Here is a 247,500-nt window from a genome sequence, read left to right as displayed (position 1 = left end):
TGTGGTGTGTGTGTGTGTGTGTGTGTGTGTGTGTGGTGTGGTGTGTGTGTGTGTGTGTGTGTGTGGTGTGTGTGTGTGTGTGTGTGTGTGTGTGTGTGTGTGGTGTGTGTGTGTGTGTGTGGTGTGTGTGTGTGTGTGTGTGTGTGTGTGTGTGTGTGTGTGTGTGTGTGTGTGTGTGTGTGTGTGTGTGGTGTGTGTGTGTGTGTGGTGTGTGTGTGTGTGTGTGTGTGTGTGTGTGTGTCCCCATGACTCACTCGTAGCGAAGGCCAGACCTCGGAACTGTGAGTGACTCATTCTCTCTCTCTCTCTCTCTCTCTCTCTCTCTCTCTCTCTCTCTCTCTCTCTCTCTCTCTCTCTCTCTCTCTCTCTCTCTCTCTCTCTCTCTCTATATATATATATATATATATATATATATATATATATATATATATATATATATATATATATATATATCTTTGAAACTATTCGCCATTTCCCGCGTTAGCGAGGTAGCGTTAACAACAGAGGACTGGGCCTTTGAGGGAATATCCTCACTTGGCCCCCTTCTCTGTTCCTTCTTTTGGAAAATTAAAAAAAAAAAGAACGAGAGGGGAGGATTTCCAGCCCCCCGCTCCCTCCCCTTTTAGTCGCCTTCTACGACACGCAGGGAATACGTGGCAAGTATTCTTTCTCCCCTATCCCCAGGGATAATATATATATATATAATATATATATATATATATATATATATATATATATATATTGGAGAAGAAACGGGGGCCGAACAAAATGTAAGAGCGTGTCTACGTAGGACAAATGGATGGAGGCGTTTTTCTTTTGTTTTTTGGTTTGTTTTGGTGGGAAACTTCGTGAAATGGCGGGAGGGCGTAGAACCGTGTGTGAGACGGGCGATTTATTTATCATTTAGGTACCCTAAGGGCCTGTTAGGAGCCACGATTTTATTGGTAATGATAAAGATAAAGTTGTATGGCCAGGGGGCTTGGCAGATGGCACACGAGTAAAGTAAAGTAAAGAAGTTGAGATTGATACACGAACCTGATTTAGGCAGGAGTAAAAGAAAACGGGATTTAAATGGAGACTGAATTTGATATATAATTCATAAGACGATGACTTATTTATCGACCTGAGGCAATAAATAATATATATTTCATGGCACGGTAACTAATTTATCGACCTGAGGCAATAAATAATATATATTTCATGGCACGGTAACTAATTTATCGATTTGAGGCAATAAATAATATATATTTCATGGGACGGTAACTAATTTATCGATTTGAGGCAATAATCAATATATAATTCGAGGCGATAATTGATATATAATTCATGGCACGGTAACTAATTTATCGATGTAAGACGATAAATAATTCCTGGGACTGGTTTATTTATCGAGGTGTCCACTGTAATGGCGTAACAGTGGAGGACATAAGTGTGGGTGGCCCGCCATCCACACTTATGAATGTGGGATGTAACTTTGAAAGAACAGGTTGAACACGTGAAGAACATGTTGAACACATGAAGAACATGTTGAACACATGAAGAACAGGTTGAACTCATGAAGAACAGGTTGAACTCATGAAGAACATGTTGAACACATGAAGATCAGGTTGAACACGTGAAGAACATGTTGAACACATGAAGAACATGTTGAACACATGAAGAACATGTTGAACACATGAAGATCAGGTTGAACACATGAAGAACATGTTGAACACATGAAGAACAGGTTGAACACATGAAGAACAGGTTGAACACATGAAGAACAGGTTGAACACATGAAGAACAGGTTGAACACATGAAGAACATGTTGAACACGAAGAACATGTTGAACACATGAAGAACAGGTTGAACACGTGAAGAACATGTTGAACACATGAAGAACAGGTTGAACACATGAAGAACAGGTTGAACACATGAAGAACATGTTGAACACACGGTGCCCCTCAGTTATGCCAGGTATGTTAATGAGTGTTCAAACTAGGAGAGAAATGGGACTCACTTGTGGCCAACGTTTTGTGGCCACCAGTCGATGCTGTGGTGATACAGATTTTCAGAAACGTTTTCCAATTAGAATTTCCTGAAATGGAGTATGTTGTCTACCATAAGAAAATGGAAGTTTAATCTGTATAATATAAAGAGAAGGAGAAATTACTTGATAATTGATGTATGGCAGTAGAGACAGGGCGTCGAACAAGAACGTTTATAAGTTATTATAAACGTTTACGAGACTGGAATGTAGTTATTCACCAAGTCTGTTGTTATAAGACCCCAGAGAACGTTTTTGTTATTATAAACGTTTATGAGACTGGAATATAGTTATTCACCAAGTCTGTTGTCATAAGACCCCAGAGAACGTTTTTGTTATTACAAACGTTTATGAGGCTGGAATATATTTATTCACCGGGTCTGTTGTTATAAGACCCCAGAGAACGTTTTTGAGAAGGTATGAGACGAGCATATGTGAGAACCGAACGAAGAATATAGAAAAGACGGACTCAAAAGCATACCAAGAGATGTACGAAACGTGATGGAGACATTTACAGAAACGTTTACATTTACAGACCCATTTACAGAAACGTTTACATTTAGACCCATTTACGGAAACGTTTACATTTACAAACCCATTTAGAGAACGTTTACAGAAACATTTACAGACCCGTTTACAGAAACGTTTACATTTACCCATTTACAGAAACGTTTACATTTACGAACCCATTTTAGAGAACGTTTACAGACCCATTTACAGAAACGTTTACATTTACAGACCCATTTACGGAAACGTTTATATTTACAGTCCCATTTACAGAAACGTTTACATTTACAAACCCATTTAGAGAACGTTTACAGACCCATTTACAGAAACGTTTAAATTCACAGACCCATTTACGGAAACGTTTACATTTACAGATCCATTTGCGGAAACGTTTACATTTACAAACCCATTTACAAAAAAAAGTTTAAAAGAGAACTTGATCAATATCGGCTCATGTCGGTCTGCCAGACTTGAACCTAAGATCGAGTTAAGGGGAGCGAGCCGCTGGAAGTAAAATGCGGTGAGCGGTACGCGCCAGCCCGGCCCCCCTCACGGGAGAGGATGACTCACACTACCGCACGCACTCACAGGTAACACCCCCCCCCCACACTTCCTGTGTGGACTCATGGGGTCAAGGTATTGATTTCTGGCGTGGCTTGTAACACAGAGATGAAGTCATGGTCATGACTTGGGTCCCCACGCTGGGTGTGTCCAGATGGTCGAGACGCGTCCCTTTCTGCAGCTAGGGGCACTTGCCTTCGACACTGGCTAGGATTCGATACAGAACGAGGCTTCGACACACTGCTAGGATTCGACACATTGCTAGGGTTCGATACAGAACGAGGCTTCGACACATTGCTAGGATTCTACACATTGCTAGGGTTCGACACATTGCTAGGGTTCGATACAGAACGAGGCTTCGACACACTGCTAGGATTCGACACATTGCTAGGGTTCGATACTGAACGAGGCTTCGACACACTGCTAGGATTCGACACATTGCTAGGGTTCGATACTGAACGAGGCTTCGACACATTGCTAGGATTCGACACATTGCTAGGGTTCGATACTGAACGAGGCTTCGACACATTGCTAGGATTCGACACATTGCTAGGGTTCGATACAGAACGAGGCTTCGACACATTGCTAGGATTCGACACATTGCTAGGGTTCGATACAGAACGAGGCTTCGACACATTGCTAGGATTCTACACATTGCTAGGGTTCGACACATTGCTAGGGTTCGATACAGAACGAGGCTTCGACACATTGCTAGGATTCGACACACTGCTAGGATTCGACACATTGCTAGGGTTCGATACAGAACGAGGCTTCGACACATTGCTAGGATTCGACACATTGCTAGGGTTCGATACAGAACGAGGCTTCGACACATTGCTAGGATTCGACACATTGCTAGGGTTCGATACAGAACGAGGCTTCGACACACTGCTAGGATTCGACACATTGCTAGGGTTCGATACTGAACGAGGCTTCGACACACTGCTAGGCTTCGATTCTGAACGAGGCTTCGACACTGGCTAGGATTCGACACATTGCTAGGATTCGACACATTGCTAGGGTTCGATACTGAACGAGGCTTCGACACATTGCTAGGGTTCGATAACAGTCCTAGGCATCGATACATTGCTAGGAATATCTGTACACTCGGCTTCCCTTCACTGTGGAAGTGAGTTAGTGTGTTTGTACGTGTGATGGTGTTAGGTAACTCACCATATATATTTATTTATTTATTTTGCATTGTCGCTGTCTCCCGCGTTAGCGAGGTAGCGCAAGGAAACAAACGAAAGAATGGCTCAACCCACCCACATACACATGTATATACATACACGTCCACACATGCACATATACATACCTGTACATCTCAACGTACACATGCATATACATACACAGACATATACATATATACGCATGTACACAATTCATACTGTATGCCTTCATGTATATATTTGTGTGTGTGTGTATGTATATACACGTACATATACATATCAGCATATATACATATACATACACAGCCATATACACATATATATATATATATATATATATATTCATACTTGCATGCCTTCGTCCATTCTCGGCACCACCTCACCCCACCCCTACAGGAAATGGCATCGCCACCCCTTGCGTCCGCGAGGTAGCGCCAGGAAAACAGACAACAGACAGACAACAGACAACAAAGGCCACATTCGTCCACACTCAGTCTCTAGCTGTCATGTGGAATGCACCGAAACCACAGCTCCCTAACCACATCCAGGCCCCACGTATTCTTCCCCGCGTGTCGTAGAAGGCGATTTAAAAGGGGAGGGAGCGGGGGCTGGAAATCCTCCCCTCCCATTTCTGTTTTTGTTTTTCCAAAAGAAGGAACAGAGAAGGGGGCCAGGTGAGGATATTCCCTCAAAGGCTCAGTCCTCTATTCTTAACGCTACCTCTCGCTAACGCGGGAAACGGCGAATAGTATGAAAGAAAAGAAAATACATAAAGGCAATGTCTCTTTTAAGTAAATGGACAGGCACGGTGTCAAGTGTTGGTAATGAGTAGTTCAATACTGGCCTCGAGTTCCTTAGCCATGGCAAGCCAGACATGCTGACTACGTAATCGCAGACTCCTGTTATCATGCACTCAAAAGATGTTTCTGTAATCACTTCTCATGACGTGGGACGGGCTCGTTGGAGTAGTTAGGGGGGGGGGGGCCTCTTGTTTCGTCACCACCCCACACAGTTAAGACAAGATTGTGTGGTCACTTGAATCAGCGTATGTGGGGAGAAGTTATCTACGTCCAGCTGTCTCGCTCTTGTCTCCGTCATGTGGTTACTGTGTGGCCCGTTGATAAATCCACTGGTAGGACGCTTTGATATTTGTTTCTTCTCCTCCACGGCTAAGCTTTGGAATCCTTTACCATCTCAGGTATTCCCTAACACCTAACACCTTGTTCTAATTCGTGCAAACGTCTTCTAATATTCTCATTTTTGTCACCGTTTTTTTTTTGACCCTTTTGTTTTTCCATGTTTGATTGAAGGGTTGGCCACCAAGTGGAACTATGCGTACAATAAAAAGGCTGTCACAAGTGCCTTTGTATGTTTCTCAGCTGTGTGAATAAAGGTTCATTTCCCCCAGGAGACATGTACGTGGGTCGACTGTGTCGCACTGAGATATAGCCCCAGATGGCGCTATCTGGTCAGACGACCCTCTCTACTACCCCCCCCCCCCCACACACACGACCCCTGTCTGTACTACCCCCCCACACACGACCTCTGTCTGTACTACCCCCCACACACACGACCCCTGTCTGTACTACCCCCCACACACGACCTCTGTCTGTACTACCCCCCACACACACGACCCCTGTCTGTACTACCCCCCACACACACGACCCCTGTCTGTACTACCCCCCACACACGACCTCTGTCTGTACTACCCCCCACACACGACCCCTGTCTGTACTACCCCCACACACGACCTCTCTGTACTACCCCCCACACACGACCTCTGTCTGTACTACCCCCCACACACGACCTCTGTCTGTACTACCCCCCACACACGACCTCTGTCTGTACTACCCCCCACACACGACCTCTGTCTGTACTACCCCCACACACGACCTCTGTCTGTACTACCCCCCACACACGACCTCTGTCTGTACTACCCCCCACACACGACCTCTGTCTGTACTACCCCCCACACACGACCTCTGTCTGTACTACCCCCCACACACGACCTCTGTCTGTACTACCCCCCACACACACGACCCCTGTCTGTACTACCCCCCACACACGACCTCTGTCTGTACTACCCCCCACACACGACCTCTGTCTGTACTACCCCCACACATACGACCCCTGTCTGTACTACCCCCCACACACACGACCCCTGTCTGTACTACCCCCCCCACACGACCCCTGTCTTTTCTACCCCCCCACACACGACCCCTGTCTGTACTACCCCCCACACACACGACCTCTGTCTGTACTACCCCCCCACACACACGACCCCTGTCTGTACTACCCCCCACACACGACCTCTGTCTGTACTACCCCCCACACACGACCTCTGTACTACCCCCACACACGACCTCTGTCTGTACTACCCCCACACACACACGACCTCTGTCTGTACTACCCCCACACACACACGACCTCTGTCTGTACTACCCCCCACACACACGACCTCTGTCTGTACTACCCCCACACACACACGACCCCTGTCTGTACTACCCCCCACACACACGACCCCTGTCTGTACTACCCCCCACACACACGACCCCTGTCTGTACTATCCCCCACACACGACCTCTGTCTGTACTACCCCCCACACACGACCTCTGTCTGTACTACCCCCCACACACGACCTCTGTCTGTACTACCCCCCACACACACGGCCCCTGTCTGTACTACCCCCCACACACACACGACCTCTGTCTGTACTACCCACACACACGACCCCTGTCTGTACTACCCCCCACACACACGACCTCTGTCTGTACTACCCCCCACACACTATCTCTACCACATTTCATGGTGAATGGTTGGTTAGTTTAGGTTAAGTTAGGTTAGGTTAAGTTAGGTTAGGCTGTTAGGTTAGGTAAGGTTAAATTAGGTCAGGTTAAGTTAGGTCAGGTTAGGTTAAGTTAGGTTAGGTTAGGTTAAGTTAGGTTAAGTTAAGTTAGGTTAAGTTAGGTTAAAGTCTAGCGGGAGTTGCTTCGTCTGTCCAGCCTTCGAAACCCGTCACAACATTTCCCGGGCCTGCGACACTGTGGGTTACGCCCTGAAATGGCTCCCTCTCGTCTTTCATCAAAGACTTCCAATTACCATCGAAATAGGGTCGAGTTACGATTTCTGCTGTAACCATGAAAGAGGTTCCTGTAGTATTGGTAATACAAAATGGCCCATGAAAGAGGTTCCTGTAGTATTGGTAATACAAAATGGCCCATGAAAGAGGTTCCTGTAGTATTGGTAATACAAAATGGCCCATGAAAGAGGTTCCTGTAGTATTGGTAATACAAAATGGCCCATGAAAGAGGTTCCTGTAGTATTGGTAATACAAAATGGCCCATGAAAGAGGTTCCTGTAGTATTGGTAATACAAAATGGCCCATGAAAGAGGTTCCTGTAGTATTGCTAATACAAAATGGCCCATGAAAGAGGTTCCTGTAGTATTGGTAATACAAAATGGCCCATGAAAGAGGTTCCTGTAGTATTGGTAATACAAAATGGCCCATGAAAGAGGTTCCTGTAGTATTGGTAATACAAAATGGCCCATGAAAGAGGGTCCTGTAGTATTGGTAATACAAAATGGCCCATGAAAGAGGTTCCTGTAGTATTGGTAATACAAAATGGCCCATGAAAGAGGTTCCTGTAGTATTGGTAATACAAAATGGCCCATGAAAGAGGTTCCTGTAGTATTGGTAATACAAAATGGCCCATGAAAGAGGTTCCTGTAGTATTGGTAATACAAAATGGCCCATGAAAGAGGTTCCTGTAGTATTGGTAATACAAAATGGTATATGTTTATTTACTGGCCCCATGTGACCTACACCAGAGAAGGTGTTATTTTCGTAGTTATTTTCGTAGTTATTTTCGTAGTTATTTTCGTAATTAACTTTATGTTTTCTCTGGTAGTTTATTAATGTTATGGTTCAACCACCACTGCCACTAATTGCCCATTTGATATACAATACTTTCACACGAAAGCAAAGTTTGTAAATCATTTACATGCACTCAAAGCAGCTTTGTAAGTCTTTTACATGCACTCGAAGCAAGTATATATATAGATCTTTTACATCTACGCTAAGGAGACACGTAAATCTTTTACATGCACGCGAGGCATGTAAATCTTTTACATGCACATGAACCAAGTGTATAGATCTTTTACATTCACACGAAGGAAATATGTAAGTCTTTTACATGCACACGAAGCAACTATACAAATCTTTTACATTCACACGAAACAAGCATGTAAATCTTTTACATACACACGAAGCAAGTTTATAGATCTTTTACATTCACACGAAACAAGCATGTAAATCATTTACATACACACGAAGCAAGTAAATAGACCTTTTTACATGCACCGAAGCCATGTGGATCATTTACATTTACCTGAGGCAACTGGATACATAAATCATTTTACATGCTCACTAAGCATACACTACATTAATATGTTATGTATACTCTAAGTATATATTTCTTTTACACACATGACAAGCAATTATGTACATCATTTACATGCAGCTGATCCACTGTTTGCTTATCATTAAAATTATATTTCTCTTCTCTTTCATGTCTTGCTATAGAATTTCACCATTTTTCACCCATTGATAATTGGATATTACAAAATTGTAAGTATAAACAACCTCATATATATATATATATATATATATATATATATATATATATATATATATATATATATATATATATATATATATATATATAGACAGATAGATAGATAGATAGATAGATAGATAGATAGTGATAGATAATTTAAATTTCTCTTGGTTACCTCATATTATTTGAGGTTACACCATATCCATGACTTAAAATGTGTCTTGTTATGTAGGTAGATTAAGTTCGGGTAATTGCTGAAACGTGTCCAAATGGGTAGGTTAAGTTAGGTTAAATACTGAAACAGGTGTAAGGGAGTAGGTTAAGTTAGGTTAAATACTGAAACAGGTGTAAGGGAGTAGATTAAGTTAGGTTCCATACTGAAATGGATCCAAAGAGAAGTAGGCTATGGAAAGTAGGTTAGTCCTTTCAAACGGGTTCAGACACTTCAGGTAAAGCCAGCCTTGCTTGCATCCGGTAAGATAATGAAACGGACACATTAAAAGGTCGTTAAACACTGTGTTAATTAACATGGAGCTGGTTAAATTAGGTTAGGTTACAGACGCGCGGGCCCACACTCGTATTTTGATGCACTAAAAGGTCACGTAACAGCTGTAGTAACACAGTGTTACTCTTTAAGAAACAGTAACTATCTATCAAGTGTCGGGGTCGATAGATTGGTAACATTTCCTGGGGGGGGGGGTAACGTTTTTAGCTGCAGTGTTAACTTATAACATTTTTAGCAGCAGTTTTAGCTTTATATTGTAGAAGTGTGTAAACGTTTGTCCTACCACAACAAACGTTTTTTTAGCAGTTGTGTTAACCTTATGTTGTAGCAGTGTGTAAACGTTTGCCCTACCAAAACAAACGTTTCAGTATTTTCTTTACATAATAACGTTTGTCTCTTGAGCAGTTTACTGTTCTCATTTCTTTATTGGATGTTTCTCATTACTTCTGAAATATATTCATAGATGACCAGCATCTGTTGGAACTATACACTGTAATATTTTTTATGTTTTCTATTATTTTTTTTGTCTATTTCAATATAAATTGTGAAAAAGATTCATCGAAATCATTAATATTACAATTAATGTTTAGAAATAGACATTTTCCCTGTCTGCCCAGCTCCAAACCCAGACAGATCCTTGAAACCACAATTATTTCTAACATTTATTTCTAACATACCTAACCATTTGTCAATATTTGTCAATATTGTCAATATATTACATTTGATTAATGGCGCTGTGTAAAATACTGTCCATAAGAGTAGAAGTTCTTTTATATATGTTGTATGTTTAAGAATTCATAGCGTGTTTTAATGGACTTAAAATAAATTTTTTAATTGATTCTCTGTTAGTGATGTTGGTTCTTAATGTGGTGTGTAAAATGGAACCTAAGAAGTACTATAATAAGTATAGCAGTCCTTGTTACCCTTTGAAATGCAGATATTATGTGTGATAGATCTTTCTCATGAAAAATAGAATGGAGTTAAGTGATGATAGATGGATTAATAGATCAGTGTCTTTGGCTTTCTATAGACATTAATTCATCAATATATATAGCGGTATTTAAACTATCAATATATATATATATATATATATATATATATATATATATATATATATATATATATATATATATATAGATAGATAGATAGATAGATAGATAGATAGATAGATATTATCTTGGGAGATCGATGTTAAACACCATTTCCGTACAAAACAATTCAGGTATTTCTTATTCCGTTCAGGATTACTTATTATATGAATGAAAATAATAGTTTAAGCATTTTCTCGTCCAGTTTGAAACATATGAACATTCATTTATATTTTATTTATGAAAAAATAGGATGGTAAAATATATTTTACACGAACCGGTTCTAGTGACCAATGTTTATTTTGATTGTGTACCTCCGGGTCGCCGTGAACTCGTCAGTTTCGTGATCACTGACCAAAGATAGATCCTTGATAGACATTTGAGTGACAGTTGCCACCTGATCCATCAACATACATACACACAGTTGATGGTGACAGACGTGGAGCAGGAAACCATAAAGTTAAGGTAATCATTACAAAATGGGTCTGGACCTCCAACCACAACAGTGGGGGTGAACGCTGGCAGCACATCAACAGTTTCTGCCACTAGAATGTATTTGATGTATTTAAATACAACATTCTTCCATGTAGTAATAATAAGGTGTAGTTTATTTGTAAGGAGTGATACAGAGATTAGATAAGTGTGTTGGACGAGACCGTGAGCCAGGCACAGCAGGGCTGACATTCTAGTGTCTTCTTATTTTTACTTCTTTTCTCGTTTTATATATATATATATATATATATATATATATATATATATATATATATATATATGTAGAGTTTCGTACCAAAATGTTACGTAAAACTTTCTGATTTGGTTCAGTAAGTGCGAGCCATACCTAATCATTTGTCATGATTATGAATTTCATAACTTCTCAAGTTTATTTAGTCTAAACTGATTTTTACATTTTTATACGAATCATATGGGTAAGGTACCAGTTTCGGGGCACTACAGTAATAGCTTTCGTCTTTGGAAGAGCCGCATGTTGATACGTGCTTTACACTTGGAAGAGGTGATTTAAGGTGGCATTGCAACTTTAGGAGTATTGATTTATACCACGATGATGAACTCGTGCTAGGGGTTTGGGGTGTGAAGATTAAGAAATGGTAAGTGGTTAAGTTACATGTAGGTGAAATAATTGTAGAAGGCAACGATAGATATGAAATCTGCTTAACTTCTCCAAGCAGCCAAGATTTATTTGAATTTTCTTTGTCATAGTCGACATATACCAGACACACTTAGTTTTATCACTTCAATTTGCAAAATACATAAACATTGTTTCTTCCCATACCTTTCTTACATCGTCATTGTGTTTGGTCCCCAGCAGCTTATCACATTAACATATCTACATTTCGAGCTATAAATCTTGACCGCTACGGAAACTTGGAATAGGGTTTCTTAAATTCTATGACTGTTTCACGTGTTGAATAATGCCACAGTTTACCAAATCTTCGTAGCCCTCTTCCATTTTTGAAATATCATAACAGGGTAAAGAATAGTACTCCAAATAACATAGCTCTGGTCTAAATCCTTTTGAAGTGAAAGGAGATCATTTATGAATGATTCTTCCGTTTCAGAAGTTATTTTTCTGATGTCCTTGAACTTAAACCTTACCTGTGATGATATTCTTGTGTACTTCCCATTCATTTTTGGACGTAAGGTGTTAATTTAAGCACTTAATTAAAGATTTTCCCAACTTACTGTAAAGAGGAGTTGGGAAGCAGGAAAATCTTGTTTTCACACTCACAAAAAAAAGACCAAGTCCACAGTAGATTTCTTACACAGCTCATTAGTATAGTTTTACTAATGGTCACAATATATGACTAAGATTTTGACATAAGCAGTCTTTCATATTACTTTAAATTAACGTAAGTATGTTTACTTATTTTTGCTTCAAATGACCTCTTCAGTATTTCCTGTATGATTTTTTATAATGATTATGTATATGTGCTGTTTTGTCAGTCTGCAAGAAAAGTATTTAGTCAAGGTAACAGTAAAGTAAACACTTAACAGAAGTCATCAGAACCTGACTTCCCCTAAGAGCAGAAATTTAAATTGTTTGAGCTTACTTTTTTTCCCGTTGTGAGGTAGGAACAGATGAAGAAATGACCTCGTGCACTCACATACGCAGATATGGGCTTAGTTAACAGGAAAATAAATGAAACATTTCTACAAATCATCTGAACCTATGAAGATTTTACCTAACTTCCCATAGCAGCCAACAAACACTTCATTTTTTATTTCATCATAAAAATGGATTTGTATGTAGCATTTATGGATCTGGAGAAGGCATATGATAGAGTTGATAGAGATGCTCTGTGGAAGGTATTAAGAATATATGGTATGGGAGGCAAGTTGTTAGAAGCAGTGAAAAGTTTTTATCGAGGATGTAAGGCATGTGTACATGTAGGAAGAGAGGAAAGTGATTGGTTCTCAGTGAATGTAGGTTTGCGGCAGGGGTGTGTGATGTCTCCATGGTTGTTTAATTTGTTTATGGATGGGGTTGTTAGGGAGGTGAATGCAAGAGTTTTGGAAAGAGGGGCAAGGATGAAGTCTGTTGGGGATGAGAGAGCTTGGGAAGTGAGTCAGTTGTTGTTCGCTGATGATACAGCGCTGGTGGCTGATTCATGTGAGAAACTGCAGAAGCTGGTGACTGAGTTTGGTAAAGTGTGTGAAAGAAGAAAGTTAAGAGTAAATGTGAATAAGAGCAAGGTTATTAGGTACAGTAGGGTTGAGGGTCAAGTAAATTGGGAGGTGAGTTTGAATGGAGAAAAACTGGAGGAAGTGAAGTGTTTTAGATATCTGGGAGTGGATCTGGCAGCGGATGGAAACATGGAAGCGGAAGTGGATCATAGGGTGGGTGAGGGGGCGAAAATTCTGGGAGCCTTGAAGAATGTGTGGAAGTCGAGAACTTTATCTCGGAAAGCAAAAATGGGTATGTTTGAAGGAATAGTGGTTCCAACAATGTTGTATGGTTGCGAGGCGTGGACTATGGATAGAGTTGTGCGCAGGAGGATGGATGTGCTGGAAATGAGATGTTTGAGGACAATGTGTGGTGTGAGGTGGTTTGATCAAGTAAGTAACGTAAGGGTAAGAGAGATGTGTGGAAATAAAAAGAGCGTGGTTGAGAGAGCAGAAGAGGGTGTTTTGAAATGGTTTGGTCACATGGAGAGAATGAGTGAGGAAAGATTGACCAAGAGGATATATGTGTTGGAGGTGGAGGGAACGAGGAGAAGAGGGAGACCAAATTGGAGGTGGAAAGATGGAGTGAAAAAGATTTTGTGTGATCGGGGCCTGAACATGCAGGAGGGTGAAAGGAGGGCAAGGAATAGAGTGAATTGGAGCGATGTGGTATACCGGGGTTGACGTGCTGTCAGTGGATTGAATCAAGGCATGTGAAGCGTCTGGGGTAAACCATGGAAAGCTGTGTAGGTATGTATATTTGTGTGTGTGGACGTATGTATATACATGTGTATGGGGGTGGGTTGGGCCATTTCTTTCGTCTGTTTCCTTGCGCTACCTCGCAAACGCGGGAGACAGCGACAATGCAAAAAAAAAAAAAAAAAAAAAAATTTTGATGGTTTCATTGTTGCTGAGAGATTTGGTCGCTTGGTTCAAGTGCACTCAAATGCAAACAAACCAGCTGCATTGCATACTCTTTTCCCAAGTTGGGAAAGAGCAGACTAAAGTTTTGCTCAAATATCTTTACTTTACATTGAAAAGCTATGATAAATCTTTGCAAGTGACATCGAAAAAGAAATTGATTAGTTGATATTAGGGAAAAATAGGTAAGGTTTTCATAGGTTTTGTTTTATCTTTAGTGGTGCCATATTTTCTTTAAGCATCTTATCCCTCCCCACTGTAACTTAATTATCATAAAAGGTGTACCTTGCCATTATAAAATGAAATTCTCAAAATAATTCTCCCCTCAAAAGTTTCACATTTCATAAATTGAATCAATCATCCTGTGAGGATTTTAAAAAAAAGATGGTATGCATAAAGTATTATGACCAGATATTCGAGGTAAGTGTAATTTTGTGAATTATTGATTCTAGTGATGCAGAAAGTTTACCTTTGACAAAAAGTATATCAGTAGGTTCATAACAGCTATATATTTATTTATTATTATTATACTCTGTCGCTGTCTCCCACGTCGGCGAGGTAGACGAAAGAATGGCCCAACCCACCCACACACACATGTATATACATACACATCCACACGCACATATACATACATATACATTTCAACGTATACATATATATACATACAAAGACATAGACATTTAACAAACCTTCAAAATATTCACTCCATCTCCTCACTTCACCACTACTTGTTGTTACCTCCCCATTAGCCCCCTTCACCAGTGTTCCGATTTGTTCTCTTGTCATACGCACCTTATTTACCTCCTAAAACATCTTTTTATTCTCCCTAGAATTTAATGATGCTCTCTCACCCCAACTCTCATTTGCCCTCATTTTCACCTCTTGCTTCTTTCTCTTGACCTCCTGCCTCTTCCTTTTATACATCTCCCAGTCATTAATGATACTCTTTCACCCCATCTCTCTTTTGCCCTCTTTTTCAACCCTTTCACCTTCCTCTCAACCTCCTGCTTCTTTCTCTTATTCATCTCCCTGTCATTTGCACTCCTTCCATGTAAGTATCATCCAGACACCTCTTATTTCTCATTTACAGACAACTTTACTTCTTCATACTGCGACTCACAACTCTTTCTAATCTGCCAACCTCCAGTCTTTCTCATGCCACATGCATCTCTTGCCATACCATCACTGCTTCCCTAAGTACGTCCCACTCCCCTCACTTCATTTGCTATCACCTTTTGCAATTCTACACTCAATCTTTCCCTACAAGTCTCCTTTCCAAGCTCACTTACTCTCATATCAGAAGCAGAAGTATAAACATAGGTTCAAAATTGTTGGCATATTATTTAGTGACAAACTGATGGTTTTCTGACAGAGTCTTGCTTCTGAATCTCACATTTAAAGTTGGTTTGGGAATCCTTTGCATTAAAGACAACAGAAGCATATGCAACTTACATTCTTTCTGTAACAACCATGAGGAATTAGCGTAATCTAGCAACCTTCCCACAGGAAAATTGCAATGTGCAGGCAGGTGTCCTTGAGGTCAAGCACTGTGTAATCATGAATGATAATGGAGGCAGCAGCATTCAAGTAGATCTTGCTAGGGATGAACCCTCTGGAAGATATCTCTGCCACAGAGGCCATTGCCCTTCTACTGACAAAAATATTATGCTAATTTTTGGTTTGACGATAGTAGGGACCAGTCGACATGACCTTGTGTTGGAATATTTTAGACCTAGATCTATCATTGCTGCCTGTTGAAAATACTGTAAATGTTTCTCAGACATACTTGTTTCCAGGGTTTAGTAGCCCTGAAGTGAGTTAGATATCTCTATTACAAGAAACTAAAGCAGTTATATCATTCTCCTTTTAAGATTCCCCAGACTTTGTTATAGAGTCAGCAACATTAAAAAAAAAGAGACCCAGCATCAAAATGTTTTGTCTTGGAAATAGTTTATGATATACAGCATGGGATAGCATGAGAAATAGGCTGACAGTCAGGCATTGAGACCAACAAGCTTAAGACACAGTTTGTATTCTTTCCCTTAAAGAGGAAGTGCCGAAGCAAAAGCTATGTAACTTTCATTTGACTGTGTTACTCTCTTTTTTTTCCCTTGACTGTGAAGTTGTGTAAAGTTTGGCTTATTAGCAGTCGTTTAAATAATACATTACTGTTGTTTCCATTTTTCAGTGTTTTTTGATACAAACATTATGGCTCAGTCAAGTTTGAAGCAATATCTACGCTCCCTTCGCTGGACTCCGCTGCCAGTTGGTGTTGGTTTAGCGCTAATTGCATTTCAACAGTACAGACATACTCGTAAAAGGGAAGCAGCAAAGCTTGGCCACTTGGACCCCTGTGACTGTTTAGCTGATGAATGGGAAGTTGAAGCCTACAAGTTGTTACCTCTCCGATACTTCTCAAGAGCATGGGGATGGGTAAATGGTAAGGTTCTGATTTCACTCATTTTAGATATATTTTAGTCTAAGATACAAACCCTAGGTAAACCTTGTAAAAGAAACAATCTACTCAGACAGGAGGAGTTTGCACACTTACTTTCCCACCCACCTTGTAGTTCACAATACGTAATGTTCCTTTCCAGCAAGGAGATGCGTTGGGACACTGATAGTACAATGGCACTTTATGTCATATCCTTTTTGTTCATGATTTGATGTATGTCTGAGTTCTATAGAGTAACCTAGGTGCATTCATGCCCATACTCATTTTATCCAGGCTCACAGAAAGACGTAGAACTTCACAGCTATGTTCTTTATTCCAGCATGTGAACTACCAGAGTGGTCTAGGAAATCTTTGCTTGGCCTCTATGTGCGAACATTTGGTTGTAACATGGCTGAAGCTGAAGTAGAAGATCTAGGTAAATACAAGTGCCTTGCAGAGCTTTTCCGACGCTCACTGAAAGATGGAGTACGCCCAGTAGATGTGTCTGCCTCAGTGGTGAGTCCAGCTGATGGCACGGTCATGTCTTTTGGCACTGTTAGCTGTGGCATGCTGGATCAAGTTAAGGTAAATTTGTTATATGTAACTATTTTTAAAACTTTTTTGATGTTTCTTCTTACTGAAGATCATTATATTATATGAGTTTTTTCAATTGAGGCCATTCATATTGATGTAAAATACTGAATTTATACAGGTATAATATATATTTGTACTTTGATTTCTACCTCCCTATTTGAATTCTCTCACTTTTTCTTTAGGGCGTTTCATATCCTCTACGAAAATTCTTGGGCCCAAACTGTTGGAGTAAAGGAGGGCCCATGGTTGTGGATAAGGATGATGATGATTGTTTCCATCGCACATGCCTCAGTGATTGCAACTCTAACATGCTCTACCAGTGTGTCATCTACTTAGCACCCGGTGACTATCATCGTTTTCACTCCTCTGCTGATTGGACTGTGAGATTCCGACGGCACTTCCCTGGTGAACTTTTGAGTGTGAATCCCTCTATAGTAGCATGGGTCAGGAACCTGTTTATATTAAATGAAAGAGTCAGTTATGTAGGACACTGGAAACATGGATTTTTTTCAATGACAGCTGTTGGGGCTACTAATGTTGGATCTGTCAAAGTGTACTTTGATGAGGAGCTCAAAACAAATGAGAAAAAATGGACCAACAGTAATTTTTACGACAAGCACTTCCAGAGTAAGCTGATAGAGTTATCTCGAGGAGAAGACTTTGGTGAGTTCAATTTGGGATCTACCATTGTACTTGTCTTTGAAGCTCCTAAGGATACCAAACTGTGTGTTGATATTGGACAGAAAGTAAGAATGGGTCAGGCACTATTTAGAATACCTAATTCATATGTTGGTAAAGCAAGTACTGAAATTGCTCACTCTGGACTGGAGAGGTAGACCCATGGCAGAGAGTGATAGGTATATGTGATATGCTTTGTATTGGGAGTATAATAATTGAAGTAAATTATTTACTTAGCTTTCTGTGCAAGCCAGAATATCTTACTGTAATGTAATTGATGTTACAGTGCTACACTGGAGTGTAATTGATGTTACAATGCCCAAAGAGAGTGGCTGAGATAAAGGTGCTTAAGAAATGCACATTTCATGCAGCTGTCAAATACAAAGACCAGTCAGATTTCGAAATATTCCTCAAAGTGAAAACTGACCAAAAACTACTGCACGTCTATTTTAAACAAAGATTCAGTGTTCCAGGCTCCATCTGCAAGTGGTAACTGTATAAGCAAGAAGTATTATCTGATGAGGCTGCATGATTGTCAGTGAATGGAAAGGAGTACAGCCTTGTTCAAGGACCCTTTTACCCAAGATGAGCCCACCTTACCTCGTTCCCACATGGAATGGTCTCGAAGCTGCAGGATACCCATAAAAGGGGGTCTTGGGGTTGTTAATCATTATAATAAACAAAGATTCCATATTTTTATCACTAATGGCTTTTAGTTGTTTTATTGATCCATTTATCTTTACCACATTTCAATATTTTTTTTTTTTTTTCTTTTTGAAAGATGATCAGAGGACAACATAGACAATGGACAAAGGAAGATGTCCAGTTCATTGTTATGGAGATGTTTGATATAAATGATTATTCTGCTTATAAAACTGTGTTAATAATGCTTTTGATTCTGCATTCCGACTGAAAATTAGGTTTTTCCTACAGATGGATGGCCATGTGAATAACAAATTGATTTCTTATGTTGATCTTCCTTTTAAATGTTGAAAAAATCAGGTTAAGTTGATGGTATTGTTGAGTCTTGAAAGTATTCAGATACTTTGGAGTATACCGTACTTGATCTTGTTAGCAGATGTTTTACTTCGAATGAGGCAAAGTACTTTTTCTTCAAGAATTTTAACCTAACCTTTAAAAGCATTTTGAAAGTTACACCGCAGGTACTTTTTTTCCGGCTTAAGCAATTGAGCATTTGAGGATAATCTGCTTGTCTGCAACCTCTTTTTCTACTTTTGGAAGGTAATAGTTATAGGAAAGAAGGATTTTCAGCCCCCTGCTCCTTCCCTGCTTAGTCACCTTCTATGACATATAGGAGACTCATATGGCATTAGTATAATATCCTTTCACCCTTAACCCCACATGTTTGAAAACAGACATGATGAATACTTTGCTTCAAATATGCAACTGAAATTATTTGCATCTCTATAGATACAGGTATAAAGTTCAAGGATCTTTGTGAAAGTCTTTTGTTTTCTTTTTCTCCTCAAATACAAAGCTCTGAGTCTGTTATCTCTTCTGTAACAATTAGCCTCAAAAGGATCCAGTAATCATATGCTTTTTACATTCTTTTGTATTATTATCAGTTAATTACATTTTTTAACTCCCTGATATATACATTAGTTTTCAGTATGTCAGATTTACCATCTCTCTCTTTGAGGTATACCAGGAACAGATGACTAAACGATTATGGAAAATCCTGACTTTCCTTCCTTCTTTTGTTACTTATTTTATGAAGATATACAAGAGGGAAGGGCTTACAACACACATGAGTTACTTTAGTATTTATAATGACAGTACATATCCAGATCTCTTATATATATATTGGAAAGGATCACAATTTTGCACGTGATCAAGATATTCCTATGAGTCCACGGGGAAAATGAAACATGAAAAGTTCCCAAGTGCACTTTTATGTAATAATTACATCATCAGGGGAGACACAAGAGAGAAATATAACAGTCAGATGATATACATTGAAGAGACGAAGCTAGGACGCCATTTGGTAAACATATGATTTGGTAAACATGTGATTGTCCAATCACATGTTTAACAAATGGCGTCCTAGCTTCGTCTGTTCGATGTATATCAACTGACTGTTATATTTCTCTCTTGTGTCTCCCCTGATGATGTGATTATTACACGAAAGTGCACTTGGGAACTTTTCGTGTTTCATTTTCCCCGTGGACTCATAGGAATATCTTGATCATGCACAAAATTGTGATCCTTTCCAATGTACACTTGTATATATTCATACTTGCTGCCTTCATCCATTTCCGTCGCTACCCCACCACACCTGGAAATAGCCCCCCCCTTCTCTCTCTCTCTCTCTCTCTCTCTCTCTCTCTCTCTCTCTCTCTCTCTCTCTCTCTCTCCCAGTGAGGTAGTGCCAGGAAAAGAAAAAAAAAAAAAAAGGCCACATTTGCTCACACTCAATCTCTAGCTGTCATATGTAATGCACCGAAACCACAGCTCCCTTTCCACATCCAGGCCTCACAGACCCTTCCATGGTTTACACCAGACGTTTGATATTTTTTTAACTTTTTTTCATTTCCCGTGTTAGTGAGGAAGTGTCGAGAACAGATGACTGAGCCTCAGAGGGGAAAATCCTCACTTGGCCTGTGTCTGTTCCCTCTCTTGAAAAAGTAAAACAAGGGGAGCTGTGGTTTCAGTGCATTATACATGATAGCTAGAGACTGAGTGTGAAAGAATGTGGCCTTTGTTGTCTTTTCCTAGTGCTACCTCGCACGCACGCAGGGGGAGGGGGATGCCATTTCATGTGTGGTAGGAATGGATGAAGGTAGCATGTATGAATATGTACAGGTATATTATTATTATTATTTTGCTTTGTCGCTTTCTCCCGCGTTTGCGAGGTAGCGCAAGGAAACAGACGAAAGAAATGGCCCAACCCACCCCCATACATAATGTATATACATACACATCCACACACGCAAATATACATGCCTATACATCTCAATGTACACATATACATACACACACAGACACATACATATATACCCATGCACACAATTCACACTGTCTGCCTTTATTCATTCCCATCGCCACCTCGCCACACATGGAATACCATCCCCCTCCCCCCTCAAGTGTGCGAGGTAGCACTAGGAAAAGACAACGAAGGCCCCATTCGTTCACACTCAGTCTCTAGCTGTCATGCAATAATGCCCGAAACCACAGCTCCCTTTCCACATCCAGGCCCCACACAACTTTCCATGGTTTACCCCAGACGCTTCACATGCCCTGATTCAATCCACTAACAGCACGTCAACCCCGGTATACCACATCGATTCAATTCACTCTATTCCTTGCCCTCCTTTCACCCTCCTGCATGTTCAGGCCCCGATCACACAAAATCTTTTTCACTCCATCTTTCCACCTCCAATTTGGTCTCCCACTTCTCCTTGTTCCCTCCACCTCCAACACATATATCCTCTTGGTCAATCTTTCCTCACTCATTCTCTCCATGTGCCCAAACCATTTCAAAACACCCTCTTCTGCTCTCTCAACAACGCTCTTTTTATTTCCACACATCTCTCTTACCCTTACATTACTTACTCAATCAAACCACCTCACACCACACATTGTCCTCAAACATCTCATTTCCAGCACATCCACCCTCCTGCGCACAACTCTATCCATAGCCCACGCCTCGCAACCATACAACATTGTTCGAACCACTATTCCTTCAAACATACCCATTTTTGCTTTCCGAGATAATGTTCTCGACTTCCACACATTCTTCAATGCTCCCAGGATTTTCGCCCCCTCCCCCACCCTATGATTCACTTCCGCTTCCATGGTTCCATCTGCTGCCAGATCCACTCCCAGATATCTGAAACACTTTACTTCCTCCAGTTTTTCTCCATTCAAACTTACCTCCCAATTGACTTGACCCTCAACCCTACTGTACCGAATAACCTTGCTCTTATTCACATTTACTCTTAACTTTTTTCTTTCACACACTTTACCAAACTCAGTCACCAGCTTCTGCAGTTTCTCACGTGAATCAGCCACCAGCGCTGTATCATCAGCGAACAACAACTGACTCACTTCCCAAGCTCTCTCATCCCCAACAGACTTCATACTTGCCCCTCTTTCCAAAACTCTTGCATTTACCTCCCTAACAACCCCATCCATAAACAAATATATGAATATATCTGTGTATGTATATATATGTATGTATACGTTGAAATGTATGGGTTTGTATATGTGCGTTTGTGGGCATTTATATATATAAAATGTGTATGTGGGTGGGTTGGACTATTCTTTCATCTGTTTCCTTGCGCTACCTCGCTAACACGGGTGACAGCGACAAAATATTATAAATAAAAAATTTATATATTATCTCTGAGGACAGGGGAGAAAGAATACTTCCCATGTATTCCCTGTGTGTTGTAAATGACTACATGGGCTGGTAGCAGGGAGCTGGAAATCCAACCCTCCTATATTACTTTTCCAAAAGAAGGAACAGATATGCAGGCCAAGTGAGGATTTTTCCCTGTGAGGCTCAGTCATCTGTTCTTGATGCTACCCTACTTAATTGGGAAATGGCAAGTACATATGGAAAAAAATGTATATATATGATACCCACCTTGCTCACATTAACATGGTAGCCTCAGGAAGAGATGATTGGACCTATGAGGTAAAATCCTCACTTAGTACCCTCCATACCAAAACAGAAAAATTTTGATACTTGGTTTGTAGCAACTGAGTAAATTATAATGTTTTTGGCTTTGGAACCACTCATTGTACACTACTGTTGACCTCTTGGTCGTTAAGAAAGATTATTCTCAAAGTGAAGGTGATTATGAAAATAACTTTCATTGAAATGTAAATCACCCTACAGATGATTTTTTCCTGATCTGGAAAGCAATTTTAGAAAATTGCCATTTGTGATGAAAAATGTTGAATTGTAGGGGAAAGTAATTTATTATTGTTCATTTTACTGTACAAATAAAAACAATGATTATGCACATTCTGTATGTGCATGTGTGTACATGCATCTGCCTATGGGAGCAAAATGCACAAGTATTAGTGTGAAAATGGTTGTTTGTTTGAAATTTCATACATGCATATGGGTGCAATTGTGTATTTACATTTTATGTGCATATTTGAATATGGATTGTATATGTTGGTTTTTTTGGTTTTGTTATTTCTGAGTGTGATAATATTAGAATATTGTGTAGAGACAGACTTAAAGTTTGTCTAAAAACAAGTCTTGTTTTTCTAGTTCTCAGTGAGAATCAAGTTGCTGATGACAACACTAAAAATACGTGGAATATACATTAAGGTCTTCAGGCCCAAGAGAAATTATTGGGCACTGATCATCTTAGTTTGACAATATGCGTACCTATAGAATGTACTGTGACAATATGAGTTAATGTTAATTGTCCAGATATTGGTGCTTGTATTGCTCAAAGTTAAGGAAGTGGACTGTAATGCTGTTTTTTTTCCAAAAAGAAGGAACAGATAAGGGGGCTAAGTGACAATATTCCCTCAAAGGCTTAGTCCTCTGTTCTTAATGCTACCTTACTAGTGTGGGAAATAGCAAACATGCATGGAAAAAAAAAATATGTATATATATATATATATATATATTTCTCTCTCTCTCTCTCTCTCTCTCTCTCTCTCTCTCTCTCTCCCTACTCATTCACCATTTCCCATGTTAGTAAGATTGCGCTAGGGACATACTTTGTGTAAACTACATATACATCGTCTGAATAATGAAAAGTTAACTTATACAGCAATTCCAGTTGTGATGTTGCTGTAGTCAGACACTTTCCAGCATGTTTCTTTTGATTTCAGTGTGCGTAATATGGATGAGTTGGATGAACTCTATAAAGATATGTGATTCAATGCATGATACTGTTCACATGTCAGCATGTATAATTATGAAATAAGTTTAACAAAATATCATAATTATCTGAGTTGCCTATACATTAGTATGTAATAGTTAACTGAAAAGATGTACGTACATAAAGGAAATTTTATTTACATATATGTACTTGTTAATGGTACAGTAACAGAATGCTGTATGATCCAACATCTTTCTGAGGCTTTTTTTTTCCGTATTATGTGCCATATTTTGAGCTGCAGAACACCTGAAGTTAATGGGTATGACTGCCAATAAGTTTTGGAAAGAATTAGCACCTCCTTGTGTCAAAGTGAGCAACACTGCTAGTTGTAAGTAGAAGGCAGTGAAGGGAAGAATTCTTGGAATTTTTTTGTCCTACTACAGCAAACACACGGAGCCATTGCAGGCTTATTTTTTCTCTGGGATTCATGGTTATTTTTACATGACTAGTGAAGGAGCAGTTAATCATGCATTAATCAGTGGAGAGGCCCAATACTAGTCAAAGTAGAATCTGCCGTGCAGTAAATCTCCTAAACATCAAATAATACTGGAGAAAGTTTCTGTTAATGAAGTGTTTGCATGCTGTGAATATTTTCCTTTACAACAAATGTATATGTTAAATACAGTTACTCTATTTTTGTATTGTTGATTTATATTTAGTTAAAATCAGTAGTAATTAATTTAAAGGTTTAAATACAAGTTGCACTTACCAATTAAAATAGCTGTGATGGGTAAGGGGTAAAGTAGGTAACTCTGTGATAGGGCAGGGAGATCATCCTCGGCATTTCATGTGTTACACTGATTAGAGGTCCAAACCTAGGTATGGAAAAGCAGGACGGAAACTCTTGGCTTTGTCATTTCCTTGTTTGTCAAACCAGGATTTTGCATATCTAGAGTAGAGTTCATATTACATGGTATTAATTGAATTGTTTCATAGAAACAATATTTCATTTTACACTTGGAGAGGAATACATTGACTCCCTCCCTTTTCTCCCCTTCCTTAGTTTATACTGAATTGTTGATATTTGATAAGTTACACTATATTTACTCATATCAGAGAAATAACAATTAGGATGACGAGTGAATCATAGCTTAGTTATTATGTCTTACAAGGCTGCTTTCCCAGTATTTTATGTAACTGTGATGAATTACATAGTGCATGTCTCCAATTTCCTTAATGTTACCAACTTTGTAACCAAAATAGGGTGAATTTTGTGTTGTGAAAACCCATCAATATTTTCTTTTGATTGAGTTTATTTGAAAATGATTAAATTCTTATCATATATTTTGTGTGATATGTCCTTTTATTCAGCTGGTTGGTACATGCAATATAAATTTACACCAATTTTTACATAATTTTTAACACTTGTCTGTGTTCACCCTCATTTTAAGCCATATACATTCTAAATATGTCCTTCCACTTCTCTGTTGGTCTTCCCATTCATCTATTTTCCACATTGCTCTTTTAATCTCCTCCTTGCGTCAGTTTTTTCTACATGTCTAAATTGTCACATCATTCCCTTCTTCATTATTACTACTATAACAAAAAAACAGTGCTGGATGTTGACACGCTTAGGGAATGTGGGTTGAATGTGAACCCCTTAGTTCAGGCTTGCAAGTTCTGCAAATCTTGTAAGACTTTTCATTGTGCTTCAGATTCTACTATACTGAATATTCTTATTCTCCAATGTAAGAATGAGTTTTAGTATACTATTATGATTAAGAACTGCTACTCCACAAGAAATTATAAAAGCCCTTCAAAATATGATGTGAATATTATTTGTCGTAACAGGAACTGATAATTGTAGTTACTCTATTTTGTCAGAGTACAGCATTGTGATATATTTCCATCAGTGTGTATATATTTGTACAGAATTTATATTAAACATTCATATTATACTAAGTATTATTATTCCAGTATTGAAAGAATAGAATTGTTAATCATCTGCTTGTATGACAGCCCCACATTACTGGAAAACTTTTCTTTTATATTAGATTAACCACTTAAATGAGTTTGCATCAGCAACAAAAACATTTGACGATGTGCACACACACACTGTATCTGTCATATATAATGTACTAAAGCTAGACTTCAATTGATATCCAAGCTTCCCATAATACTCTGGTTTACCTGACTATTTATTCCTGTCGAGCTTATTAAGGTGCTCTCCATGTACCTCACTCTAGATCTTTTTACCTAGTGCATCTCTCACCCTCCTGAATATTTAGGCCCTAGTAGCAGAAGCTTCTTACTCATTATCTCAGTTAAATGGCTCCTTGCTACAGGGCTTCAATCAAATAGAATATACCTTCATTAGTCTCTGCTTATCCTCTATATCTATTTCAAAATCATATCAGCACACCCGAGTTGGACCACATAATCATATTACATTCACTAGTATACCTCCGTATGTCATTTCCTACGTGATTATCTCGTCTCATGCCACATACTGTCCATGGGCATTTCATTTCCGCCACATTTACCCTCTTCCTTTGCATTCAAGGCCCAAGCTTCTCATCCATACAATACTATGGACAACTATACCTTCAGATGTACCCACCTTTGCCCTTTCAGGCACTGACCTGTTTCCACATGTTCCTTAACACACTAAGGACCTTAACTCTATTTTCCATTCTGACATAATTCAGCCCTATGGCCCTAACCTTTACCATTTTTACTCTCAGGTACCTAAAAGACTTCACTTTCTCCATGCCTTCCCCATTTAAACTGACTCAAATCATCATATCTGACCTTTCTACTGCCCTGCTTTACCTATTTTACATTTACTATCAACTTTCTACTTTTGCTAACTCCCCCAGAGTATGTCACCAGCTTCTAGATTTTCTCTAGAATCCATAATCAGAGCCATGTCACCTGCAAAGAGCAAATGATTCGCTTCTTATTCCTCTCCACCTTTAACATACTGTTGACCTGGACCTTCCTTGAAGACCTTCATACTTACCTCCTTCAGCACTCTGTCCATAAGCATTAAAGAGCCTTGGTGACATCACGTCCTTAGTACACACACACTTATGCTAGGAATCACTTGCTGTCTTCCCTTCCAACTTTCATAGATGCCTTACTCTACCGGTAAAAACTTGCATTTGGTAACTTTTCATTTACCCAATTCCTGTATTTGTGGAACCTTCCACAAGGCCATCAGCCAACCCTGTCAAATGCTTTGTCCACATCAATAAACTATTAACACAAATAACTTAAAGTATTTTTACAATTTAAAGTGAATATTATGCTCATATAACCTCACCTGAAACATTGCTCTTCCTTAACCAACTGCGTTGAGCATGCCCCTATGCTCTCAGTCACCACTCTTCCAGAAACCTTACTGGGTATACTCAATAAGCTTATACTTCTGTGCTTTGAGCATTCATTCTTATCCCCCCTTGTTTTTACTCATATGAAAACTATACCTGCATTTTAACTTGGGACATGCAAACTTAGAATTACATAATCAACAACACTGTCACTCATCCCCTAATAAATTCCACTGTAGTTACACCAACAACCAACTCTACATCTCGTGTGAGGCTCTCGCAAACTTTTTTTCTTTTTTACCATGAGTCTGTATGCTATCCTCCGCCATGTACACAACACATGCTTACCTCTCACCTAATACATCTGACAATTATATTAGATAATTTATTACAAACATCCTTATCTGTGCTCCTCTCTTCCCCATCTGCCCTCTTGTTCTCCTTGCATTATTCATCTCCTTCCAAAATATCTTGTCTCTGAAATTCATTTATGCCCCCCCATCTTTCATTTGCTTTCTTTTTCAGCTTTTGTTCTTACTCTTGACCTCCCACCACTTTCTCTTGTACTCTTATCACTTACGCTTCTCCCCAGTTGATACATCTGTATGCTTAAGTCTATAGTTTCACCCAGCAAGTTACCTCCCTCATAACACCACTCATTACCCTTCCACATTTATCTGTATCGCACCTTTCTCATACCACACACTTTATTTGCACACATAAACACTACTTCCTTTAAATACTTCCCACTCTCTTCGTTTCTTTACTTACCCTAATGCCCCTGTTCACTCAGTCTTTCCTGGTACCTCTGCGAATAGGCCACTTTCCCAAGCTTGCCCGCTGTTTTTCTTAAACCCACGACTGACTTCCACACTTTCTCCAAGAAACCATCTGACATTCCACTTGTCCTCCAAATCAGCACATCCACATCTAGTCACCTCTCTTTTACACATTTTGATTAGCAGATAAATAATGTCAGTTGAACCCTTACTGCACATACCCATGTGTACCTGAGTGTTCACCTTTCCATACAAACCTTGTATTAATGATCGCCACCTTTCAGCACACCTCAACAAGCTTTTTCCGATCTTCATGTACACCGGGGACCCCATATCCCCTAGTTATGCCCTCTGGGGGCCCTATATCCCCTAGTTATGCCCTCAGGGGACCCCATATCCCTTAGTTATATCCTCCGGGGACCCCATATCCCTTAGGTATGCCCTCTGGGGACCCCATATTATCTAGTTATATCCTCCGGTGACCCCATATCCCCTAGTTATATCCTCCGGGGACCCCATATCCCCTAGGTATGCCCTCTGGGGACCCCATATCCCCTAGTTATGGCCTCTGGGGACCCCATATCACCTAGTTATAACCTCCGGGGACCCCATATCCCCTAGTTATATCCTCCGGGGACCCCATATCCCCTAGTTATATCCTCCGGGACCCCATATTACCTAGTTATATCCTCCGGGGACCCCATATCCCCTAGTTATGCTCTCAGGGGATCCCATATCCCCTAGTTATATCCTCCGTGGACCGCATATCCCCTAGTTATATCCTCCGTGGACCGCATATCCCCTAGTTATATCCTCCAGGGACCCCATATCCCCTAGTTATATCCTCCGGGGACCCCATATCCCCTAGTTATGCTCTCAGGGGATCCCATATCCCCTAGTTATATCCTCCGTGGACCGCATATCCCCTAGTTATATCCTCCGGGGACCCCATATCCCCTAGTTATATCCTCCGGGGACCCCATATCCCCTAGGTATGCCCTCTGGGGACCCCATATCCCCTAGTTATGGCCTCTGGGGACCCCATATCACCTAGTTATAACCTCCGGGGACCCCATATCCCCTAGTTATATCCTCCGGGGACCCCATATCCCCTAGTTATATCCTCCGGGGACCCTATATCCCCTAGTTATATCCTCCGGGACCCCATATTACCTAGTTATATCCTCCGGGGACCCCATATCCCCTAGTTATGCTCTCAGGGGATCCCATATCCCCTAGTTATGCTCTCAGGGGACCCCATATCCCCTACTTATATCCTCCGTGGACCGCATATCCCCTAGTTATATCCTCCGTGGACCGCATATCCCCTAGTTATATCCTCCGGGGACCCCATATCCCCGGGGGCCACATATCCCCTACTTATATCCCCCGGGGACCCCATAACCCCCTTAGTTATGTCCTTAATTGCCACACCACTCCATCCTTTGCCTCAACACAGCCAAATGGCTCGTTCAGCTAAAAATGCCTCCCAGCTCCTCACACCTCATACATCACAACTCACTCACCAGATGTGCTACCGTTTTCACTTGTCCCCAGATGGACATACTTCAGGTAATACCTTCATAATATTCCCAAACCAATCAAACCCCTTTCCCCCACTAGTTTCATTTCACTCGGGAGTTAAAAGAAATAGGTTTACCTCGCCAATTATAGCAAAATATACACCGTACTAGGCTTCTCTTGCCTTTTATCCTGGGTCATGTTCATTGTGAGCCACATCCTGAGCCAGTGAAACTTCCAGGAAAAAAATATATATAAAAATCCTGGCTTTGCTCTCGCTTTTATAGAGTGATAATACAAGATGGAAGTTTTGACCATTTTCCCGGTAGTGCCATGTCTCACAGTGATGTATGTTGATATTAATATAGGTGTTTGAATGTTCATGTGGTCATACATCAATGTATTGAAATGAATAAGATTGATTAGATGAATGAAATGCGGGTGTTTACATCTGCCAGTCAGCTGGGAAATGACTTAAACTCTTCCTTGCACCAAAATCTTATTTAAATACAAAATACACAGTTTCTTCCATTTAAAACAAATACAAAATACACAATTTCGTTTAAAACAAATACAAAATACACAATTTCTTCCATTTGAAACTTAAATACAAAATACACAATTTCTTCCATTTAAAACTTAAATACAAAATACACAATTTCTTTCGTTTAAAACTTAAATACAAATAAAAATTCCATTTAAAACTTAAATACAAAATACACAATTTCTTTCATTGTCTGACAACCATGATACACAAACCATACCACCAATAACATAAGAATATAATAATAAAGCTATTGCAAAGGATGTATAATAAATTAGACCAAATTAAAGGCCATTGTGCAACTGGTTTAGGGTGAGGAAGATGACTCAAGGTCACTGAAATAAATTAAGTGAGTTTAGGTTAGCTGCACCCAGGCGCCATCTTGGCTGTGGTGACCTTCACTTGTTTCCGCTACATATCACTACATAGCGCTAAGGATAAACTATATATATAAACTATATATAGCACTAAGGATTGGTCGTTCGTCATTGTCATTGGTTGTTCGAAACACCAGGTCAAGTGTCATTGGTTGTTTGAAACACCAGGTCAAGTGTCATTGGTCGTTAGTCATTGTCATTGGTTGTTTGAAACACCAGGTCAAGTGTCATTGGTCGTTCGTCATTGTCATTGGTTGTTTGAAACACCAGGTCAAGTGTCATTGGTCGTTAGTCATTGTCATTGGTTGTTCGAAACACCAGGTCAAGTGTCATTGGTCGTTCGTCAATGGTTGTTTGTCTTAACTACTCCGGTGTCTTTAACGATGTCCAGCTCGAGTCATTGTCCTCATAACTACTCCAAACTACCAATGAGGTAGTTTGCTCGTTACGTTTAGCTAGCAAAATTGCCCCATAAAATACAGATGTGAAACAGCCTAATTGAGGGAGGTTGTGATGGCTAGAAACCTCAAAAATGGCGGTGGTTAATTACATCATTTCTAAATGACATTGTTCATCCTTCATGGACTGGCTCGTTCTGGCCAGTAACAAGGACGAATGGTTACCTGTCATGGCGGAAATGGAGAGGAATTATGTGATATATTTAGGTCAAGGGTTGTTTGAGGAGGTGGTTGATTGCGTAACGAGTTGTTAGGGTAGTTCCCAAACCTTTCTGGCATAATTAAGGGAAACTATTGCCTCATTAAGAGCTAATTAGCCACTAACAAGGGTGTAAATACTAATTACTATGATCTTGTTCCAAAGGCAACGTAAAATGACACAGTTTGGTGGAGATTAAATCACCTTTTTAATGTCCTAAGTGAATTAAAGGCATTTAACTACGTCCAATTATCATCCTCATTAACAAAGGCAACGATTGTTACCTAACAGCCCGTGACCCAATTTGAGGTTAGATCGTAACTCATATTAATGAGCGTGGCAGCTGAAGGTGAGAAGAAGAGACGTGTTCAGCATCCAGTGATGGTGTCCACTGCGTATATTCAGGTGGGGCACAGCTGGTGCTCCCTCAGGGCCAGCCCCACTGGAGAAAAAAATATATATATATATATCTGTCCTGTAGTTTGACTTTGACTTTCACAGTGGATACATCACAGTGGTGCTCCCTCAGGCCAGCACCACTGGAGAAAAAGCAGTGGACACCACCACGAGCATCCGGTGGTGGTGTTCACTGCTTATATGCAAGTGGGCACAGCTGGTGCTCCCTCAGGGCCAGCACCACTGGAGAAAAAGCAGTGGACACCACCACGAGCATCCGGTGGTGGTGTCCACTGCGTATATGAAGGTGGGCACAGCTGGTGCTCCCTCAGGGCCAGCCCCACTGGAGAAAAATATATATATATCTGTCCTGTAGTTTGACTTTGGCTTTCACAGTGGATAGATCACAGTGGTGCTCCCCCAGGGCCAGCCCCACTGGAGAAAAATATATATATATATCTGTCCTGTAGTTTGACTTTGGCTTTCACAGTGGATACATCACAGTGGTGCTCCCTCAGGGCCAGCACCACTGAAGAAAAAATATATATATATATATCCGTCCTGTAGTTTGGCTTTCACAGTGGATAGATCCCAGTGGTAAATGAGTGTCTTTTATCCTTGTTCTCCCAAGTGTATTCTGAACACAGGAAGAAAGCCATGAAATAAACCTTATTGGAAGACATTATCTGGGGGAAAAAACTGCTTTCATTATTTCTCTTCTGATAAGCAATTTATATTTATCTACATTTGATTTATGAAGTTATATTTATCTACATCTGATTTATGAAGTTATATTTAATCTACATCTGATTTATGAAGTTATATTTAATCTACATCTCATTTATGAAGTTATATTTAATCTACATCTGATTTATGAAGTTATATTTAATCTCCATCTGATTTATGAAGTTATATTTATCTACATTTGATTTATGAAGTTATATTTAATCTACATCTGATTTATGAAGTTATATTTAATCTACATCTGATTTATGAAGTTATATTTAATCTACATCTGATTTATGAAGTTATATTTAATGTACATCTGATTTATGAAGTTATATTTAATCTACATCTGATTTATGAAGTTATATTTAATCTACATCTGATTTATGAAGTTATATTTAATGTACATCTGATTTATGAAGTTATATTTAATCTACATCTGATTTATGAAGTTATATTTAATGTACATCTGATTTATGAAGTTATATTTAATCTACATCTGATTTATGAAGTTATATTTTCCATAAGTGACCCAGAATAAAAAATTTTAAAGTGAAAAATCCCCATATATATATATATATATATATATATATATATATATATATATATATATATATATATATATATATATATATATATATATATTAGATTTCTTGATGTGTCATTAATTTCAAAAGCAGGTTTTTGTTTTGTGTTTATGATTATTGGTTGTTTATTATTTTGCATTCTTGTATGTGTTGACACATGGCATGGCTGCCAGCTTAGGTGATTTAGTCATTAAATATAATGTAACTAGTTAAGTTCAGCCATAGTTCTGGCCAACCTGGTCTTATTACATAAGTTCAGCATCCTTGGTTCTGGCCAACCTGGTCTTATTACATAAGTTCAGCAGCCTTGGTTCTGGCCAACCTGGTCTTATTACATAAGTTCAGCAGCCTTGGTTCTGGCCAACCTGGTCTTATTACATAAGTTCAGCAGCCTTGGTTCTGGCCAACCTGGTCTTATTACATAAGTTCAGCATCCTTGGTTCTGGCCAACCTGGTCTTATTACATAAGTTCAGCATCCTTGGTTCTGGCCAACCTGGTCTTATTACATAAGTTCAGCAGCCTTGGTTCTGGCCAGCTTGGTCTTATTACATAAGTTCAGCAGCCTTGGTTCTGGCCAACCTGGTCTTATTACATAAGTTCAGCAGCCTTGGTTCTGGCCAACCTGGTCTTATTACATAAGTTCAGCAGCCTTGGTTCTGGCCAGCTTGGTCTTATTACATAAGTTCAGCAGCCTTGGTTCTGGCCAACCTGGTCTTATTACATAAGTTCAGCAGCCTTGGTTCTGGCCAGCTTGGTCTTATTACATAAGTTCAGCAGCCTTGGTTCTGGCCAACCTGGTCTTATTACATAAGTTCAGCAGCCTTGGTTCTGGCCAGCTTGGTCTTATTACATAAGTTCAGCATCCTTGACCCTTCCAGCCTGGTCCTTATGACGTCAGAAGCATCATACATGTGCACATCTCTCTCTGGCCTTTTGATGCTGTCTATCTGATAGATAGGGTTGATGTCTATCTGATAGATAGGGTTGATGTCTATCCGATAGATGGTGTTGATGCCAAACCATTGCTGATTTCCATGTGTTTTTAACTTTCATATAAAATATTTTTCGTGTTATTTGGATATGTTGAAGTTTATGTACAAAGTTTCAATGCTTAGGAAGCAAAGGTTTTTATAATATGTAGAATAAACCATTAATGATGCATAATGTATCACTATATTGACCTATTCCATTTTTTTTTCTGAACATTCTTTTGTGTAAAGCATTTATTTCATACTTAAATGGTACCTGGGAAATTCTTAATTATTCATGAATAATGACTATATTATTTATTTTCACAGAGTGCAGTATACTTTAATGGTAAATATAAGTCATTAAGTTAATTCAATCTTATCGCACGCTAGAACAACCATCACATGTTGGGTTCGCCATAAAGAAATCCGGATTTGCATTCGCATTCTTGGATGAAGACAAACATAATTTCAGATATAGATACTTATAATACTAATACCAAAGCCAAATAATTGATCAAAAGATTAAATAAAAAATGAGTTTCTAGATTCAATTTTATAAGGAAGGTTGGATAATAAGGACGAGAATCTATCTTATATAATAATAATGAGGAAGTAAAAGATTTAGTCTGAATTCAAGATGTTGTTGGTAATGCGACCTCACTGTTTTGATTATGATCAGCTGTTTGTTGTGCGGTTGTCATTTGTTTATGGAAGGCCGATGATTCATGAAGGGGGAGATACGTTATCTAAAATCAATCACCTTTGATAACACCTTTACCGCATCTTCTTGGATTAATCTTGATTATAATATTTTGTTCCAATAAGAGTTACCGGGATTTGAGAAAAAAACAGCTTTTCTATGTCAATTCCATGAATACATAGTATCTATAGTTTATTATCTCCTTTATTGATAAATTGAGATACTTAAAGATAATATGAAAGACTTCCTTAGTGAATATAAATATTATTTATTAACTTTAGACTTTGATTATTTGCATACCAGATCGTGTAAGGTGTCTGCAGTATAGACGACACAATACTGGAACAAAATAGTTTCCGATTCGCTTAAGGACGACGCTGAATAGGTTTAGGTCTGTGTTGAGCATGAAGATTACATATTTCTTTCACATCTCAATGGTCAAAATATTAAATATGTCGTTAATTAAAATTTCTAAATGACGCCCTTGTTTTCTTAAAAGTAACACATGATTCCATAAATTCTGGTTTTTAATAGATATCATTGTAATGACATAGAGTTGGATCCTAAGGCATCCCAAAGCAGTAAAAAAAAATTTAGGGCTCTATAAACGTCTCTTTCTGTAGGTTTACTGTGGATTTGTGGGGAATGTCATCATTTCAGGGTGAGTTTACTACCATTCTTTACCCGGTGTCATGCTGTGGCTGCACCAGCATGACCATGTGGGACCCTAGGTCTCGGGGGGAGACGTTAATGTCACCATTACTGGCGAGGAGTTAATGGCAAAGGTTAAAGTTCGAGGGGCTGGTGGGCATGTTAACCTGGGAGAGGCTGGCCAGGGGTCACTCAAGTCTCCTTAATGACCCATTCATATATGTCCCTCTGACCTTAATGACCTTAGGTTAACAACTTGGTTGGATTATTTATGTAATTCTTGAGCTCCATGGCCACTCAGATTTCCAGGAGTAAGTATATGTGACCTGAGTGGCGGCCAGGGGAGGCTAATGGAGCCTGAGTGTCTAGGGGTTTGGGCAGCTGTGGCCAGGGCACTCAGGATCAGGCGCCACCAGGGTTATGTGTGTCACTCAGGACACTCCTGTACTCAGGACTCCCTCGCTCAGAACGGTCCAGCACTCTAGACTGTACAGTCACTCTGGATAGTCTGTCACTCAGAACTGTCCGTCACTCAGGACAGTCTATCACTCAGAACCGTCCGTCACTCAGGACAGTCTGTCACTCAGGACTATCTATCACTCAGGACTGTCTATCACTCAGGACTGTGTGTCATACAGGACAGTCAGTCACTCAGAACCGTCGGTCATTCAGGACAGTCTCACTCAGAACCCTCCGTCACTCAGAACCGTCTATCACTCAGGACATTCTGTCACTCAGAACAGTCTATCACTCGGAACCGTTCGTCACTCAGGACAGTCTGTCACTCAGAACCATCCGCCACTCAGGACAGTCTGCCGCTCAGAACCATCTGTCACTCAGGACAGTCTTTCACTCAGAACCGTCTGTCACTCAGGACAATCTGTCACTCAGAACTGTCCGTCACTCAGGACAGTCTGTCACTCAGAACCGTCTGTCACTCAGGACAGTCTGTCACTCAGACCATCCATCACTTTGGACAGCCCATCACTCGGGACCTACTATCACTCTGGACAATTATCATACGAGTCTTTCACTCAGAACAACCCATAATTCAGACTGCGTTTCAGAAAAGAATGTCTCTTTGGACAGTCTCTTGCTCAGGATAGTCATTCAGGACATTTCATCACTCTGTAACATTGCGTAAAACAGTGTAATATGCAGGTGTTGAACGCATTACATTGCCCAGTCGAGCCATTTGATGCCGTGATCAAATATTGTCTATATTTTTGATATCGTATTTTGTCACTATGTTGGGCTACCTGAGTTAGGCTAGAGGGAGGGGGATAGCATTATCTGGTCCAGTACAGCATCTCGTACATCTGATGATTGCATACGGCATTGTCATAGGTGATAGGTATGCCTGGGTGGTGATGGGAGCACTTGAGCCTCCTATCAAAGTAAGTGTGTATGGTCTTTGAATGGGTGGTGATGGGAGCGCTTAAGCCTCCTATCATAGTGAGTGTGTATGGTCTTTGAATGATTTTCAACATCATCTTTAAGGCTGCACTACACTCCGTAGTAGGGACAGATTGGACCCCTTTGAAGCAAGTTCTCCGACAAGACTTTACAGTACTCTCTTACATCAACTGATGACGATACAACCTTGTCCAAAATCACTCTTCAATTTTGTTGTATAATACTTGTTCGAAACCCTTTTTTTCTCCAAACTCCCATGAAATCCTTTGTAGTTAAATGTAGAGATTGGTAGCTATATAGATATAGAGGTGATAGTGAAGCAGAGAAAGAGATAAGAGGCAGGTCATGCATTTCATCCACTGCAGGAATCAGTGTCGATGTCCATGACTTCAGGGTCATTAAAGATTAGCTAAGACTTGGTCGTATCATGGATAGGGAGTGGGCTTAATGAAGGGGTTGGAGTTGCACTTTTTTTTATGTTTATTACACTTTCAAGCCTGGTTATACATTCCTTGAAGAGCAATTCACTTTGAGTAGCTTTATATTCTGTTTGATGATATTTTTAGATGTGGTGCAGACATTATTGCTTGCTGGTTTGCAACTCCTTTCCTCCAAGAACCCTCTGTACTCTTTCCCTTGTGCTTCACTGCCATTATCACTGTTTTCTTGTTTGCCTCGTTGGAGTGAGTAGCCAAGCTGATAGTTGTAACTCATCATCTAGGAGACCGCAGGTACTTCATTGTTGCAAGTCATCCTTTTCCGTAATATCTCAAAAGATTCATACTCGCTTCAGTGTTCAAACGTTTAGTGTACCATATCAGTTTTTTTATTTGCACTGTCCTACATTTTTAAGTCTTTAAAGTTATTGTTGTTCTTGGGGTCACTGAACATTGAGAATGGCTTTAATTTAGGCATAAAGTTTTCCAGTGTTCACTTTTATCACTGACTCCAATGCCCATGCAAGGCCATAAATTCATGATTAAACTCATTTGCGTTGAGCTCACAGCCAGGTGAAGCAGCATTAGACATGCAACACATGAATTCCTTCTTGTACTTCATAACATGAATTACCCTCTAATCCATGGGATGGATCAGAGAAATACAGTTAGGGGAAGAAGTTGCAATAACATTTCCACATAGAAACACTGTGAGTCAGAGCCTCCACAACAGATTGATTTCAGGTCACTCAGTTTTCAGTTATCTAGTTATCCAGGCCCATTTATTACCTCTGTAAATCAGGGATAACACCTTTACTGGCCTCCTTATAGGGACTGAGGCTGAGCACCATAGATAAATCATGGATATGTCTTGCCACTTTGGGTTCCTGGTTAGTCACCTTTTTCATTTGCTTCCTTTATAACTATCACTGAATGTTCATCTGCAGCACAATGCCTGTTTCTTAGGAAGCAACACTGAGAAAGTCCAGCATCATCTGCATTATAAATCGAGTGTAGAGTAAAGGTTTCATCTTTCAACATATCTTTTAGTGGCCTCATTGTCTAGAGTTTTTCATGACTGATTTTGAGGTAGTAAATGCCATGATGCAACTCCAACGTAAAGTCTCAAAGTTCCCTCATTTTTGGCTTCTTATGAAGTAGTTTGGTCTTCTGACATAAAAGTGACCCAGAGACAGGTACACGTTCACTGTGACAGTGTGTAAGCCATTTGTACAAAAGCCTTTTTTTAGGCTAGCTACTTTAACTTTATGCAGTGATATACAATTAGCAGACTCCCCTATTAGAGTCCTTCTCGGTAAAGAACTGTTTTTCAAACAGCTTTTGGCATGATATACACAGTAGTCATGTCACTAAATCTGTAAGACTTATATTTCCACTGCTTCACAATTGTAAATACTAAATGACTCTTCTTAGCAACTCGTCGCTGAGCACTACCACTTGTGTATAGTTTTTGGACGCCATTATAAAGGTATGATTTATGAATGTGACTCAGATAACTGAGGGAAGCATGGAACTTGAATTATCCCATGTTCATGTAGCATGAACATTGGCTTATATTTTGGCAGCAAATAGTAAACTAAGGGGCCACCTCTGGAAACTCATAGTCGAAATTGATAGAAATCTTGAATGTGCTCTTGCACTGTGGTTTTTAGGAGCGTTTGTTTGTTAGGAGTGTTGATTTTTAGAATTTGGATTGTAACATGGTAACAGAAAACTCATTTAATTCATCTTTCTTTGTGTATCTTCTTTATAGGATATTGATTATGTTACAGATGCTGTACCTTAAGTAAGAGTTGGGATCAAGTTGAGATGTCGAGCACACGGTATACAGGGGTGGACCCTACCAGTTATAACAACAAGCTATCCAAACATAAAAAAAAAGGGAAGCCCCCACCACCCCCTGGCTCAGAATCGGTAAGTCATTTATTTTTGCATCATTGAGGTAGTAGAAATACGAATGTTACCTTGGGGATCATTTTAGAGAATACAGTGGAGCTTCTTTAAACAGTTAATGCATAGTAAGCTATCATTTTAGTAATGTTCAATTGTACTCTAATGTCTCCAGTCCATTGCTCAAAATTTCAACTGCTCCCATAACCTGGCCTTTGCAAGTGTGGGCACTGGTGGTCAGTACTGGTGCTCGAGCTTGCAAAATTTTCTACTCAGTTGTGCAGGCATTGTCACCACAGTCCATTGTTTGTTTTACTCTGAGCTGCTAAGTGTAGATAATTACATGAAGCAAGTGATATTACAAAACCTGTTTAAGAAGGTATCAAACACCAGACACCCAGATAAGATAACGACACCAACTTTACCAAGTCCTGTGCCTGATGCTCTCAAGTTTTAGCAGTTTTGATGATCAACCCAACGCCATTGCAACAACTGTGATGATAGATGAAATGATAAGCTGCTTTCTTTCTCTCCTGAGGCATCAGTCTTATTACGTTAAGATGAGAATCATATGTACTCACCCACAACCTGATCGGGACCAGATGCCACCTCCAACACTTTGTCTTAACTAAATTAGCAATAAAGTGCCTTTGCTATTTCATGAGTTTGTAATTTCACTTTAGCATGAATTGTTTAATCTTACTTTATTCTAGATTTTTCACATATGAAAATTTAAGTAAACATATGCCAAATAAAAAGCGGGGATTGGATGACCATGAACAATAGAAACAAGGGAAAATATTGAGATTATTGTAAATTGCTTGGTATTAACTTAATATCCATATGCATTTTGTATTTGTCATTTTCATAGTTGTACAGTCTGTTTTGAAGAATTTGATTGCTTAAATAGAAAGTTACTGCATAGAATTTTGTTTAGAATTTGGAATTGATAATCATCATCACTGTACTTATACTTGCAGAACTTGTTATTTGAAAGTCTTTGTTTTAATGACATAATGTGATGTCTCCCAGCCTATTCATGACACAAGATGTCCTGTTTCTTGTGATGGTAGCCTTGATATATATACGTTTATTACAGATTTTAATAGTATCCTCCTTACTCCATCAAGCAGATGTAAAGATTCCTTATAATCAATTAAATATTTTTGTGTTCTAGGACCAGAGTATTGATACGAATAGCCTATCTGCAGAGTCCCAAGATGCAGGTCGATCACCCAATAGCTCCCACAAGACCAGTGAGTTTTTCAGATTGTTTGTTTTAACTTTGGATTGACAGAAATATCTTGATGTCGATTGTGCATGGTTCTCATAAGTTGTCTCTAAGTAGCCTTGCTACAACTAAAAGAAATTTATATAATTTTTTTTTTTTTTAAGTTTGGTAACACTGAGACGAAATTAACATATCAATAGAAAGAGGGACTAGTCCATGACCCTTTGTAGTTGTCATATCTTTGTGCTTCATACTGTTACCTAATCTCATAATTCTCTTTTCATACTGCAGATGATACTTTCCTTTTCTTATGTTTGTAATTGCTGTTTGTGATGTACCCAGAATAATTTTAAGCTGTTGAGAACTTCATTATAGTTGCATAGTCCTCTGTTTATGCCCTGCTTCATATTTTTGCCTAGCATATCATTTTTCAGCCTTTTTGTCAAAACTGAATAACCTAGAAGAGCTGTAAAATCTCTTGCCCTCATTGTAGCATAAATATTTGTATTTGAGCTCGTGGAATATCACTTTAATTAGTTTCTAAGAAGTAGGAAAGAATTAAGCTTTAGGCTAGTAGATTTTAGCACAAATACATTATACTTAATGTATTTATCAGGATCATATCGAGTCTAGATTATACCTAGTGTATGAGAGGATTTGTATGAAAAGAATTGTGTAGGAACATTGGGAAATACAGTGGAAGAGTTCCAGAGGGAGAGAAATAAGGGAAGAATGCATGGAATGGTGTATGCAAAGGAGGCATGTAAGAGCAGGGATAAGTGGAGACTTTTTTTCTGTGGTCACCCCCTTAATGGGAGTTCATAGAAGGAATGGGCCTCAGAGATATAGATAGATAGATAGATCTTATTCAGTTTTCAGTGCTTGAAGTCATTGTCCATAAAATCATCTCCACATGATTCAAAGACAGATTATGATTGTCAAATGATTCAGGATCATCAACCTGGTCCTTTAAATCTAGTGAATAGTTGCTTAATGGTGTTTCAAGAGAACTCGCAAAAATGTGCTGTCATTGACATGGGTGGAGGTTGTCTGACTGTGGAGAGAAATAGTTGTCCACTGCTACCATAGGCACCACCCAGGCTTGGTGTATGGTATGCAGACTTGATGCATAATAATCCATCTAGAGGCATTGCTCAGCTCTACTTGATTCATAATTATCCATCTAGAGGCATTGCTCAACTCATGTAATTATCTGTCTGGAGACAACTGGTGGTAAAGAGAGGATGACCAAACGAGTAGAATTGGAGAGAATGTTACCTTATAGAAGCCATGGTTGTGATGAGAGAAAACTGTGATCCAGAATACTTGAGAAAGGATTCAGTATTAAGGCTATTTACTCAGATAATTTATTTTCCTAGAAAAGAGAATTTGTTCTGTTTTACCAGGATGAAGCGTTTGATCATAGCATGATGTATCTCCTCAGAAAGTATATTTTGCTGGTATCCCATATCAGGTTTGATAGTTGTTCATGTGTCTGATGGAGACTACCAACTTCAGGTAGTTCTATTTGTGACTATGAGCAGGGGTTGAAAGAATTATTGGCTTCCATCTCACATATAGATTGTATATCCTGTTGATTTTGAGCCGGTAGGTGGCTTTGTTGGACATAGCAAGCTATGCTTACAGTCTGTCACATATTAATGACTCATATTTAGTGAGGAGCAATGTTGGGGCCATTATAATTAGTTATGTGGAGAATTTTCCCCGTTACATCTCTAGTCAAAAGCTCTTCAGGGTTTATATGTGCTTGTATCTTAAGCCCTGGTTCTTTAGTTAAGAGAGTATTTAGCGATCTTTATACATGATTCAGTGTTATAATCTCTTCATGATGATAATGTATGTTTAAGAACAATCTTGTTTCTTTTAGGAAGCAAAAAGGGGGAATGGGAAATTCTTGAAGGCCTCAAAGAAGGGCAGAGATTTGACCTAGTCCCTCAGAAATTTGAAGGTTTCTTACTTAAACGTCGCAAGTGGCCACTTAAAGGTTGGCATAAGGTAAGACTAGTTCTTAAGCATAGTAGCTTTTTAATCTGCACAGAGGAAAATTTGCCTTCTCTGCACTTTAGATTCATTGAATGTATTTTTTTTTTTTTTTTTTTTTTTTTTTTTGCTTTGTCGCTGTCTCCCGCGTTTGCGAGGTAGCGCAAGGAAACAGACGAAAGAAATGGCCCAACCCACCCCCATACACATGTATATACATACGTCCACACACGCAAATATACATACCTACACAGCTTTCCATGGTTTACCCCAGACGCCTCACATGCCTTGATTCAATCCACTGACAGCACGTCAACCCCAGTATACCACATCGCTCCAATTCACTCTATTCCTTGCCCTCCTTTCACCCTCCTGCATGTTCAGGCCCCGATCACACAAAATCTTTTTCACTCCATCTTTCCACCTCCAATTTGGTCTCCCTCTTCTCCTCGTTCCCTCCACCTCCGACACATATATTCTCTTGGTCAATCTTTCCTCACTCATTCTCTCCATGTGCCCGAACCATTTCAAAACACCCTCTTCTGCTCTCTCAACCACGCTCTTTTTATTTCCACACATCTCTCTTACCCTTACGTTACTTACTCGATCAAACCACCTCACACCACATATTGTCCTCAAACATCTCATTTCCAGCACATCCATCCTCCTGTGCACAACTCTATCCATAGCCCACGTCTCGCAACCATACAACATTGTTGGAACCACTATTCCTTCAAACATACCCATTTTTGCTTTCCGAGATAATGTTCTCGACTTCCACACATTCTTCAAGGCTCCCAGAATTTTCGCCCCCTCCCCCACCCTATGATCCAATTCCGCTTCCATGGTTCCATCCGCTGCCAGATCCACTCCCAGATATCTAAAACACTTCACTTCCTCCAGTTTTTCTCCATTCAAACTCACCTCCCAATTGACTTGACCCTCAACCCTACTGTACTTAATAACCTTGCTCTTATTCACATTTACTCTTAACTTTCTTCTTTCACACACTTTACCAAACTCAGTCACCAGCTTCTGCAGTTTCTCACATGAATCAGCCACCAGCGCTGTATCATCAGCGAACAACAACTGACTCACTTCCCAAGCTCTCTCATCCCCAACAGACTTCATACTTGCCCCTCTTTCCAAAACTCTTGCATTCACCTCCCTAACAACCCCATCCATAAACAAATTAAACAACCATGGAGACATCACACATCCCTGCCGCAAACCTACATTCACTGAGAACCAATCACTTTCCTCTCTTCCTACACGTACACATGCCTTACATCCTTGATAAAAACTTTTCACTGCTTCTAACAACTTGCCTCCCACACCATATATTCTTAATACCTTTCCACAGAGCATCTCTATCAACCCTATCATATGCCTTCTCCAGATCCATAAATGCTACATACAAATCCATTTGCTTTTCTAAGTATTTCTCACATACATTCTTCAAAGCAAACACCTGATCCACACATCCTCTACCACTTCTGAAACCACACTGCTCTTCCCCAATCTGATCCTCTGTACATGCCTTCACCCTCTCAATCAATATCCTCCCATATAATTTACCAGGAATACTCAACAAACTTATGCCTCTGTAATTTGAGCACTCACTCTTATCCCCTTTGCCTTTGTACAATGGCACTATGCACGCATTCCGCCAATCCTCAGGCACCTCACCATGAGTCATACATACATTAAATAATGTATTATTATGTATTATTCACTGAAATCCAAATTTACTTCTGAGACTTAGAATATTCAAAAGGGCCATAAGTGCTTTTGCTTTCTAAGGGACCACTCTGGAGGAAATGTTTTTGCTGCCATAATCCGTTACTCTTTAACCCTTTCAGTTTTACACACATTAAGAAAAGGTGAGTTCCCAGCCTGATGGATTTCGACAAAGTTTGAAATGTGAATAAATTATTTGCTATCTACCATAAATTTTTGAGCAATGGCACAAAACCATTTAAATCTTGATGCCTCACCACCATTGAAGGTCACCACATAAGGTCACCACATACCAGCAACCCAAGGTGTCATCCTTCATTCTCATTTTTCCTTGTTTTACCAGAAGTCTGATCCTCCCTGCAATATTAAATTCAGAATCACTCCTCGTGATCTGATATGTCCAGATGTGATAGTTGACAATTATCTTCATCTGAACCATTGTTTGATGTCATTCACTAAGCCACTAGATATTTCTGTAGGCTACTTAGAGCTGCAGTTTACAAAAGACACCTATTCATGCCTTAAGCAAGCCCCAGTAAACAAACAATTGGTTCCATCAGATGCATGGAAGAAAATTCAAAATGTAAAGCACTCTCAATTAAGACTCTTCTGTAAATCATATTCCATATGGATTTAGGAGTGAAAGAATTAATTTAGCTCATATGTAAAAATACATATCAGTGTGCTCTCAGAATTTACCATGGGTAAAGGGTTTCACCCCTTCAGGCTTTTCTTAAATCAAGTGCATGTGAGTTGATCGTAATTTTTACAGTTGCCTTTCATTGTATTATTAGATGCATTCTTGTGGAAAAATTTTCTGGCCAGTAATATGATCACATTTTTTAACATAACATTTTTAGGAATAACAGCTTTAGAACTACAAAAACCTTGCCCAGCATGAAACAAAGCTATGAATGCTGTGTCCCATGCAGAATGGTTTAATTAAGATATATACTATAATGAGGTAAATGAAAAAAGATTTCGTCATTTTTTACTTTAAGCATTATTGTAATGTCATGAATATGGTTAATATATACATTTTTTCCTCATTTTAGATGGATCCATCTTTCATATCATGCTCTGTTGTTTATGATATTATTGTGTGGGTGTAGAACAACAGTTTTATTCTTCATTTCTTCAACAGAGGTATTTTGTCCTAGATAAGAGCATCCTCACATATGCCAAGTCTGTGGCAGATTTGGTTCGAGGGAAGATCCTTGGTAGAATGGATATTGGAATGTCTGTTATATCTACAAAAGCACGTCGGCGACGCATTGACATTGACGCTGATACCCTTATTTTCCATCTTAAGGTATGCAGTCAGAAAAGTGATATTTTGATATAACATGTATGATTTTATCTTTAGCCATGACTTACATTTCTTGCAATAGGAGGCAGATTATTCCAATTTTCATCCACACATCATGTGAAAAACTTTTGCCCTCATTGCTCTTATGTCACCCCTCATACCATTATTTCTGGTCATTGAATCTTTGTCTGAATTGAAGAAATTTTTATTTTTGAAATTATTTAGTCTTTTGAAAATGTATGTGAGATCTCCTTAGTCAGTTTTTTCTAGGGAAAGTGATTTTAACTCCTTCAGTCTTTCTTCGTAAGGCTTATTCCTAAGGGAGTGGATTACTTTGGTTGCCCTTCTTTAAGTTTGCTATGGTTTCTCTGCTGGAAGAGTATTCATTATGTATTTGACTGCCAGACAAGTGAAACATACTCTCGGTACACCACTGATTTTCTGGCACTCTTGGTTCCAAAGCCTTGTCAGATTAACCATTTTGCTGGACCAACCGTGGTCACATAATAATAATTCATCAACACACCTCTGACCCACTAATTTTACATCCAGTGGCATATCTAGGGTATGGAAGGTAGGGCAGGTTCCCTGGGTGCCACTTGAAGGGGTGCGCCAGTGGCACAATGGCATCCTGGATCCAGAAAATTATTTGCATCATAAAGATTTAGATTTCTTGACCATGAAAACATATCTTTAGCATCTGGAATCATATTGATAGTATTAGTTCAATAGTTATTCACAAAAAATAATATTTCCGTAATGGCAGCCTGGATTCAGACAATGATTCAGATCAGTCCCAAAATCTAATCAATTGGTCCTTGAGTCATTTCTGACTTTCCCTGAAAATTTCATCAAAATTTGTTCATGACTTTTGTTGAAAGTTGCTCACAGACAAACAAACAAATGCCAGTAAAAACATAATCTCCTTGGCAGAGGTAATAAAGATATTAATTATTGGTCTCATATGTTTGGACGGGGGCACAATTTCAGTGCTTGCCATAGGCACTATTTCCCCTAGATACGCCCGTTTGAATCCTGCGGGGTCTTCTTCGTCTTCTTTTGTTAGTGTTTTCCTAGGTGTGCATCCCCAGAATTATGCAGTTTCATATGCATTATACACCTGCTAAGGACGGAGGTGCTTGTCAGCTACGAGTTTCGCAAATTCGTCCACATACTCGGCAGCCCCTTAGTGGTTTGCAGACAGCTTTTTTCTGCTTACTTTATTCTTGGAAATTCCATGATGCTTCTTGAATCTTTGGAGCCATCCTTCACCATAGTCATGCTCATGTTGTAATTTAAGTTCTTTATGGAACAACTTAGCCTGGTCCATTATCATGCTACCTGACAAGTCCACTCCATCATTCCAATGCTGTCAAAACCATTCCATCATCTTACCATCTTTCATAATTTTTCTAATCGTCATTTGCTTTTTGGAATTGCTCCTGCTTAGAAATTCAGTATTTTCTTCTTTTGCTTCTTTATATCATAAACAGTTGATGGACCAATACTGTAGATGGACTGGTATTCACGTTTGACACCACAACTGACATTCTCATATGTCTTAGAAGCCATAGCTAGGGTTAAATTTAGGCAGAATAAGCTAAGAATCTCACAGAATTGCAGTATCACCACTAACAAGTGCAGTGTAAAGAATGTAAATAAGTGCACCCTACACAAAACGCCATCTTTGGCCGCCCAGTAAACTAGTCTGGTGGCCGCAGTAATTTCAAGTTCTCTAAAGTAATTTCGTCCAGACTAAAGGAGGTGCCAAACCATCAGTTGCTGGAAAACCAGCGGTGTACCTGTACCCCCAAGTTCAGTTTTACAGGTGGTGCTGAGGGCTAACCTGGGTCACGTTTTGTATGGGTTGGACAAAAGCAGCAGACAGATGTACATCACATTGATACCCGATATCATTTGCCCAGCTAAAACTTTGGTGAACTTGAGAGGCTCAATCAATATGTTAAAAATGTGCTGGCAAGGTGAAAACAAACTAGATTGACATAGAGAAGTGTGAAATATAATTTTACTATTATTCCAGGCTTGTTTGCCTTGTGTGCTTGCCAGTAAAAGCCACCCCAAGTGTACTTGAGTGGAGATATTGGAGGTGTTTTGGGGAGGTTTAACCAGATCTAAAGGCTCCTCTCCTCCTTGAGGGCTGGCTGGCTGTGCAAAATTCATACCTCAAATACCAGGTTGTTTAAGGATATTAGAGAAGGCAAGTTTTTTTCCCCATAGTGGTTGATTCTTGGGTTTGTGCTTCCCTTTGGGCCTTCCATTTGTGCTTGAAGACATACCAGTGAGTAATGCACCTTTCATTGTCTTTTGTCTACTCTGGTCCTTTGTAAAATTTCCTGTCAGTATGGTTGGTACTCTTGCTTTGCCAGGATATAGAATTGAAAACATCATTAAGAATATCTTGATTTTGTTTGTGAATTTTTATGTGTGTTGGTCAATGTCATCATAGTTTTCTGGGAGAGTGAGCAAGCAGTAGTTCCCTGAGTTCCCATGGTGATGATATGCTTCGTCCTGTTTTCAGTAAGTCATGTCCTGATAGATTGGAAAATGAAAAATCAGGTTCTTGTAAGGTCATATGAAAAGTTTTGAATTTTTGAATGCTGGTAACTGATGGTATTTTCATGTAATATGGAAGGAGCAGACCTTCAGTAAGATTTGTATCAGACATCACTAATATTGTTGGTTGAAGGTTTCTTTTATGGTAAAGGCTTCAGTGTTGGACAAAAGTTCTGTCTTCTTTTGTAAAACACCTGTCCTCTGCTTGAGGTGGCTTATTTACCAGAATTTTGCCATAAGGTAATGTAACTCATGAATTAGGGAACCAGTTCATTTAACAGTGGACTGATATTCATTATTTCGGAATTCTGAATCTCTTGATAACTCTGTGCTTATTGTCTCAGCACTAAGCTGAATTTGGTACACTTAAGTGACTGCCTTGTTTTGTCATGAAAAGTAAAATTGATGGTATGAAACACTTATAAGTATGGGAGTGTATATTTTCCTTTAGCGTGATGGACATAGGTTGGTGTAAAAAACAAAAGTTTGGATGTGAGTGACATAATGGAAGCTGTGTTTACTTGATTCATCTAATGGTATTGGGAATTGATTGATGATTATATAGATAGAGGATCTCTTTTATTGTGTTTTCTTTGCCTTTACTTTGGTTGCATTTTATGAACCATGTATTAGACCAGCTTTGGAGTTTTTCTAGGTCCTTCTTGTAGGTTGATGCAGTCCACCTCATTCTTTATTTCCCTTATAACTTTGAGATGATCTGCAAACAGATTCAGCAATGAGTCCAGTCCTTATGACAGGTCATTTACTCAGACCAAGAAGAGCAGCATTCCCAGAACTCAGCCCTGCAGCACACTACTATTGATTTAACTCATATGGAGAAGGCTTCTTCAACATGTTTCCCTCAACTAAGATAACATCTATTTATGGAAGGAGTTCCCCAGATGAATATCGTAACTTTTTGACGATATCGTAAATAACTTTAGGATGTAGACATCTTTTGCAATAAGGCCCTCATTACCATGCACACTGAATGATTTAAGCAGGTTGATTATCCCAGGAAGTATAATCAGAAAGCATTTATGGTTTGCCCTGCTGTGTGCTTGACCCATTTCTGTCATTAATGTCAATTGTCTCGTTTATTTCTCTCTTTTGCACAGGCCATCTCTATACAGAGCACGTGAGTGTTCCTAAACATGTAAAGTTTGGAAGATTTTTGTCTAATAAGTACCTGAAGTTATTTCACATTGGTTGATTTCTTGAATATATTGTTTTCAGTGTAAATCCCGAGAGTTGTACCTACAGTGGGTTGAACAGCTTAAACAGCATCGCCTTCACAAGCAACACCAGATCCTCTATAGTAAAGACCCTGCGAAGCTCACGTCACCTACATCACCATCTGATGACTCACCAACAGGTTAGAGGAATTTTTACTTTCAATCAATCTTGTCTACTGATGGTATGGAATAGAAGTTTGGGTGATATGATGTTTGCTGTTGAAATTTATTTAAGGAAATGGTATTGAATGAAAGTGTGGTGCCTTTGGTGTTTAGATAAGATTGAAGATTTTGGATGTATCACCCTGTTATTGGTGGAAGTGGGCATTGTATATAGATGGATGTTTAGATTTAAACAAACTTATGGTTCTTCTACTGTATGGGGCTTAAGCCAGTCGTAGGTTGGTAGAGGAAGAACCAAGGTACTAAGTGCAGTGAGGAGTTTGTGATGGGAGAGTTAATGGTCTTCTAGGGCAAAGATGGGTATGTTTGAAGGTTTAGCAATCCTGACATTTTTTTATGATCCTGAGTCATGAGATGTGAATACTAAAGAATGAAGCAGGTGGACATGTTGAAAATAAAATGCCTCATGACAAACTATAGTGTGAGGTGGGTTGATTGGTTGATTGTGTAAGGAATGGTAGCATAAGACAAAAGTGTGATAGCAAACACAATATGATTGAGAGAGCTGTCTAGGTTGTGCCGAAATGGTTCAGACATATGGAATGGATGGTTGAAGAAAGACTGATTAAGAAGATTCATATGTCAGAATTAAAGGGAGGAAGGGGAGGAGGAAGACCAAGGAGATGAAAGGAATAAGTGAAAGAGGAGTTTGAGTATTGGGGTCTTAATATTTAAGGGGGTGAGAGCCATCCCCTGGATAGTATGAATTGGATCATTGCTGAATATAGGGGTCAATATGATGTCAGTAAGCTGAACCAGAACATGTGATGTGGTCATAGTAAAGTTTGGAATAGTAAATTGGGCTTGGCTATAGATGGTAGGCTTTTTTTTTTATTTGTGCAATTTACATGACAGCATAAGAGTCAGGGTAAAGAAATGAGGTTATTACTCCTGAATGGCTTTTGTTACTGGTATATTAAAATAGGGCAAAGGATTGTGTTCAATCATGTAGTATTTTCAATTTTGTTTTAGACTTTAGATCATGGCTTCACTTATCATTAACTCTTTCAGTGTTGTTGCCCTTTGATTGAAACACATGCTGACCCTAATTTTTCATGCTCTGTTGGCAACCCAAACAAAGGATGAATCACATAAGCTGCCTAGAGGCCTTTGTAACGTATTAGTGACTCTGGTGGGTAGTTGTAAGTCTTTTATAGGCACTATATCTGTGGCTCCCACTGCCGCTCATTTGCCTATCATCATGCTCCCAGTGCACCCGTGCCACCCTAATAAGGATTGGCTAGTCTAGTGAATAATGCATTTTTCCCAAACCAAAAATGCTTAACTCTTACCTTAGGAAAGAAATATAATGATTTTGATAGTTTATCAGCACCTAATCATATTAGTATAAGAGATTATGAAATTCAAGTAAATGTAATTTGGCTTTATAGGATTGGCCAGAGTGGTAGATGATGCACTTTATGTGAAGTAGGAAAGTTTGTCAAAAAAAGTGCACTCTGAAAGTGTTAATGTGATTGAGTGAAAGAGCGATTAAAGGAGTGAAGGTTGTGCATGTTTTACATGAATGATGTAGTGTAAATCATAGCAGTTAGTAGGCAAGGGTAGAGAGTTTGAAAGAGTCCACTGAAAAATGAAGTTAAGTGTTTTTAAAGTGAAAAATTGATGCTGACATATTTCTATATGTCTCACTTAGTATAATCTTTCTCTCCAATTGTGGTTTCCTCCTCCTCGCCTGAGTCAGGTACACTCCACAAACAATTTACCCAAATCTCTCTGTATCCATTATTCTTTTTTCACTCCATTTTCATATATATGGAATGGAAGAAATTGACAAAAAATCTCATGACAAATAACAGTACAGTAAACAATGAAATATAAAAGTATGTTATTTATTGTCCATTTTGTCAAATATCTGTGAAAAGTTATGTTTGAAGAAAAATGAATGATTCCTTCCATGATCCTTCATATCATTAATAATATTTGATATATTATGTAATAGGTTGATCCATCAAGAGGCTTACATCTCTAATCTTCCTTCTTATTTCCTGACTTGACAGAAGGTCATTTGTTATTGTTTTGTGTACACTCTCCCCCTAAAAAAGTATTCCCCCCTTTGGCCTGAAGTTTCTAATAATCTACAACTGGTTGACCCAGGTTAAAACTTGACTTTGCTGCCGCTGCCACCCTGTTGCAGTTGAACTGCATCAAGGTGACAGCAGAGTCAAGTTTTAAACTTGGTTGGCCAGTTGTAGATTATTCGAAAGTTCAAGCCCAGAGAGGCCAATACATTTTTGGGAGAGTATGCATTTTCATTTTCCCAGATCCATACTTCTTATATATGTTAATCCATTACATTACCCATTTGCATCCAAAATGTGGTTCAACAAATATCCCATTTTCTTATTCTTCAAATATATACACATAGGCAAAGTGTCACAGAAATTCTATAGATTTTAATTTAGAAATTATACATCTTATGACAACCAGAATACCATCCTGTGATATCTCAGATCACATAAAGATGTGCAGAATGTTATACATGCTTATTTACTTTGTACATGCCAAAAACTGTCCCCAGTAGAAGCACCTGTGTTTTGAAATTGTGGGACATGCTGAACAAGAGATAAATCCAAATTTACTTGACTTCAAACTCAAGCAACAAACAGTTTTGTTGATTCATCATAGTCCCAGCTATCTCATCATGATCATGCGTTTCATTTTCATTGTTCATTTTCAGGCAAGAAATGAATGGAAATGTGGATAGAAAAAGAAAATCCGTCAGAGCTTTTCACACAGGCCTCACCATCCTCCTTTCATGTAGCTCTACCATCTGTTGATAGACTTCAAACATTGTGAGACACCCCATGTTACACCAGGCCTGTATTTGAAAGATAAAAAGAACACAAGTTAACTTTGAAAAATTCTTTTTTGTATGATCCTTTTTTCCAAGTATACTTAGGACAGGAAGACAAGGGATTGTTACTTCACAATTACGTTTTTAACCTTATAAGTCAGTCTCATAACATTTTTGTATTTATTGTTGCTTTTCCTTGCATTGGTTTATCCAGTTTGTAATCATACATTCCTTTTTCTTCTCTTAACTGTTTTGCTCCTTTCTTCTTAACACTTGTCTGTCACTTGCATATGTTGCTTTGGATTTCTGTATACATCTCAGCAATGCTCACTCCAACAGCAGGTAACATGTATAGTTATCTTGTTGCATGTGAAATTGCCATAAAAGTTATTATTTTCCCTGTATTGGTTATATGAAAGAGCTGGGTTAAGTTTTTGCCTCCTTTTTCTTCTAGCTGATTAGTTAACAGATAATCCGTAAGTTGGTGGCAGAGGGCACATTTTGTTGATTTCATCACTCGTGATGATTTGACTCTCATTTTTAGCAAATTTTTAAGATTAATTTGATTACAGATTCGCTTGTGCCAGGTGGTCGGAGTTCTTTGCCTGGTTCCTTACCTGGGTCACATCCAGGAACAATAGGTCGTGAAAGCAAATCCAACACAGGCACAACATTGACTGGGGCTGCTGCAGGTAGATAACTTACAGAGTAACCCCCAAACTTATAATGAACCCCACATGTAGAATAAGGAAACTTTAGTTTTTAAGGTTTTTCTTTTTTATTTTGGTTTTTGTTTAAATGACAGTAGAAATCATTATCTTCACATCTGCTTGTCATTATCCTCTGTGTCATTTCTCAATTTGTGAGTGGGAAAATGAATGCAGATTTTCATTAGATATTTTGGTTACCACTTATCCATACACCATTTAAGCATTTAGAACTTAACAGTGCTGCTCAGTAAAGTATTTACTGAAGAACTATACAAGTTAGGTTAGTATTGTAATTACGTTTGTGGAGCAGGTGCGATTTATTAATCTCTGAAATGATAATGTGTGACACAAATTAAGCTTCTTTACCAGGTGTACATTATAGTTTCAGAATACTAGAATTTTCTTTGCCAGAACCTGTATGTTACAGGAAGTTTATGGGAAGAAACACTGTTTATAAGGTTGTTTGAAACTGGTTACCTAACAACTTGAAGAACTTTCTTAGTTGTTGAATTTCATAAAAAGTGATATATAGAAAGAATCTTTCGAAACTGAAATCAGAACCGATCTTAATTGCAGCATATCAGCAAGACCATGTTGTGTCCATTTTCTGTCAGAGTTACAAATTACAGACAAGCATACAAATGAATTGGACATAGGCTTCCTGTTATAATCTTGTTATTTGAGTTGTCTTATTTCTAGTATTGATGAAAGACTTATGTTTTTGTATATATATATCCATTATTTTTAACTTTATTTGTTTTAGTTTGATTTGGTGCATAAAGCCTTTCATTTCATTCATGCACATCCAGATTGCACTTAGTGGGCTAAAATGAACATGTGCATCTACATGATAACACAAGCACTTGATTTGTTAACTAGCACAGCAAGTTGGTTCATTAATTGATTTTAATGGAATTTTGATTTTTTCTTTGGTTCCTGTAAATTGATTCAGCTGATATTAGTTTCTTCAAGCCTTATGTTTTTCACACATGCGTACTTCATTGCACATAATCAAAATATTCCTCAGGCATTTTCATCTGATACATTTGTCTTAACCCATGAGCAACTTCCTCTGTCAAAAGATTAATAAACTTTTCACTCTTCTGAATATCCATCTGCCTAAGTGTACCAATGGTAGTGTATAGAGGTCTCTTTTGTCGTCAAAAAGGCATGGGAAAAAATTCTCCTTTCCTAAGTACCCCGTCTGCATCAGGTGCACTGCTGTTGACCTGCAGGTTAGGCCGTAGATGGTGACCCAGCTAAAGATATACAGCGTATTGGCTGACCTAGGGAGTGAGAATTAACAGTTGTTATATATTTGTGTTGTTAAATAAAGTTAAGTGTAATAACATGAGAAGTGTAAAGAAATATGTGACCTAAAGAATTATTTTAGTGGGATTCTGCAAGGCGAAGGAAGGCCAGTATGGTAGACATCTCCACTGCCGTTGCTAAGACTTTGTTCATGTTGAAGAAATTGCATATGAGTTGTGCCTGATTCTGTCTTTATGTAATCTTGGGGAGATGGAGGAATTTGGTGTCATCATAATTAAAGACATCCTCTTGAGCCAACCAGCAACTCTGCTTGCTCACATATGCGCGAGGTAGGGTTAGGAAAAGACAACAAAGGCTACATTTGTTCACTCAGTCTCTAGCTGTCATGTATAATGCACCGAAACCACAGCTCCCTTTCCACATCCAGAACCCACAAACTTTTCATGGTTTACCCCAGATGCTTCACATGCCCTGGTTCAATCCATTGACAGCACGTTGACCCTGGTATACCACATAGTTCCAATTCACTCTTTTCCTCGCACACCTTTCACCCTCCTGCACCTTCAGGCCCCAATCGGTCAAAATCTTTTTCACTCCATCCTTCCACCTCCAGTTTGGTCTCCCACTTCTCGTTCTCTCTACCTCTGACACATACATCCTCTTTGTCAATCTATTACACATACATCCTCTTTGTCAGTCTTTCCTCACTCATTCTCTCCACATGACCAGACCACTTCAAAGCACCCTCCTCTGCTCTCTAATAGGGGAAACAGTAGTGTAATATTTCTAGATATATTTATTTCGTTCTCCTTCAAAATTATGCCTGTGTATGAAATAAGAGTAAAAATCTGAAGCCAAGGCCAAGAGAAAGAAAGAAACAGCAACTCCACAACCTTCTCTCTTATCAGGAGCTGTCAGACGTGCCAACCACACACCCCTCCGCCCCTCACTCACCAGTGGACCAGGCCAACACAAAGGTATTTATAGTCCTTTCTTAGTAATTTTTGCTTTGCTTACACCTCTATCAATGTATGGAGGAAAAAATTGAATTGGATTTTTTGATGCGCAAATACAGGTGGACACTGCAGCCAATGCCACTGTGTAAGAGTTAACAATTTGCTCACTATATTTGTCCAACCCTTTAGCATTCTCTCCTTTCTCCCAGCACCACCAGCCATTCTGCTGCATATCATCTTAGCTAGCTCATCATCTGCTACATGCCTAACATGGCTGTGCCATCTTGAAAGGTTCTCGTCCATTCCCCTATGTAGCAGATTTTGTACCCTTCTCCAGCTGTACTACTTCATTTTTTCATCTCTGCTGCCCTTAATTTGGACATTGGAGCTAGAAAAAGTAAGGTTTTGCATCCATTCTTTAGAGATGAGACAAACACTTCATCATATACAAAGAATTCCGAAAGGAGACATACGGGAGTTTAATGGCCAGATGTGCCAGTTTTTTAACTGGCCTGTGCTGATTATGAAATAATTCATTATGTTCTAACATCCTTTGATGTTTAAGAAATATTTTTTCCTCTTTTCCTTGAAACATATGGAAGTTCTTTGATTGATATCTGTGTATCACACCCAGGAATGGAATTCCCAGGGATCATCCATTTACCAGTTTTGCTTATTGTGGAAGGGTAGTAAAAAGGTCCCCAGTGTACTTGGCAAATTTCATATGAAGATACATATCCTATTAACAGAAAGAAAAACCTAGAACATTAATTAGAAATCAATCCCCAAATATGTAAACTAAGCAGTCTGTCTACAGATCAAATTAGTCACTGATTGACTTGGGTTAATTGGTAGTTACAATATAAGTTCCAACCAATCCTTGGTGCCATTCATGTGACTGTCTCCAACACTACTGATTTCCTCAGATATGACCGTGGATGAATTCAGGGTCACCTGTAGATTGGAGCGCATCATATCTCACCAAGCCTCTGCTCATTGGATTCACTCTTTGTATCCTTCAGTACTTCCTTGTATTTGGTTCTTCAGCCAGTCAAATCCCTCCCCAAGTTTTACATCAGCCAGTCAGCTCTCTGCCCCAGAATTGTGACACATTTAGATACATAAATGTGGCCTCTGAGCTCAAGAAGCTGCTTAACCAGCCATTTAGCTGCTGCACTTGCATGTTTCTGAAAAAGTTTGCTGGTTACATGCCTTACTGTAAACACTGATATTCCATGTGTCTTACTGCATTGCATTTTGAAAAAGAGGCTTAATCTTACTGAGCGTTGCTACTACTTTTTTTTTATGTTAGCTGGGACGGCACGGGCAACTGAGGCTGTAATCAATGCCATCCCATTAATGCTATATATGTATATATATATTTATTTATTTTATTTTATTATACTTTGTCGCTGTCTCCCGCGTTAGCAAGGTAGTGCAAGGAAACAGACGAAAGAAAGGCCCAACCCACCCACATACACATGTATATACATACACGTCCTTACACGCACATATATATACCAATACATCTCAACGTATACATATATATACACACACAGACATATACATATGTACACATGTACATAATTCATACTGTCTGCCCTTATCCATTCCCGTCGCCACCCTGCCACACATGAAATGAAAACCCCCTCCCCCCGCATGTGCGTGAGGTAGCGCTAGGAAAAGACAACAAAGGCCACATTCATTCACACTCAGTCTTTAGCTGTCATGTATAATGCACCGAAGCCACAGCTCCCTTTCCACATCCAGGCCCCACAAAACTTTCCATGGTTTACCCCAGACGCTTCACATGCCCTGGTTCAATCCATTGACAGCACGTCAACTCCAGTATACCATATCATTCCAATTCACTCTATTCTTTGCATGCCTTTCACCCTTCTGTATGTTCAGGCCCCGATCACTCAAAATCTTTTTGACTCCATCCCTCCACCTCCAATTTGGTCTCCCACTTCTCCTCGTTCCCTCCACCTCTGACACATGTATCCTCTTTGTCAATCTTTCCTTACTCATTCTCCATGTGACCAAACCATTTCAATACACCCTCGTCTGCTCTCTCAACCACACACTTTTTATTACCACACATCTCTCTTACCCTTTCATTACTTACTCGATCACACCACCTCACACCACACATTGTTCTCAGACATCTCATTTCCAACACATCTACCCTCCTCCACACAACCCTATGTATAGCCCATGCCTCACAACCATATAACATTGTTGGAACCACCATTCCTTCAAACATACCCATTTTTGCTTTCCAAGATAACATTCTCGACTTCCACACATTTTTCAACTCTCCCAGAACCTACACCCCCTCCCCCACCCTGTGACTCGCTTCTGCTTCTGTGGTTCCACCCGCTGTCAAATCCACTCCCAGATATCTAAAACACTTCACTTCCTCCAGTTTTTCTCCATTAAAACTTACCTCCCAATTTGCTTGTCCCTCAACCTTACTGAACCTAATAACCTTGCTCTTATTCACATTTGCTCTCAGCTTTCTTCTTTCACACACTTTACCAAACTCAGTCACCAACTTCTGCAGTTTCTCACGCAAATCAACCACCAGTGCTGCATCATCAGTGAACATCAACTTACTCACTTCCCTAGCCCTATAATCGACAACAAACTGCATACTTGCCCCTCTTTCCAAAACTCTTGCATTCACCTCCTAACAACCCCATCCATAAACATATTAAACATTCATGGAGACATTATGCACCCCTGCCACAAACTGACATTTACTGGGAACCAATCACTTTCCTCTCTTCCTATATTGCTTTATTATACATAATCGCTGTTTCCTGCATTGGCGAGGTGGCTACAGGAAACCGACAAAGAATGGCCCATCCACTCATATTCATATATACATACATAAATGCCCATGTACATACATACACATATCAACATATACTTACATATACATACGCACACACAAACATATACTGGTACACTGCCAAATTTCCGGCAACTGATGGTTTGGCACTCCTTTAGTCCAGACAAAATTACGTTAGGGAACTTGAAATTACCATGGCCACCAGACTAGTTTACCAGGTTGCAAATGGCGTTGTGTGTAGTGCGCGCTTATGTACATTCTTTACACTGCACTTGTTGGTGGTGATACCACAATTCTGTGAGATTCTTAGCTTATTTTGCTTAGATTTAACCCTAGCCATGGCTTATAAGACATATGAGAGTGTCAGTCATGGTAACAAACATAAACTCCAGTCCATATCAATGCAAGTTCAAGTAGAAATGTGGAAAAAATGGACTGTGGTGTTTCGTTGTGTAAGCTGTGTGACATCTACAATATTGGTTCTTCAACTATTTATGATATAAAGAAGCAAAGGAAGAAAATATTGAAATTCTATGCAGACAGCGATTCCAAGAAGCAAATGGCAATTAGAAAAACTATGAGAGATGGTAAGAGTACTGAGCATGATCGAGTGATGATGGAATGGTTTCGACAGCGTTGGAGTGATGGAGTGGACTTGTCAGGTAGCATGAGAATGGACCAGGCTAAGTTGTTTCATGACTTAACATGAGCATGATTATAGTGAAGGATGGCTTCAAAGATTCAAGAAGCGGTCTGCAAACCATGAAGGAGCTGCAGAGTATGTGGATGAATTTGCAAAACTCGTAGCTGACAAGCATCTCAGTCCTAAGCAGGTGTATTATGTAGACAAAACTGCATTATTCTGGCGATGCACACCTAGGAAAACACTAACAACAGAAGACGAAAAAGATCCCACAGGATTCAAACAACCTAAGGACAGACTTACCATGTTAGGGTGCCCAAACATTTAATATTTGTTTGATTTAAATTTCTAGCAGTCTATGGTATACTTTAGACACATGGGAGATGTATAATTAGTGGGTTAAAGGTGTGTTGAATTATCATTATGTGACCATGGTTAGTCCGGCAAAATGGTTAATCCAGCAAGGCTTTGGAATCAAGAGTGCTGGAAAATCAGTGGTGTACCTTTACATATATATGCTTATACATATTCATACTTGCTTGCCTTCATTCTTTTCTGGCGCTTCCCTGCCCCACAGGAAACAGTATTGCCACTCCCCACTTCAGTGAGGTAGTGCCAGGAAAACAGACAAAAAAGGCTACATTCATTCACACTCAGTCTCTATCCACAGCTCCCTATCCACATCCAGGCCCCATAGACATTTCCATGGTTTAACCTAAACATTTCACATTCCTGAGCCTGGTACCCATTTTATCGACCAACCCCTAGGAGTGAATGAACAGCTGGGTTGATCGTGGACCAACTGCTCCTACCAGGATTCGAACCTATGCACTCATCCTTGAGCAGCCCATGAGTGCATCATGGTCAGGAATACTAACTGCTACACCACATATGAGAATAAAGTTACATTGTGTTATTTCAGTGAGCTCTCTCCATTATATTACTGGAAACAATATTTGATTAGGCTAGTATTAAATCCTTAATATTAATTCATGGACGTAAGGAATAATATATTATATGAAGATGAAAAGTAGTGACATTGGTCTCATTGAATTTTTAGCAACCATTTAAAATGTTATTTTGATAACTGTTGCTTTGGAGCTACAAGTCAGGTATAAGATTGCATTACTTTTCTGATAAATGTATGATAATCAGTTTATTAAACAATTTATGCATATGAACTTTAATCATCTTCACTGACCTATAAGGTAGCTACAAGGAAAAATATAGTTTGGTGTTAGCTCTGTTTATTGTACAGACTTAGTAAAAGCCTTTTGGAAATGGATGGCTTGAGTGTAACATGAATCTTGTGAAACTAGTGATTTGTGTTCAGAAAAGACTAAAGATGATGGAGTGATACAATAAGATCAGTAATATATTTGGAGGTTAAGATTGCTGTATACCTTCGAGGATCCCTTCATATTGCTGCCCATTAATAGATTACTGATGCAGTATGTTGGATATTACATGATTTGCCTTTCATAAAAGCAGTTTCGATTTTGGTAGAATATTTTCAGACAAGAACGAAAAGCTAACTTGATACTGCACATATTTTGCATACCCTCTTTCTCTTTCTGCTGGACCTATCTCCTCAGCTTATCTTGCATACATCATAATATGATTATGCAGGCTTCTCTACCACCATAGCTCTGTGTAAGTGTAGGTGTTGCTTCTTTGTTTGAAGCCATAACCCTTAGGCGTACATTCCCTACACAACTTGGCTTTACTGGAACAGTTCATGAGTATAGAGGGTCTGTAGTTAATGTCATGGTTGCATTCTTACTGTGTGCTACACTTAGTGAAACATTTAAGCAAAGCCATTTCTCCCCAAGGAACCCATGAATAAGGGCTAGTTATGTTTCTTGGGACATGAATGGGTAATGTATTTGATTATTCTCTGATGAGAAAAAAATAAGATGTACAGGGCAATAAAGTACATGTGCATGTACAAATAGTTTATTATGAAATACAATAAAGATAGCATGAACACTTCTCAGATATGGTTGTAAATCTCCGTTGTGGAAGTAGCATGAAATGAAGGGGAATAGATATCAGTTATCATCCATCATCTTGGAAATTTTCTCAAAGGAGTTGAGGAAGGAGCCAAGCAAATATTTTTCCTCAAAGGCTCAGTCATCTGTTATTGATGCTCTTCACTAACATGGGAAATGATGAACAATTATGAAAAAATATGGGAGACTTTAGCGAGAAACTTTAGAAGCTAGTGCCTGATTTTGTGAGTGTGTGCGAATGGAGGAATTTGAAAGTTAATATGAATAAAAGTAGGGTATCAAGGTGTAACATGGGAGAGAGACAGGCTAGTTTGAGTGTGACAGTACATTATCCCCTATGTAACACATTACATCCATTTGCTGTATTCCATGCATGCCTCTCTACCCTGGAAGTTCAGGCCTGTTACTGAAAGCATTTTTCACCCCATCCTTCCATCTGAAAAAGGACATGGCAGTTAATGGAACCATGGAAGTTGAAGTGAGTCATAGGGTAGGGGGGGGAGTGGGCAAAAGTCCTGGGAATGCTGAAGAATGTGAGGATAGAGAGAACCTTATCTGGAGGGGCAAAAATGGGTATGTTTAAAGGAACAGTAGTTCTAGCAATATTATATGGATGTAAGGCATGGGCTGTAGATAAGGCTATGCGAAGGAGGGTGGATGTTTTGGAAATGAAATGTTTGAGGTGCTTTGATCAAGTAAGTGATGAAAGGATAAGAGAGATGTGTGATAATGGAAAGCTGTGTGGTTTAGAGAGGAGAAAAGAGTGTGCTGCAATGGTTTGGACATGTGGAGAGAATGAGTGAGGAAAGGTTGACAAAGAGGATATATGTGTCAGAAGTTATTAAGAAAGGGGATGACTGTGTTGTTGATTGCTTGGTAAGGATATTCAGTGTATGTATGGATCATGGTGAAGTGCCTGAGGATTGGTGGAATACATGCTTAGTGCCATTGTACAAAGGCAAAGAGGATAAAGGTAAATGTTCAAACTACAGAGGCATAAGTTTGTTTAGTATACCTGGATAATTGTATGGGAGGGTATTGATTGAGAGTGAAGGCATGAACAAAGCATCAGATTGGGGAGGAGCAGTGTGGTTTCAGAAGTAGTAGAGGATGTGTAGATCAGGTGTTTGCTATGAAGAATGTGTTTGAGAAATATGTAGAAAAACAGATGGATTTGTATGTGGCATTTATGGATCTGGAGAAGGCATATCATAGGGATGATAGAGGTGCTTTATGGAAGGTCTAAAGAATGTATGGTGTGGGAGGTAAGCTGCTAGAAGCAGGTAAAAGTTTTTATTAAGGATGTAAGGCATGTGTACAAGTAGGAAGAGAGGAGAGTGAAGGTCAACCTGTGGCAGGGGTATCTGATGTCTCCATGGTTGTTTAATTTGTTTATGGATGGGGTGGTTAAGGTGGTAAATGCAAATGTTGGAGAGAGGGGCGAGTATGCAGTCGGTTGGGGATGAGAGGGACTGGGAAGTGAGTCAGTTATTGTTTGCCAGTGATACAGCACTGATGGCTGATTCAAGTGAGAAACTGCAGAAGTTGGTGACTGAGTTTGGAAAAGTGTGGGAAGGAAGAAAGTTTGGAGTAAAAGTGAATAAGAGCAAGGTTATTAGGTTCAGCAGGGCTGATGGACAAGTTAATTAGGAGGTAAGTTTGAATTGAGAAAGGTTGGAGGAAGTGAAGTGTTTTAGAGATCTGGGAGTGGACTTGGCAGTGAATGGAACCATGGGAGGGGAAGTTAGTCACTGGGTCGGGGAGGGAGCGAAGGTTCTAGGAACAATGAAGAATGTGTGGGAGAGAACTTTATCTCAGGGACCAAAAATGGGTATGTTTGAAGGAATAGTAGTTCCAACAATATTACATGGTTGTGAGGCATTGGCTATGGATAGGGGTTGTACAGAGGAGGGTGGATGTGTTGGAAATGAAATGTTTAAGGACAGTATGTGGTGTGAGGTGGTTTGATTAAGTAAGTAATGAAAGGGCAAGAGAGATGCTTGGTTATAAAAAGAGTGTGGTTGAGAGAGCAGAAGAGGGTGTGTTGAAATGGAGAAAGTGAGTGAGGAAAGGTTGGCAAAGAGGATGTGTGTGTTACAGGTGGAGGGGACAAGGAGAAGCAGGAGACCAAATTGAAGGTGGAAGGATGAAGTGAAAAAGATTTTGAGTGATTTGGGTCTGAACATACAGGAGGGTGAGAGGCATGCACAGAATAGAGTGAATTGGAATGATTTGGTATACCGAGATGACATACTGTCAATGGACTGCACCAAGGCTTTATTATTTTCATCTTGATAAAAATATTTCTCCTAGCTGAACTCATTTAGTAACTGCATTTAGTAACAGCATGCTTGGAGAGTAAGGCATGTGTGTAAATAAGAAGAGAGGAGGGTACTTGGTTGCTAGGGAAGGTGGATATGAGTCAAAGATGTTTTGCATCACTGTAGTTGTTTGATTTGTATATAGACTAGGTGATAAGGGAGGTAATTGCAAGGGTCATGGAGTAAGGGGCAGGTCTGCAGCATGTTACAGTTGGTAGGGGGATCATGGAAAGTAGATCCCTTGCCTTTTTACAGCGACAAAGTTCTGATGGCAGAATCTTGACAGAAATTCCATGGGCTATTGAAAAGGTTTAGGTGTTATGAGGGATTAAAGATGAGAAATGATATGAGCAAATGTAAGGTGATTAGGTGCAGTAAGGAGATAAAGCAAGCTACCTCACCTCTAGCAATATGGAAAAAAAAAAAATTTATGTATCACCTTGTCATGCCTTTAAGCTTTGTGATATTAGATATACTTAGCAAATTCAGCATGTACAACACTATGATAACAGATGCAGGAAACAGACTGCAACGGGTGACACAAAGTGCTGTATGTCTGTAATGATATGAAATTCAGTAACCTGACTTGGTTTGTTGATATGCAGAAGCACATAGCGAGCACATTCATCTTTCAAAGAGGCCTGTGCTGGAATGAGATTAAAGTGTGAATAATGAGACAGGAGTATTACCTTAGGTCATATCCTTCCCTTAACAAAGTAAAAAGACGTTTGCTGTTTATGTGTTCATTTAGCACAGCCTTCACTCAGAACAAATTCCCATGCAAAGCAAATGAATGGTGTATTTTGGATCTTCAAAGGCATTAATGACATGTGCCACCAATTATATATTCATATCTGACAGACCTTTGCTATTTTCACTTTCATCATTAGCACATACCTCTCAAAAAGTTCATTTGTCCTTGGCTCCAACACTTAGTTATCTTGAAGTCCTTTACTGATTTACGTTACAAGAAACTTTCAGATTTTTTTTTTCGTGTTTTGCTCAAATTGTGTATTGCTGTGTATTTTCAGAGTATTTACTCTTTAACAGGAGCTGGAACACTACGATCATGGCTAATGGATAGCTCAGGTTTGGATCATCTAACCAAGGAAATCTCTTCTGTGCAACATCATGTCCAACAGTTGGCCCGCCTCCTTGACTCTATTGAACATCAAGATGATATAAGTGTTAGTATTACATTTATTTATTTATTATACTTGATTGCCATTTCCCACATCAGCGAGGTAGTGTCTGGAAACAGACAAAGAATGGCCCATCCACTCATATACACACACATATACATAAATGCCCACACATGCACATATACATACATATATATACATATCAACATATACACATGTACATATTCATACTTGCTTGCCTTCATCCATTCCTGGTGCTTCCCCACCCCACAGGAAACAGCATCGCTACCCCCTACTTCAGCAAGATAGTGCCAGAAAAACAGACAAAAAGGCCACATTTGTTCACACTCTGTCTCTAGCTGTCATGTGTAATGCATTGAAACCACAGCTTCCTTTCCACATCCAGGCCCCACAGACCTTTCCATGGTTTACCCCAGACATTTCACATACCCTGGTTCTGTCCATTGACATCTCATTCACCCCAGTATACCACATCGTTCCAATTCACTCTATTCCTTGCACACCTCTCTCCCACCTGTATGTTTACTCAAAATCTTTTTCACTCCATCCTGTCACCTCTAATTTGGTCTTCTACTTCTCCTTGTTCCTTTCACTTCTGCCATGTATATCCTTTCAAACTTTCCTTACTCATTCTATCCATATGTCTAAACCATTTCAACACAACCTCTTCTGCTCTCTCAACCACACTTTTTTTTTATTTCCACACATCTCTCTTACCCTTTCATTACTTATTTGATTAAACCACCTCACACCACATTGTCCTCAGACATTTCATTTACAATACATCCCATCTTTTCTGTACAACCCTATCTATATAACCTTGCCTTGCAAACATACGATATTGTTGGAACTACTATTCCTTCAAACATACCCATTTTTGCTCTTGAGAGAATGTTCTTTACTTCCACAGTTTCTTCATCACTCCAAGAACCTTTGCTACCTCCTCCCATCCTGTGACTCACTTCCCTTTCCATGGTCCCATTTGCTGCTAAGTCCACTCCCAGATATCTAAAACATTTCACTTCCTCCCGTTTTTCTCAATTCAGACTTGTTGGAACAACTATTCCTTCAAACATACCCATTTTTGCTCTCAGAGGATGTTCTCTCCTTCCACATATTCTTCATCGCTCCCTGAACCTTTGCTCCCTCCCCCCACCCTGTGACTCACTTCCCCTGCCATGGTCCCATTTGCTGCCTAGTCCACTCCCAGATATCTAAAACACTTCACTTCCTCCAATTTTTTTCAATTCATACTTACATCCCAGCTAACTTGTCCCTCAAACCTGCTGAACCTAATAACCTTGCTCTTATTTACATTTACTCTCAACTTTCTCCTTTCACACACTTTTCCAAACTGAGTCTCCAACTTCTGCAGTTTCTCACTTGAATCAGCTTTCAGTGCTCTATCATTGGCGCACAACAACTGACTCACTTGCTAGACCCTCTTATCCCCAACAGACTGCATGCTCGCCCCTCTCTCTGAACACATTTACCCCCTATCCACCCCATCCATAAGCAGATTAAACAACCATGGGGACAGGGTAGAGAGGAGAAAGAGTACTTCTCACATATTCCCTGCATGTCGTAAGAGGCAACTTAAAGGGGTGGGATTGGGGTGCTGGAAATCCTCCCCTCCAGTTTTTGCTTTTCCAAAAGAAGGAACAGAGAAGGGGGCCAAGTGATGATTTTCCCTTCTAAAGGCTTAGTTCTTTGTTCTTGTCGCTACTTCTCTAATGTGGGCAATGGCGAATCTGTATGAAAAAAATATATATATCAGTTATCTTACCATGGAGATAGGGAAGAGATATTAATGCCCATGTGTTGTAGAATTAAGGTGACTTAGAGGGGCAGAAATAGGTTGCTGGATATACTCCCTTCTTGTATTACTTTCCAAAAGCAGGAACAGAGCAAGGGCCCAAGTGAGAAATTTTCTCTCCAAGGTTCAGTCATCTCTTCTTGATGCTACCTCACTAATGCCGGAATTGGTGAGCATGTATGACAGGAAATGTAAATATGCAATGAGGAAGGTTTGGGGGTATTGGAGATTGAACATTCAGAAGGGTGAGAGTTGATCTTAGGATAGAATGAGTCAGATCGTGGTAGTGTATGAAAGGGGGGCCACAATATGCTGACAGTGGGATGAGCCAGAATGTATGATGCGTTCATGGTAAACCATGGAATAATTGTGCTGCTTGGCTGTGGATGGCAGGCCCTGATTTCAGTAGATTATATGGAACAGCTAGAGAGAGATGTGTGCAAATAAGGCCATTGTTCATCCGTTCCTGATATTAGCTTGGTAAAGCAGGGGTAGTTGCACATAAATAGAAAATCTGATTCCATTTGATAAAGTGTTCCCACTCCTGTATTGTAGTCATTGCACATCTTAACACAGAAACTGTGTTGGTTTTTCCACTGGCAACTACCTATTGTAAGAGGGTCAAAGATCTTCCAGCATTACTCAGTGTATTGAAGAATTCATCCTTTGATGAACTAGTTGCATTCTTTTGCGGTTATAGATGGAGGTAATTTTGATACCCCCTTCCTATGAGACTCTTAAGGCAAAGGAAGACAGAATGAAAGATGATAGATTTTACTAAAATATCAGTAGATCTCAGTTCATGATAATGGACAACTGTAGTGTATTGTTTATGTTGCTGACAATTATACGTTAACATGCTGGTAAGGGTTGAGCCCAAACAGTGTTGCATCTTGGTTCATGATATCCAGTCTGCAGTACACCCATGCCTTGCCTCTGTACATGCGTGAACAAGGTAGTTCAGAAGAGATGACTGAGCCTTAGAGGATAAAAGATCCTCTTTTGGCTCTTTCCTCATTTACTTCTTTTGGAAAGTAATACAAGAGGGGAAGATATCCAGTCCCCCACCTGCCCATTCCTTCCTTCTAGTTGCCTTCTACAACACAGAGGAGATATGTGGGTGGTATTCTTACTCCTTTTCCCTGGATCTGAGCTTTCAGTTGCCTGTGCCATCTCACCTAACATAAAAAAAGACATAGTTGATTGATATGATTTTCAAGAGCAGTTATTTGAAAAGGACCTGTGAACTGTGGTTTGTAAACAGGGAAAGTGAGGAATGAGAAAGTTTTTATTGGGTGTGGATATTGAAGAGAATGGTTGAATAGATAATGGAAGGCATATTTGATAAAGATATAGATATGGAGAGAATATCTGTGAGGGTAAGTGTGAAATGAGTGGATGCATGTGTAAATGAAGACTAGTTAAGTTTCATGAATGAATAAAGTATACATAATAGATTCCCAGTTAAAAAAGAAAATTGGGATCCACAGTCCTTTTAATGATATAAAAACTTCAAGAATTGGCAGGTCTCATGCCCAAAGGAGCCATTCCAGCAACCATTGGTGATGTTCCTTTTGTGTAATTTTTGGACAAATATACATATTTTTTTTAATTTGATAACCTTTCCAGTAATGAGACTTTTCAGAAGCAGATTTTCAGGGAACCAGACAGGGCTTTAAATAGACATGTGAAAGAAAATATGCATCTTCAAAAGATGTACTTACAAGAATAGCATACTCCAGCTCTTGAGAGGATTAGATATTAGTCGTACTTGATTTTCCAGGTGTTGGTTACAATTCATAGACCATCAGTTAAGATACTCTGGTGCATCTTGCTTAGTGTTAATGTTTGAATTAACATACTGCTTTTAGCAGTTAAAGAGTTTTGAGTTTATTCGGTGAGAAGGAAGGAGGATATCCATATGATACGAATTTTTGCCCATTAGCCTCTTAGTATCAAAGTTATTAATGTTGATAATCATTAAAGAAGTAAGCAAAGATTTGCTTCAATAGGAATTTGTTTAAATTGCTGGCAGTTATGATTTATAGAATGACAGAAATGAAAGACCTGTTACCATTAGAGAACAGTATTTTAGTGCTATATCCCTCTTTGTAACATACTGGATTTTTTTTTCTTATAAGATAGTACAATAATGTTAAGATTACATTTTCATTGTTTACATAATATGTTTGTTGATTGGATTTTCTATCATCAGCATGGTGAACCAACAACTCCCTCAACAAAATCAAGAAGAAAGTTTCGTTTGCGTAAGCACAAGTCTAATAAGTCAGTAAGTGGTGAGATTGCCATCACTACAAGTCCGGGGAAAGGAGCACCAGATCAGGTTGATGCCATGGTTCCATCACTGGTAAATATTTTTTCATTTTGTGTAATATCAGGTCGATCTACCTGGCTGGTATGGGGTGGAATATTCTTGGACTAGTATATTTTCCATTGTTCATGTTAGCCATCAGCAGGTGTCCATGGACCCACAGGCTCATTCTTTTAAATATGAAAAGATTTTAGAGAAAGATGAGAGTAATATGGAATGGGAAGGAAAGGTGTATGAACTTGCCATTTTGTTCATTCAGAAAACACTGTCTCAGTTGTTTTTTGTATACAGGCCAAGGTGTATCATCCAATGTCTCTTATCCAGCCTTTATTTATTGGGATATTCCATAAATTCTTGGCTGTCAGAGGAAGGAGTAAACACAGTCTTCATAAGTGGTGTGCTGCTCAATCAGCTATTTCACCTAGTGTTGGTCCATCTATCTTTTCATTATAAACACTGTTGTCTGGTTTGGGGGAGGTTGGAGAGATTGAAGCTTTACATGTTGCATGTCTCTTTCAGGGTGACAAGGATTAGCAGTGGAAATAGGTTCTGTGCATTCACTCATACGATCTTACTAAATGGATTTATGTTTTGATGAGAGTTACTTTGTTAAACAACTCTTGTTTATATCAGACTCTGGTCACAAAGTCCTCTACAAGGACTCTGTTCATGTCACAGACAAAAGTTCTCTCTAAGGACTTTTTTCATATCACAGACACAGGTCCTCCTCAAGAGCCTTGTTCAAAAAAATTCATAGACAAAAGTCCTCCTCAAGGACTTTAATCATTATTATCATTTTTTTCATTATGATACTTAATCACTGTTTCCCGTGTCAGTGAGGTAATGCCTGGAAACAGACGAAGAATGACCCATCCATTCATATACACATCTTTTTCTTTCAAGCTATTTGCCATTTCCCGCGTTAGCGAGGTAGCGTTAAGAACAGAGAACTGGGCCTTTATCACCTGGCCCCCTTCTCTGTTCCTTCTTTTGGAAAATTAAAAGAAAAGAAAATAATACATATACACATATGTACATATATATAACGCCCATATATGCACATCTACATACATATACATATCAACGTATACAAACATACACATTATTATTATTTTTTCATTATTACACTTAATGGCTGTTTCCTGTGTCAGTGAGGTAGTGTCAGGAAACAGACGAAGAATGGCCCATCAATTCATATACACACACATATATATATTTTATTTATTTTGCTTTGTTGCTGTCTCCAGCGTTAGCGAGGTAGCGCAAGGAAACAGATGAAAGAATGGCCCAACCCACCCACATACACATGTATATACATACACGTCCACACACAGCACATATACATACCTATACATCTCGATGTATACATATATATACACACATAGACATATACATATATACCCATGTACATAATTGATAGTCTGCCTTTATTCATTCCCATCGCCACCCCGCCACACATGGAATAACAATGCCCTACCCCCTCATGTGTGCGAGGTAGCGCTAGGAAAAGACAACAAAGGCACCATTCGTTCACACTCAGCCTCTAGCTGTCATGTAATAATGCACCGAAACCACAGCTCCCTTTCCACATCCAGGCCCCACAGAACTTTTCATGGTTTACCCCAGATGCTTCACATGCCCTGGTTCAATCCATTGACAGCATGTCAACCCCGGTATACCACATCGTTCCAATTCACTCTATTCCTCACACGCCTTTCACCCTCCTGCATGTTCAGGCCCCGATCACTCAAAATCTTTTTCACTCCATCCTTCTACCTCCAATTTGGTCTCCCACTTCTCCTCATTCCCTCCACCTCTGACACATATATCCTCTTGGTCAATCTTTCCTCACTCATTCTCTCCATGTGCCCAAACCATTTCAAAACACTCTCTTCTGCTCTCTCAACCACACTCTTTTTATTACCCCACATCTCTCTTACCCTATTATTACTTACTCGATCAAACCACCTTCCACCACATATTGTCCTCAATCATCTCATTTCCAGCACATCCACCCTCCTGCGCACAACTCTATCCATAGCCCACGCCTTGCAACCATACAACATTGTTGGAACCACTATTCCTTCAAACATACCCATTTTTGCTTTCCGAGATAATGTTCTCAACTTCCACACATTCTTCAAGGCTCCCAGAATTTTCGCCCCCTCCCCCACCCTATGATTCACTTCTGCTTCCATGGTTCCATCCGCTGCCAAATCCACTCCCAGATATCTGAAACACTTCACTTCCTCCAGTTTGTCTCCATTCAAACTTACCTCCCAATTTACTTGACCCTCAACCCTACTGTACCTGATAACCTTACTCTTATTCACATTTACTCTCAACTTTCTTCTTTCACACACTTTACCAAACTCAGTCACTAGCTCCTGCAGTTTCTCACATGAATCAGCCACTAGCGCTGTATCATCAGCGAACAACAACTGACTCACTTCCCAAGCTCTCTCATCCACAACAGACTGCATACTTGCCCCTCTTTCCAAAACTCTTGCATTCACCTCCCTAACAACCCCATCCATAAACAAATTAAACAACCATGGAGACATCACACACCCCTGCCGCGAACCTACATTCACTGAGAACCAATCACTTTCCTCTCTTCCTACACGTACACATGCCTTACATCCTCAATAAAAACTTTTCACTGCTTCTAACAACTTGCCTCCCACTCCATATATTCTGTATACCTTCCACAGAGCATTTTTGTCAACTCTATCATATGCATACACAGACATATACATATATACACATGTACATATTCATACTTGCTGCCTTCATCCATTCCCGTCACCACCCCGCTGCACATAGAATAGCATCTCTCTCTCAAAAGAAAAAGAAAAAAAAAGGGCCACATTCATTCACACTTATACTTGATCACCATTTCCTGTATTAGCAAGGTGGAGTCAGGAAACAGACAAGGAAAGACCCATCCACTAACATACATATATATACACATATACTCACATACATGTAAGGTCAGTGGTTAGTGAGAGAACAAGAGCTAAGGAAGGAGAAGCACTACTGAAGCAGGAGTTGGGGGAGTGTGTGATAGATTGTAAGGAAATAAATTCAAGATTGATGTGGGTAAAACTGAAAGTAGAAGGCGAGAGATGGATAATTACACTGTGTGACAAATTTTTACTTATTTGTTCCTGGATTATTTTCTAATTTATTATGTCTAAAAAGTATAGAAAATGGCTTTTATTCCCTTAAAACTTTGCTTTTGTGATCAAGACAGTGATATTTTGAAATTTACCTATTTTTTTAGAAAATTCCAGATGGATTTAGGGCTGAGTAGCTGATATAGAAGTGTCCAGTAATATAAATAGTAGTATGAATATAAGGGCTTCAAGCCAACCCATTCAATGTAGATCTAGGTGCCTAAGTGGATACGTATACATACATTTTTCTGAGATGGCATCTAGAGGCTGCAAGCATCCAGCAGATGGCAGCATCTGCTTAGATCTGTGAGGCCAACAAAGCATAATTCAACATGCCAGTAGGGGATAAGACAAATTCTGGGCGCTTCATTTCACCTGCGAGCACTGCAAAAAAATTCTGGAAGGTAACTTAGACATTTGTTGCTTGTTTGGTTGGGAGAATATTGTTATAACATTTTTTAGAATTTTCAAAATTTAAAAGGAAAGTATTTTAGTTTCTTAAAACTTTTTTAGTGTTGAGAAAAATATCATATATGGAATATGAGAGAATTTTTTACATATTAGTCATGAGTGAAATAAACTTAAAAATCAAATGTATTATTTTCTTCCATAATCACAAGTTTATAGTGTTCTCTTGCAGGATGGTACAGAGGGGAAAAGAGAGCCATGACGTTTGCAAACCCAAGGATTTGCCAGGAACCTACCGACCATTAGGACAAAATTGCTACTTCTGCATGGTGGACCCTTCCAAACATTGGACTGGCAAGAATGCAACTGCTATCACATATCTGGACCTTCAGTGCACATAGAATTAGGCCTTATGAAACAGTTTGTCACAGCTGTAGATAAGGAGTCTGCATCCTTCAAGTGCCTTCAAGACTTCTTCCCTGAGGTGTCTGAGGCAAAGGTCAAAGCCATTGTCTTCGTCAGACCACAGATAAAAAAGATCTTGGAGTGCACGGAATTCTCCAAGAAGCTCACTGGGAAGGAGGAAGCAGCTTGATACAGCCTTGTTGCAGTGGCTTGGGGCTTCCTGGGCAATTACAAGGCCAAAAACTATGTAGAACTAGTTGAGACTGTGGTGAAGAACTATGGCAAAATGGGCTGCAGGATGTCCCTCAAAATCCATATCCTTGATGGTCATCTTAATAAATTCAGAGAACATGGGAGCATATTTGGAGGAGCAAGGCAAGCGCTTCCACCAGGATATTCTGGACTTTGAATGCTTCTACTCTGGAACATATAATGAGAACATGAAGGGAGATCATATTTGGGATCTGATTTGTGAAAGTGATTTACAGTACAATCGTAAATCTCGAAAAACTACTCATTTCTAAATCTTTTCTGATCTCTTTTGATTAAAATTAGTGTAAATGCATGTTGATTTTTATTCATATGTTTTTGTTTTTCTGACTTTATGTGAATAGAAATGTGCATTTTTGCCCATTGTCCGATTGGAAATGAGTAAATTTCAAAATATCACTGTCCTGGTCACAAAACTAAAGTTTGAAGGGAATTATAGCCTTTTTTCTCTACTTCTTACACATAAGCAATTAAGGAATAACACTTCCTTACCCAGGAACAAAAATTGTATTAAACAATTATTTCTCTGCCATAGTCAAGTTAAAAGACTCTGATAATGGAGGTCTGCATTAGCATGCAGTTTACATACACCAGGATGGGACATTTCTTCCCTTTGATTATAATTTTAGTTTGTAGATATTTACGTGGAAGTTTAACATACTTTTTTCTATATTTTTGTGTTTAGCAGGTGGACGGTAATCTTTGTGAACTGCGACCATTGAGTAGCAGCAACCCAACATTGGCATTGCATAATGCTGGCTGGCATCCATCTGTCTCTCGACCTCATAGCTATTCTGATGCTTCATCAGCCATTGTGGGGAGTGTGCAGCCTCCTAACACACCTTCACCAACATCACAATCCCACCATCCAGCACCCAACCCCCCCACCATTACATTGTCCATGGAAAGTTCATCTCGGGAAGATTTTACTATTTTAGCCAAGGAAGGTGAGTACATGGACAACAGTGCATTAAATGTTTACCATCTCATCCTCCATTTATACCACATTTGCTTTCCTCTGCCTTAAATATGAATGCCTCATGTGGAATCTCCTCCAAAGTACTTTACCTTCCCACTTATATGCTCCCTTCTCTTCTGAACTTTTTTGTTCTTCCAATTTGATGGAAAGAATATCATAGTGATTTTTTTTCTGGATTGACAGGAATATCACTTAAAATTTTGATTACCCCTAGACTGAAAAAGACATTTGTAAAAGTTAGATAAGAAGTGGAGAAATTTATTAGTATTCAAGACATCAAGGTAATGCCAGGAACAGATGAAGAGCAGCATCATTTGCTTACATCCACTCTGTCATATATAGTACATCAAAAACAAAGCTCCCTAAACACAGCCAAGCCTCACAGACCTGCCTGTGGTTTCCCTTAACCGCTTCATGTACTCTGGTTCATCCCACCGTATTGCTCGAGTTTACTTTTACCTTACGTAATTCACACCTTTCTGCCTCTGTCACTTCATCCTTCTGTCTCATCCTCAGTCTCCCAAAACAGTGAAGGAGCTGGACATGATTATAAAATATTTAATGACTATAATGAGCTGGTCCTTACAGACATAATAATCATATGAGAAAGGGACATACTGATAGCAATTGAATAACTTCTAGAAAATTCAATGCCACCTTTAGCCTTTAATGCCTCACTCTTAACAAGCCATTAGCAGAGGTGGAGGGAACAAGGAGAAGTAGGACACCAAATTGGAGATGGAAGGATGGAGTGAAAAAGATTTTGAGCTGTTGGTGCTGAACATACATGAGGGTGAGAGGCATACAAGGAGTAGAGTGAATTGGAATGTTGTGGTACACTAGGGTCGACATGCTGTCACTGGACTGAACCAGGGCATGTGAAATGTCTGGGGAACCCATGGAAAGGTCTGTGGGGCCTGATGTGGAAAGGGAGCTGTGGTTTCGGTGCATTACTCATTCTTCAAAGTAAACACCTAATCCACACATTGTCTTCCACTTCTGAAACCACACTGCTCCTCCTTAATCTGATGCAATGTACATGCCTTCACACTTTCAATCAATACCACCCCAAACAACAACTACAACATACCAGGTATGCTCAACAAACTTTTACCTCTGTAGTTTGAACACACACCTTTATCCCCTTTGTCTTTATACTGTGGCACTATACATGCATTCAGCCAGTCCTCAGGCACTTCACTGTGATCCATACGTACACTGAATATCCTTATCGACCAATCAACAACACAGCCACTCTCTTTCTTAATAGATTCCACTGAAATACCATCCAATCCTGCCGCCTTGCTGCATTTCATCTTCCATAAGGCTTTCATCACCTCTACATTCTTCATCAAACCACTCTCCATGACCCTTTCTTTGCATACCACCATGACATCTGCCACTGTATCATCAAACATATTTATCAGTCCTAAATACTCACTCCGTCTCCTCACTTCATCACTACCTGTTATCGTTTCTCCTTTTGCTCCCTTCACTGATGTTCCCATTTGTTCTCTTGTCTTTCACAAATTATTTTCATCCTTCCAATACATCTTTTTATTCTCCCTAAAGTTTAATGGTATTCTCTCCCCCAACTCTTGTTTGCCCTCTCTTTCAACCCCTGCACCTTCCTCTTGATCTCTTGCCGCTTTCTCTTATACATCTTGCATTCATTTGCACTCTTGCCCTGTAAGTACCACCCAAAATGCCTCTCTTTTCTCTTTCACTAGCAACTTTACTTCTTCATCCTATCACTCACAACCCTTGCTAATCTGCCCACCAGCCACCTTTCACATGCCACATACATTTCTTGCCCATGCCATCACTGTTTCCCAAAATACCTCTCATTCCTCACCCTTTCCCCTCACCTCATTTGCTGTCAACTTTTGCCAGTTTGCACTTAATCTCTCCTGGCATTTCTTCACATAAGTCTCCTTCCCCAAGCTCTCTTACTCTCACCACTCTCTTCTTCCCGGCATTATTTCGTCTTTTTCGAAAACATTTACAAATCTTAACCCTCGTTTCCTCAAGGTAATGACCAGACATTCCACCAGCTGCCCCTCTTAGCACATTTACCTTCAAAAGTCTTTCTCTTACTCACTTATCTATTAATATGTAATCTAATAATGCTTTGAAGAATGTATGTGAGAAATACTTAGAAAAGCAAATGGATTTGTATGTAGCATTTATGGATCTGGAGAAGGCATATGATTGAGTTGATAGAGATGCTCTGTGGAGGTATTAAGAATATATGGTGTGGGAGGCAAGTTGTTAGAAGCAGTGAAAAGTTTTTATCGAGGATGTAAGGCATGTGTACGTGTAGGAAGAGAGGAAAGTGATTGGTTCTCAGTGAATGTAGGTTTGTGGAAGGGGTGTGTGATGTCTCCATGGTTGTTTAATTTGTTTATGGATGGGGTTGTTAGGGAGGTGAATGCAAGAGTTTTGGAAAGAGGGGCAAGTATGAAGTCTGTTGGGGATGAGAGAGCTTGGGAAGTGAGTCAGTTGTTGTTCGCTGATGATACAGCGCTGGTGGCTGATTCATGTGAGAAACTGCAGAAGCTGGTGACTGAGTTTGGTAAAGTGTGTGAAAGAAGAAAGTTAAGAGTAAATGTGAATAAGAGCAAGGTTATTAGGTACAGTAGGGTTGAGGGTCAAGTAAATTGGGAGGTAAGTTTGAATGGAGAAAAACTGGAGGAAGTAAAGTGTTTTAGATATCTGGGAGTGGATCTGGCAGCGGATGGAACCATGGAAGCGGAAGTGGAGCATAGGGTGGGGGAGGGGGCGAAAATCCTGGGAGCCTTGAAGAATGTGTGGAAGTTGAGAACTTTATCTCGGAAAGCAAAATTGGGTATGTTTGAAGGAATAGTGGTTCCAACAATGTTGTATGGTTGCGAGGCATGGGCTATGGATAGAGTTGTGCGCAGGAGGATGGATGTGCTGGAAATGAGATGTTTGAGGACAATATGTGGTGTGAGGTGGTTTGATCGAGTAAGTAACGTAAGGGTAAGAGAGATGTGTGGAAATAAAAAGAGCATGGTTGAGAGAGCAGAAGAGGGTGTTTTGAAATGGTTTGGGCACATGGAGAGAATGAGTGAGGAAAGATTGACCAAGAAGATATATGTGTCGGAGGTGGAGGGAACGAGGAGAAGAGGGAGACCAAATTGGAGGTGGAAAGATGGAGTGAAAAAGATTTTGTGTGATCGGGGCCTGAACATGCAGGAGGGTGAAAGGAGGGCAAGGAATAGAGTGAATTGAATCGATGTGGTATACCGGGGTTGACGTGCTGTCAGTGGATTGAATCAAGGCATGTGAAGCGTCTGGGGTAAACCATGGAAAGCTGTGTAGGTATGTATATTTGCGTGTGTGGACGTATGTATATATATGTGTATGGGGTGGGTTGGGCCATTTCTTTCATCTGTTTCCTTGCGCTACCTCGCAAACGCGGGAGACAGCGACAAAGCAAAAAAAAAAAAAAAAGAAAAAAAATGCCCGTTGACCATCTTTTCTAATCACATATGTATACTTGTGTATATCTCTCTTTTTAAAACAGGTATTCCCAATCGTGAGTCTTTTCTAAGCACAGCACTCCACGAGCTTTTCACCATTTCCATTCATAATTCTGAATACTCTATGTGCACCAATTATACCCTCAGTTGCCACATCATTTACCTTTGCATGTAAATCACCCATCACTAATACCCGGTCTCTTGCACCAAAACTGCTTACACACCCTCAGCTGCTCCCAAAACACTTGCCTCTCATGACTTTTCTTCTCATGGTCAGGTGTATTAGCACCAGTAATCAACCATCTCTTGCCATTTATGAAATATGTGAAAATCATTACTTTTGGTTTTATTGATTTCCTCAATTTCTAACAATTTGATACTGTACTACCTTGGAAATGCTATAACAGAATAGTAGTGATCAATAATCTTTCATTTTTGAGGTTCCAGTTGTATCTGATTTTTTCCTTTACTTGTAGTTGTAAGTCAGGTTGGTCAAGTTATTCGTGGAATACAGACTGAGAGAGAAAAGCTCCGTCAAGCCTTGGAATCAGAATCAAACCTCTTAGCATCTCACAACACCACAGCCATTATTGCTGCACTCAGAAATTCTCTTAATCAGGTAAGTCACTATTACAAATTATTATCAGATTTCATTATATCATCGGAATTTTGTTATCTACCCACACAGAAGCTGTCAAGTTATTATTTTTGGAATGTTCTTCCTTTTTTGTTGTAGAAGATTTTTGATCCACCTGAAGATCATGTTGAAATCACATATGTACACGGGTAGTTCAGGCAGTCATTGGAAGACTGACAGTGTTTCTGCCTCTTGTCTTAAATCTGCACTTCTTTGGATACTGCCATTTCTTAAGTGCTCCCTCTGTTCATACTGAGTGGAATTAGGTCAGGATGCCACCAGGGAGGACTATGAAAGATTTACTCTGGAGAGAGCAATGGAAAGGAACAATTTATGCATATGTACTTCATATATGTATAGGCAGTCAGTTGTTATTTGCTGATAACACACCAATGGTGTCAAATTTGAATGAGAAACTGCAGGAGTTGAGTTAGTGAATGAGTTTTGGAGAGTGAAAGGAAGTTGAGAGAAACAGAGCAGAGAGACAGTTAAGTTGAGGTGTGAGTTTGATTAGAGAAAATTTAGAAGGGAGCTGTTTCAGATACCTGGGACTGGACATGGCAGCAGATGGAACCATTGAAGCAGAAGTGAATCATAGGGTGGGTGAGGGGGCAAAGGTTCTGGGAACATCGGAGAATGTTTAGTCAAGAGAGGTTGTTATCTGGAAAGGAGAAATTAAGTATTTTGAAGGTATAGTAGTCCCAACAATGTTGTACGGATGTGAGGCATAGGCTATAGATGAGGATGTGTAGAGGAGGGGGAATGTGTTGGAAATGATATGTTTGAAGATAATATATGGTGTGAGGTGGTATGATCAAATTAGTAATAAAAGGTTAAGTAAATCTGTGATTTAAGGGTCATGAGAAGAGAATGGTTGAAAGACTGGGGGAGGGTGTGCTGAAATGGCTTGGAATTATGGAGAGAATGAATGAGGAGAATTTGACCAGGAGGATATATGTGTCTGAAGTGGAGGGGACAAGAAGTGGAAGACCATACTGGAAATGAAAGGATAGAGAGAAAAATGTTTTGAGTGGTTGGGGCCTGAACATTCATGAGGGTGAAAGGCATGTGTAGGAAAGAGTGAATTGGAATGATGTGGTATACAGGGAGCGGCATGCTGTCATGCTGTCTTATGAAGCTGGGAATTTATGTAATGAAAAGATATGAAAATCATTATTATTATAGAATTGTCTCTTCTTTTATTCTTAATGTAGAAATATTTTATGTTTAATGTTCATAAAAAACTTTTCCAGGCTTTGCAACAAAATGCAGAATTAAGAGGCCGTTTGGCTAGGATTCATGCAGATTCTGACTTGTCAGAGATCTCTGTACCACCATCAATGTCTGAGCTGGTAAGCAATTGATATTTTTTCACTTAGAAGATACAAGAAGGTACACTGTTAACCAAAGAAATGGAGGTTTTGGGGTTATAGGGTTAACTTATCTCTTTAATGTCACTTCTCAGAGGACATCTTAAAAAACAAGGGAACATGTCATTTTGCATATTGGAAGTGAAAGAGTTGAATAATTTTTTTTTTCAGACAGATGATAATTGATTTGGACTACAGTGAAAAGATTTATTTATAATTCCTGGACTCATCAGTTTCACATTGTCCCCTGCCATGTGATTTTAATAGGACATAACAAACCAGTGTTCCATTGCTTATAAGATAAAGCCTGGATAAGATACTGAAGGTACCATTAATGTATCTTAGGAAGTTCATTTCCTTTGATATCTTTACTTTCCATTTATCTCTTTTAAATTCAAATTTCGTATTAACTGTCGTATTGTATGCATTATAACTTTTTTAAATATACAACTTTCTCATATTTGATTAAAGCCATATAAGCACCTGAAAGCACTTGCTAAGGGAAGGGGTAAAACACCATTTTTTTCCCCCATGAGTTGTATCTACAATCATATAATCCCTTCAACAATTGTTAAACGTAAGAGACTATTAGATGCTCCATTGCAGGACTCATCACCCAAATAGCAATGCAGTCATGCCTGTGAAGCCATGGTGACCTTTCACATATATGGATGAATTGAGAGAGAACCCATAATTTTTCCATCTGGAGTAATTTGCTGGTTAAAGGGCAGCTAATTAGGCTCAGGAATTTGGAGGGAAGAATTGTTGCAGGTAATGAAGAGATATGCGAGGCACTTCATGATAAGTTGAAGTCTTTTCACTGTGAAGGACACTGCATCCCCAACATCAGCAAAATGGAATGGGGAAGAGGCCTTAGAGAGATTTGAAATTGTGAGGAAAGACACAACCCAGGTGATGAAATACTTTGATCCACATACATATAAGTTTCATAGTTCTGGTGAGGTCTTTCCATATTTACTGAGGGAGTATGCAGATGCACTTTAAAAGTGCTCAAAATTTTGAATATATATATATATATATATATATATATATATATATATATATATATATATATATATATATATATATATTTTCTTCTTTCTTTTAAACTATTCGCCATTTCCCGCATTAGCGAGGTAGCGTTAAGAACAGAGGACTGGGCCTTTTTTGGAATATCCTCACCTGGCCCCCTCTGTTCCTTCTTTTGGAAAATGAAAAAAAAAAGAGAGGGGAGGATTTCCAGCCCCCCGCTCCCTCCCCTTTAAGTCGCCTTCTACGACACACAGGGAATACGTGGGAAGTATTCTTTCTCCCCTATCCCCAGGGATATATATATATATATATATATATATATATATATATATATATATATATATATATATATATATATATATATATATTTCCAGCCCCCCGCTCCCTCCCCTTTTAGTCGCCTTCCACGACACGCAGGGAATACGTGGGAAGTATTCTTTCTCCCCTATCCCCAGGGAATATACACATACATACATATATATATATATATATATATATATATATATATATATATACATACATACACATATATATATAAAATCCATGGCTCATCCATACAACAATGCTGGGAATACTATGCCTTCAAAAATAATAGTTTTTGCCCTACCAGATAACATTCTGTCTTTCCACATTTATTTCAGTGTTCCCAGAGCTCGTATTCCCCTCTTCCATAATATAACTCCCTTTTGCTTCCACGTGTTGTCATGTCCATTCCCAAATTACTTAAAATATTCCCTCCAAATTTTCTCCATTCAAAATCACACCCCAACTCTCCTGTCTCTATGCCCTGTTAAATGTAACAGCCTTGCTTCTGTTCACATTTACTCTCAACTTCCTCCTTTCACACACACTCCCATACTCAAACACCACCTTCTGCAGTTTCTTGCTTGAATCTGCCACCAGTCCTGACCCATCAGCAAACAACAACTGTCTTACTTCCCAGGCCACCCTCACTTACTTTATATACCCCCATCCATAAACAAATCAAACATCACACACCCTACCAAAGACCTACCTCCCCTTGGCACCATTCATCCTCCTCTGTGCCTATTCACACACATGCCTTTTAATACTGACAAAAACTTCCCTCTGCTTCAAGTAGCTTTCCTCCCACACCATATAGGCATAAGATCTTACTAAAGGCATTTCTAGCAACCCTATCATATGCTTTCTCCAAATCTATACAGGCCACATACAAATCCATCTGTTTCTCTAACTTATTCTTCAAAGGAAACACCTGATCCACACACCCTCTTCCGCTCATGAAACCACAATGTCCCTACCTAGTCCAATGCTCTGTAAGTCAATCACCACTCTCCCACACAACTTATCGAGAACACTCAACTCAACAAACTGACACCTGTGTAGTTCAAACATTCCCCTTTGTACTCTTTCCTTTATACAATGGCATTATACATGCAATCCACCAATATTTACAATGATCCATACTGTGAAAATCCTTACTAAACAAGCAATTTCACTCCTGCCTCCTTCCTTAGAAATTCAGCTACAATAACATCCACTCCTGCTGCCTTGCCTCAATTCATCTTCTCTTCACCAAACCATTTTCTATAACTTTCTCACTTCACATACCTCCCCGACCCAAACATCCAACATCCATCACCCTTTCATCAAACACATTCAACAGTCCTTCAAAATACCCATTCATATCCTCCTCACCTCATCACTACCATTTACCACTTCCTCATTTGCTCCTTTCACTAATGTTCCTATTTATTCTCGTGTTATTCTCATACTATTAACATCCTTTTTCAGTTATACAAACATATTTAATGCTAAACATAAAAAATCAAAAAAATTCTTCCTAAAATTGGCAATCTTATAATGATAGAGAAGACTTTGCAAGATGAAGGGAAATTTCAATAGGTATGTGACGGTGCAGGTGCAGGATGTTTGTCATTTTTGTATAAATTTCCCTAAATTTCCACGGTAAGACAATATGTAAGTGCATACAAAAATAAAAGATCATACCTGATGTCAACCAAGTCTTAGACCAACTTGATTTGGGATATTCACATCTTCAAGGTGTCAAGGCATTTAAAATATCAGCACAACTTTCTGTAATTTTGCATTAATCATTACTTTTCATATGTCAACAAGTATCATATATATCTACATTTATTGGTGTTTAGACAGCATAAACTTGACACTTATTACATGACATACATAAAAATAAATTCAGAAGGCTGAAGTACAGTATGTTGTGATGACTATTTTATGATGTCTGAGTAGAGGAGCTACTGACTTGCTACTCATGTATATTCTGGTCTCTTGCCAATAACCCTACTGTTGTGCAAAAATAAAAAATGGCTACATTTTGCAAACCACTGATACAGCATGATCATCTAAAACATACAACCCTTAACAATTAACTTGCCTTTATATTGCTACTAAACCAGCACAGAACATGCAAAATTTAGTTTCAGTTATCAACATAAAAGATAAAAAGAGAAAAATATCTATAGTATAATATATATATATATATATATAATACTAGAAGAGGGTGTAGAGTCAAGGATTAGAAATTAGTACATGTGCTTGTCTGTAAGAAAGGAAATTTGGAAAATTGTGCTGAACCACAGACCAGTCTCCCTAGCAAGTGTGGTCTGTGAAATTCTGCAAAACAATCAGAAATTTGTTGGATTACTCTTTGCAGAGGAGAAACTACCTAAGTGGGAACATCGTGGATTCAAGGAAATGTCTGGAACACCCAGTGGTCATAGTGAGAAGCTAAGTATGAACCATGGTAGAAAGGTTGTGGAATTGTTGGATTACTATTTGCAAAGGAGAAACTACATAAGTGGGAAACGTCGTGGCTTCGAGGAAATATCTTTGAACACCCACTAGTCATAGTGAGAAGCTTAGTATGAACCATGGTAGAAAGGATGTGGAGTGGGTTTTTTTTTTTAGTATCTTGTATGTTAGATGATTGGAATAAACTGATCAATGAAACTGTGACTGCTGATAGTTTGCAGAAGTTTGAAATGATGTTTGATGGTAGAAAAAGTCGAAGAAATAGGGCCCCTTTAGTGCAGAACCTCGTCTTCATACTCCACAAATGGGTAATTACAGATAGGTAACATGCTTGCTGGCTCTTTTTGAACCTACTTAAAGTTAGCTTGCTGCATTTTGTCTTTTGTTTCTGGCCATTGCCAGATAGATTTATCTTTGTTTATGGATTTTCCTTGAGACAACATGCAAGTTCTTTGTTGTATTCTGTTTGATAACACAGATGTCATTTAAGAGACTTACACTCAGTTAGTCAGGGAACAACTACTTTTTGTATGTATTTCTCTCTTTCTGTGAATTCAGAATGGTTCTTGATACTTCAGTCATTAATAAGAAAGTATGACAACGATAGCTCAGTGTGACAACAACTGAGATGTCCATAATATGCTACAGAGAGATGTGTGAACAGTAAATCTTGATCTGTTTGTTGCTTACTGGTAAATACTGATTCATCTCAGGATGATTATTTGGCTAGCCTTATCTGTTTACCACATCACATGCACGATGGGTAAGCCATAACAGTCCCTCATCAGCTTCATTATAGATGATTATACGGCATAGGTGGATGTTAGGCAAGATACAGAGTTTCTGATGACTATTTGGCATGGAAACTTGATCAATCATTGATGCCGTTTTTGATAAGCAAGTCTCTACTGATTTTAACCAGAATAATCTCAGTCTTATTGACATGTAATAAGTTATTTTTCTACACTTGCTCACCATTTCCTGCGTTGGTGAGGTAGCTTCAGGGGCAGTCAAAGAAAAGCCACATTCGTTCATCCATTTTCTTGCTGTCACATGCAATGTTCTGAAACCACAGCTTCCCATCCACAATCAGGCCCCACATCCATTGTTTCCTCTGGCTGCTTCACATGCCCAGTTTGAGTCCTATTGACAGCTTATCGACTCCTGTCTACCGCTTTGTTCCAGTTCACTCTTTCTTGTGCACTTCTTTCACCCTCTTGCATATTCAGGCTCTGATCACTCAAAAAAATTTTCATTCCATCCTTTCATATCCAATTTGATCCTTGTCTTTTTGTTTCCACCACTTCTGACACATATAAACCCTCTGTCAACTTCTCTTCACTTGTTCTCTCCATATATCTAAACCATTTCAGCACACCTTCTTCAGCTCGTACTGCAGGTTCGGAATAAGAATATGTCAGGCAAAGTGTCTTGGTCATACATGTTTTTTAGAAAGTAGTTATTTTTGAGAGTGGTGGTGTTAGCTTATTTGAAAGATTTGATGATTGTATCCAAATTGGATCCAAACTTTAATGGCGCTGGATTGTTCTTTTAAAGAACTTCATTGTGGCTTTGATTGTCTTTAGCTTACAGAACCTAAGTAGTTGCTGGTCATCATGAAATCCTGTCATTGATAGGAGGTGTAGAGGTAGAACCTTAGGCCTAATGACCAGTGCTGTGATTGATATGCTTGTCAAACTAGGGAACCAAGTCAAGGGGTGTCTGCCCAGAAGGAGCCCTTGTGATACCTCTTGGAGGTATTTCTAGATCCTTAACAGTACTTTGTACCATCAGAATTGGAAGTGAAAACAGACCTCAAGGTCTAAGATCCCTTATCCCAGCTAATATACTGAATCAAAGGGTATCTGCCAAAAGGCAGACCTAATGATGCCTAATGGGATTGTTCCTTTACACAAATTTAGCAGGACTTTCTACTCTTAGTGTAGGGAGCACTGATTGTAGTTTGCATACTTTGTGAGCTTTGACTAAACAGTACAAGTGAAAGAATCACTATTTTATACTGTGATGGGAATTCCGTGTGGGATAATCGTCCGACAGTTTGGATCTGAACATTATGCCTTGTAAGCTAGCACTTTTTGCTTGTTTTGTGTCTTTGGGTCAAACTGAGATAGCTTAACAATACCACAAATGAAAATTGGAGAATTATGTTTTGATCTAAGTAGTATCATTCTGATTTCATACTGAAAAGATAGAGTAGTAAAGTGATTGGATTCTTTTTATTGATAATTTTGTAATACGTGCATGACCAAGAAAAACTGAGGATAAAACAATGCATAGTCGATGTTGAACTGTAACATAATGAAATTTATCCTTGAAATAAAAGATGAACAAGTAAAACAAAAACCTTTAAGCTGAAACAATGTGGCACTAGACTGTTATCTCCTATTGTCACTCATGTTACATTCCTCATCCATTCATAATTTATGCAGCAGGTTGCAAGCTCCAGCTGCTACAATATGTGTATTTTATTTGACTATTTTATCCCTATTTTAAGATAGAAGTGTTAGTAGGATTGGGGCAGGGCCCTGAAAAATATATAGTACCCCCTTTTGTTGTGTAGAATTCAATTTGTAATACTTTGTATGGATTTGCTTTACACTGTCTTCTCTCAGAACACATCCCCCACAGAATGTGGTAGAAGCCTATAAAATTTCTCAAACTTCCTTTAAGGTTACTGCTAAAAGACTTGGAGATTATATTTTAAGTAAGTTGCATCATGTTATGGACATTTATGAAAGGATGTTAGTTGATAGTTACAGATTATGGTCTAACATATCTAAAAAAAGTCCCATCTTTGGAATATTTCTGTTATCTTATTATGAGGTGCTCCATTTTTTATTTTTCAGCTCCACAAGTCACTTCATACTTCTCTATCTTATGAAAGTAGCTCATGCTTCAGTGCCTCAGAGTACTTTGATGCTGCTGATGCATTCAGTGATGCAGGGGGAACAGACACTAGTTCTGAGGCTTCATCAGATAACAGCTCTTTTACCAGTGAAGCAAGTGATGCTGGAACTGATGCTCATCCTAGTGGTAAGTGCAGAGTGTTGTTTGATGTTGAGTGATGGGATTCATATGCATTTAGCAGTGTTTGCTTTGGAAAAAGTCAGATTTTGAAACTAAAGTATATCTTGGTGTGGATGTTTAAGAATGATTGTATGTATGTAGGGATAAATGCAGTGTGATTTACATGTGATATTTCATTTGTGAATATTTATGCAGGGGTGGGGATGTTTTCCACAGGATATTGTTGAAATATACTCAAAATATGGCTTGCCTATAGAAATGGTGCTATGACATTAGCAGTGCCTGAGTTGTCTACAGTTATAAATTTCAAAACACCCTCTTCTGCTCTCTCAACCACGCTCTTTTTATTTCCACACATCTCTCTTACCCTTACGTTACTTACTCGATCAAACCACCTCACACCACACATTGTCCTCAAACATCTCATTTCCAGCACATCCATCCTCCTGCGCACAACTCTATCCATAGCCCACGCCTCGCAACCATACAACATTGTTGGAACCACTATTCCCTCAAACATACCCATTTTTGCTTTCCGAGATAATGTTCTCGACTTCCACACATTTTTCAAGGCTCCCAAAATTTTCGCCCCCTCCCCCACCCTATGATCCACTTCCGCTTCCATGGTTCCATCCGCTGACAGATCCACTCCCAGATATCTAAAACACTTCACTTCCTCCAGTTTTTCTCCATTCAAACTCACCTCCCAATTGACTTGACCCTCAACCCTACTGTACCTAATAACCTTGCTCTTATTCACATTTACTCTTAACTTTCTTCTTCCACACACTTTACCAAACTCAGTCACTCATTTTAATTAACTTGACACCTCTCATTTTGTCTCATTTTTACTATTGTTTTCTGTAAGCAAATATGGACTTGAGATGTGACATCAGTGCAATGGAAGCTAAAGTCATCTGATTAGGGAATGGTGCCATTTTTAATTGTCACTATTTGTAGAAAAAGTATGCATCATCTGCTGACTACTTTTTCTTCATTGAAAATATATTTATTTGTCTATAAGTTGCATTGGAGTACAATATGCACTTTTGGGGTGATTACAAGGATACTGTATGCTGTGAAAGGAAAAAGGTAAGGAAGCACAGTAGCAGTATAGGGGTTTTAATGTGAATCAGATGATGAAATATGATCATACCTAGTTAGGTGAATATTGTGTGACAAAATAAATGAATGGTTGGTGTCCGTTTAGATTAGGATTCCATTTGTTTCCATATATTTATGTAGTTAGGGAAGATAGTATGGGTATTGTTCAGTCAAAACTAGTACAATAGTTTACGTTAAACATGGCAGAATATTCCACTTCCCAACAGTCATTTTGATGACCCTCTCTAACCTCTATTTGTGTAGACTTGATTCTACTGAGCAATAAGTACTTAAGCTTTTTATGTAGCTTGTCTGTGCTTATTAATGGTGTTATTTCATGTTAATGAATGTGAAATACTCTTAAAGATGCAATAAGAAATGCAGTAGAATGATTGCTTGTTTTAAGAAACATATCATCACAAATGAATGCTTACTATCCATGCTCTTTATGAAGATATACTGCTCATGTTATAACCAGTCACCATTATAAGTCAAGTTGGGATTTCTTACAGTGTGGAAATATACTCTTCTTGATGTAGATGATAATGATTAAAACTATAGCTCCTTTAAGCATATAATCACAATATTAGAATATTAGCAAGAGAACAAAGTGTAACTGAATTGAAACATGGCGTATACCTCCAGACAATACAGATATTGATTTGAGCTGATTAGTAGTCACCTTCATAGCCTCTGAAATATTTTCTATACACTTTACAGATCATTTTGGTCTAGAAGAACGTGAACATACGAAGTGCATATTATATTAATGGCAAGTGCCTGCTAATGAAGTTAATGCAGTCCAGTTTACTTTCGTGAACTCTGACTTTTATTGTGAAAGTTTGTTAATGATAAAGTGAATTGTTTGCTCTGAAAATAGGAAACGTTTTATATTTGAAAATTGATCTTTGTAGGAATTGAATAATCTACATAAGAATGGATGATGAACAAACCTACTGTACAAAACGTACTTTCTTATGACATTTCCCATGAAACTGGCTGTCGTAGTTTTTTCAGTTTGTTTTTACAGATTCACCTGTCTCAGTCAGTTTTGATAAAAACAGAGCAATAGCACATATGTAATACATCTTATTCATTTTTTTTGTGAACAAATAAAGGAAGAATTTTAACTACAAGCACTCATACTTAATACACAGTAAGTATTTTTGCAAGTGGTATAGTATTGTCTGTGACAAGTGATAAGGCTGTTATAGTAGAACATATCATCTTTAAACAACCTTCTGCTTTTGCTTAATAGCTTTTGGTAGGTGAGATTAATTGTAAAGTAAGAATTACATAAATCTCTAGTGATTAGGGCTGATTCAATGAAGGCAGGGTTATAAGCAGCATTACTGTAGCCAATAGAAGGCATTTTAAATCGCTGATACTTAAGAAAATGCCAAAATGATATTTGCTTGTTTAATCATGTGTCCACATTACAAGATATGAAGGAACTCAATAGCCACATAGGATAGTTAGAGTGTTCAGGAAGTGATTAGTCGCTTCTGTATGCTGTCTTACATCCTCTTTCATTTCGGAATCATATATTATTAGCTCTTTTAATTTGAGGTTCCTAACATCTTGACAGTTTTTTTTTAAGTGGTTGATGATGATACTTTATTGCATTTTCTACAGTAATATTAATGCTCCACTCCTATTAGGAGTGATAAGACACACTAGTACCAGACTGCTTCAGTTCAGTGTTAACTTCTTAGACTTTGCCTCTGTAACTGTTGTGCTATGAAAACTAATCATGCACTGTATTCATTTTATGTGTAATGCACTTGTCTGCATCCTGCCTCTTCAATTCTTGTAAAATTAATTGAGGTGTTACTTTAGCATTGAGGAAGATATTTGCATGTCACTAGTGTAAGAATAGACATATTCTGGGTGATTTTTCTTTTTACAACAGTGCTAAAACTGTAAACATGGTACCATCTTTACCCTCATTATATATTCACATTCTTAAATCTAGCAAACACCCTAATAAACGAAGGAAGATTCATAAAAGCATAAATGAGGGTTATGAAAACAAACAATATACATCAATACCTGAGGTTAGTTTTTACAAAACGTTATCCCATAATTTGTTTATACTAGTTTCAAAATATAGTACAAAACGATGCCATACAGCTTGGCAGAATCTTGTCCTCTATATGAAGATTTACCAGTCATTCCTAACCCTAAAATCTGTTCACAGTTCACTTACTGTTTTTCTCATAGTACAAGAATTATTCCGTATGATTATCAAATTATATTTCATTCTATCTTTTTTAGCTTAATGAACATTTGAAATTGTTCATGATATAGTTTTAGAATTACTGTTAGGTCTTCTTTACTAAAATATGTGATGTATAACAGTTGATACTTGTAGACATATTGCATGTCATTAAGTTTTCTTTACAGTTTAGGAAATGGTATATTAGACTTCTTTAGAAATAGAAACTGAAAAATAAGTGTCATGCTCACAGCCACTTGGTTGGTGATTAGGCAATAATTTCTTCTCTCTTTAGATATTAACTGTTATTGTGTGTTATATAGTGAAGTGGAATGTCTTTCCAGACTGTGTTTAATAGTGTCGTGCACACTAAGAATCTGGCTGTTGTTTGGGCTCTCTGTAAAAGTTGAACGTCAACTTAAAGCCCATTTCCATTCTTAATGTTTCAAAGATTAATTGCCTCTTGTGCTCCACTTTAATGCTGTCCTTGATCCCTCACCTTCTGCTGCACCTATACGTAAGCCTCATTACCCTTATTCTTTAGCATATTTTTTTTTTTTGTATGTTGAACCCACTTCTTTTTATTTTTAATTTTCATTGGAATGCTGACTGTAATAGCTTGTCATTTCCTTGTGATATGTAAAATCTGCTTATGTCTCTCACAGCTTAATAACCATTCACTCTTTATGTAGCTGAGCTATTCACACAAACTGCTACTCTTGCAGAATTTATGTCACTTAGAATTGTAGGATAAATTTTATTTGACACACTAGGTCTAGGCAGTGCTGGATGTGAGAATATGCCGGTTACAAGTGCTTACCCTAGATATTGCCATACTGAAGATGGAACAAGCCATCCAATTATTAGAAAATGTAATTCTATTAGTCAGGTTCATTTTATTGTTGAAATATCTAGCTTTTACAGTCAGCTTTGGACAAGAAACTGGTACACCTTCAGATTGTTTCAGCTTAAAGCATTCTTACATTATGGTGTCTAACTGCTCTGATTTAGGTTTTTTAAGATCTTTTGCTTAATAATGGCTTTCTCTGATTCTCACTCAGCAAAGAAATTGAATGGCTCTTATTTTTGAGGCTTAATATCTTAGATTGTTGATGGTCATCTGTTATATTCTCTCATCAGAGTAGTGTGCTTTTCAGGTTTCTCCACACATTTTCAAATGTTTATGTTCTGATTTAGTATTAGTACAACTCACTGTGTTTCAAGCTAGAAGGATTGTTCATTGATATCTTGCTAGAATTAGACACCATAGCTGCAAGATGTAGAAAATACTTCAAGATAAATTTATAATATCTGATGACTCTCCGTCACTGTAGTGGCAAGTTGCCAATGAAGCTTGTAGAGAAAAAACAAACGGTGCTGCCAAGCAGTGGTTTTGGGAAATACTTTAGAGGCACAATGTTTCAAGAAACTTTGAGGGTAGGTCAAAACATCTTGGATTACATCATAAGGATGTCGGTTACTACAGGATGTGAGATATTGTAACATCCAGGTACAAGAGCTTTCCAGATAGCTGTATGGTAGATAATATAAGTTTTTCTGTATATTGATTTGCAATATGATAGCAAAGGCAGCATGGCATATACAAATGTACCGTTAACTAAATAAGATTTCCCATATCTTCAAAAGTTACTGGTTTTAGATTGATATTTGAATTTAATTAATATGGCTGAAGAAATGTTAACAGATGATCCATGCATAATTTTAAGCATTTTTCATTACAGGCAGGTGTTAAAACTGTAGCTCAGACATTCTGTCTTGACAAACCACATACCTTTACTTTCAAAATCTCACAACTGAAAGTAGTTTATCATTGCTATTAAGATTTATCAGATTCTTCCTTTATAAGTTGTGCCCTATATTTAAAGCAGTTTTCTAATAACTGCACATGCACTGATATATTATTATTTTTTTTTTTTTTTTTTTTTTTTTTTATACTTTGTCGCTGTCTCCCGCGTTTGCGAGGTAGCGCAAGGAAACAGACGAAAGAAATGGCCCAACCCCCCCCCCCATACACATGTACATACACACATCCAGACACGCAAATATACATACCTACACAGCTTTCCATGGTTTACCCCAGACGCTTCACATGCCTTGATTCAATCCACTGACAGCACGTCAACCCCGGTATACCACATCGCTCCAATTCACTCTATTCCTTGCCCTCCTTTCACCCTCCTGCATGTTCAGGCCCCGATCACACAAAATCTTTTTCACTCCATCTTTCCACCTCCAATTTGGTCTCCCTCTTCTCCTCGTTCCCTCCACCTCCGACACATATATCCTCTTGGTCAATCTCTCCTCACTCATTCTCTCCATGTGCCCAAACCATTTCAAAACACCCTCTTCTGCTCTCTCGACCACGCTCTTTTTATTTCCACACATCTCTCTTACCCTTACGTTACTTACTCGATCAAACCACCTCACACCACACATTGTCCTCAAACATCTCATTTCCAGCACATCCATCCTCCTGCGCACATCTCTATCCATAGCCCACGCCTCGCAACCATACAACATTGTTGGAACCACTATTCCCTCAAACATACCCATTTTTGCTTTCCGAGATAATGTTCTCGACTTCCACACATTCTTCAAGGCCCCCAGAATTTTCGCCCCCTCCCCCACCCTATGATCCACTTCCGCTTCCATGGTTCCATCCGCTGCCAGATCCACTCCCAGATATCTAAAACACTTCACTTCCTCCAGTTTTTCTCCATTCAAACTCACCTCCCAATTGACTTGACCCTCAACCCTACTGTACCTAATAACCTTGCTCTTATTCACATTTACTCTTAACTTTCTTCTTCCACACACTTTACCAAACTCAGTCACCAGCTTCTGCAGTTTCTCACATGAATCAGCCACCAGCGCTGTATCATCAGCGAACAACAACTGACTCACTTCCCAAGCTCTCTCATCCCCAACAGACTTCATACTTGCCCCTCTTTCCAAAACTCTTGCATTTACCTCCCTAACAACCCCATCCATAAACAAATTAAACAACCATGGAGACATCACACACCCCTGCCGCAAACCTACATTCACTGAGAACCAATCACTTTCCTCTCTTCCTACACGTACACATGCCTTACATCCTCGATAAAAACTTTTCACTGCTTCTAACAACTTTCCTCCCACACCATATATTCTTAATACCTTCCACAGAGCATCTCTATCAACTCTATCATATGCCTTCTCCAGATCCATAAATGCTACATACAAATCCATTTGCTTTTCTAAGTATTTCTCACATACATTCTTCAAAGCAAACACCTGATCCACACATCCTCTACCACTTCTGAAACCACACTGCTCTTCCCCAATCTGATGCTCTGTACATGCCTTCACCCTCTCAATCAATACCCTCCCATATAATTTACCAGGAATACTCAACAAACTTATACCTCTGTAATTTGAGCATTCACTCTTATCCCCTTTGCCTTTGTACAATGGCACTATGCACGCATTCCGCCAATCCTCAGGCACCTCACCATGAGTCATACATACATTAAATAACCTTACCAACCAGTCAACAATACAGTCACCCCCTTTTTTAATAAATATATTATTATTATTATTATTATTATTATTATCTATTTTTTTATGCATATTATCTGTTTTCCGTGTTAGCAAAGTAACGTTAAGAACAGAGGACTGAGCCTATGAGGAAAGATCCTCACTTGGCCCCATTCTTTGTTCCTTCTTTTGGAAAAGTAAAAAACGGGAGGGGAGGATTTCCATCCCACACTCCCTCCCCTTTCAGTTGCTTTTTACGACACGCTGGGAATACATGGGTAGTATTCTTTCTCCCCTATCCCCAGGGATAATTGTTATTATTATTATTATTATTATTATTATTATTATTAGGGTTAGGGACAATGATTTGGTAAACAGAGAAGAGGTAGTAAAAGCTTTGCGGAAGATGAAAGCCGGCAAGGCAGCGGGTTTGGATGGTATTGCAGTGGAATTTATTAAAAAAGGGGGTAACTGTATTGTTGACTGTTTGGTAAGGTTATTTAATGTATGTATGCCTCATGGTGAGGGGGCTGAGGATTGGCAGAATGCTTGCATAGTGCCATTGTACAAAGGCAAAGGAGATAAAAGTGGGTGCTCAAATTACAGAGGTATAAATTTGTTGAGTATTCCTGGGAAAGTATGTGGGAGGGTATTGATTGAGAGGGTGAAGGCATGTACAGAGCATCAGATTGGGGAAGAGCAGTGTGGTTTCAGAAGTGGTAGAGGATGTGTGGATCAGGTGTTTGCTTTGAAGAATGTATGTGAGAAATACTTAGAAAAGCAAATGGATTTGCATGTAGCATTTATGGATCTGGAGAAGGCATATGATAGAGTTGATAGAGATCCTCTGTGGAAGGTATTAAGAATATATGGTGTTGGAGGCAAGTTGTTAGAAGTAGTGAAAAGTTTTTATCGAGGATGTAAGGCATGTGTACGTGTAGGAAGAGAGGAAAGTGATTGGTTCTCAGTGAATGTAGGTTTGCGGCAGGGGTGTGTGATGTCTCCATGGTTGTTTAATTTGTTTATGGATGGGGTTGTTAGGGAGGTGAATGCAAGAGTTTTTGAAAGAGGGGCAAGTATGCAGTCTGTTGTGGATGAAAGAGCTTGGGAAGTGAGTCAGTTGTTTTCGCTGATGATACAGCACTGGTGGCTGATTCATGTGAGAAACTGCAGAAGCTGGTTACTGAGTTTGGTAAAGTGTGTGAAAGAAGAAAGTTGAGAGTAAATGTGAATAAGAGTAAGGTTATTAGGTACAGTAGGGTTGAGGGTCAAGTCAATTGGGAGGTAAGTTTGAATGGAGAGAAACTGGAGGAAGTGAAGTGTTTTAGATATCTGGGAGTGGATCTGGCAGTGGATGGAACCATGGAAGCGGAAGTGAAGCATAGGGTGGGGGAGGGGGCGAAAATTCTGGGAGCCTTGAAGAATGTGTGGAAGTCGAGAACATTATCTCGGAAAGCAAAAATGGGTACGTTTAAAGGAATAGTGGTTCCAACAATGTTGTATAGTTGCGAGGTGTGGGCTATGGATAGAGTTGTGCGGAAGAGGGTGGATGTGCTGGAAATGAGATGTTTGAGGACAATGTGTGGTGTGAGGTGGTTTGATTGAGTAAGTAATAATAGGGTAAGAGAGATGTGTGGTAATAAAAAGAGTGTGTTTGAGAGAGCAGAAGAGGGTGTTTTGAAATGGTTTGGTCACATGGAGAGAATGAGTGAGGAAAGATTGAATGAATAATTGAATGAATAAGTGCAAACAGTATGAATTATGTACATGTGTTTATATGTATATGTCTGTGTCTGTATATATATATGTATATGTTGAAATGTATAGGTATATGTGCGTGTGTGGACGTGTATGTATATACATGTGTATGTGGGTGGGTTGGGCCATTCTTTCATCTTTTTCCTTGCACTACCTCGCTAACGTGGGAGACAGCGACAAAGTAAAATAAATAGATATGATAAAATAATGATTATAATGATATATCAGATATATGTACTGTCTTATTAATCCCTGCTTGCCAAAAATGAATACAGTTTTTCTTCAGTTTAGATAAGTGTGGAGAATGGATTTACTGACCTAATTACAACTGCTCCATGCTTGTTTAGGCTCAGCACAGTGACTACAACCATCCTTGGATGGGTTGCCTCTTCCTGCTCTCTTTTAGATTCAAAGGCACGCTTTTTCATTGTGCCGAGATGCCTTAAGCCTTATGTCATGAGCAGCCATAATTAGATTGGAAAAAATCCTTCTCTGTCCATTACCCATATAATGCACGTGGGGAAAATACAGCACTGGTGCTCCCAGGTGTTTGCACACTCTGCTTCCTGCAGCGCCCATGAAGCTGTTGTGTTTATCCGAGCAAATTAGTGATTGTCTCTGTGGCAAAAATGATAATGTTATTGATTTGATGAATGTTGAAGTGTTATCGTTATAAAAATATGGTTTTTATCGTGAAAGGAAAGTGATATTGATTATGATATCGAAGATATAAGAATGGAATATTTTAGAACAAGTGAAGGCAGGCATATATGTATATGGCACAGGCCATTGTTTGTGAATACTAATACTGTATATAAAATTGTGAATACTGTATATATTGAAAAATTACATAGACGAACATAAAGAATGAGTGATATGTCTGAAAGTTACGTAAGTGTCATATGTGAAAGCCTTCTGATGCATAGTAAAGCATTCCATTTCATCATTATGTATTAGACAGTGTGTATCATTTCACAAAGTCTCCAAAAGTTTGAAGTCTTTGATGATTGATTATAAAGAAAACAAATATATGTGTGTGTTACATAGTTAAGCACATTGGTAATCAGGCATTTGAGGCAATGACATAGTATGTCAAGTCAGCAACAATAAGCCAGCCAGCAAAACTTTAAATGTCTGTTTAGATCCAAATAAGGTAAGTTTGCCTAATATTTGTTTGTATCTTAAATCTTATCAATATCTCCCATTAATTGATATGACTGAAATCCTTAATTTTTTTTTATAAACCCCTGTACTGGGGACTCCCAGATGTTTTAGGGCTCCATTGTCTGAGTTGAAACAGTCAGTCTTATTAACAAAGAGCCTCAGTAGCTGGGGCATGATGCATGATACATATGCGGGATGAGATGGAATAACAATTAGTGATGAAGGTGGAGTGGTGATATAGTGAGGGTGGTGATGGATTGAAGGTATTGATGGAGAGAGGGTGGGAGATGCAACAAAGCTGGTGATGGAGATTGGAATGATGATATTAATGGAGTAAGGATGGTGATGGAGTGAGGTTGGTGAAGGAGCAAGGATATTAATGGAGTGAGGTTGGTGATAATATCATTCTCTTAGAATTTCAAAACAATCAGTCTGTTGAAACTAAAATTTGAGCACAGATACCACTTTTTGACAGACGAAGATGATGACAAAATTGCCATACCATATATAACTGCAGAAAGTGGCAGTATTAGATTGCTATAAAGATATGAAAGATTATTAAATGTTGCACAAAACTTCTTGGCGCATTTTAGATTGTACACCTACTTCTGTCCACGTACATAGTCACTAAACTCTCATAATTCCAAAAATGGTTTTTAAAACCAAATTACTGTTGAATGCCAATAATATGTGATATTGTAAGGGAAAAATACATATGACTGATGTAAATTAGTTGTGAAGTAGCACTACTGCTTTGCTATGCATAGTAGTAAAGGCCTTTGTCATCAGTATTTTCATTAATCTGTAGACTTTTTCTATTTCCTTAGGATATTATCTTGGTTTAGATTATCCTAGAGTTTACACAATAGCCGCAGCACAGTCAAGATTGATTATCAGTGTCATGCTGGAGAAAAGGGTAGCAAAGCACATCATAACTTGTTCTTTATAGTTCCAGTGTAAGAATCACTTTACTGATGTAATGCATTCTTTAATGTGTTAGATAATGTAAGATTTAAGTAAAGCCACTTTAATTGAATTCAGAAATTTAAGGGTGATTACAGTAGCTCAGACCTGTCAAAATAAGTATGGTGCACTCTTGAGGATCTAATCTATAGACTCCTCACATCAGGAAACATTTGGTTTACTTTTTAGCATCTTTCATGTGTTCCTTAAGGCTTTCAGTTTTAAATTAGTGCTAGTATTTGAGAAAAAATACATGGGCATGAGGGTGATTTTATGAAAAATTCTAAAGTACACAAGCTTGACTTGTATTTTTTAGAATAACCTTTGAGTAGATGAGGGCAGCAAATGATTGCAACCGACTTAGTTGCCTTCCTTTGATTAACACATGTAGCAAAAATAGTTCAGTACACCTGTTAGAAGTCAGAATTATAGGAGAAATTAGAAAACCTGAAATCATGGTCTATATATATATATTTATTATTTATTTTTCTTTGTCGCTGTCTCCCACGTTAGCGAGGTAGCACAAGGAAACAGACGAACGAATGGCCCCACCCACCCACATACACATGTATATACATACATGTCCACACACGCAAGTATACATACCTCTGCATCACAACGTATACATATATATACACACTCAGACATATACATATATACACATGTACATAATTCATACTGTCTGCCCTTATTCATTCTCATCGCCACCCCACCACACATGAAATAACTGCCCCCTCCCCCCCTCATGTGTGCGAGGTAGCACTAGGAAAAGACAACAAAGGCCACTTTCGTTCACACTCAGTCTCTAGCTCCCTTTCCACATCCAGGCCCCACAGAACTTTCCATGGTTTACCCCAGATGCTTCACATGCCCTGGTTCAATCCATTGACAGCACGTCGACCGTGGTATACCACATCGTTCCAATTCACTCTGTTCCTTGCACGTCTTTCACCCTCCTGCATGTTCAGGCCCCGATAACTCAAAATCTACATATGCATTGCAGATATGAGATTCTGAATTTTAAAACTTTCAGGTTCTTCCTGATTCAGTAACCACTCGATTCTTTTTATGGTGCAGCTTTCAGTTGATCCCAGAAACATTTCAGTTCTAAAGAAAAGCTAATATATGGAGAAATAGAAATACAGGGATATAAGTGCGTAATTACATCATTTGGGTTCTTCTGAATTAAATTTCATTGTTTCTGTGTATGGAGCCATCCAGCAGGCTCTTTTCATTTTAGTGGAACTGGTAGTAAAATTTCGTCAAGATGGGCATAGCATGCTATCATTGGCCTAAACCTGGGCATATGAAGTGGTCTGGGAAACCGCAGACAGTTCTTTGGAGTGTAGCTGTTGGTAGGGGTCTCTGGTTTCATTCTGAATGGACCTGTGACACAATTGGCTCCAAACTCAAGTGCTGGCAGATTACCCAAGATTTCATTGACCGCAAAAAAATGTGTTCTGAGATGGGAAATTTTTAAGCTAGCTGTGATCCAGTGGTCGAGCTCATGGTGTTGTCCTTCAAATGATCCAGAGCTCATTCCAAGGGCATGCTTTGGTAAATGATGTTCAGTGATTTCATATGTCATTACGTACTAAAGATTTAAGACAGGATTGAAATGCCTTGTGGGGAGCACTTACTTTTCTTTCCCTTGCCTCTACAGAAGGGAACTTTTTATGTATTTTGTTAGGCCTCAGGGTCCTCACCATGGACAATACATGCATTTTTATCGTATGCTTGCTATTTATAGTTAAGAAATGATGTAGCATATTTTCTGTTTTCTTTTTCCCTCCTGTATTCTCATCTGTATTCCTTGTACTTCTTTCTCTTTCTCTCATTATACACCTTGAACTCCCTTCCTTTCTTCATTTATTTGTTACCACATCTGTTTGCTTGTTTTTTTTTTTTCTCTTTCCATGTTGAATTTTCTTTGGTTTCATTTTCTTCTCTCAATTCTTTTGTATTCCCTGTTGTTATTGGATGTTTAATTATATATTTCTTACCTATCATACGTGCCTGGAACTTCCATTTTTTGCTTGACTGTATGGATGCTTGAATCTGCAGTCTTCCCTGTATTTGCAGTTATGGTATTTATCCTGACTAATATATTTTAGGGTGAAGATATCCTCATTCTTTATTATTGCACATTCGTGCATCAAGGGTTCCAAGAAATAGTGTTATGGTACATGTTTTGGGGTGGCTATATCTGCAGCCACCAAATTGAGAAGGAGGATTTAAGTCCAGTCATCGCTTTAAAGAAGATCAAGTGACTATAATTTCATTGAATTATTACTAATTGTAAGGGGAGGGATAAGGATGCCTTGGGGTGCTTTGAAGTTTTATTCTTCAAGAAATTCATTCAGTGAAGTAGATTAAAGTGATATTACAGTTGTGGATGTGAGATGGGGAAGTTTTGGGTGGGTAATACTAATGGTAATGAACCAGTACATACGTTCGGACGACACGGGCAATGGCTGGCACAGTCTTTCATTACACAGGGATGGATGGCATAAGAACCATAAGCCTTGCTTCTGTCAGAGAAAGAAGTGCTTTATGGACAGTCTGAAAAGAGATTATGGAAAGGGACATTGGTTTATTAAGAGGAGCATCAGGGGGTGAAGGAATGTTGGAGTCATCCAAGAAGGAGTTAGAGGAGAAACGGGAACCAAAGAGAGTTGCTTTGTCTATGGGAGAGACAGCTATAGTACTGACAGAGCAGAAAAGTGAAGGGAAAGTAGAGTGACAGAAGTTGTTTGATATATTCTTAGCTAAAGACCTATCCGTAGATGACAAGGAGAGGCTATCGCACTTACTTTGGATAAAGGAGTGCTTTTACCTCACAGCTAATGGGCTTGGAGTGATTATGGTTAGGGCTAAAAACTGAATGGGAGCGTGAGGAAGGGGAGTTTTCCCAAGTCCGATATGCCTGATTCCTTGCCTGAATGGCCTCAGAACAGGAACAGGTAAACAATGGATTGGATGAAGACATCTTCTTGGAGGAAGAGGGGATAAACTTGTCCATTCCCACAAGAATAACTTCTGTTATGCGTTTGGTGGAGACAGAAGCATTACCACATAAGAGACAGTAATTTACCCAAAAAGAAGTTACATAAGTTATTCCAGTCAGCTTTGTTGAGGTGCTAGTATTTATGCTTAGAAGGGGTTGGTGGAGGGGGAGGTGCTGTTAGAATGATTCATTCATGAGTGTGTGATCAGATGACCCAATTGGGGGCAAGATTGTGGATTTACTACAGGATGGACTAGAAGTGAAAAGCAAATCCATGATATTAGGAGAGTGGTCACAATGGTTAGGAATATGGGTAGGGTGGGAGATAACTTGCTCTTAGTTGTTGAGAATGGAGAACGTGGGTCTTCAATCTCTCCACCATCTGTATGGGAAGAATTCAACCATTCCCTTTGGTGAATGTTGAAATCCACAAGGTAGAGGATCTTGACTTGTGGGTGAGAGGTTGTTACAGTCTCGTGGCAGGGGTTTACCCAGTTGAAGAAGGATATAGAATTTGTAGAATGATAGGCAAAACAGAGGAAAAGTGTGGAAATAGGGAGATAGACCTTGAGCCACATAACACCAAAGTTTGGAGACTCAAGGTCCTTTAAGTGTGCAACTGGTGTGTTGATGTTGGAATAAGCACAAACACCACCCTTGAACGAAAATTGTGAGTGGAGGTTATAGTTAGATATGGAAAAAGGACTAGTGAAAATATCATTAGACAACTGTGTCTCAGACAGAAGTAAGATATTGACTAAGAAAATTATGCAACCTTCAGTCCCCAACCCCATGGGAGATGGAGTCAAGTTCATTCTTCTCAAAGGGTGTGCAGAAATAAAGAAGTCCATGTGAGCTATTATTTGATCTTACCTGACAGTGGGATTAATGCCCTTAAAGTTGAAAAGGAAATTTTCTTCCTGTCTTAGGAAACATTGGGAGAAATTGTATTAAAGTGTTGATTGGAATTATGAACAAGTTTGGTGAGTAAACACCTGGAAAAGACAATCCAAGCTAAAGACAATGCATATTGAGGCATTAGCTTTACAAAAAAAAATAGTTATAGATTTCTGTGAAAGAAATAGCTCATAAATCTGATTTGCATGGGAGATTGCTTATTTACAAGAGAAAGAAAGTTTGTGGTGTTTTTTATATTTGAACAGAAATTCTGATATTGTCCCAAGGGACAGGGAACAAAGATTACTACCCATGTATTTTATTCATATTATATAAGGTGACTAAAAGGGGTAGGAAGAGGGGCTGGAAATCTGCTCTTCCTGTATAATCATTTTCCAAAAGATACTTGAAAATTGTTCTTTTAAGGCTCATTTGTGTGTTCCTAGCTATATTTGCCTACTTAGGAAAGGATGAATAAGTGTGAAACAAAGAAACAAGGTATGGGAGGAAATGCAAGGACTTCATTTTTGAGAGATTCTTTTATAGTAGAGAGGGATAGGAAAGCTTCCTCTAAATGTCAGTGCTGAGGCTACTTTTGTTTATGATATATGCCAATAATTTTTCTTCTTGGATTATTTTTTTGTGAGACTTGTTTGTAAATGAATGGTCAGCTAATGACGAGTTTGCAGAATTCAGAGTGAAAAAAGTGCTAGAAAGCTTTGAAAAGCATCAGTGCTAGTCAGGAGCAAGGTTATGGAGATTAATCCAAATGACCTCAAAGGGAAAGAATACTTGAGAGATATGATTGATCACTTTACATCTTTTCATTTGGGAGAATTGTATGTGAATTTTTTATACACAACTGCTTTTCCCACCCATATGAGGTAGCCATAAGAAACAGATGAACAGTAGCTTCCTTTGCACACATCCAGTCTCACACATCCAACAGTGTTTGAATTAATCTCTGAAAAAAGGGCATTCCTTCATTAAGGTAGCTTTCAACTACATAACCAGGGATGTGTTTAAGAAGACCTTTTGGTATTTTTGACCTAGATTGGAAGATGGTACATTTTTGAGGTCTTGTAAAGGCACAAAATGTGTATAGAATTTATTTATTCAAGCTGTCATGTGCAATGCACCAAAACCACAGCCCCTTATCCACAACTAGGCCTCATGCCCCTTATAGTTTTATTGATATTCAGGAAAAATATTTAGAGTGAGCAAAGAAAATAAGAAAAATTTTAAGAGCAGTGTTAGGGTGCATTTATAATAATTGAAATGTGGACAGTTAAGACAAATTGATATCAAAGAAAGTAAATGTATTGTGCTTTGAAGGTTTCATTATTTTGGGAGGAAAAGAGTGAGTTTCATCATATTGAGGAAAAGAGTATATTACATGATAGTGCCATCTTGGGTATAAAGTCGTCTCATGAATATAATCATTATCACAAAATGAGAAGATACATTACTAGTGAAATTTCATGCTGAGTATTAAGGGATTTTTGCACACACTTTGATATGATATAGTTACCATTTGATTTGGAAATTTATGTCTTTGTATGGTTCATCATCACTTGGCTGGCTAGAAATGCTGTTGCTTCATGAAATCCTCACTGTAATATGTTGACAGTGTCTTAAATGAAAAAAATCCCTTTTGAGCAGTTCTTGAACAGCACACAATTTATTCACTGGAATTACTGATTAGTCTGAGAAAATTATGCACTTACTCTAAAACTATATGATTTATTGTGTAGCTGTGTTTGGTCTCAGACTTTGGATTCACTTGCTTGCAATAATTGATTTTTTGTGGTTCACCCAATCTCAAAAATGTAGTGTTGCAAGGCTTTCTCTGCATGAAAGTGTTTGATCTTTATATTAACTGCTATGGCTAAGCTTACAAAAAAGAAATCAAACCAGGTTGATGATGCTACACTCAGTAATTGTGTTCTTAGCACTTGTTATTGAATTGAAAGTACCTTTGAGTATGGAGGTAGATAGTATGCTCTGCTGATGTTTTTCTGTGCACAAAACACCTTTATGCTGTTGCTTTTTGTTCATGATTTATTTATTTGTTTGCACTTGTTTGACCTTTTTTTCCCATCTGTTTTTAGTATGTGTTTAGTCTCTTATGGTAGAATGGTTTGCTTTACATTATAACTTTGTTAGAATAGATGGGAAGACTTCTTGGCAAAGTTAACGTGCAACCTGCAAATAATTTTACTTAAAGCTGCAATTGGTTGTCCCTAAAATTCAGTTGAAGAGAATCATGTGGACCAGGTTGTGAATGAGGAATTTTCTTATGATATGTATTTTTTCCTTACCTTTTCCATTACATTTTTTGTCCCTTAACATTTACTGACGTTTGAAAAAATTAACCAAAAAACATTTTCAAACCTTGTGATGTTAAATATGTGTTTCCTCAGATCCTTTCCATTATTCTACAGTTTATATTTCTTTGCCATGCTCAGTATTTGTGGAGTTTTACTGTGTTTTCACTCTTCATTAGTCTGGAAGTGGAATATGGCAATAGCTAGTATATAATTTCATATTCAATATTGTATATTAAGCCTTGCCATCCAAAGTCTTTGTATTAGAGAGAAATAGGTTTCTTTGTTGCTGTGTTTGATAGTTACTAATGGTAGTAACATTGAAGATTTTAGGAAAAAATTCAAATTTGTTTTGTTTTACAACATACCTGAAAATTGTGGAACATTCACGTAGTGATATTTTAGAATGTTGTAGTGTATGAATTGCACTTGCACTTTTCATCCATATTTCACTTTCATCTGTTATAGTGTAAAATCTGCACCTTTCATCCATATTTCACATTCATTTGTTTCAGGAATATTTTTTTCATCTTAGTTGTAGATGATAATGTGAAATAGTGATATTGTTACCAAAGTTGCTGTTCCTACGACATCTTATAAAGATTTATAGATAAAAAAGGAAATGTTCTTAAATTTCCTTGAAATGGTTTCAGTTTTCAATACAGTATAAGGATATTCTTGTATGTATTATTGTTGTTATCTTCCTCTATATCTAGTTGTTTATGTTTTGTTAGGCCATGCCATTCACCTCTTTTAGAATAAGCATTCATGAATGTGATAATAATGTGTTACACATGCTGTACAAATCTTGTCAAAATATTTGTCCACTGGGTTACTGTTTCATTGGCATATTTTACCCTATTACACTTCTGACATACCCTTTAATTTTCATAATTCATGAATGTGAAGACAGAATGATAAAGTCTTCCAGTATTTGTAACCTTCCACGGTAATCCCCCCATCATGTACCAACACTGCTAGTACCATATGATATTAAATGCAATAGGGCTGTCTTCCATGTTTGAGTCCAATACTAAGTTAGGGTACTAAAATCTGGAGCTGTTAGGACCTTGACCTGTGTATCTGTTGTGTCATTAAAGAAAAGTCTTCCATTTATAGATCAAACAGTGCCCAGTTATGTTAGTGTCTAGCGATAATAGTTTTTTATAAAGTTGGTGATATTTGACGAATATGTGTTAAAAATAGGCTAAAGGTTGTACAGATACTTGATGATAAGCAATAAAAGCTTGGTGCTTTTAGTGTATTTTGATCCTCTCTCTTGTGAATAAAGTTATGTTTAGGAAAGAGTTCCGATTGCTTTAAACTTCTAAAGAGTAATTTGATTAACAAATGGTATCATTATTTTCAATGTGTATTCTCCTACTCTCTATAGTGGCTGACAGTGAGGATGTCAGTAAGTGTACTTCTACACTGATAAGCAGTAGCTTAGCTTGGATTATAACCCTAATTGCTTTGCAGTAGTATAGCTTAATTAATTAGACTAATGAGTCATTGATTATCCTAAAGCATTATTTAGTAGCTTAGCTTGATTGTCTGGTATTTTTGCAGCTTATTTTATGAATATGGTTTATTGCAAGTTGATTATATTTTATTGTCCAATATGATTGCTATAATGCAGAGATAACACAAATGTTGTGCTTGAATAGGTAATGTATGCCATAGTTACGTTAAGTGCATTTCAGATAGACCTTTGTTAACAATCAGGGTGATTGCTTGTATATTTTATTCATATTTGGGAATTTGATTTTGATGTATAAGAATTTCCAGGGTAAAGGTACTACATAGGCCTTTGAATTTTTTATTTCTTAATATACATAATCGCTGTTTCCCGTGTCAGCGAGGTAGTCCCAGGAAACAGATGAAGAATGGCCCATCCACTCATATATGCATGTATACATAAATGCCCATATATGCACAAATACATAGGTATACATATTAACAGATATACATACATATACATACACATGCACAGACATACACATATATAGACAAGTACATATTCATACTTGCTTGACTTTATTCATTCCCAGCGCTACACTGCCCCACAGGAAACAGCATTGCTACCCCCTGCTTCAGGAAGGAAGTGCCAGGGAAACAGACAAAAAAGTCCGCATTCGCTCACATTCAGTCTTTAGCTGTCATGTGTAATGCACCAAAACCACAGCTCCCTATCCACGTCTAGGCCCCACAGACCTTTCCATGGTTTACCACAGACATTTCACATGCCCTGTTTCAGTCCATTGAGAACCCGGTATACCACATCGTTCCAATTCACTCTATTCCTTGCACGCCTTTCACCCTCCTGTATGTTCAGGCCCCGATCACTCAGAATCTGTTTCACTCCATCCATCCACTTCCAGTTTGGTTTTCTGCTTCTCCTTGTTCCCTCCACCTTTGACACATATATTCTCTTTGTCAATCTTTCCTCACTCATTCTCTCCTTATGTCCAAATCACTTTAACACTCCCTTTTCTGCTATCAACCATGCTCTTTTTATTTCCACACATCTCTCTTACTCTTTCATTACTTACTCGATCAAACCATCTCACACCACATATTATCCACAAACATTTCACTTCCAACACATCCACCCTCTTGTCTTACGCTCTTTATTTACCTCCTTCCAAAACATCTTTTTATTCTCCCTAAAATTTAATGATTCTCTCTCACTCCAACTCTCATTTGCCCGCTTTTTCACCTCTTGCACCTTTCTCTTGACCTCTTGCCTCTTTCTTTTATACATCTCCCAGTCGTTTGCACTATTTCCCAGCAAAAATCATCCAAATGCCTCTCTCTTCTCTTTCACTAACAGTCTTATGTCTTAATCTCACCACTCACTACCCTTTCTAATCTGCCCACCTCCCACCTTTCTCATGCCAGAGGTATCTTTTGCGCAAGCCATCACTGCTTCCCTAAATACATCCCATTCTCCCCCATTCCCTTTATGACATTTGCTCTCACCTTTTTCCATTCTGCACTCAATCCCTCCTGGTACTTCCTCTCACAAGTCTCCTTTCCAAGCTCATTTACTCTCACCACTCTCTTCACCCCAACATTCTCTCTTCTTTTCTGAAAACCTCTACATATCTTCATGTTTGCCTTCACAAGATAATGATCCCTCCAGTTGCCCCTCTCAGCACATTAACACTCAAAAGTCTCTCTTTCATGCGCTTATCAATTGACATGTAATCCAACAATGCTCTCTGGCCATCTCTCCTACTTACATATGCATACTCATGTATATCTCTCTTTTTAAGCCAAGTATTCCCAATCACCCGTCTTTTTTCAGCACACAAATCTACAAGCTCTTCACCATTTCCATTTACAACACTGAACACCCCATGTACACCAATTATACCCTCAACTGCCACATTACTCACCTTTGCAGTATTTTATTCATTAAAATTGATCACCATTACCCACATCAGCGAGGTAGCACCAAGAAACAGACAAAGATGCCTCAACTATAAACGCCCATACACACACATACATCTACATATCAACATATACCTATGTTTATATACACAGACATGTATACATATACTCATGTATATATTCATACTTGATTGCCTTTATCCATTCCCGGCACCACCCCGCTCCACAGGAAACAGCATTGCAACCCCCGCTTCAGCAAAGCACCAGGAAAACAGACAAGAAAGGCCGCTTTCGTTCACACTCAGTCTCTTGCTGTCGTGTGTAATGCACTGAAACCACAGCTCCCTGTCCACATCCAGGTTCCACAGACCTTTCCATGGTTTACCCCAGATGTTTCACATGCCCTAGTTCAGTCTATTGATAGTATGTTGACCCCACTATACCCCATTGTACCATTTCACTCTATTCCTTGCACACTTGTCACCCTCCTGTATGTTCAGACCCCAATCGCTCAAAATCTTTTTCACTCCATCCTTCCACCTCGTGAGCCAGTTACCCATTTTATCGACCAACCCCTAGGGGTGGATGAATAGCTGGGTTGACTGTGAACCAACTTCTGTAAGCAAGATTAGAACTTATGCACTCGGCCCGTGAATGCGTCATGGGAGCTCGTATATATAATGGTTTTTGTGATGTTTCACATGGCATCAGCATTGGCAATGGTGTTTGGATGATTAGGCCTGAAGTGATATATTTTCCAACCACCTCAGTGCCAGATCTCTTCTTATGTGAATGTAAGTTTCCTGTAGATTGGTTCCATAGACTTTTCTGTTTTTGGTGCCCATACTTCCTTATTCGCATTTGCAAGAACCAGTTTTACCTGTCTTTTGCCAATGGTATTGGCTCCACACCCAACTTGTATATAGATATTTTTGATATATTAGGCCTTTTCTATTTGTATTTGAATATGAGCTTCTCTAGCAGGTTTTATGATCTGCACAGATGTTACTGACCTTAGCTATATAAGCTTCTTTTGCAGGTATTGTAATCTGGTTAGGTTTTCTTGTTTGTGACCATATTTTATAGGCCAAAAAAGTTCATTTTATACCTTATTGATTACAGTTAGCATGCATGAGATATCATTGATTTGAGCCTCAGTTCTTGACCATTTTTATATATAGATCTTGTTGAGAATTCCATAAATTAGGTTTTGGTGATCCTGACCTAATTGGCATGATCCTAGGAACCTTTTATTTTTTTCAGGCACAAGCAAAAGTCCTTATTGAGACCAGGCCATAAGATGAAGGTAGAAAATGGATGAAAGTAATATGAACAGTTGCTGAGTAGGAGGAAAACCTGCTTTGCAAATGGTTGTCAGAAAAAATGCATGATGATTAATGAAGAAAGGGGAGAATATGATTAGGATAGGTGTATGATGATTGTTAGGAGAGTGAGTGAATGAGGAAGATAAGTGTATGATGCATGATAGACGATTGTAAGACTAGCTTTGTTGCACAGTTATAATGAGACAGACAGTTAGACCAGCAATCCTGACACAGATGGTTTGAAAAGGTATTGGACGCCACTATAAGACTCCCAGTCATTAGGCAGTGACTTCTGTCGAAATTGATTCCACTAACCTAAGCCTCTGCTGTTCTTATTTCATTGTAAATTTCTTAAGCAAGAGGGTAACTTTGTTGATTGCTTTTGAGGATTTTCAGTCTATGCATGAAACATGGTATCTGAGGTTTGTTGGAATGTATGTATTGTGCCATTGTATAAAGGCAAATGGGTTAAAATTATGTATTATGACTTCTGAGGTTTAAGCTTGTGGAACGTACCTGGTAAATTGTATGGGAGAGTAGCAATTGAGACAGGAAGGCATGTGTAGAGCATCAGATTGGGGAGGAACTGTGTGATTGCAGAAGTGGTAGAGAATGTATGGATCAGGGGTTTGCTTTAAAGACTGTGTGTGAATTATACTTAGAGAAAGATATATTTGTGTAGGTCAATTATGGATCTGAAAAGCATATGACAGGGTTGATAGAGATGCTTTGTGGAAGGTCTTAAGAATATTTGGTGTAAGAGGAAAGCTTTTAGAAGCAGTAATAGTTGGTAGGCAGCCAATGACTAGGAAGATATGTTACCAGTACTACATTCCTGGATATTGGGAGGGTTAGTGACAGTTGCATAGTGAGCCAGCTCCTTAGTGGTTGTCAAGTTGCACTCCTCTGACCCAGGTAGCTGTCTTTCCTTTCTTCCTCACCCACACATGGACTACTGGCTTCCTGTCCATAAACATACAATCTCTCCTTGTTGCACATAACACTTGACAACACTTAGCTCACACAGCTCATTCCTCATAACTCTAGATTTTCCTGTGGTGGGCACTATGTGCTAGCCTTGCATTTTGGTAAAATGGTAGGAACAGTAGATATCAGTAGGAGGTAGGAACATTTATGCTGGAGCATTAGGTAGAACCATTAGGTAGAAGTATTAGGCAGGGGCATTAAGTAGTAGTTGTCAGTAGGAACATTAGTAGGAGCCTCTGCAAACACTACGCTAGTTGCCCTCAGCCAGTGTCCTGTTAAGGATGAGACACTAAAAGCTAAGAAGCAGCACTGGAGTCTGTTAGTTGTGGAAACTGTTGCTGTGGCCACCCCTTTGAGGGAGTTCCAGTTGGAACAGATGTCAGAGGTATAGATATATAGAAAAGCTTTTAAAGTTTTTATGAAGGATGTAAGGCATATGCATGAATGGGAAGAGTGGAAATTAAATGGTTCCAAGTGAAGATTCTAGTGCGGTAGGGGTGTGTGATGTCACCATGGCTGTTTGATTTGTTTATGGATGGGGTGCTGAGGGAAGTAGATGCAAGCCTCTTGGAGAGAATGGTAGCTATACTGTCTGTAAAGACTGAGACGGCTTCGGAAGTTGGTCAGTTGTTGTTTGCTGATGATATAGCACTGATGGCAGATTCAATTGAGAAACTGTAGAAGTTGGTGACTGAGTTTGGAAGAGTGTTTGAAAAAAGGAAATTGAGAGTAAATATGAATAAAAGCAAGGTTTTTGGGTTTAGCTTTCTTTTATCTGCCTTTCATTTTCCCTTTTTCTCATACTTAGATATTTTTTGTATGATATACACCTTTACCTGCTGTTGCAGTAGGATGGTCTATGATGCACCTTTTGTAAATGTTGAATGGGAGTTGGAGGAAGGAAATTTTTCCAATCCTGATAGGCCTGATCTCTTACCAGAATGGTCTCATAACTGGAAATGGTTAAACTATGGATGTAAGGCAAAGGTCATCTTGGAGGAAGAGGGGATAGATGCCTCCATTCACACAACAATAAATTTTGCTATGCGTTTAGCAGAAATAATTGCATCACCACATAAGAGACATTTATTTACCCAAGAAAAGTCAGAAAAGAATTTTCGAATTTTTGCAAGTTACAAAAGTCAGCTTTGTTGAGATGCCAATATTTACTTTTAGAAGATGCTACTGGAGGTGTAGGTACCATTAAGACAGAAACATTTATAAGAGTGTGGTCATATGAACTAACTGGGGGAGAAACTGTGTAGTTACAGCACAAAGCATTAGAGATGAAAATCAGATTCAGAATATTAGGATAATGGTCTTAATGGTCAGGAATATGGGCTGGTGGGAGTTGATTTGCTCTAGATCATTAAGAAGAGAGAACATGAGGTCTTCAGTCCCCCACCATCTCATGGGAGGAATTCTACCATTCTACAGTGAACTTTAAAAAGGATTCTGGTATCCTTTTTCTCGGATGATATATTTTACTATATTAACACACTAGGTGTACTAAATGGTCTGTTATCCATTCTTTGCATCAGTATTCCCGCTGTTGCACTAATATCCATTTGTCAATTATTTGTAGCTTTGTCTTTTTTTTGCCTGTTTTCAGTCAACAGATAAATTTACATGCTGGAGGCATTCTTTTATGCTCATAAAAGTTGTTTGGCATTTGGATTGAGTCTTGAACACTGGGAGGATATAGAAGTGTTTGGTGACCATTCTTGAAAGTTCCTACGATGTGGTACACAGTAATTGATGACAGAAAAGCATAATAGTCATAGAGAAATACAACATAAATTGTTAACATGGTTGTTATTGACCGAAACACTTAAAAGTCATTGAGAGTATAGTATACATATACATTAAGAAATTTTATTGTGCATTGATAAACATCTAGATGTGGGTAATTTCATATATGATGTACACACACTTGAGCATTCATATGCAAAAGTACAATATCCACTTTTCAGTTAGTAGCACAGAAGTTAGAAACATGTAATCAAATTATTTTACCTTTAACATGGAAACCTCAGGATATATATCTTTTTTTTTTCTTTTGATTTCAAAATTGAATATAAAGCATGGCCCTGTTTATTGCTACTTTTTGAATGAATTTTCACCAGTAACCTCTTAATTTTATTATTATTTTTTATGTATGATAATATACTGAATGATGTGGTACATTAGTGTGCAAGGAAAGGCTGTGTACTTCAGATCGTTGGATCATCACTAATCTGTTATGCTTATGTATTTACCTTTAGTTAAATATGATGATGCTGAGTTAATTAGTAGAGCTTCCAGTCCATGGCTTTCCTTTTGTCCTCTTTTGCGACAGTTTTAAACTACATAGATAGAGTAATATGCATACTTTTTGCTTCTGTATCTAGTATTGGAGGCTATTGAGCTTCCATTTGATGCACTTGGTATATGAGATGCATATTTTTTGTTCCCCATGGCTGATGTCATTGTTCAGTTTAGATATCTAGAAATAGTAATAGGTTGAAGAAATCATATCTGTGTAGGATTGATTGACAAAAGTCACTTTCTGAAGAGTAAGCAAAAAGAGTACATGTTAGAAAAGTAATTAGAACAGCTCTTTTTTCATGTATATAGATATCTTGATAATAATATTTTCCCTTTCTAAAGAATACAGTTTGAATTAGAATGATTATATATTATTTAGAAGTCTTTTAGATATCAGTATGTAATAAACTAATAACTGCAAAGACAGAATTCTTATGACTTGTGTATTACAGCTGCAGAAATTGAGGAAGATGGCAAGTGTTTCACTGGTCGACGAACACGCCTTCCTGCACCTAAACCTCTCACAGAAGACTTTTCTGTTTGGAACTTCTTGTACAAGAATATTGGAAAAGACTTATCCAAAGTTTGTATGCCTGTTACGCTGAATGAACCACTGAATATGTTACAGGTAACTATATGGTAAAGAACTTCTAATTGTCTGATAGGCACAGGATATATTAAGGCATGTCAAATTTTCATATGAAGTATGTGTATGAGTAATTCTTACAGCAAAATAATTGCTTTTATTTCCAGCGTATGTGTGAAGAGTTAGAGTACAGTGAGCTGTTAGATAAAGCTGCTGGCTTGGAGGATGCTGGAAATCGTATGGTACTAGTGGCAACATTTGCCGTGTCTGCTTATGCCTCATCAATATATCGTGCAGCCCACAAGCCCTTCAATCCTCTTCTTGGAGAGACTTATGAGTGTATCAGGGAAGACAAGGGCTTCAGATTTGTGGCAGAGCAGGTAATCAAAAGCGATAATTCTGGTTTCATAATAGATTACAAAGTTTGATGATCAGTGACATTCCTGTTAAACTTTTGTGTATTTTTTATAGTGCTTTGTAAGTTATTTTCATTTTTCTCAATTTTGTGTGTATGTTGTGTTGAGAAAAGATTGCTTCATTAATTTCCTAAACTTGGGGAAATCTGTTTTTGTAGATTGTTGCAAGGCTGTTGATATTTTCCATTGCAAACGATTAATACAGAGGTGAGATTTCATAGCTGGTATCAGAGAAGTAGTTTTGAAATGGATTGAAGGCCACCTGAAAAAAAAAAGATCATGCCTATTGGAGGCTTTTCATGCTTACCAATGGTAATAAGTGAGGTCCATCAAGGTACTTCTGTAGTATTTTTAATCCCAGTAAATAACATGTGAGGAGGCATTAAATCATACTGATTATGTGCCTGTGATGCAAAGATTATGAATGACGCTTTGAGTAATCGAGAATCCAGCACATTCCAGATAGGCCTAGTGGTGAGTCATTTGGCTAGTGAAAAGTAACCTTAACAAATGAAAAGTAATGAGGATGGCGAAGGGTGAGAACTAAGCAGATTGTGGTTACCATGCAAGTAGAAACAGGTTACAAGCATTCAGAAGGCAATGAAAGGGACCTAGGATTTGACACTACTAGACTTTTAACTGCAAGATTAAAAATAGAGCATCATGAGAAACATACTGTTTGTTGGTCAGTGTCAAGATTGCCTCCTAGTTCATGGTCAGCAGTATGTTTAGAAAGATATATAAAACATATTTTGACCCCCAACTGGGGTATGTTTCTACAACTAAGGGAAAGAAATTATTTGAGTTAATGGGATCTTGGAGTAGACATCAAGCTTGGCTTGACACAGGTCACATAAAGAGTGTCATGAGAGAAACAAACTGTATTTTGGTCACTGTCAAAATTGCCCTTCAGTGTACAAACAACATTTTGTTTAGATAGTTGAGAATTGTGACTAAAGCAAAAATACACCACAGCAACTTGGTCTTCTTACATGAATCAGTACCTAGAATTGTTTGAGAAGCTCCAGTGCAATGGGGAGTAGATGAGAGTCCTTACACTTTCCAGAGTCGAGGAAAGCCTAAAAGAAGACAAAAGAACCACTTTCAGATTTTGGATAGGTAATAGAATGACTTATGAGTTCAGAACAAGAATGAAAGCTTGTGTTTCATTTTCAAGTATACATATAAAAAGTGGATTTTGTTTAAAATTTTGAGCCACATTGTTAAAGGTAAGTGTAGAAAGACCATGGTAAATTCATCTCAAGGAATTAGTGCATCAGAACAGGTTGATACAGCCCAGTTAAAGAGAGAGGCAAGGCCAAACTTTCAGCTTAGCCCCTAGTCCGTGATTTCTGTCATAAAAGAACAGCACAATACTGCTTGAAACTGAAATAATGAAGATGTAATTGTAAAGAAATGTGAGGAAGATATCAAAACTGTGGACTATGAGGGAAGTGCACATGAGATAGTAGAGTTGCGATAAGTGTCAGTGGTAAAACAATACATGCTCATCGTGTGTCAGCTTGAAGAGGGAGTACAGGAACTTATCGGCATTGTAAAAGATTCTGAGAAGTGCTAAGAAACAAAGGAAGTTGATTATCTGAAAGACTTCATGGAATGGCATGACCAGGTGATAGAAAAGTTTTAGAATACCTAGAGTGTATTGATAACCTGAAAACTCAGTAAAGGAGCATGACTGCAAGATCAAAGAGCATGACAATAGCTGCAGTGTGGGATTTAATGAAAGAGAATTGATCAGTCTGCATTTTGTTAAAGAAATGACAATTGCTGATGGAAATAAGTGGCAGTCATGAGGACAGAGCTGTAAGATCATGGGGGAAAGCTGCAGACCATACACTTTAGAGGTAGGACAGAGATCTGGCGACTTGACTCAGGTAGATAGAACAAGATATTGAATGATGCAGTAGAAAGGCAGTGTGAGCAGTAGAGAAGGCAGTTCACACTGCAGAGACAGGGTAATCAAGGAAGTGTGTGGAGAAATTTACAGAAGATTAAAGAGAATACAGACTGACCAGAACAAGTGTGCACTTTGATGGAAAGGCAGAGTATTGATAAAATGATAGACAGGAGAAAGATGTGACATGACTTCAGTAGCAGCAAAACACTCACTCCTCAAAGATGATAAATTCCTGATAATGGAGAATTGAAGTGCAAGAGAATAGACTGGGAGATTTTAGAATCGCATGAAGATTTGGAGTTATGAAGAGTCAAGTTCCCAGAATGAATTCTGGAGAAGTTACTGTTTCAGCACATTACTGAGCATGCAGTAGTCAAAGAGAGACTGGTACACCATCACTATTAGACCTTTTCTTCATATATGATAATGTGGAAGTAGAAGAATACATATGGCACAACATGCCATTTGGTAAAAGTTATCTTTTAGTGCTGGATTTTGAGTATGTGGTTAAAGCAGACACTAAAGGTGATCAGAGAAAAAAATTGATTCAGAGAGGATATAATCATGGCAACAAAGCAGAGTTAAATGATTTGTGTAATAACATTGACTGGGAACTTAAGTATAGACCTGGGAACTTAAGTATAGACCATTACTATACTTTAGATAGAATCAGTATACTTACTTGAATGTTACTTTAAGTGTTTGCTTTCAGTGATATCTGCTCTTTTATTTTTGATGGTGTTCTTAAAGAAAATATGGTAATTTTGTGTGATTGTTTTTATTAATGAAATTTTGTATCGTATTGTAGGTAAGCCATCATCCTCCAGTCAGTGCCTGCTATGCTAAGAGCTACAACTTCACATTTTGGCAAGACATGAGAATTAAGACCAAATTTTGGGGCAGATCACTTGAATTCCAGCCAACTGGTAAGATGTCACACATTTGGATCTTTATTTCCAGTTCCCTGCTTTTAAGGGAAATTTGTGTCTAGGTTTAGATTCTTTGCCAGAAGCCAATGAATGAGATGAAATCCCATATGATATCAGATATTTCACAAATTTTTAGTACATTCTGTAGGTTTGTATTATTTCTATTATTATTATTATTATTATTATTATTATTATTATTATTATTATTATTGTTGTTTACTTTTCTTTATTATACTTTATCGCTGTCTCCTGCATTAGCAAGGTAGCGCAAGGAAACAGACGAAAGAATGGCCCAACCCTCCCCCACATACACATGTGTATACATAAGTGCCCACACATGCACATATACATACCTATACATTTCAATGTATACATACATATACATACGCAGACATGTACATATATAGACATGTACATATTTATACTTGCTGCTTTCATCCGTTCCCATTGCCGCACCGCCACACATGAAATGGCACCCCCCTCCACCCGTGCAAACACACAAGGAAGCGCTAGGAAAAGACAACAAAGGCCACACTCATTCACACTCATTCACGATCTCTGGGTATGTTTGAAGGAATAGTGGTTTCAACAATGGTATATGGTTGCAAGGCATGGGCTATAGATAGGGTTATGCGAAGGAGGGTGGATGTGCTGGAAATGAGATGTTTGAGGACAATGTGTGGTGTGAGGTGGTTTGATCGAGTAAGTAATGAAAGGGTAAGAGAGATGTGTTGCTCAGCTCTTCATCTGCTCATACATACACACTTGCTCCTCTATAGAAGACTTTCACACCATCCACCAGTTATCCCCCTATACCATATATCCTTAACACATCCCATAAAACATTCCATTCATAATGATTATCTGGTTCCATGCTAATCCCCTCGTCTTGATTTCTTTTTTCTTTTCATTTAACGATTATCTTCACTCTTTTATATTCTTGTCATTGATTCAGTTGCATTAGTGTCAGTCCACATCAGAAACCTTAGCATTTACATCTCCCACAGTAGCATTCTTAATCCAGTGAAGCATTGAAGCTGTTACTCTCTTCTGGAAGGAGAGCTCTCCCACAGATTCTTCATCTGTATCACATGGGCAGATATCATAATACACTTTGCCACTACAGTTTCAGCCATGGACACTGAAAAGTTATTGGCTTTATTTTTTTTCCCACAACATTTCTAATGTTAGTATATCGCATCCTGAATGTTGATTTTTACTTTTCAAATGTTTTGAAGTTTGTAGTGTCAGGCTTTACATGTCTAGATAAGACAAATCTGTTGTAAACTTTAAGTTTCTTAACAACGCCTGGGTGTATCACATAAAAGAAAGTTAATCATAGGAGGATTGGTAGTTGTCACTTAATGCTTGGAAATGCCTCTCATAGTTGTGCTGAAAGACTAGTATCTGAGTTTAGAGAAAACATTTGATGATATATCAGTTATTTATTGATACAGGTTGTGTTATTGGGACATTCATTACGTTAACTGGTTGATGGACATGCAAGTTATGTGGTGGGCTCATGCCCCTGTTGACTAGCTAGGTATGGTAATTGTAAATATCATAGGTTTGTTCCTAACCAGAAGTATTTAGTTGCCTTGTATGGTAGGATCACTGTGTGTATAGAATTTTCCCAGATGATTTTCTGTTAAATGCAGTCTACGAAGGGACTAAGATGTATCTTCATCTTGCTGCTTTTTCAAGCACTGAAATGAGTCTCTTGAGAGTTTGAAAGTATATTTTCTTACAGGCAAAGTCCATTTGGTTTTGCGTGAGCAAGAAGATTCTGGCACTGAAGACCACTATGAGTGGAATAAGGTGACAACTTGTGTGCACAATTTGTTTGGTGGTGGCCAGAGGTGGGTTGACCAATATGGGGAGATGATCATCAAGAACACTACCAACAGCCTGATCTGCAAGCTTTCTTTTGTGCGGGTAAGTTATTTTGTAAATGCCTTTTGCGTTTGTATGAAACTGAGTTTCTGTTGTGAATTTTAGATCTCTTATTAGTATTGTTATTTATCAACCCCTTGAAGAGAATTTGTTTGTTGAAGAGATTAGGTGCTTCAGTCATTCTCTTACCCTTTTCACTAATAGAACACAGTTTTGTAACTGTTCAGAAATTGAATTTATATTTTGCAAAAGTTTAGTCATTTTTTTGATATGTCAGACTCACCTGGGGTTATTTCTTTGTAAAGAATTTTATTGAGTAAAGTAATGACCATGTCTCTATTGAGAATTCATTCAACACCATTTAATGATTTTAAAGTGCAGTAATGTTTCCAGTTTTGTAGCCATATAGTTGCATTCTAAATTGAGATGACTGATCTAGTGATCAGCACTTTAGTGGTTGTCAAGTTGCACTCCTCTAACCCAGGTAGCTGTCTTTTCTTTCTGCCTCACTAACATGTGGACTACTGGTATTCTGTTCACAAACATGCCATCTCTCCTTGTCGTATGTAACACTTGACAACACTTAACTCAAGCAACTCACTCTTCGTAACTCTAGATTTTCCTGTGGTGAGCACCATGCTTTATTCCTGCCTTTTAGCAAAATGGTAGGAGCAGTATATAGAAGTATTATGTAGGAACATTTAGGTAGGAGCATTCTGTAGAAACATTATGTAAAAGTAGTAGGTAGGAGCATAAGATAGTAGTCATTATGAACATTAGGTAGGAGCCTCTGAAAATACTGCTTTAAACTTGCCCTCTGCCAGTGGCCTGTTAAGGGTGAGGCACTAAAGGCGAAGAAGCAGCATTAGACTTCTTTAATTATGGAGACTTATGTTGCTGTAACCACCCCTGTGAGGGAGTTCCGATTGGAACAGGCATCAGAGATATAGATAGATAGATAGACATATAGATATATAGATCTAGTGATCATTTATAAGTGAAAAACATTATGAAAGTGTGGATCATGATTGAATAAGCCTGATTTTGATTTATCCTTGTGGTTCTCTCTGATGCTGGATTTTACCAAGTAAGCCTGTATTCTTGTGGGAGATATGATGCTTCACCTTGAGATGGTGTAGCAGAGTAACACATTAAACTTGATTTATATGTATAAATCATATATGTATGCCATACCCACCCCTTTGATGGGAGTTTTCAGAGGGAATCAGCAGCAGAGATGTAGATAGATAGAATATAGATACTGTATTGCTTCCAGTGTACACCAATAACAGAATCATTTATTCAGGTAGGTGATAATGTTAAATGAAAGTTATGTAGTCATTTTTGTTATGTATCCCTGGGGATAGGGAAGAAAGAATACTTTCCATGCATTCCCCATGTGTCATAAAAGGTGACTAAAGGGGACAGGAGCGGGGGGGCTAGAAACCCTCCCCTCCCTGTTTTTAACTTTCTAAAAGGGGAAACAGAAGTAGGAGTCATGCAGAGAGTGCTCATCCTCCTTGAAGGCTCAGGTTGGGCTGTCTAAATGTGTGTGAATGTAACAAAGATGAGAAAAAAGGAGAGATAGATAGTATGTTTGAGAAAAGGAACCTGGATGTTTTGGCTCTGAGTGAAATGAAGCTCAAGGGTAAAGGGGAAGAGTAGTATGGGAATGTCTTGGGAGTAAAGTCAGGGGATGGTGAAAGGACAAGAGCAAAGGAAGGAGTAGCACTACTCCTGAAGCAGGAGTTGTTGGAGTATGTGATAGTGTAAGAAGGTTAACTCCAGATTGATATGGGTAAAACTGAAAGTGGATGGAGAGAAATGGGTGATTATTGGTGCCTGTGCACTTGGTCATGAGAAGAAAGATCATGAGAGGCAAGTGTTTTGGGAGCAGCTGAGTGAATGTGTTAGCAGCTTTGATGCATGAGACCGGGTTATAGTGATGGGTGATTTGAATGCAAAGGTGAGTAATGTGGCAGTTGAGGGTATAATTGGTGTACATGGGGTGTTCAGTGTTGTAAATGGAAATGACGAAGAGCTTGTAGATTTGTGTGCTGATAAAGGACTGGTGATTGGGAATACCTTAGGTTTAAAAAGAGATATACATAAGTATACATATGTAAGTAGGAGAGATGGCCAGAGATCATTATTGGATTACATGCAAATTGATAGGTGCATAAGAAGAGACTTTTGGATGTTAATGTGCTGAGAGGGGCAACTAGAGGGATGTCTGATCATTATCTTGTGGAGGCAAAGGTGAAGATATGCATAGGTTTTCAGAAAAGAAGAGAGAATGTTAGGTTGAAGAGAGTGGTGAGAGTAAGTGAGCTTGGAAAGGAGACTTGTGTGAGGAAATACCAGGAGAAATTGAGTGCAGAATGGAAAAAGGTAAGAGCAAATGACATAAGGGGAGTGGGGGAGGAATGGGATATATTAGGAATGCAGTAATGGCTTGCGCAAAAGATGCCTGTGGCATGAGAAGGGTGGGAGGTGAGCAGATTAGAAAGGGTAGTGAGTGATGGGATGAAGTAAGATTGTTAGTGAAAGAGAAGAGAGAGGCATTTGGATGATTTTTGCCTGGAAATAGTGCAAGTGACTGGGAGATGTATAAAAGAAAGAGGCAAGAGGTCAAGAGAAAGGTGCAAGAGGTGAAAAAGAGGGCAAATGAAAGTTGGGATGAGAGAGTATCATTAAATTTTTATGGAGAATAAAAATAAGAATTCTTTCGTCTGTTTCCTTGCACTACCTCGCTAACGCGGGAGACAGCGACAAAGCAAAATGATGATAATAAAAAAAAAAGATGTCTTGGAAGAAGGTAAATAAAGTGCGTAAGACAAGAGAACAAATGGGAACATCGGTGAAGGGGGCAAATGGTGAGGTAATAACAAGTAGTGGTGAAGTGAGAGGGAGATGGAGTGAGTATTTTGAAGGTTTGTTGAATGTGTTTGATGATAGAGTGGCAGATATAGGGTGTTTTGGTCGAGGTGGTATGTGAAGTGAGAGGGTCAGGGAGAATGAATTGGTAAACAGAGAAGAGGGAGTGAAAGCTTTGCGGAAGATGGAAGCTGGCATGGTGGCGGGTTTGGATGGTATTGCAGTGGAATTTATTTGAAATGGGGGTAACTTTTTTGTTGATTGGTTGGTAAGGTGATTTAATGTATGTATGGCTCATGGTGAAGTGCCTGAGGATTGACGGAATGCATGCATAGTGCCATTGTACAAAGGGGATAAAGGTGAGTGCTCAAATTACGGAGGTATAAGTTTCTTGAGTGTTCCTGGGAAATTATATAGAAGGGTATTGATTGAGAGGGTGAAGGCATGTACTGAGCATCAGATTGGGGAAGAGCAGTGTGGTTTCGGAAGTGGTAGAAGGTATGTGTATCAGGTGGATTTGTATGTAGCGTTTATGGATCTGGAGAAGGCATATGATAGAGTCGATAGAGATGCTCTGTGGAAGGTATTAAGAGTATATGGTGTAGGAGGTAAGTTGTTAGAAGCAGTGAAAAGTTTTTATCGAGGATGTAAGGCGTGTGTATGAGTAGGAAGAGAAGAAAGCGATTGATTCTCAGTGAATATCTGTTTACGGCAGGGATGTGTGATGTCTCCATGGTTGTTTAATTTGTTTAAGGATGGGGTTTTAGGGAGATGAATGCAAGAGTTTTGGAAAGAGGGGCAAGTATGCAGTCTGTTGTAGATGACAGAGCTTGGGAAGTGAGTCAGTTGTTGTTCACTGATGATGCAGCGCTGGTGGCTGATTCGGGTGAGAAACTGCAGAAGCTGGTTACTGAGTTTGGTAAAGTGTGTGAAAGAAGAAAGCTGAGAGTAAATGTGAATAAGAGCAAAGTTATTAGGTTCAGTAGGGTTGAGGGACAAGTAAATTGGAGGTGAGTTTGAATGGATAAAATCTGGAGAAGTGAAGTGTTTTAGATATCTGGGAGTGGATTTGGCAGTGGATGGAACCAAGGAAACGGAAGTGAGTCACAGGGTGGGGGAGGGGGCAAAGGTTCTGGGAGCCTTGAAGAATGTGTGGAGGGCGAGAACGTTATCTTTGAGAGCAAAAATGGGTATGTTTGAAGGAATAGTGGTTCCAACAATATTATATGGTTGTGAGACATGGGCTATAGATAGGGTTGTGCGGAGGAGGGTCGATGTGTTGGAAATGAGATTTTTGAGGGCATTATATGGTGTGAGGTGGTTTGATCGAGTAAGTAATGAAAGGGGAAGAGAGATGTGCGATAATAAAAAAAAGTGTGGTTGAGAGAGCAGAAGAGGGTGTATTGAAATGGTTTGGTCACGTGGAGAGAATGAGTGAGGAAAGATTGACAAAGAGGATATATGTGTGGATGGAACGAGGAGAAGTGGGAGACAAAATTGGAGGTGGAAGGATGGAATGAAAAAGATTTTGAGTGATTGGGGCCTGAACATACAGGAGGGTGAAAGGTGTGCAAGGAATAGAGTGAATTGGAACACTGTGGTATACTGGGGTCGAAGTGCTGTTAATGGATTGAACCAGGGAATGTGAAGCGTCTGGGGTAAACCATGGAAAGTTTTTTTGGGGCCTGGATGTGGAAATTAGAGCTGTGGTTTCTGTGCAGTACACATGACAGCTAGAGACTGAGTGTGAACGAATGTGGCCTTGTTGTCTTTTCCTAGCGCTACCTCACGTGCACGCTGGGGGAGAGGGGTGCCATTTCATATGTGACAGGGTGGCAGCAGGAATTGATGAAGGCAGCATATATGAATATGTACATGTGTATATATGTATATGTCTGTGTATGTATACGTTGAAATGTATAGGTATGTATATGTGCGTGTGTGGGTGTTTATGTATAAACATGTGTATGTGGGTGGGTTGGGCCATTCCTTCATCTGTTTCCTTGTGCTACCTCACGCACGTGGGAGACAGCAACAAAGTATGATGAATAGATATATAATATTTGTTATGAATTAGATAGGAAAACCAACCATTTGCAGAGTTCTTGTTCTTGCATTAATTGGTTTGAATGAAAGTAGATCATGAGAGGTGGGTGAATTAAGCACCAGGAAGCGAGAAGAATGAAAAAGAAGGGAATACATCTTGGAAGAGCAGTGTGGTTTCAGAAGTGGTAGAGGATGTGTGGATCAGGTGTTTGCTTTGAAGAATGTATGTGAGAAATACTTAGAAAAGCAAATGGATTTGTATGTAGCATTTATGGATCTGGAGAAGGCATATGATAGAGTTGATAGAGATGCTCTGTGGAAGGTATTAAGAGTATATGGTGTGGGAGGAAAGTTGTTAGAAGCAGTGAAAAGTTTTTATCGAGGATGTAAGGCATGTGTACGTGTAGGAAGAGAGGAAAGTGATTGGTTCTCAGTGAATGTGGGTTTGCGGCAGGGGTGTGTGATGTCTCCATGGTTGTTTAATTTGTTTATGGATGGGGTTGTTAGGGAGGTAAATGCAAGAGTTTTGGAAAGAGGGGCAAGTATGAAGTCTGTTGGGGATGAGAGAGCTTGGGAAGTGAGTCAGTTGTTGTTCGCTGATGATACAGCGCTGGTGGCTGATTCATGTGTGAAACTGCAGAAGCTGGTGACTGAGTTTGGTAAAGTGTGTGGAAGAAGAAAGTTAAGAGTAAATGTGAATAAGAGCAAGGTTATTAGGTACAGTAGGGTTGAGGGTCATGTCAATTGGGAGGTGAGTTTGAATGGAGAAAAACTGGAGGAAGTGAAGTGTTTCAGATATCTGGGAGTGGATCTGGCAGCAGATGGAACCATGGAAGCGGAAGTGGATCATAGGGTGGGGGAGGGTGCGAAAATTCTGGGGGCCTTGAAGAATGTGTGGAAGTCGAGAACATTATCTCGGAAAGCAAAAATGGGTATGTTTGAAGGAATAGTGGTTCCAACAATGTTGTATGGTTGCGAGGCGTGGGCTATGGATAGAGTTGTGCGCAGGAGGATGGATGTGCTGGAAATGAGATGTTTGAGGACAATGTGTGGTGGTTTGATCGAGTGAGTAACGTAAGGGTAAGAGAGATTTGTGGAAATAAAAAGAGCGTGGTTGAGAGAGCAGAAGAGGGTGTTTTGAAGTGGTTTGGGCACATGGAGAGAATGAGTGAGGAAAGATTGACCAAGAGGATATATGTGTCGGAGGTGGAGGGAACGAGGAGAAGAGGGAGACCAAATTGGAGGTGGAAAGATGGAGTGAAAAAGATTTTGTGTGATCGGGGCCTGAACATGCAGGAGGGTGAAAGGAGGGCAAGGAATAGAGTGAATTGGAGCGATGTGGTATACCGGGGTTGACGTGATGTCAGTGGATTGAATCAAGGCATGTGAAGCGTCTGGGGTAAACCATGGAAAGCTGTGTAAGTATGTATATTTGCGTGTGTGGACGTATGTATATACATGTGTATGGGGTTGGGCCATTTCTTTCGTCTGTTTCCTTGCGCTACCTCGCAAACGCGGGAGACAGCGACAAAGTATAATAAAAAAATAAAAAAATATACATTTTGGAAGCAGCTGAGCAAGGGCTTTGGAAGTTTTAATGCAAGGACTCAGATCATAATGCTTTGGGATTTGAATACAAAGTGAGTGTTGTCATAGTTCAGTTCATAATTTGTTGGCATGGGATCTCTGGTGTAATGCGTGGAAAGGGGATTAACTCATCAAGTTATGTGTTGAATGAGGATTGGTGATTAGGAATACATGGTTAACGAAAAGACACCTGCTTGATTATGCTTATCTGTAACTTTTGATTCTGTTTATATAATATTGCCTGTAACTTCTCAACCCCTAAGGTCCTAGCTTTCATCCTTCAGTATTTATTTTAATCTGTTGATAGGTTACAAGACCCTTGAAATACCCATATTCATGAATTTTGTTTTAGCTTATCTGGTGCTCAGATTTAATTTTTTGACAATTTAGGCTTCAAAATGATAATCCTCTTTTATTTAAACATCATTGTGAAAGTGATTATAACCCTTACACAGAATTTCATCCAACATTGTTTCCTAAAAATATTTTTGATTAAACTTTATATCAATTCTTATCATCCCAGTTATGCTATTTATTTTTCATTATTGAGTATTGGAATCACTCAGACACGGAATAAATCAGATGTATGGGTTATACTGCAACTGCTGTTCACAAGAGTTGGCATCTTTCAGCAGATACAGTCTTATTTACCAAACCAGTACTATACCTTTTCTCCCATATGTTTTAACTTTCCACAAACTCTCCTTGGGCACTGTGGAGTACTCTTTTCTCCTTACTTGCGAAATGGCTATCTGTATTGGTTATACCCACCACTGCCTCTTGAAATTGCTGGATCTTGCTGGAGCTTACCTGCATGCCTATGTGTAACAACCTATTTGTACAGATTGGGGAAAGAGCACTCGACTCTTAAGGACCTGTCTCCCAGGTCAGTATCACATACAGAGTTTTGGAGCTTTTTCCTGCTTGATGATAATTGTGCTGATGTTTTAAGGATAGGTTTGGTACCATGTCATCCTCCTAAGCCCCTCTCTCTTGTTCATTCCTGTATTTATATGCTACAGGGTGTTTGTTTTCCTCCCTCTCACTGAATTCCTCTATTGGACCCACAGCTGGAAAACAACCAGAGGACATCATTCTAAAGTTATCCATATGTTTGCCCACATATTACTCAGCCTCTACACAGTTATTTTCACCCGCCTGCTGTTCCCTCCATAACTGTATAACACAAGTAGCAGACAACTGAGCCTGCAAAGAAAATTTCTCTCTGCTTCTTTCCTCTTTTCTTGATTTTGGAAGATAATGATACAGAAGAGAATGATTTTCAGCCCTCTACTTCTGGCCCTCTTAGTTGCTCTCTGCAACAGGAGGTGTATGGGTGGTATTATATCTTCTTTGACCCTAAGGATTGTCTTTAGAAATATATGATAAATTAGATTTTGTTGTATAGGCTTATTCAGAGAAGATCCATCTTGAACAGATTAGAAAACTTTTATCATCACTTTCCAGTTTATGCTATTTTTTGTGGTAAAGTCTAAGGGGTGACTGACATTCAGTCTATGAATAGCCTTGTAAGTTGTGTAATATCTGTCATTTGATTAAGATTCGTCTCTCACCAGGCCAGTTCATGGTCATCAAAACGTCATGAAGTGTTCGGGACAGTCACAGATGCTGATGGACAGGTGATACACAACCTTTTCGGCAAATGGACAGAGGCTATCTACTGCGGGCATGCACCCTCTGCTCGTGTGGTGTGGCGGCCAGGAAGCATGCCTGAAGATTTTCATCTCTATTATGGTTTTACTCGATTTGCAATGGAGCTTAATGAATTAGATGAAGATCAGTCCAAGTATCTACCTCCAACTGATACCAGGTTCAGACCTGATCAAAGGTGAATTTCTTTGTGTTCTTCTTGCTGCATGACTGTTAATTGATTTGTCTGTTTGTACATTTTAGTGCGAGGTTTTTAGTCATGTTTTTTATTTCATATCCTTGTTTATATATACCATCTCTTGATTTGATATATACGCATAGTTAGCTTGCTACCCCATGATCCCTTTTAAGGGTCTCTTGGAGCTCGTGATCAGACTTTTCACTTGATGTCCTTCTTAGCACATTTATGTCCAATACCTGTCACTTAGCACACAATCTATTTATGTTCTTTGACCCCAATGCCACCACCTGCATATGCTTATATATGCCCCTTTTCTTCATTCAGATGCTTCCAGTTATTGTTCTCCTTTGAGCACACAACCCGACAAGCCCCTCCCCATTTTCATTTACACTGAAGACCCCATGCCTCCTAATTATACTGTCAGTTTCTGCATTATCCTTTCCAGCATCCAGAACCCAGAGCATCAAAGTTCGATCCCATGCATCAAAACTGCCAAAACAAGTTCTTATCTCTTTCCAAAAAGCTCTGTATTCTTCTTCACTCCTCACACATCAGATGCTTAAGAACCAGCAGCACATGCCTCTTTTCACCTTGAATAATTAGGCCCCACAACCAATCCTTCTTCTTGTCTTTCAGTCTTGTGCTAAGCCTTCAACTCCCCCTTCTTTCCAACGCTTAGATGCTCTTAGTCAGACTGTCTTCACTCACTGATTCCTGAATTCTTCACACCCAGGTCAGCCTTTTCTGTCAGATTATGCATACTATCTCTTATTATCCTAATGCATTTCATTTCCAGCACTTCCAACAGGATATGCATGAAAATATCAACTTTCTTTAGGAATGTGAGCAGAGAAGAAGGTAATCTCTGCCTGAGAATTTAAGATTTTTGTATCTTTTCAGGTTATTAGAAGAAGGTAACATGTCAGGAGCAGAGACGATGAAAACACAGCTAGAGCAGCTACAGCGTGAAAGGCGTAAAAATCGTGAAGAGACAGGAGTAGAGCATATACCTATGTGGTTTAGGTAGGTGACTTTTACTAACTTTAAGATTTGAAAATTTAGATTGTGAAATCCATGGAATGAGTGTATAGAAATAAGTATATGTCTCTGCTGGAACTTGCTTTTTTTGTGACTACTCATATTACATGACTGGGTACATTCAGTGCTATTTTAGTAAGTGTAAGGTTTTAAGTGATATAATTTTTGTCAGTTGCTACAATTAAATTTTCTATGTCAGAAAATTGATGATTACATTTGTAATGTTTGAAACTCAATTGTTGAGTGAAACTGCGTAGGTTGCTGTGATTTATTTGGCATTATGCTATCAGGTTCCCTTGGCAATATCCATAGCTATAATCAAGCAAAGCCAATGATTTGACATTAAAAGAGGGAGAGAGGAGAGTAGTTTGTGGCTCCAGTAGACATTTATGTTTTGACTCTAAGGCAAAACAGTACATGAAAGCAAGTAATTAAAGGTGGATGGAAATTAGAAGACATGTCATGTGTCTCTAGGGATAAGGGAGAAAGAATTCTGTCCGTGGATCTCCTGCATGCCATGGAAGGTGACTAACATGAAGGAGAATGGGGCACTTAAGTATTTTCATGATGAAGGAACAGAGGAAGGAGCCAGGCAAGGTTTTCCCTCCTCTAATGCTCAGTTTTTTGCAGGAGATGGCAAACACTTATGAAAGAATGATGAAGTTTAATGCAGTGCAACATTAAATTTGCACTTGTAGCTAGTCCAAGGACTAATGCTAGGGAGTCGGGGCCTGGAAATCCTCCCCTCCAGTTTTGACTTTTCCAAAAGAAGGAACAGAGAAGGAGGCCAAGTGAGGATTTTCTCTCTTAGGCTCAGTCCTCTGTTCTTAATGCTACCTTTGTAATGCAGGAAATGGAGAATAGAAAGATGTTTTGGAAGGAGGTTGATGATATTATGGCAGATGTAGGGTATTTTGGTCAGGTAATATGCAAAGTGAGAGGGTCAGGGAGAATGGTTTGGTAAAGAGAGGAAAGGCAGTGAAAGTTTTGCAGAAGATGAAAGCTGGCAAGGCTGTGGGTTTGATGATATTGCAGTGGAATTTATTTAAAAAAGGGGTTGACTGTGTTGTTGATTGGTTGGTAAGGATATTCAGTGTATGTATGAATGATGGTGAAGTGCCTGAGAATTGGCAGAATGCAGGCATAGTACCATTGTACAAAGGCAAAGGGGATGAAGATGAGTGTTCAAATTACAGTGGCATAAGTTTGTTTAGTATTCCTGGGAAATTATATAGGAGGGTATTGATTGAGAGGGTGACAGTATGTACAGAGCATCAGATTGGGGAAGAGCAGCGTGGTTTCAGAAGTGGTAGAGGATGTGTGGATCAGATGTTTGCTTTGAAGAATGTATGTGAGAAATTCTTAGAAAAACAGATGGATTTGTATGTGGCATTAATGGATCTGGAGAAGGCATATGATAGGGTTGATAGAGATGCTTTGTGGAAGGTTTTAAGAGTATATGGTGGAGGTAAGTTGCTAGAAGCAGCAAAAAGTTTTTACCAAGGATGTAAAGCATGTGTACAAGTAGGAAGAGAGAAAAGTGATTGGTTCCCAGTGAATGTTGGTTTGCGGCATGGGTGCTTGATGTCTCCATGGTTGTTTGATTTGTTTAAGGATGCGGTTGTTAGGGAGATGAATGCAAGAGTTTTGGAGAGAGGGGCAAGTAACCAGTCTGTTGTGGATGAGATGGCTTGGGAAGTAAGTCAGTTGTTGTTCGCTGATGATGCAGCGATGGTGGCTGATTCAGGTGAGACTCAGGTGACTGAGTTTGGTAAAGTGTGTGAAAGAAGAAAGTTGAGAGTAAATTTGAATAAGAGCAAGGTTATTAGGTTCAGTAGGGTTGAGGGACAAGTTAATTGGGAAGTAAGTTTAAATGGAGAAAAACTGGAGGAAGTGAAGTGTTTTAGATATCTGGGAGTGGACTTAGCAGCGGATGGAGCCATGGAAGTGGAAGTGAGTCACATGATGGGGGAGGGGGTGAAGGTTTTGGGAGCGTTGAATAATGTGTGGAAGGTGAGAACGTTATCTCGGAGAACAAAAATGGGTATGTTTGAAGGAATAGTGGTTCCAACAATGTTATATGGTTGCGAGGCATGTGCTATAGATAGGGTTGTGCAGAGGAGGGTGGATGTGTTGGAATTGAGATGTTTGAGGACAGTATGTGGTGTGAGGTGGTTTGAGTAAGTAATGAAAGGGTAAGAGAGATTTGTGGTAATAAAGAAGAGTGTTGTTGAGAGAGCAGAAGAGGGTGTGTTGAAATGGTTTGGACACATGGAGGAATGAGTGAGGAAAGATTGACAAAGAGGATATATGCATCAGAGGTGGAGGGAAGAAGAGAAGCGGGAGACCAAATTGAAGGTATAAGAATGGAGTGAAAAAGATTTTGAGCAATTGGTGCTTGAGCATACAGGAGGATGAAAGGCATGTAAGGAATAAGAGTGAATTGGAATGATGTGGCATACTGGGGTCGAAGTGCTGTCAGTGGATTGAACCAGGGTATGTGAAGTGTCTGGGATAAACCATGGATAGGTCTGTGGGGCCTGGATGTGGAAAGGGAACTCTGGTTTCGGTGTATTACACATGCAAGCTAGAGACTGAGTGTGAACGAATGTGGCCTTTTTTTGTCTGTTCCTGGCCCTACCTTGCTGGAATATTTGCTGGAGTGGGGGGATGCTATTTCATGTGTGGTTGGGTGGTGATGGGAATGGATGAAGGCAGAAGGTATGAATATGTGCATGTGTATATATGTATATGTATGTACATATACCCTATATATAGCCCACACCTTGCAACCATACAACATTGTTGGAAGCACTATTTCTTCAAACATACCCGTTTTTGCTTTTCGAGATAATGTTCTCGCCTTCCATACATTCTTCAATGCTCCCAGAACCTTCGCCCCCTCCCCCACCACCCTGTGACTCACTTCCGCTTCCATGGTTCCAAGTGCTGCTAAATCCACTCCCAGATATCTAAAACACTTCACTTTCTCCAGTTTTTCTTCATTCAAACTTACCTCCCAGTTGACTTGTCCCTCAACCCTACTGTACCTAATAACCTTGCTCTTATTCACATTTACTCTCAGCTTTCTTCTTTCACATACTTTACCAAGCTCGGTCACCAGCTTCTGCAGTTTCTCACCCAAATCAGCCACCAGTGCTGTATCATCAGCGAACAACAACTGACTCACTTCCCAAGCCCTCTCATCCCCAACAGACTGCATAGTTGCCTCTCTCTCCAAAACTCTTGCATTTACCTCCCTAACAACCCCATCCATAAGCAAGTTAAACAACCATGGAGACATCACGCACCCCTGCTGCATACCAACATTCACTGGGAACCAGTCACTTCCCTCTCTTCCTACTCGTACACATGCCTTATATCCTCGATAAAAACTTTTCACTGCTTCTAGTAACTTGCCTCTCACACCATATACTCTTAATACCTTCCATAGAGCATCTCTATCAAATCTTTCATATCCCTTCTCCAGATCCATAAATGCTACATACAGATCCATCTGTTTTTCTAAGTATTTCTCACATACATTCTTCAAAGCAAACACCTGATCCACGCATCCTCCACCACTTCTGAAACCACGATTCTCATCCCCAATCTGATGCTCTGTTTATGCCATGACCCTCTCAATCAATACCCTCCCATATAATTTCCCAGGAATACTCAACAAACTTATACATCTGTAATTTGAAAACTCACCTTTATTCCCTCTGCCTTTATACAATGGCACTATGCATGCATTCTACCAATCCTCAGGCACTTCACCATGAACCATACATACATTGAATATCCTTACCAACCAGTCAACAACACAGTCACCCCCTTTTTTAATAAATTCCATAGCAGTACCATCCAAACCCACCGCCTTGATGGTTTTCATCTTCTGCAAAGGTTTCACTACCTCTTCTCTGTTTACCAAACCATTCTCCCTGACCCCTCTCACTTCACACACCACCTTGACCAAAACACATTATATCTGCCACTCTATCATCAACACATTCAACAAACTTTGAAAATACTCACTCCATCTCCTTCTCACTTCACCACTACTTGTTATTACCTCCCCATTAGCACCTTTCACCAATGTTCCCATTTGTTCTCTTGTCTTATGCACTTTATTTACCTTCTTCCAAAACATATTTTTTTTCTTCCTAAAGTTCAACGATACTCTTTCACCACAGCTCTCATTTGCCCTCTTTTTCACCTCTTGCACCTTTCTCTTCACCTGCCTCTTTCTTTTATACATCTCCCAGTCATTTGCACTGTTTCCCTGTAAAAATCGTCCAAATGCATCTTCTCTTTCACTAACACTCTTACTTCTTCATTCCATCGCTAACTACCCTTTCTAATCTGCCCACCTCCCACCTTTCTCATACCACAGGCATCTTTTGTGCAAGCCATCACTGCTTCCCTAAATACATCCTATTCCTCCCCCACTCCCCTTACGTCCTTTGTCCACACCTGTTTTCTATTTGCACCCAATCTCTCGTGGCACTTCCCCACACAAGTTTCCTTTCCAATCTCTCTTACTCTCACCACTCTCTTCATCCCAACATTCTCTCTTCTGAAAACCTCTACAAGTTTTCACCTTTGCCTCCACAAGATAATGATCAGACAATCCCTCCAGTTGCCCCTCTCAGCCCATTAACATTCAAGTCTCTCTTTCATGCACCTATCAATTAACATGTAATCCAATAATGCTGTCTGACCATCTCTCCTACTTACATATACTTATGTATATCTCTCTTGTTAAACCAGGTATTCCCAATCACCAGTCCTTTTTCAGCATACAAATATACAAGCTCTTCACCATTTCCATTTGCAACACTGAACACCCCATGTACACCAGTTATACCCTCAACTGCTGCATCACTCACCTTTGCATTCAAATCACCCATCACTATAATCTGGTCTCATGCAAAAAAGCTGCTAACACACTCACTCAGCTGCTCCCAAAACACTTGCCTCTGATGATCTTTCTTCTCATGATCAGGTGCATATGCACCAGTAATCACCCATCTCTCTCCATCCACTTTCACTTCTACCCATATCAGTCTAGAGTTTACTCTCTTACATTCTGTCACATACTCCCACAACTCCTGCTTCAGGAGTAGTGCTACTCCTTCCTTTGCTCTTGTCCTCTTACCAACCCCTGATTTTACTCCCAAGACATTCCCAAACCACTCTTCCCCTTTACCCTTGAGCTTTGTTTCACTCAAAGCCAAAACATCCAGGTTCCTTTCCTCAAACAAACTACCTATCTCTCCTTTTTTCTCATCTTGGTTACATCCACACACATTTAGACACCCCAATCTTAGCCTTCAAGGAGGATGAGCACTCCCTGCATGACTCCTTCTTCTGTTTCCCCTTTCAGAAAGTTAAAATACGAGAGGGGAGGGTTTCTAGTCCCCCACTCCCGTCCCCTTTAGTCACCTTTTATGACACACAGGAAATGCGTGGGAAGTATTCTTTCTCCACTATCCCCAGGGATTAAGTATAATAATGATAATGGTGTAATATATATATGTAGTTGATAGGATGGCCTTGATTAGGGCCTCAGCTGCCCATTCCATCTCACCTAATATAAAGGAAAAATATGAAATGTTATAAATTTTTGATGATGGTTGCTTATTTTGTTCTTATTACCATACTTATCATTTGAAGGATTTGCTTAACTTTCAGTGTTACCCATTGGCTAAAGGCACTTAGAAAAGATTATTGGCTTTAATTCCATCTGATACATTCTGTGGCCAAAATGCCAGATGTTTGTCTTCAGAAACTCTTGACAGACTTTATTGTCAAAGTATCTTTCATGTAGGTATGAGTTGGTAGGCAGCCACCAACCAGAGAGGTATATCACCCGTACTAATTGCCTGGGTATCAGGAAGATTAGTGATCATTGCATAGGGAGTGGTTGTCAAGTTGCATTCCTCTGACCTGGGTAGCTGTCTTTTCTTTGTGCTTCACCCACATCTGGACTTCTGGCATTCTCTCCACAGACATACAATCTCTCCTTGTAACACATAGCACTTGACAGCACTTAACTCTATAGAGTTACTGTATCATCAGATTGGTAGTATATGTGATGATCATTACACACAAGCCCTGGCTTATGGCAAAATCTTAAGGAATACAAACAGCAACAGACCTTTATGTCCTTTTTTTTGTTGGTACTCATAGGTCCTTAGATAGGTAAGTAGTTTTTTCTATGTCTCCCTCGCTCTCTCTTTTTTTAACAATTGTTTTATGATTAGAAATTTCTCATGAAATACCTTTTATTTTCTGGGAAGAGATTTTTCCAGTGAATGCTGGAATTTTTAGAGATGTGAGTAGGTAAGAAAAATAGTGATATATCTGTTTCATAGGTGCACAGAAGAAGTCATATTATTAATGAATTTTCTTTCTTTCATTTTCATTTCAGACGTGAAGTAGATGGAGGTAAAGAGGAATCTTGGGTGTTCACTGGAGAATATTGGAATAAACGCAAGGATCCAGGATTTGTGAATATGACATTTGATAAGCTGTGGTAATGACTCTTGAAGAAACGTAATAGGTAATAATTTACACCTGTGAAGTAGGTGTGTGTTTCTTTATAACTCCATTTAGGTTGGACAAAGAATGATGGATGATTCGTGTCAAATTGATTTCATCTCTGTCAACTAAAGGAGCTTTGGAGAAACGGCAAATAATGTATGGATTAAAATATTCATATATTATGTAACAAATGTTACCCTAAAATAATTCATATAGATATAAATGTTTAATGTACTACTTTCAGAGAATTATTTTGGGATAATAAAACACCATTACCTACAATAATTGAACCCAAATGGGAGGGCGTGGCTTAGATGCCAGATCAAGTTCCTGGAAACACATATTCAAAACAACATTCATTTGAGTTGCCAAGAGCACTATATTTTGTGTTCGTAAAACTTGACCTGTATTTGTGCAGTGAAACTCCTCATATTTTTACTTGATGTTGACAGTATTTTTAACGTATTGACTCAACATCTATATGTTCTCTCTATCAGCTTTTAATTTGGATAATGTTATCTGATTTGAATTTAATCAGAAATTCTTTCACAAAAAATAAGATATTCAGAATTCTTTAAGATCTCAATTTATTTGAATTGTAGATTTGTGGTACAATCGGTATTGTACATTAAACTTCTCATCAATTCTTGATGTGAAGTAAAAGAATTTTATTCACTAATGAGGTGCTCAGTTCTGTGAAAAAGATTATGCGTAATTCTTTTCATAAGATGTGAAGGTCACTTTTGATTTTATATGCAATAGGGATATACTTTTATTTTAAGGTAATGTTTTCTAACTTGATAGTAGTTAGTGAATCAGTGACAGTGGAGTGTCAGCATTTCTGAGCCTGACAGTGACCTAATTACACCATAGCTAAAAAAGCCCTTTCCAAGACTTGTGAAAAGCTCAGCAGTAAACCTTCCATAAAGTCATTTTTAGCTGCCTCACCATTGGTAATGAAGTAGATACAAACTTCTCCCATATTGTTTAAGGTATCCATTAGATTGCAGTCACCCACATGATACCCTTTTTTCCAAAACCTGGGGAATGCTCACCCAAGAAGATCATGGAAATAGACTAATTCATGGTGGGCTTTTGTACTTATAGGGTGAAGACAAGAAACGAATTTGGCATTTTCAGTCTGTAGTGGTGGGTGCCCATAAAACTTATTTTGAAGAGGGATGTTTACAAGTTGGAAGTGCTAGATAACTAGAAGCCTTCTCAAGTGTTCAGTGTTATGCCTGTTGCCTAGTTTCATTCAAAAACTTGTTTCAAACCAGACTCTGCAAAAGCTTGATGCAGTCCATTGGGTATTTCACGAGAGACAAGAGATTTCTGTGGCTTCAAACATTTTTAAACAGCATATTCAGGCCAGCTGCAATGTAAGTGGGACATCCCATGGTATAGGTCATTATTTTAAGAGTTGATAGAATGATGACTGCAAGTTCAAGAATATCTGTATCACTTTTGTTAAGATCCTTTGACCTGGCCACAAGCTTCTGATGGTTAGCCTAATAGTGTTTGATGATGTGGAGTAACAATAGCAAGATTGAATAAGAACATTTTTTTGAAGGAGAGTGTATATAGTGAACCATTTCTGTAAAAAGATGATCTTAGAGTCTGTTGTTTCCTGTCAGTTTTCCTTAAATGAATAAGCCCACCCTTTTGATTAGTATACTCTCCCATTTCTCACATTCATCTTTCATAATGTGAGTCATACATACCACACCTTTCTTCTGCAGTAATAGACTAGAAATCAGTGGCATATTTCAGTATGTAAGTATTTTGTATAACCATTTATGGTATGTGCTTCATGATTCTAGAACATATGTCTTGTTCTGACACCTTGAATCCTTGTGCCAGTTGTGTCATTTGCCAGAATCTTAGTCAACCAGGTAACAGATTCGTATGGCAGGGTGTGATTGTGCATTGGCACTTTTGTGCCAAATATGTCTGTGAGCTAAAATCCTGAACAACAAGAGGATTGATGTGTCAGATGTGGAGGGAACAAGGAGAACTGTTAGACCAAATGGGAAATGGAAGGATGGAGTGAAGAATACTTTGAGTGATCAGGGCCTGAATAGGTAGGAGGATGAAAGTTGTGTATGGAATAGATTGAATTGGAATGGTGTGGTATACTGAGGTCAACTTGCCTCCAGTGGACTGAACCAGGGCATGTGGAACATCCAGGGTAAACAATGGAAATGCCTCTAGGGCCTGGATGTGGATAGGGAGCTATGGTTTCAGTGCATTACACATGACAGCCCATGTATGGATGTGAGCAGATGTGACCTTTCTGTCTGTTTTATGACACTACCTAGCTGACATGGGGTAGCTATCAGGTGCGAGGAACAGGAAGAGAATATATATATGTTATCTTTTTTCTTTTCCTTTATGTATTTTGTGCTGCTTCCTATAGAGCGTAGTGGCATCTGAAATGGATGAAGGCAAGCAAGCATGAATATGTATATATTCATGCTTGCTTGCCTAGCTGACATGGGGTAGCTATCAGGTGCGAGGAACAGGAAGAGAATATATATATGTTATCTTTTTCCTTTTCCTTTATGTATTTTGTGCTGCTTCCTATAGAGCGTAGTGGCATCTGAAATGGATGAAGGCAAGCAAGCATGAATATGTACATATTCATATTTGTTTGCCTTCATCCTTTCCCACTGCCACCTTGCCCATAGGAAACAGCATCCCCCCCACAAGCAAGGTAGCACCAGGAAACAGATGAAGAAAGGCCACATCTGCTCACACTCATTCTTTAGCTGTCATGTGTAATGCACCTGAAATCACAGCTCCCTATCCACATCCAGGCCCCACAGACCTTTTCATGGTTTATCCCAGACATTACACATGCCCTGGTTCAGTTAAATGACAGCATGTTGACCCCAGTATACCACATCGTTCCAATTCACTCTATTCCATGCACGCCATTCACCCTCCTGCATGTTCAGGCCCCGATTGCTCAGTCTTTTTCACTTCAGCTTTCCACCTCCAGTTTGGTCACCCACATCTTGTTCCATCTACCTCTGACACATATCCTATTTGTCAAGCTTTCCTCATTTTCTCCATATGTCCAAACCATTTCAACACACCCGCTTGAGATGTGTGGGATTGAATGTTTCATAGTGAGTCATGGGAAGTCTTTTGTATGCATTCCTCCCAGACCATGTACCAGTTCAAATGTTGTTGTTGCTCTTTTGACTTGTCTCTTGTTCATTCACACAACCCACTTTTCTCATTAGCATGTACTTTGGATCATGGCATACCCAAATGTCCCTCAAGTACTTCTTCCTTACGAGAACTTGCCATGAGGAAGTTTAAGAAGAGCATAATGCTATTAATGACATCTAAAAAGCATCAGTGTTTTCCAGTGGTTCCACAACAATTAGTCATTTGTATAACATGGATGAGTCCAGCATAGGCACAACAGAGGAATGCTGAAAAGATTAAAAGAGCTATGACTAAGTCTGTTTCATTATCAGTAAAGGTAACATTTAGAGTGAGATACCCTTTTACAGGGATAGAGATATTGTTGGAACTGTGGATAGAAGACCAGAATTACAGTGATTCCCTTTGAAGGATTCTATGTTGTATGACCATCTACAGCAAGGAGAAGGGACTCTTCGACTGCCAATGATTTCTCAGCAAAAAATGGATGGTTTTATATATTCAAGAAATGCTGGAAACTTTGTAACATCAAACTCACTGGAGAGGCTGCTAGTGATGTTGATATTGCTGCTTCCAAGTTTCTGGACGTGTTTTAAGGCAATTATAGCAATTAAGGAGGAAAGTCTGCGGTAGGGCTTTAGTGTTGGTGAAATAGGCCTATTCTGTAGATACTTGCTGAATGGGACATATGCATCTAAGGAAGAGAAGACTCTTTCAGGTTTCAAGGTAACAGAAGACAGACTGGTATTGCTGCTGTATGGTAGTGCTGAGAGTGATTTTAGAAGTAAGATGCTATGAGTTATCCATTCTCTGAAGGTTTTAGTCAGCCTGCCTCACCAGCTCATTGGGTATTGAATTAAAAGGCTTGGATAACTGCAATAGTTTTTGAAGACTTGTTTGTAAATGGATATTGCATTAAAATAGAATGATGATACTGTGAATCAGACATCACTCTTTGGGTTTTACTTCAACATAGTTAATGTTCTAGCACCCAATACAACCTTCTTGAAATCCAGCCCATATTTCAAAGCATTGTAGCAACCTTTTAAGCTGTTCTATCTCTGGCTGTTTTTCTCATGGATACAGGATAGTACTGAAGGTCCCAGAAGCCAAGTCCTTGAATTCTATCATTATTACAAATTCTTTCATACAGCAAACAGCATCAAGAGTATGTTGGATTAAGTGTGAAGTGCCATCATTGATGATGTGTAGGAGGCCTGTGGGAAGAATGCATCCACTGTTTCATGGGATTAATGAACCCATTCTGAGGATTGGCGGGAATAAGTTACCTTGGCCTTAATGTTGGGTTTGAGGATTTAGATAATGATGATGTCATGGATTTCCTGAGTTACATGAAGAGGAATTGTCTGCGGAAGACATGGAGTGGCCGACAAAGGAGGAAAAACAGGAGGAAGAGAAGCAATAAGTAGATGATGTTACCAGTTGAACATTAAGGGGCTCGTTCACACCTTCATGCTTTATGTCCAGTTGGCCCAGTAAGCAGTGGTTTTAGATCCATACTTAGAGCAGATTGTGTATTTTGGGAGGGGGCTTAACATCTGTAATAAAAATAAGAGGCTACAGGAAGATCAAATGAGAGTAATAGTATTATCAGAGCATTCCATTTCAACTCAGTATTTCAAGGTTCCTCCAGTACCATGTGATAGTGTCACTTCCACCATTCCTGCTAGCACATTGGTCCGCTCCTTGACTCCACTCCTGCTTTCCACAGTAAGATACCTGCTGCCTCAAGTGTTTGTAGTGGAACAACTGTCATTTTCTCTCAGTAGAATGCTGCCTTTAGCTTCTTGCTGATAACCTCCAGCACTCTCTCCTCACACCGATGTTACTCCACACTAACCCTACACCTTCATATCCTAGTTTGCATTACTATTTGCTTGTAATAATGAGTATTTGCATATAGTGTTTACATGATTAAATAGAATTTGATTTCTGTGTTTGGTATGTCACTTAGTGAGAATATAGCAGGCATCTCTTAGAAGAGATCCTGGAATGATACCCTTATCAACTATGTAAAACTAAGGTAGTAGTAAACAGATTCATTTTTAGCACACTTTTGTTGAAATGGATCATCCATTCAAAGACAGGGAAAAGTATGTACTCATTTAGAACGTTTGCTATTCAAATTAGCCTTGGTATTAAAAGACCATTTAGGTCTGCAATTTGTGACTATTACATACAACAACTGGTGCTCCCAAATTCCACCTGCAAGTGTTTACTCTGATAGCAAGAATCTCATTTTTAAGCATGTGTAAAACTTAAAGTTAATTCACTTTCTCCAGATTGTAGATTATTTTTTTATGGTAATTTTTGATGAGTTTCCTGAGGCAATAGAGTAATTGATAAAATTTTATCCCTTAATTACATGAGTTAGAATTAGTTTACCTGTTACTACTGTTGTATGACAAACATGTGTTTACTTGTGCTTCGCTTCATCAAAAGATATTGGGCCAAACTCACAACTTTGATCCCACTCAAGGATTTGTTCTGGATTATTATGCATTAGTAACTCTCTCCTTTCCTTCTTATATCAAGGTTTAGATGATTTACTTGTTATGTAACTTGTTATCTTAAATGAAAGATTAGGGAGTCTCCTGGAGATAAGATAACTGGTTTGCTGGTCTTGCAGCTGCATTGTGTTGATGAGCCAGACTCTTTTCAGCATAGCACTGAATTTGTCTCCACCCTTTATTTCCGAAATTTTGGTTTTTTGATGTTTGAGATTAAGCGTGCATGGAAATATGCAACTGCATTTGTTCTGATGTATACCACTGTATATGAAAGTGGCTTTTTGCATGCCCTCTTGTTGTATCTCGCCTTAATGTACTCCAAAGAGAATTTATCTCCCATTTTCACTGTTGGAGAATGAAATCCTTACATGCTGTTCTCTTCTAAGAATGGCAATTGATCCCAGTTATTGTTAATGTGATATCCCCAAATGGTTACCATTTTTGAAAACTTACTCATCATCCCTCTAATCATCCGTTAGATTTTTTTTATAGCTGAGATGGCACGGGCAGCTGAGGCCCTAATCAAGGCCATCCCATTAGTGCTATGTATATATATATATGTTATTATATATTATGCTTTGTCACTGTCTCCTGCGTTTGCAAGGTAGCACAAGGAAACAGATGAAAGAATGGCCCTACCCACCCACACACACATGTATATACATACACATCCACACACACACATATACATACCTATATATTTCAACGTATACATATCTATACATACACAGACATATACATATATACACATGTACATAATTCATACTTGCTGCCTTTATTGATTCCCGTCGCCACCCCACCACACATGGAATGACAACCCCCTCCCCCTACATGCGCACGAGGTAGTGCTAGGAAAAGACAACAAAGGCCACAGTCGCTCACACTCAGTCTCTAACTGCCATGTATAATGCACCGAAACCACAGCTCCCTTTCCACATCCAGGTCCCACAGAACTTTCCATGGTTTACCCCAAACGCTTCACATGCCCTGGTTCAATCCATTGACAGCATGTCGACCCTGGTATACCACATCATTCCAATTCACTCTTTTCCTTGCACGCCTTTCACCTTCCTGCATGTTCAGGCTCTGATCGCTCAAAATCTTTTTCACTCCATCTTTCCACCTCCAATTTGGTTCCCCACTTCTCCTCTACCCTCCACCTCTAACACACATACACATAATTTTACAAAAGAAGGAATGGAGACGTGGGCCAAGTGAGGATATTCCCTCTAATTCATACTCCTCTGTTCTTAATGCTATATATATATATATATATATATATTTTTTTTTTTTTTTTTTTTTTTTTTTTATACTTTGTCGCTGTCTCCCGCGTTTGTGAGGTAGCGCAAGGAAACAGACGAAAGAAATGGCCCAACCCCCCATACACATGTACATACACACGTCCACACACGCAAATATACATACCTACACAGCTTTCCATGGTTTACCCCAGACGCTTCACATGCCTTGATTCAATCCACTGACAGCACGTCAACCCCTGTATACCACATCGCTCCAATTCACTCTATTCCTTGCCCTCCTTTCACCCTCCTGCATGTTCAGGCCCCGATCACACAAAATCCTTTTCACTCCATCTTTCCACCTCCAATTTGGTCTCCCTCTTCTCCTCGTTCCCTCCACCTCCGACACATATATCCTCTTGGTCAATCTTTCCTCACTCATTCTCTCCATGTGCCCAAACCATTTCAAAACACCCTCTTCTGCTCTCTCAACCACGCTCTTTTTATTTCCACACATCTCTCTTACCCTTACGTTACTTACTCGATCAAACCACCTCACACCACACATTGTCCTCAAACATCTCATTTCCAGCACATCCATCCTCCTGCGCACAACTCTATCCACAGCCCACGCCTCGCAACCATACAACATTGTTGGAACTACTATTCCTTCAAACATACCCATTTTTGCTTTCCGGGATAATGTTCTCGACTTCCACACATTTTTCAAGGCTCCCAAAATTTTCGCCCCCTCCCCCACCCTATGATCCACTTCCGCTTCCATGGTTCCATCCGCTGACAGATCCACTCCCAGATATCTAAAACACTTCACTTCCTCCAGCCTCTCACCATTCAAACTCACCTCCCAATTGACTTGACCCTCAACCCTACTGTACCTAATAACCTTGCTCTTATTCACATTTACTCTTAACTTTCTTCTTCCACACACTTTACCAAACTCCGTCACCAGCTTCTGCAGTTTCTCACATGAATCCGCCACCAGCGCTGTATCATCAGCGAACAACAACTGACTCACTTCCCAAGCTCTCTCATCCCCAACAGACTTCATACTTGCCCCTCTTTCCAAAACTCTTGCATTTACCTCCCTAACAACCCCATCCATAAACAAATTAAACAACCATGGAGACATCACACACCCCTGCCGCAAACCTACATTCACTGAGAACCAATCACTTTCCTCTCTTCCTACACGTACACATGCCTTACATCCTCGATAAAAACTTTTCACTGCTTCTAACAACTTGCCTCCCACACCATATATTCTTAATACCTTCCACAGAGCATCTCTATCAACTCTATCATATGCCTTCTCCAGATCCATAAATGCTACATACAAATCCATTTGCTTTTCTAAGTATTTCTCACATACATTCTTCAAAGCAAACACCTGATCCACACATCCTCTACCACTTCTGAAACCACACTGCTCTTCCCCAATCTGATGCTCTGTACATGCCTTCACCCTCTCAATCAATACCCTCCCATATAATTTACCAGGAATACTCAACAAACTTATACCTCTGTAATTTGAGCACTCACTCTTATCCCCTTTGCCTTTGTACAATGGCACTATGCAAGCATTCCGCCAATCCTCAGGCACCTCACCATGAGTCATACATACATTAAATAACCTTACCAACCAGTCAACAATACAGTCACCCCCTTTTTTAATAAATTCCACTGCAATACCATCCAAACCTGCTGCCTTGCCGGCTTTCATCTTCCGCAAAGCTTTTACTACCTCTTCTCTGTTTACCAAATCATTTTCCCTAACCCTCTCACTTTGCACACCACCTCGACCCAAACACCCTATATCTGCCACTCTGTCATCAGACACATTCAACAAACCTTCAAAATACTCATTCCATCTCCTTCTCACATCACCACTACTTGTTATCACCTCCCCATTTACGCCCTTTACTGAAGTTCCCATTTGCTCCCTTGTCTTACGCACCCTATTTACCTCCTTCCAGAACATCTTTTTATTCTCCCTAAAATTTACTGATAGTCTCTCACCCCAACTCTCATTTGCCCTTTTTTTCACCTCTTGCACCTTTCTCTTGACCTCCTGTCTCTTTCTTTTATACTTCTCCCACTCAATTGCATTTTTTTCCTGCAAAAATCGTCCAAATGCCTCTCTCTTCTCTTTCACTAATACTCTTACTTCTTCATCCCACCACTCACTACCCTTTCTAAACAGCCCACCTCCCACTCTTCTCATGCCACAAGCATCTTTTGCGCAATCCATCACTGATTCCCTAAATACATCCCATTCCTCCCCCACTCCCCTTACTTCCATTGTTCTCACCTTTTTCCATTCTGTACACAGTCTCTCCTGATACTTCTTCACACAGGTCTCCTTCCCAAGCTCACTTACTCTCACCACCTTCTTCACCCCAACATTCACTCTTCTTTTCTGAAAACCCATACTAATCTTCACCTTAGCCTCCACAAGATAATGATCAGACATCCCTCCAGTTGCACCTCTCAGCACATTGACATCCAAAAGTCTCTCTTTCGCACGCCTGTCCATTAACACGTAATCCAATAACGCTCTCTGGCCATCTCTCCTACTTACATAAGTATACTTATGTATATCTCGCTTTTTAAACCAGGTATTCCCAATCATCAGTCCTTTTTCAGCACATAAATCTACAAGCTCTTCACCATTTCCATTTACAACACTGAACACCCCATGCATACCAATTATTCCCTCAACTGCCACATTACTCACCTTTGCATTCAAATCACCCATCACTATAACCCGGTCTCGTGCATCAAAACCGCTAACACACTCATTTAGCTGCTCCCAAAACACTTGCCTCTCATGATCTTTCTTCTCATGCCCAGGTGCATATGCACCAATAATCACCCACCTCTCTCCATCAACTTTCAATTTTACCCATATTAATCGAGAATTTATATATATATATATATATATATATATATATATATATATGTTTGTTTATGTTATGTATATATGTGTATATGAGTGGATGGGTCTTTCTTCTTGTTTCCTGACACTACCTCACTGATATAGGAAATGGTGATCAAGTATAATGATGAATGATATATATATATATATATATATATATATATATATATATATATATATATATATATATATATATATGTGTGTGTGTGTGTGTATGAGTGGACGGGTCATTTTTCATCTGTTTTCTGGCGCCACCTTGCTGACCTAGGAGACGGCGATCAGGTATAATGAATGATAATATGTATGTACACGTATATATATGTATATGTCTGTGTATGTATATGTATATGCATATATGTTAATATGTATGTATATGTGCGTGTATGGGCGTTTATGTATACTGTGTATATGAGTGGATGGGACATTCTTTGTCTGTTTCCTGGTGCCAGGTGCCCATTTTATCGACCAACCCTTGGGGTGGATGAACAGTTGGGTTGATTGTGAACAGCATGCTGCAACCAGGATTTGAACCTGTTTGCTTGACCGTGGGTGGCTTGTGAATGATATATGGCCTCTTATAATAAACATAGTTTAATGTTTGGTTCCTGTGTCAGTGAAAAGAAAAAACTGATATTTTCTTGTTAAGGCTCCTGTCCTACCTCCCTAGATTTTACAATCCATCCCATGATGGAGCATGTTATTGTAGTACAACAGGAAGAAAAGAAAACATACTTTGAAGGATGTGAAAATGTTTTCATGCATTATGACAATATTACATGGAAGTCCTCCTTTACCTTTCCCTTATCCTTAGCTGAGCTCTGGCTCTCTTAATGATTTATACATACAATAGGAGTATCTGTAATTAGTAGCCAGGCTTGAAATGTAGACAGTGCTCCAATTGTGTGGGATGATTAGGTGTGAAGCTCAAAGGGCTCAGTCCCCAGAACAAAGTCATTTATAGGGATCGTATTATTTTAATAGATTCTAAGATGAAATAGAGACTCTTATAGTATTATGTTGGAATATTATAGAATTCATCATATGTACTGGTGCAAAGAAGCTCAATGATTATGCTTTAGAAAGAAAAAGCTAGCAGTAGAAATGGTTATCAGTGTAGTCGTGTGGTCATTTTCTTCCGTCCTTTTAGTGTATGTAGTAGGTACTTATCTCTTATTAGTAATGAGCACACATGGGTCCTGGATGGGGATGAGAATGTAGTTTGGTATATTGCAGCTGCAGTTATATGCCACTGATTGAGGTAACACTGCAGACAGATACGTGTATAATGCAGTCCTTAATTACACTTGTCCACGAGATTTATCCATTTATTCTTTGTAATTTTCAAGAAAATGGCTCAACCCCAAAACCCAGACATTTCTAAATATCTGAATTTGAGCTATATGATAATGTTGTTCTTTATCTTATAGAGGGAATTTCTGAGTCTTAATAATGTGTTTTTCATATGCAGGAAACTGACATAAAGGGGCATGTGCAACAGATCCTCTTGTAGGAAGGTGGTGAGCAAATTGGAAACTTCTTATAGAAATGGCATATTCATGCATGCACAAACATTGCAAGACATCTTCCTTGACCTACTACAGGTGACATCATTTTTTCCCATGCTTCAGCACTCTCCATCATGCTGTCTTAGACTTCAGTTGTCCTTCAGGTGATAGGCAGTATCTCATGTTAGAGGTGAAAATATGAGACATCTTATTGAACCTTTGTGTTTTCAAGAGCATATAAAATAGTGTTATGTAATAGAGGTGTATTATATCATAGTTTCTTGTAGTACAAGAGGCATGCCAGTACAACAGGCATGTTTTAGTAGTGGTGATTAAGTTAGAAACTTCACTGTGATGGTTCATTTGTCTAGAGGGCTTGATCTTCCTCTCTTTATCATAGTTTTTTCACTCTCTTTGTATGAATTTTTATGCTGCAGTCCTTTTAGGGTACTTTGCAGACATACGTTTTCTTATAGTTGAGGTTAATTCAAACATCATGCATAAAGAGCAAATAGACCTCCTCAGGAAGGTCTGCGTTTGCATCATATTATCCATTACTTTTTATTTGGTTGTGCATTCTTCTAGCCTAGTCGAGACAGGTTTCTATGCATCACTTATCAACTTATGGGATATATTATTTCTAGTATGTAATTAGACACTTCTAATTTCCCAAGAAGTTCTTTGGCATCTCAGTATTTTAAGTTTATCATTTTTTACCATCAAGAAATTCAGTGTGGCTCTTGCTGGATTCCCAAAGCTGATATCTTTGCTCTCTGTCATTCTTATAATTGAAGATTATTGTGTATTCATACCTAACTTAAAAATATCATTTTTGCCAGATGTTATTTTTGTAATCTGAAGTGTAGCTTAGTCAGTAAGATCTAAACCTCTATCCATGCTGTGAAATTTTAGCTCCTTGGAGTGGGTTAGCTTTACATTTTTGCTGATTAAGTTTCTTTTGTAGAGGGAATTTTAGGTCAATGTATATCTACAGAATTCCTTTTTCATGGGCAGTTAGAGTTGCTGCACTCTTACTGCTTGTTTGGTTGGAGGAGTAATATTGTAGGTCTCCTTAGCTGCGAGTTACCTGTGTTTTCCCTGCTGTGAGGAAGTACATAACTTCTCTTAACATCCAAGGTCACTTTTATTGGTGTCCTCATTTCCAGTATTGTAATGAGGGTAAGAAGAATGATCAGATAAGCTTGATTATGAATCACTAAGTATATTCTTGACATTATCAAATGAGAGAAGACTTATCTCGTGAAGGAAAACACATTGTTGATTTAAGGAAAAATCCAAGGAAGTAAAGAACTCTCCCACAGTTGTAGACTGAAAGTAGTAGATGCCACATCAGCCAACTATTGAGTTGCTAAAACTTACATAATATTTGTTGTCCATTGTTAGCATGTTAGGGGCTCTTTGACCAGCCAAATGGATGTGGTACAAGGTTTTCTATTAAAGAATCTCAGTTTTGTGTGAGTTACAACATATTGGAGTAAATTTCTTATGTTCCAGTAAAATGTTGTCTTTTCATGCTGTGACAAGGGCTTCAAAACCGAATTTTGTAGTAGCTGATAGCACTTTTATTTTTACCCCAAATGTTTCAGTTATTTATGCTTTAACAAGTACCATTCATTCATCAGATTGCCAGGAAGGCAGGAGGCAGTAATACAAAATGTTTGTGTTGTTTCTGTTGCTGTGGAATGACATGTTGCATTTGTAGATGTTTACAATGCATTCATAGACCTAAAAAAGGCATAGTCAGTCTTCTCATGTGATGGCAACTTGCAGCAAAGTAGCTTACTACATGTGAAACTGAATTGGGTTCTTTCTCGTTTTTTCAAGAAGAAAACAACGAAAATCATACTTGCAGTAGGCGTGGCAGTGAGTAATCTATTTATTTCAAGTTGAAATCTTGATATGCGCAAAAGGCACCCCCATCCAATGAAAAATAATGTTTCATTACTTTGTGTATGTACAGTAATTGTTGACTGGAGGCACTGATTTTGACACCTATCAAATGTTAAAGAATCATTTTGGCTGGGAACTAAGCGCTTGGATTGAACTCCCAAGAAATACACACACACACGCATTTTTTTTACTTCCAAAATATAACCAATTTTAGAACTTGTTTAGAAAGCTGCTTATTACAAAGAGGACTGGCATGCATTGTGGAAGGCACTGAAAATCTATGGTGTAGGAGGAAAGTTGCTGGATACATTGAAAAGTCACTCTCCAAAAATATTAAAGAGTACATTAAAGCAAATAGTAAGGTAAATGAAACCTTTGAGAAAGGCTTAGGGGTAAGGCAGGGCTGTATGATAACTCTGCTTCCCAGTAGATATATCAATATGGCACTGAGATTAAGACTGGAAATGGGAAGAGAGGGACAAATTTTAAGTTGAATAGGATGACATGGTTGTTGGACACTAGTTCATTTTAGACAATTTGGTGTTGTTAGGAGAAAGTAACAGTCACTACAGAATGAGATGAGTGAGTGTTACACAGTGTGTAAAAGAAGGAAGTTGTGGGTAATTGTTGGAAAGATTAAAGTTATGAATTTTGAAAGGGATGAATAAATATGAAGAAGAAAGTTGTTAGTAATTGTTGGAAAGATTAAAGTAATGAATTTTGAAAGGGATGAATAAATATGAAGAAGAAAGTTGTTAGTAATTGTTGGAAAGATTAAAGTTATGAGTTTTGAAAGGGATGAATAGATATGAAGAAGGAAGTTGTTGGTAATTGTTGGAAAGATTAAAGTTATGAGTTTTGAAAGGGATGAATAGATATGAAGAGGGAAGTTGTTGGTAATTGTTGGAAAGATTAAAGTTATGGGTTTTGAAAGGGATGAACAAATATGAACAGTGAGCAGAAGTACAACATTCGGATGGGTGGTGAAATGCTAGAAGACGTTACTGAGCGTAAGTGGTCTCCTCAGTATTTTGCAAAGAGCACAGTAGAGGGAGAAATAAAAGAGACAGTTGTCCAAAGGAGGAAAGTGATTGCATTCTTTGGGAGAATTTTGAATAGGAAATATATGATCATAACTGTGGAAGCAGGAAAGAAGTACAGCATAGTTCTGCCAGCCCTAACCCTTGGATTTGAAATATGAACGGAAGGAGCAGATTTTGTAAAATTTACGTTGCTGAAGTGAGCTATTTTGAATGATGCTTGTCTGTGTACCTTTGGGTAAATGATACCTAAGTATATTGGAAATGTAGCATGTCAGAAAAAAAAGATATGCATCGTGATGTTATAAGGTGTGTGAAGAGAAATACCTCAACAGTACATGTCAAAAAATTTTTAAAGAAAATGTAGAGGATTGAGATAGAAGTAAGTGGAGGGAGTGGAAGACAGCTGGTATCCTGATAGGGGAAGTTAAGGGAGTATATCCAGAGGAGGACCCAGGAAAGTGAGTGGGACAGAGTATGTTAAAGAGATGTGTTTTAGTATAGCAGCCTGGAGATTTCTCTGCCATGATCACTTCTCCCCGTCTCATGGCATACCTACCTACCTTTGAGCACCTATGACAAGATTCTGCAAGAGATACAGACAATTAAGGTCTAATCAAGTACATTAGGGTATCTTGATTGAATACAGCTGATAGTTAATCTCATTCATGTTTGTTGCTACAATTGAACCTTTAAGCTTAATTGAAATAGCATGGAATTTAGTATTTAGAATTGGTTTGTATCCTTTATCCACAAGGCATTTAAAGTCTCTTGGCTTTTTATTTGAATTATTTAGTATCATGGTGTAATCATCTTAGGGATAAAAGTCTCAATTTTTTGCCAAAAAATGTGCAATATCAATACTATTTATACAACAGTAATTAACCCGTGTGCTTTCAGGCAAGTAGGAGTCAGTTATCAATTAGTCATGAGGAAAAAGTATTTCACCCAAGAATTATCAATTAGTCATGAGATAAAGTCTTTCAGCCAAGAAGCTGAAAATCAAATGACCATACAGCCCTTTTAGGGAGCAAATATTTTACCAATGTTGCTCTTTACATTTTGTTTCCTTCTGGTTATGTTTTTATGTTAAGGCACAAATAGTTACAGAGTTTGTTTTGCAGATTTTATGGAAAATTATTGATAATAAAGAATACTTGTATGAACATAGATAAGCAGAGTTTAATGCCACAGATACTATTCATTCAGGGTCCAACAATATGCTCATCTTTTCAGATAGTGAAGTAATGTTTGCATTTGACATTTTGTCTTTGTTGTTTGTATAATGAAGTTTCGTAGGATATTGTGACCATGGAAGATGATCCTATGTATGAATATTATTATAATGTGTTCAGATGTGCTGTGTTCATTTACAGTCTTTTTGCAAGGTGTTCACTACAATTTGATTGTGAATATTTTAAGCACAAGATTTTATCTTATTCCAGTAGTGAAATATTTATAAAAAGAACAAAGTATTTAACTGATAGTTTGATAGCATTATTATATTGGAAATTATTTTATATTGTCAGATTACATGATATTGACATGTTTTCTAGCAAAGCAAATAAAACTAGAAGACTGAGGATATAGTCTTTTTTGTTTGTGTGAAGTGTACTGCTTCTCCTACAGTGCTGTTTTCTACCATAGTCAGGCATTCCTTATACTTATTCTGCTGTATCAGAAAACTGTGTTGACCAAAGGGAAGAGAATATATTATTTGACTATTTAATGTTTCTTCTTCCATGAAAAGTATTGGGTTCTGTACTTACTTTGTCTTATGTGCACACCAGTTAAGTATTCATTGTGTGGAGTTGTCATATTGGCTTCGGTTGAAAAGGAGTTATGCCATTTAGTAGCAGTTTCAGGAAACAGACTTTGTCGGGTTAGCACATGTATGAATACACTTTCCTGGAGGGTTAGAACATGAATGAATACATTATTCCCTGAAGGTTAGCACATTTGCAAATACATTTTCATATGGAATTTTTCTTCATACTATTTCTCAAGAGTAACTTCATCACACTTGATCTGTAGGGCCAGCATGTTGAAGTGATCGTTTATATATCACCCTGTCCTTCATCAGAATGGATTTTCTCCTGTTAACCTGTGGAATTATATAATTTGATCAGGAAGTTGAAGTACAGTAGAATTAATGTTACCATATCCCGGTATTACTCCTTTCTCATATGTCTGATGTAGCATCCCCTCACCCAGGACAGGAATCTTCCTCTGTATACATTCACACACACTGCTATGTGACATAGGCTAGTGTGTGTATGTGCATACATTCATAAGGGTAAAAACATGGTACATAGATAGAGGATTAAGCGACGGGGCAACACAAGTGTTAAACTCTCCCTGCAACACACAAATGAAAATCACACTCCCTCTAACCTTCCAACCATCTGTACTCCTCCATATTCTCTGATTGAACTTTTATCTTATCATTAAGAAGACTCAGCGTCTTTACATCATTTAAGACAAGACTTTTAGACCTGTAAGAACACCTTTAAACTTTTCAGTATCGCAAAACTTAAACGTTCCACCAGTCATTTCTTTATAAATACCATTGAAAGTTAGAGAAAAAATTGTGATATTATCGTTTTACGAATTTAAAGAAAACGTAGAAATTTGTTGTGTACCTTATCTTCCTGCCACAGGATATCTTACAGTGGAGCTCTCAAAACACTCAGAAAGCCAGCCACGTCCACTGGGTGGGATGGATGGGATCATATAAGTGCAGTGCTGTTGTGTGTTTGTCTTTGTGGGGTGAGGTCAGAAAAACTGAATAGTAAATATTCAGTGTTCTCAGTATGGAAGTTGCATCTTAGGCATGAGGGTCTTGCAATACATTGAATTGTTGTTTGTATTAGTTGGTGTTCAGAGCATAGAGAAGAGAGTGTAATATGTACATGTCTAGGGAGTGTAGTTTCTGATGGGTATATGCTTAGTAGAGTGGAGTTTGAATTGAAGTTGAGAGGGTATTATCTATTGCATATTGAGTTAGTACAGTCTGAATACATTTTGTGAAGTGTTATAAGGTAGTGGTAAACTTCCTTTTTCTGTATGGGGAATGATGCTTCATTTTAAAGGGATTTGCAAGGGAGGGTTTAAGTGCTGTAGCAAAGAATATATACTTATATACCTTAATTTTACTTTCCTGACCCAAGATACCTTTCTGTAGGGCTTCTACGACAATCAGAAAGCCAATCACATCCACCATGAAGGGCAAACAGTAGGAATGTTGTGTATGTATCTTTGTGGAATGAGCACATAACTGTTAAGAAGAAAGTGTTCAGTCTTCAGTGCAGCAGTTTCACCTTAGCCATTAGAGGTCCTGTAATATGTTGAATCAGTGTTTGTAATATCAGAGAGATGAGTGATGGCTACGTACAAACAAGATAACAAGGAAAGAATGAACTCCTTTGGAGTGAGAAGTTCTTCCGAGGGATTTTACTCCATAGATACAACATTGCTGTAGTTTACTTTTCACTCCCATTGTAACCATATGCAAGCAGTGTTTGGCAATGTCGGTGAGAAAGCATAATTTGTGTTTGTATGGGGAGGGTAGTTTCAGGTGGATGTATCTCTGATGAAGTGGGTTTATATGTAAGACTTGGTTGAGAAGGCCGTTGTTCAATGTTTATCTAGTAATTACAATGTATGTATGTTTTCTCAGCTTTGTATTTGTTGGGGGAAGGAGATATTTATGTGTAGTTTGCTTAAGTGTGAAGAAAAGAGAAGCTTTTTATTTATATTTGTGGGTAGGTGGCTGGTTATGAAGTGGATTGGATAGGAAGGGTCTATTGCTGCTGCACACATACACACTTACTTAACTTGTACCCTCCAAATTAGGATTTCATGTCTTATTTTTTTGTCTCATTGAAACTAAATTTCTTGGCTAGACTTAACATCTTTTCCATACATCTACATGTGATAGTCTTTCCTTGTACCCCTTGAGAAACAGAATCTCATCAATTAATATTCTAAGCTCAAGTCTGCTGCCTAATTACTATATCCCCATTTTTAACTTTTTATAACATCTCTTGGCTCAGATAGGATAGAATGATTATGAAATATTTGTCTGTAGTGTGTAGTTCTTTAGGTAGGGGTATTCTGCAAGTCTTCCCATCGTATTTACTCTACCTACACCTGTTAGGATTGTCTCGTAGGAGTAATTTTCTCTTGAGATTTAGAGTTCAACAAAGACAATTTTTTGACAGTAAAAATGGTGAGAATTAACATAACTTGTAATGAAATCATGAAGATTGAGATATCAAAGCAGTATGAATTGAATAACCTCTAACTGACAGTTCATTTCATAGGCTTAGATTCTTCAAAAAAAAGGTATTCATTTACTATCCTAACAGATTATTGTGCCTGGTAGTAATTAAATAATTTTCTTAAATTTTAACTGATGAAGCATTTGATATCGGTTAAAATAATGGGGTACTGTAATTTTCAAGCAATTTCTATGATGTATCTGTTCTGTGTGACTTTTGGTAGCTCAAGATTGTTTATAGTGGATTGCAGTTAACATGACCAATATTTTAAGTATAGTGCAGTTTTCAGTACTCTTACTGCTGTATATTTGAATACTTGCATTTATTCAACTGCACAGCCCTGTTTTCTCAGGCACATAGATTATGGAAAGTTTCTTTAAAAATCTATATGTAGATTTGCTCTTTAATTGTATGCATCCTAATAGGACATATTCTTTCATCTCATTATGTCAGGGTTCATATGGAACTGCAATAGTCAGAATAATTCTGAATTTTGCATATGTAGAATCCAGGCCTAAGAAGTATGAGAATGGTTTTGAAATTTCTGTTGTCTAAATTTTGACCATTTGAGCCTGTAAAGGTAATCCAAAGTATAGATGATCTTGTGAACTTCATCTTTTTTCCTCATAGATCTTTGTGAATAATTGTATTTTAGAACTAATACTGTGATTGTAAAACTGTAGTTTCGTAGAACTATGTGTAAGTTGATAATTTTGAAAAAAAATTGCCCTGAAAAATGATCTCGGAAGGCTTGGAGGTGTGAATTTTAACCTCCCAGTTAATGTACAAGACCCCTTTATATTTGCCACTTTGATTTAGGGGAATAAGAAGATCCTTACTCAGTTACAATTCTAAAGTGGATGGTCGTTATACAAGTTGGCTTAAGTACACATTCTTAATAGGATGTTAGGGCTTCGTAAAGTTATTTTGAATGTTGGTCACAAAAGTTTTCCATTCTTAACAAGGTAATTGGTAGTCCTCTTTATGTTTTAAAGCTCATTAAGACGGACATTTTGGTAGGGTTTTAAAAACAATTATGGGAAATAATTATTTTCTCATATCGTAGATAGTATCCTTTACAAATACTTCAAGGTCTTCATAGTTTTCAGCACACCTGTATAGTAATTTCTAGTTAATATAAAGTCTCCCATAATCCATGTGGGCCTTAGATTTGAAAGCCCTCTTTAATTTTCATACTTGTTTGCCTTTTCCTATGTTCATGAGTTATTGCCAGGAATGGATGAAGAACGGCCTTATAAGCTCACATCTCTCTGGCTGTCTTATTATACTTATATCTTGTTAAGCCAAATGTATATTTGGTGCAATTATAGATTTTGCAGAACTCTTATACAGTATTATTTGCATCCAGATAAGCAAAGACAAAAGCGGGTAATGTTTTTCCATAGACTCCCCTTGTTGCACCCAGCTGAATTGAAAACATTATGCTGAAAGAAAGTTAAGAATTTGGGTTTGATGATTTTAGAGTAGCAAGTCATGTAAACAGTAAAGCATGACTTAAAAGCAAACTACTGTTTGTACTTGCTTTAGAGATCTTATTGTAGATACTGCATGGAAATGAGTGTGAAAAGTTTGCTCTTAGATCTTTATATATATATATAATGACAGAGACATAATTTCAGCACTTCTTAAATCAAGTATATAACTGCATACTTAATGTAAAACCTCTGTTAGGTTGAAATTTTTTTTCATCATGGTCAGCATTATTGTCAGTTCATATGACATGTGACTTTATTAATGATTATTGAATCTGAAATACAATAAACCCTTAACTTTAAGCATACAGAGAAACCACCTATATGTTTTGTTACATTGAACTTTACAAAGTACTTTTTTGTTTGTGTAAAAATATAAATATCTTTGCACATTATCACTATACACAAATAGATTTATTAAAAAGCACAGAGATTTGAATATGATTTTACTCACCAACCAAGATGATGGAGTAATCAGCAATGTTGAGAAGTTTACAAATGCATTGATTTGCGTCATCCATTTTTTGTCTGTAATGTTTCATTGATTACTTTATTTATTCAGTCATTGCCTATATTTAGAAGTCTAGAAACTCTTCTCTAGATTCAGTATAAATAACCAAGAATTACGGATTCCTTTCCCCAGAACCCTTTCTGTTAATTTCCAGGTCCACAAGTTAATAGTACTGTATAGTAATTTTGGACTTGTACACTTTTTGGTCCTGTTATGTACTTTTGCAGGATTATTTTCCTGATACAATGACCACTTGACATTTTGTTTGGTGTCTTATTATGTTATACTCATTGTTTTACATTCTGTAGTTGAAATCTAGGCTTAAGATTAACATATAAGAAATGTGCATGATTTACTTGAGATCAAGTGTTTTGGACTGAGCAGTTTACTGTTGTACATGTTTTATTCATGGTGTTAACCTGTCTGTAAAATATGATTTACGTTAACATCAGCTTTTAAAGTACATACCTTGCAAAGTATTTGTTTTTTCAAGACATGAAGGTCTCATCCTTTTTAACAGGATCTTAAAGACAGTTTAGTCTGATTTTTCAGCACCACATTCACAGTGTGACATGTATTTTACAAAGCCTGTATGTTCACTAAAGGTTTCATGGCAAAATAATCAAGGTGCACATATTTCATTTGGTATTTTTATATTACATACAATGTATATTCATTGAAATGTAAATAAACTGTGGAGCATCACAATCAATCAATAGTCGTTCGCTCCAAGTGGCCCCTTCATGTGCGATTTATATACCAGTAAACTTGCTCTTTAATCTTTACTGTTAAAATACAGTTGTCTGAATCTCACAAACTTTTACAATTAAAAGCATATGTGACACAAAAGCTGCTTTTGTTCTGTTTCTTAAAACTAGCATTGTTATTGACAGGAGCATATGGGAAAAGTTTTCATTTTTATTTTTGTTTACTGTAATATTTATAACAGTTACCAAAAGAAACATGTTAATGTTCCATACTGTATTTTGATATTCATCTTTATGTAAGCCTATCATCCTTTGCATATGTAAGGTCACATATAGTGTTGTGCATACAAGACATATACATGTCTTTATATTCACTTGTGCTTCCACTACAAGCAGTATAATGTACATTTACATCATTATTCATTTTGAATATGCAATACAGTACACATTTGTTGTTGATATTATCTTTCTGTAACATTTTCCTGTGTTTTTATCATCAAAATCAATACTGAACATGATAACTAAGGCTGATTACAGAGCCCTTTCAATCATCAAATCAAAGTCATATATCCATGCATATCCTCTTTGTTAGCTAATGCAAACTTACTGAGCTGGGCAGCAAGAACTTCTAATCCTCTGCTTTCTATACTTTACTATAGGCATTACTATACATACATTTAGTTAATGTCTTCATAAATTTTTCAGTATTTTTGAGACTTTTTCCGTTCTAATAATCTCCCTTATATTATCGTACATTTTCATTTTGTCCTGAATGTGCTACTTAGATCTTTAACCCTCTACATTTCCTGCTTAATTAACCCTTATACCTGTGTCAAACTGCTAATCTTTCTTTTCATTTCTCCCTTTTTTTAGTGATATGATTGAACTTTCTTGTTGGTGTACATGTTTTGAGAAGCTTGGAGGAAATGACATTATTATTGTTTCACAAATTATTAATTTTGTCGGTCATTAAGTTTGGGGAAGAGTCTTTACAACACAGAAACAAATAAACATATCTCTTCGAAACTGACATCGATGAAAGTAACTTGATTCTTGAATAGGTGTTCCTGTATTTCTAAATCAAAATGTTTTTTACATTTACTGAATATTGAAACATGTTCTTGTACTTGCCAATTATTAATGTTTTTGTTTCTGTCTTTCTGTCTGCTTGTTTGATTACCTGTTTATAACTCTTGTTATATGTGTGGTATATTTACATGTTTGTTTGTGTGTGTGTGTGTTTGTGTTTGTATGGGGTAATATGTTTATTGAATAAGAATGTAGTTAAAGGCTAAACAGAGAAAATGCACATGATAAAGATTGTGGAGCTATAACAATGGGAGGGGGGTTTCAAACAGTCCACACACAGATGACATATTGTTGATGATGTTCTCAGGGGTTGGAATGGGGTCGCTCTTATAGCAGTCTTGGCATTCTCAACACTTTTTTGAAATGGGTTTTTAAGCCCTTGTATAGAAAAGAAAAATGGCTATACTTTGCTTTGCTTATAATCTAAAATCAGGGATTTTCTTCCATGTTTGTACAAGTGTGACTTGCCCTCATATATGTTTTGCTACCATTTGGAAAGATCTTTGAATCATGTGTTATTATAATCTGGTTTAACTCTATTCTGTCTCTATCTCTGATGCCTGGTTCCATTTGAGGACTCCCTCAAGTGGTTAGCCAAGGCAAAAGAGTCTCCATAACTGCTGAACTCTATTGCCACTTCTTAGCCTTTAGTGCCTCGACCTTAACAGACCACTGGTAGAGGGCAACTCTAGCGCAGTGTTTTCAGATGCCCTTACCTAACGTTCCTACCAACTACTACCTAATGTGTGTACCTAATATTCTTGCCTAATGTTCCAACCTATTATTTCTACCTAATGTTTCTACCAAATATTTCTCTTTAATATTCCTACCATTTTGCCAAAAGGCAGGGCTAGCACAAAGCACTTACTGCAGGAAAATCTAGAGATTCAAAGAATGAGTTTTGTAAGTTAAGTGTTGTCAGCTGTTATTTGTGACAAGGAGAAAATACCAGTGGTCCATGTGTGAGTGAGGCAGAAAGAAAAGACAGTTAATTGGGTCAAAGGAGTGCAACTTGACAACCACTGAAGTGCTGGCTTTCTATGTAGCCATAACTAACCCTCCCAATACCTAGGCAGTTAGTACCAGTACCATACTTTCATGGTTGGTATTTGCCTACCAACCATTACTTATAATCTGGTGTCTTGCTGCATTTGTAACAAACTGAAATGTTTTAAAAAAAAACAGGTGGTTGTGCATGAAATACATTGTGGCAAATTATGTTGGGGAAAAAATTCAGACAATAATGCACACATACTCTCATGTTGATTGAATTTTTTGCATGAAAAAGAGTACAGTATTTTAGCATGATTCAACCATAATTATACTTGAATAGGGACACTTTTAAGAGCCTAAGAGGGTTTGATTCCATAATGGTGCAGAACCGTAACTCAGGGTGGCAGGAGTGATTAAGGTTATGCAGTAGCTTCTTCCCAAATTGTCAGATTGTTTTAATTGAAGGTTGGAAAGAGTTCTGAAAACCGGTGTGTTTAACACTTCTTGATTGGTGGTGTAAGAGGGATCAGGGTTGATCTTGCACGCCAATTCGCATAACTTTTTCAGTAGCTCCTGTTATTTGGTTGATAGGGTATAAGACCGGAGGAAGTATAGATGAGTGTAAGTAGAGTGAAAGGTGTTAGATATACTGGAGTTCAGGCCCAGGGAATCCAAGTGCCTTGAGTCTGTGATGAACCTATTGGCACAATGAAGAATTTTTCAATTTGTGTGTCAGTGTGATTTTTTTTCTTATACTACAAGAGACATGGTCCTGATCCACTTGATCAGCAACTGCCCCATTGTGTGGGTTGGCACCCAACAGATCACCAAGCATAAGGGTTCATTAAACAGTGTGCTTATCAAGAGACAGAGATGTTACGCATTCAGCCATGCTTTCTTTGTACGTGTATGTTTTTCTTTCTGTTAGTGTATGTATGTAGTTTATGTGTGTATGTTTTTATGATTACCTGTTGGTGTATATGAGGATGGAACTCTTCACTTTTTAGGGACCCATAATCTTAATTTCACTTTTCTGTCACAAAGACTTTTGAATATTTCAGTGCTTTCTGCTTTCCTTTCATCTTTGCCTAGTTTGTCACACATGTGAACTACTCTTTTGCTAAAGAAATATTTTCCTCATTCTTTTTCTGAGATTTCTTATATGCTTTAGTTTTGGAGGCACTTCAGATTTCAAAGAACTGATCTATGTAAACATCATTGTGGCCTTCTAGGAACTTCAAGAAAGTAATATTTTCTTCCCCTATCTTTTTCTACCATATAGGCAGATCAAAGACTTCTGATTCAGTTCACTCATTTCTGGCACCATTCTCATTACATTCGATCAGATTCCCAGCAACTTTTTTTTGTGTGTGTACATGTGTGTTCTGTATTGAAGAGAGCAAATTACTAACAGAAATTCCAGCTTGTGTCACTTACCTGTTTTATACAGCATGAATATATCTTTTTTCACATACTTGAAGGCAGATTAGACGGTCACAAAATCTCGTTTTCCTTTCATGACCATTTTGAGTAACTTTGATGGCATGGTGTACCTTTAATCTTCATGAGTTCTTTGACGTACTGGTACAGAGATTCTCATGTACACATTCTGGGAAATTGAATCTCCGTTTGTTTACACCGCTGTGCAGAACGAAGTTTCTGTTGCCTGTCTTCTGTATAGTTGATGTCCATGAGTTTCAGAATTTTAACACCCATGCATCACCTAACCTTGCTGCTTCCTGGTCTATCCTCATTTCCTATAGTATAGTCTTCATAAAACATTTCTGGTTCCTGTGGCCTTTTTCAGTATTATATAGTGTTAAGGCTATTTGGGAGATTTTTTCAATTGCTATTTTTCTTAACATGTATTATAAACTTTAAAAGGCCCAGTGTTTCCTATTACCTCAAAATTTCTTAATTTCTCCCTCCAGAAGGGCTAGTCCATCCTTTCTTCGGTATGCTGTCTCTTTCATTGTTGCTGTGTGTCCCACAGGAAAAACTATACATAATTAAAGTCTTCTTGCTGAGTTTAGACTTAACTGTGCCTGTGATGTTTGATTTAATCCCACCAGTGGAATCTGTGAATCCAAGTTCCTTTAATGTTTACCATCATCTTCATTTATATCCATGATTTTTAGTACATAGATTACATTGCTGCTTCCTCTAGTGTCCCTACTGTTAGGAAGGGTTCTGTCTGATCTTCCTTAATTTTTTTTTTCTTTTTTTGCTCATTTTTCTTTGATTTTTTCATCTCTTCCTCTTGTACTGACCTTTTACATGAAACCCCTGTTGATTTTTTTTAGTCTGTGTCTTTGTCTTGCATATTAGATGTAATCTTCATTAGGCATTCTCTCCCTTCCTTACTGACAACAGTTTATCCCAGTTCTTGATTATTTATTTCTTTAGAGATTATCTTCATGCCTAAAAGCTTCATATCATGTATGATCTGATTTTTCCCTAGAAACCTGTTCCTCTTGAATTTACCTCATGGCCCCAATGACTACAGCTCACACCTCATTTTTCTCATAAAACTTTGCATAGATTCTGTCTGTAGTTTGTTATATGTCTTTCATCTTTTATCTTTGTGTCCTTTAACTGGTCTACCAACATCAGTTTTAGACATATCTCCTTAAAGCTTTTTACTTTCCAACTTTTTTGCTAGACTTACAGCAGGTCTTCAAAAGCTCCCAACATTTTCTTCAGCTTTGAGCACTCTGTGTCGTAAGACTTTTTTTCAGCCAACTTCTCAGGTTCACCTTAACCTTACGCCTTTGAAACCTTCATGAATGTAACAGTTTTAGTGTTACTTTCAGTCATGTTGCTTTTCTTATTCCTGCTCATGTGTTTAAAAGAAGTCTTGGATAGCTTTTAACTTTTGAGTAACCTAACAATCATAGTCTGGAAAGAATTATTGTGTTCACTCAGCATATGTAACCTAACAATCATAGCCTGGAAAGAATTATTGTGTTCACTCAGCATATGTCTGGCTAATTTTTTGTTTTCAAAAACATTATTATATAATTACTTTCTAGTGCACTTTAAAATTATGTGTCATATCCTCTTTGTAATGAAAGAACTACATGTAAATAAAGTGAAAATCATGATTCAACATAACTTATTTATTATGTGATATTTAAGTTATAACTGTCATTATATACTCCTTTTAGTGTGATGGTCAAGTAATGCTGACAGTGATATTGTAGCTGGTTATTAACTTCTCTTGATTTAGATACTACTTAATATACTTATACACTGAGTGTAAAGATTTTTAGATTTTGATAAGATGCTAAACCAACTTAGAATTTTAAGTGGTAATTCCTTGTTGTATGAGCTGTGATCTAAATATGAATTACAGATTTCAGTAACAAGTCTGTGTTAATGTCGTATCTGTCAGTCTGATATGTAATACAGTAGGTTTGTAGTCTCTACAGCTTGACGTAAAACTTGATTACTACTGTATGAGACACCTTACAGAATCATTAGAAACAGTGAAGCCTAACTATTTAAGGCTTCGAGTAACAATGCATTGTTGGTAGGTAACCAGAAAATTGTTCCGCAGATTTAATAATGTTTGTTATTGTTGACTTAAGTGTCGTACCTATGTATAGAAACTCATGTAGAAGTATCTCCAAATAATGATGCTCTTGTGAAATATCTTAAAAATCAGTATATGCATTTTTTTGCAAAATTTAATTCTGAAATTATATATGATAAATTTTATTTATAGTAGAAAAGTTGAAGACTTGAAATGTATATAGAGATGTTGTGAACTGATCAACATTAGAATTGGAAGATATTTATAGATCACATGTAAAGTGAAAGCTGTATTGAGACATGTTAGAAATGAGCAGTTATTAAAACAGTCAGGTGTAGCGTGATAGTAGGTAGCATGTCTTTGCTGATGCGAGTTTCAAGGATGAAGTTCAGAGCAATAGTGAGTTTATTGCAGTAATAAGATGAATTAACTTATTGCAGTAATAAGATGAATTACCTTATTGCAGTAATAAGATGAATTACCTTGTTGCAGTAATAAGATGAATTACCTTATTGCAGTAATAAGATGAATTACCTTATTGCAGTAATAAGATGAAAAACCTAGTGCTTATGATGCAGTCTTTATTATGTAAAACAAGCCTTGTTCAGCATTGATAGTTTAAAAGTGCCATTGCTTAGGGGCATAAGCATGTTGCTACACTAGCTGTGATATGTTAGTGATGGCATTAGAACTTTAAGTTTTGGTTCTACCACTAAAATGTCATGATAGCACGGACACCCAGTGTGTTTTCTTCTGGGCGTGATGGCAACCTAGTTAATGGAAAGAGATTAGGTAGAATGGGGCCAAATTGCCAGGTTTATGAGTTTTGTGTGTAATATTATAAATGATCTGTCTCGTTGTACATGTTGCTCTTCAGTATGATGGCCTTCATACAGCCTTCCCAAGCATTCTACTTGCTACATTGATGTGTTCTGTCGCTGCACTGTTTAAATCTGTAAAGATGTGAGAATTGCACACATTCCAGACACCACAATTGTGATTCTTTTATGACCTGTATGATCTTCATGGAATCAAGTGTAATGAATATAAATTAACATTTTTGCAAATATACCCACATTTTGAGAAACAGATTGGTTGGTTAAGTACATTGATGAATTGGTTTATTGTTTGATGCATGTGTTACAAAGTTTTTGATTTCTTTATTGCAGTAGGGAATGTGTGCTGTTTGTTTATTGACTTACTGTAACTTGAAACTTTTGAACATCTCAAGGATGGATAATATATTACATTTATCAGGTGCTAATCGTATCATTACACAAGAAAACTTTTGTTGTAACAAGAACTGTACAGTTGCAGTTCCAGAATTGGATTAGATGTGTATGCTTGGGAGAGCTAGGCTCTTTGTTGCTTAATTTAAGAGTGCACAGAGTTCGCCTTGGATAGGCTGACCTTGTGATTGTCAGTCTTTTCACTACGAAAAGGCAGAATTAGTACGTACTTAATTAGCTTTAGACAAATCTTGGAGTTATTTGTTGCTAGTAAAGGAACACAAAATGTTGGGGTTTCAACAACCAGTTATTTATATGTACTTATGTCAGGAAATTTTAGATATAAATATGTCACCTCAACATACCTCATGGGTTTTTAATATATTAGATTTAAGCACTTATCAGAATGTGAATTGAATTATGAAAAATTTCTGAATTTTCTGAGTTCATTCTGCACTTTACACTTTTTTCTATTTATTTTCCAAGATGATCATGATCTAATTTAGCTTCTATAAACTTCATCAGTAAATTATTTTTAAAAATCTTCCCATATTTCCTTAACCTTTCTGGAAGCACTGGACTGTACATTGTTATTATAGTTTAGAAATAAGCAGTGGTGATACTTGGGAAAATTCCCTTATTTCAGGTCATGACATACTTGCTGTTCCGTTTTATAAGCCAAGTACTTACATTCTTAAACCTCGATTGTCATTAGAGATTAACACACCAGAAAGCCAACATCAAAGCCAATTATTTTTCTGTCGTGAGTTGACAAGCTACAAAATTGCATTGCAATTACAAATGACTCTTCAACAGTTTTGCATAATTACCCAAGGCCTCCGACTTCCATTAGTGTTCATACTGACATCTATAGAAATCCCAAGAAATTGAGGTGAAATCACTTGGAGAGATCATACCATTGGAGTACAATCTTGTTGAAGAACTTCTAACTGCAGAGGAGTTCAACCTTTCCCTGCAACTGATTGTTGGCACAGCCTCAAAGCTGCAGGAGCCCATGGAGAGGGAGTCCTTGGGGTTGTATAATAATATACTATCATGGGTGAGGCTCAAATCCTTTACAGGTAAAATATATTCATGTTGCGTTTTCATTGTGTCACAGGCCAAGATCAGTGTATCGTGAGAAGTCAATATATACTGATGTGAACTTAGTTTTCAGGAGAAATTGTTAACCTTGGCAGCCTCTGTGCATCTTAAATTCCTAAGTTGCCTCCCTACACGTTGGTTTCTTGTCCTTGTAAAGTCACAAGCTTTATCAGCTCATAAAGTGTTACTACAGTCATGTGTGACATTGATTATCTTCAGTTAGTGGCAACATCCTCATTAAACCATCATAAACCGTTCAGTGTAAAATGGCCATAAAGGATTCGGTAATACACTATGTAAATTAGTTTTTCTGACCATCATAACAATTCGTTCCCTGTGCATGACACGCCTATCATTCATATCATCCCTAATACCATCAACTCCACCTGTAACTAGTCTAAACTGATGGTCAGAGTAGTTCTGGGTGGGTGAGGGGTAAGCTTAGCAGGGCTGGGTGGGTGAGGGATAAGCTTAGCTGGGTGGGTTGGTGAGGGATAAGGTTAGCTGGGTGGGTGAGGGGTAAGCTTAGCTAGGTGGGTGGGTGAGGGGTAAGCTTAGCAGGGCTGGGTGGGTGAGGGATAAGCTTAGCTGGGTGGGTTGGTGAGGGATAAGGTTAGCTGGGTGGGTGAGGGGTAAGCTTAGCTAGGTGGGTGGGTGAGGGGTAAGCTTAGCAGGGCTGGGTGGGTGAGGGGTAAGATGAGCCGGGTGGGTGGATGAGGGATAAGCTGAGCCGGGTGGGTGGATGAGGGATAAGCTGAGCCGGGTGGTTGGGTGAGGGGTACGCTTAGCTGGGTGGGTGGATGAGGGATAAGCTGAGCCGGGTGGGTGGATGAGGGATAAGCTGAGCCGGGTGGGTGAGTGAGGGGTACGCTTAGCTGGGTGTATGTGGGTGCTGGGATGGACTGGTGAAGGCTGGGCTGTGGGAGGGTAGCCAGCTGGGTCAACAGAGGCAGGTGTGAACATGGTGGTGGTTGACTGACTGCTGGCCTGGCGTGGACTTCCAAAATAATATATTACGAGTTGAAAGCTTAATGTATCAAGCTTTATCTGGAGGAATAAAGGCAGTAAAGGGCGGTCAGGAGAAAGCTGGTAATAATTCATTTATCAAGAGTGGGGTGTTGAATGGTGGGAGGGTGTACACAGTATGCAAATTACAGAAATTCATGATTTAAAGAGAAGAAAAAGGGAAGTTATGGTCATCATGTGAAGTGAAGGGTAAAAGTGACAGGAGAGTTGAAAAGTGGTATGGACTGAAGCAAGAGAATGTATGATTGTATAATTACTGATTTGTACTATATATGTACTTTGTTGGTGGGTCCCTGTCTCTTAAACATTTAATATTGTTATAGAAATTTAACATTATGTTCTCTGTATTTATTATTTTGTTCCATTCATCCATAACTTTAATACTCTTAAAACATCATCATATATTTCTTATCAAGTTTCTTCATTTTATATCTTGTTTTGGTTGTTGTCCTCTCCCCAAATGTGACCCAGAGCTGTCCACGTCATGTGTCATTAGGTCACGAGAGGTCACAAGAGAGGGGGGGTCAAAATTTAAGGCCCCCTCGTGTTTCCATGAAACCCAATTCGGTCACGAGAGGGGGGGGCCCAATTTAAGGCCCCCCCTCGTCTTTCCCTGAACCCCAACTCTCCTTAATTGTGTTACCAACTTTGTTCTTGTTCTTGAACATTTTCTCTGTGATCTCTTTTGTGGAGATTATGAACAGCTTGTTAAAGATGATCGTAGCCCAAGCCTTGAAGGCAATTTCAGTAATTCCCCTTAAACAGCTGGTCACCTTAACTACCCTCCACAGAGGGCAATGTGGACAGGCTGATGACTCTATCCACTTCTCAAGTTCTCTCAGGAACAAAGAGATTCCTACTGCTTGTTTCGTGTGAGATAACAAGGCCCTTCCGTGTCAACTACCCTTAGTACTTTACATAAACTTATATATTGAGCTTCGTCAGCCATGTGTGTGTGTGTATGTGTGGGATGATATTAAATGGAGGGAGGGAGAGAGCGTGTGTGGGAGTGGTGGTATGTCAGCAGGAGCAGCGGTGGCTCGCCTGGCTCTCTTTCTCTTTGAGCTCCACCACAGCTGACCTGGGAGGGGTCAGGTTGAGCGCAGCTCGCCTGGCTCTCTTTCTCTTTGAGCTCCACCACAGCTGACCTGGGAGGGGGTCAGGTTGAGCGCAGCTCGCCTGGCTCTCTTTCTCTTTGAGCTCCACCACAGCTGACCTGGGAGGGGTCAGGTTGAGCGCGGCTCGCCTGGCTCTCTTTCTCTTTGAGCTCCACCACAGCTGACCTGGGAGGGGTCAGGTTGAGCGCAGCTCGCCTGGCTCTCTTTCTCTTTGAGCTCCACCACAGCTGACCTGGGAGGGGGTCAGGTTGAGCGCGGCTCGCCTGGCGCTCTTTCTCTTTGTGCTCTGGCGCAGCTGACCGCTTTAAAAGCCACTTGTAGGCAAAGGTCACCTTCACAATGGCCAGTGTATAGAGTAATCCCTTGAACATGACGGTGTGACCCTTGAACACGGCGGTGTGACCCTTGAACATGACGGTGTGACCCTTGAACACGGCGGTGTGACCCTTGAACACGGCGGTGTGACCCTTGAACACGACGGTGTGACCCTTGAACACGACGGTGTGACCCTTGAACACGGCGGTGTGACCCTTGGTCATAATGTGACCCTTGGTCACATAAAAGCAAGACAAATATGCAATTTAAAAAAGCCTTGAAATGTGGAACGAAAAGAATAAGAAATATATAGGTAAATCAACAGGAAATTTAATTTATGTAAGAAGGGAAGAATGTGAAAAATATATGAGGAATATATGATTAAAAGAAAGATATAAAAGGTGATAGCAAGGAAAAAAAGGAGAAAAAATGTATGTTCCAAGACTTTTAAGGCCAGGAATAGTTAACATCAAGGCTTGAAATGGTTTAGCGTTGGTTAAATTACTTTGAAACACTCGTCCTCGACTCGAGGAGCACCTTAGACTATTAGAAAGGGATGTCTTCACCCTCGAACAACCTTACCTTTCAATTTTCTTCACGTAAAGCGAAATTACCACAACACCAACATGAATTTCAAGTAATTTACTAACTCCCTCATAGAACATTACCTAGTTTAAAATGTTACTAATGCATGTTTGGTTAATGTTTGTTATGGTGTGGTTAGAGTAGAGGTTTAATAAGATAATTAAGAAGAAAAATAGGTAAACGATAAGTTGTTTATTTTGATTGGTGTAAGTTGGGATATAATCTAATTCTGCATAGAAGGTCATTATTATGGTCAATATTATCTAGTTTCAGGTGATATCCTCTAGTTTATAATAGCGACTTGGAGGAGGAGTTGTAGGAGGAGGTGGTGGTGGTGGTGAGCGCTACGGGCATCCAGCTGGGGCGATGCGTCGACCTGCAGCGGTTTGTGGCATCCCACCACCAGCCTCGCCCTCCTTCATCACCCAATTCGAGTGAAAAAAATCCACCATATCTAGTCATTAACGCTCGTTTGTCCTATAGCGTAACTACATGTAGCATTAACTACCATTCGTGGTGATTCGTATCCCACCAAACTACCTGAATCTCATGGAATTAAGAAGAAAACAGATGTTTATTATGTCCATTACAGTTGACCAACTCAAAACTTAACTAACATTAAAAGCAAAAACTAAGGTTATTTATCGTCACAATGTCTTTTTAAAAGTATAAAATACAAGTAATTAGTTTTTACCAAATGGCTGACACACGGGGAGGCTCAAAATCCATAGATTTGACTTTGATTTTGAGTTAGGGATTTGTTCACGTTGGCGACCGCTGGCATCCCTGAGGGAGGGTTGGGTTGGGTCCTAAACCCACAACCTCAGTATGTCTTGTGGTGTGGCAGGGAGAGGACGTGCCACGCTCTCGGGCAGGTCTAGGTCACCTTAATTAACCCCAAATGGATGTTAACTGTGTCGTTAACTGGCCGGAAAGATGGCCACGGTGGAGGGCAGTGTGTGGAGATAATTCCCTAGTGTCGCGTTGAAAGATAAATGGACGCCATTAAAGGGAAATAGTAATCATTTCTTTCTCTGGGGGGGTTTAACGAAGTGCAATGGTTCCCCCCCAGAGAGAGCTACTCTCTCTGGGGTTGTGGGTAATATGACACGGTGAACCCCAGTTCTCCAAACTCAAGAGGAGGAAAAATAAAAGGGCAAAAATAAAAGGGCAAAAACTCAAGAAAAAAGGGAAAATAAAAGACATTTGCAGGAAATAAAATTAGAAATTAAATAGATAAATCTACTTTTTTTTTTTTTTAGGGTTGTGTTAAGTGGAAGATGTGGTTGTGGTGGAGGCACAGAGGTTGTGAGATGTGTAATGGTCAGATGGCATCCACCACCATCTGCCACAGAAGGGCATGACCACCAGCTGCCCCCCAGGTGGCCGGGGCACGAACCGGGAGACAGGAAGACTTCTTGTAGGAGGCAGCACCACCAGCTGCTGCTGCTCCTGCACCAGCTGCAGTAGAGCCATCTGCGCCTCCTGCCTACCGGATATAGGCCCTCAGATCCACCATGATGGTCCTAGCGCGCATGGCCGCCCCTGGGGGCGCCAGGCCATGATCGCTCCCACCTGTGGACACGTCCAAGGGCCTGTGCGAAGCTGGTCATGATATGTGATAGATGTAGGGAGGGTTTAGGTCATGATATGTGATAGATGTAGGGAGGGTTTAGGTCATGATATGTGATAGATGTAGGGAGGGTTTAGGTCGTGTGATAGATGTAGGGAGGGTTTAGGTCATATGTGATAGATGTAGGCAGGGTTTTAGGTCATGTGATAGATGTAGGGAGGGTTTAGGTCATGATATGTGATAGATAGATGTAGGGAGGGTTTAGGTCATGCTATGTGATAGATAGATGTAGGGAGGGTTTAGGTCATGCTATGTGATAGATGTAGGGAGGGTTTAGGTCGTGTGATAGATGTAGGGAGGGTTTAGGTCATATGTGATAGATGTAGGCAGGGTTTTAGGTCATGTGATAGATGTAGGGAGGGTTTAGGTCGTGTGATAGATGTAGGGAGGGTTTAGGTCATGATATGTGATAGATGTAGGCAGGGTTTTAGGTCATGTGATAGATGTAGGGAGGGTTTAGGTCATGATATGTGATAGATGTAGGCAGGGTTTTAGGTCATGTGATAGATGTAGGGAGGGTTTAGGTCATGATATGTGATAGATGTAGGGAGGGTTTAGGTCATGATGTGTGATAGATGTAGGGAGGGTTTAGGTCATGCTATGTGATAGATAGATGTTGGGAGGGTTTAGGTCATGTGATAGATGTAGGGAGGGTTTAGGTCATGCTATGTGATAGATAGATGTAGGGAGGGTTTAGGTCATGCTATGTGATAGATAGATGTAGGGAGGGTTTAGGTCATGCTATGTGATAGATGTAGGGAGGGTTTAGGTCATGTGATATGATGTAGGGAGGGTTTAGGTCATGCTATGTGATAGATAGATGTAGGGAGGGTTTAGGTCATGCTATGTGATAGATGTAGGGATGGTTTTAGGTCATGTGATAGATGTAGGGAGGGTTTAGGTCTGCTATGTGATAGATAGATGAAGGGAGGGTTTAGCTCATGGATATGTGATAGATGTATGGAGGGTTTAGGTCAATGCTATGGTGATAGATGTAGGGAGGGTATAGGTCCAGATATGTGATAGATGTAGGGATGGGTTTAGGTCATGATATGTTGATAGATGTAGGGAGGATTAGCTCATGATATGTTGAGTAGATGTAGGGAGGGGTTTAGGTCACTGCTATGTGATAAGATGTAGGGAGGGTTTAGGTCATGAATATGTAGATAGATGTAGGCAGGGTTTACGGTTCAAGATATTGTGATAGATGTAGGGAGGGTCTAGGTCATGCTATGTGATAGATTGTAGGGAGGGGTTTTAGGTCGGGTGATTAGATTTAGAGAGGGGTTTAGGGTCATGCTATGTTGATTTATAGATGTTAGGGAAGGGTTTAGGTCAAGATATGTGATAGATGTAGGGAGGGTTTTAGTCATGCTATGTTGTGATTGATAGATGTAGGGAGGGCTTTAGGTCATGATATGTGATTAGATGTAGGGAGGGTTTTAGGTCATGATAATGTGCTAGTATGTAGGGAGGGTTTAGGGTCATGATATGTGATAGATGTAGGGAGGGTTTAGGTCATGCTATGTGATAGATGTAGGGAGGGTTTAGGTCATGCTATGTGATAGATGTAGGGAGGGTGTAGGTCATGCTATGTGATAGATGTAGGGAGGGTTTAGGTCATGATATGTGATAGATGTAGGCAGGGTTAGGTCATGATATGTGATAGATGTAGGAGGGTTAGGTCTGCTATGTGATAGATGTAGGGAGGGTTTAGGTCATGCTATGTGATAGATGTAGGGAGGGTTTAGGTCATGATATGTGATAGATGTAGGGATGGTTTAGGTCATGTGATAGATGTAGGGAGGGTTTAGGTCATGCTATGTGATAGATGTAGGGAGGGTTTAGGTCATGCTATGTGATAGATGTAGGGAGGGTTTAGGTCATGCTATGTGATAGATGTAGGGAGGGTGTAGGTCATGCTATGTGATAGATGTAGGGAGGGTTTAGGTCATGATATGTGATAGATGTAGGGAGGGTTTAGGTCATGATATGTGATAGATGTAGGGAGGGTTTAGGTCATGATATGTGATAGATGTAGGGAGGGTTTAGGTCATGCTATGTGATAGATGTAGGGAGGGTTTAGGTCATGCTATGTGATAGATGTAGGGAGGTTTTAGGTCATTGACTGGAAGCAGATGTATTTCTTTCAAACCTAGTGATTTACAATATATATATATATATATATATATATATATATATATATATATATATATATATATATATATATATATATGTATATATATATGCCAAGTTAAGGTGGAACTAGATGTTTTATTTCTCTGCCTCTGCTCCAAATTTTTTACAAACCCTGTATGAATAACTTAGAGTTATGACCTGTTGAATTTAAAGTGATCTTTTAAGTAGAGCAATTAAGTAGGTCGCCATGTAAGTGTCAGGGGTGTGCCCGACGCAGACACTTATATTATACAAGTGGTTCCACACCTGCCCTTTCACCTCACCATTACCTCCTCCTGCCCCACCCCACCCCTTTCTTCACCATCTGTCTTCCTTACTCCCCCCTTTCTTCACCATCTGTCTTCCTTACTCCCCCCTTTCTTCACCATCTGTCTTCCTTACTCCCCCCTTTCTTCACCATATGTCTTCCTTACTCCCCCCTTTCTTCACCATCTGTCTTCCTTACTCCCCCCTTTCTTCACCATCTGTCTTCCTTACTCCCCCCTTTCTTCACCATATGTCTTCCTTACTCCCCCCTTTCTTCACCATCTGTCTTCCTTACTCCCCCCTTTCTTCACCATCTGTCTTCCTTACTCCCCCCTTTCTTCACCATCTGTCTTCCTTACTCCCCCCTTTCTTCACCATCTGTCTTCCTTACTCCCCCCTTTCTTCACCATATGTCTTCCTTACTCCCCCCTTTCTTCACCATATGTCTTCCTTACTCCCCCCTTTCTTCACCATATGTCTTCCTTACTCCCCCCTTTCTTCACCATCTGTCTTCCTTACTCCCCCCTTTCTTCACCATCTGTCTTCCTTACTCCCCCCTTTCTCCACCATATGTCTTCCTTACTCCCCCCTTTCTTCACCATCTGTCTTCCTTACTCCCCCCTTTCTTCACCATCTGTCTTCCTTACTCCCCCCTTTCTTCACCATCTGTCTTCCTTACTCCCCCCTTTCTTCACCATCTGTCTTCCTTACTCCCCCCTTTCTTCACCATCTGTCTTCCTTACTCCCCCTTTCTTCACCATCTGTCTTCCCTACTCCCCCCTTTCATCACCATCTGTCTTCCTTACTCCCCCCTTTCTTCACCATATGTCTTCCTTACTCCCCCCTTTCTTCACCATATGTCTTCCTTACTCCCCCCTTTCTTCACCATCTGTCTTCCTTACTCCCCCCTTTCTTCACCATCTGTCTTCCTTACTCCCCCCTTTCTCCACCATATGTCTTCCTTACTCCCCCCTTTCTTCACCATCTGTCTTCCTTACTCCCCCCTTTCTTCACCATATGTCTTCCTTACTCCCCCCTTTCTTCACCACCTTCCCTCCGTGTCCCCTGCCTTGGCTCGCCTGCCTTCCCCTGCCGCCAGCCCTCCAAAACCCTCCGTTATTCTACATGTCACTCCACATTACCTTCCCTCCCTCACCACCACCTGCTGTCCTTCACATCTCCTTCCCTTCCTTCACCACCTGCAGCCCTTTCTACCCCCTTCCTTCACCACCTGTCGTACACCTTCCACACCTGCCCCTACACCTGGTGCTTCCCCTCCCCCCCCCCCCAGTACCCCTGTACACTCGTGTTGATCTCCGTTTCCCACCTGGAACACTGGCGCGTTTTGCTTTTTCCACTGCAACATAGTTTTCCTTTTTCGAACTATATTTCTCCCCTCGACTCTGGGGTTATATCCCCCAGTGATTGCTAACTGCCCCCCCAGTGATTGCTAACTGCCCCCCAGTGATTGCTAACAGCCCCCCAGTGATTGCTAACTGCCCCCCAGTCATTGCTAACTGCCCCCCCAGTGATTGCTAACTGCCCCCCAGTGATTGCTAACTGCCCCCAGTGATTGCTAACTGCCCCCAGTGCTTGCTAACTGCCCCCCAGTCATTGCTAACTGCCCCCCCAGTGATTGCTAACTGCCCCCCCAGTGATTGCTAACTGCCCCCCAGTGATTGCTAACTGCCCCCAGTGATTGCTAACTGCCCCCCAGTGATTGCTAACTGCCCCCAGTGATTGCTAACTGCCCCCAGTGATTGCTAACTGCCCCCAGTGATTGCTAACTGCCCCCCAGTGATTGCTATCTGCCCCCAGTGATTGCTAACTGCCCCCCAGTGATTGCTAACTGCCCCCAGTGATTGCTAACTGCCCCCCAGTGATTGCTAACTGCCCCCCAGTGATTGCTAACTGCCCCCAGTGATTGCTAACTGCCCCCCAGTGATTGCTAACTGCCCCCAGTGATTGCTAACTGCCCCCCAGTGATTGCTAACTGCCCCCCAGTGATTGCTAACTGCCCCCCAGTGATTGCTAACTGCCCCCCAGTGATTGCTAACTGCCCCCAGTGTTTGCTAACTGCCCCCCAGTGATTGCTAACTGCCCCCCAGTGATTGCTAACTGCCCCCCAGTGATTGCTAACTGCCCCCAGTGATTGCTAACTGCCCCCAGTGATTGCTAACTGCCCCCCAGTGATTGCTAACTGCCCCCAGTGATTGCTAACTGCCCCCCAGTGATTGCTAACTGCCCCCCAGTGATTGCTAACTGCCCCCCAGTGATTGCTAACTGCCCCCCAGTGATTGCTAACTGCCCCCCAGTGATTGCTAACTGCCCCCAGTGATTGCTAACTGCCCCCAGTGATTGCTAACTGCCCCCCAGTGATTGCTAACTGCCCCCCAGTGATTGCTAACTGCCCCCAGTGATTGCTAACTGCCCCCAGTGATTGCTAACTGCCCCCCAGTGATTGCTAACTGCCCCCAGTGTTTGCTAACTGCCCCCAGTGATTGCTAACTGCCCCCAGTGATTGCTAACTGCCCCCAGTGATTGCTAACTGCCCCCCAGTGATTGCTAACTGCCCCCAGTGATTGCTAACTGCCCCCCAGTGATTGCTAACTGCCCCCCAGTGATTGCTAACTGCCCCCAGTGATTGCTAACTGCCCCCCAGTGATTGCTAACTGCCCCCCAGTGATTGCTAACTGCCCCCCAGTGATTGCTAACTGCCCCCAGTGATTGCTAACTGCCCCCCAGTGATTGCTAACTGCCCCCCAGTGATTGCTAACTGCCCCCCAGTGATTGCTAACTGCCCCCCAGTGATTGCTAACTGCCCCCCAGTGATTGCTAACTGCCCCCCAGTGATTGCTAACTGCCCCCAGTGATTGCTAACTGCCCCCCAGTGATTGCTAACTGCCCCCCAGTGATTGCTAACTGCCCCCCAGTGATTGCTAACTGCCCCCCAGTGATTGCTAACTGCCCCCAGTGATTGCTAACTGCCCCCAGTGATTGCTAACTGCCCCCCAGTGATTGCTAACTGCCCCCAGTGATTGCTAACTGCCCCCCAGTGATTGCTAACTGCCCCCCAGTGATTGCTAACTGCCCCCAGTGATTGCTAACTGCCCCCAGTGATTGCTAACTGCCCCCCAGTGATTGCTAACTGCCCCCAGTGATTGCTAACTGCCCCCAGTGATTGCTAACTGCCCCCCAGTGATTGCTAACTGCCCCCAGTGATTGCTAACTGCCCCCAGTGATTGCTAACTGCCCCCCAGTGATTGCTAACTGCCCCCAGTGATTGCTAACTGCCCGCCCAGTGATTGCTAACTGCCCCCAGTGATTGCTAACTGCCCCCAGTGATTGCTAACTGCCCCCCAGTGATTGCTAACTGCCCCCAGTGATTGCTAACTGCCCCCAGTGATTGCTAACTGCCCCCCAGTGATTGCTAACTGCCCCCAGTGATTGGCTAACTGCCCCCAGTGATTGCTAACTGCCCCCAGTGATTGCTAACTGCCCCCCAGTGATTGCTAACTGCCCCCCAGTGATTGCTAACTGCCCCCCAGTGATTGCTAACTGCCCCCCAGTGATTGCTAACTGCCCCCCAGTGATTGCTAACTGCCCCCCAGTGATTGCTAACTGCCCCCCAGTGATTGCTAACTGCCCCCCAGTGATTGCTAACTGCCCCCAGTGATTGCTAACTGCCCCCCAGTGATTGCTAACTGCCCCCCAGTGATTGCTAACTGCCCCCAGTGATTGCTAACTGCCCCCCAGTGATTGCTAACTGCCCCCCAGTGATTGCTAACTGCCCCCCAGTGATTGCTAACAGCCCCCAGTGATTGCTAACTGCCCCCCAGTGATTGCTAACTGCCCCCCAGTGATCGCTAACTGCCCCCAGTGATTGCTAACTGCCCCACAGAGATTGCTAACTGCCCCCCAGTGATTGCTAACAGCCCCCCAGTGATTGCTAACTGCCCCACAGTGATTGCTAACTGCCCCCAGTGATCGCTAACTGCCCCCCCCAGTGATTGCTAACTGCCCCCCAGTGATTGCTAACTGCCCCCCAGTGATTGCTAACTGCCCCCCAGTGATTGCTAACAGCCCCCCAGTGATTGCTAACTGCCCCACAGTGATTGCTAACTGCCCCCAGTGATCGCTAACTGCCCCTAGTGATTGCTAACTGCCCCCCAGTGATTGCTAACTGCCCCCCAGTGATTGCTAACTGCCCCCCCCCAGTGATTGCTAACTGCCCCCAGTGATTGCTAACTGCCCCCAGTGATTGCTAACTGCCCCCCAGTGATTGCTAACTGCCCCTAGTGATTGCTAACTGCCCCCCAGTGATTGCTAACTGCCCCCAGTGATTGCTAACTGCCCCCCAGTGATCGCTAACTGCCCCCCAGTGATTGCTAACTGCCCCTCACCTTCTCAAGTTCGGGTTAGGTCATGTGAGATGGACAAGTCCCGTGTGTTTCAGGTCAAGTTCTAATAACCAAACGAGACAACTAGGGAATGGTGTCGTAAAGTGGTTAGACCCTCCCACCATGTCCCAGGTCACTGTGTCCCACCACAGCCAGTGTGGGATACACCCTCCCACACACCCCCACACATCATGGTGTATAGTTTTGACCTCAAACTTGGCATCTCTGTTTCGTGAAGGTGTATCGTGTGTGTGTGTGTGTGTGTGTGTCTGTGTCTTCCCCCTGCGCTCCGAGCAGTAGCACAGTACCAGATACACCATGGCCTTGGAATCACCCTGGCCTGCGTAACGACTTGTGTAATAACTGGGTCGTGGAGGCCCAGCGTCCTAGCTGATCCTAGCTGTGTCGTCCCTGTCTACCCCAGCCTGGTCGCTCCTCTACCTCTACCTCTACCTCTACCTCTACCTCTACCTCTACGAATGTGAGGTAGACGATCCATTTTGTATTTAACGAGTCCAAATTGCTAACAGTCGAACTATGACCTCTGTAATGAGGTGATTAGCCTGTTTGTATCCTCGAAGTGTGTCATCAGATATTCACCTCTACACCCTACTACAATATTACCTCTACACCTAGTCTACACTTGTAGCATACACCCAGGTCCCCCCACACTACCTTACACCTAGTCTACACTTGTAGAATACACCCAGGTCCCCCTACACTACCCTACACCTAGTCTACACTTGTAGCATACACTCAGGTCCCCCTACACTACCCTACACCTAGTCTACACTTGTAGAATACACCCAGGTCCCCCTACACTACCCTACACCTAGTCTACACTTGTAGCATACACCCAGGTCCCCCCACACTACCCTACACCTAGTCTACACTTGTAGAATACACCCAGGTCCCCCCCACACTACCCTACACCTAGTCTACACTTGTAGAATACACCCAGGTCCCCCCACACTACCCTACACCTAGTCTACACTTGTAGAATACACCCAGGTCCCCCCCACACTACCCTACACCTAGTCTACACTTGTAGAATACACCCAGGTCCCCCCCACACTACCCTACACCTAGTCTACACTTGTAGAATACACCCAGGTCCCCCCCACACTACCCTACACCTAGTCTACACTTGTAGAATACACCCAGGTCCCCCCCACACTACCCTACACCTAGTCTACACTTGTAGAATACACCCAGGTCCCCCCCACACTACCCTACACCTAGTCTACACTTGTAGAATACACCCAGGTCCCCCCCACACTACCCTACACCTAGTCTACACTTGTAGAATACACCCAGGTCCCCCCACACTACCCTACACCTAGTCTACACTTGTAGAATACACCCAGGTCCCCCCCACACTACCCTACACCTAGTCTACACTTGTAGAATACACCCAGGTCCCCCCCACACTACCCTACACCTAGTCTACACTTGTAGAATACACCCAGGTCCCCCCCACACTACCCTACACCTAGTCTACACTTGTAGAATACACCCAGGTCCCCCCACACTACCCTACACCTAGTCTACACTTGTAGATTATCATATCAGAAACCCTCACAGGGTCCAGGTGTAGAAGGCTACATACAGGGACTGGGTGTAGCATACACCCAGGTCCCCCCCACACTACCCCAGACGTGGACTACCTCACTACAATGGTATGCTGTTACCCTCATGTGATCTACATGACTGGTTATGTACTTGTAGATTTAACCCAATGTGGTAGATATATATGTACAATATGGCTACATGTGTGGTAGATATATATGTACAATATGGCTACATGTGTGGTAGATATATATGTACAATATGGCTACATGTGTGGTAGATATATATGTACAATATGGCTACATGTGTGGTAGATATATATGCACAATATGGCTACATGTGTGGTAGATATATATGTACAATATGGCTACATGTGTGGTAGATATATATGTACAATATGGCTACATGTGTGGTAGATATATATGTACAATATGGCTACATATGTGGTAGATATATATGTACAATATGGCTACATGTGTTGTAGATATATATGTACAATATGGCTACATGTGTGGTAGATATATATGTACAATATGGCTACATGTGTGGTAGATATATATGTACAATATGGCTACATGTGTGGTAGATATATATGTACAATATGGCTACATGTGTGGTAGATATATATGTACAATATGGCTACATATGTGGTAGATATATATGTACAATATGGCTACATGTGTTGTAGATATATATGTACAATATGGCTACATGTGTGGTAGATATATATGTACAATATGGCTACATGTGTGGTAGATATATATGTACAATATGGCTACATGTGTGGTAGATATATATGTACAATATGGCTACATGTGTGGTAGATATATATGTACAATATGGCTACATATGTGGTAGATATATATGTACAATATGGCTACATGTGTGGTAGATATATATGTACAATATGGCTACATGTGTGGTAGATATATATGTACAATATGGCTACATGTGTGGTAGATATATATGTACAATATGGCTGCATGTGTGGTAGATATATATGTACAATATGGCTACATGTGGGGTAGATATATATGTACAATATGGCTACATGTGTGGTAGATATATATGTACAATATGGCTACATGTGTGGTAGATATATATGTACAATATGGCTACATGTGTGGTAGATATATATGTACAATATGGCTACATATGTGGTAGATATATATGTACAATATGGCTACATGTGTGGTAGATATATATATACAATATGGCTACATATATCTACTCGATGGTTAAGTTAATCAGGGCAGAAGGGAGAAACTCCTATATATATATATATATATATATATATATATATATATATATATATATATATATATATATATATATATATATATTACATTAATTTCTTTTATGGTGTCTATGTTAGCATACGCCATTGTGTCCTTGAATGATTATAATGGAATGATTGGATTAATTAATATAGACGTGATGTTAATGATTAATGGTGATTAATGGTGATTATCAATTACGTCTTGGGATATACGTGAATTGATACGTACCGCTGGCCCGGTCAGGTCCAGGAGGTGTACCGCTGGCCCGGTCAGGTCCAGGAGGTGTACCGCTGGGCCTGGTCCGGGTCCAGGGAGGTGTACCGCTGGCCCGGTCAGGTCAGGGAGGTGTACCGCTGGCCCGGTCAGTCCAGGGAGGTGTACCCGCTGGCCCGGTCAGGTCCAGGGAGGTGAACCGCTGGCCCGGTCAGGTCCAGGGAGGTGTACCGCTGGCCCGGTCAGGGTCCAGGGAGGTGTACCAGCTGGGCCCGGGCCAGGTCCAGGGAGGTGTACCGCTGGCCCGGGCAGGTCCAGGGAGGTGTACCGCTGGCCCGGTCAGGCTTGGGATATACGTGAATTGATACGTACCGCTGGCCCGGTCAGGTCCAGGGAGGTGTACCGCTGGCCCGGTCAGGTCCAGGGAGGTGTACCGCTGGCCCGGTCAGGTCCAGGGAGGTGTACCGCTGGCCCGGGCAGGTCCAGGGAGGTGTACCGCTGGCCCGGTCAGGTCCAGGGAGGTGTACCGCTGTCCCGGTCAGGTCCAGGGAGGTGTACCGCTGTCCCGGTCAGGTCCAGGGAGGTGTACCGCTGGGCCCGGGCAGGTCCAGGAGGTGTACCGCTGGCCCGGTCAGGTCCAGGGAGGTGTACCGCTGGGCCCGGGCAGGTCCAGGAGGTGTACCGCTGGCCCGGTCAGGTCTAGGGAGGTGTACCGCTGGCCCGGTCAGGTCCAGGGAGGTGTACCGCTGGCCCGGGCAGGTCCAGGGAGGTGTACCGCTGGCCCGGTCAGGTCCAGGGAGGTGTACCGCTGGCCCGGTCAGGTCCAGGGAGGTGTACCGCTGGGCCCGGGCAGGTCCAGGAGGTGTACCGCTGGCCCGGTCAGGTCCAGGGAGGTGTACCGCTGGGCCCGGGCAGGTCCAGGAGGTGTACCGCTGGCCCGGTCAGGTCCAGGGAGGTGTACCTCTGGCCCGGTCAGGTCCAGGGAGGTGTACCGCTGGGCCTGGTCTGGTCCAGGGAGGTGTACCGCTGGCCTGGTCAGGTCCAGGGAGGTGTACCGCTGGGCCTGGTCAGGTCCAGGGAGGTGTACCGCTGGGCCTGGTCAGGTCCAGGGAGGTGTACCGCTGGCCCGGTCAGGTCCAGGGAGGTGTACCACTGGGCCTGGCCAGGTCCAGGGAGGTGTACCGCTGGCCTGGTCAGGTCCAGGAGGTGTACCGCTGGCCCGGTCAGGTCCAGGGAGGTGTACCGCTGGGCCCGGTCAGGCCCGGTCCAGGTGAACCATTGGCAGACAAGCAAGCAAGCGAGGCGCCTCACTCCAGCTGTGGGCATCGTGGTTCACCAGGGTACTTACCTGTCGTATGTCAACCTCCCTGAGCTACCAACACTTGTGGTTATTTCTAGGCCAAGTTCTTCGTGACGCGTCACATTTCCCCCGGAGACAGACTCGTGTATTTATACATTTCCATCTTGCCTTCTCCTTCCTTGACTCGTATTATCGCCTCTCTCTCGCGCGCGCGCTCGCTCGGCTCTTACATCAGCATCTTACCGTTAACGCCTACCGTTAACTTAACGCTTACCGTTAACTCAACGCTTACCGTTAACTTAACGCTTACCGTTAACTCAACGCTTACCGTTAACTAAACGCTTACCGTTAACTCAACGCCTACTGTTAACTTAACGCCTACCGTTAACTCAACGCTTACCGTTAACTCAACGCTTACCGTTAACTCAACGCTTACCGTTAACTCAACGCTTACCGTTAACTCAACGCCTACCGTTAACTCCTACCGTTAACTCAACGCCTACCGTTAACTCAACGCTTACCGTTAACTCAACGCTTACCGTTAACTCAACGCTTACCGTTAACTCAACGCTTACCGTTAACTTAACGCCTACCGTTAACTCAACGCCTACTGTTAACTCAACGCCTACCGTTAACTCAACGCTTACCGTTAACTTAACGCCTACCGTTAACTCAACGCCTACCGTTAACTCAACGCCTACCGTTAACTCAACGCTTACCGTTAACTCAACGCCTACCGTTAACTCAACGCTTACCGTTAACTCAACGCTTACCGTTAACTCAACGCCTACCGTTAACTCAACGCTTACCGTTAACTCCTCAACGCTTACCGTTAACTCAACGCTTACCGTTAACTCAACGCCTACCGTTAACTCAACGCTTACCGTTAACTCCTCAACGCTTACCGTTAACTCAACGCCTACCGTTAACTCAACGCCTACCGTTAACTCAACGCTTACCGTTAACTCCTCAACGCTTACCGTCAACTCAACGCCTACCGTTAACTCCTACTGTTAACTCAACGCTTACCGTTAACTCAACGCTTACCGTTAACTCAACGCCTACCGTTAACTCCTCAACGCCTACCGTTAACTCCTACCGTTAACTCAACGCCTACCGTTAACTCCTCAACGCCTACCGTTAACTCCTACCGTTAACTCAACGCCTACCGTTAACTCTTACCGTTAACTGAACGCCTAAAGCGAGTGAGATGAATGTTCAAAGTGACCCGCGGCGGAGTGAACAGGTCATGTGGGAGGACAATGAACATTTCGCTTAATAAATGGAATTTCGTCTTAACGTGTGTGTGATGGCCTTCCCTTGTGGTGAGGTCACGATGGAACTTTACGTACATAATCTTGTAGTGACTCTAATTAATGTGTTTTGTTTATATTTACTGGAATAACTACAATAATGTGTTGTTCTAACGTCACTGTCCAGGGAAATGGCGAGGGAGCAAGTCTACCTTCCTTCTGGAAACGTTTTGAAATTAGTTAGAGAAATATATATATACGAGGGATCGGAGACGCGAGGGTTGTGGCATGATATGAACTTACAAATTACTTGATGACTTAGTCATTGACCTTGTATGGACGTGGATCAATTCCACTACTGAATTGAGAGACGATGTGGAACGGTGTGGAGTGTGTGTGTGTGTGTGTCTGTGTGTCACTGAAGAGGAGCTGTAACAAGGTAACAACGCAATGTAACGGCCGTTATATACATGTTTCAGGAAGTCCCCCCTTCCCCTTCCCCAATGACCACCCTGTGTCACCGATTGTTACAGATGTTAATCACCCTCTGGCCATTATCTGTACCTAACTGCCTGTAATGGGGTCTGTCATCATGGCAATTCAAACGTCTCCTAACAACCCATTCTTAAACTCAACATATTGTAGGCGTCGAACTAAGATAATACTTGTTAAGATAATGACCATTCCGATGATGTAGAAGTTGTTAACCGAATTGAAACTGCCAATTTAAGAACAGAAAACAACCCACAAGTCATGTGCCCTAGTTCATGTAACTACTTCGACCAAAAGACCAATAGAAAGAGCGTATTGGAACACCTCTCTCGTGTTCACACGCTGGTAATTGGGTAAGGGTTCTCGAACCCAGAGGGTTGACTGCTGGTCACTGAAGTGGAACCTTGTTTCAGTCACCTGAATTTCATGGCGCGTGAGCCATCTTGCGCTTGAACTTCAGTCTCTGTATTGGTTTATCGGGTCATCTCTCCATACCCACAGTGAACACCGCTTGTTCAGTACGCTAAGTTTAAAAATGTTCAGTGTCATTAACAAGCATTGACAAGATATTGGTAGTTTCGTGTCGTCTACGTCCGTTGTTTCCCGCCCACTTACTGTGTGACCCATCCCATGTTAGCGTTACCACAGAGCGTTACGTTACAGAGCAGTTAAAGTTAGGTCAAAGACCATGACCTTATACCTAAGTTACCAACGTACCGTCGTCTTCAAGGGGTCATGTAAACAATTCTATTCTTTTGTTGATATTTGAAGTGGTTTTTTGTATGTAATTAATCATTTAACGTTAATTATTTCTTAATTAGTAGTGAACATGTCGCCTCGTGTGTGGAGCAAGTCCACGAGGAAGTGGTGGTAACAGCTCGTGAGCTGTTAATGGAACCTCGTTGATTGGTTCTTGGTTGCCAGTGACTGGTAGTAAAAGGTGAAGGTGACCCTTAGCTGTAAAGGTCATTTGTAATTAGACCCCTTCTAAAGTGATTGGTGCCAGCTGGACGTAGCCTAGGTGAAACTAGAGCTACTGAAGTGGCTGAGGGCATTCTAGAATAAACAAGAGAGGCTGAGACTCTCCTGGGAAAAACACGGAGCGTCGGAGGCTCTCCTGGGAAAAACACGGAGCGTCGGAGACTCTCCTGGGATAAACACGGAGCGTCGGAGGCTCTCCTGGGATAAACACAGAGCGTCGGAGGCTCTCCTGGGATAAACACAGAGCGTCGGAGGCTCTCCTGGGATAAACACGGAGCGTCGGAGGCTCTCCTGGGATAAACACAGAGCGGCGGAGGCTCTCCTGGGATAAACACAGAGCTGCCACGGACCTCTTGGTGTAAACAAAGAGACGCGCTGGGCCGCCCGGCCCTCTCTGGCTTCCTCCACTTCTGCACTAGTTCCCGAGCTGGTGTGTGGAGGAGCGCGTCACCCAGTTCCACCCAGACTTCTGCTGCTACGCCCACTTCCTTCCTCTCCCACGTACAAAGGTAGGTCACGCGTCTCTTGGGGTGGGAGAAGCCCACCTTGGTCTGTCTCCCACTTGGGGTGGGAGAAGCCCACCTTGGTCTGTCTCCCACTTGGGGTGGGAGAAGCCCACCTTGGTCTGTCTCCCACTTGGGGTGGGAGAAGCCCACCTTGGTCTGTCTCCCACTTGGGGTGGGAGAAGCCCCCCTTGGTCTGTCTCCCACCATTGTCACCATCTTCATGTATACAAGTAATTTGGTTCTTATTTCTGATGTTATTATTAACTTTCTTATATTTTTTTCAGTCTCACGTCTTAGGTATGTGTTGTTATTTTTGTTGTGGTGTGTTATTTTGATGTTATTTTGAAGGTGATTATTATTATTATTATAACTGGATAACATAACAAAGGCCCAAAAGCTGTTTTAAATCGTACACGAAGGTCTTTGTGTCCATTATCCTCCAGCTTACGACCTCTTGATACACCATCGGGTCTTCTGTTCTCTGGGTCTCTCCCATGTGTGCTGGTCCTCCAGCAGGTAACCTGGTCATGGACCAGCAGGTGACCTGTTATGTGACTTGGTCATTACCTGGTCATAGACCATCAGGTGACCTGTTATGTGACTTGGTCATTACCTGGTCATAGACCATCAGGTGACCTGTTATGTGACTTGGTCATTACACTTAATTGTCGTATGGTCGTACACTGGGGTCCCATCTTCGTGTTTAGTCTTCCAGGAGTTAATGCCTCGGGTTTTTTTCTTTGAATCGATGGCTCAAGTCGTATGGCGCCACCTGGCAGGTGGTGGTGAAGTTACCATCTGCCACACACACACACACACACACACACACACACACACACACACACACACACACACACACACCTTACGATGGTTTGGGAGGTCTTCTACCCCCACAGCTGGGTCTGGCACCTTACCTTACGATGGTTTGGGAGGTCTTCTACTCCCACAGCTGGGTCTGACACCTTACCTTACGATGGTTTGGGAGGTCTTCTACCCCCACAGCTGGGTCTGGCACCTTTCCTTACCTTACGATGGTTTGGGAGGTCTTCTACCCCCACAGCTGGGTCTGGCACCTTACCTTACCTTACGATGGTTTGGAAGGTCTTCTACCCCCACAGCTGGGTCTGGCACCTTACCTTACCTTACGATGGTTTGGGAGGTCTTCTACCCCCACAGCTGGGTCTGCCACCTTACCTTACGATGGTTTGGGAGGTCTTCTACTCCCACAGCTGGGTCTGACACCTTACCTTACGATGGTTTGGGAGGTCTTCTACCCCCACAGCTGGGTCTGGCACCTTTCGTTACCTTACGATGGTTTGGGAGGTCTTCTACCCCCACAGCTGGGTCTGGCACCTTACCTTACCTTACGATGGTTTGGAAGGTCTTCTACCCCCACAGCTGGGTCTGGCACCTTACCTTACCTTACGATGGTTTGGGAGGTCTTCTACCTCCACAGCTGGGTCTGGCACCTTACCTTACGATGGTTTGGGAGGTCTTCTACCCCCACAGCTGGGTCTGGCGCCTTACCTTACCTTACGATGGTTTGGGAGGTCTTCTACCCCCACAGCTGGGTCTGGCACCTTACCTTACGATGGTTTGGGAGGTCTTCTACCCCCACAGCTGGGTCTGGCACCTTACCTTACCTTACGATGGTTTGGGAGGTCTTCTACCCCCACAGCTGGGTCTGGCACCTTACCTTACCTTACCTTACGTATACCTTACGATGGTTTGGGAGGTCTTGTCTTTAATAGAGAGAGAGAGAGAGAGAGAGAGAGAGAGAGAGAGAGAGAGAGAGAGAGAGTGTGGGAGAGGCGGCATGGTGGGGTTGGGTGTAGTGTGGGTAGAAACCTCACATCATGAGTGGGAGTTGAAGGATATTAGGGAGGTCAGTCAAGTGTGGCCACAAGAACTGGTCACACAGACCACTTTGAGCTGAGCCAGCAGCGATCATACATGTGTGGGGGGGGGGAGAGACAGCAGAAGGCCCCCACTCTTCCCACACCCACACACCCACACCTGTCCCTCTCATCCAACCTCGACCAGTATCTTCACCCCTGTGGGAGGTTTAGACCCTTCTGGCTTGGAGGCAACCCCAGGGGACACCGTGAAATACAGTATTGTAATACATTATTGTAGTCGAGTTGTATTCTCTGGTGAGGGAAGGTGTAGTGAAGACCATATAACACAGGGACGGAAGCGGGGTTCGAGACCAGAACACACATGTTCTGATCTTGTGTTGGACAGGGGGTTTTGGGTCGCTGACAACAACCAGTGGATTTTTATGAAGGTGTTTGTGCAATCTTTATTTTCAACTGTGTTTATGTTAGTTCCGATGTATTGTTGCTGTTGGCTGGGCGGCAAGAGTGGTGGCAGAGTCACTTTGCGGGGTGGGGGTGGGGTTGGAGTGTTGGTAAGGGGGGTCATTTGGGGCTGGAGTGTTGGCAAGTGGTCATTTGGGGGGCTGGAGTGTTGGCAAAGGGTCATTTAGGGGCTGGAGTGTTGGCAAAGGGTCATTTGGGGGCTGGAGTGTTGGCAGGGGGTCATTTGGGGCTAGAGTGTTGGCAGGGGTGTCATTAGGGGGGGCACGAGTGTTGGCTGGGGGTCATGGGGTACAATTGTTGGCTAGAGGTTAGTGGACAAATGAATGTTGGCAGGGGGTCCGAGGCGGTGCAGGAGTGTTGGCAGGGGGTCAGAGGGGGGAGGAGTGTTGGCAGGGGGTCAGAGGTGTGGCAGGGGGGGCGCAGGAGCGTTGGCAGGGAGTCGGGGGGTGTAGAAGTGTTGGCAGGGGGTCAGAGGAGAGGAAGGGGGTGGTGGCAGAAGTGTTGGCAGGGGGATCTGTAGGATGACCTGGGGTGGTCCAGGGGGGGGGTCAGTATTGTGGGGGGGAGGGGGAGGCCTCTCTCTCTCTCTCTCTCTCTCTCTCTCTCTCTCTCTCTCTCTCTCTCTCTCTCTATCTATCTATCTATCTATCTATCTATATATCTATCTATCTATCTATATATCTATCTATCTATTTATCTATCTATCCATGCTGGATGGTTCCCGCCATTACATTGATCAAGTCAACTGTTTGCGTGTGGTGGTGGCAGTGGTGGTGTCAGGGGGGCAGTGGTGGTGTCAGATGGGCAGTGGTGGTGTCAGGTGGGCAGTGGTGGTGGCAGGTGGGCAGTGGTGGTGTCAGGACATACACACACTGGCTGTGTGACGCGTACACGGCCGTCACACTGTGTGGGACGAGGGCCCTGGATGTGACGCAGGACGGACGCAGGTCGTGTTACGGGGTGACGCGTCACGTTACACTGGGTGGTGGTGGGGGGTGACTACCCCTCCCCCCCCTATAATGAAGTCCCCCCACGTCATTAACATGGTGGTAGTGGGGGGGGGGTCCTGGTGTTGTCAGAGGATGGTGGTAGTGGGGGGGTCCTGGTGTTGTCAGAGGATGGTGGTAGTGGGGGGGTCCTGGTGTTGTAAGAGGATGGTGGTAGTGGGGGGGGTCCTGGTGTTGTCAGATGATGGTGATAGTGGGGGGGTCCTGGTGTTGTCAGAGGATGGTGGTAGTGGGGGGTCCTGGTGTTGTCAGAGGATGGTGGTAGTGGGGGGTCCTGGTGTTGTCAGAGGATGGTGGTAGTGGGGGGGTCCTGGTGTTGTCAGAGGATGGTGGTAGTGGGGGGTCCTGGTGTTGTCAGAGGATGGTGGTAGTGGGGGGGTCCTGGTGTTGTCAGAGGATGGTGGTAGTGGGGGGGTCCTGGTGTTGTCAGAGGATGGTGGTAGTGGGGGGGTCCTGGTGTTGTCAGAGGATGGTGGTAGTGGGGGGTCCTGGTGTTGTCAGAGGATGGTGGTAGTGGGGGGTCTGGTGTTGTCAGAGGATGGTGGTAGTGGGGGGGTCCTGGTGTTGTCAGAGGATGGTGGTAGTGGGGGGGTCCTGGTGTTGTCAGAGGATGGTGGTAGTGGGGGGTCCTGGTGTTGTCAGAGGATGGTGGTAGTGGGGGGTCCTGGTGTTGTCAGAGGATGGTGGTAGTGGGGGGTCCTGGTGTTGTCAGAGGATGGTGGTAGTGGGGGGTCCTGGTGTTGTCAGAGGATGGTGGTAGTGGGGGGTCCTGGTGTTGTCAGAGGATGGTGGTAGTGGGGGGGTCCTGGTGTTGTCAGAGGATGGTGGTAGTGGGGGGGTCCTGGTGTTGTCAGAGGATGGTGGTAGTGGGGGGTCCTGGTGTTGTCAGAGGATGGTGGTAGTGGGGGGTCCTGGTGTTGTCAGAGGATGGTGGTAGTGGGGGGTCCTGGTGTTGTCAGAGGATGGTGGTAGTGGGGGGTCCTGGTGTTGTCAGAGGATGGTGGTAGTGGGGGGTCCTGGTGTTGTCAGAGGATGGTGGTAGTGGGGGGTCCTGGTGTTGTCAGAGGATGGTGGTAGTGGGGGGGTCCTGGTGTTGTCAGAGGATGGTGGTAGTGGGGGGGTCCTGGTGTTGTCAGAGGATGGTGGTAGTGGGGGGTCCTGGTGTTGTCAGAGGATGGTGGTAGTGGGGGGGTCCTGGTGTTGTCAGAGGATGGTGGTAGTGGGGGGTCCTGGTGTTGTCAGAGGATGGTGGTAGTGGGGGGTCCTGGTGTTGTCAGAGGATGGTGGTAGTGGGGGGTCCTGGTGTTGTCAGAGGATGGTGGTAGTGGGGGGTCCTGGTGTTGTCAGAGGATGGTGGTAGTGGGGGGGTCCTGGTGTTGTCAGAGGATGGTGGTAGTGGGGGGTCCTGGTGTTGTCAGAGGATGGTGGTAGTGGGGGGGTCCTGGTGTTGTCAGAGGATGGTGGTAGTGGGGGGTCCTGGTGTTGTCAGAGGATGGTGGTAGTGGGGGGTCCTGGTGTTGTCAGAGGATGGTGGTAGTGGGGGGTCCTGGTGTTGTCAGAGGATGGTGGTAGTGGGGGGTCCTGGTGTTGTCAGAGGATGGTGGTAGTGGGGGGTCCTGGTGTTGTCAGAGGATGGTGGTAGTGGGGGGTCCTGGTGTTGTCAGAGGATGGTGGTAGTGGGGGGTCCTGGTGTTGTCAGAGGATGGTGGTAGTGGGGGGTCCTGGTGTTGTCAGAGGATGGTGGTAGTGGGGGGTCCTGGTGTTGTCAGAGGATGGTGGTAGTGGGGGGGTCCTGGTGTTGTCAGAGGATGGTGGTAGTGGGGGGTCCTGGTGTTGTCAGAGGATGGTGGTAGTGGGGGGGTCCTGGTGTTGTCAGAGGATGGTGGTAGTGGGGGGTCCTGGTGTTGTCAGAGGATGGTGGTAGTGGGGGGTCCTGGTGTTGTCAGAGGATGGTGGTAGTGGGGGGGTCCTGGTGTTGTCAGAGGATGGTGGTAGTGGGGGGTCCTGGTGTTGTCAGAGGATGGTGGTAGTGGGGGGTCCTGGTGTTGTCAGAGGATGGTGGTAGTGGGGGGTCCTGGTGTTGTCAGAGGATGGTGGTAGTGGGGGGTCCTGGTGTTGTCAGAGGATGGTGGTAGTGGGGGGTCCTGGTGTTGTCAGAGGATGGTGGTAGTGGGGGGTCCTGGTGTTGTCAGAGGATGGTGGTAGTGGGGGGTCCTGGTGTTGTCAGAGGATGGTGGTAGTGGGGGGGTCCTGGTGTTGTCAGAGGATGGTGGTAGTGGGGGGTCCTGGTGTTGTCAGAGGATGGTGGTAGTGGGGGGTCCTGGTGTTGTCAGAGGATGGTGGTAGTGGGGGGTCCTGGTGTTGTCAGAGGATGGTGGTAGTGGGGGGGTCCTGGTGTTGTCAGAGGATGGTGGTAGTGGGGGGTCCTGGTGTTGTCAGAGGATGGTGGTAGTGGGGGGTCCTGGTGTTGTCAGAGGATGGTGGTAGTGGGGGGTCCTGGTGTTGTCAGAGGATGGTGGTAGTGGGGGGTCCTGGTGTTGTCAGAGGATGGTGGTAGTGGGGGGTCCTGGTGTTGTCAGAGGATGGTGGTAGTGGGGGGGTCCTGGTGTTGTCAGAGGATGGTGGTAGTGGGGGGTCCTGGTGTTGTCAGAGGATGGTGGTAGTGGGGGGTCCTGGTGTTGTCAGAGGATGGTGGTAGTGGGGGGTCCTGGTGTTGTCAGAGGATGGTGGTAGTGGGGGGTCCTGGTGTTGTCAGAGGATGGTGGTAGTGGGGGGTCCTGGTGTTGTCAGAGGATGGTGGTAGTGGGGGGTCCTGGTGTTGTCAGAGGATGGTGGTAGTGGGGGGTCCTGGTGTTGTCAGAGGATGGTGGTAGTGGGGGGGTCCTGGTGTTGTCAGAGGATGGTGGTAGTGGGGGGGTCCTGGTGTTGTCAGAGGATGGTGGTAGTGGGGGGGTCCTGGTGTTGTCAGAGGATGGTGGTAGTGGGGGGGTGCTGGTGTTGTCAGAGGATGGTGGTAGTGGGGGGGTCCTGGTGTTGTCAGAGGATGGTGGTAGTGGGGGGTCCTGGTGTTGTCAGAGGATGGTGGTAGTGGGGGGTCCTGGTGTTGTCAGAGGATGGTGGTAGTGGGGGGTCCTGGTGTTGTCAGAGGATGGTGGTAGTGGGGGGTCCTGGTGTTGTCAGAGGATGGTGGTAGTGGGGGGGTCCTGGTGTTGTCAGAGGATGGTGGTAGTGGGGGGTCCTGGTGTGTTGTCAGAGGATGGTGGTAGTGGGGGGTCCTGGTGTTGTCAGAGGATGGTGGTAGTGGGGGGTCCTGGTGTTGTCAGAGGATGGTGGTAGTGGGGGGGTCCTGGTGTTGTCAGAGGATGGTGGTAGTGGGGGGGTGCTGGTGTTGTCATTCGGGCTTTGAAGGGGGGGGGTCGGGGGACTTTGTATATATGATCAAAAAAGGTTGGGGCGCTCCTAATTAAGAAGGGAACTGGACTACCACCACACACACCTTTAACCACGACGTTACGACCCTTAACTAGTTAATTGGTAGTTGAAGAGACTCAGATAATGATGTCTTTCCTTCTTCATTTAACCACAACATGTATTTCTGTCCTCCATCGTTGTATATTCCAGAACCTTCTGTCTGTCCTTCATCCTCTAGTGAACCTTGGCCGTCATGGACGCTCTATTTTCCATTCGTTGGCCACACGTAATGGTCGCCAGTATCCCTGCTGGTCAGCCATAATGGTCGCCAGCATCCCTGCTGGTCAGCCATAATGGTCGCCAGCATCCCTGCTGGTCAGAGATAATGGTCGCCAGCATCCCTGCTGGTCAGAGATAATGGTCGCCAGCATCCCTGCTGGTCAGAGATAATGGTCGCCAGCATCCCTGCTGGTCAGAGATAATGGTCGCCAGCATCCTGCTGGTCAGCCATAATGGTCGCCAGCATCCCTGCTGGTCAGCCATAATGGTCGCCAGCATCCCTGCTGGTCAGAGATAATGGTCGCCAGCATTTTGTTGGTCAGCCATAATGGACGCCAGCAACTCCTCAGCCTACATCTTGATTGATAACTTACCCCAATTTTTTGTAGCATATTTTGATTATCATCTTTTATCTTTCCAATCACTAACTTTTATCCTTCCAATCACTATTTTTTATCTTTCCAGTCGTTATCATTTATCCTTCCAATCACTGTATTTTATCTTTCCAATCACTAACTTTTATCCTTCCAATCAATATTTTTTATCTTTCCAATCACTATTTCTTATCTTTCCAATCACTAACTTTTATCCTTCCAATCACTATTTTTTATCTTTCCAGTCGTTATCATTTATCCTTCCAATCACTGTATTTTATCTTTCCAATCACTAACTTTTATCCTTCCAATCAATATTTTTTATCTTTCCAATCACTATTTCTTATCTTTCCAATCACTAACTTTTATCCTTCCAATCAATATTTTTTATCTTTCCAATCACTATTTCTTATCTTTCCAATCACTATTTCTTATCTTTCCAATCACTAACTTTTATCCTTCCAATCACTATTTTTTATCTTTCCAATCACTATTTCTTATCTTTCCAATCACTATATTTTATCCTTCCAATCACTACTGGTCTTCATTAGTTATCCTAGTTACTTCCTTTAATCCTTAGACGGTTCCAGTATTCTTTTGTAGGCGTATGTGCTGCCTACCACTTGGTAGAGTGGTTATCCTACCACTTGGTAAAGTGGTTGTCCTACCACTTGGTAAAGTGGTTATCCTACCACTTGGTAAAGTGGTTGTCCTACCACTTGGTAAAGTGGTTGTCCTACCACTTGGTAAAGTGGTTATCCTACCACTTGGTAAAGTGGTTGTCCTACCACTTGGTAAAGTGGTTGTCCTACCACTTGGTAAAGTGGTTGTCCTACCACTTGGTAAAGTGGTTATCCTACCACTTGGTAAAGTGGTTATCCTACCACTTGGTAAAGTGGTTATCCTACCACTTGGTAAAGTGGTTATCCTACCACTTGGTAAAGTGGTTGTTCTACCACTTGGTAAAGTGGTTGTCCTACCACTTGGTAAAGTGGTTGTCCTACCACTTGGTAAAGTGGTTGTCCTACCACTTGGTAAAGTGGTTGTTCTACCACTTGGTAAAGTGGTTATCCTACCACTTGGTAAAGTGGTTATCCTACCACTTGGTAAAGTGGTTATCCTACCACTTGGTAAAGTGGTTATGCCTACCACTTGGTAAAGTGGTTATCTACCACTTGGTAAAGTGGTTGTCCTACCACTTGGTAAAGTGGTTATCCTACCACTTGGTAAAGTGGTTGTTCTACCACTTGGTAAAGTGGTTGTCCTACCACTTGGTAAAGTGGTTGTTCTACCACTTGGTAAAGTGGTTGTCCTACCACTTGGTAGAGTGGTTATCCTACCACTTGGTAAAGTGGTTGTCCTACCACTTGGTAAAGTGGTTCTCCTACCACTTGGTAGAGTGGTTATCCTACCACTTGGTAAAGTGGTTGTCCTACCACTTGGTAAAGTGGTTATCCTACCACTTGGTAAAGTGGTTATCCTGCCACTTGGTAAAGTGGTTGTCCTACCACTTGGTAAAGTGGTTGTCCTACCACTTGGTAGAGTGGTTATCCTGCCACTTGGTAAAGTGGTTGTCCTACCACTTGGTAGAGTGGTTATCCTGCCACTTGGTAAAGTGGTTGTCCTACCACTTGGTAGAGTGGTTGTCCTACCACTTGGTAAAGTGGTTGTCCTACCACTTGGTAAAGTGGTTATCCTACCACTTGGTAAAGTGGTTCTCCTACCACTTGGTAAAGTGGTTATCCTACCACTTGGTAAAATGGTTCTCCTACCACTTGGTAAAGTGGTTGTCCTACCACTTGGTAAAGTGGTTCTCCTACCACTTGGTAAAATGGTTCTCCTACCACTTGGTAAAGTGGTTATCCTACCACTTGGTAAAGTGGTTCTCCTACCACTTGGTAAAGTGGTTATCCTACCACTTGGTAAAGTGGTTATCCTACCACTTGGTAAAGTGGTTCTCCTACCACTTGGTAAAGTGGTTATCCTACCACTTGGTAAAGTGGTTCTCCTACCACTTGGTAAAGTGGTTATCCTACCACTTGGTAAAGTGGTTGTCCTACCACTTGGTAAAGTGGTTATCCTACCACTTGGTAAAGTGGTTCTCCTACCACTTGGTAAAGTGGTTATCCTACCACTTGGTAAAATGGTTCTCCTACCACTTGGTAAAGTGGTTGTCCTACCACTTGGTAAAGTGGTTCTCCTACCACTTGGTAAAATGGTTCTCCTACCACTTGGTAAAGTGGTTCTCCTACCACTTGGTAAAGTGGTTGTCCTACCACTTGGTAAAGTGGTTATCCTACCACTTGGTAAAGTGGTTCTCCTACCACTTGGTAAAGTGGTTATCCTACCACTTGGTAAAGTGGTTATCCTACCACTTGGTAAAGTGGTTATCCTACCACTTGGTAAAGTGGTTATCCTACCACTTGGTAAAGTGGTTGTCCTACCACTTGGTAAAGTGGTTACAATAATACATCTTGTGTAACTTGTGTAGTCCAAACCTCCACTGGTGTTGTCCTGCGAAAATATTTCTTTGTTGTTTTTTCCAACGTGTTTCTGGCTTGATCAGGTCACCCCTCACTCTTCTCTCTTCCCTGATGGAGGAATTTGAGGACCCAAGCCTCGCCATGTCACTCTGGGGTTTCTTAATTATATTTCCATCTTTGTTGTCCTCCTCTGGACCTTCTCTGTTAGCTCTATTTTCTTTATTTAATTTCGTTGCCCAAACTTGGAGAATATTCTACCGAATATTCTACCTTTGCCCTTCCGTAGGACACGAAGATCTTGCCAAATATTTTCACGTGGTTGTATGTCATTGTAATATTGTAATATTGTAATATTGTAATATTCTGGCGCGTCATTTACATAGACCGAGAATTACAGTAATGGCGGCTGCAGACGACCCTGCCGGGCGTACGTGCGCCCTAGATGCGAACTCCCCGGGGCGGTTTTACGCGTGACGCGAACCACCCCACCACGGAAGCCCCGTCGTGAGTGTAATACAGGAAGGGAGGAAGGTGAAGGAAGGGAGGGAGGAGGTGGTATGGCTTGCGTTGTGGGATGGTGGAGTCATAATGTTTCCCCGGTCGCCATCATGAGCGTCTCCCGCCGCGCTGGTGGCAGGAAGGAGCGAGTGTCGTACGTCTGGCACCGCTGCAACTCCTCCCCTTTGGGGTGGAGGTTAGCGTCCCTCCCACCCCAGGCGTTCCCAGGGGTGTGGTATGGCGCCTCTGATGAAGGGTAGTTCTAACCACCTCGTATATGAGGTAGTTCCCAGGCCCATTCCCCCCTTCCACCCCTTCCGTCCCCTTTCCCTGTACCCTTCCCGGGGGTTGGATCGTACGTCTGGCCGACCCGTCACGTCCGCCATGGCTTCCTATTTCTCAAAACAACAATGATACGGCTGTAATATTCTCAAGTGTGTTCGTGTGTGTGTGTGTGTGTGCTTTACCTTGCTTTACGACCTCATTAGAGTCGAACTACCCTTAAGGAGAGGCTCTGTGATTGGTCCAGAATTTATTTTAAAAGAATATAAATTTTTTTTTCTCTGTGGCAACGAGTTTGTGTATGTCGGGCTGGGTTAAGGAATGGGTTACGTTCCTCTTGTCTCATGTTCGTCCCTCTTTCCCGGTCCACTCAGAGCCCCTGGACCAGGTGGACCAGTGGCAGTTGACAGGGTGGGCCAGTAAAAGGCGAGTCTGGTCCAACTGGGCCAGTAACATTTGACCGCGTGGTCCAGATGGCCATAAACAGTTGACTGTCTGGTCCATGTGGACCAGTGATGGTTGACAGTCTGGTCCATGTGGGCCAGTGACGGTTGCAGTCTGGTCCATGTGAGCCAGTGACGGTTGCAGTCTGGTCCGTGTGGGCCAGTGACGGTTGACGGTGGTCTGTGTGGGCCAGTGACGGTTGAGTCTGGTCCGTGTGGACCAGGAACTGTCAACTCGTCCAGATGGTCCAGTAACCGTTGACAGTTTGGTCCAGATGGCCTCAGTAACGGTTGACAGCGGTACATGCGGGCTAGTAACAGTTGACAGTGGTCCACATGGGCCAGTAACCGTTGACAGCGTGGTCCAGATGGGCCAGTAACCGTTGACTGTGGTCCATATGGGCCAGTAACCGTTGACAGTGTGGTCCAGATGGGCCAGTAACCGTTGACAGTGGTCCAGATGGGCCAGCAACAGTTGAGTGTGGTTCAGATGGGCCAGAAACTGTTGACTGGTCCAGATGGGCCAGTAACCGTTGACAGTGTGGTCCAGATGGGCCAGTAACCGTTGACAGTGGTCTAGATGGGCCAGCAACAGTTGAGTGTGGTCCAGATGGGCCAGTAAGAGTTGACAGTGGTCCAGATGGGCCAGCAACAGTTGAGTGTGGTTCAGATGGGCCAGAAACTGTTGACTGGTCCAGATGGGCCAGTAACCGTTGACAGTGTGGTCCAGATGGGCCAGTAACCGTTGACAGTGTGGTCCAGATGGGCCAGTAACCGTTGACAGTGGTGTAGATGGGCCAGCAACAGTTGAGTGTGGCCCAGATGGGCCAGTAACCGTTAACAGTGTGGTCCAGATGGGCCAGTAACCGTTAACAGTATGGTCCAGATGGGCCAGTAACCGTTAACAGTATGGTCCAGATGGGCCAGTAACTGTTAACAGTATGGTCCAGATGGGCCAGTAACCGTTAACAGTATGGTCCAGATGGGCCAGCAGTAACCGTTAACAGTATGGTCCAGCAGTAACCGTTAACAGTATGGGCCAGCAGTAACCGTTAACAGTATGGTCCAGCAGTAACCGTTAACAGTATAATTACCTTCCAGAACGCCGGTGAACATTTCATGGCCAATATATAAACCATTATCGCTTTAGTCGAGTTCATTAGCAGTCCATATTATTTATTAATAATTTATTATGAATATTTCGTGTCAATATAAGAGTTTCGTGAGGTAGTAATCCACGAATACAAATCTGAGCCACGAAATTGTGGGACATACGAACGCGCGCGGGAGGCCAAGTACGACCCTTGAACACAACGGTACGACCCTTGAACACAACGGTACGACCCTTGAACACAACGGTACGACCCTTGAACACAACGGTACGACCCTTGAACACAACGGTACGACCCTTGAACACAACGGTACGACCCTTGAACACAACGGTACGACCCTTGAACACAACGGTACGACCCTTGAACACAACGGTACGACCCTTGAACACAACGGTACGACCCTTGAACACAACGGTACGACCCTTGAACACAACGGTACGACCCTTGAACACAACGGTACGACCCTTGAACACAACGGTACGACCCTTGAACACAACGGTACGACCCTTGAACACAACGGTACGACCCTTGAACACAACGGTACGACCCTTGAACACAACGGTACGACCCTTGAACACAACGGTACGACCCTTGAACACAACGGTACGACCCTTGAACACAACGGTACGACCCTTGAACACAACGGTACGACCCTTGAACACAACGGTACGACCCTTGAACACAACGGTACGACCCTTGAACACAACGGTACGACCCTTGAACACAACGGTACGACCCTTGAACACAACGGTACGACCCTTGAACACAACGGTACGACCCTTGAACACAACGGTACGACCCTTGAACACAACGGTACGACCCTTGAACACAACGGTACGACCCTTGAACACAACGGTACGACCCTTGAACACAACGGTACGACCCTTGAACACAACGGTACGACCCTTGAACACAACGGTACGACCCTTGAACACAACGGTACGACCCTTGAACACAACGGTACGACCCTTGAACACAACGGTACGACCCTTGAACACAACGGTACGACCCTTGAACACAACGGTACGACCCTTGAACACAACGGTACGACCCTTGAACACAACGGTACGACCCTTGAACACAACGGTACGACCCTTGAACACAACGGTACGACCCTTGAACACAACGGTACGACCCTTGAACACAACGGTACGACCCTTGAACACAACGGTACGACCCTTGAACACAACGGTACGACCCTTGAACACAACGGTACGACCCTTGAACACAACGGTACGACCCTTGAACACAACGGTACGACCCTTGAACACAACGGTACGACCCTTGAACACAACGGTACGACCCTTGAACACAACGGTACGACCCTTGAACACAACGGTACGACCCTTGAACACAACGGTACGACCCTTGAACACAACGGTACGACCCTTGAACACAACGGTACGACCCTTGAACACAACGGTACGACCCTTGAACACAACGGTACGACCCTTGAACACAACGGTACGACCCTTGAACACAACGGTACGACCCTTGAACACAACGGTACGACCCTTGAACACAACGGTACGACCCTTGAACACAACGGTACGACCCTTGAACACAACGGTACGACCCTTGAACACAACGGTACGACCCTTGAACACAACGGTACGACCCTTGAACACAACGGTACGACCCTTGAACACAACGGTACGACCCTTGAACACAACGGTACGACCCTTGAACACAACGGTACGACCCTTGAACACAACGGTACGACCCTTGAACACAACGGTACGACCCTTGAACACAACGGTACGACCCTTGAACACAACGGTACGACCCTTGAACACAACGGTACGACCCTTGAACACAACGGTACGACCCTTGAACACAACGGTACGACCCTTGAACACAACGGTACGACCCTTGAACACAACGGTACGACCCTTGAACACAACGGTACGACCCTTGAACACAACGGTACGACCCTTGAACACAACGGTACGACCCTTGAACACAACGGTACGACCCTTGAACACAACGGTACGACCCTTGAACACAACGGTACGACCCTTGAACACAACGGTACGACCCTTGAACACAACGGTACGACCCTTGAACACAACGGTACGACCCTTGAACACAACGGTACGACCCTTGAACACAACGGTACGACCCTTGAACACAACGGTACGACCCTTGAACACAACGGTACGACCCTTGAACACAACGGTACGACCCTTGAACACAACGGTACGACCCTTGAACACAACGGTACGACCCTTGAACACAACGGTACGACCCTTGAACACAACGGTACGACCCTTGAACACAACGGTACGACCCTTGAACACAACGGTACGACCCTTGAACACAACGGTACGACCCTTGAACACAACGGTACGACCCTTGAACACAACGGTACGACCCTTGAACACAACGGTACGACCCTTGAACACAACGGTACGACCCTTGAACACAACGGTACGACCCTTGAACACAACGGTACGACCCTTGAACACAACGGTACGACCCTTGAACACAACGGTACGACCCTTGAACACAACGGTACGACCCTTGAACACAACGGTACGACCCTTGAACACAACGGTACGACCCTTGAACACAACGGTACGACCCTTGAACACAACGGTACGACCCTTGAACACAACGGTACGACCCTTGAACACAACGGTACGACCCTTGAACACAACGGTACGACCCTTGAACACAACGGTACGACCCTTGAACACAACGGTACGACCCTTGAACACAACGGTACGACCCTTGAACACAACGGTACGACCCTTGAACACAACGGTACGACCCTTGAACACAACGGTACGACCCTTGAACACAACGGTACGACCCTTGAACACAACGGTACGACCCTTGAACACAACGGTACGACCCTTGAACACAACGGTACGACCCTTGAACACAACGGTACGACCCTTGAACACAACGGTACGACCCTTGAACACAACGGTACGACCCTTGAACACAACGGTACGACCCTTGAACACAACGGTACGACCCTTGAACACAACGGTACGACCCTTGAACACAACGGTAGGTGTGTGTGGTTCTTATATGTGAGTTGTATGTTTATTAATTATTATACGAACACTGAACACAACGGTACGACCCCTGAACACAACGGTACGACCCTTGAACACAACCGTACGACCCGTAGATACTTGACCTGATAGGGTCAGGTCAGATATTAGGCTGGTGTAGTTAAGGGTCAAACCGTCGCTTTGAGTGAGGTAAGGTCGTGTATCCTATGACTTAGTGTGTATTAACTGACTGTTATGTGTCTAGTGTCTCCCCTGATGATGATGTGATTATTACACGAAAGTGCACTTGGCAACTTTTCGTGTTTCATTTTCCCCGTGGACTCATAGGAATAATATATATATATATATATAATATATATATATATATATATTATATATATATATATACATTGAATGTTGCGTGACCTCCACGTACCGTTGACAGTGTTGGTCAGATGGGGCCCCCAAAAAGGTAGTACCGTAACAGTTAATGGTCCAGCAGTAACCGTTAACAGTATAATTACCTTCCAGAACGCCGGTGAACATTTCATGACAAATATATAAACCATTATCGCTTTAGTCGAGTTCATTAGCAGTCCATATTATTTATTAATAATTTATTATAAATATTTCGAGTCAATATAAGAGTTTCGTGAGGTAGTAATCCACGAATACAAATCTGAGCCACGAAATTGTGGGACATACGAACGCGCGCGGGAGGCCAAGCCACCAGCCACCTGCTCCGCCATTGGTCGAGCGCGCTCGGCTTCGTACCTCCCTAACCTCACCCAGGACTTAATAATCCTGACTCCTATAAGGCTTCAAAGTGGCATTAGAAGCTTAGATTTAGATAATGTTTATTGGTGTTTATTGGTATTATCGAAATTGTTTTGTGGATGGATTTATTTGAGTAGATGTTGGATGCGTCGCGATAGCGGGGTCTTGAGAAGCGCGCGCGCGCCCCTGGACCGACCGTTGGACCGGTCGGTCCACACTGTGTACCTCCTGGACCGATCCATTGGTTCTGTTTTCCCCTGTTAAGACCTTCATTATCGCTTTAATGTACTCAACACTGAACGATACATTTATCATTTATGATTATCATAAATAATTTGGTCTTCGGTAACTTGCTGAATTTGTCACTTATTTCAGTATGACGATAACGATAAATGTGACCATTTATTTCAGGTCATCAGGCCAAATTAAATGATAAATATGTGTTAGGAAATTAAATGTTTGTGAAAGAGTTGATTTTGGCCGGTTGGTGACGTAGTAGTGTGTGAAATGTTGTTTATATGTTTATTAACTTCCAGGTTGTGTGACCTGGATGTATATACCTCCTTTTACTTCGAGCAATGGCGGAATGTGTTGAATTAGAAGAATATTTGTTTTCTTTCATTATAATCTTCTCCCAGGCCTTGTAATGGTCGAATGAGTCAACTGATTAATAGTTAACTGATTAATTGATGATTACGGAAAAGATTTAATGTTAAACAGTTCTTAGAAGCTGTTAAACGTTGGCAGAAGTTAATGGATATTTGAATAATCGAATATTCCTCTTGGTTTCTGTATATTCTTATGTATAGTTCAGTTATTAAGACAATCGTAAATATTAATGCAATTATTCGTCACAATGTCGATAATTTATAATTGACAACAACAGAGGATTATAAGGAAATATAAAATAGCTCATTAAAGTTGCTGATTAATTTAGATTATAATAATATAAATTATTATTCAATATACAGGGAGAGAGTGAAGGTGTAGTTTATTTATGATAAATTGGTTATCCTACCTATATAAATCGCTTTATCCCACTTATTTCAAATCAGTGTACCACTCAGTGTATATAGTTCGTCCATGCTAAGAATATATAGTGATATGTGATGGGAAATTGATGGGCAATGTATATGAGCAATGTATATGATTATGTCAGAATGTATATTTCTTTTGGTTTATTTTCATGATATATTGACACAGTCGTTCGCCATTGGAACACGACGGTACGACCCTTAAACGCACACCGGTACGACCCTTTGAACACAGTGGTACGACCCTTGAACATAGTGGTACGACCCTTTAACACCGTTAAATATATATATATATATATATATATATATATATATATATATATATATATATATATATATATACATTGAATGTTGCTTGTCCCTCCCACGCCCTGTGCCTTCACCACAGTGGTGTGTGGTAAGGCCGTACCACTGCAGTGGAGTCCAGCCTGTGAGCAGTGGGGTGAAGTAGGGTGGTGGGCTGACATTTGACCCACCCACGCCCACCCCCCCACCCCTGGGCGGCCGGCTACCCACCCACCATCACTGGGCGGGGGTCGCCACCCACACACTACATTCAACATACCGTAATATTTCCTCTTGTGTTTATTTTTTTCTTTCATACTATTCGCCATTTCCCGCGTTAGCAAGGTAGCGTTAAGAACAGAGGACTGGGCCTTAGAGGGAATATCCTCACCTGGCCTCGTTCTCTGTTCCTTCTTTTGGAAAATCAAAAAAAAACGAGAGGGGAGGATTTCCAGCCCCCCGCTCCCTCCCCTTTTAGTCGCCTTTTACGACACGCAGGGAATACGTGGCAAGTATTCTTAATCCCCTATCCCCAGGGATAATATATATATATATATATATATATATATATATATATATATATATATATATATATATATATATATATATTTTTTTTTTTTTTTTTTTTTTTTTAATTTTCCAAAAGAAGGAACAGAGAAGGGGCCCAGGTGAGGATATTCCCTCAATGGCCCAGTCCTCAGTTCTTAACGCTACCTCGCTAACGCGGGAAATGGCGAATAGTTTGAAAAAAAAAAAAAAAAAAAAAAAATATATATATATATATATATATATATATATATATATATATATATATATATATATATATATATATATAACGTTTCGTACAGCCAAGAGAGAAAGATTGTGGGTCAATTTGATTGAGTTAGGTTAGGTTAGGTTAAGTTAGGTTAGGTTAGGTTAGGTTAAGTTAGGTTAAGTTAGGTTAGGTTAAGTTAGGTTAAGTTAGGTTAGGTTAGGCTAGGTTAGGTTAGGTTAGGTTAGGTTAAGTTAGGTTAGGTTAGGTTAGGTTAAGTTAGGTTAGGTTAGGTTAGGTTAGGTTAGGTTAGGTTAAGTTAGGTTAGGTTAGGTTAGGTTAAGTTAGGTTAGGTTAAGTTAGGTTAGGTTAGGTTAGGTTAAGTTAGGTTAGGTTAAGTTAGGTTAGGTTAGGTTAAGTTAGGTTAGGTTAAGTTAGGTTAGGTTAGGTTAGGTTAGGTTAGGTTAAGTTAGGTTAGGTTAGGTTAAGTTAGGTTAGGTTAGGTTAAGTTAGGTTAGGTTAAGTTAGGTTAGGTTAGGTTAGGTTAAGTTAGGTTAGGTTAAGTTAGGTTAGGTTAAGTTAGGTTAGGTTAAGTTAGGTTAAGTTAGGTTAGGTTAAGTTAGGTTAAGTTAGGCTAGGTTAGGTTAGGCGAGGTGAGGTTAAGTTAGGTTAGGTTAAGTTAGGTTAGGTTAGGTTAAGTTAGGTTAGGTTAGGTTAGGTTAAGTTAGGTTAGGTTAGGTTAAGTTAGGTTAGGTTAAGTTACGTTAGGTTAAGTTAGGTTAGGTTAAGTTAGGTTAAGTTAGGCTAGGTTAGGTTAGGTTAGGTTAAGTTAGGTTAGGTTAAGTTAGGTTAGGTTAGGTTAGGTGGACACACTAGATTTTGCCATGGCGCTGTTGTGATGGCCTGTTAGAGGTTGTTTTGACCCGGAATTATTATTATTATGAGTTGTAACAACACCCTCACTGTGTGAGGTGAAGCCAGCGCTCCGTGGAAGACTCAGCGTGGATGACTGGATGACATGGAGCTTCTGTAGGAGGAAGACGTTGCCAGGGGGAATCCTGCTCAGGGGTTGGTTAGGCGATGGTTTGGTTGGTTGTGAAGGTCGGGGCCTGGCGCCACTGGGGGGGGGGGGGGTCTGTGTTCACAGGGGGGGGGGGCGGAGAGAGAGAGAGAGAGAGAGAGAGAGAGAGAGAGAGAGGGGGGGGGGGAGGTGGTTAGCAGCCAGGTCACCGTGGGGCACGTTAACTGTCTCACGTGACTGGTGGGGGGGGGGGGATGCGTCGGGTCTAATGGCCTGGTTTGGGACTTTAACGAGGGGGGTCGTTAGGCCTGCAGTTCTCGTAGGTGTGTGTGTGTGTGTGTGTGTGTGTGTAGTGAGATGAAGGGAACTTGTTTGAAAAAGTCTAAGGTCCTCAGAGCAAGGCTTGGTCTATTAAAGGGTCGTACCGTCGTGTTCAAGGGTCGTACCGTCGTGTTCAAGGGTCGTACCGTCGTGTTCAAGGGTCGTACCGTCGTGTTCAAGGGTCGTACCGTCGTGTTCAAGGGTCGTACCGACGTGTTCAAGGGTCGTACCGACGTGTTTAAGGGTCGTACCGTCGTGTTCAAGGGTCGTACCGTCGTGTTCAAGGGTCGTATTCAAGGGTCGTACCGACGTGCTCAAGGGTCGTACCGTCGTGTTCAAGGGTCGTACCGTCGTGTTCAAGGGTCGTACTGTCGTGTTCAAGGGTCGTACCGTCGTGTTCAAGTAATAAGATAATTAATTATTAATTCAAGGGATAAATTGTTCAAAAGTTCTTAATTTTTAATATAATTTATTTCGAACACAAAACTTGTGTTGCCTGACACCAGGGCGCTCGGGGGGCGCTGGGGGGGCGGCCATTCTTCCTGCTTCATCTGCAACATTAATAACACAAAATAAACGTAATTATTTATATTGGTAACATTAATTACCCCTCGTTCGCTAACTACCAACCACTTCGATCATTGCTAGACGATGGTTGGAGGTAGTTCAGGGGGTTGGGTATCTGTGGTAAAGACTTTGGAATAACCCAAATGGAAAAATGGGTGGAATGCACCCCCAAGCAACACCCCCTTCCCCAATAATGGACCCTCCCACCGACACCCCCTCCTCCCCCCCCTCCCCAATAATGGACCCTCCCACCGACACCCCCTCCTCCCCCCCCTCCCCAATAATGGACCCTCCCACCGACACCCCCTCCTCCCCCCCCTCCCCAATAATGGACCCTCCCACCGACACCCCCTCCTCCCCCCCCTCCCCAATAATGGACCCTCCCACCGACACCCCCTCCTCCCCCCCTCCCCAATAATGGACCCTCCCACCGACACCCCCTCCTCCCCCCCCTCCCCAATAATGGACCCTCCCACCGACACCCCCTCCTCCCCCCCTCCCCAATAATGGACCCTCCCACCGACACCCCCTCCTCCCCCCCTCCCCAATAATGGACCCTCCCACCGACACCCCTCCGACCCCCCCCTCCCCAATAATGGACCCTCCCACCGACACCCCCGTCCTCCCCCCTCCCCAATAATGGACCCTCCCACCGACACCCCCTCCCCCCCCTCCCACCCCCGGGTCGACCAGCCGGCAGTGATGCCATTTTGGACGAGATTAATTTCGATATTTTTTTTGTCCTCTTTTTCCCCAATCTCTTTCAAGTTAAGTAAACCCACTGCGCCCCAGACAGTGTCGTGGGAAGGTGGGCTACGCCTTAAGGGGAGGTAATAATGCCAGAAATATGATAATACAATATGAAAAGGCCCGCCATTTAATATGTTAGATAGATATTGGAAGTTGACAACTGGTGCGCCCTGTGATGGATTGGGAAGGCAACCATATATATACATTTTTTCCCGCCATAATTCACTTGTTTTCTCTAAAGTCATGATGTTGGTTGTTTACCAGAGCTGGTAGTAAATAAAGGAGACGCCATTACTGCAAATCCATTGACTGAATTCATTATTATTATTATTATTATTATCCGCCATGACTCACTTGTCAACATAAACATTACCCACCCAGTTGGCAACACTGGTCAGGGCTCAACCGTTAACCCCGATAACACAACCCGTGTACCGTATTACCACCATTAGAAAATAATTTATCTATTTATTATCTTTAATTATTCTTTATAGTCTGTTATTTATCACTAGGCACGTAGGGTGAGGGCAAAGAAGGATTATGTAGGTTTGGAAGGAGGACATATATGGAGGTCTGGTCGTGCGCAGTGTTGTCATGGGCAAGGCAGACCCGGGTATATATACATATACCACACGTAAACAACCACACTCACCCTGATATACACCCTGGCAGTGACGAACCACACTCACCCTGGCAGTGACGAACCACACACACCCTGGCAGTGATGAACCACACTCACCCTGGCAGTGATGAACCACACTCACCCTGGCAGTGACGAACCACACTCACCCTGGCAGTGACGAACCACACTCACCCTGGCAGTGATGAACCACACTCACCCTGGCAGTGACGAACCACACTCACCCTGGCAGTGACGAACCACACTCACCCTGGCAGTGACGAACCACACTCACCCTGGTAGTGATGAACCACACACCCTGGCAGTGATGAACCACATTCACCCTGGCAGTGACGAACCACACTCACCCTGGCAGTGACGAACCACACTCACCCTGGCAGTGAAGAACCACACTCACCCTGGCAGTGATGAACCACACTCACCCTGGCAGTAACGAACCACACTCACCCTGGCAGTAACGAACCACACTCACCCTGGCAGTGACGAATCACACTCACCCTGGCAGTAACGAACCACACTCACCCTGGCAGTGACGAACCACACTCACCCTGGCAGTGATGAACCACACACCCTGGCAGTGACGAACTACACTCACCCTGGCAGTGACGAACCACACTCACCCTGGCAGTGATGAACCACACACCCTGGCAGTGACGAACCACACTCACCCTGGCAGTGACGAACCACACTCACCCTGGCAGTGACGAACCACACTCACCCTGGCAGTGACGAACCACACTCACCCTGGCAGTGACGAACCACACTCACCCTGGCAGTGACGAACCACACTCACCCTGGCAGTGATGAACCACACACCCTGGCAGTGATGAACCACATTCACCCTGGCAGTGACGAACCACACTCACCCTGGCAGTGACGAACCACACTCACCCTGGCAGTGATGAACCACACTCACCCTGGCAGTGATGAACCACACTCACCCTGGCAGTGACGAACTACACTCACCCTGGCAGTGATGAACCACACTCACCCTGGCAGTGACGAACCACACTCACCCTGGCAGTGACGAACCACACTCACAATGGCAGTGATGAACCACACTCACCCTGGCAGTGATGAACCACACTCACCCTGGCAGTGACGAACTACACTCACCCTGGCAGTGATGAACCACACTCACCCTGGCAGTGACGAACCACACTCACCCTGGCAGTGACGAACTACACTCACCCTGGCAGTGATGAACCACACTCACCCTGGCAGTGACGAACTACACTCACCCTGGCAGTGACGAACACACTCACCCTGGCAGTGATGAACCACACACCCTGGCAGTGACGAACCACACACCCTGGCAGTGACGAACTACACTCACCCTGGCAGTGATGAACCACACTCACCCTGGCAGTGACGAATCACACTCACCCTGGCAGTGACGAACTACACTCACCCTGGCAGTGATGAACCACACTCACCCTGGCAGTGATGAACCACACTCACCCTGGCAGTGACGAACTACACTCACCCTGGCAGTGACGAACACACTCACCCTGGCAGTGATGAACCACACTCACCCTGGCAGTGACGAACCACACTCACTCTGGCAGTGACGAACCACAATCACCCTGGCAGTGATGAACCACACTCACCCTGGCAGTGATGAACCACACTCACCCTGGCAGTGATGAACCACACTCACCCTGGCAGTGACGAACCACACTCACCCTGGCAGTGACGAACACACCCTGGCAGTGATGAACCACACTCACCCTGGCAGTGACGAACCACACTCACCCTGATATACACCCTGGCAGTGACAAACCACACTCACCCTGGCAGTGACGAACCACACTCACCCTGGCAATGGTGAACCACGCCCTAGCAGTGACGAACCACACACCCTGGCAGTGATGAACCACTCACCCAGGCAGTGACGAACCACACTCACCCTGGCAGTGACGAACCACAATCACCCTGGCAGTGATGAACCACACTCATCCTGGCAGTGATGAACCACACTCACCCTGGCAGTGATGAACCACACTCACCCTGGCAGTGACGAACCACACTCACCCTGGCAGTGACGAACCACACTCACCCTGGCAGTGATGAACCACACTCACCCTGGCAGTGACGAACCACACTCACCCTGATATACACCCTGGCAGTGACAAACCACACTCACCCTGGCAGTGACGAACCACACTCACCCTGGCAATGGTGAACCACGCCCTAGCATTGACGAACCACACCCTGGCAGTGATGAACCACTCACCCAGGCAGTGACGAACCACACTCACCCTGGCAGTGATGAACACACACTCACCCTGGCAGTGACGAACCACACTCACCCTGATGTACACCCTGGCAGTGACAAACCACACTCACCCTGGCAGTGACGAACCACACTCACCCTGGCAGTGGTGAACCACGCCCTAGCAGTGACGAACCACACACCCTGGCAGTGATGAACCACACCCTGGAAGTGATGAACCACACTCACCCTGGCAGTGATGAACCACACACCCTGGCAGTGATGAACCACACACCCTGGCAGTGACGAACACACTCACCCTGGCATTGACGAGCCACACTCACCCTAGCAGTGATGAACCACACACCCTGGCAATGACGAACCACGCTCACCCTGATATACACCCTGGCAGTGATGAACCACACTCACCCTGGCAGTGACGAACCACACTCACCCTGGCAGTGACGAACCACACTCACCCTGGCAGTGGTGAACCACACACACCATGGCAGTGACGAACCACACTCACCCTGGCACTGACGAACCACACACCCTGGCAGTGATGAACCACACCCTGGCAGTGATGAACCACACTCACCCTGGCAGTGATGAACCACACACCCTGGCAGTGATGAACCACACTCACCCTGGCAGTGACGAACCACACTCACCCTGGCAGTGATGAACCACTCACCCTCACAGTAAAGACCCACTCTCACCCCCACAGTCAAGACCCACTCTCACCCCCACAGTAAAGACCCACCCTCACCCCCACAGTAAAGACCCACTCTCACCCCCACAGTCAAGACCCACTCTCACCCCCACAGTAAAGACCCACTCTCACCCCCAGAGTCAAGACCCACTCTCACCCCCAGAGTCAAGACCCACCCTCACCCCCACAGTCAAGACCCACCCTCACCCCCACAGTAAAGACCCACTCTCACCCCCACAGTCAAGACCCACTCTCACCCCCACAGTAAAGACCCACTCTCACCCCCAGAGTCAAGACCCACTCTCACCCCCACAGTAAAGACCCACCCTCACCCCCACAGTCAAGACCCACTCTCACCCCCACAGTAAAGACCCACTCTCACCCCCACAGTAAAGACCCACTCTCACCCCCCACAGTAAAGACCCACTCTCACCCCCACAGTCTAGACCCACTCTCACCCCACCCCCACAGTCAAGACCCACTCTCACCCCCACAGTAAAGACCCACTCTCACCCCCAGAGTCAAGACCCACTCTCACCCCCACAGTCAAGACCCACCCTCACCCCCACAGTAAAGTCCCACCCTCACCCCCACAGTAAAGACCCACTCTCACCCCCACAGTCAAGACCCACTCTCACCCCCACAGTAAAGACCCACTCTCACCCCCACAGTAAAGACCCACTCTCACCCCCACAGTAAGGTCTTGGAATAGATGTATATGAGGTGAATAGACAGACACTGGGCTGTGAGAGCCATCATCTCGTTTTCTTCTGCACAGAAAATGTTCGTCTGGACTCTGCTGCGAACCATTGGATGATGTGGGTGTAATTATGACAACCATTACACCCTCCTGGGGTCGTTAGGGGTGACCTGCTGTGTGTGTGGGTGTGGGTGTCAACACTTGCTGGGAGAAAGAAAGAAAAATGCAAAACCAAACCCTCAGAAAACGGGGTGAGGAGGATCCACGCCCGCATTGGCGGTCAGGGTTGCAGACGACCACTGCTGACAACAATGGCGGTGGATTCTCTGGGGTTCGGGGGGTGGGTGTGTTGTCAGGGGGTGGAGGGTGGTCACTTATACAATGCCTGGGAAAATGTTGTGGACACCCACATCACTGCCAGGTTGGAGATGAAATAATACAGCTGGTGTTAGAGAACAGCTGGTGTCATGGCTGTGTTAGAGAACAGCTGGTGTCGTGGCTGTGTTAGAGAACAGCTGGTGTCATGGCTGTGTTAGAGAACAGCTGGTGTCGTGGCTGTGTTAGAGAACAGCTGGTGTCATGGCTGTGTTAGAGAACAGCTGGTGTCGTGGCTGTGTTAGACAACAGTTGGTGTCATGGCTGTGTTAGAGAACAGCTGGTGTCATGGCTGTGTTAGAGAACAGTTGGTGTCATGGCTGTGTTAGAGAACAGTTGGTGTCGTGGCTGTGTTAGAGAACAGTTGGTGTCGTGGCTGTGTTAGAGAACAGTTGGTGTCGTGGCTGTGTTAGAGAACAGTTGGTGTCATGGCTGTGTTAGAGAACAGCAGGTGTCATGGCTGTGTTAGAGAACAGTTGGTGTCGTGGCTGTGTTAGAGAACAGCTGGTGTCGTGGCTGTGTTAGACAACAGTTGGTGTCATGGCTGTGTTAGAGAACAGCTGGTGTCATGGCTGTGTTAGAGAACAGTTGGTGTCGTGGCTGTGTTAGAGAACAGTTGGTGTCGTGGCTGTGTTAGAGAACAGTTGGTGTCGTGGCTGTGTTAGAGAACAGTTGGTGTCATGGCTGTGTTAGAGAACAGTTGGTGTAGTGGCTGTGTTAGAGAACAGCAGGTGTCATGGCTGTGTTAGAGAACAGTTGGTGTCGTGGCTGTGTTAGAGAACAGCAAGTGTCGTGGCTGTGTTAGAGAACAGCAGGTGTCATGGCTGTGTTAGACAACAGTTGGTGTCATGGCTGTGTTAGAGAACAGCTGGTGTCATGGCTGTGTTAGACAACAGTTGGTGTCATGGCTGTGTTAGAGATCAGTTGGTGTCGTGGCTGTGTTAGAGAACAGTTGGTGTCGTGGCTGTGTTAGAGAACAGTTGGTGTCGTGGCTGTGTTAGAGAACAGTTGGTGTCATGGCTGTGTTAGAGAACACTTGCTTCTCTTCGCCCCAGACTGAACACGGCCGGATCAACAGATGTGAATAAAATCAATAAACAATCAATAACAATTGGCTGTTGGGGCCTGCGGGCCCCCCCCCCCCCCCCCCAGAACAGCCTGGCTGGTCAGAGGAACAGCCACCACCTCCCCTCCTCCCTCCTTCCCCAAACTGTGCGGCGGGGTTAGAAACCTGCCTCGAGACCATACGTGATGACTTTAGCGTGTGGAGTGGGTGTGTATGTACAGTATGTGTGGGGGTCGTATGTAGGAAATGTGTAGAGGGCACTTCACATGTACACATATATGTACGGCCACGTACGTACCCCCATCACGTACGTACTTACGTACCGGAAACGCCACGTACACGTGTGAGGCATCCCACGTACCACAACCACCTACATGTGTGAGGCATCCCACGTACCACCACCACGTACATGTGTGAGGCAACCCACGTACCACCATCACGTACACGTGTGAGGCAACCCACGTACCACCACCACGTACATGTGTGAGGCATCCCACGTACCACCACCACGTACACGTGTGAGGCATCCCACGTACCACCACCACGTACACGTGTGAGGCATCCCACGTACCACAACCACCTACACGTGTGAGGCATCCCACGTACCACCATCACGTACACGTGTGAGGCAACCCACGTACCACCACCACGTACACGTGTGAGGCATCCCACGTACCACCACCACGTACACGTGTGAGGCATCCTACGTACCACCACCACGTACACGTGTGAGGCATCCCACGTACCACCACCACGTACACGTGTGAGGCATCCCACGTACCACCACCACGTACACGTGTGAGGCATCCCACGTACCACCACCACGTACACGTGTGAGGCATCCCACGTACCACCACTACGTACACGTGTGAGGCATCCCACGTACCACCACCACGTACATGTGTGAGGCATCCCACGTACCACCACCACGTACACGTGTGAGGCATCCCACGTACCACCACCACGTACACGTGTGAGGCATCCCACGTACCACCACCACGTACACGTGTGAGGCATCCCACGTACCACCACCACGTACACGTGTGAGGCATCCCACGTACCACCACCACGTACACGTGTGAGGCATCCCACGTACCACCACCACGTACACGTGTGAGGCATCCCACGTACCACCACCACGTACACGTGTGAGGCATCCCACGTACCACCACCACGTACACGTGTGAGGCATCCCACGTACCACCACCACGTACACGTGTGAGGCATACCACGTACCACCACCACCACGTACACGTGTGAGGCATCCCACGTACCACCACCACGTACACGTGAGGCATCCCACGTACCACCACCACGTACACGTGAGGCATCCTACGTACCACCACCACGTACACGTGTGAGGCATCCCACGTACCACCACCACGTACACGTGTGAGGCATCCCACGTACCACCACCACGTACACGTGTGAGGCATCCCACGTACCACCACCACGTACACGTGTGAGGCATTCCACGTACCACCACCACGTACACGTGTGAGGCATCCCACGTACCACCACCACGTACGCGTGTGAGGCATCCCACGTACCACCACCAAGTACACGTGTGAGGCATCCCACGTACCACCACCACGTACACGTGTGAGGCATCCCACGTACCACCACCACGTACACGTGTGAGGCATCCCACGTACCACCACCACCACGTACACGTGTGAGGCATCCCACGTACCACCACGTTCACGTGTGAGGGACTCCACGTACCATCACGTACACGTACATTAACGTAACGCCATTGTTAACATTAATATAACGTCATTGTTAACATTAATATAACGTCATTGTTAACATTAATATAACGTCATTGTTAACATTAATATAACGTCATTGTTAACATTAACATAACGTCAACATTAACATAACGTCATTGTGAACATCAACGTAACGTAATTGTTAACATTAATATAACGTCATTGTTAACATTAACATAACGTCATTGTTAACATTAACATAACGTCATTGTTAACATTAACGTAACGTCATTGTTAACATAACGTCATTGTTAACATTAACATAACGTCATTGTTAACATTAACATAACGTCATTGTTAACATTAACATAACGTCATTGTTAACATTAACATAACGTCATTGTTAACATTAACATGACGTCATTGTTAACATTAACATGACGTCATTGTTAACATTAACATGACCCCCGATAGAGGTCATATTCCAGTTCCTGCGGGTTAAAGAATAGACGGAAGGTGCAGATAATGGTATACAACAGGGAGGGGACCCCCCCCCCCCCATATGACTAGATCCGTAGGGTCGGAATTCCCAATATAAAATCAACTTGGAACTTCCCAGAGAATTCTTACGCGTATATACCATTTTTTTTCCTTTACATTTCCTTCATAATCCCTTTATAATAACTCCATTTGGTCCATTGTTCAGTCAGGTTAACGTGTGATTAATAATTCACTAAAAGCCGTGTGTGTTGGTGACGAACGCCATGTTGACATGCGACGACGAAGTCGGATTTTGCTGACGAACGAAGGCGACGAGACGATGGGTCGCGTTCCCGGTCCTCCCTCATATTTAGACTCTCGTCTTTCCTCCCGTTTTTAAGGCGGATGCAGACGGTTTTCCCGACCCTCCTAGCGCTGAGAGTAATATATATTATATATATTATGTATATACCAAGTACTAACGTGATATAAAGGGTTGTAGTTTGTATATAAAGTGAAATGTTGAAAGAATAATGGGGGTCTGGCGGTGCCCACCCGAGCCATGTCTCCTCGTAACGAACCCGCTTTCTCCTACTCTCTCTCTCTCTCTCTCTCTCTCTCTCTCTCTCTCTCTCAATATATGTCACACACTATAGTGTTAGTTGACGTAGAATTATAAGAATATAAGAGACACATTGTCGTGTCGGCGAGGCCAGGAAAGCCCCCGTAGGGCGTGACCACCAGGCCAGTGCGCCAGGGATTTTGATGACGTGTGTACATTGCTGTTGTCCACACTATGGCGGTCAGAGAAGACAAGGGGCAGGACATACTGGTGGGGCAGGACATACTGGTGGGGCAGGACATACTGGTGGGGCAGGACATATTGGTGGGGCAGGACATACTGGTGGGGCAGGACATACTGGTGGTGCAGGACATATTGGTGGGGCAGGACATATTGGTGGTGCAGGACATATTGGTGGTGCAGGACATATTGGTGGTGCAGGACATATTGGTGGTGCAGGACATATTGGTGGGGCAGGACATATTGGTGGTGCAGGACATATTGGTGGTGCAGGACATATTGGTGGGGCAGGACATATTGGTGGTGCAGGACATATTGGTGGGGCAGGACATATTGGTGGTGCAGGACATATTGGTGGGGCAGGACATATTGGTGGGGCAGGACATATTGGTGGTGCAGGACATATTGGTGGTGCAGGACATATTGGTGGGGCAGGACATATTGGTGGGGCAGGACATATTGGTGGTGCAGGACATATTGGTGGGGCAGGACATATTGGTGGGGCAGGACATATTGGTGGTGCAGGACATATTGGTGGTGCAGGACATATTGGTGGGGCAGGACATATTGGTGGGGCAGGACATATTGGTGGTGCAGGACATATTGGTGGGGCAGGACATATTGGTGGTGCAGGACATATTGGTGGTGCAGGACATATTGGTGGTTTCCCTGCGTCTCTTTTTGTTCCTTAATGACGGTTTCCATTTCAGTTCATTCCGTTCCGTTCCATTGTTGACCCTCTGGGTTCCCACCTGTTCCCCTACTTTCTTTCTCCTCTCGTAATTAAAGTCGTATTTACTTCTAATCTCTTCATTTAATTGGGTGATTCCAAATTCCTAAGCTCAAGTCCTCTTTCCTTCCCCTCCTCAGTGCCACACTTGTTCTCGCACTGAACATATGAGGGAAGAGTGACTTTGGAAAATTGGATCGTGCGAAAAATGCAGGTCCACCTTTATATATATATATATATATATATATATATATATATATATATATATATATATATATATATATATATATATATGTGTGTGTGTGTGTGTGTGTGTGTGTGTGTGTGTGTCTGGGAATGATTGTGACAATAAAGACATCTTATCTAATCTCATCTTATCTTATCTTATATTCGCCTTAGGACGGTGTAATATATATATATATATATATATATATATATATATATATATATATATATATATATATATATATATATATATATATATATCTGATGTGTTTTGTTCGTCCATCTTTGTGTTTACCAATTGAATCGCACGTTTTCTGTCTCCTTCATATGTTTCAGGCATCGCCTCTCTCTCTCTCTCTCTCTCTCTCTCTCTCTCTCTCTCTCTCTCTCTCTCTCTCTCTCTCTCTCTCTCTCTCTCTCACACACACACACACCCGGAGCCCCGTGGGAAGCGAGCCAGCCCACAACAGAACCATATGTTCTACCCACATACGTAAGACATATTGGCCCACACCCCCACACATGATGTGACCCCCTCACATGATGTGACCCTGACCCTCACATGATGTGACCCCCTCACATAACTTGACCCTGACCCTCACATGATGTGACCCTGACCCTTACATGATGTGACCCTGACCCTCACATGACCCTTCACCGGACATGACCCTCACCAGACTTGACCCCTGACCTGACATGGAAGAAAATGTCTCCACACAGTGTTGGATAATGCCTCCGCACAGTGTTAGATAATGCCTCCACACAGTTTTGGATAATGCCTCCACACAGTGTTGGATAATGCCTCCACACAGTGTTATATAATGCCTCCAACACAGTGTTGGATAATGCCTCCACACAGTGTTAGGTAATGCCTCCACACAGTATTAGATAATGCCTCCACACGGTGTTAGATAATGCCTCCACACAGTGTTACATAATGCCTCCACACAGTGTTAGATAATGCCTCCACACAGTGTTAGATAATGCCTCCACACAGTGTTAGATAATGCTTCCACACAGTGTTAGATAATGCCTCCACACAGTGTTGGATAATGCCTCCGCACAGTGTTAGATAATGCCTCCACACAGTGTTAGATAATGCCTCCACAGTGTTAGATAATGCCTCCACACAGTGTTAGATAATGCCTCCGCACAGTGTTAGATAATGCCTCCACACAGTGTTGGATAATGCCTCCACACAGTGTTGGATAATGCCTCCACACAGTAGTTATATAATGCCTCCAACACAGTGTTGGATAATGCCTCCACACAGTGTTGGATAATGCCTTCACACAGTGTTAGATAATGCCTCCACACAGTGTTAGATAATGCCTCCTCACGGTGTTAGATAATGCCTCCACACAGTGTTAGATAATGCCTCCACACAGTGTTGGATAATGCCTCCACACAGTGTTAGATAATGCCTCCACACAGTGTTGGATAATGCCTCCACACAGTGTTAGATAATGCCTCCACACAGTGTTAGATAATGCCTCCACACAGTGTTGGATAATGCCTCCACACAGTGTTAGATAATGCCTCCACACAGTGTTAGATAATGCCTCCACACAGTGTTGGAAAATGCCTCCACACAGTGTTAGATAATGCCTCCACACAGTGTTGGATAATGCCTCCACACAGTGTTGGATAATGCCTCCACACAGTGTTAGATAATGCCTCCACACAGTGTTAGATAATGCCTCCACACAGTGTTAGATAATGCCTCCACACAGTGTTGGATAATGCCTCCACACAGTGTTATATAATGCCTCCAACACAGTGTTGGATAATGCCTCCACACAGTGTTGGATAATGCCTTCACACAGTGTTAGATAATGCCTCCACACAGTGTTAGATAATGCCTCCTCACGGTGTTAGATAATGCCTCCACACAGTGTTAGATAATGCCTCCACACAGTGTTGGATAATGCCTCCACACAGTGTTAGATAATGCCTCCACACAGTGTTGGATAATGCCTCCACACAGTGTTAGATAATGCCTCCACACAGTGTTAGATAATGCCTCCACGCAGTGTTGGATAATGCCTCCACACAGTGTTAGATAATGCCTCCACACAGTGTTAGATAATGCCTCCACACAGTGTTGGAAAATGCCTCCACACAGTGTTAGATAATGCCTCCACACAGTGTTGGATAATGCCTCCACACAGTGTTGGATAATGCCTCCACACAGTGTTGGATAATGCCTCCACACAGTGTTAGATAATGCCTCCACACAGTGTTAGATAATGCCTCCACACAGTGTTGGATAATGCCTCCACACAGTGTTAGATAATGCCTCCACACAGTGTTAGATAATGCCTCCACACAGTGTTGGAAAATGCCTCCACACAGTGTTAGATAATGCCTCCACACAGTGTTGGATAATGCCTCCACACAGTGTTGGATAATGCCTCCACACAGTGTTAGATAATGCCTCCACACAGTGTTAGATAATGCCTCCACACAGTGTTAGATAATGCCTCCACACAGTGTTAGATAATGCCTCCACACGGTGTTAGATAATGCCTCCACACAGTGTTGGATAATGCCTCCACACAGTGTTAGATAATGCCTCCACACAGTGTTAGATAATGCCTCCACACAGTGTTAGATAATGCCGCCCCATCCTGATGGCTGTGTTGTGGACATCCTGATGGCTGTGTTGTGGACATCCTGATGGCTGTGTTGTGGACATCCTGATGGCTGTGTTGTGGACATCCTGATGGCTGTGTTGTGGACATCGTGATGGCTGTGTTGTGGACATCCTGATGGCTGTGTTGTGGACATCCTGATGGCTGTGTTGTGGACATCCTGATGGCTGTGTTGTGGACATCCTGATGGCTGTGTTGTGGACATCCTGATGGCTGTGTTGTGGACATCCTGATGGCTGTGTTGTGGACATCCTGATGGCTGTGTTGTGGACATCCTGATGGCTGTGTTGTGGACATCCTGATGGCTGTGTTGTGGACATCCTGATGGCTGTGTTGTGGACATCGTGATGGCTGTGTTGTGGACATCCTGATGGCTGTGTTGTGGACATCCTGATGGCTGTGTTGTGGACATCGTGATGGCTGTGTTGTGGACATCGTGATGGCTGTGTTGTGGACATCCTGATGGCTGTGTTGTGGACATCCTGATGGCTGTGTTGTGGACATCGTGATGGCTGTGTTGTGGACATCCTGATGGCTGTGTTGTGGACATCCTGATGGCTGTGTTGTGGACATCCTGATGGCTGTGTTGTGGACATCCTGATGGCTGTGTTGTGGACATCGTGATGGCTGTGTTGTGGACATCCTGATGGCTGTGTTGTGGACATCCTGATGGCTGTGTTGTGGACATCCTGATGGCTGTGTTGTGGACATCCTGATGGCTGTGTTGTGGACATCCTGATGGCTGTGTTGTGGACATCCTGATGGCTGTGTTGTGGACATCCTGATGGCTGTGTTGTGGACATCCTGATGGCTGTGTTGTGGACATCCTGATGGCTGTGTTGTGGACATCCTGATGGCTGTGTTGTGGACATCCTGATGGCTGTGTTGTGGACATCCTGATGGCTGTGTTGTGGACATCGTGATGGCTGTGTTGTGGACATCCTGATGGCTGTGTTGTGGACATCCTGATGGCTGTGTTGTGGACATCCTGATGGCTGTGTTGTGGACATCGTGATGGCTGTGTTGTGGACATCCTTATGGCTGTGTTGTGGACATCCTGATGGCTGTGTTGTGGACATCCTGATGGCTGTGTTGTGGACATCCTGATGGCTGTGTTAGAAAGGGGAGGAAGTCAGGTCTCCCCCTTCCCCCCCCTACAACCCCCCTCCTCTTCCTCCTCCTCCCCCCTTACACCCCCGGGGGGGTCACGTGACTCCCCGGGAAGCCCCTGTGTGGGGGTGGGTGTGTGTGGGGGTGGTGTGTGGGGGCAGCCCCGTTAATGAAGCCATTGTCCCATTCCTGGGGTGTGTGGGGGTGTGGGGGGGGAGGGTGGTGCGCGTGGGTGTGTGTAGTGTTAAGTCTCGAGTGCCCCCTGAGAGGTCTCTGGGGACACACCTTGGCGCCATTAGTGTACCCCCAGAGAGAGAGAGAGAGAGAGAGAGAGAGCGAAGCTTAGCTTAACCCCAATAAGCTTGAGGGGGTTAAGCTTGCCTGGGGCCCAGCTTGGAGGGGAGGTGGGTGTGGCTGACCCCCCCCCCCCACCCTCCCAGGACACACAGGAGGTGTAGCATATCCAGACGGTGACCTGGGACGTGACCTGGTGACCCCCCTTGCTGCTGTCTGACCTGGGACGTGACCTGGTGACCCCCCTTGCTGCTGTCTGACCTGGTACGTGACCTGGTGAATGTTGACCCTCTTGCTGCTGTCTGACCTGGTACGTGACCTGGTGACCCCCTTGCTGCCCTCTGACCTGGTACGTGACCTGGTGACCCCCTTGCTGCCGTCTGACCTGGGACGTGACCTGGTGACCCCCTTGCTGCTGTCTGACCTGGTACGTGACCTGGTGACCCCCTTGCTTCCCTGTGACCTGGTGACCCCCTTGCTGCCCTCTGACCTGGTACGTGACCTGGTGACCCTCTTGCTGCCCTCTGACCTGGTACGTGACCTGGTGACCCCCTTGCTGCCCTCTGACCTGGTACGTGACCTGGTGACCCCCTTGCTGCCCTCTGACCTGGTACGTGACCTGGTGCATGCAGCCTAGTGGACCTGGAGCCGTACCAGATGTGGGAGTGGAGGGTGTAGGAGACGTCATAAGGTCGAAGATGCGTTATGTTCGTAGGTTAATTCCGCTCTTACAGGCGGATGAGGAGGTGCCTTAGCATTCTTTACACGTCTATGGTCTGCCAGACGACCCCAGACATACCCCAGACACCAGGAGACGACCCCAGACACCAGGAGACGACCCCAGACATACCCCAGATACCAGGAGACGACCCCAGACATACCCCAGATACCAGGAGACGACCCCAGACATACCCCAGATACCAGGAGACGACCCCAGACACCAGGAGACGACCCCAGACATACACCAGATACCAGGAGACGACCCCAGACATACCCCAGACACCAGGAGACGACCCCAGACATACACCAGATACCAGGAGACGACCCCAGACATGCACCAGACACCAGGAGACGACCCCAGACATGCACCAGACACCAAGAGACGACCCCAGACATACACCAGACACCAGGAGACGACCCCAGACATGCACCAGACACCAGGAGACGACCCCAGACACCAGGAGACGACCCCAGACATGCACCAGACACCAGGAGACGACCCCAGACATACCCCAGACATGCACCAGACACCAGGAGACGACCCCAGACATGCACCAGACACCAGGAGACGACCCAGACATGCACCAGACACCAGGAGACGACCCCAGACATACCCCAGACACCAGGAGACGACCCCAGACATGCACCAGACGCTACGAGACGACCCCAGACATACACCAGATACCAGGAGAGGACCCCAGACATACCCCAGACACCAGGAGACGACCCCAGACATGCACCAGACACCAGGAGACGACCCCAGACATACCCCAGACACCAGGAGACGACCCCAGACATACACCAGATACCAGGAGACGACCCCAGACATGCACCAGACACCAGGAGACGACCCCAGACATGCACCAGACACCAGGAGACGACCCCAGACATACCCCAGACATGCACCAGACACCAGGAGACGACCCCAGACATGCACCAGACACCAGGAGACGACCCCAGACACCAGGAGACGACCCCAGACATGCACCAGACACCAGGAGACGACCCCAGACATACCCCAGACACCAGGAGACGACCCCAGACATGCACCAGACGCTACGAGACGACCCCAGACATACACCAGATACCAGGAGAGGACCCCAGACATACCCCAGACACCAGGAGACGACCCCAGACATACACCAGATACCAGGAGACGACCCCAGACATGCACCAGACACCAGGAGACGACCCCAGACATGCACCAGACACCAGGAGACGACCCCAGACATGCACCAGACACCAGGAGACGACCCCAGACATGCACCAGACACCAGGAGACGACCCCAGACACCAGGAGACGACCCCAGACATGCACCAGACACCAGGAGACGACCCCAGACATACCCCAGACGTGCACCAGACACCAGGAGACGACCCCAGACATGCACCAGACACCAGGAGACGACCCCAGACACCAGGAGACGACCCCAGACATGCACCAGACACCAGGAGACGACCCCAGACATACCCCAGACACCAGGAGACGACCCCAGACATGCACCAGACGCTACGAGACGACCCCAGACATACACCAGATACCAGGAGACGACCCCAGACATGCACCAGACACCATGAGACGACCCCAGACATGCACCAGACACCAGGAGACGACCCCAGACACCAGGAGACGACCCCAGACACCAGGAGACGACCCCAGACATGCACCAGACACCAGGAGACGACCCCAGACATACCCCAGACACCAGGAGACGACCCCAGACATACACCAGACGCTACGAGACGACCCCAGACACCAGGAGACGACCCCAGACATACAGCAGACTCCAGGAGACGACCCCAGACATGCACCAGACACCGTACGTTCATGATCTGTGTGTGTGTGTGTGTGTGTGTGTTTGTGTGTGTGTGTGTGTGTTGGCAACACTGCAGTCGACCCAAACCTTCATGTTTTGGTAGTGGTGGTGGCTGAGGTGGGGGTGTGGCAACACCGCGCCCCTCCACACACACACACTGGGGGGGGGGGACGAGAGTAGGTCCCCCCCGCCCCCCCCCCGGTGGGTGGGTACTGTGGGCAGGGTGGGTGTGGCTGCTGCTCCCCCCCCCCCCCCCCCCCCACACACACACACACAGGATGGTAGTTTATGTACAGGTTATGAGCCGGGGGGGGGGGGTTGTAATGTGTTGTGAGAGGGGGGGGGAGGGGCGCTGTTACAGACGGGGAACAGATGGTGGAAAGCTGGTTAGAGACAGACAGATGGCTAGCCAGTCATGGACTCGTGGTCCATCTGCACTGTGCATTTTCGTGTCATAATCACATCATCATCAGGGGAGACACAAGAGAGAAATATAACAGTCAACTGACTGTTATATTTCTCTTCTTGCGTCTCCCCTGATGATGATGTGATTATGACACGAAAGTGCACTTGGGAACTTATCGTGTTTCATTTTCCCCGTGGACTCATAGGAATATATATATATATATATATATATATATATATATATATATATATATATTTTTTTTTTTTTTTTTTTTTTTTTTTATACTTTGTCGCTGTCTCCCGCGTTTGCGAGGTAGCGCAAGGAAACAGACGAAAGAAATGGCCCAACCCCCCCCCCCCATACACATGTACATACACACGTCCAGACACGCAAATATACATACCTACACAGCTTTCCATGGTTTACCCCAGACGCTTCACATGCCTTGCTTCAATCCACTGACAGCACGTCAACCCCTGTATACCACATGACTCCAATTCACTCTATTTCTTGCCCTCCTTTCACCCTCCTGCATGTTCAGGCCCCGATCACACAAAATCTTTTTCACTCCATCTTTCCACCTCCAATTTGGTCTCCCTCTTCTCCTCGTTCCCTCCACCTCCGACACATATATCCTCTTGGTCAATCTCTCCTCACTCATTCTCTCCATGTGCCCAAACCATTTCAAAACACCCTCTTCTGCTCTCTCGACCACGCTCTTTTTATTTCCACACATCTCTCTTACCCTTACGTTACTTACTCGATCAAACCACCTCACACCACACATTGTCCTCAAACATCTCATTTCCAGCACATCCATCCTCCTGCGCACATCTCTATCCATAGCCCACGCCTCGCAACCATACAGCATTGTTGGAACCACTATTCCCTCAAACATACCCATTTTTGCTTTCCGAGATAATGTTCTCGACTTCCACACATTTTTCAAGGCTCCCAAAATTTTCGCCCCCTCCCCCACCCTATGATCCACTTCCGCTTCCATGGTTCCATCCGCTGACAGATCCACTCCCAGATATCTAAAACACTTCACTTCCTCCAGTTTTTCTCCATTCAAACTCACCTCCCAATTGACTTGACCCTCACCCCTACTGTACCTAATAACCTTGCTCTTATTCACATTTACTCTCAACTTTCTTCTTCCACACACTTTACCAAACTCAGTCACCAGCTTCTGCAGTTTCTCACATGAATCAGCCACCAGCGCTGTATCATCAGCGAACAACAACTGACTCACTTCCCAAGCTCTCTCATCCCCAACAGACTTCATACTTGCCCCTCTTTCCAGGACTCTTGCATTTACCTCCTTTACAACCCCATCCATAAACAAATTAAACAACCATGGAGACATCACACACCCCTGCCGCAAACCTACATTCACTGAGAACCAATCACTTTCCTCTCTTCCTACACGTACACATGCCTTACATCCTCGATATATATATATATATATATATATATATATATATATATATATATATATTTGATCTTGAATTTATGTGGACCATCTATGTAGCTGTTGTAGAAGCCATAGATGGAATACGTGTCTTCCATACGGTTAGGTCTGGATCGGTGGCCCGTGTGCGCCTCTCCAGCTGTGCTGACCGTATAGCGGAGGGGTCTTCCTCCCCGACAGGTCAGGTCAGGTCAGGTCAGGTCATGAAGTTGTTCCCCCCTTCCTCTTCTCACGTCTCCCCCTGGTGTCATGCATGCCATGTTAATCATGCAGTATATTCATATGTCGTATGCTGGATGTATGCTGGGGTATACTCAACACCCATCAACCATTCGACATAGTCCAATCTATTCTGACATTGGACTCTGGCGCTGATATAGCTTTTATTTCCACGTTACCGCCCCCCATCATTCCCTCTGTCTCCTTGTTGGATGACCCCTTCCCTCCCCTTTCCTCCACCCCCATCACCAGCCCCTTTCCCATCATCTTCCCACCCACCTACCCACTGAACCTGACCCACTGAGATGGAGCGGGTGACACGGACTGTGTGGCACACCACCTCATGGGCTGAGGAATGTGTACCTTCGAATTAGCTGCCCTTCTGCTATTTCTAAACTCTTCTATATCTCTCCCTCCATCGCTTATCACTTCTGCTATCTCTATAAACTCATCTATATCTCTCCCTCCATCGCTTGTCATTTCTGCTATCTCTAAATTCTTTGAGACTGTGTGATGTTCACCAGAACACATCAGTGGTCAGTCTCGTGTGTGTGTGTGTGTGTGTCTGTATGTGTGGTTATCGTGGTACACCTTCTAATGGTCTTCCCGTTTTCTTTGTTGGGGGAAATTAATGTCGGTGGTTTTACGAATGGTTCTGGCAAGGTTCACTGCGCAAGGGAATACTTTTAAGTTTTTTTTTCCCCCTCTTTGGTTTTTCTTCTCCTCTCTGCATACGTTTACTTTTCCCCCTCTCGTAGCTTATGGATGGTTTAACATCTCTCCCTGATCCTTAGGATCTCTCCTCCTGTCGCCGCGTCCTCTTTTTCTCGCTCTGAACATATCGTCCATTCTCATCTGCACTGGTACTACACGGCAGAATGAAGAAGTGGTGGTCTGATTCCATTCCACAGTACCAGAGTGCAAGTCTTAAATATATATATATATATATATATATATATATATATATATATATATATATATATATATATATATATATAAATATATGGATCTTCCTAATTCCTACATCCTCCTACAGATCGGCTTCGAAGCATCTCATTTCAGACCTTACAGAAGTATGAAACATACTAGCCAGAAACATACTAGCCAGAAACATACTAGCCAGGAACATACTAGCCAGAAACATACTAGCCAGGAACATACTAGCCAGAAACATACTAGCCAGGAACATACTAGCCAGAAACATACTAGCCATAGCCATAGCCTCCATGAGACACCACACAGTGAACATATCTGTATCTGCTCATATAACCCCGGTATGGTGGACCAGTCACTTACCTCTCTCTCTCTCTCTCTCTCTCTCTCTCTCTCTCTCTCTCTCTCTCTCTCTCTCTCTCTCTCTCTCTCTCTCTCTCTCAAGCCCCCCCTTACCTGGACCCACAAGACGCCTCTTGTGTTGCTTCCTAGGGGCCCCCCTAGTAAGACGAGGGCCCCAAAGATCCCCATTAAGAGGAGGGCCCCAGAGAACCCCAGTAAGAGAGGGGGCCCCAGAAAGGCCCAGTGACAGGAGGGCCCCAGAGACCCCAGGGAGAGGAGGGCCCAGAGAACCCCAGATATTTAATAGTGTGAAGATATTCATTAGTGTGAAGATATTCATTAGTGTGAAGATATTCATTAGTGTGAAGATATTCATTAGTGTGAAGATATTCATTAGTGTGAAGATATTCATTAGTGTGAAGATATTCATTAGTGTGAAGATATTCACTAGTGTGAAGATATTCACTAGTGTGAGGATATTCATTTCTCAATATTCAGCGGGAGAAGATCTTCAGTAGAGGAGAATATTCGAGATAACGTGCGTGGTGGGGGGGGGAGGGGGGGGGAGTAAATATCCGGGGCAGGTTTGACGGGGGTAAACGAGGAGGGGGTGTGGACACATGTATGGGGGGGGGTAGTAAAGATGTCGTCTGATGGGGCGGGGCTGGGGCCTGATGGGGCTGGGGCTGGAGAAGGCGAGGGTAATGTAGGACTGGGGTGGGAGAGGAGGGAGTGTGAGGGAGGGGCTGTGGGGGAGGAGGGAGTGTGAGGGAGGGGCTGTGGGGGAGGAGGGAGTGTGAGGGAGGGGCTGTGGGGGAGGGAGGGAGTGTGAGGGAGGGGTTGTGGGGGAGGGAGGGAGTGTGAGGGAGGGGCTGTGGGGGAGGGAGGGAGTGTGAGGGAAGGGCTGTGGGGGAGGGAGGGAGTGTGAGGGAGGGGTTGTGGGGGAGGGAGTGTGAGGGAGGGGTTGTGGGGGAGGGAGTGGTTGTGGGGGAGGGAGTGGTTGCGGGGGAGGGTAGTGGTTGCGGGGGAGGGTAGTGGAGTGAGGTGTAGGTGTGTGAGAGAGAGCGCCTGGCTGTGTGTGTGGTAGTGTGGTGTGTTGTGGTGTGGTGGCGTGGTGTGGCGCGGCGTGGCGTGGTGTGGTGTGGTGTGGTGGTGTGGTGTGGTGGCGTGGTGTGGTGTGGTGTGGTAGTGTGGCGTGGTGATGTAGTGTGGTGTGGTGTGGTAGTGTGGCGTGGTGATGTGGTGTGGTGTGGTAGTGTGGCGTGGTGATGTAGTGTGGTGTGGTGTGGTGGTGTGGCGTGGTGATGTGGTGTGGTGTGGTAGTGTGGCGTGGTGATGTAGTGTGGTGTGGTGTGGTGGTGTGGCGTGGTGATGTGGTGTGGTGTGGTAGTGTGGCGTGGTGATGTAGTGTGGTGTGGTGTGGTAGTGTGGCGTGGTGATGTGGTGTGGTGTGGTAGTGTGGTGTGGTGTGGTAGTGTGGTGTGGTGTGGTGTGGTAGTGTGGCGTGGTGATGTGGTGTGGTGTGGTAGTGTGGTGTGGTGTGGTTGTGTGGTGTGGCGTGGCGTGGTGTGGTAGTGTGGCGTGGTGTGGTGTGGTAGTGTGGCGTGGTGATGTGGTGTGGTGTGGTAGTGTGGTGTGGTGTGGTAGTGTGGCGTGGTGATGTGGTGTGGTAGTGTGGCGTGGTGATGTGGTGTGGTGTGGTAGTGTGGTGTGGTGTGGTAGTGTGGCGTGGTGATGTGGTGTGGTGTGGTAGTGTGGTGTGGTAGTGTGGCGTGGTGATGTGGTGTGGTGTGGTAGTGTGGTGTGGTGTGGTAGTGTGGCGTGGTGATGTGGTGTGGTAGTGTGGCGTGGTGATGTGGTGTGGTGTGGTAGTGTGGTGTGGTGTGGTAGTGTGGCGTGGTGATGTGGTGTGGTAGTGTGGCGTGGTGATGTGGTGTGGTGTGGTAGTGTGGTGTGGTGTGGTAGTGTGGCGTGGTGATGTGGTGTGGTGTGGTAGTGTGGTGTGGTAGTGTGGTGTGGTAGTGTGGTGTGGTAGTGTGGTGTGGTAGTGTGGTGTGGTGTGGTAGTGTGGTGGTGTGGTGTGAGCAGCAGCAACCATGCTGCAAAAACTGATGATGTTCACTGTGGACCGCCAGCCTGGCTCTACCACATCACTTACCACAGTACCACACCACACCTACCACACCTACCACACCACCACACCTACCACACTACCACACCTACCACACCTAACACACTATCTACCACACCTGCCACACTCACACCACATCTCTCACACCACACCTACCACAATACCACACCACACCTACCACACTACCACAACTACCACACCATACCTGCCACACTACCACACCTACCACACTACCTACCACACCTACCACACTACCACACCTACCACACCACCACACCTACCACACTACCACACCACCACACTGCCACACCACCACACTATCAAACCTACCACTCCTACCACACTACACTACCTCACCTACCACACCACCACACCTACCACACTACCACACTTCACTACCACACCACCACACGTACCGCCGCTGTACTGTGGAGTGGTACACAGGTAGGGTGGGGTGTACCGTGGCGTGGTACAGCGGTACAGTGTACCGTGGCATGGTACAGCGGTACAGTGTACCGTGGCGTGGTACAGCGGTACAGTGTACTGTGGCGTGGTACAGCGGTACTGTGTACCGTGGCGTGGTAGAGCGGTACAGTGTACCGTGGCGTGGTACAGCGGTACAGTGTACCGTGGCGTGGTACAGCGGTACAGTGTACCGTGGCGTGGTACAGCGGTACAGTGTACCGTGGCGTGGTACAGCGGTACAGTGTACCGTGGCGTGGTACAGCGGTACAGTGTACCGTGGCGTGGTACAGCGGTACAGTGTACCGTGGCGTGGTACAGCGGTACAGTGTACCGTGGTGTGGTACAGCGGTACAGTGTACCGTGGCGTGGTACAGCGGTACAGTGTACCGTGGCGTGGTACAGCGGTACAGTGTACCGTGGCGTGGTACAGCGGTACAGTGTACCGTGGCGTGGTACAGCGGTACTGTGTACCGTGGCGTGGTAGAGCGGTACAGTGTACCGTGGCGTGGTACAGCGGTACAGTGTACCGTGGAGTGGTACAGCGGTACCGTGTACCGTGGCGTGGTACAGCGGTACAGTGTACCGTGGCGTGGTACAGCGGTACAGTGTACCGTGGCGTGGTACAGCGGTACAGTGTACCGTGGCGTGGTACAGCGGTACAGTGTACCGTGGCGTGGTACAGCGGTACAGTGTACCGTGGCGTGGTACAGCGGTACAGTGTACCGTGGCGTGGTACAGCGGTACAGTGTACCGTGGCGTCACTGGAGTTACCAGCGATACCATGTACCTCACCAGGGGATGGGTAACTCAGGAGCTGGGAGAGTATTCGGGGTATTCCTTCGATATTTGGCGTTGGGGGGGGGGGGGAGACGGTGGTTGGGAGAGGAGTATTAAGGGGAGATGGTGAGAGGAAGTGAGAGTGGGGTGGGTGAGAGTGGGAGGTGAGGGAGGGGCGGGCTGGGAGCAGAGTGAGAGGAAGTGAGAGTGGGGTGGGTGAGAGTGGGAGGTGAGGGGGAAGACTGGGAGCAGAGTGAGAGGAAGTGAGAGTGGGGTGGGTGAGAGTGGGAGGTGAGGGGGAAGACTGGGAGCTGAGTGAGAGGAAGTGAGAGTAGGGTGGGTGAGAGTGGGAGGTGAGGGAGGGGCGGGCTGGGAGCAGAGTGAGAGGAAGTGAGAGTGGGGTGGGTGAGAGTGGGAGGTGAGGGAGGGAGGGGCTGGGAGCTGAGTGAGTGGCGGAAGTTGTGAGTGACAAGGTTGATTGATGGACGAGAGAGAGAGAGAGAGAGAGAGAAAAAGATATATTTAAACGACGCGTTGAACGAAAGAGAGAGAGAGAGAGAGAGAGAAAAAGATATATTTAAACGACGCGTTGAACGAAAGAGAGAGAGAGAGAGAGAGAGAGAGAGAGAGAGAGAGAGAGAGAGAGAGAGAGAGAGAGAGAGAGAGAAAGATATATTTAAACGACGCGTTGAACGAAAGAGAGAGAGAGAGAGAGAGAGAGAGAGAGAGAGAGAGAGAGAGAGAGAGGAGAGAGAGAGAGAGAGAGAGAAAGATATATTTAAACGACGCGTTGAACGAAAGAGAGAGAGAGAGAGAGAGAGAGAGAGAGAGAGAGAGAGAGAGAGAGAGAGAGAGAGAGAGAGAGAGAGATTTAAACGACGCGTTGAACGAAAGAGAGAGAGAGAGAGAGAGAGAGAGAGAGAGAGAGAGAGAGAGAGAGAGAGAGAGAGAGAGAGAGAGAGAGAGATTTAAACGACGCGTTGAACGAAAGAGAGAGAGAGAGAGAGAGAGAGAGAGAGAGAGAGAGAGAGAGAGAGAGAGAGAGAGAGAGATTTAAACGACGCGTTGAACGAAAGAGAGAGAGAGAGAGAGAGAGAGAGAGAGAGAGAGAGAGAGAGAGAGAGAGAGAGAGAGAGAGAGAGATTCATTATTTGGTATCTGCTGTATGATTTTACATAGTCCTTCGTGATGAAAGATGAAGGAAGGAATTAAAGAAGTAAGTAAGGAAGGAATGAAAGAAGTAAGGAAGGAATGAAAGAAGTAAGTAAGGAAGGAATGAAAGAAGTAAGTAAGGAAGGAATGAAAGAAGTAAGTAAGGAAGGAATGAAAGAAGTAAGTAAGGAAGGAATGAAAGAAGTAAGTAAGGAAGGAATGAAAGAAGTAAGTAAGGAAGGAATGAAAGAAGTAAGTAAGGAAGGAATGAAAGAAGTAAGTAAGGAAGGAATGAAAGAAGTAAGTAAGGAAGGAATGAAAGAAGTAAGTAAGGAAGGAATGAAAGAAGTAAGTAAGGAAGGAATGAAAGAAGTAAGTAAGGAAGGAATGAAAGAAGTAAGTAAGGAAGGAATGAAAGAAGTAAGTAAGGAAGGAATGAAAGAAGTAAGTAAGGAAGGAATGAAAGAAGTAAGTAAGGAAGGAATGAAAGAAGTAAGTAAGGAAGGAATGAAAGAAGTAAGGAAGGAATGAAAGAAGTAAGTAAGGAAGGAATGAAAGAAGTAAGGAAGGAATGAAAGAAGTAAGTAAGGAAGGAATGAAAGAAGTAAGGAAGGAAGGAATGAAAGAAGTAAGGAAGGAATGAAAGAAGTAAGTAAGGAAGGAATGAAAGAAGTAAGTAAGGAAGGAATGAAGGAAGTAAGTAAGGAAGGAATGAAAGAAGTAAAGAAGGAATGAAAGAAGTAAGTAAAGAAGGAATGAAAGAAGTAAGTAAGGAAGGAATGAAAGAAGTAAGTAAAGAAGGAATGAAAGAAGTAAGGAAGGAATGAAAGAAGTAAGTAAGGAAGGAATGAAAGAAATAAGTAAGGAAGGAATGAAAGAAGTAAGTAAGGAAGGAATGAAAGAAATAAGTAAGGAAGGAATGAAAGAAGTAAGTAAGGAAGGAATGAAAGAAATAAGTAAGGAAGGAATGAAAGAAGTAAGGAAGGAATGAAAGAAGTAAGGAAGGAATGAAAGAAGTAAGGAAGGAATGAAAGAAGTAAGGAAGGAATGAAAGAAGTAAGTAATGAAGGAATGAAAGAAGTAAGGAAGGAAGGAATGAAAGAAATAAGTAGGGAAGGAATGAAAGAAGTAAGGAAGGAACGAATGAAGGAAGGAAGGAAGGAATGAATGAAGGAAGGAAGGAATGAAAGAAGTAAGTAAGGAAGGAATGAAAGAAGTAAGTAAGGAAGGAATGAAAGAAGTAAGTAAGGAAGGAATGAAAGAAGTAAGTAAGGAAGGAATGAAAGAAGTAAGTAAGGAAGGAATGAAAGAAGTAAGGAAGGAATGAAAGAAGTAAGGAAGGAATGAAAGAAGTAAGTAAGGAAGGAATGAAAGAAGTAAGTAAGGAAGGAATGAAAGAAGTAAGTAAAGAAGGAATGAAAGAAGTAAAGAAGGAATGAAAGAAGTAAGTAAGGAAGGAATGAAAGAAGTAAGGAAGGAATGAAAGAAGTAAGGAAGGAATGAAAGAAGTAAGTAAGGAAGGAATGAAAGAAATAAGTAAGGAAGGAATGAAAGAAGTAAGGAAGGAATGAAAGAAGTAAGGAAGGAATGAAAGAAGTAAGTAATGAAGGAATGAAAGAAGTAAGGAAGGAAGGAATGAAAGAAATAATTAGGGAAGGAATGAAAGAAGTAAGGAAGGAACGAATGAAGGAAGGAAGGAAGGAATGAATGAAGGAAGGAAGGAATGAAGGAAGGAAGGAAGAAATGAAGGAAGGAAGGAAGAAATGAAGGAATGAATGAATGAAGGAAGGAATGAAGGAATGAATGAAGGAAGGGGAACCCCACACTTTGTATTCTTCGCGTCTTGAGACGAGTGTGGGGAAGGGGTCCGACACTATGTGTGGGTGGGTAGGCCTACTGACTGACCACATACAGGGAAATGCAGCCATCTTGTGGGTAGGCCTACCCCCCCCTCTCCCCCCCCCCTCAGTACACTACGTCATGTGTCCTCACAGTGGGCCCCCGGGGGCGGGGCGGGGCGGGGCCGTGACTGACCCCTGGGGCAGCATTGGAAATAAATTTTCCCCCAACGTTTCCCATCCATCATGGGTCGTGCACACACGCCCCCCCACCCACGTCATGCCGTGCGCCTCGCGGGCGTGGGGGGGGATGCCAGGTCATGACGGCGTGTGAAGGGGCGTGGGGTAGGGCGGCGCGGGGCGCCCCTCCTGTGCCCCCAGGACTCAGCGTGGAGGAGGAGGTGGAGAAGGTGTTTACATCATGTGTCTTCCTCCTTCAGGTTGTCATGGCCGGGTCGTAATGGCGTCCGGACCAAGTTTAGGGCGTGGGTTCTTGGACATCCCCTTCGCCGACGCCGACCCGCCCGAGACCGACGCTCCGCCCACGCCCACGACGACGCCCACGCCCCTCTACTCCACCCCTCGCCCAGGGGCGGCTCGGCCCGTGGGAGGCGCAGGGGGCGTCCCGCTCTACTCCAACACTTCCTCCTTCAGCGCCTCCTCCTCCTCCCTCCACACTTACACCAACACCACCCCCGCCCGAACCACCACGCCCACACCTTCCCCGACCACGCCCACCCCGCCCCGGGGCCTGGCCGTGGTGGAGGGCGCTGGCGGGGCGGTCAGGGTGGCGACCGACCAGCCCCATCTGGTCTCGATGGGCGGCGGGCGGCTCTCCACAACGGTCACCCTCCACCCCATCAACGAAGGGCGGACCACGCTGGGCGCGGGCGGCATGGGCGTCATCCCGGACATCGTGGTCATGGGCACGGGCGTGGAGGCCGAGCACTGCCTGCTGGAGAACGTGGGCGGCGTGGTGAGCTTGACGCCAATAGCCAGCCACGTCTCCATCGACGGGGTCAAGGTCACGTCTCCCACAAGGTTGACCCAAGGTGAGTTTCAAGGACGACCTTACTGTTTTGTTTATGATCTTGAATTAATTCCTCCTCCTGGAGGACGACCTTACGCGCCTTCGAGGACGACCTTATGATCCTCGAGGACGAGCTTACGGCCCTCGAGGTCGACCTTAATGTTTTGTTTATGATCTTGAATTAATTTCTCTCCCCCCACTGGAGGACGACCTTACGCACCCTCGAGGGCGACCTTATGATCCTCGAGGACGAGCTTACGGCCCTCGAGGACGAGCTTACGGCCCTCGAGGTCGACCTTAATGTTTTGTTTATGATCTTGAATTAATTCCTCTCCCCCTTACTGGAGGACGACCTTACGCACCCTCGAGGGCGACCTTATGATCCTCGAGGATGAGCTTATGGTCCTCGAGGACGAGCTTACGACCCTCGAGGACGACCTTACGCACCCTCGAATACGACCTTATGACCCTCGAGGACGACCTTATGACCCTCGAGGACGACCTTATGACCCTCGAGGACGACCTTAGGCCCTCGAGCACGATTTTACGGCCCTCGAGGACGACCTTACGGCCCTCGAGGACGACCTTACGACCCTCGAGGACGACCTTACGACCCTTCAACACGACGGCACGACCCTTTGGGGCTATGGTGGCTTACCCTTCGACCAGGTCCTTGTTCAAGGGCCAGGTCAGGGGGGGGGGGGCAGCCATGGGTTCGAGGAGGAGGTGTTGGGAGGCCAACAAGTGGTCGGTGTAAGTGTTCAAGATTAGACCGCGCCTCGAGGGTCGAGTGTCAGGTCGCGCGACCGCGATCACATGTCGTGCGGTCCGCGACACGACAGCCACTACCACACCTCCACCACAGCCACTACCACACCTCAACCACAGCCACTACCACACCTCCACCACAGCCACTACCACACCTCCACCACTACGGCCACTACCACACCACCACAGCCACTACCTCACCTCCACCACTACGGCCACTACCACACCTCAACCACAGCCACTACCACACCTCAACCACAGCCACTACCACACCTCCACCACAGCCACTACCTCACCTCCACCACTACGGCCACTACCACACCACCACAGCCACTACCTCACCTCCACCACAGCCACTACCACACCTCCACCACAGCCACTACCACACCTCCACCACAGCCACTACTACACCTCCACCACTACGGCCACTACCACACCTCCACCACAGCCACTACCTCACCTCCACCACAGCCACTACCACACCTCCACCACAGCCACTACCACACCTCCACCACAGCCACTACCTCACCTCCACCCCATACCGCACTACCTCTACCACCCACAGCACTTCACACCTCAACCACAGCCACTACCACACTCCACCACAGCATACCTCCACTCCACACTACGGCCACTACCACATACCACCACAGCCACTACCTCACCTCCACCACAGCACTACCACACCTCCACCACAGCCCCTACCACACCTCCCACCACAAGCCACTACTACACCTTCCACCCACTACGGCCACTAACACACCTCCACCACAGCCACTACCTCACTACCACAGCCACTACCACACCTCCACCACAGCCACTACCACACCTCCACCACAGCACTACCGCAACTCCACCACTACGGCCACTACCACACCACCACAGCACTAACCTCACCTTCCACCTCAGCCACTACCAAACCTCAACCACATGCACTTCCTCACCTCAACCACAGCCAACTACCTCACCTCCACCACAGCCACTTTCCACACCCTCACCACTACGGCCACTTCCACACCTCCACCAACAGCCACTACCTCACCTCAACCACTGCCCACTACCTCACCTCAACCCACAGCCACTACCTTCACCTCCACCCCACAGCCACTACCACACCTCAACTACAGCCACTACCTCACCTCAACCACAGCCACAACTCACCTCACCACAGCCACTACTCCCTCCACCACCACAGCACTCATCACCTTCACCACAGCCACTACACACCTCAACCACAGCCACTACCTCACCTCCACACACAGCCACTACCTCACCTCACCACAGCCATACCCACACCTCCACCACAGCCACTACCACACCCCACCACAGCCACTACCACACTCCACCACAGCCACTACCTCACCTCCCACCTCCACCACAGCCACTACCTCACCTCCATCCACCACAGCCACTACCTCACCTCCACCACAGCCACTACCTCACCTCCACCACAGCCACTACACAGACACCCTCCACCACAGCCACTACCTCACCTCCACCACAGCCACTACCACACCTCCACCACAGCCACTACCTCACCTCCACCACAGCCACTACCACACCTCCACCACAGCCACTACCACACCTCCACCACAGCCACTACCTCACCTCCACCACAGCCACTACCACACCTCAACCACAGCCACTACCTCACCTCCACCACAGCCACTACCACACCTCCACCACAGCCACTACCACACCTCCACCACAGCCACTACCACACCTCCACCACAGCCACTACCACACCTCCACCACAGCCACTACCACACCTCCACCACTGCCACTACCACACCTCAACCACAGGCACCTACCTCATCCTCCACCACAGCCACTACCTCACCTCCACCACACAGCCACTACCACACCTCCACCACAGCCACTACCTCACCTCACCACAGCCACTACCTCACCTCCACCACAGCCACTACCTCAACCTCCACCACAGCCACTACCACACCTCCCACCCACAGCCACTACCACACCTCCACCACAGCCACTACCTCACCTCCACCACAGCCACTACCACACCTCCACCACAGCCACTACCTCACCTCCACCACAGCCACTACCTCACCTCCACCACAGCCACTACCTCACCTCCACCACAGCCACTACCTCACCTCCACCACAGCCACTACCTCACCTCCACCACAGCCACTACCTCACCTCCACCACAGCCACTACCACACCTCCACCACAGCCACTACCACACCTCCACCACAGCCACTACCACACCTCCACCACAGCCACTAGCACACCTCCACCACAGCCACTACCACACCACCACAGCCACTACCACACCTCCACCACAGCCACTACCACACCTCCACCACAGCCACTACCACACCTCCACCACAGCCACTACCACACCTCCACCACAGCCACTACCTCACCTCCACCACAGCCACTACCACACCACCACCACAGCCACTACCTCACCTCCACCACAGCCACTACCTCACCTCCACCACTACGGCCACTACCACACCTCCACCACAGCCACTACCTCACCTCCACCACAGCCACTACCTCACCTCCACCACAGCCACTACCTCACCTCCACCACAGCCACCACCACACCTCCACCACAGCCACTACCACACCTCCACCACTACGGCCACTACCTCACCTCCACCACAGCCACTACCACACCTCCACCACTACGGCCACTACCTCACCTCCACCACAGCCACTACCTCACCTCCACCACAGCCACTACCAAACCTCCACCACAGCCGCTACCTCACCTCCACCACAGCCACTACCACACCTCCACCACTACGGCCACTATCTCACCTCCACCACAGCCACTACCACACCTCCACCACTACGGCCACTACCTCACCTCCACCACAGCCACTACCACACCTCCACCACTACGGCCACTACCTCACCTCCACCACAACCACTACCTCACCTCCACCACAGCCACTACCACACATCCACCACAGCCACTACCTCACCTCCACCACAGCCACTACCTCACCTCCACCACTACGGCCACTACCTCACCTCCACCACAGCCACTACCTCACCTCCACCACAGCCACTACCAAACCTCCACCACAGCCGCTACCTCACCTCCACCACAGCCACTACCTCACCTCCACCACTACGGCCACTACCTCACCTCCACCACAGCCACTACCTCACCTCCACCACAGCCACTACCAAACCTCCACCACAGCCGCTACCTCACCTCCACCACAGCCACTACCACACCTCCACCACTACGGCCACTATCTCACCTCCACCACAGCCACTACCACACCTCCACCACTACGGCCACTACCTCACCTCCACCACAGCCACTACCACACCTCCACCACTACGGCCACTACCTCACCTCCACCACAACCACTACCTCACCTCCACCACAGCCACTACCACACCTCCACCACAGCCACTACCTCACCTCCACCACAGCCACTACCTCACCTCCACCACTACGGCCACTACCTCACCTCCACCACAGCCACTACCTCACCTCCACCACAGCCACTACCAAACCTCCACCACAGCCACTACCACACCTCCACCACAGCCACTACCTCACCTCCACCACAGCCACTACCTCACCTCCACCACTACGGCCACTACCACACCTCCACCACAGCCACTACCACACCTCCACCACAGCCACTACCACACCACCACAGCCACTACCACACCACCACAGCCACTACCACACCTCCACCACAGCCACTACTACACCTCCACCACTACGGCCACTACCACACCTCCACCACTACGGCCACTACCACACCTCCACCACAGCCACTACCTCTCCACCACTATAGCCACTACCACACCTCCACCACAGCCACTACCTCACCTCCACCACTACGGCCACTACTACACCTCCACCACAGCCACTACCACACCTCCACCACAGCCACTACCACACCACCACCACAGGACACAGTAAGAGGTGGCAAAGAGGGGGACACAGAGCACACACAATGCTGGGAGCTACATAGCACTGATGTGGTCCTTGGTGAGGATATAGCAAGGATAGAAGACCCATAGCTATAGACCAGCGTGTATAGAAGACCCATAGCTATAGACCAACGTGTATAGAAGACCCATAGCTATAAACCAGCGTGTATAGAAGACCCATAGCTATAGACCAGCGTGTATAGAAGACCCATAGCTATAGAGCAGCGTGTATAGAAGACCCATAGCTATAGACCAGCGTGTATAGAAGACCCATAGCTATAGACCAGCGTGTATAGAAGACCCATAGCTATAGACCAGCCTGTATAGAAGACCCATAGCTATAGACCAGCGTGTATAGGAGACCCATAGCTATAGACCAGCCTGTATAGAAGACCCATAGCTATAGACCAGCCTGTATAGAAGACCCATAGCTATAGACCAGCGTGTATAGAAGACCCATAGCTATAGACCAGCCTGTATAGAAGACCCATAGCTATAGACCAGCGTGTATAGAAGACCCATAGCTATAGACCAACGTGTACAGAAGACCCATTGCTATAGACCAGCGTGTATAGAAGACCCATAGCTATAGACCAACGTGTATAGAAGTGTCTCTTGTGAAACCTACAGTGGAAGAGGGGGGGGGGTAGACCATGGGATATAGAAAGAGTAGATAGGTAGAACACAGAGACGTAGATCGATAGTAGATAATGTAGATAGAGAACAGAGATGTAGACATATATGTAGATGTGCATGAGGCACAGACACAACACTGTGGCCAGACGACTCTCCAAGAGGAATTGAAAAAAAAAAGAAAAATAGTAAAATGTAAAATTAATTAGGAAGGAGAATATTATATAGAAAACCAAGGGTCACCCCATCTACCTGGAGGTAGATTGTAGATTAAAGAACACCTGGGCATGACTGAGGGTCTGGTAATGCTCATGTGGTAATGCTCAATGCACATAGAAATGCTCATGTTAATGTTCATGACCTTGATGACGTGTTCACATATATAGTGAACGAATATGTGAAACGCTTACCCAATTGCTATGTTCACTTCCTGTGTTCAGCAGTTCACTATATGATGGTGTGGCTCTCTGAAGATGTGGCACAGAACAGATGTTAGGCCGGGCCTGTGGTAAAGAAATTGTGGAATTGGTCTTAAAACACTGGCTCGTTTTCTTTCAAAAGGCTATGGTTAGTTAAACTGGCTAGGAGGGATGAAACCAGCATTTGGATGGCTGGTTGTTAGAGATGAATTGCCATAATGTATATACAAAGGGAAAGGGTCATACATTATTAATGTCTTGTGTTTCTATAAAGGATTGGACTCTGTGTGTGTCTGCCTGAAAGCATTGGACACTGTGCTACACTGGAAGGTTGGGTACAGGAGTTTGTCTGCCTGAAAGCATTGGACACTGTGCTACACTGGAAGGTTGGGTACAGGAGTTTGTCTGCCTGAAAGCATTGGACACTGTGCTACACTGGAAGGTTGGGTACAGGAGTTTGTCTGCCTGAAAGCATTGGACACTGTGCCACGCTGGAAGGTTGGGTACAGGGTTGTCTGCCTGAAAGCATTTGACACTGTGTCACACTGGAAGGTTGGGTACAGCAGTGTCTGCCTGAAAGCATTGGACACTGTGCCACACTGGAAGGTGGGTACAGGAGTGTGTCTGCCTGAAAGCATTTGACACTGTGTCACACTGGAAGGTGGGTACAGGAACTAGAGACATTAATAAGTGTTAAAGTCCTTCACTGGAGAGAGGACTGCCACAGTGGGAGAAGGGGTCCAAGGACTGAGGGATGGGAGTGTGCGAGCCAGGAATGGACTGAGGTCACCAGTGGCGTGCCACAGAGCTGGGGTTTCCTGAGCCACACTTGTGGTGTGAAGTAAACAACTTCCATTTGGACTACTGGAATACGTCACACTGTACCTGGTCTGTCCCCAGGGCGCTGCCCCAAGAGAAAATAGACAGGCAGACAAGTTACTGCCCTCTTTTGTTTTGTCTCTTTTCCCGGCGCTACCTGGCTGACGCGGGAAACAGCGATTAAGCCTAGGGAAATAGATATGATTAGGACAGGATTGTAATATAGGAACACACAGATCTGATGATGGGGAAGGTGCAAAGGAGTGGCCAAGTGGACGACACCCGAAGGTGTAAGATAGCCTGAGGCTCAGTGAGGTGCGCGGGGCTAGCTATCTGTCTATATATGAGATAGATAGATAGATAGATATAGAGAGATAGATAGATAGATAGATAGATAGAGAGAGAGAGAGAGAGAGAGAGAGAGAGAGAGAGAGAGAGAGAGAGAGAGAGAGGTGACCTGGTTACAGCAAGTGAGTGAAGTGAACCCAGCAAGTGTGAGAGGCAGTGAAGTGGGCACAACCGCTTTGAGAGGCAGTGGAGAGGGTACAGCAGTTGTGAGAGGCAGTGGATAGAGTAAAGCAGTTGTGAGAGGCAGTGGAGAGGGTACAGCAGTTGTGAGAGGCAGTGGATAGGGTAAAGCAGTTGTGAGAGGCAGTGAAGTGGGTATAACAGTTGTGAGAGGCAGTGGAGAGGATACAGCACTTCTGAGAGGCAGTGGAGAGGGTACAGCAGTTCTGAGAGGCAGTGAAGGTAAAGCAGTTGTGAGAGTCAGTGGAGAGGATACAGTACTTCTGAGAGGCAGTGGAGAGGGTACAGCAGTTGTGAGAGGCAGTGGATAGGGTACAGCAGTTGTGAGAGGCAGTGGAGAGGGTACAGCAGTTGTGAGAGGCAGTGGAGAGGGTACAGCAGTTGTGAGAGGCAGTGGATAGGGTACAGCAGGTGTGAGAGGCAGTGGAGAGGGTACAGCAGGTGTGAGAGGCAGTGGAGAGGGTACAGCAGTTGTGAGAGGCAGTGGAGAGGGTACAGCAGTTGTAAGAGGCAGTGGAGAGGATACAGCTTTTCTGAGAGGCAGTGGAGAGGATACAGCACTTCTGAGAAGCAGTGGATAGGGTAAAGCAGTTGAGAGGCAGTGGAGAGGATACAGCACTTCTGAGAGGCAGTGGAGAGGATACAGCACTTCTGAGAGGCAGTGGATAGGGTAAAGCAGTTGTGAGAGGCAGTGGAGAGGATATAGCACTTCTGAGAGGCAGTGGAGAGGGTACAGCAGTTGTGAGAGGCAGTGGAGAGGATACAGCACTTCTGAGAGGCAGTGGAGAGGGTACAGCAGTTGTGAGAGGCAGTGGATAGGGTACAGCAGTTGTGAGAGGCAGTGGAAAGGGTACAGCAGTTGTGAGAGGCAGTGAAGTGGGTATAACAGTTGTGAGAGGCAGTGAAGCGGACACAGCAGGTGTGAGGGGCAGTGGAGCGGGCTCAGCAGGTGTGAGAGGCAGTGGAACGGGTATGACCACTGAGAGGCAGTGGAGCGGACACTACTGCAGTGAGAGGCAGTGGGAGGCAGTAAGGGGTTAAGGGGAGGGAGGGGAGGGAAACAGGTGTGGGAGGAAGGTCTGTGAATGCTGTCAACCACTGGCCGTTTTCTTTCAAATGGATCCTTTAACTCGCCATGGTGCCAGTTGTCGCCATAATATTATTTATATATAATTTTTTTGTTATATTATATTTATTGATAAATGTCTGGCCCATTTATGTGAGGGTAATAATTATTTTGACACAATCGCGAGAGAAATGGAGAAGAATATGTTACATTTATTGGGTTAAAGTGACATTTTAAAGTGATATTTTAGCTGTAAATCCTGGTATTGTAGCTGTAAATCCTGGTATTTTAGCTGTAAATCCTGATATTTTACCGGTAAATCCTGGTATTTTAGCTGTAAATCCTGGTATTTTAGCTGTAAATCCTGGTATTTTAGCTGTAAATCCTGATATTTTAGGTGTAAATCCTGATATATTAGCTGTAAATCCTGATGTTTTAGCTGTAAATCCTGATATATTAGCTGTAAATCCTGATATTTTAGCTGTAAATCCTGGTATTTTAGCTGTAAATCCTGATATTTTAGCTGTAAATCCTGGTATTTTAGCTGTAAATCCTGGTATTTTAGCTGTAAATCCTGATATTTTTGCGGTAAATCCTGATATTTTAGCTGTAAATCCTGGTATTTTAGCTGTAAATCCTGATATTTTAGCTGTAAATCCTGGTATTTTAGCTGTAAATCCTGATATTTTAGCTGTAAATCCTGGTATTTTAGCTGTAAATCCTGATATTTTAGCTGTAAATCCTGGTATTTTAGCTGTAAATCCTGATATTTTAGCTGTAAATCCTGATATTTTAGCTGTAAATCTTGATATTTTAGCTGTAAATCCTGGTATTTTAGCTGTAAATCCTGATATTTTAGCTGTAAATCCTGATATTTTAGCTGTAAATCCTGGTATTTTAGCTGTAAATCCTGATATTTTAGCTGTAAATCCTGGTATTTTAGCTGTAAATCCCGATATTTTAGCTGTAAATCCTGGTATTTTAGCTGTAAATCCTGATATTTTAGCTGTAAATCCTGGTATTTTAGCTGTAAATCCTGATATTTTAGCTGTAAATCCTGATATTTTAGCTGTAAATCCTGGTATTTTAGCTGTAAATCTTGATATTTTAGCTGTAAATCCTGGTATTTTAGCTGTAAATCCTGATATTTTAGCTGTTAATCCTGATATTTTAGCTGTAAATCCTGATATTTTAGCTGTTAATCCTGATATTTTAGCTGTAAATCCTGGTATTTTAGCTGTAAATCCTGATATTTTAGCAGTAAATCCTGATATTTTAGCTGTAAATCCTGGTATTTTAGCTGTAAATCCTGGTATTTTAGCTGTAAATCCTGATATTTTAGCTGTAAATCCTGGTATTTTAGCTGTAAATCCTGATATTTTAGCTGTAAATCCTGGTATTTTAGCTGTAAATCCTGGTATTTTAGCTGTAAATCCTGTTATTTTAGCTGTAAATCCTGGTATTTTAGCTGTAAATCCTGATATTTTAGCTGTAAATCCTGATATTTTAGCTGTAAATCAAGCCGGAAAGAAATTGATCTTGATATTACGATTGTAAGTAAATCCTGTAAGTGTGGTTAAGTAAGCCATATTGTAAGTAGGTTGGGTTAAGTGAATCCAAGTATATAAATTCCGGTATTATGGCTACATATAAATCCCGGTAATGTAGATATTGGTATATAATGTATATTGATGACTCCAGGTCTAATTAATGTGGACGCAGATGTATATTGATAATGTGTATAACTCTGAATACTGTTAATGTGGATACATATAAATCTAGGTTGTGAGGATATATATATTCTGGTGATACTGTAAGTTATATATTAATCCTGGTAACGTGTGTATAGATGTATTTAGGTCGTGGATGTATATACATCCTAGTAACGTTGATTTATGTCATTTTGGTGTGGATAAATATAAATCCTGGTAATGTAGATTTAGATTGATATTGGTTTTGTGTATATATAAATCCTGGTAACGTAGATTTATATAAATTCTGATGTAGTTACATATAAACCCTGGTAACGTGGATTTATATAAATTTTGATGTAGTTACATATAAACCCTGGTAACGTGGATTTATATAAATTTTGATGTAGTTACATATAAACCCTGGTAACGTGGTTTTATATAAATTTTGATGTAGTTACATATAAACCCTGGTAACGTGGTTTTATATAAATTTTGATGTAGTTACATATAAACCCTGGTAACGTGGATATATATAAATTTTGATGTAGTTACATATAAACCCTGGTAACGTGGATTTATATAAATTTTGATGTAGTTACATATAAACCCTGGTAACGTGGTTTTATATAAATTTTGATGTAGTTACATATAAACCCTGGTAACGTGGTTTTATATAAATTTTGATGTAGTTACATATAAACCCTGGTAACGTGGATTTATATAAATTTTGATGTAGTTACATATAAACCCTGGTAACGTGGTTTTATATAAATTTTGATGTAGTTACATATAAACCCTGGTAACGTGGATTTATATAAATTTTGATGTAGTTACATATAAACCCTGGTAACGTGGTTTTATATAAATTTTAATGTTGTTACATATAAACCCTGGTAACGTGGTTTTATATAAATTTTGATGTAGTTACATATAAACCCTGGTAACGTGGTTTTATATAAATTTTGATGTAGTTACATATAAACCCTGGTAACGTGGATTTAGATCAGTTTTGGTGTTGTGGGTATATATATAAATCCTGGTAATGTGGATTAATATCAGTTTTAGTGTTGTGGATCCATATAAATCGTCTTTGTGGATCCATATAAATCGTCTTTATGGATCCATATAAATCGTCTTTGTGGATCCATATAAATCGTCTTTATGGATCCATATAAATCGTCTTTGTGGATCCATATAAATCGTCTTTGTGGATCCATATCAATCGTCTTTGTGGATCCATATAAATCGTCTTTATGGATCCATATAAATCGTCTTTGTGGATCCATATAAATCGTCTTTATGGATCCATATAAATCGACTTTATGGATCCATATAAATCGTCTTTGTTGATCCATATAAATCGTCTTTATGGATCCATATAAATCGTCTTTATGGATCCATATAAATCGTCTTTGTGGATCCATATAAATCGTCTTTATGGATCCATATAAATCGTCTTTGTGGATCCATATAAATCGTCTTTGTGGATCCATATAAATCGTGTTGATGTAGATGGCAATAATGCAAGGTGGGTTATCAGGGATGTCGTGAGCCAATATTTTGTTTCGAGATTTGTGAAGAGTGCGTGCGTGGGTGTAGCGGGGTTACCACGTGCCGCTTTTCCTGGCCTTTACATCGCCGACAGCACGTGACACGTGCGTCACGTGACTCCGGGAGACGTGGTGAGTGACAGACGCGTAACGTCGTCGTCCACAAACGTTACGTTTCGTTACGAGAAATCCGGCCGTTAAAAAAAAATCGAGATTGCTAGCGGTCGTTGGCAACTGTGGCGGGCGCACACAAATACCCTCTTTCTTGGGCTGATAATGTCAGTGTCTCGGACGATGGCGGTGAGGGAGGTCGTTGCTCTTGCGTGATCATAAGGGTGCTTTGTGTCCCGCCTTGGCTCCCTCCCTTGTGTAAGGAAAGCGTCTTCATTTATCGGTAATTGGATAAAGAAATAACCAACTGCGATGGATATTTGATAAAGGAGTTCAGTTATTGACACGCGTGAAGTGGGAACTGCAAAAGTGAAGTTTACGATTCCTGGGCACTGTAGGAGGAGGGGCAGTGCCCTGGCCGGGCGTGTGCGCAGGCACTGCAAGACACGCTCTCACTGCAGTAGGAGGCACTGCAAGACACGCTCTCACTGCAGCAGGAGGCACTGCAAGACACGCTCTCACTGCAGCAGGAGGCACTGCAAGACACGCTCTCACTGTAGCAGGAGGCACTGCAAGACACGCTCTCACTGCAGCAGGAGGCACTGCAAGACACGCTCTCACTGTAGCAGGCACTGCAAGACACGCTCTCACTGTAGCAGGAGGCACTGCAAGACACGCTCTCACTGTAGCAGGAGGCACTGCAAGACACGCTCTCACTGTAGCAGGCACTGCAAGACACGCTCTCACTGTAGCAGGAGGCACTGCAAGACACGCTCTCACTGTAGCAGCAGGCACTGCAAGACACGCTCTCACTGTAGCAGGAGGCACTGCAAGACACGCTCTCACTGTAGCAGGCACTGCAAGACACGCTCTCACTGTAGCAGGCACTGCAAGACACGCTCTCACTGTAGCAGGCACTGCAAGACACGCTCTCACTGTAGCAGGCACTGCAAGACACGCTCTCACTGTAGCAGGAGGCACTGCAAGACACGCTCTCACTGTAGCAGGCACTGCAAGACACGCTCTCACTGCAGCAGGCACTGCAAGACACGCTCTCACTGCAGCAGGCACTGCAAGACACGCTCTCACTGCAGCAGGCACTGCAAGACACGCTCTCACTGCAGCAGGCACTGCAAGACAAGCTTTCACTGCAGTAGGCACTCCAAGACACGCTTTCACTGCAGCAGGCACTGCAAAACACGCTCTCACTGCAACAGGAGGCACTGCTAGTCACGTTCTCACTGCAGCAGGAGGCACTGCAAGACACGCTCTCTGCAGCAGGCACTGCGAGACACGCTCTCACTGCAGCAGGCACTGCAAGACACGCTCTCACTGCAGTAGGAGGCACTGCAAGACACACTCACTGCAGCAGGAGGCACTGCAAGACACGCTCTCACTGCAGCAGGCACTGCAAGACACACTCTCACTGCAGCAGCAGGCACTGCAGAAGACTGTCATGTGGTCCAACACGTCTTGACTGAGGTCAGTTCACAGATGCCTTGGAAGCCATTAATTATGACTTTACGACCCCTTGAGCACGACGGTACGACCCCCTGAGCACGACGGTACGACCCCCCTGAGCACGACGGTACGACCTCTTGAGCACGACGGTACGATTCCCTGAGCACGACGGTACGACCCACTGAGCACGACGATACGACCTTTGAGCACAACGGTACGACCCCTTGAGCACGACGGTACGACCCTTTACAGCACGACTTTACGACCCCTTGAGCACGACGGTACGACCCCCTGAGCACGAGGGTACGACCCTTGAGCTCAACGGAACGACCCCCTGAGCACGACGGTACGACCCCCTTGAGCACAACGGTACGACCCCCTTGAGCACAACGGTACGACCCCCTGAGCACGACGGCACGACCCCCTGAGCACGACGGCACGACCCCCGGAGCACGACGGTACGATCCCTGAGTCGTGCTCAAGGGGTCGTACCGTTATGCTATAAGGGGTCTCCCCTCGCGCTATTAGGGGTCGTACCGTCGCGCTATAAGGGGTCGTACCGTCGTGCTCAACGGGTCGTACCGTCGTGCTACAAGGGGTCGTACCGGAATGCTATAAGGGGTCGTACCGTCGTGCTATAAGGGATCGTACCGTCGTGCTCAAGGGGTCGTATCGTCGTGCTCAAGGGGTCGTACCGTCATGCTATAAGGGGTCGTACCGTCATGCTATAAGGGGTCGTACCGTCGTGCTATAAGGGGTCGTACCGTCGTGCTATAAGGGGTCGTACCGTCATGCTATAAGGGTCTACCGTCATGCTATAAGGGGTCGTACCGTCGCGCTATAAGGGGTCGTACCGTCATGCTATAAGGGGTCGTACCGTCATGCTATAAGGGGTCGTACCGTCATGCTATAAGGGGTCGTACTGTCATACTATAAGGGGTCGTACCGTCATGCTATAAGGGGTCGTACCGTCATGCTATAAGGGGTCGTACTGTCATACTATAAGGGGTCGTACCGTCATGCTATAAGGGGTCGTACCGTCAAACTATAAGGGGTCGTACCGTCATACTATAAGGGGTCGTACCGTCATACTATAAGGGGTCGTACCGTCATGCTATAAGGGGTCGTACCGTCATGCTATAAGGGGTCGTACCGTCATGCTATAAGGGGTCGTACTGTCATACTACAAGGGGTCGTACCGTCATGCTATGAGGGGTCGTACCGTCGCGCTATAAGGCGTCGTACCGTCGTATTCGCGGGTCGTACCGTCGTATTCGCGGGTCGTACCGTCGCGCTATAAGGCGTCGTACCGTCGTGCTCGCGGGTCGTACCGTCGCGCTATAAGGCGTCGTACCGTCGTGCTCGCGGGTCGTACCGTCGCGCTATAAGGCGTCGTACCGTCGTGCTCGCGGGTCGTACCGTCATGCTATAAGGGGTCGTCCTGTCGTGTTAAACGGGACAAGGAAAAACTTAATTGCTGCAGGATGTCCATCCGGGACACCATTTATTTGTTCTATTTTGTTTGTTATGATTTTATTTGTTAGAGTGGGTAAGTGGGCGACCCACGTGGCCTTCTTAGTGGTTTGGTGTCGTTAGTGGGGTGATTAGGGGTCGAATCACATGGTTAGTATGTTTGCGGTGGTTAGGTTAGCGTGATAGATGTATCTATCGTGGTTTGTTTGTTTGTGAATGAGAGTGTTGCTTTGTTTGCTTTGAAAACTAGCTTCATTTGCATAACCCACTGCAGTAAATGTAGTGGGGAGAGATAAGGGGTAGTATAAGCAGTGGTAACATGTAAGGGTTAAAGTGGTGTGTCACACAAGTGGATGGGTTAGGGACATTTAACTATAGATAGGCCATTTATATCTTTTTCCAAGTGGATGGGTTAGGGACATTTAACTATAGATAGGCCATTTATATCTTTTTCCAAGTGGATGGGTTAGGGACATTTAACTATAGATAGGCCATTTATATCTTTTTCCAAGTGGATGGGTTAGGGACATTTAACTATAGATAGGCCATTTATATCTTTTTCCAAGTGGATGGGTTAGGGACATTTAACTATAGATAGGCCATTTATATCTTTTTCCAAGTGGATGGGTTAGGGACATTTAACTATAGATAGGCCATTTATATCTTTTTCCAAGTGGATGGGTTAGGGACATTTAACTATAGATAGGCCATTTATATCTTTTTCCAAGTGGGTGGGTTAGGGACATTTAACTATAGATAGGCCATTTATATCTTTTTCCAAGTGGATGGGTTAGGGACATTTAACTATAGATAGGCCATTTATATCTTTTTCCAAGTGGGTGAGTTAGGGACATTTAACTATAGATAGGCCATTTATATCTTTTTCCAAGTGGATGGGTTAGGGACATTTAACTATAGATAGGCCATTTATATCTTTTTCCAAGTGGATGGGTTAGGGACATTTAACTATAGATAGGCCATTTATATCTTTTTCCAAGTGGGTGAGTTAGGGACATTTAACTATAGATAGGCCATTTATATCTTTTTCCAAGTGGATGGGTTAGGGACATTTAACTGTAGATAGGCATTTCTAAGTGGATGGGTTAGGGCCATTTAACTATAGATAGGCATTTATATCTTTTTCCAAGTGGATGGGTTAGGGCCATTTAACTATAGATAGGCATTTATATCTTTTTCTAAGTGGATGGGTTAGGGACATTTAACTATAGATAGGCATTTATATCTTTTTCTAAGTGGATGGGTTAGGGACATTTAACTGTAGATAGGCATTTATATCTTTTTCTAAGTGGATGGGTTAGGGACATTTAACTGTAGATAGGCATTTATATCTTTTTCTAAGTGGATGGGTTAGGGACATTTAACTATAGATAGGCATTTATATCTTTTTCCAAGTGGATGGGTTAGGGACATTTAACTATAGATAGGCATTTATATCTTTTTCTAAGTGGATGGGTTAGGGACATTTAACTATAGATAGGCATTTATATCTTTTTCCAAGTGGGTGGGTTAGGGACATTTAACTATAGATAGGCATTTATATCTTTCCAAGTGGATGGGTTAGAGACATTTAACTATAGATAGGCATTTATATCTTTTTCCAAGTGGATGGGTTAGAGACATTTAACTATAGATAGGCCATTTATATCTTTTTCTAAGTGGATGGGTTAGGGACATTTAACTATAGATAGGCATTTATATCTTTTTCTAAGTGGATGGGTTAGGGACATTTAACTATAGATAGGCATTTATATCTTTTTCCAAGTGGGTGGGTTAGGGACATTTAACTATAGATAGGCATTTATATCTTTTTCCAAGTGGATGGGTTAGAGACATTTAACTATAGATAGGCATTTATATCTTTTTCCAAGTGGATGGGTTAGAGACATTTAACTATAGATAGGCCATTTATATCTTTTTCTAAGTGGATGGGTTAGGGACATTTAACTATAGATAGGCATTTATATCTTTTTCCAAGTGGCTGGGTTAGGGACATTTAACTATAGATAGGCCATTTATATCTTTTTCCAAGTGGTTGTGCCATTGGCGCACAGGCAGACAAAGAGAACACACGGACAGAACGCTCGTTACCGGTCGTAACAAGGCTGTTGGAGTGAGGGGAAGTGATTAGAAGTGTAGGAATATCGAACTACATCTATTAAGTAGGATTTAGAAACTTATATATAATTTTTTCTAAGTATATTTATGATGTAAACAAGTCTGTGTCAACAAAGCACATGAGAAATAAGATGATTAACAAAAAAAGGTGGAAAAAAAGACACTTGTGACAGATTGTTATGAAAGGCTTTGATTAATTTTCAATACTTGAATTACTTAACCCACACTTTTATAAGTAGACCAAGTTTAACAAGGGTTCGTGTCCCGGAATCACCTCGTTAGCTCGCCACTGTCATGCCCCATGGCTTATATCCAGTGGGGGATGACCAGAACTGAGAATATGTAAATCATATAAATCAGTGGAGGATTGATGTATATGTATATATATATATATATATATAAAAATTCGAATGCCTTAATTAAACTCTATTCGCCTCTTTTAAGCTTCACCATAGGGTTTATTTTGCCTTACGTCAGCAGTTATTACGACACACACTTGAAAAAAAAAGTTACATTTTCGTAGTGGTGGAGGCTAGAGGGGAGCAGCGTCGGGCTGCCAGACGTACGTGCATCCCGGATGCCCGGCAGCGCTCACACGTCGTACCGCCCCACCCTGTCCATAACTACATATATTCTCATCAGACGATATATATATATATATATATATATATATATATATATATATATATATATATATATATTTGTATTGCGATTTATGACCTCTGGCAAGGTAGGTCAATACTTTTGACTCCGTGACCCACTGACCTTGATGGATGGCGTTCTGTGGACGGTTGGTCATCGTAATGACCCCTGACCTCATTTGACCCCCTCCATGACCCCTGACCTGTAGCTCAGGGTATACCGTTCTTAGGGACAGAGGGTGTCAGTGGTCATGTACCGTTCTCATCCTATGACCCCGTGTGTCAGCTCCCCATATTATATGACCCCGTGTGTCAGCTCCCCATATTATATGACCCCGTGTGTCAGCCTCCCCATATTATATGACCCCGTGTGTCAGCCTCCCCATATTATATGACCCCGTGTGTCAGCCTCCCCATATTATATGACCCCGTGTGTCAGCCTCCCCGTATTATATGACCCCTGTGTCAGCCCCCCATATTATATGACTCCGTGTGTCAGCTCCCCGTATTATATGACCCCGTGTGTCAGCTCCCCATATTATATGACCCCGTGTGTCAGCTCCCCGTATTATATGACCCCGTGTGTCAGCTCCCCGTATTATATGACCCCGTGTGTCAGCCCCCATATTATATGACCCCGTGTGTCAGCTCCCCATATTATATGACCCCGTGTGTCAGCTCCCCGTATTATATGACTCCGTGTGTCAGCTCCCCATATTATATGACCCCGTGTGTCAGCTCCCCATATTATATGACCCCATGTGTCAGCTCCCCGTATTATATGACCCCGTGTGTCAGGTCCCCATATTATATGACCCCGTGTGTCAGCTCCCCATATTATATGACTCCGTGTGTCAGCTCCCCATATTATATGACCCCGTGTGTCAGCTCCCCATATTATATGACCCCGTGTGTCAGCTCCCCGTATTATATGACCCCGTGTGTCAGCTCCCCATATTATATGACCCCGTGTGTCAGCTCCCCATATTATATGACCCCGTGTGTCAGCTCCCCATATTATATGACCCCTGTGTCAGCTCCCCATATTATATGACCCCGTGTGTCAGCTCCCCATATTATATGACCCCGTGTGTCAGCTCCCCATATTATATGACCCCGTGTGTCAGCTCCCATGATGCAGGGATGACCACAGAAAATGGCCATCGCTAAACACTGTCATAAAAACGACCACTAATTATTAGACCTTAATTACCCTGCTCGTTAGGCCACACACACACACAACGTCATTGGATCTGTCTTAATTGCTGATACTAACAACTTGAATTGGTGCCCAGGTAACCATGGAGGCCACCATACCCTCCCTCCCTGGCCACCATACCCCCCCCCCCCCCATCACCACTCCTCATCATCCCGTGATCGGCGGAATGGCATTGTTCAGTGGTTCCAAACACTTACCCTCCGCCACTTTCCCTTGTTCAGTGGTTCCAGACACTGACCCTCCGCCACTTTCCAATGTTCAGTGGTTCCAGACACTTCCCCTCCGCCACTTTCCCCACTTCCTACCTCCCATATGGCTGGCCCTGAACCACCATCACCCCAGCCACCAGCCATTTTGATTCTGCTATGGAAATTGATGGCTTATTGGCCAAGTGTGTGTATGGGGGAGTTTTGTGTGTGTGGTCATGCGCCAGGGAACTTCCTCGCCATGTGTGGAGACAGGAGACAAAGTGGCCCACCTTTCCCACGTTCGAGTGCCGAGGTGGTCAGCTCTGGTGGTAGTTAGCGACGACATGAGGTAGTTAAAGCTGCCTCATGGTTAATGAGATGTGAGGTGTGAGGAGGTCGGAGCTGTGGGTTCGGTTCAGTCCTTTGTCTCAAGTATATTTAGACAAACAAATAGAACAATGAAACTGTAGGTTCGGTTCATTTCTTTGTCTCATGTATATTTAGAGAAAGAAATAGAACAATGAAACTGTGGGTTCGGTTCATTTCTTTGTCTCATGTATATTTAGACAAACAAATAGAACAATGAAACTGTGGGTTCGGTTCAGTTCTTTGTCTCATGTATATTTAG

The 247,500-nt window shown here is 42.3% G+C and overlaps 3 protein-coding genes across 20 annotated transcripts in view; all 3 read left to right on the top strand.

The window, feature by feature from the left end:
- Pisd (phosphatidylserine decarboxylase) overlaps positions 1–18,492 on the top strand; it is a 44,439-nt gene extending 25,947 nt beyond the window's left edge. Inside the window, exons 2-5 of one of the 3 annotated variants that reach the window (XM_071689944.1) lie at positions 8,846–8,890; positions 16,264–16,515; positions 16,850–17,094; positions 17,286–18,492. In XM_071689944.1, the coding sequence (XP_071546045.1) occupies positions 16,284–16,515; positions 16,850–17,094; positions 17,286–17,939 (1,131 nt within the window). In that variant the 5' untranslated portion in view covers positions 8,846–8,890; positions 16,264–16,283 and the 3' untranslated portion in view covers positions 17,940–18,492. Of the gene's footprint in view, positions 1–8,845; positions 8,891–10,773; positions 10,938–16,263; positions 16,516–16,849; positions 17,095–17,285 lie in introns of those variants that run through there. The other 2 variants (XM_071689942.1, XM_071689941.1) reach the window with 2 other exon arrangements.
- A 16,298-nt stretch (positions 18,493–34,790) lies between these two features.
- On the top strand, positions 34,791–133,681 carry LOC139763654 (oxysterol-binding protein-related protein 3-like). Of its 4 annotated transcripts, XM_071689937.1 has the most exons (21): positions 34,791–34,846; positions 38,483–38,624; positions 39,778–39,856; positions 41,720–41,847; positions 44,717–44,884; positions 48,692–48,830; positions 52,261–52,380; positions 54,579–54,647; positions 63,510–63,646; positions 67,654–67,806; positions 72,718–72,979; positions 76,994–77,136; positions 78,408–78,506; positions 85,199–85,385; positions 110,825–111,000; positions 111,126–111,338; positions 114,101–114,218; positions 115,972–116,156; positions 124,202–124,473; positions 125,377–125,499; positions 131,951–133,681. In XM_071689937.1, the coding sequence occupies exons 2-21, from the start codon at positions 38,520–38,522 to the stop codon at positions 132,057–132,059; spliced, it is 2,985 nt and encodes a 994-aa protein (XP_071546038.1). In that variant the 5' UTR covers positions 34,791–34,846; positions 38,483–38,519; the 3' UTR covers positions 132,060–133,681. The 4 variants fall into 4 exon arrangements, with proteins under 4 accessions (XP_071546038.1, XP_071546040.1, XP_071546039.1 ...); XM_071689939.1 differs by lacking the exon at positions 52,261–52,380; XM_071689938.1 differs by lacking the exon at positions 54,579–54,647.
- Positions 133,682–165,237: 31,556 nt separating this feature from the next.
- LOC139763652 (uncharacterized) overlaps positions 165,238–247,500 on the top strand; it is a 235,881-nt gene continuing 153,618 nt past the window's right edge. For 8 of the 13 annotated variants that reach the window (XM_071689932.1, XM_071689930.1, XM_071689931.1 and 5 more), the window contains exons 1-3: positions 165,238–165,287; positions 179,819–180,487; positions 227,638–228,249. In XM_071689932.1, coding sequence (XP_071546033.1) covers positions 227,658–228,249 — 592 coding nt within the window. In that variant the 5' untranslated portion in view covers positions 165,238–165,287; positions 179,819–180,487; positions 227,638–227,657. Of the gene's footprint in view, positions 165,294–179,818; positions 180,488–227,637; positions 228,250–241,050; positions 241,237–247,500 lie in introns of those variants that run through there. The other 5 variants (XM_071689923.1, XM_071689924.1, XM_071689925.1 and 2 more) reach the window with 5 other exon arrangements.

This window comes from Panulirus ornatus, chromosome 47 (assembly GCF_036320965.1).
Source record: "Panulirus ornatus isolate Po-2019 chromosome 47, ASM3632096v1, whole genome shotgun sequence".
Classification (NCBI taxonomy): Eukaryota; Metazoa; Arthropoda; class Malacostraca; order Decapoda; family Palinuridae; genus Panulirus; species Panulirus ornatus.
This window is presented reverse-complemented; position numbering and strand designations above follow the sequence as displayed.

Excerpts from the sequence above, each read along its gene's own strand:
- LOC139763654 (XM_071689937.1), top strand. The coding sequence starts at position 38,520 with ATGTCGAGCACACGGTATACAGGGGTGGACCCTACCAGTTATAACAAC. Across the intron at positions 41,848-44,716 it reads CACTTAAAGGTTGGCATAAG|AGGTATTTTGTCCTAGATAA; the intron begins GTAAGACTAGTT and ends TTTCTTCAACAG. Across the intron at positions 78,507-85,198 it reads CACCATCAATGTCTGAGCTG|CTCCACAAGTCACTTCATAC; the intron begins GTAAGCAATTGA and ends TTTATTTTTCAG.